Consider the following 288358-nt stretch of genomic DNA (forward strand, 5'->3'; position numbering starts at 1 on the left):
GTCACACTCCCTATGTCGCGCTGCCACCTTCATCTCTCAGTCTTCTTCTCTAACTCTCTCTCTCAACCTCTCTTTGTCTCTTCCCCCCGGGGGAAATGCATCGATTCACCTTTGTTTGTACTGTCACCCACACATTTTCAACTGTCACAGCGAGGAACCGAGTTCACCCAACTGATGGAGCTGATTTAGAGTAAGAGGCGAACGCTGTCCTCGTTTCCCACCAAAAAATGAAACTCGACGACATCTCTTCTCATTTAGTTCAATCTGGATGAAAAATGCCAGAAACGTCTGCAGGAAGTGTAAGAGAAAGTTACTGTAGAGATGCTTGAGAGTCTGTGCGAGATATCATCATTTGCACACAGTGTAGGGAAAAGATCGTTTTAAACCAATTGTCAGCACTCGTACAACGGCAGTTACCGCGAATGCATTGTGTTCGCCCCGGTTGTGTTGATGGAAAAGCACAATCGTCTCCTGCGATCTGACTCTCACTGCGGTGCCGACTGTCACCGCTTTATGACAAGATGGGAGAGGAGGTAAAAACACTAAAGCACATAGGTTTGATGTTGACTGTAGGTAGGAAATTACCACCGAGGCATTGTATCTTCCAACAAAGGGAGCCGACGATTTGCTGCGGAAACATTATTTCCCAACCAAAGACCAAAGGTGTGTGCATTACCCATAGAAGGGTTATGAGACAACAGGCCCTGGAGCAGATAACCCCCACTGCTCCCACATAAACAGCACCGAGAAGGAAAGAAGCACAAATGTAGTTGTTTTGTCTCTTTTTGTAGTCGTTTTGCTTTCATGTAAAGGAATTCTCTGTGGTTGTTTTGTGTGTCTTTGTAGTTTTGATTCTCCTTAAAGTAGGTTGAGTCTCTTTGTGGTTGTTATGTGTCTAGTTGTTTGCTGTCTTTTGTAATAACTTTGTCTCTTTGTGTCTTTATGTAGTTGCTTTGATTATCTTTCTATTGGTTTTGTGTCTCGTGGTCATTCCTAGTTTTTGTGTCTCTTTGTGGTTGATTTGTGTCTTAGTGTAGTTGTTTGCTGTCTCTTTATAGTACCTTTGTAACTTGTTTTGTCTCTGTGATTTTATTATGTTTTTATAGTCATTGTGTGTCTCTTTGAGGTTGTTTTGTTTCTCTTTGGAGTCCATTTGTGTCTTTGTCTCTCTATGGTTACTGACTCTTTTTTGACCCCAGTTTATGTGCGTCTCTTTGTAGTTGCTTTTGGTCTCTTTCTGTGATTCTTTCGTTGTCTTTGTGGTTGTTTTGTGTCCATATTGTTGTTCCCATTTGTTTTGGGTCTGTTTTTGTGTACCTTTGTGTTTTTCTGTCTCAATGATGACTTTTTGAAACTCTTTGAAGTAATTTCTTGCCTTTTTGTGATTGTTTTGTGTCTCTTTGTTTTTGTCTGTGCGTTAGTGTTTTTCTCTTATGAGTTGTTTTGTGTCCCTTTGTTGTCATTTTGTGCTGCTTGTTGTGTCTCTGTGTTAGTGTTGTGTCTTTGATTGTTGTGCTTCTCTTTGGGGTCATTTTGTGTCTTCATGTGGTGTTCCCAGTTGTTTGGTGTCTCTCTGTAGACTCTAATTTCTTTGCAGTCATTTTGTGTCTCTGTAGTTGTTTGGCATCTGTTTTGTAGTCCGTTTGAGTCTTATGTATTCAGTTCAATGACCTCTGACCCTGTGCTTGGCCTGTGCAGTAGGGTTGTGGTTGTACAAACAGGTTGAAATAGAAATATTTTTTCCTCTTCAAGGTCCTTACATGTGCCTTGTGTTACTGCCCTCCTCCAGCGCTGGAAACAAATAATCTCCTCTTGACGCTGACATCTTGCCACTTTCGGTTCATTTCCACCTTCCCAGTGAGAGGAAGTCTTTGTAGTGTAGAATTACAGTTTTCTCAGCTTCACCTCTCTTCACCTCCCTTCAGTTCTCAATCAAATGTACACAGCGAGATCTTTGTTTTGATTGCTTTGCTGGCTTCATATTGTTGACTTGTTTTATATAGAGATAGACGCTGAGGGAGAGAGACGGAGCAGCGGAGCCACAGCTGGTGAAAGGACTGAGATGGGGTTAGATGCGGGCTGAACTGTGTGTTGCTTTGCTTTGAAATTGCTCAGACTCATCTGTCTGAGTTCCACAGATATTTCCACCTTATCTTTGCTGCACTGGAGTGTGGACAGGATTGACAAAGACAGTGCAGCTTTTAAAGAGATTTATGCACCTTTGCTACTTGTTAGGAGTGCAAACGCCCTCTGCACCTCTGACTCATCACGCCACTTTCAAATATTGCTTTGATTTCCTGCGTGTTTGTTTTAGTTTTTTTTACCTGAATCATCAAAGGGAAGCACGTAAAAAGTGCCATTACACATGCCGTTACAAATCTCAGAGGAAAAATAACATTGATCGAGGGCCCTGGGGAGCGTGAGTCACTTACGGAGGCAGATTCATCCCGGCAGCTTCGTCTCGTCACACCAGCATGTTGTCCTGTTTGTGCCAAGAAAATTGTGGCACCTCTGAGTATCTGGAAAACAGAATTTGTTGCATGGAAACTTGCAGAAGCAACTGGAGAGACTTCTGCTCGATAAAGGTTGAGCATTGTATCAACTTTTACATTTTAGCCATGAATGTTATTGAACGCACAATAAGATTTTTATTCGATTTTTACTGCTCAGCCACACAATCATCATAGCATAGCTGTCTGCTGGGATTAGACAGGGTTATTGATCGATATCTACTCAGTCTTTGATTTGCATCGCTTTCAAATACGGTTGTACTCTAGCTTGTAATAAAAACCCACAACCGTTAAATCTCCCACCTACTCAAGCTTTAATCTGCCTTTAAGGAATACACTGCTAAACCAAATTAAAAAGGAAATCTATTATAACAGTATTTTACATTTTGATATAAAACTTGAAACTTCAGGGGTCTTCCTGTGTTTAGTGCGCGCCTTAGCAAATGGCATAAGCGAAACTAATCAATAGGATATAACCTACATGGGCCTCATCCTGTGTGCTAATGCCTCTTTAATCTGTTAGCTTTATCATTTCTATGCAGTGTGTCTGATGAGGTTTAACTTCCTTGCTATGATGGATGGCACAGGTTTGAAGAACAATTAGCATTTTTGCGAGGCATCAAAAGTATACTGTACTCATGTAGTATGATGACACTGCAGGTAGAGTGTATGGTGTTCGTTTAGAGGGGATGAATGGACTACACATCACCCTGTTGGTATGTTCTGTCAGATATAGAGCATAGAGGTTGTGTTAGTGGTCTGTACTGGGTTTAAAATCAATAGACTCGAGAACATAACAGTTAAGCATATTATATTTTGTGCAGAACATCCGGATGGCTATCCCTCGAAGATATGTTTGTCATACTTTGGCTCTCCAATCACAGAGCTTAAAGCGTCCAATATTGGGTCAAAATAAGGTCATTGGATGCCCCGAGTGGTTCCTCTGCGCATACAATATTGCTGAATAATTTGCAGTCAATTGAAAACCCGGTGCTATAGATGCCATTGAGCAACTTTAGCATGTCCTTTGTCAGAAAAATGTGTATTTTAAACCTGGCAATGACAATGGGTTTGGATTGTAAGTCTGTTATGAAGATGTGACCCTCACTTTGTGCCGTTTGCAACCTCCTGTCACTGTCGCTTAAGAGGATGGCAGGAATGGGAAAGGTAAATTATTAAGGGTATTTGTTACAGACAGCGACACTTAAAAATAAGAAGTAGAAAGAGACTCCACCTGGTGAAATCTGTCAGTATTTATTCTAACACAGAGGTTCCTAAACTGTTCAGATTGCGACTCATTAAAACAAAAGCTACATCTACTTGTGAACTCTCCTCACAGGCTGCATATTGTATGTCTAGGTTTTGACCTTTTAAAGCCATGATTGTTCCTTTGCAAAAGAGTTATATTTCAATACTTTATAAAGTAACTAAAATGCAACCCCCATATTTCTTTTGTGAGTCTGTTAGGAATTTTATTGGAAAAGTTGCTTTTACACGTGTCTGATGCAGATCTGTCCAGACATGAGGAGAAAGAACAAAACTTGTGTGTGATACCTGAATTTACACCCATCGGCCTTAACATTATGACCACCTGCCTAATATTGTGTAGGACATCGTTTTGCGGGCCAAAGCAGCCCTGACCCGTTGAGGCATGGACTCCACTAGACCTCTGAAGGTGTGCTGAGGTATCTGGCACCAAGACTTTAGCAGCAGATCCTTTAAGTCCTGTAAGTTGCGAGGTGGGGCCTCCATGGATCAGACTTGTTTGTCCAGCACATCCCACAGATGCTCGATTTGATTGAGATCGGGGGAATTTGAAGGCCAAGTCAACACCTTGAACTGTTCGTCGTGTTCCTCAAACCATTCATGAACCATTATGCAGTGTGGCAGGGCGCGTTATCCTGCTGGAAGAAGCCACTGCCATTAGGGAATACCATTTCTATGAAGGGCTGTACTTGGTCTGCAACAATGTTCAGGTAGGTGGTACGTGTCAAAGTAACATCCACATGAATGGCAGGACCCAAGGTTTCCCAGAACACCGCCCAAAGCATCATGTGCCTTGCCTTCTTCCCATAATGCATCCTGGTGCCATGCTTTCCCCAGGTAAGTGACGCATGCGCACAATTTGGCCCTTGTCAGTCGCTCACATCGTCCATTTTTCCTGCTTCCAACACATTAACATCAAGGACAAAAGATTCACTTGCTGCCTAACGTACCCCACCCACTGAGATAATCAGTGTTGTTCACTTCACCTGTCAGTGATCATAATGTTATGGCTGACTGGTGTACATTGAACTGCAGTCCACACAATTCCCATATATCACCACCTCTGAGCCTCTGTGTGTGTGTCTTTATCCTCCTCTTTCTCACCCACGCACACACTTTGATACTCAGCCGTACAGCTCAAACAATTACAGGTAGTTTCCTCTGTGTTAAGAGAGCCGGTGAGGTGTACTTGTTCTATAATTATAACTCTCATTGTCCCACTGCAGCGCCCCAAACCACCATATCTGCCTCAGCCACTTTGTTCAATGGATGTCAGATCACACCGAGCGGTCCATGTAGAGAGAGGCCGTTATATTTAAAACACCGCAGGAACTTCTGAAACAACAGGGACACTCAGTTCCTTTGTTATAATTTCCTCTCTTCCTCCGCAAGCCTTCTTATGATTTTTTTTTTTATGTGTGTGCGGCGACACCTGCTCCTTTTATTCTCTCTCTATTCCCCTTTTTCAGTCTTTTTATATCCCCCCCCCCCACCAATCTTTATGCCTCACGTGCTTTCACACTCCATTTTCCATGCTGGCTGCGGGTATCCCCACTGTGGAGAACTCTGCCTGCTCCATCGGGGTGTGGAAGCTGTGTGCTAATATTGCCTGCTTATACCCATTGGGTGGGATAATGGCAGCCATCAGTCACTGATGCAGCACAGAAAGTGACATTTCTCTCTCTTTGTGCTGACAAACAGCATAAACCTCCCACTGCTCTCTCACTCTCCCTTTTTTCTCCCTCCTTTCTTGTACTCCCTTTTTTTCTCTCCTCGTCTCCCTATTTGTCTCTGCTCTTTGTCTCCCTGCTCGTCTGTTTTCATCCACAGTTCAGCTAGTGCAAGTACAACACGGCAAAGGTCGTGACCGCTGAGGGATGCTGTTGCAGAAATGGAAATAGCACTTGATTCTAAAAGCTTTACGACTGATCATTTTACTCATGCATAAATTATTCAGTCAGGTCCTAAACAGGGGGGACACATTAAGAGTCATGGCTTCTATTACCACTCAATCATCCTGCAGGGAGTTAGCATTGCAGCTCATTTACTGCATTATTGGCAGGGCAAATGTCAGATGTATGACCAATCTATACGTGCCTTTAAATCCAGCGATCATATCACTTTCTTTTGTCTCCATACATACTTACAAGCTTACATTATATCCCAATGAAGCAGAAAAAAAGCTGCCAACATTTGCATATTTTATTTCACCAGAGAGGGAAACACAACTTTTAATGTGATATTCAAATTCAAAGTCAACTTGACCTTTTCTTTTTTGGGTTGTTTCCTCTGTAAAAGCTTTAAACCTGCATATTCCAATTTCTTCTTCAATTTAGGGCAGAAACAAGCCGTAAAAACAACACTGACATATTATAACCTTGTAAAGCTGATACGGTGAATTTGTCTGTTTATTTATGCGCGGAGCAGGCAGAGCAAAATTGGATTCATATGCAGATTTAAGTTTACTAGGCACCTATTTAAGTGGTCTGAAATATCTGCCTCTTTACAACGTTACAGTTTCATTAAGCAGACGCTTTTGTCCAAAGCGACGTTCATCTGAGAAGACAGGAGGGAACAACGTGAGCAACAAACAGCTTCAAGAGTGATCGGGAACAGGATAGAAGCAGCTTTTTTTATCATCATCAATAGCATCAATATAAGTGCGGAGGTGTTCATGAAAGAGTCTTCAGCTTCTTCTTAAAGCTGGAAAGAGATTCTGTAGACTGAATGGAGTTTGGTAACTCGTCCCACCATCGGGCCACTTCGGGCCCTGCTGTGACGGGAGTACCAGGCACCCTTCATTAGCAGAGCATAGCGGGCGGGGAGGGAGTATAGACCTGGATGAGGGAGTTCAGGTAGGCAGGAGCCACTTTTGTTGCCGTTTTATAAGTGAGCAACAGGGTTTTGAATTTGATGCGAGCGGCGACTGGGAGCCAGTGGAGGGATATGAACAGCATGGGGGCTTTAGCTTGTAAATTAACTGTTGGCTGTGTTCTGCTGTGCTGAGCAGGTAGTTTAGGCGCCGTGTCCACATAGCGCCTATTTCTGAGCGCCAGCGTCTTTTTGCAATTGTTTCCAGTGAGGACAGAAGGTATGCGGCCGCCTTTTTTGTGCGGCCGCTCCGAGCGTTGGTGTCGTCACCGCCACTTTTTTCAGGTAATCAGATTGGGCGCCACTCAGCACCCTGGTTGCCACCAAACATTTGTGGGAGCAGATCGGCCGGACACTATATGTTGCTGGTGAGTGTTGTGCTTTTATCGCCCTATGCATTGTAAGCTTGTTGTTCGCTGCGTAGTAAGTTAAACTTATTGTTGTCATAGAAACGAGGCGCTATGTAGACACGGGGCTTTACAGGGTTTTTATGGTTTTCACTGAAGACATTTACCTATTTACAAGGTGTCAATGAAGTTGAATTTTAGGCCGTCGTCATTAATGGTCGTACAGATTTTAACATCCATGTATCTACTATACTTTTTGATTGTACTATCTTTAATTTGCCTCATTAACACATTGTCATTTCTGTAAATTAGCACTGAGGAAAGGGGCCAAAATATAAATTAAATTTAAATCCAAGTAGGGAGTAATGAGACACACAAGCCTTCTGTTACTCTAATGAAATATGCAGCACACAATATGTGTTTCTGCAGGAAGAAGGAAAGCATAAAGATGTTAAGGTATAGTAAAGAGGGCACTTTTTGCTGTTACAACACCGTCGAGGGTAAAACTATAATAAAGTCACAAAATGTCTTTTTCCACAGCGGCAGCCTGCACAAGCCTTTTCCTATTAACCTAACCAATCCAAAACACTGACACGAAAGACGCTAAAACACTCCGAAGAGCTAAAGGGAAGCGGCACAGCCAGATCATAATTATCTAGGATCACGCCTTTGACATCACACATAGATATTTAATCATTTTCCATAACAAAAATATTGGTTATAGCAGCGTTATTGCTCAGATATTTGTGAGATTTCCCAAGAAAGAAAGGCTACAATATTCAGTCTTTGCAGCTGCATGCATGACTGCCTTTTTGTAAAATAACATAATCATTTGGAGGATACAAGAAAAACTCTCTTCTGCTCCCGTGCTCGGTGTGTGTTTTTGTGTTTATCACCACATTAATTAAAACCATAATTGAAAGCAGCACATGTGAGATTTCTATCATTGCAACAGCACAATACACAAACAAGCTTCTGACCTCCCGCTCGTGATAAGACTGCGTTTTTATAAAAAGCTAATTAATTAAAGAACTGATGTAAACATTCCACATAACGGACAAAACAACAGCAGTTTAGAAACAGCGAACATCCCGAGGGGGGCCACGAGCGTGAGGCTTTGTTAAGAGGTGCGAGTCTGCAGAAAGATTTTCTCGATCTCAATTAGAACTGCGGAGTTATATGGCACGTCTGCTCGTCTCACACAGGACTGAGCTGCAGAGGCTTATTTGTGTAATTGCTTTGGCTGGGGTCGGTGCCCCGAGGTGAGCCCAGAATGACCGGTCTGTTCGCTCGCCTGGAGTCAGAGCAGAGGCCTGAAAACTGTTTTTATTTTATGATGTTGCGATCTGATGTACGCGTGTTCACACTGCACAACTAGACACTCAGACGCTTTGTTTGATTAGGAACAGCCCCTCCTGTAGATGCTCAAAAACCTGAGGATGTCTATTTATTCTGTGGCAATAAAGCTCTAAAACTTTATTCCCATCCTGATATAGTGGTAAAGTTCTCTTTTCCTTCTCACATCCCCTCCTTTCTTGCTATTCTGATGCTAGTACAGGGACTGTCTGGGCGTGCAGGTAACTCTGTAGTGGTTGAGAAGCCGTTAGAAGATGCACAACAACTCAATTACATCAATCCTCGTTGTTGAAACATTCAGTTAGAGGACTCTAGCCCCCTTAACGCTTCGTGTTACACCTCTGAAAATGTGGAGAAATAATCACAAGAGCGATAGGATGATGTTTCCCCAGCGTGAACTTAAGTTGGTAAAGACAGAAGCAATCGAACTCAGACCATGAATTAACTACAATTTTTATCTTTCAATAGACTACGAGTGTGTAATCTTGTAACCTGTCTCGTTCACACAATTTAACATCTGTAAATTAGCACTAAAACTGGGCGGCTGTGACTCGGTGGCAATCGTCTCTCAGTTGGAAGGTTGGTGGTTCGATCCCCAGCTCCCTCAGTCTACAAGTATCAATGGGCAAGACACTGAACCCCATTGATGAGATTAGTGCTGACTGATGGTTGGCATTTTATGTAGAAGCCTCCGCCATCAGTGTACAAATGTGTGTTTGAAAGGGTGAATGTGACATGTAATGTAAAAGCAGCTTTGAGTGGTTGCAAGGCTAGAAAGGTGCAACATAAGTGCAGTCCCTTGACCATATTCAAAGCCATATCAACATACACAGTATATCTAAGTAGTGAGTGATGAAACACACTAACATTATTTTCCTCTAACTGACCATCGGCGCACAACATGTGTTTCTGCGTGAAGTAGGAAAGCATAAGAAAGTTAAAGTGGTAATCTGGAAGCAGCACCTTATGGCGATAAACGGTAATTGCGGGAGCACACTTCCCAGATATCCAGACAGTGTCGCATGTGTGACGTCCACGGTTGGCTCCGGTTGTAACTCTGAGCGTCCAATTTGTTCCTTTCTCTTTTGATTTTCACTTATTGTTGAAGTTGTATCTGTAGTCATCCATCTTTTCTTTGTTTGTTCAGCCATAGTAGATTACTGTTTACTCGCAACACTTACAGAGACCGGAGAAGCAGCCGCTTAGCTCCGCCTACCCTCTCTGGCAGACCAACCACTGCTGGCTGATGGAAAACGCGTCACTAACTTGTCGCCGCTTGTGATTTTTTTCAGTCCGTAATTCTGCAAATACAAAGGCTTTCATCAGTGGGCCATAGGCTCAATCACCATTGTGTTACCTCATTCAGCGATAAATCGTGACTAAACAGACATGTATTCAAATGAAAATCAAGATTATCACTTTAAGGTTTAGTAAAGAGCCGCTTCCATCAAGTCATAAATTCATTTTTCAGTTGCTACAACACAACCATTGAGGGGAAAACTACAGTATATGCAGATGACAGTGTTATTTCCACAAAACAAACACTAGTGTTCCTCTGATTCTCTAACAGGAAGCTCAAGTCAGTCACAAAATGTCATTTTCCACAGCAGCAGCCTGCACTTTACAGTAAAGCGTAGCCTTTTCCCATTAACCCGACCAATCCTAAAGCACTTTTGTCTGCCCTTTCAAATCGCTGTCTCCAGGGTAACTACAGCAGTAACTCTTGCACCTGTTAAGTACTGAAAAGAGAGAGCAGATGATCCACCTGGAGCCAGACTGCAATCACTGCTATTCATAGATTACCGACCTCCTGTGGTTTCGAAACCTGCAGAAATACAGTGTTGGCGGAGCATCTTGCTTCTCCACAATGTAAAAGCAATCAGCAGAAATTGATTTCTGGGCCATATTTCTGTTTTCTTACACATGCTACACATAAAAATGTATCTCCCTGTGGTGCAGGCAGGAGTTCAGTGTGTGTGTGGTCTGAGCAGAAGGCAGACGCCGGGCGCTCCAGAGGTTGCCAGCAGGGTTACTGAGGGTCAGTGATCTTCAGTCCCACGATCCCAGAGATGGTGGCGTTTGTGTGACCACAGCGAGACAGCACCGCCTGACTGCAGGGTCAGGGCAGCTGGGACTCTGGGGTGCTCTCCCTTTCGAATGTGACAAATACGATGTGACATGTCGGTGCAGGCTTGGGAACATCGCCCTCTTTCACTCATACGGGAGGACGATTTTTTCCCCTCTTTTTTCTGTCTTTCTCTGGTACACAAACACCCACAGGAACAGATGTAAAAATACAAGAAGAAAACCCAAACAGTAACACAGAAACACAAAGACACTCAGACAGAGGAACACAGGTACTCACTCTTGCATGAACACACACAAAAACACACACACACGCTCACACCAGCACTCCCCCTGTGGCTGTAATCAAAAGAAGCCACTCTGCCCTACACTATGTAAAAGTAGCAGCTTGCTTTTATTCTCTCTGGTCTCTCAGTCTGCTCTTCTCCTCCTCTCCTGTGAGGTGCCTTCTAGTTATTCCACGTCACCCTACCTCTCCGACACCTCTCCCACCACCCAACAGTTAAGTGCATTTGCAGACCCTCTCAGATTGGCTGTCATATATATATTTCAAAAGCATTTCTGAAGCACATTCAGAGGCGCTGAATGCACATTTACCAAGAGGCTATACAGGGCGTGCGTTCGCGGCTGGGGCTTTTTGGAGGCATTTTTTCCTTCTTGAATAAGACATTTTTTGAATGTCATGCACTTATAGTCACTCTAGCATTAATGGGTACTTATGACTTTCACCGTGGGTCAATAAAATATTAGATGTGCCTTTTATAGGCTGTAAGGAGATGTCTTACATTAGCAAAGAGTCGTAATGTGATCATTTGGTGCGGCATTTTAAAAGGACCAACACACAGCTTCACAGGGTTCTCCTCCAAATATTATTTGTATGATTAAATAAAATATTGTAATTGTATTGTAATTTGCTGTAATTTATATTTATAATCACTGCATGCTATCTTAAAGTCGTAGAGTAGCATGTGTGACAATAATACTGGTTCAATTAGCCTGTGAAGCTAGTTAATATTCAAGATACAATAGGCATAATATTAATATAATTTATAATAAAACTGGTAGCAATAAGGAAGTGTAGGTGTCATCATTGACACAGTCCGTCAAGTAGACTAAGGTGATGCTTCTGTTTTCCTTTTGTTTATATTTTCATTTCCTGTTTTATTTTGAAACTCTACCTTGTCTTCCACCTCAACCCCGCCCTAATTAGACGCACCTGTATCTCGTTTACCCTCCTTTACCTGTGAGTATATATACCCTGTGTGTCTTCCCTCTCGTTGCCAGTTCGTTGTGTGTTCCTTTGTCTCGCCACGCTCCGGCATTTTTCCTAGTGAGTGATTTTTGTGAATGACCTCAGCCTGATTTTTAGACTCTGCCTTTTTGCCTGCCGCTTTTGAATTATTTACCTGCGATGACCTGTGAATTGAACCGCGACTGGACATTAAACTCTTCCTTTTGCTTTCACCTGCCTTGAGTGAGTTTTGCACTTCAAACTCACTGCTTTGTGTGTTCCCATTTCTATGAATGACCTCAGACCAGCATAACACATTTTAAAACAGAACACAAATAAAACACTTCAAATGGAGGAGCTATAAACATATAATTGGAGCTCTACAGTTATGAGGGAGCTTAAAGAAAAATAGTGTCTGCCGTTACCCACGGCAACAACGAGACCTTCTCTAATATGGCGGAGCCTGAGTAACAAGCATTAGCACAACAAACATTCATGTGTTCCCATTTCCCGAGTTGGAAAGTCGTAATACGGACGGCAACTAAGCGTAACAGCCAAGTACCATATTACAAACTAAAAATGAGCCAGGTATTGATATTAAATAGGGAAATTAAAACAACATTTTTGACCATCCAGACCAAACTTACTTTGGTCTGCAATGTTTGTGCCTAATATAACGACAAATCTGTCAACTCGGCAGGTTAGGTACCAAACTTTTCTCTGACTTCCAGGCTGTAAGTTGCCATCTTGTGAATTTCCCGAATATTCTTACACCACTAGAATGCAGGGATGAAATACAGTATACACACATATATACAAACAGATAAACAAATTAAAAACTTGACATGAATAGTAATGCACAGATGAGACATGAAAAGGTGTTTATGGCAGAAAATCAACTCACACACACAACAGCTGTAAAATCATCCCAATCTGTATTTCCTCCTTTGATGCACTTATGGAAATTGTGGTAATTTCACCTGCACGTCTGCTCGTCCTCACAACCCCCCCCCACCCAGGATCTTAGAACGCTTGGAAGTGTTAATAATATTTAAAGTTAAACGCCATCTGTTCCCAGGGCCTAACGTGAATACCAACACGGCCGGCAAACGTTGCAATTAACGGAGCCAAGATGTCAGGAACGCCGGAGAGGCCCCGCTTTGAGCCTCCTGCTCCAGGAAACGAGAGGCAGATGTGATGTGAGCAGAGATGACTGTTCTGTTCTCCGGGAAAAAAAAGAGAAAACTCCTCCTGTCCCCCTTTTTCCTACCTCCATCTGCCCATATGTGATCGGATCCCCGGTATCATCTTTACTTAGGGGAATCTGCTTTGAAACATATCGGCTTTATAAATGCCTGTCTGTCTCGATTTGAGTGTTTTACACGCAGAGCAGCATCAGTCAGGTGAATGAGAAGCATGCTGGGTTTTTTTCTGGAATGAAAGCAAATTGCATTTGAACTGCCGTACCCAGTTTATCGCCACAGGGATGTTTTGTTTGTGTTTGTGCGTGTGCGAATGAGAAAGGGAACGCATTTGAATTGCTTGATAAAAAAACAAATACGCAAAAGAGATAAATTTAGAGACACTCATGCACCGCAAACAACACTTAGACTGATGTGTACGACTTCAAAATGTAATTTATGGGTGGAAAGTTGTTTTACGCACATCAGTGTTTTAAGATGCAAATCTTAAAGTTTTCTGTCAATGCTGAACGTCTTCTCTTATCTGTCTCAATCTTTTTTTAGTTGGATGTCAGTCTTGTGAAACAACATGGTGCATTAATGTCATGATGTGGTAAAGAAAACTCTAAGCTGCTTCTCCTACATCATTAAAATGCATCTTATTCTCTAAATCCTTTTCTTCTCATGGTAAAATAGTAAATGGACTGTACTTATATAGCGCTTTTCTAGTCTTGCGACCACTCAAAGCTGCTTTTCTACTACATGTCACATTCACACACTGATGGCAGAGCCTGCTACCTAAAGTGCCAAACTGTCAATCACTCATCACATTCATACCTGTGGAGTTCAGTGTCTTGCCCAAGGACGCTTCAACATGTAGACTGAGGGAGCTGGGGATCGAACCTCCGACCTTGCGATTGAAGGACGACCGACCCTCCCACTGAGCCACAGCTGCCCCGTCTCTGGATAGTCATCATTAAGACTTACACGACTGTTTACATCAGGTGCTAATGATTTAACAACAACATGTAATATCACTACAGAAACAGAAGATTTATCATCTTTAGGATATAACTTACACTTTACTAAACGTACAATGCAAGCATAATCAATTCTGTGCTGTACTTGTGAACAAAACAAATGCATAGGCTACTAAAAGTAACAACAAGGACCATAAACAATCACTTTATAAACTAAAGTCACCAAAAAAAGCTTCCTTGGATTTGAGGTATGAGCAAACTCTTTGAGTTAAATATAACTAAGCAGATTCATCTAACATTTATGTAGAAAAAGCAACACACAGCTTCTACGAGCTAGCAGCTGCCTGCCAGCTGTAGCTAACGTTAGCCAGAGGCACACAGCACATGACAGAAGTAGCTTACTTTCAGCTAACATTGCTAACGTACCATATTAATGCAGCTCTTTCAGACGCTCCTCTTCTTCATTCTCTTCATCCTCTTCCACCTGTAGCATTAATTAGCAGCATCTTAACTCTAAAATACTTTTCATTTTATTTAAAGGAAAAAATAAACACACAGTACTGAAGTAGGTTCTTTTTAAAACATTTTTGTCAAAGAATAAATGTTTGTTACCTGTTTTTTTTTTTCCTCTGACATTCTTGCACTCAACTTTTGCAACCAGGAACTGCCAACCAGAGCTCCAGCGTGGCATTGGCTTATCAGGAGGTGCTGCCAGTGGAAGGCGCCAAGTATGGTAGAGGAGGAGGGGTGTTCAGTGTTGCTGTATTAAGAAATGCTTTTTTAATTGCATTTTGAGGAATTACCTCCCTGAAATTCGCTTGATACGTCCTCTCCCATAATCATAAAATGTTCGGCTACTTTGCAGACCAGGTTTTTATCTCCTGTGAGATAATTGATTTTAAATTATTAATTCGTTTGGTAGGACCTTGCTGCTATAAAGAAGGCTGGAGGTCTCAGCGGCAGTTGTTGTTGCCAGCATCGAACGAAACCGAGAGGGCAAAAAGCTGCAAGGGCCTGCAAGTGGGATTGTGTAGAGCCATGTCATTTCTTTCTCTTCACTGATTGCATTTTGTGTTTTATAAATGTTTTCCTTTTTCTGCAAGCAGTCTTTTCCTTAATAATCGTTCTCTCTTACTACCAAGCCTGCAGTTTAAATATTGCTGCACTGTTTTTGCCTTGTTTTGTGCCTTAGCCACTCGACCATCCTTGCAGAACCCACCAATCAAATCATGCAACAAGCAGCGAAGGTCAATGGCCATCATCGCTCGCGTCACTGGAACGTCGTTACATACATGAAATATGAATATAATTAGTTTCATATGCATATAAATATAAGTCAGGTCAATGTCTCTATGGGAATTTTTTGCATATTTTATTCAATTAAATATTTTTCCTTGCAGAAGATGGGGGGGTTCTGCATTTTTCAGGAAGGGCTTAAGAACCTGATAGCCCCGCCTCTTTCCCGCTGCCCTCGTTTGGAGACCAGTGTTAGGGGACCAATTAGAATAACAGGGAATATAACCACCAACCTTAGAATCAAAGGCCGACTTGTTTTACTACTTGAGCAGCTGACAACAGAGACAGAGATATTTCAATAGCTTAACAGAAATACGTTTGTATAACCTACAAGAAATTAGACGAAGAAGAGAAAATGTTTCCCCCCGGAACGTTTAAATTCCTGAAAAAAATGTATCTGCTGATGCAAATTTGTTGAGAAGTGAGGTTATTGTGTATGTAATGTAAGCAAATCCAGCCATGACACACACACACACACACCAGAACAAAACTAGATATAACACATCCATACAACACCCTTTCCCTGAGCTTTTGAAAGGATTCTCCAAAGCCGATAATACAAATTTTAAAACCCCATTATCCCCTCACCCTTACCTCCTTTCTCTCTTTTTTTCTATCTCTCTTTTCACTATGCCTAACACCATGTCCACAGTGGAGTCATGTGCAGGAGAGGCCAGCTTTTGTGCGCCCCGTTGGGATCACTGGTGTCTCTGTTCACACATTCAGGTTCATGCGACAATGACCTGTGGGTGACAGGGAAAGCTCAATTCTTTGGAGAGTTAGGTGTTGCAAAGGCTGCTGAAAGCACCACCAGCGGATGGATTTACTCTGATGATACACACTGAGAAAGCCTGACAGCACATAGTGACACAATGGTAATCTATTTAAGATTAAAGTCTGTCAGCTTTGACATGACAACAGAGGGCACAAATAAAAATAACAAACATAATCATGTAAACAACTATAAACCAGAGTTCAGTGCTGCTCTAATAGATGTATTATCCATATGTTTATCATCTGGACCTGTGTCTGATAATTGCTCTATGGTCCAGTGGGCATGTTAGAGTGTCTGCTCCGAGGGAGAGCGAGCTCTGCCTTCCAATATTAGCTGGCCTCAAAGCTGCTTCTATAATGCATGAAGATCAATACGCTGTGGCTTTGTGAGTGAGGTCTAGCAACTCCGTGCACATATCAAGTATTCGCGCCAACTGCCTCGCCGTTTGGAGCGATCTGTGCCTTTGGATTTATCGAGGCTCAGGGGAAGGCCGACTACAGTCTGGATCCACACACTGCTATTGTTTGAAAAAAAAAAAAACAACAACAAAGCTAATAGTGCTGTGTTCGGGGTATTTCTGACATTTGCACTCTAATGACCGGATTTGATTTGATATTTCAAAGGAACTTTTTACAGAGATCGCAACACATAGTCTGTGAGCCAGACACCAGAATTTGGCCGTTGTGCCAATTTGGAGGGACCATGTCTCATTGTGATTTTTATAAAAGCCTACGTCCCTAGTGTTGGATAATGTATGATTGCAGCAATGGTAGCTTTCTATGTCCTATCACGCCTTTTTTCATCCCTCCATCATTACAATTTTTTCATGTTTTTTTTGTTGCCATTTTTGCCATAGAGCCAATATAACATAGGTTAACATACACAGAATATCATGAAGTCATATATCATTGTAAAGCTTAGATTATATTCTATCTACCAGTCACATTTTCATGACACTAAGGACAACAGAATTTGACCTTTGACCTCTAACGCTGTAAAAGGGCAAATTCTGCATGCCTCTGCAAATGTACTTATAATCATAAAGAGCACAAACAGAGCTTTAACATGATATGTTGCATGAATAACAACAGTTACAACATTTCTTATCAGAATAAACTTAACCTAAGAATGTTAAGAATTTTGCATTTAGTGTATTTTCTTCTTACTTGCATCTAGTGGGTTCATTTGGGGTCTTGATATCATTTCAGTTTTGAATAATTGTATTGTTAAATGGCCGTGGTGTAAGTAGAAATGTTGGCAGAGGTTGGATTTGAACCTAAATTTTAATAACTATAAGTTACTTTAACATAAGTAATTAAATTACTAGTAATTAAATTACTGTTAACAATGAAATCAAATTACTAGAAATTCGATTACTTTAACCAGATAAATCAAATTACTTTTATTAAGGTAATCAAATTACTTGTAGTCGATCACTTTTAACAAAGGACCCCCACTCTCCCCACGTACATCAACCTAACAACCGAGCTCCACTCAGAAAGGCCCTAGCCAGCCTTGAACCCAGGACAACCAAGGACAAGCCCCCCCCCCAGCCCTGATCCCTACCAAGCTCCAGTCAGTCAGGGCACACACCAGCCTTGAACCCAGAATCTTTATTCTTTGAGTTGACCATGATAACCACTGCACCATACTGCCACTGTGCAGTACTTGTCTGTTCGAGGATATCTATTTCACATGACATTAGGATAAATTAAAGCAATGCACAGCAGTATGGTTATTTGTTTTGCCCAGGGTTGGATTCGAACCAGTGTGCAAAAACACACTTTGATACACAGGGCAGGTGCTCTATGCATCAAGCTACCTGCTTGCCCTACCTTAGTAGGTTCATTTGGAGTTTTGACATAATTTCATTTGTGCATAATTGTAATGTTAAATGACTTTGGTGGAATTGAAAGTGTTAGCAGAGGTCAGATTCGAACCCGGGTCTGTAGGGTCAGGTGGTCCATCCATTGAGCTATCGACTTACCCTGCCTAAGTAGGTTTATTTGGAGTTTGCATGCAAAATTTGCCCTATTACAGCGTTATAGGTCAAAGGCCAAATTCTGTTGTCCTCAGTGTCATGAAAATGTGACAAGTAGATAGAATATAACCTAAGCTTTACAATAATATATGACTTCATGATATTCTGTGTATGTTAACCGCTGTTATATTGGCTCTATGTCAAACATGGCAACAAATAAAAAACATGAAAAAATTGTGTCTCAAAAATCACAATGAGACATGGCCCCTCCAAATTGGCATGACCAACCACCTGGCTCATGGACTAATAAGGGGCATTTTATCAACAAGCGATATGTACATACTAGCTGTCATGTGCAACAACAATGTTTTTCTCCACAGGCGTTAGAACAGTAGAAATGCTTTAATGTTAATGCAACTTAAAAGAAGAATAAATGATCTGTAAGTGTGATAGGGACTAGTTACAGTCATATTCAGGCAAAGTGCTTCTCTTAGACTCCCCCAAAAATCAGTACACCCCCTACACTGGTGCAGTGACAGTTTTTTATTGCTTGTACAGAGCCCAGTTTGAGTGCAAATCGTTTTAAGGGACCCTGTGGATTTTTTCATTTTGAAGAAATATTTCTTCATTTACATTCAAACTTTCTCACCAAAATTCATTTTCTGTATCCCATCCAGCCAGCAAATGTATTTAATGCATTTTCTTTTTTACAAATGTTTAGAGACAATGCTTATCTTTTGCTACCCTGCTTTCTACATGGTCAAGGTAGTCAAAAATCTCCACATGGTACCCTAGAGAGATTAAAAAGGTCATACTGATTTAGAGGGATTCATTCATTCCCATTTCATATTCCTAGTGTTTCCAGTTCAGGATCATACTCTGTTACATATGGAGTATGGGAATGTGTAGCAGGTTAACATTCATTTTACAACAGTTAGTACAGACCAAGTAATCTGATTGGACAAGAGGCATTCCATGAGTGCTGATAAGAGGCTCGTCAAAATGAGCTAGGCCGCCTTGCCTGGCACATTGCATGACGGTTAGAATGCTGTCCAACTTGCTCTGAATACCCGACTTCGCGAGGCTTGGAAGTCTCATGTGAAGCGAGGCGGTCGCAGTTTTCATGGCCAGGCGCCGCAATTGCTCTCCACCGACTTGCTCTGGTTTGAGTGAAGCGCCTACTGGCTGAAAAAAGCTTTTGAGACCCCCCACAAGGAAGTGATGACACTTTATAATGAGAAATTAATATTAAATCCAATTAAAATAATAATAATAACAACAACAACAACAGGGAATGAAGATATCGATTTACAGTGTACGGTGTATTACAGTTAGCATTATAGATGCTTGACCAGGCGAGCAGCAAACTTGTCAACAAAGAGGTGTCCGACTTTATGACTCCTCCCCCGACCGCAATCAGCTACTCTCGCCTGTTGTCGAGTCGAGCCGGCGGTCATATCAAAGAGCCTATAGAGTACTACAGCACTGGGACTTTTCACCCTGTGTATCACTCCGCCTCGGCCAGGTGTCCTGAATACTGTCAATTAACATTACAGCAGACAGTGTGTGTCTACATTAATCAAGCTGATACCCCTGAACCACACAGCAGGCTCTCCCTTTACTGCTTGCATGATAAATGAAAACAAACAGATTAATGCATATCATACAACGTAGCTGCCCGGTGGTAACTTTTAGACACAAACTACCAAACATACTGCATGGTGAACTATATAACTGACAGAAACAGACAGACTGACCAACCAAATACAGGCAAGTTATCAATGTATTACCTTTTGTATTTTGGGGACTTCAGCCAAACCACAATGTGTTCGATTTAAAGTTTTATTGGGCACTAGATTTCTTGTGATTCCTATTTAAGGCCCACACAGCTGTTATAACTTATTCTGGCTGATTAGATTTGTACTGAGGTTAAAGCTGCACACCCGCCGAGCTGGAGGATTATGTGTGGTCACAGAAGTCCTTGTACTTATAAAAATTGTAAAGGTGTAAGTTGTTAAAGGCATAACAGGTGCAAGAAAAGTAACAGGAGAGTCAAGGGGACGTCTGGCACAGTCTGTACCCACACGCAGTCCAGAGAACAGCACTAATCAGGCCAAAGTGGAAACACCTGTGGAGGTATACCGAGGGTATGGAGGGAATAACAACTTAAAAATGTCTGTATAATCTTATACCTTAGCAATGCAAAATAATGTAATTCAGTGCCAGTAAATGTGTTACTCAACTGTGTTCAAGTAATATCTTAGTAGGCTATAAAACTTGCAAACCCCCAAAAGAAATCACTACAATATTGCAATAATATTCCTTTTGGGAAGAGATAATGCATTAGACTCAGTGGTGCCATTAAGGGAGCTATTGGTCTTTAGGCATATCTCCTCTCTAATATCCCTGTAGTACGTTCTATATATATCTAATATAACTTTTTCTTCTCTGCCTACAAAGTCACGAAACAAACAACAATACTGATTCACTTTTGCACTGGATTGCATTTATCACAGTCACATATCTTATACACTTTGTGTGACTTTCACAACCTGACTAACTGTTAAACCCAACAAGCCCCCCGGCTGCTCTTCCTACAGCCTAATGGCCTGCTCTAATGGCTGTTTGTCTTCTTTCATGGTAATTGGGGGGCAACCGGCTCCAGTCTCTGCTATCTTTCCCTGCTGAGAGTCTTCTGCTGGCTCCTCTGGGTCCCTTGCTTTGTAGGTACCGGTTCCTGCTCTAATGATAGCATAATTGCTGTTTTCCCTCACAGTTGACAATGGCTGCCGAGCCTGAAGGTGGCCCAGCAAATGAGCTGGAGATCAAACCAGGGACACCATGATGATGATGAAGGCGCAGTGAAGATGCAGAGACAATGACATGCACTCATCAAAGTATTGTGGTCTCTTTCCGATGTTGTTTCTCGTATATTTTTCTCCCCATTCTTTTCCTTCTTGCTGAGCCTTCCAGTTATCCATAATACATTATTAGCGATAGAAAATCCTGATTAATCTCCACTTAGTCAGTTAACTTGGACACTACATGTGTGTCCTTTAAGCAGCAGTGGGCAACTGAGATATGCATTTGAACTGTGTGGTGACTATCACAGGAAGCCAGAGCTACATATACATACACTTACTCACACACATACACACACAGAATTCAAGCTAACAATGTTTTTCACAAATTATTCTGCCAATGTGTGTTTCTACATTTCACAAAGAGCAGCTCAGCTCGGCGCACATCCACAGGAGTGAGATAGTGCAGCGCTTTTTGAACAATCATTTCTCAGTCCAGCTGAATTCATGCTGACGCTCCAGTTTGCTCAGTTTGCTTTCTGAAAACTCCCCTCTTCCTCTTTTTAATCCTCTAAGGGGGAAGCAGAGGGAGAGAGAGAAAGAGAGAGGGACCAGCATTGAATGCTGACAGGGACATAACTTGCCTTTCCCTGCATACCTTGTTTACAGTCTCCCTCCCTGCTGCTATACCCTCCTCTCTCAATGGAGCCATAAAAAACAAATAGGGGCTTTTAGAGAAATTGCCTGTGCTCTGAAGATTAATAACAGTTGCACCAGTTCACCCAAGAAAGTCTCCAGAGGCAAAAGCGATATTGGAAGATTAAAAGTGCCACATTCCTAAATTGGAGTGATTCAGAGCTCAGGCCACTCTCTAACCAGCTTATTGAGAGTCAAGGCCCTGGTCTTCTTGCCAGACAAAGAGCATCATTAAGTATTTACTTCTGGATAAGGATCCACTGCATGAGGATAATGATGAGCTGAGGGTGTGATCGATCCTCTGCTTCTAAAATGGATGTACGGTGGCCCGTGAGCTGCTTCAGGAGATCACGTAAAAACTGGCCATTCTGTGAGAGCTTAGGTCATCTTTTTAGTGTTTGCAGCCCATTATTTAAACTAACCTAATGGCAGTAAGCAAGAAAAGCTACAATATATCCCATTATTATAATCAATCGAAAAAGTAAGTGGTGGTGTACAGATTGTTTGGCCTGCTTTTGGACCTTAAATTTAGTTGCATACAGGTGCAAAGAAACTATGCACATTTCTTACCATATGATTCATAAGAAGAGTTCATTACAGAATGAATACATTTAAAATCACAAGAAATGTCTAGCCCAACTCTGTAATAATAAAAATAAAATTGATTAAAAAACAAAAAACGTATTTCCTGCTTTGCTGTAATATTACCACAGTTATAATAATTTCATAGCCTTTGTCACAATTTTTAATAAGATGAAAGGAAATAAAAAGTACAAATGTAAAGGTAAGTATCCCAAACTGCACGAAACTTTGCTCTTAAAAAATAAATAAATAAATAAATGAAATAATCACCAAATAATATCTCTCAGACACTTTATTTCCTGTTTTGCTGTAATATAACCATCTTAATGGCAATTTAATAATCTTTTTAATAACTTTAAATATGATCAAACGACAGAAAAAGTACAAATGTGTGAGTTTCCTTAACTGCACGACACATTTCCAGCAGTGCCCTTTAATTTCTATGGCAACAAGAAAACACACGTCTCCACAGCAACCAGACCAGAGCGTCTCTGATGTTGCTTAGGAACCACAACAAAAAAAAAACAACTAACAACGAGCGTCCCTTTGAGCGCGACACAAATAATATATAGTTCGCGACATTTGTGCTTTGGTTGGGTTTCGACTCATTTTACAAGACACTACCTGTGGATATGTGGAGGAACAAGACGGAGCTAAAAACACAAGGCTTCACCGTGAAGGCCACTATGAAGAACTCTGTGGTGAGTCAAGTTATTTGACGTTGTGAACGTTAACGTTAAAGTAACTAACGTTCGGTTGACGTTAGCTTTAGCAGTGTGTGTAAGTTAGCGTTTAAGCTAGGTTTAAGTTCGAGTGCTTTCTGAAACTACTGACTGACAGCTGACTCTACCGCCTTCTTACTGTATAAAAGGTGTTATTGGGGAAGCTGTCGAAACAATGCTTGATAATTGGGGTTAAAAGTGCATATTAGCGTGTGACGCATTTCATTTTTGTCAGTTGGCTTAAACCGACGAACATTTTTACTGACTAGCGTCAACGTTTTGGAATACTACTCTTACTAACAGTGCTTTTGACTGTTTGAAACAGCCCAGACAAGAGTCACATACAAGTGTCAGACGGATAGAGAAAGCCTGAGTTGTGCTATATGTGATACGTTACTTGAACACCGACTGTCTGGTCTCCCACATGCTGCCATCATTGTGGCACCAGTATCTAGGTTAAGTTACAATTGATGGAAACAAATGGAGGGAGAGGACAGCCTCTCACTTGCCGCTTTAAATGATCCTCTTTCTTTCCCTCTATCACTCCTCCTTTGTTATTCAGCAGAACCTATCATCTTTCTGCTCTTTGTGCAGAGCAAAATCTCAACACACCAAATAGCCTATATATATGGGGTAACAGTGGAAATAGGGAAAACCCAGAAAGCCTGGACATAAAATTGTTCTGTACAACCATCATTTTGCTTTTCCTGTGTATGTGTGTGCAAGTGTGTGTAACTAAGCTTGGATGGGTTTCACACAAGTATGGGCCTTTAAGAACACCAAAAGCACATCCAAATAACTTTTATGGGCTACAATGACACTTTTAGAACCCATTCCAGAGCTATCATGCAATGATTAGACACTATGAAATTCAGAGGGCCATATGCTAAGAAAAATGCAAATGTCTTTTTTATAACATCATAGAGTTTTCAAATTAACATAAAAGGGAAATATTTTAAGACTAACATGCTTGTGGAGTAGTTGGAGTCTTTCACAGCACTTAGTTTTACAAACTTAGGCTTGCTATTTATTTTGCTAGCCACAAAGCTTATATTTGTTGTTCGATTATTTTTGTACTCGTGCCCCTTGGCTTTTGCTAGGGCAACAAGGACATAGCTTCCCTGAGCAGGATTTCCTTGCCTAGCAGCCCCCTTCATGAACCCTCCGTGTAGTTAAACTGTGTGAAAAGAGTTAACTAATCTCCTTAGACAGTCTTGTCGGGTCTTCCTCTTTTCTCATTTATTGCAAATGAAGATGGATCAGGAAATTGTAATAGGTTTTTTATAGCAGAGGACATTTGTCTTTATTGATGAGCTGTATTGATTGGTCAGTTAAACTAGCTTTGTGCAGCCAAAAAATAGATTATTATGAGAAATCTGGACTGGTTGTACTTGGGGTATGTCTCTTTATCTGTAAATGTAGCTATTGCAATAAGATCAGTTTTAAATGTGTTGTCTCTGTGGTCCATGAGTGTACAGCCAGATGATGGAATGAAGTATATTTGCAAGACTTTATAAATTATCTTGTAAAAATAGGATGATGTTATTTCCCACCCAAGGCTACTGAAAGATGTGTGTGTAGCCTCCTGCTGTGCTCTGGCAGATACAGTAGGCCACTATTGTGAAGGACTGTAAGCTGTAACCAGCAGCACATTTTAACAGGCATCTCTTCTTTGGCCCGAATAAACCAGAAGTAATCTGTGCCTGTGTGAGGTTATGTAAAAGTAAAGTGTACCAATCACAATTTGTTAACGCTAAAACCTATATTAATTATAGCGTTTATCAATTGTTCTTGCTCTGTGCAAGGTCCACTCATTCATCAAGTTCAGTTAAAGTTGCTTACCTGTTGTCATCAGAAAGAGTACCTGGCTTCAGATTGCGTGACTTGTGCTTGGCTCATTTTTCGAGCTATGCTGTATGCATATGTGAGGAACACAGCCCGAGATGGCACACATATTACTTCTTTTTGCCATATATTTTTGCTTGCCACTTTTACACAGAGGCAGTTGCTGCATCTGAGCAACACACAGCATGTTGCAGTCAGGCACGTTGCTTAAATTGACAGATTGAGGCATTCTTGTATTCTTGCTTGCCTGGTTTCTACGGCAATTATGCCAAAACAGTTTTTTATTGACAACAACAAGCTCTTTATCAGAATTTCTTTCTTTAATGTTGGAAATAAAGACAGGAGCTTCACAGTAAACAGATTTTATTTTTTGAAATGTAGTGAATTTCTTACTTAACTCGGCAACATGTCATTATGTTTGTTATTTTTTGTCAGGGATGTGTTAAAACCCTGTTCTCATTCAGTTCCAGGAACCCTTGTACGTATGTAGATATCTGTTTTGTTTTGGTGCTGTTTCTGTCAACAGTTTTCATTTGGTTTATGGTGAACATAGAACATTGCTTTTAGAAGTTGAGGCCTCTGTGGTCAGCAATAACTTGATGAATGAAGTAAAGTGTCAGTTTGAAGTTTTCTGTCAGCAATCCTCTGGCTCTTACTTCCATATCTTTTCTACTTCTAAAATGTTGACTGTCCAGACTTGGGTGCTTTGAAGCAAACAATTTAACTAGGTCTTCCGCTCTGAGCAGCTAAGATTTTTGCAGCCTTATTGCGTTCACATTGCACTTAAAAGCTTCTATGTGATAAATAGAAGTGGAAGAGCTGCAGACTTTTGATGACAACAGTAAATACTTCAACATAAAACTGCAGCTCTCTTTTTTCTATCACAGGGACTGCCTTGAGATGCAAAAGAGGCAGTCTGAGCTATCATTGACTTCCTCCTCCTTTTTTGAAGGTCATAAACAAATCTCCTGTCAAGAGCCTTCATACGGAAGGCTCCGGCAAAGCCCTTTAATATTCACCATCTCCCCAGACGATCTGCTACTTCTGAAACATGAACGATGCTCCCACACCGCCATACCACTGGCTAAATCCTCAGCAAAAACCATTACATTTTTCAGAGGCTTGCTTGTGTCTGTTGCTGCCTGTTTTTTTTCCTCCCTTGTGGTCACTGACATATCGCTCCAGGGAGGGCAGCTTTGCGGAGAGCTGTGATTTGTAGGTAGCGACAAGGCCATTTCAAGCCTTGAAAGGGTATGGGGACTTGAAGCATAGGCTTATTATGCTTTAAAGTATTTGTGGTCATAGAAATTGAATCAATAGCACTGGCCCCTGAAAATTTCACCCTTTTTTTCTAATGATTCATCCCCGAGCATTTGAAGAAAAAAGGATGCACTTTACATTCTGGTGGGAGGTCGTCACCTTCTGTTTCAGACAGAGAGGGAAACAAAGCTGTTGTTTTCTGTGTCAGAGGCTTATTCCAGCTTATAACAAGGGTTTAGGGAGAAGGCATAAACACCTGCAAATTGTTGGGAAACAAATGGATCTGAATACATATGCTGTACAGGAAATCATCACAGTTGACACGGGTAAAGGAAAATACATAATGCATTGTAAGTAAAGGGATATGGATAAAATTGTAGAAATTTGAATTCAACCAAATATATTCCTGACCAATCTAGATGCTTAAAAAACTAATTCAAACTTACATACAGGCCTATTCTTAATTACACTTGTTCTTTTACTACTATAAAAGTAAACTAATTATTCACAAAAAGCTGCTTCTAGATGTACTTTTTTGTTAAAGACCAGCTCCAATCATATTTTAAAACATATAAAAATAGTCTGCTTGAAATAATTAATTGTGTCTTAAGTTATCTCTGCAAAATACGTTTAATTACCTTAATTATTTATCCTCCCAAGGCATCTCCACCTTCTCCCTAATAAAAAAAATCCTGAATCTGCATAGGCCCCACCCACCCAAGTTCTGGAATGTTCAGCTTCTCCTCTCCTAAAATTACAGCTGAAAACAAAACTCATCTCGTTCTTGTTGAAACTTTGCTAGCTTGAAATGTAGTAATTCGTAGTAGTACCGTTAACTTTAGAAGTCAGCCGTGAGTTTGCAAAAATTAAGATGAAGGTTACAGCTGGCTCGCATATCACCAAAGTGGTTGCCATACCTACGTTATTATATGCATAGCATCACCCTGTCCTTTAACGTGATTGGCTCCTTAGGTTTGTGACATCACAAACCGTGCCAATCTGAAAACGTGTTGTTCAGCCTGTCCTTGGTACACTGCAGTTTAAAGCAGAAAGGCCCAGCCGTTGCGATGACCGCTTATGTTGTCCCTGATATGTCTTGTAGCACATGAAAAACACCACATGGAGATGTTTACAAAGTTAAAAACTTGATTTTCACTGGAGGGGGGCTTTAAGTCAATTTACTGCTGTATCGCTCTTATCCAGATTGTCACATTGTGGCCACTTTTGTTGAATTCTGTAAACTAGGGAGATTTTATTTCCACCAAGAAAGCTCGGATTTGTCGACTGTTTCCCAACCAGCAACAAATCAGAGATGTGTGGTATGATTCAAATATGTGGATCCATGCTAGCTTATTCCATATCTCCATTAACCACCTCTGTAACTGTAGAAACATTTGGTCAATAACTATTGAGCTCACCTGGGCTCTGTCATGAAGATTTGTACAATTGATTTATAGACTACTGAAGATGCAGAATTTGTGACCTCAGATCATCATCATGCCCTGTAATTGATTTATGTGGCACCTTATTTGTTGAATGTCTGCCATAACACATCCTGTAATGTTTCTGTATTCTGCTTTTACAGCTCAACAGAGAAGTAGTCTTAAGTGTCATGAAGCCCTTTCTCTTAGAAAACCCTCCTTTATGTTTGAACATGAAAGACAGGATGAAAGCTCTAAATGTCACGTCACTCTCCTGTGTCCTACACTACATATACCACACAACACACAGAGGAGACATGATCCTCTTTAAGATGCTGTATTGCACAGTTCACCAGCAAGGGCAAATCGATACAAACTACACCTGATCCCAACTTCAACGTACGCTTTGCGAGGGTCTGCAGATCGCTGAGACGATGCACTTCTTTTATAACAAGCACACCTCATTTGCTGTTTGCTCGGCCTCTAGGATAAAAATTCAGCTGGCAAACACTGTCCCCAAGTCGATGACAAACCCCCCCTATAACCCGCCAACCCCGTTCCCCCCAGCCCCACCGCCATCCTTGGCTCACCCCACTAACCCCGGGGGACAGATGGAGACTCCATGCTAGCAAACGTGACCTCCATATAGTATGCCTTTCCTCCCCCACAGCATCATCATTATACCTGAGCAGATGTCTCAGCCCCCTGTGCTGTCTCTCTTTCTGTCTTTATCCCACTTTCTCACTCTCTAGCTTCGTCTTTATCTCTTTCTATTTTCTGCTCAACCTTCAATCAATCAGACAGGTGCCTAAGAGGAAAGTGTTTTACACTGGAAAACAAAGATTCACTGGTCAATTGCTGGGCAGTATAATAAAACCTAAACTAAATAATGACAATAATAAATGAAAAGATGGAACAGACTATAGATGCAGTTTAAATGTTGAATATACTTGTATTGAGTTAAAGCAATCTGGCCTTCAGTGGATAGTATAGAACCATGCTTTGTTAAGATCTATCTATTTGCTTTAATGCTGTAAGCGCTGAATGTTATCTTAACAAATAACACCATAAAGAAAAATTAAACAAGTGACATTTTAGATTCAATCCTTTATGAGGCTTTAAATGAGTCTGTAATTTCAGTGCAACTTCATTAAATGTAATCTCACTTTAAATTGCAATATATAAACTTAGTTAAAATGCTGTCCGAAATTGAATTTAGTTTACAATTAATACAGATTTAAAAGTTTTTCTATTTGTCTAGGGTGTAGCAATTTGAGCTACATTTAAAATGATTAAATCCTTTCTTCCATCTGCTGAAATACTGCACGGAGGAGAAATCACAACAAACACAACATGAACACAGCTGAGATAAAAAGGCTGCAAATTTGGGAAAGAAATAAGCCCGTTGTCAGTTATAGGAAAGCCGCCACTTGTTTTCTAAGATTGAATCCTTGAAAAATGTTATGGAGATGAATCTGTCTATTTATCATTTTCACTCTCAGTCAAAATCACCCTTCCCCATCGCTCCAAACACATTTACCTGACACAGGGACTCATAATGTACCCAGCATGATACATAAATTGGCCATGAATTTGGCTGGGATGTTTTGTGTCTGTGTTCTGTGCCTATAAAAGCGTAGGCAAATTTCTGCTGTTCGATGCTGTGCTGCCAGACTCCTTTACCTGTGTGCTTGGCCTGCCTCACTTGAACCACCTCACTGAAGTGTTTTTTTGAAATCAGCGGTGCCTGTAGACACACAAACCCCAGCATGCACTAAAACTATTTTTCTGCATCCATCTTTCCTTCCCTCTGCTCCTGCACGCTCATCTTATCAGCACCAGAAGCCTGTAGTGCATCCCCGTAAGCAGCTGGGTTAGTTGAGGAAGAATTGAGTCATGGTAAAACAGGTTAAATTGGCAATGGGCTCTGGAGGCCTGCTGGCGTTTCCATTACTATCGATCAACCACGGGGCCTGAAGGCCTTGAGTGGACGGAGAGTTGGCTGACTTGGAAATCTTACAGTTTCCCCCATAACTTTTGACTTTGTTGACTTTGGCTGCCTTGCTCTTTACTTTAAAAGCAGTGGAAAAGGCTGACCCACATAGAAGAACATTTTCAACATTTTGGAAAATATTTTTATCCACGTAATGTTAATTAAACAAAGTTAAGTCTGTGCCAATTCTTTTGAGGCTTTCCTTTGATCCTCCACAAACCCAAATTTGTGATTTCATCACATCATAAATCCAAATTTGAACTACTGATGAATTTGGCAAAACTTTAGCAGAACATTCTGTGCTCTATACTCCTCTCACCAGGTATCAATAGATAGATTAGGTCATAATTGATGGCATACTATTTGAGGTGCATGACTGCTAAAATGTCTGTGACCTTTTCTGTGCTTGTGGAAAACACCATCTGGAAACTTCGGTCAGATATGGAGAAGTACTTCCACAGCATTCTATCATGACCTTATAGGAAGTGCTCGACTGATTGTGTCTATTATGTTTGCTTTCCTCAGAGCCTGGTTGACAATTACACTGGCCTCTGTGTTTGTTATGTTCTCCTTCAAGCCCTTGTAACTTGCATTCTAATTAGATGGCTTTTAATGGAGAATGTTTATTGCTCCTTGCAGGGCCTCTATTTTGCGCTCTAGAGTTAATTAGCCCTATGTCATGTGATAACCAATGCAGAGGACATCTAGACCTATGGCTCTTCTATGAGCACTGTCCTACTAGTATCAAAAGCACGGATGCAGGGCTGTTGGCTGAAGTACTTGTTTTCACTTAGGCTCACACATCTGAAAATCATAGATGAATACAAGGACATAATTTAATATTAAACATAAATATATACACACACACAAACGCAGGTTAACATGGGTTATTTTGTACATTACGTGCCAAGTGTCCTGTAAATGATAAGGAATTACCATAAAATCAATTTGTTTAATATGCTGTCAGCTAATGCTGCGTTACCCAGCTGTTACAGGCTTGGTGGCAGTGTGACAGTTTAGTGAGGATTTTATGAAACACAAATCAGGCCATTAGGTTTACTTACTATTAAGCATTCATCGTTATATCTCATGTTATATACCACCAGTCTCGCAAGACTGTTTAAAAGTCAGCAGATGTTTTTAATGTATGGATAAACTTTGTTGTTTGTGCAGCTTAAAAGTCCATCATAAAAAAATATAGAGTCACTCTTGAGATGGAAATGTGATGTGTGTAAACGATTACCAGTTAATTTTAGTTTAGTTTCATTATTGCTGAGGCAATTTGTCTGCATTTGGTTGTGATTTTTAAAAACCTGTTTCTATTAATCATAATGCGCAATTAAAAAATTAATATTGAAGTAGATAGCCAGACCTCTTTTCTGGTTGTCAAATAGCTGCTAATTGGATTTCAATCCCCTCTGACCCCTCTTGTAACAGGGTGTTTAGTTCCTCCAAGGTAAGCCATTATTGTGTCCACATCCTAATGCAAATGTAGCTATTACAATTAACTGATACTATCCCAATGTCCATACTCCAGTCAAAGACGTCAGCCAAACTTTATCCTAAATGAGGACCAGTATTAGACTGATTGGACATTAGTGTTTTATTCCCCCATCCTCCATCATTATTACCCATCACACTGACTTGTCCTTGCTAGAGGAGAGTAGGCCCTTTTTAGTGTTGTTATCTGCTGGTGTTAAGAATAAGTTTCGTGTTTTACTACAGGGTCATATGTGATAGCTCATATACTGTCTGCATGGACATTATAGGAACCAGTTGCGGGAAAATCAATGTACCTCACAAACAGTGTTATTTAATTCCAATACTGGCCAAATGCTGGCCTATGTTTCGCTATCCCCCACCTTGAAAATCTTTCAAAAACACCATCAGTGCAATAACAGCGCCTGGTGCCTGACCTTTTGAATTTTGCTGACCAGTGCAGAGACCAAAATGGGCTGTATATCTGTAATCCCTCAAGGACTATGAGGAAATGCACTATGCATCAGTGATATAGCAAATGCTACCTACTAAATGTTAGAAAACAAGCATGTTGGAGAAAATGTCAGAATACTCATGAGAGGAATATTCTCTCTAAAGAGAAGTGGAATGGGAGGTTAGAGCAAAAGTGCAGCAGTGCCACCTTCTTGCCTTGCACTCCGTATTCAGTTTAAAACGCGCAGCAGCCAGCTTCACAGATGGTGCTTCAGGGCTGCGGTGTTCTTCACCCAGTGCCAAGAAAGTAAACCTGCAAACCCTTTGAGATATGAAGTGCTGTGTACGTTCCCTTCTGAACTCCACTGAGGATTACTCTGCTATTTCGCTCATGCCTAGCATCCAGCTGAGTCAAAGTGCTCCCAGTTGAAGGTGCGCTGGAGGCAACCTCTCTGCTGCAGCAAGCTGGAGAAGGCAGGGAAAGGGAAAGGGAAAGGATGGAAGGCAAAGGTTCTCTGGTGCTGTCAGAAATGATCCATATCACGCCCTGGCACCCCTCTTCTCCGGCCACCTCTGTGCTTTACCCTCTCTTTTCCTGAAACACGGAGCAAATTCTACTAACGAGTGTTTGACCAACACGCCCCGCTTGCAGAGGGAGACAGGCAACCTGTGTGTGACTCATTCTCTCTCTGTCTCTCTTCTACTTTTTCCTCTCGGTCTATTTTCTCTCTCACCCTCCCTCTCCCTTAAGACAGAGGAGAACAAAGGGAGAGACTGAAGAAAAGCAATATAACCTCTTGGCCCTTATCTGCAGAGCACACCAGCGCATGTCTGGCCTCAGACACGGCTTTGCCTGTCCTTTGAAGGCCCTCATCTCCCTTTGATTTCAGCCAAACGGTTCAGCACAGTGACAGATGCTCAACTTTCCATCTGTCACTCTGACACCCATCTCTTTAGTGTTGTTGAATCTAACCGACTTTGTTTGGACTGTCTGTCTGGCTGCCTGAATAAGGTCGTGACATGGATGCTGATGCGAGTGCTAATGTAAGAGATTGCGACTGAGACCTTTAGTTGAGACAGATGAAAGAAAACTCCCGGCCACTTTATTTTGAGGTCGTCCGTCTTGTCTGTGTTTTTACATTAACATTTTTTTTTTAAGGTGGCGTCATTAAGATGACGCTCCGATACTGGGTGATTTAATGAGGGTTGTTGGGGTCATCATCACATTACCTTGAAAACATTCCTCTGAGATGGGCCACAAAAAGGCATAAAAATCCAAGCCAGAGTCGTAGAAGGTTGGGTTTTTATGAGAGGATATTAGAGTGAGTAGAGGGGAAAGATATAGAGGAAGGAATATGATTCAAGAGGGAGAGGATGACGTAGCACACCTCTTAAACAGATGAGTGCTCATTTTATGTTTGAAGATGAAAGAGATTTTGCTGCCAAGTCTGAACTTGGGAGGTCATATTTAACTTTTACCTAAACAGTAAACAGTAATGAACCATCATTTCTTGGCTGTAATCTGTCTTTTTGAGAACGTTTGCATCAACTCTAAGGTGCGTTATTGATGCCTGATGATGAGACAAAAATTATTGTAGCAAGCCCCCGATTCACTATTGCTCATTCAAACAGCCTTGATTGATGCTTTTCATCCGAGGTGTGGGACAAAGGAGTTGGCACAGAAGGACGCATAATAATAGCCTAAACACCTGTTTCCCTGTCGAGCTTATAAGCAACCTGTAATGCAGAGCAGGAGGTGTGAAATTTGGGAAAGGGTGATTGGATAGACGGATGGACTTTCGGAGTATTGATCGATAAACTGAAGAAGTCATAAAAAATGTGCCCTGTGAAAAGGCAGTGGTGGCTGGCACAAAGTGCTTTCACCATGTCTTTGCTTCAGCTTCCTTTTAAGTTGTTTGTTTGTGTGGCTCTGTCTATGTGTGTGTTGTTGTGTGAGTGCCTCCCCGTAGCTTGGCCAAAGGTGTCGCCTCTCTGTCTGAGAGAGCTGCTGCATCAAGCACAGTGTGAGATTTGAGGCGTCCAAGATGTTATCTACTTTCAAGGCGTCAGGGGAGCAAAAGTGTTTTTTTTACTTTGTCTCCTGTGCTAATCCAAAGACTGGTCTATCATTCAGAGCATTATCCTCGCAGGAGGTCTCAAAAAACACACCTCTGGTCCGTATATTTTGCTCACTGTTTCCTGAAACAACCTCTGCTGGGAGCCCTATTCCCCTCTTAGCCTGTGGAGTAAACAAACTTTGGATTAAGAGGCATTTTATGTTACATTCAAGAAAGTAAATGAAATAGAAACCTGTGAGTGTGCAGCTGAGTTAGGAAGACTGTGTGTCTATGTACTTGCAGGGATGTAGCCGTCAGTGTGCTTTCCCCCTGTTTAATTCATGTAAAGGTCAAATTTCAGCCCAGGCCAGGCTTTGGTCTCTGCATGGTGTCTCTGTAAGCGAACCTCCAGCATCATTTTTAAACTGACGGCCTTATGGGCAGCAAGACTGATTTCCAGGAATAGAAAGTCACACTGGGTGTGTGATAAGACCAAGAGCCTGGGGTTCATTTTGCAATACATACTAATCACCTAGATAATGTTCCTCACTGTTAAACAATATTCCCGTATCAGAGGTAGAACCTGTATCTCTTGCCATGTGCAGTCTGCTTATCTCTCCATGCCTCCCTCCACTCCTCAGGGATCTGAAAGTGCCGGGCTACCTTTGACACTTGTGAATGCGTGCGTATCTGTGTGTGTGTGGGGCTGCAGACTGACCTCCTCTTTCCTCTCTCATCTCTGCCGATGTCTGTCTGTGGCTCCGTGGTGAAATCGATGGCCTCCTGCTGCTCTGGGTGTGTCCGTCTCCTGTTCCTTCCCCTGTGGGCCTATTGCTGCCACATCAAACCTTCCACAGCTTCCAATGAGGCTTCCTCGCAGAATTGTTTGGTCACACAGCTACATTCACCCGCTCGCCTGTCCACCCTGTCTATCTTCTCATCTCCTCTCCTGCTTCCAGCCCGCTTGCCCGTCTCTGCAGCTGCCTGTGCGGCTGTTTATTTCTGTGGCTGCCTTCTTATCTGCCGAGCTGACTGTCTCCTTACTACCTGCAAAACAAACTTCAACTTTTGGATGAGTCATGCAGCTATTCTGAGCTTGTGGCCAGCACTCCATAACCACTCTAAAACAAAGAGCGATGCTGTTACTGACTTCAGGAACATTAACATTCTATGAGATGGTTTGCAGTGCATCATAAATTAAATACAGTTATGAGGATGTTTATTGACAAGAAGCTACTTATTTGATGAATAAAATTGGGATGACAGTTAAATTCTTCTCTCCCAGCAACACGAGTGGCTTTTGCAGCAGGTCAGGGATGTAGTTTTCCTTCCGTGTCTCATTAATTTCATGGCCCAGCGCAGTGTTTTAATACCTTCAGGTGTCGTCACTGATTGGGGCAGTAAAGACAAAGCATTGGATCAGTGCGTTCGCCGCTCTCTTAACAGCCAGGACTAGAACGTGTTTCCTTTGCTGACACACAAACACAGAAACACTCATATCCATGCAACTAACACACAAACACAATGTAAACAGTAGGGCTGCAACTAATGACTATCAGCTTTAAAATTCAAGTTGGAGGTTCTTTTGAGCATGTGCAACCTTCATTCAGTTTCTACATTCAAAAATATGAATTTTAATAAACTTTGGCTACTACTGATACAAAAGATCAATACAAGAAGGAGCAAAAGAGATGAGAGAGAGAAAAAGATCAAGGTTTTAAGGCGAGGGACTGAAAATGTAAATGAGAGAACAATCACACAGTGTGGCTGTAACTTTGGACTGTTAAGTTTAATGACACAGTTGATGTTTAAAAGAAAGATGCATCAGATTCTTTCCATAGCACTACAGTCATATATTTATGTAAAAAACTAATACAACTCCGTCTATAGATAGCTAACGTTAGCTAGCTGAGAAGAGAAGCTAATTATCTTATCTGTGCGAGTCTTCATCATCCACAATTCCAACGAGCCTTCTCTTTAAATGCTCGCGCATTACTGACGTGCTCCTGTGATAAGCAAGGTCCGCTATATGACTGCAGCAGGCGATCCTTTTCTTTGCAGCGTTGAGGGTGAAAAGCTCCCAGACTTTAGAAGTTCTTGGATGCGATGGTGTCGCATCGGCCGCCGCTATGTTTTGTTTACCTGTTGTGTCCTGGTTGCTGTTTTGCATGCGCAACTCTCAGCAGAGATGGTAAGATTGTGAGCTGGCTCACCCCTCAGGAAACTTTGCTCCGGAAAACGATGTTATATCCACGCAGAGCATGAAAAACACACATGATGACGTCAACCAATCGTTGCATCCCTAGTAAACACTAGTCAAACATTTTGCAATATATTGCTCTGCCTACAGTTTCACAATATATAAAATCTTAACCCCTGTATTATGATAAATATTGTTTTGCCAGATCTCTCCAATACATAGCCATACTGTGTATATGCTTGCAAGGTTTGTTTTAGATGCACATCGGAAGGTCATCTCGGATTAAGTTCAGACGTCTGTGAGCAAAGCAATGTGCATGTTTCACAAGTTCACCTCATGGACTAAATGCATGTGGGTTCCCGTTTACTTAACAAGTAGTAAGAGCTTCTATATTCTGCGCAGGCCATGGAGGCTGATTCACTCTGAGCCATCATCTCAACGGTGGTTTGGTGATATGAATCAGCCAATAGGGCTCTGTAGGCACGAGGCTGCCCTGCTGCCTGGCTGATAAGTGGGCCACACAGAGAAGATGGAAAATACTCTCACTCCCTCTCTCTCCCTTGTTCTGTCTTGCTTTCCCTTTTTTTTCCGTGCTCACACAGTGCTTTTTTTCTCTCACACTCCTTCCCTCACACTCCTACCTCAAACTCTTTCTCTCACATCCCGTTAACATCGCCCTGTGTCTGTGCTGTTCTTTTAAGTGATGGGGTTAAACTAGAGGAGACAGAAAACAGCGGGGGGCTCTTCAGTGCTTGAAGCTTCTTTTTGAAGTTCTTCTTTAAACTTATCCCTCTTGTGCACAGTTCAATAGTAGGTGGCTGTCACCTGTTTCATCCTTGTGTCTTTGTAGTGACACGAGGTGTGTAGTGTTGTCTTTGCCTCGCGGTGTCGTCATTTTTTCATTACAAACATCCCTGCCCTTGTGCCAGTGTGCACAGTACGGTTGATGCAGAAGCCTCTGACACAGTGACAATTGTAAAGCACACCTCTATGGTCCTGTGAGCTCTGAACAAAAGACTCTGTTACCTTTCATCAGTCTGTGCTTTTTTTCCCCGTCCGCTGAGAGCTCTTTACTCATTTGTTCTCATCCGACCTTGTCTCTCACAACAGGGCTAATTTCTGCACATAATGAAACTCACTCGCAGACTGATTGCACTTCTTGCTGTTTGGTCATGAGAAATTAATGGAGTGCTGCACAAATATTGCAGATTTATATTTCTGAAAGGAATCAGCCTCCCACCAGTCTGTGTTTCACCCTGCAGAGAGAATGAGCAAAAACATCCTGTTGAATGATTGTTTGACCGTAGAATAGAGATTTCCTGAGCTTAAATACCTCCATTATTTTGTCTGCGTCTTGTTCATTTAAATGCAGTTTGAGGATACAGCATACATCTCTGGTTCGGCTTGTGTCCCTGGTGGCTGGCTTGCTGGCAGCAGTCTGGCCCTTGCTGGAAAAAGCCCTGTAAATAAAGAGAGCTAATTTTGTAGCCTGTGGCAGCGATGTGCAGGCTGACCTTATCAGGAAAGCCTCGGCCCGTCTATTCCATCCTCTGTGACTCACCAGCCCTGCTCCCTCCCTCAGGAACGGCGGCCTTCTGTACGGAGCTAGATTTCAATAACCTCTCAACCGAGAACAGCAGTAAAATGCAGGAATAGTGAGCGCGCAAGAAAGCGAGCAGGCACCTCATTCCGCTTTCCTGCCTCAGTAAACAGGTGATGCAATGGACCTTTGTGCAGTGGCACCGTTGTTGCTTGACAAATATAATGCAACTAAATGCATTTTCGCCCCGACACACAAGAGACAGACGGTAAACAGGATAGAAATGAAAAGGAAGATTAACAAGGTCCTAATATGAGGAAGTGCAGTGATTATAGTAAGAGTTGACAATAAATTGACAGCCCTTCAGACATCAATCAGAGGTATTCAGAGGTGTTTTCTAGTTGCTGGTATGGAGGCAGAGAGATGAGAGAGAGAGTGAGAGCTGGAGCTGGAGGCCCAGGCACAGTGATGGATCACCTACACGCTGCAGCAGCCCCGCCACGCTGAACTCACCCTCTGAATTGATGAGCCACACCTCTTGTCTCCCCTTCTCCCTCTTCCTGTCATATCCATTATTCCTCCATAACCCTCTTCCATTCTCCATCTCTTGATTTCATCGCTCTGTCTCTCTGTTTTTTGTCATTCTATTCTTTTCAGGTCTCTGTCTTTCTCCGGCCTGTGTCACCCTCCACACATTTATCCTGCCTTAGCCTCTGTCTTAATTCCTTTTTTTCCCATTCTTTCCTTTTCCTTTGGACCCCCCCCCGCCCACTCTGTGTGTCAAAATCAGGCAAGAGAGCCATGGAAGTGCCATACTAATAAGGTTAGAGGGAGCATCTCTGTTTCTCGGGGTGACACCTTTATAAATGACAGGAGCACGAGACCCTGCAGGTGCTCAATCACCTCTGCAGGGGCTGGCCCACTGGGAGCTCAGCATGTGCGGTGTGTGAGCAAGTGTGTGCGTGCAAGAGCGCATGTCTGTGCATGTGTTATTGCCTCTGTGGGTCGAGCAGAAACCAGCTTTACTGTGGAGCTAGTTGGAGTGGACAACAGCATTAGGGAGGAAACAGATCTGGAGGCAGAGTGAAGGCGAAGGAGAGAAATGACAGCCTGGAGCTCATCTGACCAGTACTGCCTTGTTATGACTCCCTGATGTGTGCACCAGGGGCACACAAAACAGACACTTCCTCCCTTTATTGCCTTACACCACCTCTATCTCTGTTCTGTAGTCTGTCGCCTCACAGGCTTGCTTTATGGCCTGCCCTCCACTGAGGAGCTGGATGTTATCTGCTTGTATAGGTCCATGTTATAGGCTCCTTTTTTCATGTCTGTGTTTATGTTTATTCCACTGTTCTAAAGCAGGGCTGGACTGTGGATTAGACAGGGGCATGTTGCGCTGTATGGGGCACTTCATAATACGACACAACCAGCTTTGTGGCTACTCACAACAACAAATGCCAGCAATGTAGGGGAAGATAGAAAGAACATACAGTGACTTAAATCTGTTGCAGAGCTAAACATGACAACAAACCCAGCAGTAGTCTAAATTGAGTGATCACCAATGCATATTCACCCATACAAGACAGAACTTAGGGACGCTATTGCTCACAACATGGACGCTGTGTGCATCTTATGTGAAATTCTTGCTATGCCCTGTCCGTAACTTCACCTGACTGAAAGAAAAACAGGGGAAACAAACTGTATTTTTTGGTCACGCTGCTGTAAGACAAACTAGGTTAGTGGTTCCAGCTTTTACCTTGGGATTCAGTTTCAGTGTGTTGTCTCTCGTCTTGCTTTAGTTGCATTAGACCCTGATGTCGTGAGTGGCAGAACAGGAGCAGGCAGATCATTGGTATGGCATCAGGAAGCCGGCAGGTGATAATCTCCCCACAATGCTATGCCTAAGCTGCTAGGAAACAGCAGCCTACAGAGGAAAGGGCTTCTGAGGTGTTATATATGCATGTACATAAGGAAATATGCCATATTGCATGTGTGTTTGTACCTTTCTGGCAGGGGTGTGTGTTTCCTGCCGGTGATGATAATCGAAGTGAAAACGGGAAAATAGCTGTGAAGCTTGCGACACCTCAGCCATGAACGCAGGCCATGGAAGTGACTGCAGCGTCATCATTTCTGCCCATAAAAGCCGCTCAGCCAGTCAATGCAGTCTGGGTTCATTCTCTCCTCTCTCTGCTGCCCAGTCTGAGCTATTTTTAGCCTCCCCCTGTTGCAGCACGGCTCAACCAGCGTCCGTCGTAGCTACCTGGATATGAGGGCTTTGTCACTCCTGCAGGCTGGAGCAGCACTGATCTCGCAAACTCTACAGCAGCCTATTTCCACAGCTAGGACTGCAAAACAACTCCTGTAGTGAAAGGAATGAACGGAGACAGACAGAGAACAGAGGGAAGACAAACACATAATATTGATGTATTATTGCACAGTCTGAATGAAACAGCAAAAGGCATCGCTTTCTTGGATTAACTTTCCCTGGTGCTTGATGTGACAAGACAGAAACAGTATTCTAATAAGGCAAGCTGACACTGTATTATTCATGACAACGCTAAGTTAAAACAATTCAAGCAATTATTGACTAACTGACTAAAATTTAATACAAGGAACACTGGGAGCAATCTCTTTTTCAGAAGTGCACTTTTTGCAAGAGTAAATGAGCAATTTTTTTGTTGCTGCACATGATTAGACATGCAATTGCAACTTAAATTATACTCAAAACAGAACAGAAGAACAGCAATACAATAGCAGGCATACATGAATAATTCTTTGTGATGGATTTCTTTAAGGCTACCACAGTAGGCAATACTGGAAACTGCCTCTTCTTGTGTTTTACATGCGTTGTTAGTCACAGACATTTTGTTAAGGTGTTCTTTCTCCTGCAGGTATACAAAGCTGTGCCTATTAATGCAGCATAATATTATTCAGTATTCCCTTGCATGGTAAACAAGTGCTCCAAACGGATTCATTTGAAATGACTGCACTGCAATCCCACGGTGCATTAGAGCTGTTTGAATGCAGTGGGTGCTCACAGTGCCCTATAATATCCCTCTTCTCTCCTTGTTCCTCACGAGCCTTGCTTTGCTGGCACCAGCTTCTCCACGTCACACATGTAACATAAACTTTGTTCCATCTTACATCATTCCTTGGTGGGTGTTTTGCAGAGCTACATCTGTGGTCCTAGGGTTTTTTTTTATCTCTATTTTGTTTGTGAATTATGCAACAAACAGGCAACACTGTGCAACATGAAAAAAACCCCACCGTTAAGTAGCATCATAGGAATGGACTAAAACCCTCTAAAATCTCACCAATCTTAGGCAGTCCTGCCAAAGATAACACATCCAAGTCCCACTCTGCTCTGCCTGTGGGCTGCTGTGGCAAAATTCTGTTTCTCAATGGGTGGTAATCTGAGGATTAATGACAGCAACACATCTGCCAGTCATGTGGCAGCGCGACACAGATGGCAGGGGATGCACACAAGGGACACAGACAGGGAAAAGATTGGCTACAACATTCTGTCATTCGTCCTCTACACCATGCTGCTGCAAAGCTCTAATGTTTTCAATCAAATAAATCCAAATTCCTAAAGTACATTAGCGGCTTTCACTTGAACACCATTGGGCCTTCAGTGCGAAGTTTGGGTCACTTCCTCGATTAAGTGTTTCTTTGCGTTTTTTTTGGGGATAATTGATTCTTTAGAGGCTCCTTAAGCATGTGTGATATTTAATACGTGTCATTTTCATAAAATTGAATTAACACAGCACTGTCACTGTTCACAGTGATGAAAATCACACACCTTAAAATCCTCACTCTCTCTTTTTCCTCTTCAATATGTTGCATTTACTTACATCTTTTGTGTAGCTACCACCACCATTGGCCCCAATAACAACAGCAGCAGACAGTGTGGCTGATGCGATAGGAGTCCTGTTGACTGTCAGTGGCACAGTAATAGCACATATCCAATATGGAGGCAGAGAAAAGATGATCCTAACAATGCCTCTAGCAGTGCCTCTGGCTACAGGACCAGCACACACACATGAACGCACACACACGCACACACGAGTGCACACTATCTGTGTTTTGCCTTCCTTAGAGGAGCCGAGGAGCAGGCACATGTGTCTCCCTGAATTACTTAGGAAAGGCTGTGGGAGTGATTCTATTCTTGTAGGAGAAAACACAGTCATTTCTGATTTCATAAAACAACACTCTCACATGCTGTGTGTGTCTCGTTCGGTTTGTTTCTCTTTGTTGCTGCTTCTAATTTTTCCCTCCTTTGTGTCTGACCAGGTGGTGGGGCCGCCGGCTGCAGGGGCTTTCCGGGAGCGTCCTTCCAAACCAACCACCTTTCGCAAGTTCTACGAGCGTGGAGAGTTCCCGATGGCACTGGAGCATGACACCAAAGGAAACCGCATTGCATGGAAGGTAGGAACACTGCTCTATGGTACAGTAAGGACTGACTAATGCATATGGGTTTTACATGCTATTAACAAAGAGGCAAGGATTTGCAAAAGTTGCCTCTAGGGAAACTTGGGAAATGTTTAACTTAAAAAACACTAAATAAACTGATATAAAAAGGCCTTGGAGGCCTTATTAAAGCCTTCAAAGAAAAAAACATCTATCAGTCCATGATGGAAATGTATGTCAGTGAACAAGCAAGAATTTTTCATTTACAGTTACACACAACTCTGACGCAAAGTATGCCTTAAACACAATCTGTTCTAAATCCTTGCTGTCAAGCCGCTGTGTGGTTGGATTTGAAGCCTTGATAGGTGCTAGGCAAACACCATTTATCGTCTTCATTATCGACAAGGCTGAAGGTGATGACAGTTTCTCACATATTCACAGGTCCAATGAGGGCTGTTATCCTGTAGGAGGCAGTGTAGATTAGCTCACTTGAGGGCTCCACCTGTCTCACAGCACCAATCACACGATCCATCAATCACAAACTCTATAGGAGCTCGGGCCAGTGGCAGCAAAACACTGGGAGGAATTGTATATGTATTTGTGTTTGTACTGTATGTGTGCGTTTCAACACTCAAGTCTCCACAGAGCCATTAGACTCCTGACTGGCGCAGTGTGTGTGTGTGTGGGATGGATGAATACTTCTAATCACCATGTTGCTTTATTTCAGCTCCCACTATGCTGCCAGCTATTCCCTAACTTCACCACCGCCGAGCAGCAACCACTCTTAATGACATTTATTCATAGTAAGCAATGATAAATGAATCAAACAAATTATAGCCTTCCCCTCCCTGCTTCCCTACTTCAAAGAGAGAGGGAAGGAAGGATTGGTTGGTGAGTGAGCTTTCTCACTAGTTAGCCGTCTGTCTTCAGGTGAAAACACTATAAAAGCTCTCTGTGTATGAATTATTTATGTAAAATGTTCAAATGAATCTTTGCTTTTGCAAAAAAATAATGGATTTCTTTTGTGCTCTGCCCCTGTGAAAGCACAGAGGAAATGGGATGCGGTGTATGAAATTGTTGCTGTCATATCTAATGCAGCTGTTACGCCTATTGATTCCCCCTCCCCAATACTTATACACATGCTAGTCATTCTCAAACCCCGTTCTGAAAAAGAAGTTATTATGCAAGCTGTTTGGGTTTGCTCTTTGACTGGGGAAGTGATTGTAGGATGTTTTTCATGAAGCAGAGTCAGTGCTGTTGAAGGGGATATATTTTCCCCATACGTGTCTATCAGCCCTCTGTTTGTTGAAAGCAGTCCAGGTAGACATATTGTGCACCTTATATGTGCATCTATCGTGTGGGTTTATACAGTATGTGGGTATAGTGTAACAGAGAGTGTAACCATGATCGGAATAAGCGGAGAGGGGCTGCTGCGTGTTTGCACTGAGCTGCCCTCAGGGCACAGGTTCAAGACGGCAGCTCAGGATCAATCCGAGTCTGAGAGCTCAGCCCCCTAGCAAATAAAAAGTGCGAGCAAAGTAAGAAAGAGCGAGTCTTTCGGAAAGAAAAATAAATGGTGTGTTGATTTAGTTTGTGGACTGAGTACTCAAGCATACCAAGATTGTGTGTTTGTGTGTTTACTCTGTTTGTGTTCAGTTTGACTGTCTGCATTGATGAGTGTGTGTGCATTCAGGTCAGGAGTTCAGCTTGCCTCCTGCAGAGATGCAGGCTGTACATGTTTGCCTCTGTGCAGCAGCAAACAACCAATGCGACCATGAAATAGACAAACAGGCCTGATTGAATGTCAGAACTTTGCTCTGTTGCACTGATGCAATAACTGAGCTACTCTCAAAAGTTTGGAAAGGGACTTCTTATGGCTTGAAAACAGTCACAAGCTTTGAAACACGACATCAGATTCTCAAACACTTGGCAACAAAGCAAAATGTTTTTTTAAGTTCACTTGTGCTTTAGTTTTAGTTGGGTCCACAAACGCCAGAAGTATATATCTCAGCCTCTTTGGCTCGCTAAATGCTTTCTATAAGAGCCCCTCAATAAATAAGCCTCCCCAGCATTTCACGCTGGGCAGGCAGCGTGGAGTTGGCATCTGTGAGCAGCACAGCCTATAACTTGCATATGACTGCAGACTACGCTGCTGATTTTCAGAGGACCCCGCAGATACCAACCAATTCACTTAACGGGGAGTAATTGAAATCAATGTTAATATCATAAATATTGCATAATGGGGTTTTTGAAAAAGTACATGATTAATTGCAGAAACAGAAATCATCAATTTCTAATTATCTACACTAACGTGTGCAGCCCGAGCCATATTTCCTGGTGTAAAAACATCCTGTGTTTGGATGCATTAGTGATGCTGAAGCAAGCCTTACCTGTTATTGTCAAGCATAAAATGCTCTGCAGCTCAAAACATGGTGAGATCTGTGGTTACAGTATGATCCTACTAAAGCTGTGTGTTCTGTCCTGCCTGTGTACAGTATTTAGTAAATGTAGAAGTTACTGAAAAGGAAGAAGAAGTTAAAGTAAAGAATTTGTGAGATCTAAATGAGAAACAAGTATGAGCCTGGGGACCTTTGTGTGTGTGTGCGTCCGTGTATGTGTGGTTTATCGTGTGTGTTTGAGTCTATATGTACAAGGGAAATGCAAGTGAACTAAATGTCAAGGGCAAGTTGAAAAAGGGAAGGTTGTATCTGAAAGGTAATTTGGCTCTCCAGAGGTAAAAGCCTCAGCTGTAATGGCGCGCTCAGGTAAAAGCTTTACACGTATGGGGAACATGTGCGGCAGATAGATAAGAGAGAGACGAGCGAGTTCCTATCCCTGTCTGTGTGTGTTTGTGTTCCTGTGTGTTTGTGTGTTTGCGCGTGTGTATGTGAGTGTGCAGGAGAGTGTATGTCTGTGCATGTATTTGGCCCCTGCAATAACGTAGAAGCCAAAAGGCCTGGAACAGCACCGTAATCTACTGCGATCCCCAGTGCCAAAAAGAGAGAGAGAGAGAGCGAGAGGGGGGGGGGGGGGGGGGGGCAGCAAAAGGGAAAGAGAGAGACAGAGAGAAGGAGAGAGTTAGGTGGAGAGAGAGATGGAGACAGCTCCACAGGGACTCAGCAATCAGGAGACATGGCAGCCGCTTGGCTCTCAGTTATAATGGATGAGTTGAGGTCTTCCTGCGTTCCCTGTGGGGCTTGGTTTGACTCTCCCATCTCTACCCTCTGCTGTGCTCTGCAGGCTTGCTGCCAAACATCATGGTACACAGATGCATGCATACACACACACACACACACCTCACATGTGCTACCTCTTAAACAGCCTTGTTTATTTCATTTCATTGATCGACTATCTGCTTTATCTCATCCCTTGATCTCCTGTTCATCTCTGTGTCTCCTGCATGCTCCAGGTTGTTGTTTTGTCCTCTTTATAAATCCTGACTGTCTGTTTCTGCAGGCTGCCTACCATCCATGTTGCCCCCACCCCCCACCCCCACCTCTCCTGGCTCATGTACTTTATCTATTCCCTTATGTCCTTTTACAGGGTCTGTCTGGGGGCAGAGGGAAAATGCATTTTATAAAAATATCAATGCAAACTTGATTTCTGTACACCCTCCGCCACCACAGCGGCCTCGGTCGGCGGCGGGGGGCGCAGAGATGAGGGGGGGGGACAATCAATTAATCTGATCAAGCGCTTTAGGAAATGGAGAGCGTAAGCGCTCCTAGGGGACGGATATCCATCTCCTTGGGATGATTGAATTACGCACAGAGTGAGAGTTGCAGAGGAGGGAGGGCTGGAGAAATGAGGTGGTTAGGGTGACCGAGGATGAGGGAGCATGTGCTTGAGAAACGCAGTGGGAGTATGCGCTTGATACGAGAGAATGAAAGATAGAGAGACACAGAATGAAATAAAGCAAGAGCAGGAGAGTGATGAGAGAGAGATGAGGTCATTGCAGAAACAGCAATGGAGGAGCCTTTTTTCTCTACCTCCCCCCTCTCCCCCCTTCCGACCATTTACATTTTTATGTGTCATACCTTATGGTTGATAACCCTTGCTTTTGACAGCTATATTACATGGCATGGGTATATAATTTTGCTTGGGAGTCAATTCACAGCTGAGGGCTGCTCTGGACAAAGTTCTAATTTATTTAACAGTAAATTACCGTACAGGTTGCATAAAGACCAGCAGTATGGAGGACATTATGGCAGTGGCCTACGGCGCAATTATGGCTTCTTTGTCTGATATATAAATGGAATTTGTTCTGATATCACAGCCTCGAGTGTATGATTGACAAGTTCTTACTTGTTATTGTGCTATTAATACCTCCTGAAGTGATATGCAGAAACTACAGCGCTTACAGTAACCCATATACAGTTACCAGCCAACCAAAGCCAAAAATACTTCCCGCAGCACTTTCACAACAGCTGTTTCATGGAATAAGTGCTCTGCTCTTTTGTTTAGTAAGTAGCACAATATGTTGCAACATATTGGTTAAAAATCCTGTTGGCATGCCACATTTTAAGAGAAAATGACCCCCTCTTCCACTACCAATCCATGCTTACTATACCTTCTCCTCTGCTTTATGTGAATGATTTCTTATCTGCTGTGAGCACTAGAGCTTTGTCGGGGAACCTTTGAATAGACAGAATAAAATGGGGTTAACCATGCGTTTTCTCCAGCTCCCTGGCTGAGCGCTGGATACTCTGGGGGGATAGTTCTGTGTCATAAGGAAAAAGATGAAACACAATAAGAGGAGAGAATATGAACAAGCCCCCCTGGGCTTTCTCTGAGAGGAGAGAGAAGAGAGAAGGAGGGAGTTGAGATTAGAGAAGTGGAAAAAGCACCAGGCATCCTCACTGAAAAAGAGAGAGATGAGAGGAGAAGGAGGAGGAATAGAGGTGGAAGGAACCGGCTTCCAGCAAACAACACTGGCTAACCATCAAGGCCTGTATGGGCTGCCTCCCTGGAGGGAGAGAATTGTCGAATGACTGCTGGGAAGAAGCCTGATGAGCTGCGCCACTGCCATGATGCTGGTGAGACTGCAGGAATGGAGGGACTGTTGGAATGGAGGCATCCAGCAGAGAGAGCTTGTCTGCGGATCTCGAACTGCTACACCGCCCGCCGCCTTCAGCCATTATTCATAGCAGACGAAACACAACATGAAGCTGATGATGGTTGTTTAGCCTGAGGGCCTTCCACTCGTGCTGTGGTATGAGACAATTGCGAAAAAGGATTTTTTGACAAAGTGGAGGATCACTAGAGAAGCTTTTATTTCTGAGGAGACATACAATGTGAATCAATATAAAACTGGTTATGTTGTTTGTTCTGTGTACAGGGACGTAGCACAATATTCTGGACCCTTATACCCCTTTCCCAACAACATTAGCGCGTTGATGCGGGTTTTTCAGACCCAGGAAGACCTGCTTATGCCCATTGTCTCTTTTCTCATTGCCAGTGGAGTATACTCCTTTCAGTCTCTTTTCTGCTACATCACAAACTTGCCGGAGACAGGGTTAGTAAACAGTGAAGATGTTACGTAGGTTAGGTCTTTATTGTATCTATTACCCGTTCAGTCTATTAATCAAACCCGGCGCTGTTAAATTTGGAACGATGTTCGAGTGCAGCTCGGACGGAGATGGGCGGAATTTTTAGCTGAGATGTATTAGCAAATGTTAGTGGGTTTTTTGACCAGTGGGGAAAGGGCTATACAGAGCGACCCGGCTCCTGTATGAGCCTCGGACGAACTTGAGATGTGTTGGTGTCAAAGCTTGGTGTGTGGAAGCCTCGCAGATGCAGTTTATATTGACACTTTTCGACATGTTTGCAGAGTGTAGATGTGAAAAATGAGCCTGTCGCTCTGCGTTGTGATCTTTGGAACACTGTGCACTCTCTCATCATGACGCCCTCCCATTCTGTCCCACTGTTACTTCCTCTCTTGTTTCCCCCCCCTGGGTCACATCATCCCTCTGGACATCCTCTTGATCCCAGGTCTGCCCAAACCTCCAACCCCAGCTGCAATCCCACACAGCTGTCTCCCCCTGTGCAGATGGTGATTAAAACAAATGCACAAACGCTCTCGCAGGAAAACACAGGACTGCGACTCCTTGTAGGCAGATGGTGAAAAAGCCGTGAATAGCTCGGGGTAAAGAAGGCAGAGCGAAGTGATAGATGACATCACAGCGAAGGAGATTGTGGAAGGGGCAGGGTGGATACCAAATTAGACAAAGACAGAGGACAAGACAGAGAGGGACATGGCTCGTCTGCCAAGGCTACAAATCATGTCCCCGAATGCAGCACCAGCGCTGTCACCCCTCCCTCCCACAAAATAAGCCAGAGATCTATTGATTGGCACTCGTATTTGCTGGCGGGCTCCAGCTCAAAATGGAGCCTTTAATTAACTTAATGGACCGGCTGCAGCTGCGTGCGAGCCAGTGAGGGAGGAATAGAAAAAGATAGATAGAGGGAGGGAGGGAGTAAGAGCCAACATAAAGTATAAGTGGGGTTAACTGCAGACCCCTTCTATAATCATTCAGGATGGACACGACAGACTCAAGGAGGAAGGAGAAGGTGAGACTGAGTAGGTTGGTGTCCTATCTGCTACATAGAATTTTCTGCTTCCTGCATCCTGGACCCAGCGTACCCCTCGGTGCTCACTTTTATTCGATATTTTGACCTCTTCATACGGGTGACATGCATTCAGATCAACCACCATTAGGGTTTCTGACGGGGATATCTCTGGGTGCCCCATTAGACCTGTTTATGCCCTACACTCGGGTCACCAGTCACCCCAAAAACACAAGGTCCCTACCAGCCAGACTCCTGCCCCTGCACACTGCTGCCCACTCTCCTCCACCCACCCCTCTCTCTCCCTCCTCCTCTATGCACCATTCTCATTCCTGTCCACTCATCCATTCTGTCAAAGGTTAATTGGTTTGGAAATGATTCGATTCATTCTGGACGTTAATGCTGTTATCATGCTTTTGTTGGAAAAAAAAGAGAAAGAAAAACTACCCCCCACATGCACTTAAGCCTAATTTAAAATAAAGGGGAAAAAGAAAAAAAATCCAATTTAATCTTTTTTTTTTCCTCTTACTCTGGCCCAGGCTTGTCCCCACAAGTCTTTTCCTTTAAATTATGGCAGAATTTCATTACCTTGAAAGCTTTTCTACCCCCTCCCTCTGCTCCCCTCCCTGTCTCCAATACTTTGAATGGATCAGGACTAATGTCTTTCTTGTAACCTCAAGGTCGGAATATTTGGATCCGTAGAAGCGCTCAAGGGTCCCTGTGATTAATGCACTGTACAAAGTACCTTGGAAAAAATGCGGCGGCTGATGGCTGCACAGAGTGATCAGTTGTGCACCACCCTACACACACACACACGGATACACGCGCACACAACCACATACGCTGGAGGTAGTTGTGGATAGAGGTGCCCCTTTCGGTGCCCTTGATGTGGATCATGGGACGCATTCATATTCAAATAGGGTTACCTAGAGGCCTCTCTCAATTCCCCCCAACAGTGCCATACACTACTTCCTTCCCCATGGAGCTTTCTTCTTTTTTCTCTCCTGTAACATCTTTACTTACAGACTGTGTTAAACATAACCAGACTATCACTTCCCTCGGAGCTGCTTATAGGAAGACTGATCTTCGTGGGAGCGCATTATTCTTGGTGGAGTTCCTGTATTAAAAATGCATTTGCACCACATTGCTACATTAACATCAATTTCAGCTTTTATTTACCTGTTAGTATGCCACATCAGATAATTAATTAGATTACCTCTAAGTGCCAAAAAGACTCTTATATCTACAATATAACAGCCACAGCCTGGTTACTGCTGTGGTGGTGGTGATGGTTTCTGCTGACACAGCTGCGATGTCTGATAAAAAATGTGATTTCTCTTTCCCCGGCCACCATGCAGAGGTCCTTACAGTTTCTGATGTGCATGCCGTCCACGCCCTATTGATCAGAGGCGCAGAGGCCTCTGTATTGAAGTTGTTTGCAGAGCTGCAGATGCTATCTGCACTTTTGTTAATTATTTACATTCAGTTCCACAAATCTGATCAATAGTTAATTGAGCCAGCGGGAGCTGTCTGAGAGAAAAACTTTTTGGAACTAAGGGGAAAAGACCTTCAGTGCTGCCAGTTGTATTTTCTCTCATGCTCCTGTGTACAATATTATATAATGGGTTTACTGGTTTAAAGAGAAAAATAAGGAAGCATTGAAGATATATTTCTGCCTCTGGTTTAGTCTGGAGTGTCTTGCAACGGCAATAATTCTAAATGGCAACATTTTAAGGGAGTAGAACTGGTGGCTATTCTCCTGATTGAAGTGCCATTTAAAGTGGCAGGTGGATAGAATACACTCCCAGTGTTTGTCTCTAGTGAGCCATTTGAAAGAGAGGCCTCTGAAGTCTCCGTGTGCATCGGGAGAAATCTAGTGAAGGCCCGTAAACACAAGATAGTTGGTATTAAAGCATGTGGGTACATACCTGCAAGCAGTGAACAATAATAAATCCCCCCCAATGATGAATCAACGCCTGCTCGTGCGTGACCAGGCTCATTTACAAATCTGTTTGTGATCTTTCCAGCGCAATTGAGTGTCCTGCATTTGGAAACGGACTCCGGCTCCCTGAAGGCAGAGACAGCGATAACCAGATATTTATTCGGTGTGTGAGAGAGGTGACAGCTAGATTTGTGGTGCCTGGCACATGCATCTCAGGGTGTTAAAAGATATCAATATGCATATATGCAGTTCTAAATTGTTCCCCTGTTTCTTTCCAGTTAACATTCCAGCTGCATTTCTAGTGTGAGTACTTCTAAAACATGCAGGATCATAAAATAATGTTCATTTTATAACTTTGTAATGACCTAGTAGCCCTATTGTATGACTGCTTATGGTCACATGGAGCAATAAGAAAAGCTTTTCAGACAGTAAAGTTGAGCCAAACAAGTTTCCGCTCTACAAATGTAGAAGAACACACCATCAGGGCAGTTGACCAATGCTGTGAACACCGTGTCACCTATAATAAGAACTGTGACAGAGCTGAACAAAAATATAGCTTGACCTTAAACAATCCACAAATCGCAGCACACACAGAGAGGCGTTATTGCTACAGACGGGCGGCAGAGTGCTTCAGTGCCATGAAAAAAAACAAAAAACAATAATTACTGAGCTGTCCCTGAAACACGTCATCGCTGATGGTGACACTGAGAGAGCCACTCTGTCAGCCACAGCCGAGGCTCAGCCAAAAAAGTGAGCAATGAAGCTGACCAGTTTGTTCAAGTTTATATTATTGCGTGTAAATGTGTGTGTGTCTCTGTCCGAGTGATTGATTGACAGGAGGCGACTAAGGAATGCAGTAGCAGCTCCTTTTTAGTGATCTGTGCCGCCACGCTGCACGTGCTTGGACTTGGCTGTAAATGCCGGAGGGCCTCTAACGCATCATGAGGCGAAATTCATCTCATCCCTTATTCTCCCATTTACCTGTTTGCGCTCGATGTTTGCCATTGTTAACTGACAGACGTGTCAATGACTAATCTGCCTGGGTGTTCGACCACCACACCTCGTATTGGCTTTGGCGTTTCCTTATCTCGCTTCTGTTTCCAGCCTGTCACTGATAAGAGAGGAGGAAGAGAGGGAGGTGTATCTGTGGGGCAGAGGACAGAAGAAAAGTGAAAGAAAAAGAGAGCAGTAGTTAAATTAATGTTAGAGAGAAGGATATGTAGCCTTGAGAGAAAATACAATACATTTGGAGCATCCATCCATCCTCCGGCATGTTCAAAATAGTCACTTTTAGTTTGATTTGTGTGTGTAAATAAAGTGCATGCACACACACTATTGCAAGGCACTAGTCTATATTTCTCAGCGTACGGAGGAAGCCTCAGTAATTTGCACTCAGATGGATGAGCAATAAAAGAGGCGAGCAGCGTGGTGCCAGACGTGACTCCGACTTCAATCTGAGTGTGACCTGACCCAGCAGTATTGCTAAATCTGACTCGTTACATGACAGGGTGCTCTGGCTCACCTCGCCTCGCTGAGACAACCTCTGGCCGCAATCTGGGTGTCTTTGTCAGCTCAGGGCAGCCCGGCCCGCAGAATCGCTGAGGTGGTGGATTTTCCTCTCCTCCCTCACTCAATCTCTAACCCCCCTCTCCTTTCCTCCTTCCCAACATCCACAGATCAGCATTTTTTTTTTCTTTTGCTGTCACCCATTCACACTTCCATGGACCAGAGGCTTCCTCAGCACCACGGGATTATAGTCGAGAGACGGAAAACCCCCCAGATCATTTCCTTACTGGCAATTAGCAGCACACACACACCTCACTGTATCCCACTCAATGACCTGACACAGTCAAACTGATGCAAAAAAAAGCAAAGTATGACAAGGGAGAGAAGGGAATGATGTGAAAAAGAGAGAATAAAACATACACACACAAGGGCTTGATTAAGTGGTCTTTTAAATGCGCGAGTGGGTAGCAATTCAGCAGCTCTTTAGTCTCGGGAGGACCTGTCTCAATTACCCTAATGAGACTCCGGCTTCCTAGGAAGGCTATGGGGGGCAGGGAGTCCTGCAAGGCCATACAGGAGAGGCTGAGGGAGCAAGGGTCTCTATGTGTGAGTGTGTGTGTGCGCAACAGAGAGACACGGATGCCCTGTGAAGTTAAATGATGCGTGCCGGGTTCCCAATGAGCCAGCGTTAGCTGGCGGTCTGACACACAGTGACCTCCCTCTGTGCACATCACTTTCTCATCTGCGCTGTCAGGGAATGGCAGTTAACCCCAGTGTGCCCTGAACCTTGGCCTTCGCTAAACCAATACATATCTTCAATAAAGGCCTAGCATGGAGAATGCTTACAACCGAATATGTAGCCCCGCACCTCCATTCTTATCCTGCCTTGTAGAGAAGAATTAAATACTTTGTGACCAGGAAAGCCTTCCTGTTGTTATGAGCGTGCAGTCCAAAACAGTGCGAGTTAGGTTGTTGGAAATGTCATATTTTTTTCTAGTACAATACATTTGGCTTTCTGCCTCCTGACACAAGGTAATAGAACCAGCCTCTGCGCTGTATATTAACCTTTCCCTCGACAAAACGCACAAACATGCCACAAAACTACACTGTTGTGGAAGCTATCAGCACGGTGTCATCATCACCATTACCCTCATGCATCCAGCATTCCCCTTCACATGACATTCCATTAGCAATTCAACACACAGCTACTCAACACCCTGTGGCCTCTCAGGAATACATGTCAGTCTGAGAGCAAGAGGCCTCACAGTTAGGATGGGTTATTCATACCACTCTGTCCATATTTAATAGCATATATTAGGCCTCCACATACACCCTGTAAACACTGCATTCTGGTTATTTTGTTTTATATCATGTAGTTTTAATATAATATACTATGCCTATTTGACATGAAATTACATTAGCCCTTTTTACACTGCGGTTCCGCCTCCGCGCCGTAACGAGGCTCCGCCGTCATGCAGCCTTTGCCATTTTACATTGGACCAAGCAACGCCAGCGTAAAGCCGCCCCAGTGTGTGTTTTTACACAGCGTTCTGACGTTGTGGAAGCAGAATGTGCGCGAGGTGTAAACAAACAGGGCATGCTTCAAATACGCACACACAGCACTGTTCTGCCCTGCCGGCTCCGCTATTTACACAACCAACGTTTGGCCTATGTTACCACCTCTGGTGCCGGCTCGGAGGCAGAACCACCACCATTCCACCTCTGTGCATTTTACATAGAAGACGGAAAATAACAGAGGCATAATAATCCCACCTTGAACTGGCTGTGTATAAGGTAGGGATGGGCATTTCCAGTAATCTCAATATTCGAGTAATCTAATTACCTTATGAACGAGTAATCGAGTACTCGCAAATTGTACCGTTAAAAAAACATTGTCGGACACTGACATCCCGGCCCGGTAATACTGCGCTACATGCCTCTAAGAGAACACTTTTACATTAATGTAAATAAATAGCCAACAATGGAAAGCCTGTGCGATTTCAAATGCATTCCGTTGTCAAACGTCACAGCTGTAGCTGACTGTATGGACTGCTCTGTATTGCTTAACACGTAACTCACATGTATTCCACTCTCGTAGCTGTTGTCCGGCGTGATGGCGGCATCAGCTCACGGAAGCCTTCTCCTTCCACAACACTTAACGGGAGCATATCTCCAGTAACCATTTTCATTATTAGCAGGACGTGTGCTAACAGGGCTAGCAAATGATGTGATGCGAGACTGTTGTGAGAGAGCATGTTGTTACAAGTTTAACACCGCATATCTTGCACAGCACGTTGACGTGGTGCATGTAACCGAGTTAAACTACTTTAGCTGAAAACAATGCATGCACAGGAGCGCGAGTAGTGTAACGTTACCCGAATAATGATGTCAACAATGAGTACTCGAGTATTCGTCCCCATCCCTAATATAAGGAGCTATTGTTTCTAATTTATACCCCAGTGAAACACAGCCATCGATTTTGGCTTCCGTATGCAGATGGTTGAAGGAAGTTAATGCGGGTCAGTCTAGATAAAAAAGAATTCCTGCAAAATTAAACGCTGCGTTCTCTATGTTGGTGTATGCTGTTCAGTCTCACTTGTGTGTGTTGTGTTTGGCTTTAACCTTTTGCTCTGGAATTCTCTGCAACTTGGTTTATAGGTGATTTGTTTTTGACGACCCTACGAACCTTTGTCTCGCATCACTGATAGGTCAGAATTTCCCCATTATAAGAACTTGGCCCATGACTAAATATCACAGATACAGCACAAAAGGCTGTATTTCACCAGAATATGTTGTGTATACTTGAGTTTCAAGCGAATTGCTCTGGTTGCTTCTTGCAATAAGTCAAGCTAAATTATACGTAAATTGTTCATTCTAACTAAGCTCAAACTTTTGTCATGTTTTTTCTCAACCTTTGTTTTTAATCCTTCTATTTTTGTGCTACCGGAAAAGGTGTTATTGTGGGGCCAAAGCCCTCACTGATAGCCATGTCACCTTTCACTTTCAATTGCTGCAGACAACTGGAATCATTTGTCATTCTTTCTGGGCCACTGAGTGAAATATGACTCACAGGCCTCAGAAATGTTGAAATTGAAAAAGCACACTGGCACACAGTGCCTTTTGTCTCAAATCTCCTCCCTCTCCTCCTTCCTCCCTCTGCACTCTCACTCATACAGAAGAAATGGCTTCCATTTAGACACTCCTAACGGTCCGTCTTAATGGTTCTTTGTGATAGAAGTTATTTATGGCAGGATTAATTTTAATCTGTCAGTCTGGGGAAAAAAAGGTCGGCCCATGAAATGGCCTTTTTAAAAGGCTGTACCCTGTTGCTGACTCCCAGCGTGCTCCTCCTCTTCGAAAGGAAAAGTTGTACGCCAAGGCCAGGGATGATTTAACTCATTGCCATTAAGTTGGGGTTTGAATTGCAATACAGCTGGCAGAGCTTGGCTTTAGGTGTGAAAATGTCAATAGCCAAGAGTGCTGCGTCTCCCTTGTCAGCCCTGACGGAAGAGCAACGACCAGCCAGGCTGCCATTTGTCTTCCTGAGTGAGTTTTCTAATAACCGTAATGGTTGTGGCAATAAATTACCAGCAGCCTGTCAGAGAGAACATAGTGCGGCATTTAAATCTAACAAAGAGCCCCCATTCCCCCTCCTTCATATAACCCCATTTTATTCTTTAAAAATTAGTAACTCCCTCATTCCCTGAAGGAGCACTTAAAGCTAATAGCGAAAAGCCAAACCCCATTGCAGAGCTCAAGTATATCATGTCCTAACTGGACAGAAAATCCTTGCCTCTCCTCTTCCCTTCACACTAGAATAGCATATTTAGCACATCCATAGTGAATGTTTTAATGGGAAGCAGTTCATCCTATATTACAAGCCAACTGTTTGAATTATGCAGCAATGTCCTAACATCACTGGTCACCTGTCCCATTTTAGTGAAATAACAAATTAAGCCTGATGGCTGATTGGAATGAGATGTCATCTTACCCTTGACCCCATCATCATATGCCCTCTCACAAGCAAGTGTTTTCCATCCCCCTCCCGCGGAGTTGACTGCAGTCCCTCTGTGAGATGAGCGTGCTCGGTAATTGGAGCAGTGGGAGGCGATTTGTTCCCGTCCGTTCCTTCAGAAGCAGCAGTTTGCCGGTGGGCAGCCCGTGGAGCCGTGCCATCATGCCATTTGTCAGACAGGGTGCAATTTCCCGGTCATCTGTTTCCATCCATAACTGAAGGTGAGGAAGAAAATGGTGAATGATGGAGACCTTAATGCGGCTCTTCATACTGTAGGAGCAACAAGCCGCACTCATGCACTCTCACCCTTGTGGCAAATACCGCAGCACGGCGCTCATAGTCTTCAAATGCTCGCTATTTATAAGTGACGCATTTCTCAGTAATGTGCTGTTTTCTCTGTCAGCAAACCTGCGATGTACAGATGAACTGAGGGTACTGTGCCCCCTGGGAGGGCTTGTCATGTTGAAATGAAACCTGTCTAGCAGGAAAGATTTGCCCCTTAGCAACAGGCGAGAGATTCCAGTCATTTTTCTGCCTTATGCCTTAACCTCTTGTTACTATAGCTCCCTGAGGCAATGCGCATGCTAAAGCCTCTATTTCCACATCTTCCTGTGACCGAGCTACAAAAGAGGCTCAGAGAGATGTAGTCAACGATATAATAATTACCTTTGAAGTCCAGTCTCTATGTATTCAGAGCGGTTATTAACATGGCTTTATAACTAAGTAATCTTCCTCACAAGCAATCAAGGCTCCTTTTAGCGAGGCGCCATAAAACAAAGACACCCTGCAGTGTGCAGCTGTGCGGCGTGATAAGCATGCAAACTCTGCCTCCTGAACTTGGCTGATCACACACTTCCATCTATCAATTTACCAAAAAGCAATTATTATTTCAATCCAAAGGAGCACCTGATACTTCCCTCACGGACCGATGCAGCAGAGGAACAGGAGCTCCAAAGAGGAGCCGTGGGTGGTATGGGCAGTACTCCTTTCTCTGTAGGGAACAACGAGCTGTGTTATTTGTAATCACAAATGGATGTCCTTTGTAGACATGGGGTTGGTGTGATCTGTGGGTTGGGAGAGGCGGGCGTCATGCGAGGCGAGGCAGCTGCTCTGCCTTTCTTCCCTCCCAGCAGTAAAGGGCTTTCCTTTCAAAGCAGCCCAATGTATCTCCTTTCAGCAAGGCAAAATGGAGCCACTGTAGTTCATTTGAGCCTTCAGATAAGATGAGACAGGTGTTAGGATGTCAGTTGCGCAGTCACACAAAAACTTCTTTTCCTCCTTTTGTCTGGGATTAGGGGATACGTCAGTGAATATGTTTTTGTGTCATTTTGTAAATTCTCCCCTCAACTCCACTCTGGAGCTACTCATCTTTTAATTATTGTCTTTGTTTATTCGCTTTAGCACACATTTCTCGGAGTGAGTCGTCTATTTGGGTTTGTCTTCAGGCGTTCCTTAAAACTGTTCATTTTTCTCCATTCTAATTGAGTGCCAGATTTATAGGACTGAGCATAGCTGGCTCGGTAAAAATAATTACAGATAAAGAAAACACGCTATTTTAGATGCTTATCAATTTTAATTACCACCATCAAGAGAACCGAGGATCATTTTTTTCCACTTGTGCCGTTTTTCTGTTTGTCTGTTGCCTGGATATCTGAAAAAAATATGAAGTGGATTTGCACAAACTTTGTTGAAAAGTTGTCAAAGAGAAAAGAAAGAACAGATTATTTTGGTCGGACTATGTGCCTGCCTATCAGCAAAGAAAGCCTGTTTTCCACATTTTTGCTTCTGAACAAGGATAGTGCTTAATGGCTCTCTTGTGTTGCAGTATATGTCTATAAATGCTTAAATGTGTCATTTACTGCAATTATAGGGCATGGAAGCAATTACGGTTTATAGAGGTGTATGTTCTGCTGAGCACAATCGACCATATTCCTCTGACGTCATGCTCAGGGTTGGGAGCTAAGATGCTGTTATAATGTCGTACTGCTATGTTCCAGGTTGTAACCTGTGTAAATGTAGAGTATCTGACAAATCATTATTATTTCACTGCTTCTCTATTGATCAGCAAGTAAAAAGACAACGGACAAACATTAAAACAACATATTTTATAACCAATTAGCTCAGTCAGACAAAAGCTAACATTAGCTTCCCAATAACCATATTACTATTAGCTAGGCTCTGACTGTAAGCTAATTGTACCGTTTGGGGTTATACAATACAGTAGGAAAGGCTTAAATTCCCAGCTAACGTAATATTAGCTGAGGATTTACTTCCTATTTAAAGGGGGGGTATTATGCTAATTTCAAGCTTCATATTTCACTCTGTGATACCTGTGGAGTAGCTTAGCATCATTTACATTTAACATTTTTTTTCTCTCACTGGTGCTCTGTGCAGGCCCTTATACAGCCTCTGCCTGAAACGACTGCCGCTTTAAGAAACCCGGCCCCTACAAGCCCACTTTCTTCTGATTGGCCAGCTCTTTGTGATGTCACAAAGTGCAGCGTGTAGAAAAAACTGTGTGAAATCTGGCGTTCACAGCAGCCTGCAGACTAAACATACTTTTACCTACATGTTTGAAACTTCACCCACATTTAGTCTGGACATCCAACATTGTATATATATGTCATAAAATGTGAAACAGCATCATTCCCCCTCTTTAATTTATGGTACGTATATTAATATATATCTTAACACATTCACAATGATAGCTGCTCACTTCATGTTTGCAAAGATGCACAGTGCTGCTGCTGCATATCCAGTAGAGCACCTCATATTAGCGTGCAGAGCCAGTGAGGGTGAAGGACTGTAGAGAGTGCATCTGTGGAGGGTTCAGGGTCTGAAAGGAAAGGCAGTCCCTGCTACTACCAAAGCTATAACGATGCACTGTGTACGACCCCCAGACAAGATTGATCAATAAGTCACTGCAATGAAGTGGCACATCGATTACACCAATGACAGGGCATTTACAGGTTTAATCTGTATAATGAGTGTAACCTTTTTCTTTCAGCCACCTGCTTTCCGCCTGGCACGAACCTGTTCAAGGCCAGCGGGGAGCAGAGAGGGGGTGGGTGCGAGATAAGATGAATGTTTCTGTGTTCATGTATGTTGGGGCGGGTCCTGGTTGTAGACGGGCGTGACGGTGGGGAGGTGAGGGGACACGAGATGATTCAGAAAGCATAGGGAGGGGAAAAAGAGAACACACAGGAAGTGGAGAGAGAAGAAGAGAGCGCTTTATGTGACACCTGGGCCCTGTGTTTGTGTCACAGCTGTAGGTAAGATAGTGGTGCAGGGGGAGGATCATCATCACACATTCGTATGCAGTGTGGAGAGGCCACCAATGATTAATGTGTGTCATGGGTAACTCGAGGCTCTGCAGTCTCTTTAGCATTTACAGTGTGTCCTCCTCCTCTTGCCTTCACAATCTTTCCTGAGCCTTAACAGCTTCTTCTGCCCTTTTTCTTTATGTCCTGTTGTAGTAGAAACAGCTTCCTCTCTCTGCCATGTCACTTCCATTAAATAGTTTTCACAGGATTTTCTTTTTTCATAAAGTCACTATAATGCTGTCACTTATTTCCCACACTTAACTTTTTCATGCTATATCTCGCACATCATTATTTTTTCTCCCTCTTGTGCAACATGACACAAATAACATAAAGGACATTTAACCCCGATGCTCATTACTGAAACACTGTAAGCGCTCATTATTCATAGCAGATGGAGAAGAGTTAAATGATAATTTCTACAGGTGTTAAACAACTTTCTCAACTTGCGTGATCATCTTCACAATGAAAGCGGGAAATCTGTGACAATTTCTTTTTTCTACATTAAAGTAGTATTGTTCAGTGATTGTAAAAGCAATTTCTCCCATAGATTTAAGAATTCGCCACTGACAATTTTTTATTTTTAGCGAGCTTAAGTGATGATAAATCAAAGCCGGATTATCATCAGACATTCGTTTCTTTTTCATCAGGGTTTCTGATTATTTGATTCAAGCCTGAATATTTTACTCACTTTTTTCCTACCTTGGCTTTTCAGTAATTAGCATGTATTAATATAAATTATGTTTTCTTTTGAAGTAAAAAAAACAACACATAAAATTAAAGAAGTAAACATGAACATACTTCTCTTTTTAAGTTTGTTCACAAATGAATGAAACAATACAATGTGATGAATATAAAGTACTTCATAATGTATGAAACCATGTCCAAACTTGGCAAAAGAAAACAGGTGTCCAACAACTTATCCTTGTGACTTTACTTTTGACAAAGATGTAAAGGACATCAGGAAGAACCTGTGGAGTCATCGGCTATTCTTACAGTCGTGACGACTAACTTTGGAGAAAAAAGTGCACAATACACAAACCTTTGCATTATGAAGAGTCCCTCTGTATGAGACTGGATTCACTGGCTGCGCAGAGGATCGACAATATTTTCATCATTATATTATTATTATTACAGTAATTTTGGCCCTCCCTCTGAGTGACCTGTAGGCGGCATTTTGTTGTTCTTCGCCAGGTGATTGTTAAAATGATCTCGTATAATGTTCCTCTACTAGCTAGTTAACAGCTGCATATACTTATTACAGAGCAGTTGTATTAGCAAACAAATGGAAAATACATGCTGAATTAATATCTATAAGAAACGAATTTGCCAATGTAACTAGTGTGTGAAGATTAAATGCAGCTGTTAATGATTAAGCTAACTAGCAAGTAGAATAATCTTTTATTACACAGCACTGCATCACAAATGTGGCAGATGGTCTAGTATTTCTTCATTATGTAATCAGGCTGTTGTTGTAATCGATGTTACAGATGTAAAATCTAAATAATGTTCAGTTCGCCTGATTAAGGTACCTTCATCAGTTACTGGAGGCAGCTGTCTCACGTCTTTACTATGCAGCTGTCACAGTCAGCAGGCAGCAGACAAGGAGTGGCCACCACAGTAATGGCAGCTACACAAGATGGAGCAAAATTGGACGCCGGTTTAGCCTATTGGCATGGTACCTGTAAGAGGTGCATAATGACCTCGCAGGCTCACAAGTTAATCATGAATCTTATACATTGCTCCTAAAGGCACAGTTTTTATTTTGTCCCATATTTAACATATTTATTTTATATTCCCACATCAGGAGATGTTATTCATTTCTGTATTGCTTTTTATTTTGCTTCAGCCCTAGGCTGAAGTAATTGAAACACTCCCTTGTTATTATTTATTTTGTAGTATTTTCAAGAGATACTTTTCAGCTGACCTTATTGAACTTTTTTGTTTGACATCAGCCAATATAAAAATAACTGTTACTTGCACTACTGTCGAAAAATAAATGAAAAAAACTAAACAAAACCCCAAGAATTATGCATTTTGAACTTTTTCTTTTTGTACCGAACCGTGACCCCAAAACCGAGGTACGTACCAAACCATGACTTTGTGCATCGTTACACCCAGTCCACAGTGATTGACTTGTTTAGTTGTCTAGTTTAGCGTTTATATCTATACTGTTAAAAATCGAATGGGTCTAAGCAAGCCCGACAAGTTTAAATACCTTTAATCTTGGACTGCCTACATAGATTTACCAAACAAAACTTTGATTTTAGGCATGAATATTGTGAAAAGTAAAAGAGCAAAAACTGAAATCACACTGAAATCATCCCCTTAATGGTTCGGCCTCTAAAAGACTGTCTGCTAAAGAAGTCAGCGTGGTAAATGTTCTTCCCTGTGGATGGCTGCAAAAAAAAAGTCTCTGGGGCACAAAGTGCTCGGAGCGTGTTGTCAGGGGAATCTACTGCAGTGTTATGATGTGTTTTTATTCTGTCAGCCTCATCCCCAAGGGCAGCAGCCTCACTCACTACTGTGCCGCCTGCTGCTACACTTCGGCAGAAATGCTTCGACATATACAGCACATAGACGCGCAGACACAAACAAGCTAAGACACAGTCATGCTGACGCGCACAGACACCAACGTACACACGCGTACACACTCACACCATCACCTTCAGAAAGTTGACTGCTTGCAGCCGGAGCCAAGTTTAAATGCTGCTTTGCCAGTCCATCTCTGCCCCTCCCTCCCCCCTGCTCCCCTCCCCTCTCCTCATCTCTTTGACTCCCAAGGACAAGGAGACCCACCGTACAATGGGACACCATTTATCACCGCAGGAACAATTACTGGAGACATTTCATTGTCAGAAAATTTCAAGCCAATTCTTCCCCCCATCTCTCTCTCTTTATCTTCCTCCTCCCGCTCTCTCGCTCTGTCTTTCTTTCTTGCCCTCCTGCCATCCCCTCCTTTTCCACGCTTCCTCTTCTGTGCCTCTTTGCATGCCTCCCAATGAGCTCTATTGCGGGTCAGACTCCCATTAGCCCGAGCCCATCACTATAGATTACAGCACAGAGGCGGTGGAGAACTGTATTATATCTCATCTGAAGGCCCTGACAGACTTTTCTCCCTCTGTTTCCAACAATGGGCTCCTCTTTTTCCCAAGGAAAGGCATGGAAAATTGCCTCTGATACTGTATCTCCATGCCTGGGCTTTAATGAAGCCTTTCAACGTGGCACGGTGTGAAGGGAACGGAAAAGAGTCTGTTTGTTTAATCTCTGTTTGATCACACATGCAGGCCGGGGCTCAGTACAGCACAGCACAGCAGAGCAGTGCAGGCAGGGATTTAAATGGCAGATATTTGCCTCTGCTCGGGTTTTTTCCCCCTTGCTTTTCTGAAATATGTGACTCTATGTCAGCACAACACCACTTTTGAAAGGGGAGTAGAGTAAATGTTACATTCTCATGAGTCACTTGATGATGAAAGCTACCACCGTAAAAGAGGAGGATGAACCGTACAGCTACATTGCGTCACCAACTGGAAAGGTCAGTGTGAGCCCCCGTCTCCCTAACCCAGCTCTGAATTGACTCGCCTGTGCTTCGCCTCTAAGTTTTTTTTTTACATGAACTGAACCCAGAATTGAAGCCCTGAAATGAATCCTCCTGTGTTTGCGTTCCTCTTGCGCCTTCATTTTTCATTCCACATCACGTTCGTAAGCAATATTTGGTTTGTCGCGGCGGTGAAATGCGTGTACGCAGATAAGCAGATTCAATCGAGTGTGAAGCAGCACCTCAGGTGCTGCCTGCATGCCACCGTTGACATCCATCAGTGCCGAATGGAAATGGTCTCCTGGTGTCAAACGTGCTCTGATTTATCCGCTGGTGCAGATATGATCACTATTAGATCGTTTTTAATGACTTATGACATTTGAAAAGTGCTCGGATCTGTGCTGAGGCGAAGAGGTTCTCCCTGTGGTGATGGCAGCGGGTCTTAAGTCAGTTATGGAATTGTGTATTGAGTATAAGTGAGTCCATTTGTGTCACTGAGCAAGCTGGTAGGAAGGCCCCAAGGCGCCGCCTGAGGGCTGATCAGATGCTATGTGTTGCTTGCTGTTGTATTTATTACATAATTAAGTCTTTTTGAGCCGGGTCCAGATTGCAGTGTTCTTGGCATTTCTACAAATTTGTTAATGTTTAATTAATTTAATTTTTGTCAGTTGCAACTCCTTGTAGGAGACAGAAGTTGTTGGTATTGTAAGAAAGGGAAAAGGGACGGACAGGGGTAGGGATGGGTATCGTAAGGATTTTCACTAAACCAACTGGACTCCACTGTAGCGAAGTGATTCTTTTACATAAATGTTTCAATGAAATGTATAATTTATTTAAAACACTACTCTATTTAAAGAAGGTTGTACTGTATTTCCCCATTAGAAATGTGCTTAATTCTCCACTGCATCGTAGTTAGGAATGCACGACATTATCGGCACGTTATCGGTATCGGCATCGGCCGATATTGGCTTAAAAATTAACGGATATCGGGCAACACGCCGATATCTGCCGATATAATTAACCGATAAAATAATGGGCTGCTGCATACTTGATTAAATGCCCGACCTCGGTGCAATGTCCCCGGCGCGAAGAAGACCTGCGCGGCGCAGCGTCATGACGTCACGTGTGTCTACCTGCAGCATGAGAGAGTTAGAAGCCAAAATGTCCGTGGTGTGGAAGTTTTTCAAAGTGTCCGAATTAGATAACAAAACTGCAATTTGCAATGACTGCTCAGCTTAGGTGATGCGAGGAGGAGCCAAGGCAAAGTCTTTCAACACTACAAACTTGATTAACCATCTCAAGACCCGTCACCCCGACCGTTGTAACAAATGTGATAAGAGTATCACCATTATACTGTACGCTAATTCCAATACAGAAGAGAGTTGATGATCTCTGCAATTAGGTGTGCGGGAAAAAAATATCGGTATCGGTAATCGGCTAAATGAGTTGTAAAATATCGGCATATCGGATATCGGCAAAAAATCTTGTACATCCCTAATTGTAGTGTTTGTTCACAAGCTACTTTTCATCGGCTCGTCTTGCTTCTAGTTATTTCTCCCCAAACACCTGCTGCACACTGAGGCTTGTCCCACCCCGCCTCTTTCTGTTTCTCTCCCCTTATATGTCCGCTCTGTTTACATTTATCATCAGCTGAACGTTTTATAAAGCCTTATGTTTTTAATTTTTCACCCTCAATCCCCTTTTCACAGCAGCAGCTGAGCTGCGTGTGAAGGAGGCTTGTCTTTAAAGACGTTGCGTGTCGAAACGATCAAAACCGACGTGGTTCTGAATGACACCGGCACTAGACAGCTGCACTTAAAATCTTTTAAAACAGCGCCATAACAAGGTCCATATTTAACAGTAGTTTGGCCAATCCCATCTGCAGCATTGCCGTCGGAGCCACCGGGACACGGAGGCTGCACTGAGAGGACGTACTAGCAGTAGCGCTAGCAACAGCGTTACCACAAGAGACCACAACAATGCAACATCATTGCCTTACACTGGCAGCTTCGTCATCACTCGGGGACGAATGCCAGCTAATGAAACTATTGAATGAAAACGGCATTAAATAAGATAGGAGCACCGTTTGTCCATGAGCTTATCAGTACTTTCAATAACCATAATAAACTGTCTGTTGCTTTTTGGAGAGGGTCATTTAGCTCTTGGAGCCACAGCTGGTTTCAGCAGCAGCCAGACACCCCTGGGACCCCTCAGACATTCCTACAGGTCTGCCTCTGTCTTAACTCTGCACTGACGTGGGTTAAAACGGGCCACAGAGATAGAGAGAGTAATACATCTGGCATGTCTGTACAAGTGAGCGGAGAAAGAATTGACCGTCTGTCTGCTGCACACGCTGAATGCTGAGAGGAAAAAGACAGAAAATAAAAATCGAGTACAGGCTGTTACATTCAACACTGCATGTTCTACTTTCAGCACACAGCCCACAGTACTTTAACTCAAGTGGAAATTTCCACTTCTATTCAGTGAAACCACCTTAACCTTTAAGCAGATTTAATACCGAAGTTGCCAGACAGTGGAGACTTTGGGTTTTGTTGCAGTGCTGTCTTCCTCGTAGCTCTTTTAATTTCCAACTCAGCAACTGAGTCCAAGAATAGACACAAACCACAGACAATCCATACGCAGTTTAATATCACTGAGAGGGCTAGAACAATGATTTAGAACCACTAAATAGATGCTCCACATAATCAACTTAGCATATTTGATGTGAGGCGCTCTCCAGAGTGGGCCGGCTTTCAAATGTAAATTTTGCCTACAAACTTAAATCATTTAGTGCGTTTTACTTGAAGCGTATCTTTGACAACAATAAATCACAAGGTTGCTGCATCCATTAGCAAATTGCTTCTGCGGTAGACGGGAGAATAAGGGAGAGGGAGAGCGGCAGAGCGAGAGAGTGTGCGGCAGCAGTCTTTTATAATCAACAGTAACAGTTTCAGAGTTAGAGTAGCCAGACACTGCGGCACACGGACACCCATAAACCTCTGGTCTCATACATCACAACAATAGGCCCATTGATTGGCCGGCCAGGACAGTGGGTGGAAGGCGCTGGCTCTAAGTGATGCATGCCACAATCATCTTTGAAGAGCCCTCTGTTCTCTCTGTGGCCCTGTCACACTCAAAGCCCGGTCCGCGCGTCCGTGAAACGCTGGCGACGGATCTTTCAATGGGCGTCCTTCATGCCTCACAGTTTGCAGCCAGCGCACACTCGCTGTCTGCTTCTGCTCTCCATCTCATCCCCATTCTGTCAATCTCTCTCTCTCTCTCTCTCTCTCGCACACACGCGCTCAGTTTTTAAAGACACTGGCCTTGTCTTTGCTCTTTGGTTTCATTTGAAGAGTTTTATTGTATTTGGATAAGTGCTACAGAATGTCCACCCTTTCAGAAACACGTATTAGACAGAATAGCCGGTGCTTTCATGAGCACAAAGAGAGAGACAAGAGGAGGAGAAATGGGGCCAATTAGAGGCCGGGAGCTAGCACTGTCTTCTGATGCTGCTGGTCTGGGCCAGAGCACTATGTGTGTGTCTGTAAGCATGTGTGTGTAGGTGGATTGTCTGCAGGTTCTGTACGGGAGGTGTAGAGTGAAAAAGAGAGACTAGGAAATCCATTATTTCTATTTTGGTGCCCAACATTACTGGAAGCTGGCTGAAATATGAATTATGGAAATGACTGTGGGGGGTTTCTCGCCCAAAGCATTCGCTTTCAGAACCGTCTTTTCCTCTAGTGATCAGAAAAAGTACCAAAAGGTGGATTCTGAGGGGGGATAGTGTCTGTCGCAGTAGTTCTCCATTGTTTAAGTCTGTATTTGAGCGAGTGGTTATTGTCTGGTCTGACCAGAAATACATTTCACTTCCTCATGCGCCAGAAGTGTCTTATATCATTTCTTCAAAAAGTCATGGTGCTATTAGAATGCGAAGGAGAAGAGAGGAAGCAGTCGGCCTTTGAAAATCATACTGTGGGCCTTTTTTCACACCGTTGGATTGCAGTAAAATGGGACTGCCCAACTCTACGTTCTGTATGATCAAAGTTAGCAGATCAAACAACCCAACTGGCAGACAAGTGAGTTACCTATCCCAAGGCTTCAGGAAATGTGGCTCAAACCGTGCAATTACTCATCCGCTATGTGTGGAAAATTCCTAACTGCTCACTGGAGAGTTGTTAAAGCGTTTGACTGACTGTATTTGTCATCATTGTTTGCGTAGCGGAGCTTGTGTGCTGTTATAACTCTTTGTTGACTTGTTCCTGCGTCCTCCCTGAATTCACCCACTTCGTATCTTTACAGCCCCAACCACATCCCTGCTAATTAACAGGACAATAAACATGCAGGCTCCCATTAACTGTGGCGGCCGCCGCATATTTCCCCAGACAGAGTCTTGACTGGTAGATAGGGGCTCTCTTCACTTCACAATATGTTAATCAGCCTCCTTCATCTCGAGCTCTCCATCTTCTCTCTGTGTCTTCAAAGTCAAGTAGGGGACCCTCTCTCCTGGCGTCCCCAGGCCCTGCCCTATCTCCATCTGCAGGTAGCTTAATCTATCTCCACTGGAGAGCTTCGCCACATTACTAAGGTGCTCGCCAACCAATTACTATCCATTTCAAGTGGAGGGCTCATCAAGTTGGTGTCGCTAAGGAAAAAAAAGGCCCATATCCTCTTGACCTTTTGATTGTCCTGGTGCGTCAAGTACGAAGGCAAACAAGAGAGTGCGTCCATCAGGCTTAAAATGAGTAACTCGTCATTATTAGGAGAAGAAGCGGGACAGTGTAGCCATCCTTAAATCTGTCTCAAAGTGCAAGGGAGTGTGGCACAGCTCTGAAAACACTTTGGGCTTTATGTGGCGTGGAACCTCTTCATTTCGGAGGGGAGCGTATGGCGGTAATCCGACCTGCAGATAATAAGACCCCGTGTCATAAATCCTCTCAGAAAACTAAGGCAGTTAGGCTCATATTTGCTCCCCCCCCACATCAGGGCACGGACTGTTTGCTGCTCAGAGAAGATTGTCTCCTTATCCGTCTGAAACTCATAAAATAGTCAAACTCTTTAAATGTCAGCTGGCCTCACGTGCAAAGAGGACTCTTCCGCTGCAGCTCAGGTGTGAACTCTATAAACAGAGATTGTCCCTTAGAGAGTGGCAGTCAGGAGCATTATCACAAGAAACTGTCAAGTTTTGTCTTTGCATTGTTAAGTAGAGAGAGGAAGAAAGAGCAAAGCATGATTTAATTAAAGCTCTACTGAAGGCGCAGGAGGACTAACGAAAAGAAAGAGAAGAAGTTAATAAAGTAGCATGTGTGTTGTTTTTGTCGGGGCCAGTTGCAGAATTAATTTTTTACCTTTGGGCGCCTGGAACAGCGGTGGGCGATGCGTGTGCCCAGCTGCTGGTCTGAGACAGGCAGTTGTTAGGCACGCCAATCTGGTGGCCTCTCTCAGCCTGCCAGTCTGCCCAGATCTTCAGGGCTCCCCGCTAGCCCCCTTTGCTCTGCTGCGCTCTGGCAGAAGAGCTAATTAAAACAGGGCTAAATTAACAACACATTCACAGGCTAGCCTGCCTCGCTTGTTTGACTCCCTCCTCCTGGCTTTTTTCTTTGTACCTCACTGCACACACAAACACACACTCCTCCCTTTCCCCTCACCCTATATCTCATCGAGGCTGCCTGCTGCGGGGACATGTGTTTACCTTAAGGGGTTTTATAGCAATTACACTCCTGTGCTCTCTCTGCCTGTTTTGTTTTCCATTTATGTGTTTATTTAATTGGCATTCAGTGTGCTGTAATTCTATTAGTTCCTGAAAAGGTCAGGGTCATAGGGGATTGGCTTCTGGCAGACTCGCTTGTGAAACACGTAAAACTCAAACCGCTCCATACATACAGAGAGATAATTAAAAAGGGCCACGGTAGAACTTACTTCACGACCTTTCAGGAAGACAATTAAAAAAAGGCAAAAAAAAAAAAACCCCGCAGTGTAACAGCAGCTCTGGATTTTAATCAATTTAGAAAAATGTAGTTGGAATATAAATGTTAGTTCCTGCTGTCGACACAGAACAGAAATTCTGAGTTAATTTTTATTCATGATTTCTCTGTCAAACAGTAACACAGTTGAATTACAGATTATTAAACATCATTACATAACAGAGTGCTCGGCACTTTCAGAGACCGTTTCAATAATGATATTTTCACGGGGACAACCGTCAGCTCTATTTGCAGCTGCTGTTCCTTTTGTTTCTTAGTAACCATATTTTCCTGATAAAACAGTTTAATTGTCAGACAGTAATAACTGACTGCTCTTCACACGCAGAGTCTGGAAAAAACCCTTAACGCTATCACTGCGGTATGGGCCGTAAATCTCACCGTGTGCGGCGAGGAACCTTTCTGCTGTCAGGTCATCGTTCAAATTACCCAGGAATTTTGAAGTATTAAAATTTTAAACTTCCATAAAGTGGCCTACATGGCCTCTGCTGCTTTTGGCTGTTAATAATGAATGAAGATGAGCAGATCAGCATGTGTAATGGGAACTTGGCTGGAGACGTGGCGTGAGCTGACTTGGTATTTCAGGCGATCCGTCAGCGTGTCTGCTGACCCTGATGAGCAGTTATTACAATTATGCAAGATGAGATGCTTGACGGAGGTTTGACAAGCCCTCTGTGTGTTTGTGTAGTGGAGGGTGAGCCCTCGAGCTTTAGTGTAAAGTTAGTGACAGATTTTTCCTCTCTAGAAAAGTTGTTATAAGTGTGTAATTTTATATTTTGATGCTTTTTTACTACACCCCATCATGATATTCTGCTGATAAAACATCCCAACTCCACCATAATTGTTTGAGGAATTTTCAATCTATATGCCCTTAAATGTATATATTTTGCAGCTCTGCCACCTTAAGTGCATTTACACTGTCTTTTTTTCCCTTCGTCATCCACCCCCCTCTCTGCGGATGGTGCTGATTATGGTTAATTATGTTGATGAATGGTAGTGCTGAGGGTACTCCATCAGCATTTTATAATCTGTCTTCTCACTCTGCTCTTCATCACGACCGAGCTGAGACAGTGTGCGGGATGGCGCACGTACCACCTGGTGATGCTGCTCCGATACATGTCAGACTTGAACTCGGACTCTACACAGTCATTCTGCTGAACACAAAGAGGATACAGTCTTCCTGTTGTAAGATACAATTGTTTTCAGATGAATATAAATGCAGCTCTGCTGCTCTGCAGCTCCAATCTAGACTAGTACAGGCACAAATGTTGCAGTGACAGTGCTTCTTTAATTTAGATAATGCTTCAGTCACTGGGGCTAGTTTTAGTAATGGCAGCACATCTTCCACCTTTAATTTGAATTCATTATGTAGTACTGGCCCAGAACCATAAAACCTTTCTATATTTAAATAAGCTAACCCTGTTTTTCATAAAAGCACTGCACTGAAGACTTCGTTTATTTCCATTTTTTTTTTTGCAGAATTAGGATACTTTAATATCTAATAGCAGTTGTAGGACTGGTCTTGCTGTGTAATGCTACGTAATGAGGGAGAATATAGCAAGTGCAATGCACACTTGCATGTGTTAAGCGACATTGACCTTGTCTTGTGCATGTGGTTAGAAAAAGATAAATAACTATGCATTTTTAATGATCTTTACTTTAGTAGCCGTTCTTAAACCCCAGCAGATGTACCCTGTTGTTTTATAGCTGAACCACGTGGAGTCAATTAATTTGCAGGCGAGCCATGATGCTATTTTAGAGTGGACTGGGTCCTCCTATGACATTGCTCTTGAATGTGCACTCTAACATTCAAGCAAGGATTATGCCCCATCCCCAACCCGCCTCTTGCTTTAATTGGCTTAGATGAATATCTAAAGAGCTAAAGCTGGGTTTAAGCCGTGCAATTAGTAGAGTGCTGTTATTGAATTTACATGAATGCCACGGATACTGATTGTGTGTCACATACACCCTTTAAATCGCAGCCCATATGTGATGGATACTTTACATACTGTAGAATGTTTATTTATAGAGAAAGGGGGAGCACCAAAGAGGGAGTCGGTGCGAGAAAATTGCTCGAAATTCAATATGCTGTGCAATTATCATGTGTAATAGCCTGTAAAATCCTAATATCTATTCAGCCACTTGGAAAGGCACAAGAAATGGCCTGACCACTTAGCCCACTTTCTCTGGCCTCTTCCTGCCTATGACAGACGGCCCTGTCTGGAGAGCAGAAAGGAATAATATAAGCCATATTTCATTCAAAGGCCCCTCCATGTATCCTCATTCTTTCTGTTAAACTGACTTTCCCCCCCCTTTCCTTATCCTTCCGATCTCTCCAGAGCCGTATTGGTGATTACCTCCAGTGAATCAGCAGAGGTAATGGGGACTGCATCCTGGAGGCAAAATGCACTGCGAGGATGTCGTGTGCTTGTGTTCTCTCTGCTCGAATGTAGTACAGGGGTTTGGAATCAGCTGAAAGTGAAGTAGGGACAGGTTGAGCTACATTTTACATCGGCTGCTACGCATGCGTCACTGCATGTGTAGCCAGTAGCGTCAAGGTACAGTGTTAAGCAATGCAAGTAAGGAATCATTTTAACACCACATAGCACTTATTATACCTTGGTGCTGTATAGGAATGCATTGCTCATGTCTCAACTGCTGAATTCAACTTGTGCATTGCAAAAAGAAGACTATATGTATTTAATGCAGCCGCAGAGCAGCAGCGCAGACGCTGACTTTCTGCCTGCACCTGCTTCTGCGCCTGCACCTTCACCTTCGGTGGTACAAGAACCTTAAGTTGAGCAAGGCAGCCATCATGTTCTGTGAAAAGTGGAGTGACATCAGCTGTCCCCGGCTTGTTGTCGACCAAATGTGCGTGCTGCATAATGGACGGCGTGGAGGTGTTGTTATTTGCATGCTAGCAGCTCTACTAGTCTGGACTGCTATAGCCTATAGATGACCGTATCAGCATTGAGATGGAGCTGAGAATACATAATGCTGCTTTGTCTCCTTTTGAGTCTACAGAAAAATGAGTGTTTTCCTTACCTATCACTTGTCTATGGAAACATCATAGGCAGTGTATTGATGTCTGCTAAGCCTGTGTGTCTTTGCAAATACTTACGCGTGCACGTATTTGCAGCAGCAGGCAGCACCAAGGCCAAGCAGTGTGCACCTACAGTGTTAGCACAAACCTGTCAGAGGCATCTCCATCTCCTGGCTGTTCACTTTGTCATCTGACATGTCTGTCAAACCTCTCCACAGGATTTCCTAAAAACATCTCCCCACATCTTTCACTGCTACGACAGCAACAAAACAGCAGCAGCAGCCGCGGCGGCACACAAAAGGCTTGTGACCGTAAATCGTTGTAGAGAACTGAAAATTGGTCGTAGTTTTTTTTGCAATATGATTGATAGTCATTGTAAACAACATCTTATATGCTACTTCCTGTCTTTGAGATGACAACCACTCACATGCTGTTAATCCGCCTCAAATATCTACCTGAGTCACAGCAGAGAGTTCTTCTACCAGTAGTGAAAAGGACTATTTCCTTAGTTGCTGCCCTCTGCACTTAGAGCCCTACCACCACCTCCACCACCATCATCTTCCCAATGTGTTGCATCTGAGCAGAGCAGGGAGCACTTGCCACCTCTGCTGAGAGATTTCCCCATTCTGTGGCCCCCTGATAAGCTCTGACTTACTCCCTCCATGTGGGTCAGGGAGGCTTGGAGACACACGGCTTGTATTGCCTTTTGTAATTACATCTGCTTCACTGCACTGTTTCGGCTCCCCTCACTCCGTCCTTCTTTCAAACTGTAGTTTTGTGAGCGTGTGTGTGGCTGAGTGCATATACACAAGCATGGACAAACATAATCCCTATACACCATCTTTGGGCACTGGCTTTTTTTTCTTTCTCACATCCAGGCAAACAACGTTAAATGAAAGAAAGACTTTTGTCCTCCCCAGCACATATACCTCTGTATTCTCTCTGTCCATTGTAATGCCACCCACCACCTGCGGTAATGGATCCCCTACCGTGACTGCACACTCTTCAAGCCGGTGGATTCAGACTGCAGAATTCATTTATGCATTTTGCATTTTTATAGAAAATAGGAATAGTAAACGATCTGCACACACTACAGTTGTGTGTGTGTGTGTGTGTGTGTGTGTGTGTACGCTCACTTTGAATGATTATGCAGCACCGAAAAAAAGTGTAGCAAAGAAACAATTTTGGATCAATTTTAAGTGACAGCAAATGTGGTTTGTGTCTTTTAACCTCACTTAAAGAAGAGATGATTAATGACAGGACTAAAAGATCTTTGCATTGCAAAGTCAAGTTGAGTAAGTAACTCATTTTGCCTCTGCAAAACACAGCACAACACAAGAGTCTCCAACCTGGCTTGTGTCACCAGCAGGCCTGGTGGCCACAGCTGACAGCACCAAAGCTGAATCTTAAGCCTCATTTGGATTGGATTTAGTCCTCTGCAGAAGGTTGGGTCATTTTTGTTGCAAACACTAATCAGTGATTTAAATTTCATCCAGAGTTTATATGACTGTTCTCGTCCTGCCCTTGTTTTAGTCTCAGTATACTTGTTTGTCCTCGGCTAATTTTAGAAGCTAAAAAGTATACTCAATGCAACAACCTGTTGGCCATCTCCTCTGTTGGGTGCATTTCAGCTATCTTCAAAATACATTGTTTGTACTTGGGATGGGTTTCGAGAACTGTTTTTTTTTGGTAGTGGTACATGATTGGTCGGTACCTAAAGTAACGATAAGCTGAACAAACGGTGCTCCTATCGGTATTTACCGTTAACATTCCGTCTTATTTAATGCTGTTTTTATTAAATAGTTTCATCCTAACGTAGCTGGGACCCATCCACTAGTGATGACAAAGCCGCTTGGGATCACTTTACTAAATTTAACTCTGGTGCATCAGTAGCTGCGTCTTAAGGGGTGAACACCAGCACTTACAGGCATACAAGTTCAGCATTCTACAAATCTGAAGCAGTGCAGCATGTTTGACTGCTTTAGTAAAGCAGCTAATGCTAACGCCGTTGCTAGAGTTTGTGCAGCCTCCGAGTCCCGGTGGCTCCAAAGCATGTAGTTATTAATTCACTGTTGTTAGCTAGCTTCGGTTATTTGCACTTATAAGTTGAATCCAATTGAATCCACAGACAGCGTCAGTCAGCAACAACAGCCACAGCTTCATCTGCAGTGGGTAACGTTAGCAGAAGTGAGACACCCAAGTTAAACCCATTCTCCATGACTAGACAATGGAAAATGATGCAGGGAAGAAATGCAGAATGTGACAGAGCTGTCGCAAATTCATTGTAAATGATTTACTTCACAACAGTGAAGTCCAGTGGTTTGCGTACGCTACTAAGTGATAGCTTGCCTCAGTGTGAATTTGACAGCCAGAAAACTATTTGACAGCCAGAAAACTATTTTGTATTGCGTAGTGTAGAAGAAATTAATAATCTTCAGGTCCGATTCAGTGGCTGGTTCAGATGAGTTTTATTAACTGCGCAGTGGAGAGAGATCATCACAGCAAGTTGCAGAAAACCTCTCTGACTAGAGTCAGCTCTAGTCAGAATATATATCTTGGGTCACAGTACACAAAGGGCTAACCAAAAGGGCTATGCTAATTGAGATGAAGCAACAAAGGGTAATACACAACCAAGATGATAGAAGCTACGGTGTCATTCTCAGAGGGGGGTGTCTGGGGGACCAAACTAACAAGAGGGTTCAAGCTAGCTTCTCGAGGCTCATACAGTGGTCTTAGGGGTGAAGAACTCACAGCCTGATGGCTAAACAAATGTAAAGAAGGAAGGTTAATCACAGGGGTTCCTCTGGAAACATCAAAACCTTGATTAACACTGATGTGATAGCAGGAAAGAAAAAGAATACACTCTGATGTTGTTCTGCTCTGAAGTTACAAGACCATTTGTTGAGACAATTTAAACTAAAAGTAGAAAGGTGGAACGAATTGTGAAGAAAACCATAATTATTAAAATGTTAACAAATACAGAATTAAAGCCATGAATTTTGTTTCCACAGTATGATTGTTAGTGTTACTACATTTACTGTTAAAGGGGAGGTATTATCATAATTTCAAGCTTCATATTTCACTCTGTGATACCTGTGGAGTAGCCTAGCATAATTTACTGTTAAAAAACAGCCTCTGCCTGAAACGACTCTTTAAGAAACCCCACCTCTACAAGCCCATTTTCTTCTGATTGGCCAGCTCTCAGAAGCCTGCTGAGGCTGCACTTTGTGACATCACAAAGTGCTGCGTGTAGAAAAAAACTGTGTGAAACCTGGCGTTCACAGCAGCCTGCAGACTGAGCTGAGAAGCCTGGGGATTACTCCAACATACTTTTACCTACAGGTTTGAAACTTCACCCATGTTTAGTCTGGACATCCAACATTGTAACATTATATATATGTCTTAAAATGTGAAACAGAATAATACCCCCTCTTTAATGTTAACTGTTGTTGATGTAGGGAGATGAACACAGCCCAACCCCCCTTCCAGAGGCACATTATCAGACACTCTAATAAAGACATCTTTATTTTTTGCACCAAATAATGGAGAGTAGTATCGAGTAAGAGTATTGATAAGTACCGGTATCGATAAAATCCTAATGATACCCATCTCTAGTTTGTAATTACATAAGCTGTGCTCTCTTTTTGTTGCCATTGCTCCTCAAGGCTCTCTACACATCTTCAGCAAGCACACAGTTGAGGAAGAAAGCAGCGTGTGAAGATAATTTTTCTAATACTTTTACAGTGGCTTTGTTTCACTATTGTACAGCATGTGTTTTGTTTTTTACTTAATTACTTGTTCTAATCCTCTTTATAAGAAAGGCTCTTATCCGATTATTGGTGCGTTTTGAAAGGGACAAAAGGAGAAGTTATTGGGCTGGGGGAACCTTAGACCAATGGGACTCTACATCACTCTAGCACAGTGAGAAGAATCTTACGCTGCAAGTAACAGCTGGGCTATGTTGCCAAGGTGGCCTTGTTTCTGATTAATGTGTTTGTTGTCTACTATTTACTATCTTTATCCATCAGATGCTCACCATGCGCCTGTGTTTGGATGTTATAAACTGCCCTTTACTCTTCCACTTGTGTTTTGTCTGCATTTTGGTTGTACCTCCTGCTCACAGCAACATAAACTGTAAAGGATGTTCCATTGCATCTAAGAAATATTCCTTTTTTCACTGCAGCGTAGAAGCCTGGACTACTTTTCACTCCAGTACAGCTGTGTATTGTTCTGCAGTCAGTTATTCATTTGAAAAGATCATGGTCAGGCTGTAGCGCAATATGAGTCTTACAGTAGTAGTAGTAGTAAAAGTAGCAGTTCTTTGAGTGAGTGTGTCCTCAGACTCATGCAGCACTACATTTTCTGTGACATTTCAAAAGCTCGCTTTCATCCCACTCGTAAGGCTCTGCGTGTCGAGCACATTAGTCAGCTTCCCTGAAACAATCCTCTTCTTTAGATTCAGTCCTTTTGTCAAAGTTCTCCAGTGAACTTGTTGAACCATGGGACTGAAGTTATCATCAACGCTGAGGAAAGACATTTTTCTCCCTGCAGGTGGATGATGGAGCTCTATGTGTGTGTGTGTGTGTGTGTTCATAAAGCTTTATTCTTTTTTGCTGCTCTCCCCTCACCTCTCTTTTTTAGCTCTTGATTTTCATCACAACAAACCATATTCTTATCTCTGGTCCATCAGCTGCACAGCTGGCTGCGACTCACGACTCAAAAGGTTGATTCCACATCACCTGACTAAGAGCTTTGCCCTGCCGTCACTACTGACCCTTGGCAGAGAGGGCTAGAGTGCGCCTGCCCACCTCGACATTTATTGACCCAAAAGTATCCAAAACTCTTGTCTGTCTTGTCTCTCCTAAAGTAAAAGTATTCATACTTCTGGAGAAACATCTAAGTGACACTATCTTGTAGGGCTTCACAGTTAATTGAATATTAATCCTTATCATGATTGGCTTCTCATGATTAAATAATGAATTCACGTTGAGATGGACGTTTAATGTGCGTGCTCCGCTCGTAGAGAACTCTGAATATCAAATCAAGCGCCTCCTGAGCTAACAACCACTTCCCCAGGTCCCCCAGGGGGCGATCGAGTGGTTTTGGCTTCACTTTTGGGGGAGCGGGTGATGTCATGTCATGAGCGCCTACCTTGCAGCGGCAGTTTCGAGTGGAAGAGTTAGCAACAGAGACCGGTGTTTCGGTTTAACGAGTCACCATGTAAACTGGGGACTTTCAGTTTAATGTGTCTGTGGTTGTCGTAGTTACAGCAGCTGTTGAAAACGAAAGATAATATATAGCTGAATGCCTCGTTGTATTTCATTACGAGCTGAAAATATACTATCTACTATCTGTTACGTCTAAGTGTTAGCGTATACGTGTCATGTAGACTACTGACACAAAGTCGCGTTTTGAATGCTGCTTGTTGTTACGCTAAAACAGGAAGACAGCAAAAACACAGCTCTTCCTAAAACTGCTCGTGGAGGTGTTTCGGGGATAGGACAAGTGATGCTAAGCAAGACCAGGTAATATGCAAAGAGTGCATTAAACCTGCATCTGCGCCAAAAAGCAGCACAACTGACTTAAAGCAACTCAACCATCTAAGAAAAACAGCACAAAGTGCAGCGAAGTGTGAAGGCCAAGAGGAATAACGTCGCTACTCCCCGTCCTTGTCCATCGTCAAGTCAGACATCCATAACAGCAGCGCTGCACAGCGCGACACCCTGTCCACCCAACTCCCAAAGACACACTCAAATTACCATTGCAATTTGCATTGCATTTTGCCTCTCGAAGATGCACCAAATTCAGGTAAAGAACCTGATTGTAAGTCTTAGCTTGATGCAAAATTTGTACATGAGCCAGAATGAAGCAACAAATGGAACTGAAAGCGTTGCTTTGTTCATTCAAATGTGAAAGTGAAAAATGTCTCTAAAATTAATTAATGATCGTGATTAATAATTGTTATTGCAATATTGCTTAAAATAATCGTGATGATCATCAACACCACCGTCCCACTTGACTTCTATGGTTGGCTTTCATCTATTTTCACCTCTTACCTTAATACAGCAGAACATAGAAGATTGGCCTTTAATCTGCCCGTGTTTGATCAAAGGGACACAATACATGCTCACTGCAAGGATAGGCTGGTTTATTTCATGCTTTCTTTCTTTGATATGTTCCCTCTGTCTTGCTTCCTCCTTACCTGTTTGCTGCACGCTTTCTCTTTTGCCCTTTACTTACCCTTTCTACTACACTCCCTCCATCCCCTCCATCCGTGCAGCCCCTGGTAGCTCAGTGGAGTCCAGGCCCTCTTTGATCTGTAGTCCAGAACACAGGATGAGAGTTATCCGCTGGCAACAACAAGAACATCCCATTAGGAGCTGGACAGAGCCTTGACAGACACTCTCTGCCTCTGCTGCTGCTGCCTCTGCTGCTGCTGCTGCCCTGAAAGCACACTGCCTACTGCTACTGATGCTGCTGCTGATTCTCTGAGCTTCTCCACAGCTCAGGGTGGGCATTACTGGCTCAGCACACTTGACACACAAGCACTGAGTTGGGTTCACTTGTTGAATCGAAAATTTTGCAATGCTCTCTCTGTGATTTATTTTTAGTTAGCCACCGAGTTGTCACCCACTGGTGTTTCCGGCACTGAAATTCTGGCCGCCCGCTTCGGTTGACAAAAGTGACTCAGCAGAATTTTTTAACTTTTTCCCACAGAATGGTAATGGCTCTACTTAACTCCTCTCCATTGGAAGGGTTACTGCTCATACTTTTTTTTGCCACTGCATAAAGTAACTGCTCATATATCAGATCTTTCAGTCTTTGCTAAGACCCCGCAAAGACGTGTCAAACGTACTGCTGGGTAGTGTTTGGGTGTGTGCAAACACAGGCAGGAAGTTTGCTAACATAATTTACTGATGACCTTAGCAAGGCACTTCTATTAATGTACTAGAATGGTTATTCTGTGAGAGATTTTCACTCTTTGCAACGTCACTGACAAACCCTCTCAACCACAGTAAGGGGGAGTCCCATGTTAGGGGGAACCCGTGAAGATTTCCTCAGACCAGTCATTCGCCTGCAGTGTTTTTATATCATCTTTTAATATCAGCTCAATTTGAAACCTTGACTGAGGTGATTCCAACAAAAGTACCACTACAACTCTATTTTTTTCACAGCTTTTGGCAAAGGAAATTCAAAAGAGAACAGTTCCAAGCGATGTAAGTCGAGTCGTAAAAGGCAGCCTCCATTTGATGCAAAAGATCTTAATTAAACAAGAACTTCACTTTGAGGTCGGTTTACCATCTGTTCACATATCTTTCTTTTGGAGTTGGACACTGCCCAGTTACCATGGCATTCACACATTTAGATTTTAAACACTTCAGAGCTGAGCATTAAAGGTGCATTTGTGTTACTTGGTACAGCAGTTGACAAACTAATCTCACTAAAGGTCCTTTCACTAGCTGTTCTGGAGATTTTGATTGTATCGCACGATCTTCTAAAGCAGATTTATTTTGCTTTTAAACACAAAGCACTAAGAGAACTAAAGAAAAACTTCTATACTGTTATCTGCTCTGTCTTATTTAAGCTTTTAAACATCACCATACATAAAATTATCTATACTGCTTATCCTGTTCAGGGTCGCAGGGGGCTGGAGCCTATCCCAGCTGTCAATCACAGGGCTGACACATAAGCTGTGTCCCAATCTAGGGGCTGCATGCCTCCAAGGAGGCTGTCCACGGAAGATGCGCCATTCATAGCCCGTGTAGACTGCTAAAACCGAACTGGTCTACGGAGAATTTCCTGTTTGCATCACTAGCCGATCCTTGCGTCACCAAATGGCAACAGGTAGCTAGTGGGCTAACTAGCTAGCGCAACTAACGTCACGTAACTTAATTATTTTCAAGATGATTTGTTTCAAGGGCCCTTTCGTTTTTTTTAAACACATGTAATGCTAGCGATTCAATTGAGTTAAACCAAAAGCTTTTACATTGGGATACACTGGGCTGCGAAGAATGCAGCCAATGGATCCTTTGTGGCCCAGGAAAAGGAGGACGCAGAACGTATCTGAAGGAGCCTTTGAATCGAGACAGCCCTCGTCGCGCCGCTGTGACGCACTCGGCTTTCAAATACGACCTTCAAAGGCTGTAGACCCTGGATTGGGACACTATTGCGATACAAAACATTCTCACCTACGGGTAATTTTGAGTCGCCAATTAACCTGAACAGAATGTCTTTCGACTGTGGGAGGAAGCCGGAGTATCCGGAGGGAACCCACACATGCACGGGGAGAACATGCAAACTCTACACAGAAAGCGAACCGGGGACTTGAACTAGGAACCTTCTGGCTGTGAGGCACCAGCGCTAACCACTGCACCACCATGCAGCCTAGACTGCCTCTGCTTCATGCATCACACAGAGGCTTGTTATAACACTCAAACATCACCTTTGATACGACCGTTTGGTTGGAGTAAAACACTGTTCCACGCAGAGACAAATAATCACCTTGGAAAACAGAAAGACAAGGTCAGAGCCAAATTAACAGCCATTTAATTATTATTACATGTTAATGGATTCAAAAGTGCAAACTAACAACATCAGAATCTGCTCAATTTGATCTCTTCTTTATTTTTGATTTTGCAATCCTGTTTGTTTGAACGCAAATACAGTAAGTCACACAGTCTGCTGAAGCTGCCTTGTTATCTTACGCAGACCGAGCATTCGTCTTGGTCTCTATTGTTGTGGTTTCATGCACAAAATCAATGGAGCTCATTCATCACATGCTTATTGAAAATGAGCAGATTTGTTTAAACATTTGTGAGGATTTCTCAGTGCAGTGTGAAGCTGAGGAGCGAGATTTATCAAAACTGTGCAGGCACTAGATGTTACAGTCATGCTATTTGCTTGCTGAAAAAGCATTATTCCATCCCCTTATCTTCACTGTGCATCTGACATGTACAAATCACACACACACACACACACACACACGCAGTAATATGCGAGTAATTAATGCATGCATAGACAGGCACGCTTGCACGCTCAAACACACACACACACGCGCACGACAACACGAATACTCTCTGTGGTTTCTGTTTCCGTCACAAACAACCAGTGATGGATTGGCCCCTTCCATTTTAAACAGGGAGAAAACACATGCCCCCGGGGACCCTTGTGTGTGGAAGTACTTTGAAGTGTCCACATTTAATTCTTCTGTATGATAAATGAGAGGGGAGCCGCGGCTGTAGCCTGTGAGGAAAAGCTCGGCTCGCTCGTCGAGGGGAGCGGTAACAAATGTAGCGATAGCTGATAAGCTGACTGTGTCTCTTGCTCTTGCTTGTTGTTCTGCTCCCTGCAGACCCCCACAGCCAGATAACAAATCCATCCTATCAATCAAACCCATCAATGGCTGGCTGCAGATTAGAGACAGTGATTTTGGGGCTGATTGGAGGGGAAATGCTGATTACACCTCCCTCTCTCCGACTTGATTACACTCTGCCTGTGTGTTGTCAAGCTCGGCTGCCGAGCTGTAATCACTGGGAGCTAAGAGCAGAGGCCGTGGCTTCTGAATAGACAAGACACAGACGCAATCACAACACCGGCCTGCGAGCTGTGACCACTGCTAGGTCATTGGAAAGGTCTATATCTCACACTGTCAGAGCATCTGTGCATGCTAGCAGCACATAGGCCCACATCTGTGCAGACATGCACACACCGCACTGCGATAAGGACAATCCAGCTATGAAACCTTTTGTCTCTTCTATCTCAAACCGTTATGTTCATCGCCTGCCGTTTCCCTTCTCTCCACTGTTCTGGCCTACTTCCATCACAGTGGCAGAGGATCCCGCGCTGGAGTGAGCGGAGTCCTAATCTTAGCTTTATTTAGCTGCTTCACCTTTAAAACTGGAGCAGGTTCCAGACAGTCTCTTCTTCCTCGCGTTATATCCCTCCATCCCTCCACGCCTTAACCAATCTGCTCAGCCCTCCTTCACTCCCTGTTCACCTTTTTTCAATCAGCGCAGCCACAGAGGCCGGCCCAGGACTCAAATTGTCACTTTGAGTGCACTGTGCAGTGGCTAACAGAGGCTGCTGCTCATGCAACAAAAACTGCAACTAGAAGAATGTAAACAGAAATTAAATACTGGAAATTTGAAAATGTGTGAGGGAAATTAATTGGTTTTACTTGCTTGCTTGTTAATAGCAAAAAATAATTGTGATGGCTTCCCAGTGGGAGCACAAGAACAACCTGAATGTATTCTTAGTTCCTTGTGTAAACAAGGACACTGCAAAAAACATACACCTAATAATTGTTTCGTGATGACGGTTCAGGGGAGCACATGCGTGCGTAAAAAAGCCTGCAGCAAAGCCAGGCTTCCTCAGAACATGTAGCTGAAAACTTTTGAACCCTCCCGGAAACGTTGTTTTCTATTATTTAAATGCAGATTATTTTTAACAACAGCGTTCCTCAACAGGAGCACGTCTACAGAGCGACTGTTTGATTTACTCTGGCTAACGTTTGTTACTCTAATAAGACCTTCCTGCTTTTAATCCCCAACACACCGTGTGAGATTGCTGGCATGACTCTGTGCCTAAACAAAATTATTTTCATCCGTGCGAGTGTGTGTCTTTGTGTGTGTGCGTGAGCGAGAAGTTCACATCAAACCTCGTAACTGTCTCCGCCCTGGTTTTGAACTACCTTTGAAGCTCCAAAATTGTCTCATCCAGCTTGTGTTAGGTATCATTTCAATTGACACCATGCACTCTACTACTTGTGCTTTGAATGTAACATACTTGCATGCTTGTTAGATGGAAACAGCTGTCAGGGGAGATAGCGAGAGTGACTCACTCCGCTTTCACTCACTTATCGTTTGCCTATTCCAGTCTTGCTCCTCTTATTTTGACCTCCAAGAAAGTCGAAATATTCTGTTCCTCTTTTTTTGTTTTTTTTCTTTCTCGTATTCACAGTGGGTGCACACACACACACACACACACACACACACACACGGTGGCTGATTTTTTGGGAGTGTTGCGGCCAGAGGTTTGCAAGTGCACCTGTGGCACAGCTGGAAACAGGGTTGGATTAGAATGAATAAATTATTAGGGTGTGTTGTGTGCAGCCTGTGAGGTTCTTCTGTAAAAGCTTCACTCAATAGGAAATTGAAATCTGTGTACAAAAGAAGCAGCATTTTTCATTTTGTAAATTGCACCCTGTATCAGCCAGCTTTTTTTATAATTCAAATCAACATCACAGAATAAAGGACAGGACTTTTTGTCCTTGTCTTTCATTATGGCAACTTTTGTTGCCAGTATGGTGATTTAGATAATCCAAAGATTTGAACACATTCTCGAAGAGCAAAACTCTGAATGTAAAAACAGGATTCAGTGATGCTTTTGAGCGCTAACGTTAGCAGCAACCTGCAGTGAGGTGGTCACCAGCGGTCAGAGGGCTCCACAGAAAGATTGAAAGGTTTCATGTAGAGCTGCACGATTATGGCCAAAATGACAATCACGATTATTTTGATCAATATTGAGATCACTGTTATTAATCAGGATTTATTTATTTTAAGGACAACATTATGTTAAATTTCGGCTCAGTTACAAATTTTGCATCAAACTAAGACTTAAAATTTGCTTTTTTACTTGAATTTGGTTCTAGAGGCAAGAAGCAATGCAAATTACAATAGTAACTTCGGTCTGTGTTTGGGCGTTGGGTAGATGACGCGCTGTACAGCGTCGCTTTTAAAGATGTCTGACTTGACGCTTGACAAGTACGGGGAGTAACAACATTATCCCTCTTGGCCTTCATACACTCATATGCTGCACTTTGTGGGTGGTTGAACAAGTTAGTTGTGTTGCTTTGTGGTGCAGACGCAGCCTTCATGCATTGCACTCTTTGTCTTGCTTAGTATCACTTGCCCTAAACCTGAAATACCTCCAAACAGTGGATGACGAGCAGTTTTGGGGGGACCGGTGTTTCGGTTTGACTCGCTCTCTTCCTGTTTTACCATAACAACAAGCAGCGTTCAAAACAACACCGAGCGTTAGTAGCTACACAACATTTCAAACACCTAACAGATTTAAGAGGACAGTTACGTGTTCTCTTCCTGTTTTCAGAAGCTGCTGTAATTACCACAGACGCATTCGGCTGAAAGTCGGCGTTGAACCGAAACACCGGCCTCTGTTGTTTACTCTTCCACTTTAAACTGCCGCTGCAGGTAGGCACTCATGACATGCCATGACATCTCCCCCCAAAAGTGAAGCCAAAACCTCTCCATCGCCCCCTGGGGACCTGGGGGAGTGTCTGTTAGTTTAGGAGGTGCAAAGCACACATTTTAAACCTCAATATCACCGTCAATCAATCTTTTAATCGTGGGAAGTCAAAATCCTGATCAGGATTAATATTCAATTAATTATGCAGCCCTGGTTTCCTGCATACGTCAGCTCTTAAAATCATTCCAACAGCACTTTGCAATTTGCATTGTTGTCACTGTGACAGCAGACGAAACTCTGAAAGCTAAATCCACATAATCTTTGCCGCAATATGGCTGGAGTCTGGAGCCGAATATCTTGGTCATGGTGAAATCGCTGGCCAAGTAGTAACAGAGTCCAAACTGCGACGTCTGCGGCTGCACAGAATGGAGTTGGAGGCCGGCCTTATGGACGCTTTGTGCATCCAAAAGACCAATTTTATGGCGGGGTAAACAATTCACAAAGAAATTAATAAGTTGGATCCACAAAGTCGATGTCGTGTTCACAGAGAATTGAGCTGCTGCTTAATGAAGTGGTTCAGCGAGCGCTTCCTTTACTTTCAACCCCGACGAATTACATTCAAAGATTACAGTTTATAATTGTTCCACCATGAATAGTTATTTCAACAGAGCATAATGTAGCATAGATCTTAAATTGCAGCACTCTCTGTATTTCATCCTTAGATCCCAGGAAGCCAGAGTGTCAGAAACAACAAACCCGGCTGTCAGAAAACAGAATGCTGCCGTGCCCCACATGTACAGAGACTCTTCAACAACAACAAAATAACAGTGTAGTGTCAACTCCTCACAACTCGTATTCTACCCCACAGATGGGGCTTTAGGAACTGACATGCTTTCTCAAAGTGACAACAAGCCTACTTCCACCATGAAATCAAGATCACACTGGCGCCTGATGGGAAATCTGTGTGGTATTTTGTTGTTATTTTTAGCGCCTGTTGGTTCATGCCTGCCTCCTGCATCCCCGTAACATACAGCTCCTTCAACGCATACCTCTTTCCATACCTCTCCTCTTTTTCACATGCGCCTCCTGCGTTTTGTCTCAGCCTTCTCTCGCACATTTTCAGCGGAATAAATTGATGTTTGGCCGTAGTGACTGTGTAATGAATGACTCATAGAGTGTGAGTGGCAGCGGTAGGAAGCATGTTCTCCTCTCAAAGCTGAAATAATTGACAGCAGCTCATCTGCCAGCTCATCTAAATACAGAAACCTGCACTTGTGCTAACAGAACGCTGAATCCAGGTCAAGTGATTATGGCTTCATCGATTAAAATAGCGCCTTGTCAAACAGCTAGCATGCCTCCTGTTTCTTGCATGACCTATGAGACATGCTTTTAGGTAGAAAGAAAGGTAAGAACCAAAGAAGTTCACCTAAAAAAACCCAGAAAACACTCGTTTTAGCTTCTTTTGCTTCAATAATGTGACATATTTTGACTGAGATAGGATGTAGTATAATTTAGAGGCACATTTTAAGTTGCCCAGAAGGATATAAAGCTGCTCACGCATGCTGTTAGATTAGAACATGGAGGATGAGGAGGAAATTAATAAATTATATCGGGACTACTTTTTTGGAAAATGTCAAAAAAAAAGAGTTTTTAAGAGCTCACATGCAAACACACACCTCCAAATCCGTGATCTCTCTCTGCTCGCAACTGAAACCCACAAGCTAACAGCCAACGTGTTGCTCCCAATCACATTAAATATAGTCCACGGCAATAACCTCCGAGCATCCGACAAAATAAGGTTCTTCTTGTCTTATTTCTTTCATTTTCTGCGTAGCTTTTTTTCCGCTCTATCGCTGTCTAACCATTAATGACTCACACAAACCTGGGAAACAAGACCCATCGCTTGTCCGAGCACACATCGGCTAAACATAGAGTCGCATGTAAGCCTTCATCCACCCACTCATGTATTCACGAACCCCCCCCTCAAACACGATCACGTCCAGCTATTGTGTATTTAAGGTGGCAACCTGCTGTTTTTCCTTCCTCCTGGTCCCCCGTGCCTGTCAGGGGCCTCTGATACTGTTGTTTAATGAGCGCCGGCTCTCCTCCGGCTCGCTCCTAGTCTGCTCTGCTTCTGTGTGTCTGCTGTTGCAGCGCTGACCAGAGCAGACACGCCGGTCTGTGTCCCAGGGCTAATTGCTGCTACTTGGCTGATAGTCTTTCTGTGCTCCACTCTCATTGACTCCCCGGACTCCAGGGGGATTCCCATAGGCACCCAAAGACAAACAAACCTGGGCGGACAATCGATAACGGATGCAAGAGTTACCGCTCAGCACAGCCGCTGATTAAGATTCCCTGGGAATGTGTGTGAGAGTGTGTGTGTGTGTGTGTGTGTGTGCGAAGGTGTTTGCTGATCGTCCCCACTCCGTCAGTGCTAACTGGAATCTTCGGCCTGTCCCTAAGTGCTTGTTTATGTGTTTTTGATTAAGAGCATCGCACAGTTCAGAGGCCTTCTCACAAAAACAGCACATTAATGCTCCCAGGTAATTATTCCCACTACATCTCAGGTTCTCAGTAGGGCAGGTAGGATTGTGTCTCTGCCTAAGTGTGAGCTCTAATGTACTGACAGAGTAAGTAAGTTTGTGTGCTATAATTATCAGCTTAAGATAAAGCTTTTCGAAGTTTCCCCATGTTTTATATAGAATGTATTATCTCCATGACGCAATTTGTCACTTCAGTGCAACAACAGCCACATTAAAAAAATTATAGTCCCAACAGCTGTTTGAAATCCAATATATCAACCTAATATAATGACTATTAGAAAATACATAATAACACATACACACATAATAGACATAAACACAAATATTTTGCCATAAAATTAAATTAGTTGTTGCTTAAATTTTAACCTGTTAAAAGAGCATAATTAATAAATTTCCCAAGGTATATTCAAATATAACACTATTTACATTTTTCTAATGTAGATATATCTTTCTAGCATTATATAAGTCATACCATGAAATGTAAACCTGATTGCAAACCTAGACACTAGCTGTGTCCCAATCCAGGGGCTGCAGCCTTCGAAGGAGGCGGTCTGTGGAGGATGCTCCGCTCATAGCCGCCGTGGACCATTAACGCCGAACTGAATTGAGACTGTCTGGTGTACGGAGCATTTCCTTCACCCGCCCTTACCCTTGTGTCACCAAACGCTGCTCCTGTCGCCTAGCAACAGGTAACTAGCTAGCATAACTAACGTCGAATAAGTTAACTAGAAAATTAGACCTTTTGTTTTCTTAAACATGTGACACTAGCTATTCGATTTAGTTGAAACCAAAAACGTTTACATCTAAACGCTTATTCCTCAGCCGCGTAAAAGTCCCTCATTTCGTTTGAATTGGCGCGCAATGCATCTTGGGATATGTTGGGCCGCAAAGGATGCACCCGATGGATCCTTTGTCGCCCGGGAAACGGAGGACGTATTTGTCGGCCACATCTGAAGGAGCCTTTGAATTGGGACAACCTTCGATGCGCCAATGTGACGCAAACAGATCTTCAAATAGGCTGCAGCCCCTGGATTGGGACACAGCTACTCTAGAATATTAAGTTGATATTTAGATTCAAAGTGTATTCTGGGATTGCCCTTATATACTTAATACTATTAATAATAATAAAAAGTAACAATCAACAACTGATTACTTTTTGATCCACCAACCCAACTAGTTCCACAACTTAACTGAAACTGGACTTTTGTTGCCAAGCAACCCAAACATTCCCCTTCACTCTGTGTCTACAGGTTACCACAGATCAGCTGTTTTTTTTTTAATCATGTACATTTATCTGTTTCAATTTATCATCAACCAGTGAAGTAAGAGTCTGCTGTGTGATTCAGAGGTACCAGCTTGATCGATGTCGACACGCACGGCCTGCTGTAATGTTAATTAATGATATTCAGAACACCTGGCCGAGGCAGATGCAGTGAAAAGTCCCAGTGATGTTGTACTCTATATTGCCTCTCGGATTGCCTCTTGTCCCATTAGATTACTTGGGACTAGCCGTTGTATAATACTGTTTATTGTATATTATATGGCCAAATAAATTCACATATGACATGGCATGTTCCTGTGTGCCATTGGTTACTAAGCACTGCTGTGCTCCAGTGTCTCCTCTCCTCTGTACCCATCCCTCTGCCTCTCCTCCCCGTCTCTCTGAGCTCATGTTTGCTTTTGTTCTCGTCTCCAGCCCGCCTGACTCACAATGATGATCTTGACCAAGCGCAGGGAAAGGTCAAGGTTGGCCGGCAAATTGCCTCAAAGCAATCAGCCTTGTCTCTCCGCGCTAACAGTGTGAGCTCTCTGTCTCTGTCGCCATCTTGCCATCTCTCCATCTTTTTCCCCTTTTCCTTCTCCGTCTCTGTGTTTACCCGGGGGGGGGATGTGTGTCAGGGAGGATTGGCAACAGGAGACGCGGGAGGGGTCTGCCCTGCTTTGAAGTCTCTGACTCTGACCGGCGGCTGAGCGAGGGCCGGGGACTTGAAAGAAGGGAGCGTCGCTGACTGGGTGACATTTCAGCAGAGACCAGTGTGACCTAGCGGGGCGCTTGCGTGTGTGTATATGTAAATCTATGTGTATGTGTGTGTGGACAATGAGCGAGTGTCTCCTTGTGGCTTCAGCTGTCCTCAAGGACTGCTGGCTTGAGGGGGTGTTTGCCTCTGCACCAAAGGGATTACCTTTCATTACATGAAAAACAGAATCACCCAGTCAACCTCTAACCCCTCGCTCAACAATAGTGCCATTGGGACGCAGTGTCACAGCTGATACCCGTGTTATAAATACACACTTGGTAACTAGATCTAGTACACACAGATATTGCATGAGCCTCGGGTATATGTAACATTTTATAGGATTTTCAGAACACACAAAGGCTCAAGGACGGCCTGCTTTGGGTCAGCTGTTCGTTCCGGCCCAGTGTTCCTGAGTGGCTTTACTCCGATGGCTTCACACACATGAAAGGCTTCACTTTAATTTGTCACACGGTGCCCACACACTCAGCCAAACAACATCAAAGCCTGCCCGTGGCCCGGAGCTGGACAAATGTCTTCATCTAACCGCCTGATTGTGTTTGTGTGTTTGTGCGCCTCTCTGTCTGTCCTGTAAATGGTGTAAACAGGTGTTAACATGTCAGCCCACAAGATGCCACATGCCGCTGTGTCATGATCTCCTGAACAGCTGTCCCCTGCCATTGTGTGTGGGTGTGAGTGTGTGAATATGTGGATGTATGTGTTTACAGTGAGGTTTATAAATGGCTGCGAGAGGAGCCTTAGCCCTACATATTGTGCAAAGCCAAGGACAAACAAAGAGAAAGGGCAAGGAATGGAAGGGAGCTTTATGGCAATAGCTGATTTCCTGTCTCTCACTGTGTGTGTGTGTGTGTGTGTGTGTGTGTGAGTGTGTCATCTTTGTATGATTATATGCACAGATACAGGTGTTCGTCTGAGTGAGCTTGAAGGTGATTTAGTAGGTTGTAAGAGAGACTTTCCTCCCTGCTGCTAGCTAATGTCTCCATCAATAGTCGTGTGTTTTAACGAATGCCCTTAAGCAAAGGGATACATGTAACCCTCCCCTCTCTCTTTCTCTCTCTCCGTTGCTCTCTCTGGATTAAAGAAACAGCTAATAACGCCTGTAATGTAAATTTACATTTCTGTCCCCAGGAGGAGATTGAGAAACTGGACTACTACCACATCCTGCCTCTGTTCTTCCATGGCTTATGCGAGACCGTTCATCCGTACGAGTTCTTCGCCCGCCAGGGAGTCCATGACCTGCTGGAGCACGGAGGCCCCAAGATCCAGCCCGTCATTCCCCAGCTCATCATCCCCATCAAGAGTGAGTCTGCGAGGGTGTCTGCTCTCACGGGTTACAAATCACACGTAACGCAGCTGTGACCCTGTGTTTGTTATTTTACCTTCACTGTGTTCCCTTGACACTGATGGGAAAATGTGGTTACCTCTGAAGAATCCATTTGTTTTGAGCGCTAGCAACTGGCAAAGGTTGAAATACAAAAACTATTCAATTAACTGTGACAGCATTAGCTCTAGTTTGATGTACCTTTCTATAATGTTATTTTTGTGATGTATGTAAGTGATTGACAGCCAAGAAATCTTCTCAGTGAGAGTTTAAGTGCAGCTTTCATGAATATTTGTGCATGTCATATTTCATTATTTACTACTTTAGTGACAGCATCATTACATTTTGATTGCTGTTTACTGATCTTAGTCAAATCCCTAGTCAGAAGATTCTCAGTTGCTTTTAGTGTAATAAGTTGCAGCATAAAATAAACCAGAAGCTAAATGCAGAATCAGGTTGTGGGCACAAATGCAACAACAGTCCTGGTATATAGTAAAGCTAATATAAGGTAACTTGATGTTGGTGAGTACCAGGTAAAACTGTATAGCTGGGTTTCGATGGTGAGGGTTGTTCAGGTGATGTCGCACCCATGAAGCAGTTTTCCTTCTTTGGTTAGCCTCCTTTATTTCCAGTGCGCATGTGATTCAGTTGAGCGGCCGTGTGGGGATGTGTGTGTGTGTGGTCTGCGCCAGACGATAAAGGCAGAAATCAAACACTAGCTGTGTCCGATTCAAAGGGCTGCTTCGTTCGAAGGCCAATTGCGTCACAATGGCGCGTCGAAGGCTGTCCCATTTGGAAGGCTTCTTCAGATGCGGCAGACGAATGCGCCCTCCTTTTCTTGGGCCACGGAGGATCATCGGGCGCATCCTTCGCAGCCAAACGTATCCTGAAATTCTTTGCACGCCAATTCAAACGAGAAGGCGGACTCTTACGCGGCTGAGGAATACACTTTTTAAATGTAACGTGTTTTGGTTTTAACTCAATCGAATAGCTAGTGTTACACTTGTTAAAAAAAACCGAAAGGGCCATTGAAACAAATCTTCTATTATCTTTAAAATAATAGGTTAAGTTAAGTAACGTTATCTCGCTAGCTACCTCCTGCTAGGCGACAGGAGCAGTGTTTGGTGACGCACACGTAAGGGAATCCTTCGTAAACTAGACCGTCTTATTTCAGATCGTCTTTAGCGGTCAGCCCCTGAATTGAGACACAGCTACTGTTTCTGTATTAATCCATCGACTACTGCCTTAGCTAAACCAGAGAGGTACCCATACACTTGAGTCTTGTAGCACCACACTGTTAGCATAAGTTAGCATGTTACAACACACATACAACTCATATTACACCCATAGAAAGCTAAACAAACATGCATACTGTCAACTCAACAAAGAAAAATGAGGATGCATACATAAAATGTAAGCATGTGCTAACCGCTAGCATGCTAATCACACTATACAACATCCCTAACCAAGAAAAAACACCAACAAATTTTAATATACTTACTTATTACTGAGGGACGCACACAGTTCAACACCCAACACACTGCTGGTGATTTAGGCAGGGCACCTAAGCAGCTAACAACTAACTTAACACAACTTATTACTATTGAAAACTGAGCTGGTTGAGGTGACTAGACCTGCACTCAAGATGAGGGGGAGGAGCTGTGATGTCACCAGACAGGGAGCCTTTTGTACACTTAACATGGGGTCATGACCTAGCTTACAAATGCATCTTAAATGATTGAATTAGCCTTAAAAGCATCAGAATCAATAACTTACATGTTCAAATCATATGTATGGATTATTTCACAACTCCTCTCAGCAGCATGAAGTGCGACCAAAATAGTACAGCATACTCTACTAGGAATAGACTCACCTGTCTTACACACTTGCACTATAACAGATTCTAACGTTACCACACAACCAGTCCTGTGACAAGTCCTAATTTGGTTCCGCAGTCACACTGTTCCTATTATTACATTAACCCTCAGGGCGAAGCGTCCTTGTTTTTGCATTCGCCGGAAGAAGTTGGTTCTAAAAGCATGCCTGATAATCTGCCATGTGCGATGTGGTGACATGCTACATTTAACTGTGTCATCGTCTCGGGCCCCCCTACCTTTACAGCCTGACACGTTTAAAAAAACGCAACACGCTCACAAGCTGGCAGATGGAGGTGGGCGGAAAGGTCGTTTCCCCGGGTGGAGTGGTCCGCTGCTTCAGAAATAGACATCAGAATTTACAGTGATCGGGACAGGAAAGGTTTCCTGTGTGACGAATGCGAGACAGATCGAGGTACAGGGAAGTAAGAAGAATGCAGAGTGTGGCTTTTGTTGGAGAATTACTCACACAGTCACACACACACACACACACACACACACACTGTCTTTTGTTTGGCGCCGCTGCCAAGTGGAGTGTCAGTTTCAAAGTGGGAGCCTTTAAGTGGCGCCTGGTGAGCCTGGGATAGTGTTCATGTCATGGGCAGTTGGCTTGGTGTGTGTGCGTGTATGTGGAGTGTGTTCTGTGTTTATGTGAGGCTGTTGGACGTCTGTGGAGGCAGAGGGGCGTAACGGCCAACAATAGGCAGGGCTGTTGGGGACCCTGGGACACTGTGACAGACTGACCCTGGCACAAGTCTGCTAAACACTGCACCATGCACACACTGCAAGGTCTTACGTCTCACTGTGTGACATATCGAGCTTTGTGTATGAGGCCCAATTTATTTTGTAAATAATGGAAAAAGCAATTTTTTCTACGCCATGCTCAATGCAGTATATTGTTTCCAGGTGCTCGATTGGCTGGAATCTTCTCACAGATTGTTTAAATATTTTAATGTCCACCCGTCCCGTTATCAAGAGGCCCCTGCTTTACACACAACTTGGAATTATACACTGAGTGACCGGGCCACTCGCTAACTTAGACAACAGTTTAAAAATTCAAACCCCCTCAGCACTTTCTGTCATTTGCCTGTTGGAGGCCAGCAAAGGTGATGGTTATGCTCCTCATGAAAACACACACTTTGCACTGATAATGGAATTTTAAATGGCCTGCTCCTTATTAACTTCTTGGTTTATTAAAAATCAGGTCTGTTTCTCCATCCACAAGGCAAAGCCGCCAGTCCGTGTCTCTGTTGCAGATTAATTACTTTTCCATGGAGCAGGGAAGAAGAAGGGATGGTGGGAAGAGGAAGAAAGTAAAAAGCCGTCTGCAGTCTAAAATGGCAAGATATATATTTTTCTCCTCTGACGTTAATACATCTTCAATGTGGCTGGCAGGCTCTTATCTGCAGAGCGACTGAGTCACGTCAGACCCTGGTGAATTTTGATGATGACTGCAGGTCACCCAATGAGAATACACAATGAAGAAGGCTCTGGCTGACATTTTACTCAAAGGCCCTGTCCTCAGTGACTTAAAGAGTGAACTTTTTCCTTGTATACACAGCGTGTGCCCTTCATCCCATGTTGGAAACATTATGTGTGGAAGAAAAACAGGGAAAAAAGCAAGAAAACATACACTGATCAGCCATAACATTATGCCTAATATTGTGTAGGTCCCACTTCTGCTGCCAAAACAGCCCTTACAAGTCAAGGCATGGACTCCACTAGACCTCTGAAGGTGTGCTGAGGTATCTGGCACTGAGACGTTAGCAGCAGATCCTTTAAGTCAAGTAGGATGCGTGGCGGGGCCTCCATGGATTGGACTTGCTTGTCCAGCACATCCCACAGATGCTCGATTGGATTGAGATCTAGGGAATTGGAGGCCCAGTCAACGCCTTGAACTCGTCGTGTTCCTCAAACCATTTCTGAACCATTTCTGCAGCGTGGCAGTGCGCATAATCCCGCTGAAAGAGGCCACTGCTATTAGGGAATACCATTTCCATGAAGGGGCGTACTTGGTCTGCAACAATGTTTAGGTAGGTGGTACGTGTCAAAGTAACATCCACCCAAGGTTTCCCAGCAGAACATTGCCCAAAGCATCACACTGCCTCCGCCAGCTCGCCTGCATCCTGAAACGTGATTCATCAGACCAGGTCTGGTCCAGCTCTGATGCTCAAGTGCCCATTGCAGGCGCTTTCTGCGATGGACAGGGGTCAGCATGGGCACCCTGACCCTGAAACTGCGTCACTTTACCTGTCAGTGGTCATAATGTTATGGCTGATTGGCATAGATATGATACATATTTTGGTTTTAATGGATTTTATACGACGTTTTCTCTCCTCAAATTGGAAGTTACTTCTTGCAAGTGAAAGAAAAAGCTGAATGTGCAGTAAATATGGCAAATAATTGAATCCAAAACCCTGATATTTCTGCAAGTAAAGGCAAAAAACAAAAGTCTTTTCCAGCTAGAGGGTACCATGGTGACTTAAGAAGAAAGGGTAAAATGTTACTGAAGCGCTGTGGTTTGGGTTTTTCTGTCTTCCTTAAATAGGTAGCAGGATTCAGAGCCATGCCTCCATTGAGCCTCAGCTGATTGGCATAACATTTGTTCAGCTTTGAATCAAAATGAGACTTTCATTATAAGACGATCCGCAGTTACGCCTCAGCACGGGAACATCTCCTTCTGAGCTGAACGGTATATTTATACGATTCAGCGCTAAACTCTCCAACGTGCCGCCCTACCTGCGACATTTCACAAGAAGCAGATACAAGGTCACCATTGTTTTACGTTCACGTTGAATATAAAACAGGTCCCAGCATGAATAGATTAGTACTTTATTCAGATTTGTCCTTACAGAGGTTTAATACCAGCATTAATACATCAGGCCCTCGGCTGCCGTCCCCCCCTCCTCTCTTTTAATTTTTCCCTTTCTCTTGTTTTTTTTTCAGCGAGGCGAGAGTGCCGATGAATAATTGAACAGTCCCGCGGTCCAAATGTCACAGCAGGGAAAATTGTTTGCGGTGGCTCGTAATTAGAATTTCATTGTTTGTTATGTAGGTTTGAAATTCCTGTCATTCCACATTCCACCTTATCGCGGTGACGGCAGATATCTCTGCGCTCGTCTATCTGTGGGGACACACTAAGGCAGAGATGGAGAGATGGCGCAAAGCACAATACTTTCGCTCATTCAGCATCATCTCCACTGCTGACAAAGACAAAGACATTCTTTAGCAAATACACTCAAACGAAACAAAACAAAGGACAATGTTCAACATGTCGTTGTCTCACGTGTGATGACGCAAATTTGTATCAGTACACTTTGATGAGAGTGTTACAAGTATTCTTTTTTTTACCCATCAGCCCCTTCTTGTTTGTATCACTCTTCTTCATTGTACAACCTCATTCTTATTGTGTAGCTGCCATGTTAAGCGCTGCCTGTGCTCGTGACTGAGCCTGACATAAGGCTGTCTCACTGCTTTTAATGTGTTTGTGTGCATCTTGTAGTGTGTGTGTGCCTGTTATGTATGTGTGTATGTGTGTGTGACAGCTTTGGATTTGCATATGAGCTGTTTTAACACAGACAGTAGATGATGCAGTGTGCTCGCAGAGTACTTTAACTGTCATACACAATATTTGAGGGCTGGTGCTGTCTTTCTTTTTCAGGCAGTCTTCTCTGTCTATTATAATACGGTGCGAGGGATGGTATTGTTAGGGTGTCACTGGAATTCCTTCTCTTACTGATACTGCTTTTTGGTTCTTGAACAAGAAACAAATGAACTAGAAACAAACATATGTTTGATAATAGTGGAATCATTGTTGCTTTATTGTTTCCTATGATTACATTTCTGTCTCTTTAGCAGCAGTGGTATTAGTGTGAACACTCAACGGTGAACACTGTAACACTGATGTTTTATTTTGATAGTTTTCTTTTAAAGAGCAATTAAATTCAGCACATCTGAGTGTTACCTTTTACTTTGTTAAACTACACATCACCGGTGTCCTCAGGGAATAACGATAGAAATTAGTGTTTAGCTATAAAACACATGTAACACACAGTATGAATGAATAAATACAGGGATGCACAGTTCCAATGCTCTGGATGAGTTTCACCACTGGTACTGGTCCTATTCAGCAGATCAGGATTTTGGCCATAATGTGAAAAAATAGTTTCATAGTCAGTGTTTTTATAATCTGTGTTTTAAGTATCAGTAAAAATGTAGTTAGTTAAAGTTAGTTAAAATAAGGATTCCAATAAATTACGTGTAGTAAGAAAGTACATATGGTAAAGACATCTGTTCTAGGAATAGGTAGACACCCAAAGTTGAGGTAGTGGAATGAGTATCTAAACAAGTGTGATTGGTGAATCTGTAGTAATACTTGCAGTGTATGATGTTAATAGTCCACCTGGAGGTGGAGGCCTGTGGTACAGCCGTAACCAAGTCAGTAGCCTCCCAAGTCCCAAGTTGCTTGAAAAACCTTTATTGCCCTTGTGGTAGTCTCTATACGGCAGGAGCGTTGATTTTAAATATGGGAAGTGTTCTGGTTTCCATTTGTAGTCCCAGTAATATTGACCAATCACGTATCAGCAGGAAAAACTGTCAGTCCGGAGAGCAAAAGCAGGCAGAATGTGATCCACTGTAATGACATTCTGGCTCCCATCAGCATCATCGGACAATGATTCAGCTTCTTATTAATCTCTATAAATAGACTTCTGATGCAAGTTCGGCTAACAATCCGCTCTACATCTAAGATTGAACTTGACAATTCCCTTGACTGCGTGTCACGAAAGCCGTTCAGCATTTAGATTTCCCGACTTCCTCCAATGCACCAGACATTATTGATCTGACCTCCGTTCAACAAACAAGCATTTAAAAAGTAGTTTCCTTCTCCTCTCGAGGACAGACCTGACAAAGCCTGCATTTGAACTTTTTACAAATCTGCATCATGGTGTTGTAATTTCTGTGCAACTTACTATTTACAGTGAAACTGAGACTCACCAGAAACAGATGAATGGGCTCTCTGGGGGCCTTGTAAGTATTAGTGTTTAGTTTTTCAGTTATTAGTGCTAGCTTTCCTCAACAGCTGCTGTGTCTCTTTTTCTACCTTTGTCTCTCACCTGCTAAAACATTTCTGCCTCCTCTCTTTCATCCACAATATTTCAGCGTATCTATTTTCTTTTGAAATTGAAAGTGTGTTTTTTATGTAGTTGTGGCTGCTTGCTGGCAAAAATAGGCTTTGAGATGCCATCGATATCCTCCTAAAGTGAAAGACGGCATCAGATAACAGTTTTACAAATCTTAAATAGAAATAGCTAAAGTCTGTTTTCCCTAACTTGGGTTATGCTGTCTGAACAAAAGGGAATTTCTAGGACTCATGCAGCCCACAAAAAAAGAGCACAAATAAAAGAAGCTCAAAAACCTAGAAAAATCTGTCAGTCTTAGTCGCTAATCACAGTTCTTTTCCAACCCTTCGTCCTCTGCCTGTCACATCTCTTTATGTCTCTTTCTGACATTTTCTTCTTTTATTTTTCCCTTCTTTTCCTTCCGTCTCTCTCTGAATTTGTCTCTCTTGATCTCTGTAGCCCTCCATCTCTCCCGCCTTCATTCCCTTTTGTTCTCTCTATCAGTGGGAAATGGAGTTAAGTGCAGCTGTAGGCCAAATAGCCCAGTGATTGGCTCTCACTTACTCCTGCTTCCCCAGTGCATTTGAAATCACTGATTGCAGAAAAGCAGGTCTAAATCAAAGCACGGCTATAAAGGAGATGCTTTCAAGGGACAGGTAGTGTGCGGAGGTTCACATTTATGTGGATTTTGGCTGTATGTGTCGACTGAATACGCTCGTATGTGCCATATAAGTTGTCAGAATCACTCATTTACTGTACAACCACCTGTCTGAACAACCTGCAAATCTAGTTTGACCTGATTCCTGACCTTTGCTCTCTCCCCTGCCCCTTCAGATGCCCTGAACACGAGGAACCACCAGGTGATCTGCACCACCCTGAAAGTCCTGCAGCATCTGGTGATGTGCGGAGACATGGTGGGAGAAGCTCTGGTGCAGTACTACAGGCAGATCCTCCCTATTCTCAACATCTTCAAAAACATGAACAGTGAGTCCCCGGCCGCGCGAAGCGTGTGAATTCATGGGCAGATGGTGTGTTGGCGTGACGTGTCGCTGCGCTTTTTTGGAGCAGTCATTGTGTCAGCATGTCCCTTTTGTGTTATCAAACATTTTTGCAATAGAATAATGTATCAACAGCAAAAGTTTACAAGGCTGTGAAAAGAAGCGATGAGGAGTATGTACACTGTGTTAAAGCTGTAATTCCACAGAGCTACATTCTGGAAAAATCCTATGCAGATGTCAAGTGTCTCTTTTTGTGTGACTGAGAGTCTTCCAGGCAGAAAGCATCCTGTTTTCTTCCTATTATTTTCTCAGTGGATCCTCTGAATGAGCCTGTACCTGAATCCTTTTCTCCCTCTTCCTCCCACCACTTAAACATCCTCTTGACAGAGCAGCTCCATTTTGTCCTTTCTGCTGTCAGTCAGGCTGCATTGTGCAGCGGCTGCTGAGGAGACTTTGTCCTTGCTCTCCCTGAAAGCCTCTACCTGGGTGACACCAGGACCTGGGGAGATTGGCATCAGATAGGCAGGCCTCTTTGTGTGGCGGTGTCAAAGCACTTAGCGTGGTGTGACATGATGTGGGCCCATTGAAGGCTTAGAGGCACAGCCAATCCCAAACACAGCTCCCCGCACGGTCGGTAGGATGTGGAGAGTGACATTGTGAATCAATCATTTAAACACAGGCTTTAACAGAAGAAAACACAAGGCTTTAGCCTCTTAATCAATATCCAATTTGAATCTCTTGTCTCTTTAATTCGCTTACATTATCTGTTACTATTTGCTGAGGTCTAAAAAAAGGGAAGGAGCTGAAAAGAGATAGTGAGGAAAGACAAAGGATGGCAAAGAAAAGCCTGCCTTATTAGCACATGGCCGTATGCAAATCTCCTCTGTAAATTAGCTGTCAAATCAATCCCCTAAACCGGTTTGAAGCGTGAGTTCCTCCGCCACGGCGCACGCTCAGCAGTTGGCCGGTGAACCCCACCAGGAATAGTTTTATCTCCGCCTGGTAGTTACCTTGCCGGCCTGTCTACCTGCTTCCCTGTCCTCCTCTGGCGAGCATCGATTAAACCTGAGCCAACCTCTCACCTGGCAGACGTTCCCGCTATTGACCTCTCCCAGAGAGACCAGTCTGGGCCAGAGAGGGGTCCATAGAGCTGCCAAAGCACTGGAGCCACTCTGCTAAACAAGGACAGTACTTCCTGCTCAGCATTTTACGGGCATTCAGTGGAGTTTCTCTCTCTCTAAAGTTTGGTTAAAGTTGAGGCTGAATGATACAAAAACTTAAGTATACAATATATTAACTTAGACGGATATTATAATAATTCCAACTGTTATTATTTTCTTACTGTTTCCATCTGGAGCTTTGGTGTTAGATAAGCTGTCAATCCAAGTCCTGCACCACCCACTCCCTGCTAACACATAAAGATACTACTTCAAATACTGAGAATAAAAGCTTCTCTTCTGGGGACAAAACACTGTGTGAACCAGAACTCTGTGTTCTTTCTCTCCAATACGCGAATATTTTAGCTCTTCCTCTCTCTCTCTCCTACTCTGTCTCTCTCTCTCTGTTTTATGCGCCTTGTTTATATCAATATCAAAGCTTTTATTGAAGTCCATCTATTATCTAATATCTCTTACATTCACCTCCAGCTCCATCCCACGCTCAGTCGGCCGTCTCAACCGGAGCCAGCGTGCAGCCTGCAGCAGACAGGCACGATCATTGTGTTTAATACAGTAGAAGACACAGAGGGCTGCCTCGTAGTGTGTGGTAACATCTCCCTTTGGCTCTCCCACACTGTAACTCTCAGAGCTCGCATGGCATCCCTCTTATCTCCTGAGTCACAAGCAGGCCACTGTCCGGCATGTGCCAAATATGTGCGCCTGCGTTTGTGTACATCTGTCATGAATGGATCCGTTGTGTCCCACATGCAGCTGCTTTTCTGTCTGTGTCTCTCCTTGTTCACAGCCTCTGGCACGGACCGGTCTACTAGACGGCTGCTACATGCTCACAAACCGGCACATTCACGACATATATATAATCGCACGCTGTCCCAGCTGAGGCTACACGCCCTGACTCTGTCTGCCCAGTTGTTGGAGCTGTGAATCAATAGGCTGACAGCCGGGGTTTCGGGGCTACACTGAGATATCACCAACATCTCATCATGGGACAGATCCCCTAGGCTGTGTTCACACACTCCCGCTGTGTCGCTCCCATTCTCAGACAGGGTTGTGACCTGTTAAATTGGTCCGCATACAGGCCTTATCTGAGCCATTTTTCCAGGGTCAGAGCTTGAACTTAACAGCCATCTCTAAAATGGACCCTCGGGTGTTCTCTCACTCAGACAGAGCACTGGACCTCTGACCAGGAGAGCTCGCTCACGACCCACATGCTCAGCTTCTCTGAGATCCCGGCCTCTGAAGAAGGAACGGCTCCGATTGTTCACTGAGAGAAAAAAAAATCTGCCTGTTTAACTCCAGGCAGCCGGATGCCATTCTCAGCACTGACACAGTAATGCTTAATTTTGAAGCGCGCAATAATGAGCAATCACATAGTATCACCGTCCTTGATGTACCCCTTTGTCTCCTGAATCAGCTCTCTCAGCTTTTGTTTGCTTTGTGCCTTTTGCGTATCAGCTGTGTGTGTGTGTGTGTGTAAGAGAGAGCGAGAGAGAGAGACAATGTCGAGGATAGTGTAGGAATTCCTCCAATGCGATTTGCACGGCTCTCTTGTTTGCTTGCTGTGATGAATCTTATCCCTAATGAAATGCAACAACGTTCCTTATGAAGGAGAGATGTGCTCCCTCATCCAGCAAATTCCTCTTCTCAGCTTGAAGGAAGGGAACTCATCTACTGTACGTCATCCGAGGGAGAGAGAAACAGAGGAAGGAACATTCTTTTCTTCGTCAGTATAAAATGATGTTTCCAATATCAGTCACATCCTGCTATTTATGTTAAAATGCTACATTACATAAAGTGAACCATAATGATGTAAACACATTTTAAGCTGAGGAATTTGCAGTATCATTATAGACCTAATACAGGCCTGTAATTCCAGCCTTTTAAAAGTTTCTTTGTAGATCGACTTAAACTTCAGATAGTTTCAGTTTGTCCTGGTCTGTGTGTCAGCAAACAGGCCGGGAGATCACCATGGATCTGTTTCTACAAAGTTTCATGTTTGCAGAAGGAGAAATATCAAGCAACACCGAAGAGACAATCCTATCCCCTTGTTAGGGATGCACGCATTTTGATTTTTTGAAGATATCCGATATGCCGATATTTGACAACTCATTTAGCCGATTACCGATACCGATATTTTTTTCCCGCACACCTAATTGCAGAGATCATCAACTCTCTTCTGTATTGGAATTAGCGTGCAGTATAATGGTGATACTCTTATCACATTTGTTACAATGGTCGGGGTGAAGGATCTTGAGATGGTTAATCAAGTTTGTGGTGTTGAAAGACTTTGCCTCGGCTCCTCCTCGCATCACCGAAGCTGAGCAGTCATTGCAAATAGCAGTTTTGCTATCTATTTCGGACACTTTGAAAAACTTCCACACCACGGACATTTTGGCTTCTAACTCTCTCATGCTGCAGGTAGACACACGTGACGTCATCACGCTGCGCCGCGCAGGTCTTCTTCGCGCCGGGGACATTGCGCCGAGGTCGGGCATTTAATCAAGTATGCAGCAGCCAATTATTTTATCGGTTAATTATATCGGCGGATATCGGCGGATATCGGCGTGTTGGCCGATATTAGATAGTTCATTTTTAAGCCAATATCGGCCAATACCAGTAACGTGCAGATAATATCATGCATCCCTACCCCTTGTATAACCGCAGCATCTTTTACAGTATATCTTCACACTTCTTCCCCTATTGTTCGCTCGCTCACTGTATGTTAGGGACTTAGACTGTATAAAAAGATGGACGACATGACCAGTGTTCTCGTTACGTTACTGCGTTACCGCCTGAGAAAATTAACTCTTTATATTACTTTTGCGTTCAAAATGACCCCTTTGCGACTCATTACACATGTCGGTTATATTGTTAGGACGGCGTGTAGCCTACTGTACGTCTACCTTTGAATGTATTGACTCTACTGTCTTGTCATAGCCTCGTTTACGGCCCATAATCTGTAACTCTGCAGACGCAATATAACCATTACAGCTCTTTTTTATGCTAACAATCTGACAGTGAACTGGGCAGAGGCATACAACACGGGCTCTTGTTGCAGAGCTGCATATAGTCGCTCCAGATGCTACTTCAGAAGTCTGAAATCTTCGCAGTTGACAAACACTTATCCTCCAGACACAACGTACATTTCACCACAATGTTGTTCTCGTCACTATCACCCAAAAATATATGGCAATATTACCATGAAGTAAACGCTGTCCTCTCTGCCATCTCGCTCGTTGAGTTAGCTAGCTATGCATGCGCACTGACACAGCTGTGTTTACCTTCCGCTGGTACACAGGAACCAGCCAAGAAGAGAACAGAGAGAATAGAAGAAGTGCTTCGGGGATTTTCTTCTTTTTGTGTTGAGAAACATTTAAGGGAATACGGCTCCTGCAGCCGATCTGTTCCGGATTAGCAGAGTAGAGGAGGAACGGCGAGAGGAAAGGTAACTAAAACAATCACTGCAGTCATTGAAGTTTCCATATCTGTGACATCTGCTTCAGACCAACACAAGAAGCTGTTCTGCTGTTAAACACACCGACGTGTGGGATCTTCGCTGTTTTATTTTTTATTTTTAAAGTTATGTGTGTGTTTTGGTTAGCGGAAGCGGCTACAGCGGCTCCACCCGTCGATCTCTACTGCGCAGTTCTGGCTCCGAATGACGTCACCATCGCAAGACGCCAGCACCCGTCACAGGGGCTGTTTTGGCATCACTTTCGTACAATGACAGCAGATGGAGACGCGTTGTCCATCTATATATACAGTCATTGATGTGTAGCTTGTTTACTTCCAATTACTACCAATTTAATACCACTCACAATTGTTCTGTTTCTGCAAAGTTTCATGTGCTTTTATTTAATTTGCAGAAGAAGAAACATCAAGCAACATCAAACAGACAATCTCATCCATCCCTGTAAGCGCAGCATCGCTCACAGTATATCTTCACAATTATTCATGCTGCTTTGCTTATTGTTCTTTTGCTCGCTGTATGTTAGACAGAGGTGTTACTTTAACCGGATACGCCTCCCAGTGACAAGTGCATGCTAAGAATAGCTTGCACTGATAAACACATTTGGTACCTTTTTCATGTAGCTTCGCTTTTTCATTACACAAGTGAAGCATTGATGCCCAAGTACTACATAAGGGAATGTTTTTATGGCAGCAGAAGTGTATACATGGCTGTACATTGTGTCTGACAGGAGCAGGTTTTTGCCTGGAGAGCTTTTCTGGGCTTTTTTTTAAGCCTGCGTTGTAGCATTTTTGTTGTTGATGACTGTGGTCCTGATGATTTTCTCCGCTTATCTGTAGGGTGTAGGTCCTTAAACCCCTATTCATCACTGACAAACACTCTCTCTCTCACACACACATACGCATTTACACACTCATACATACACTGTACTGCTCACACACACACACACACACACTGCAGTGATCTGGTTCATTTGGCCTCTTTTATCATCCTGCTAGGAATGTGGCCAGCTATGATAAGGTCTCACCCACGTGCATTTCTGAGCCTACACACACACGCACGCACACACACACACACAGTGGTGATAGTGGCTCTCTGTCTTGTGTTCCTGGGCGGCTGGTGAGGTTTTTGTGTTGGTGACAGATGCAGTGCTGTGGCTGGGCTGGCCACTCTGTCTTCCCCCCATAGGCCCGCTTTATCTGTGTATCACATGACACACACATATACACACACGCTCACAGCACATGTTGAACGTCTTTATGAATACAAAGGATCAGTTACAGCCAACGCTGATGGTTGGAATAGAAATAAACAGGCTGACCTCATAACCCCTTACGCTCCCTGATCGAGGACAAGGAGGCAAGGAAAGTCAATGTAACTGTCACGTGTAAAACCTCATGACCTACTCATTTTAATCTGACAGAAGGCCAAGCGTACTGTTTACTCCAACACCTGTGCTATTGTCCACAATACAACATAATGCTTCCATTTCCTGCCAGAGCACTGCTATGAGTATGGTGGAGGCTAATTCCTGGGGATTCCCATTCACAAACATTTGTTTTATTTAATGACCTTTTCCAGCTGCCGTTGTGAGAAATTAATTCACTGTCATGCTTCCACTGTTTACATAGCGACACATAGTCAGCCACACACACACACACACGTGTGCATAAACCCCTGGCCCCCTTGTAATCCATCATCCTCCACCGACACACAGAACTCCTTGTCCCCACAGACGACAGAACACACACCTCATCCCCAGCACCCCTGGCTCCTCTTCCATGCGCCCCTCTCCAGCAGGAGATATCTATCTATCAAGCAATCACAGGCTGCCAAGACCCCTCCGCCATTAAAATACAGAGAAAGTGGGAGAAACAGACAGACAAGAGAGAGATGGAAGGAAAGATAGCATGAGTGAGTGAGGAGATGAAATCCAGGTAATACTGAGCTCGTCTGTTCTTACCTGCTCCACCGTTAGCATGCTTCACAGCACATAATGACTTTTTCCTTCTCTTCTGAAGCTTAAGAAAAGACAGTTGAGGAAAATAGAGGAAATATATTTTATATTAATGCAGTCCCCATCTCCCCCCTATCTCCCTCCACTCCTATACCTCAGCCGCCTGAGGATATGCCCACCTGGCTCTGTTAATTTCTATTGTCAGCAGGTCTGAGGCCGAGCAGCCAATCAGGTGCGAGCGTCAGCCCCTGGGCCTGCAGCCGCTCTGCGGCTTCAATTTAAAGGTCAGCTGATAAGCAGCCCGTTTCATGCATAATCTGGGCTGCTTTGCAGGCAGACAGGCAGAGCGCTCAAGCAAAACACACACACACTCAACAGATATACACATCATACTCTTGGTCTATGATTGACCCTCTCAAACTTTTACTTTGCAGACTGTGATGGTCATGTTTCACTCCTCCTATTTCCAGCTGGAACATATTTGTGCCTCCATTGTTCCATCTGCTTTGATGATGTACTTTTCCTAATTGCTTGAGAGGAGTGCTTCAGTTATAACTTGGCTGTGTGTGTGTTGATTTGTTCATTAATTTGTACATAGTGCTTTTTGCAATGTGCAGCACTTAGGGGAATTACGGGATCCACTCTTTAAATGGCACCGAGCCCTGCGGCTGGCAGTATGCTTACAATTAAATCGAATTTGGCTTCTTTGCACAGGCAGTTTGCAACTTAAACAGAGTAGCACTTTGATTGCTGCAGTGTGCAGAGGCGGGCCAGCAGAACCCGCACGGCCTTACAACCTCCTTCCAAGTCACTGCTACTGGTCTGAAATATCACTTCTTAATAACCTTTTGCATGTCTTCTCATCTGGCATGGACGTCACTCAACAAACGGACAGACTACAATCAGTCTGGCTGTGGCTCTCAGCAGTGTCCTTGGCGGTACTGTGACAGCCTTTTTGTGAACCATCCAAGTTTATTATTACACTTAAATCTTAGAGAGTGTTGTGTTATTGTGAAATCTATGAGAACAGGTAGCTCCGGGTGCTCAGCTAAGACAAATACAAGCACGATCACCTTTAAGGGCTAGTTATCCTAGCTTAGTTGTGTACTTAATACCAAAGCCTAAGCCTTGGGAATGTGTGGGTAGACTTGGGATAAAAAGTTAGTGAAAGCCTCTAAGTGAAAGATGAGCTTTCAGATGGATGAGATTGGGTTTAGCGCGTCCTTACTTGTAATCTGCAGATGAACATACTCTTAATGTGGAAGCAGAAGTCCTCAACCTCAGCGGGGCTTCTTCTTCTTTCCTTCTAATCCAAGAAGCACTCAATTACCTAATTGGATGAGTTATGAGCGTCCTTTTCTTCTCTCCATTCTTTCCCGTCTCAATGAGATTAACACACTCTGTAATTAATGAATTTGGGGCACTTTGAAACGATTCGCGGGATTGTCCGGGCTCCGGGGGCCTGACATGTGCAACACAATTATCGAGTTGTCGAAATTAGACAATAGAGTGAGATGAATAGTGCGAGCGTTGGCTGTGTTCGCTAAAGACAGGTGATTGTTCCAGTCTGAACTTTACTTTGCTGTTATTTCATTCAGCGTGTGTGGTGAAGTCAGCCAATGAGCGTGCCGCTTTTTGATGCGATTTCATCTGCATCCCTGTGTCTGAATCTCCGTCCTCGCGTCTGCCTTTGTGTGTGTCACGACTTCCCTCGCAGCGAACAGGGAGCCCTCTGCAGCCTCTCACCACATCATTGTGTTTGACATCTCCGCGGGCGCCCGGCGACAGAATGCTGGTGTGTGTGCAGACATTTGTCCAGGCCGCTTTGGATCAGCATTCGCACCCTGCGCCAGGTTGCCTGTCAGCTTTCATAAACCGACACACCTTCACGAACGGGCCCGCAGATTGAAAGTGAAAACAGGCACTATTTCGCAAAACAAATGAATAGCGCTTCTACAGTCTCCCTAACTTGTTGTTTTAGGCACACACATGATAAACAATGAAAAGAAAATAGATCTTTATCACCAGTGACATGAGGATACAATCCTGCTTCCCTCTGCCTGTCAGATGTTTGCAAAAATGAAAGTACACTGAAGATAACAATAATCTTAAACTCTCTTGATATACAGATACATTTCTAGATCAAATTTCCTCACACCTGTCATTTAAGGGGTCTGCCTCCTGCCTGTCTGTGGCTTCAGAGACCCACGCCACATCACTGCCCCTCCCCAGCACGTTCCCTAACAGGGGTAACCTTATCTCCTCCATTCTCACACAGGCATGTCAGCATGCAGCAGTCACAATCCTCACCATCGCTAATGGATGTAATCGAGCCCCATTCTAACATTCTAACGCACGCAGTTTCTCAAGAACCACCCCCCTCACAACATCCTCCCCCCCCAAACTCACACAAATCCCCATAAGGTTGTCCTCAGCCAAGTCTTGTCCCACGTCCAGACAACAGTCTGTTCGCTGGCTCCCGTCCCTGATGTTTCCATCTGGCTCCATGGCTCATATTCCCCTGGCCATAACAAAATATAAGTACACAACACTATATATCCAGCAAATGTGAAATCCATTATTTGACAAATCAGACTGATAAAAACTCTCACAGAATGATTGCTGCAATTAAACTCAAGTTAATGGGTGCTTTTTAAAGTCACAATTTTCACATTACTCTTTAAGCCCAAACCAGCACTTTTCAATTAAAGGGAACAAAGACAAAATGTAACAACAGTAAGCAGAATTCATTTAAAATATTGATTAGATGTGGTCGTCATGTTTTACGTACAATAGAGGACGTGTGTGAGACGTACAGGCTAATCATACATATCCACACGAGCCACATGCAGTGCTTTGTGTTTCTAAGCGGAAATACAGAGCAAAATAATTAAGGGAATAAGGGGTTATGTTGACCCTGCAACATTGCCTAAAAGCATGCGTGGGCATATTCAGCCACATGAGTATTACACTGAATTCTGTTTTTATTTGTTGCTATTCTTATACAATCAGTTTTGTAACTTAATTAACCAGTGAAATAACACCACGTCCATCGCATCTCGTCCGGGCTCATTAAGTCTGCGTGTGGCTGTTTCTGCTTTGGCATGTACGTTTCAAATGAAAGCCAATCCACTGAACCAGATGTTACTTTTATTACGTCCGACCACCCACTAGAAGGAGAAACATCGGGGTCATAGAGAACTAAAGCGTCCATGTTTTACCAGACAGTCCAGCAGAGATCCTCAGAGACCAGAACAACACAACTGAACATCCCAAACAGATCTCCCCTAACTTCTCTAGGGATGTCGTATCGAGGACATTTTCCCACTTGTTAACAAACTAGGAACACTTATTTTACAGATTACACTGGACATTCTACATGCTTTCTGATGATGCACAATATCCACAGAGAAACTAGCAAGGTAGAGCTGTAACACATATCGTTTAACAATTGCAATTGCGATGTTTGCATGTGCAATAGTCACATCACAGGACGTGCGATGTTAAGCAAATGAACTGAAACACGTCATGATGCTACTTTTGAAACTGGCTAGCTTCTCATCTGTGAGCGGAATGTGTCAAAGAGTGCTTTTGTTTCGGCTCGTGCAGATTAAACACACTTTTGAGCATGGTAGGAAATGGTTGATGACATGAAAGTAACAAAACTCACATTTATAATGTTTAATAAGAAGCATGTTGCCCCACCTGTACTCTCTCCTCCTGCTGTCTCGTTACTTTTTCGCTAGCAGAGGGCTGAACCAAGTGTGGCAAAAGTAGGAGGGGTGTGTTGTTTGTTATAACGTCCCAAATAATAGAAGTTTTAAATTCTATATATGGACATTAAAATCACACTGAGATCTAAAATCGCAAACCTTCATGCCTCAGATATATGGACACATTTATTTAAACAGAAGATGAACTTTTGATGTTAGCTGCAAAAGTTAGCGTTGAATAGCTGAATGACAAGCCACACAAATCTCCGAAATGTAGGCAGGTCACACCTTCGTTCTACTATATTCTCCGCAAACACCCAAAACAAACAAACGCAGCTTAAGAATATGTTTGAATGCAAACTGCCTGCGGACTGTGTTTGGAAATTAATGAAGTCACTTGCAATTTTTATCTGCAAAGAATTGGCTTCAAGCGTTCAGTGCTGCAACATTGCAAAGCGTTAAATTCATTTAATAAAGAAAAGATTAATATTTAAATGGACTTCCGGCAATGCCCAGTATTATAATTTAGAATGCACATTGTACATTGTTTGCATAATTAATTCATCGCCGCTTCATCTGTAAATAATAATGGTAGCACAGCAGTCGCCCAGGCATGGAAGACAACTGTGTGTGTGTGTAGTAGTAGTAGGGCACACAGTCATTGCTGAGCAAACATTGAGAAAATTCCCACAGTACTGTCTTATTTACTCTCAGGATCTGTTCTGTCACAGGCACACATTCAGGGGTACACACCGTCACACACACACACACACACATTGCCATGCCCAGAGTAAATAGAGGGAATATGAACGTCTGCTTCACACCAGCATGTGGAATGTGGAGTGTCCCCGCTATGATCTACTCAAGATCATATTCTATAGGTTGTTGCTTGGCATTTCTCGAAGGCTCTCATGTTGCTGTTGACCTCAAAACTTCATACATAACATGCTACAGCAGGAATGAAACTCGCAACACAACTGTTATGTGTGCAAGACTACAGCGTGGCATGTGTTTCAAAGACATTTGTAATTGATTATAAAAAAAAGTGGAAAGAGCAAAAGTAATCACGGTTCTCTCACAATCCGTACCAAACAACCTCATTGGAAGTATCAACAGCCATTTTTCAAATGTGGAAATAAACAAGTTCAGTATGCGAGCTGTATAAAAACACTGTCAAAGCTGATTGGTAAACATGTAGCAGGTCCTTTTTCATAAAAATGCAGATGTTTCTTTGTCCTTGTCTGTTTCCAACAAAAATATAAACTTCTATATCATGGATCATAACAGGAAAACAAATGTTCAGCATAAGCAACAAATGTGCAGGATAAACAAAGCACTGTCTGGTCACGAACGTTTAAGGGGAGGGTGTTATCCTAATCTCAAGCTTCATATTTCACTCTGTGATACCTGTGGAGTAGCTTAGCATCATTTACAGTTAAAAAAAATGCGAATTTTTCTCTCGTTTTTCCCTGAAACAACTCAGTGAGCTCTGTCCCTTTAAGAAACCCCGCCCCTCTGCAGCCTGCTGAAAAAACTGTGTGAAACCTGGCGTTCACATCCGCCTGCAGACTGAGCTGAGAAGCCAGGGCATTACTCCAACATACTTTAACCAACAGATCTGAAACTTCACCCACGTTTAGTCTGGACATCCAACTCTGTATAATTACATGTCTTAAAAGGTGAAACAGCATAATACCCCTCTTTAAGGCCTTCCCTGGTGGTCTATACACAACGGGCGTTTCCAGTCCTTACTTGTTATCTCTCTGTTGTTGATAACGCCACAAGGCCGACCCTTCATGCTACATCCTGCAACAGAAGCCACATAATTAACCTTATAAACCAAGATTGGTTCCAACTATGACTCACCATCCCTGTTCGCTTCCACTCCTCCCATTATCTTTTTATTTTCTCCTTAAAAACTGAAGCCATGCATGGTTTCAGTTCTTGTGCTAAAAGCCTCGGCCTCTTTGTTCTCTTCTGCGATCCACCCATAATGCTGTTCTCGTGTTGACCTCAGGGAGATGAATAATTCACCTGGCAAACCGTGGCAACCCTTGTACCGCCCTGACCCCTGAGCACCTGGGACACTTTACACACTCCCGAAGGAGAAGCACCCTTGATTCTCCTCCTCTCACCTCAGCTCCTCTCCATCGCCTCCACCCATCAAATATTTAGACGGCGTCATCGAAGAGGCCCATATCCCCGGCTCCCCTATGGGCTTTCACTCACTGTCTCACCTCATCTCTCCCTCACACGCTCCTGTCCTGCTGTGCTATCTCTGTCTTTTTGCACGGAGGCAACAGGGAAAAAGGAACGAGGCGATGAGCACCTGAAACATTTAGGCTCCTGCTCCCCTGAGAGGCCTTGTCAAACATGCTGAAACCTCAGCTCTGTGCTTGGAAGAGAGCTGCAATGATAGCCAGCCACTGTCCGGAGTAAAATCTGTCCCAGAATTTGTGGATCACGACGCTTCGATAACAGACTCCTCTTTTCTCTTTATCTTTTATAATAGGAACAATAGTACTCAGACACCCTCAGGATGCAGACAAACACAGCAACATCTTTTTCCAGCTGTTTCTCTCTGAAAGGAACACAGGCTGACATATGAGACACTCTCTCTTTGAATGTTGTCTGTGTATCAGAGTTCTGTTGCGGTCGATGGGCTTGTCACTCAGGATGATATGTAGGTTGGTGGTGAGTGTGAGGATGTATTCCAGTAGGATTAAAGGCTTGAAATAAAGCTAATCTTCTCAACCAATTTCTTTGCCGCTTTTGTTTAGCTTTTGCTTCTCGCTGGTTTGGCTTGTTCTGGACTCTCCACTGGTTGCCTGGTAACTTCATGGTGACAACAAGACTACAGGGTAACTGCACAGAGCCAAGACAAAATCAGGCATTTCACCTCACGTACACCCACAATGTCTGATTTTTACACTTCTACGAAACTGTCCATCCATCCATTATCTATACCGCTTATCCTGTACAGGGTCGCAGGGGAGCTGGAGCCTATCCCAGCTGTCATTGGGCGAGAGGCGGGGTTACACCCTGGACTGATTGCCAGTCAATCACAGGGCTGACACGCAGAGGCAGACAAACTTTCACGCTCACACCTACGGGCAATTCAGAGTCACCAATGAGCCTAACGAGCATGTCTTTGGACTGTGGGAGGAAGCTGGAGTACCCAGAGGGAACCCACGCATGCACAGGGAGAGGGGAGGGAACTTGGAACCTTCTAGCTGTGAGGCGGCAGCGCTAACCACTGCAGCACCCTGCAGCCCTTTCTATTAGGGATGCACCGATTGACAAAATCAGGGCGGATACTGATGTTAAAAAGAACAATTTTGCCCGTGTTTGTTTCAACAACTGCAATTTTTGTAATTATTAATGCCCTCGTCTGGATAAGGGGCCAAAATTAACTTTAATTCTAAAATAATAAATGTATTCAGGCCTTCATCACACTCTTTAAAAAGCATGAATTGAATCTTTCAAATTCCCAATTACTCCTTTTTTTTTTTAAATGAATCTTTTTTCATAAATAACCTGAAAACCCTCTTTAGCCTGTTTTAGAATCACCTGGTCATACTGCAACCATTTTTCAGTGCTTACATAGCCTAACAAAAATCTTTCTGAAAACATAAATAATTTACTGCCCAATTAAAGCAGTTCAATGATAGAAACATCGGCTACTGCCACCGGCGCATGCCACCTTATTTGCCGATGGGCCAATGTCTGTCAACACGGCCGACATTGGCTGATTCCGATGGTCCGCCGATGCATCGGTGCAGCCCTACATTATAAGATGTTTTAATCTTAATCTTAATTTTTTTGATAAGCTAAGCTAATAGGCTTCAGCATTAGCTTCTCAGCGCATAAGCATGAGTGGTATCGTCCTTCTCATAACACTCTTGTAAAGAAAGTCTATATAAGCATTCCTGAAAAATGCTATGTCTTTAAAATTGAATAACAGACTTTTTCGAAATTAGTTGTTGATTGTTGCTTATTTAGTCATAAAAATGTTAATGTTTTAGAGAAATAGCTTCAATACACTGTATAAAGCACATGTCTAATATGTTGGTGTACACAAGTATTCAAGCTCAGAGTCTGAGCTTTTGTTCTGAGCATGTGCGTCGCTCCCTGCGGGGTCACAGTCTCCCCTGTGTGTTTGTCATCACAGCTTTTGTTCCCCACAGGCCTGCTATTCTGGGCAGAGAAAGGTCATCCTCCACTGAGATAGTGGCACCTTAAGGATGCTTAATCATAACCACACACTGTCTGTGGTGTCTGTACAATGTTCTTGTCTTCCAGTGTTTAATCTTTGCAAAGATGTAAGCGTTTCAAGTCGATGTAGATCTTATGTCACATTCCTGAATCCGATAATAATCGGCTTCAGTACTTGTTAGACTAAAGCTTAAATCATATTAGATGTTTTTTTTGTCGGGTGCGGTTTGTGTGTGTTGGTTTGTTCCATGGCCACATTGAAGCAGGTGCTACGGTGTAATTTAAGCTGGGCTTAAAACTTCAGAGCTTGTTGAGTAGTGCGGAATGTGACAGTTGAAGTAGGGCTCCTTGCTCCCTTCTCTATTTATGTCTCTGTTTTCCCCTGACATATGACGGCAAGCTGGTGTGTGGTTCGTGGAAAGCTGACCCGTGCAGCACAACATCTGTACCCCCCTCACCCCTGCGCGTATGATGAAATGACCCCGTATTCTTGCGTGAGGCGTCTCCAACCCCCGCTGGAAAACAGCGAAAAGAAGGCTTTCATCGCCTGATTCCAAATGTGTTGAAAGATGAAGTTAACAGCTGCTTTTGGAGAGTTTTGGAAGCAGCTACGAGGATACACACCTCGAACTTCAGGAGAAAATTAGAGAGGAAAAACGAGATCTCAAAGTAAGATTGCTAATAACCACAAACTGCAGAACATTTACAGGAGGATTAAAAGTGTGTGTCACCTTTAGTGGAGAACCTCCTGATATTTTCATCCCTTTAAAAAGCTGATTTGCAAATTGATTGAGCCAGAGATGCTTCAAAAGTCCTCTCCAGCAGCTCGTCTCAGAGTAGGTAAGGGATATAAATGAGTAATGTTGTTGCAACAGCTGTATAGATTTGGATTGTGCTGCCTGCTAACAAATGAAGCTGTGCTCACTCCGTGTTTGTCAGTTTGCGTTTCTCCTGTGTGTGTGTAAACAGAGATTTGGTTTTCCCATATGGCTGTGCGTGTGATTATGCTACCCAGAGCAGCAGTCACCGCAGGGTGGGCTTTTATTAAAGAGTTGTAATGAGTGAGAGCCATCATGAGCCAGCTCGCCTATTGATTACCTATAAAGAGCACTCAGCGGAGACGTGCTGTGATCCATAGATAATGCTTTGCACAGGGAGGCTGAACTTAGCCGGGTTCCAAACCTCCGCATCGCCAACCACATCTCAAATTTTGTCGTGCATTTCAAATAGATCTTGTGTCACTCCGGAAAATGGCTTCTTTTCAAGTCAACTGAGCTAATCAGAGTTTGTGGACAGCACAGAAAAAGTTCTGCAGTTACTTTTACAGGGATACACAGGAATCTTGGTCATTGAAAGTGCCCTTTTCTGTAAACTTGCTCAGCCTACACCTCATCCTTAATAATGCAGCCTCAGTGCTGACTGAAAAAGGCATTAAAACAGCTGGACGCGTGTTTCAGTTGTTTCTCGGAAAAAATGAAATCCACCCACAGAAAACGGCTAACAAGCAGCCAATCAGACAGAATAATGGAGCGCTAACAAAATGGCCTTTTACTCTGAACATCAGGGCTGGGCTACCACAACAATAAGACCTCAGAATTGCAAGTACCAAGGGTGCAGCTCACTCCTGCTTAGCAACAACAATGCGACACACAGAGTCCTGTTGGCATCATACAGAAGCACACACACGTCAAAGAACACAATACAAATATATTTGTTTGAATGTTGCTCTACCCGGGCCTTCAAACAGCTTGTTAGTTTGTTAGCAAAGAACTGCACTAACCTCTCCCCTTCGACAGCATTTAATTGTTCTGTATATGTGGAGAAGTACACGTAACCGTGTAAAGGCAGAAAGCATCGGTCTGGCGGGTTGTTGTAAAGAAAGCCTAATGCTTGCAATTTCTGCACAATCAGAGAGCCATGGTAAAAGTTCAGAGCATCTTAGAGAACTCAAATCACTCAATCCATCCCATAGAGGCTGAGCAGAGAGGCCATTTAAGTGATGAACTCCTGCATTACCTCTAAAAATGTCGGCATGGAGATGAAAAATACTCTTCTGTTAATGGCACTCTGCTTTACCCGGATTTCTAATATGATTTCCCAGTGGAAGAAGATGTTTGTGTTTACTGTTTATCTGGGTCTGTTTCAGTAGTTTCTTTATTAAAGGATTAGTTGATAAATCAGTTGACAGAAAATGTTGCAACTCATTTGGTAATTGTTATTTTCATGCAAAATGTTCTGGTATAAGCTTTTGAAATGTGGAGATTATCAGTTTTTTTGTTGCCTGATAAGTGTCCCAAACCTCCATTTCCTTCTCACTTTAGAGTGAATTATAGTATAATTATTAGTATTCATTATGTAGTGTATAGTGAAGGAATAAGCTCGACATTAATATTGTTCTTAGCCTTAGTGTAAACTGGCAAGACATTGTCTCCTTGTGGTTATTATGCCCCGTGGCTGCTTTTTCATGCCAATCACCGTGGTTTGATGTTCTCCAATGTTGGAGCAAAACCAGAGCTGACAAGATTAAGTCTCTCTTGTGCAGGGTACAGTAGGCTTACACATACTGTATGCCGTTTTCTCACTGAAATTAGCGTGTTGACGCAGGTTTTTCAGACCTGGGAAGACTTGCTAATAAATGCAGATTGTCTCTTTTCCCATTGCCAGTGAAGTATACTCCTGTCTGTGTCTTTTCTGCTGCGTCACCGTCTGACGTCACAAACGCGCCGGAGACAGTGAAGATGTTACAGTGGTTAGGTCTTTATTGTATCTATAACTCATTCAGTCTGTTAATCAAACTCGCCGGCGACAAATTTGGAACGCTGTTCGAGCGCTGCTCGGACGGAGACGGGCGGAATTTGTAGCTGAGATGACAAGGAGTCGCAGACGGAGCACAGCAACGCGCCGGAAAGAGGGCGGAGTTTAGCGCGTCAACCCGGGTTTTGTGTTCCCATCATTGCTGATCAGAGCCGAGGCGACAATTACTCTACTGCAGAGTCATTTGACCCGGGTCTGAATGCCGATTGTAACCTTTCCCATTAGGCAAAAATGCCGGGTGTTAGCGGGTTTTTTGACCAGTGGGAAAGCGGCTACAGATTTGTGTTGATGCGTGCACCTGTAAAACTAGACTTTCTAGCAAGCTTGAAGCTAATGGTGTATTGAAGTGATTGAGGTAAAATATGTGCTGTTATCAGAATGTCCACACTCACACAAAGGGTAGGAGACATTCTGATTGCCGAACGGTGAATCTGTCTGCCTGATAAACAACATGGCTTAAATGAATTTCGCCCACTACATGACCTCCTACAAAGACAATTCTGCCACTGATTCTCAAACAGATATCCTGAGGTCAACTTGATTTAATACAGCGTTGAATCAACAGTGTGTGCCAGCTCTGTAGATCATGTTGGGGGATGAGAACGCACTGCTGCAGCACTGTGAAGGGACAGAAAACATACACTATGTGTAAGTACAGCCAGATACATTGCACCCCCCGTCCCCGAGGCTGCAGAGCTGCTTAGATTGAGGAGTCACCCCATCACTAGTGATCCATACAGGTCGACACACAATGCCCCCCTGACAAAACACACAAATGCACAGTGTCGCTAAGGCACACACATTCACACACACACACACACACACACAAACACGTCTCAGACAGTTCATTTCAATGCAAATAAGCATTCGCCCCTCTTCTGGGAGGAGACTTTGGCAGACTGCATTTTCTCCTCTCTATCATATGGAGGATCTAGATTGTATAGTGAGCTCTCGGGCAGAACCAAGCAGCCATGAGTACATAGAGCGCGCTGCTCGCTTGAACTGATTTATTGAGTTTTATGTTAAGCACCAGGCACTTTTTTTCATCCTGGCTTTTTTGCTTTGCAAGAAGACGCAGCCATGCTCATAGTGAACGATGCGTATTTACATTGTCTTAAATGCACTGTGTGCTTTTAATTGTTTTAGCGTCACAGAGTAGCGGTATTGTTATTCTGATATATGGTCCACTCTGTACTGTACGCCCGCAGCATCACAGATGAGGCGAGATGCTCCAGCCCTCCCAGCGGGCCTTTGTCCTCAAAAGAATGGAGGCTCCTCACTTCATCGGATAGATTACAGCCAATTAAATGTGTCCGTTATCACCCATTAATTACCGCCACCGCTCCTCAGCACTAGAAATAGGCCTGACCAAGCAACGGCCGTGGACGTGAAATTGACCCAAATACATCAAGATGAGTTTCCATTTTTTAATGCCTTTTTTTTCTGCAGCCTTCATCAACAGAGGCCTATCATTGAACCGAGTCATCCCTTACATCGATTCCCTGTGAGATGTGTACCGCTGGGTTAGCATGTGCGCGTACAGTATGTTTGTGAAGAGGCATATATGTGCACATCGATGCATGCACGTGTAAGTGGGTAAGTAAGTGCGTTTCCCTACCTGTGTGTGCTCAATGCACTGCTGCACGTGCATGAGCGTGCCAGGTTATTCGAGGTCAAATCAGATGGAGTGGGCTCCCTGAGAGACATACAGCGGCCCTGAAGGATTGACACCCTGTGACACCTCTCTCCGTCAGCCTGATTAGTCACCTCTTTGATGTAGCAGCCTATATTAAGGCTCTTATGTGAAAGGCAGTCTGACACTTACCAGCTGAATGGGCCTGATTGAGACAAATACAGAATCTCAAGTCCTACGAACAACATAATACTGAAACACTTTCCCCCACCAGCAGGTCAAATTGCAACACTTTTCCTCCAACTACTATGCCTCTTGGATGTGGTGCAGATGTGTTCCAAGTATGTGTGAGCCTGGCATTTTTAGAACAAGAGGGAGTTCAGGGAATGTTAGCAAGATCAGATTTCCCTGCTCTCTTTTATGGTCTCCTTCTTTACAAGCACTGGGGAGTCTGCAGTTGCCCCCTAACCCAGAAATCAGGCATTAGAGGGAACGGCCTGACAATTAGTCTGCTATTGCCTTACTGGGAAAAGACAGAAAGGTTTAAGACGTATATCTGCCCAAGGAACATTTCACACTTTTCTTTCATAGGTGCGTTCTCTTATCGGAAATATGCCGTGCTGCAGGCTGACGTAGTAAAGGACTTGTTGCAAGAGTAAGGCCTGGCCCACACAACAGAAAACATGGTGACCCCACACAAGACGACAAATAATGGTAGATTTAACAGTTTTGTTGCTATAGTGTGTGGAGAGCAGCGATATGACCACAACAGCACACCACACGCTAACAGATTCCATTCATCAACAGCCAGAGTCCCGCAACACTGGAAGTCTCGCAAAATCTCTCGCGGCCAAACATGACTTTTGAGTGAACAAACATGGCGGACAGCGGGCAGGAAGATCAAACACATCACATGTAGTATGAAATCGGTTGGATATGCTTCCTCAATTTTGACTGACTGCTCTTTAACTTTGAAAACGTTTCCCCAGCGCAAGCACATGCTTTTCAGTAATTCCACTGAATATTTTGTTTCAGTCGTACCTGCAGCTGTGACCAAGCCCCAATTAGAAACAGTCGCAACTTTTACTTCTAAAAGAAAACTTCGTAGAAAACTGTTTTAATTACATTTAACCAACAAAGGAGCAGTTTGTGTCTGCGAGTACTTTGTGTTGTTTTATAAGAAACATTTAGTATCGTCTGTAATTGCACTGCTCTAATGGTTGGCAGCTGCTGTTGGTTGGTGTGTGTGGTCTGTCCCTCAATATAGGATTTACAACTTGTAGTCTTCTCAGGTAGCCAAAACGGCTTAACTCAACACCGGCCTAAATCTGGCATGGCTGGCTGTAAAAACTTTCATGTCAGACTCTTGATGAATTATGTGTTTTGGAGGATATAGGTTTTACAACACTTACCCAAAGCTCGCCTGAGCACTGCTAACTGCTTCTGAGTGATACTGAAAATAATCTGTCCACAGCCCATAAGTTAGGCTGTAGTCCTAATGCCTTTGTTTCTACTATGAGGCCAAAATTTCATATTTACAATGTCAAGACATTTATAATGGGCAAGAAACTTTCCTATTGTATTCATTAGGGGTGGGACAAAATATTGATACTGCAATATATCGTCGTCCTGACTGGTGCAATATAATTAATGATAGACTGGCGCCACATATGGATTACAAAAACTATTTACAAATACACGGCGCTCAAAACAGATTTCCCTGCAATTTTGACTCACCGCGTCACTGCTTTATGACTGCTCGCTGTGGCGCTTTGGACATGAATGAGGGTAACGTGAACGGAAATTAATTGCCCAAGAAGAAGTTGACAGCAGGATAAAAGAAGAAGACAGCGGGGTCATGTTGGACAGCAGTAAAAAAAACTTGCACTGGCCACTTTTAAATCCTAATAGTCCTAATTTGTTTCTACAGTTGTTCTATAGTTCTGTGAATTAAATGTACAGACTGAAAACACCTACATTGTTTTATCTCAGTTTGTGTCAATGTCTGTGAAACTGACTCCAAATTGCAGTGAATAAATACATAAATCCTGCACTCTACCTTGTTAGGGGCATTTTGTATTCTTCAGTTAATCAGATATCGTGATGTATCATTATATGATTGTCTTGCAATATATTAATTATCACAGAATTGCTGTATCGTGATATTATCGTTATCTTGGGCCATGTATCGTGTATCGCATTGTATCGATCGTATGGTATATCATATTGGATCGTATGGTATTGTATGATATCTTATCGTATTGTATTGTATTGTATCGTATAGTATAGTATGGTATAGTATCGTATAGTATTGTTCATTTATGGCTTTTATTTTATGTTAATTATTTTATTTATTCATCTACTTTAATTTCTTTATTTATCTCTTATTAATTTTATTGATCCAAACCTTTTATTTTAATCTCTCTTCCTCTGATGTAATGTCGTCTTTTTATTTTCATTTTTATTTTCAGTATCTTTTTTATAACCTTTTATGGTCCTTCATAGCTTTTATTTCTTTATCTATCTCTTAATTTGCATTGCTTATTGCTCCAACTGCCTTTGTTCCTGTTTTGTCACTTTTATTCTTTTACTTGCATTTATTCTTGCTCACATTTGGTGTTTGACTTGAGTTCTTGCCTTTTGATGAGATTTCTTCAATACTCTTTGTTTGGTCTAATTGTTGAAAGGTTTTTAATCTGTTTTGTATTCCGTAATCTTCCTGAGTTCCTGCCTTTGCTTTATCTGTCAAAGCACTTGCTTTTATAGGTGCTATATAAATTTATTGTTATTATTGTCCTTGTCATTGTATTGTGTCGTATCGTATCGTATCGTATCATATCGTATCGTATCTTATCGCATCGTACCGTATTGTATTGTATCATGTATCATATTGTATTTTATCGAATTGTATCATTTCGTATCGTATTGTATCATATAGTATTGTATAGTATCGTATCTTATCGTATTGTATCGTATCGTATCATATAGTATCGTATCATATAGTATCGTATAGTATCGTATAGTATCGCACCATATTGTATCGTATTGTATCGTATCGTATAGTGTCGTATCATATCGTATCATATCGCATCGCATCGCATCGCATCGCATCGCATCGCATCGCATCGTATTGTATCGTATTGTATCATATAGTATCGTATTGTACTGTATCGTTTCCTGCGATTCCCACCCCTTGTACTCAGGGCCTTGTGCTGTCAGGGCAATATGCCAAATGGATTTTGATGGCCTGATTGTTTTTCCTCAAGCACCACATTCGGGACAAAGTCCACTGCTTCAGAAAAAAGAAAAATCATTAATATGTTTTTCACTCTGTCCGTCATTCAAATCAACTGCTCCCAACAATCAGGTCTGCCACTACATGTATTTGTGTGTTTTTAAAAGGCAAAGGTCCATGAATATGTTACAAACAACAAATGAGCTGATTTTGTAGTGTTTATGTGTATCAAGGGGGCTGGTGTGATCACACAACAACACAAGTACAGTCTTTCTCCTTCACACACTGAAAAAGATGCAACTCACTCTGAAGGATGATTTTTTTTTGGACGTATGAAATGTTCGAGTGAAGGGAGACATGAGGTAGTGAAGAAGTGAAAAAGATGAAAACTTTTAACCTGCTGCTGCTCATGGTTAAGGGTATCAGCCAAAAAGTAACTCTCTATATGTGTGTGTGTGTGTGTACACGCTCGTGTCAGAGCATCAGACTTCCTCCCAGCTCTGTTAGCTCCACGCTTGTAGAAAACATTTTACAAGATCAAAGCATTTAACACTCCCGAGGCCTGGGAACCAGCCAGCTTCCTCCCTACCCGTTTCTTCACACTCACTCACACACACACACGCGCACAGGCAGTATGAGCACACACACTAGTTCATCCAGCCTTTACCCTGCACATCTCCGGGGATTTTACAACACTGAAGTCACCCAAACATTCCACCTGGAATGGACCGCCACCAGCTTCAAAGATAAGGCGCGCGTGGTTGGAGCCCCTCAGCTCTCCTGCCACAGCAGCAGCAGAGTGGTATCAGCTCGACCACAGCAGACACGCTCTCTCCCTATCTCTCCCCGCTCTCTCCTCCCCCCCGCAGGTGCTCTTTGACAGAAATAATTGAGGTAGGGAGGTGGTGGGAGGTTAATGAAGCACTCCCAACACAGTGCTGACCTTTCCCCAGCCCCTGCGCAAATCATTGCAGCACACTTTTTTGGACATTTTTAAATGAAAGCCTTTAAATAATTTATCTAACTATAGTTCCCGGAAGGCCCTTCATTAGAGATTGGCCGTGACATTTCCCTCCTCCCCACAGCCTCTCATACTTAACGCCTCACATCCAGTCCAAGAATATCACTGTCGATTTCTCTTTCGCCTTTGTCTCTCTTCTGCTGTCATCTCTGTCTCTGTCTCAGCGTCTCTCTCCCTCCCTCTCTCTCCCCCTGACATTAGCCGCATTAAAGATTGATCCCTGGTGTGTTGGCTGTGAAATGACAGACAGGCGTCAGGACATGAAATGTGATTTTGCCGGCGCTGAATGGAAATTGAGCTTATTAAATGTGTTGCAGGCGGATTGATCAAATAGATTGCAGGGAGGAAAAGACGGGAAAACTGATTAGCTATCTGCTCTGTTTCTAAGCTGTACGTTTGCAACTAGCATATCAACAACTCCTCTCTTGTCTTTTTCTGTGTCAGTCCTAATTCAAATAAATATGCTACCATTCAAAATCATAGCTGGCATCCTGAGAGACAACCAGGCGCAATTTCTGTGCCTCCTTGTTGCTTTATTTTACTGCATAAAACATAACGTTCCCTCCAGTTTTCTGCCTGTCTTAGTGTGATGAAGACAGAGCTTTACAGCATGAGACAAGCTTGCACAGAGACGGATGAAATCAAAGCCATTCCTTAACAAACCCCTGTGCGAACAGATGGACATATAAGACTCTGCGGTGACATAAATTGAACGCAGCACAACAAAGTCGCCCTCTCTCTGTCTGGCCCAAAGGTGTGAAAGATAAACATCAGATACGTTCAGGGAAGAGTTCTGTCGTTTCACGAGAAATACAATTCATCAGGCCTACTTTTCTGATGAAACAGAGAAAAATGAGACGTGACAACTGTTCCAGTTATTCAATATTGATATTAGCGAATGTTATCAGATACAATGTGTGAGGCAGAAACCCAGCCGTCCCAGGGGAAGACCGGCAGTAGGTCAGTTTTCACTTCACTCAGACACCCGTATCATGAACGGCTTCAGTACGGCTGTAGGGAGTCTAAATACATTCTGGCCATTCAGTTTAGCAGACCTGAATCAGTGTTATTTAACCTTTTCTGTGTGATGTAAGAGAGAGCTTGAAAATCAACAGAACACTTGCCAATTTGACAACCTAAACGCTATCGGTTTGACAGGGAGACAGAACAGGTAGAGACATAACTTTGGGCGTGTAGCTTTCAAAATAAAAGCATAAAATAAATAAATAAATAAATAAAAGAGTCATTCATAGCCTGGTCTACGGCGGATTTCCTGTTTGCCTCACCAGCTGTTCCCACCCTTAACCTTCCATCACCAAACACCGCTCCTGTCGTCTAGCAACAGGTCACTTAACTTAACCTATTACTTTAAAGGAGCAATTTGCCCCTGGAAAAAGGCACTGTCAGTCAAAGCTGGTGTTCTCTGTAATTGATAGAAGCAATAATATTTGAAATTGGCGCCATAGCTGTGGAAAAAATTTGAACAAACGGCTCGTGGTTTCACCCATTCTACATTCCTACAACACCCAGCGTGCATTGCGTCCCTCCCTCTGAAAGGAACGGTCCAGCGAGAGACAGTGGAGTGAAATACTACCGTTCTCCAGTCAAGGACATTGATCGCTGCAGGCAACGGCTCAGAGCGGTACAGAATCCGAAATACAACGAGAATATACCGGTAGATCGTCTAAAAAATCTTCAGGACTGCAGTTTACATTTCAAAGCTGACGATTTTGAACGAGACGTGACATCGAAGGCGGGCGTCCTAGACTGAGGAAGTGTAGTTTAGCTAACTCCCTAGCCAGGTTTTCCAGGGCCCATTGGAGAAGCAGATAGCATCCTCCGAAGGCACAGAGAGAAATCAATTTTTTTTCCTACCATAATGGCATTAACTCCCCATAACTGGCGAACTGGCCCTTAAAAGATAAATTGTTTCAAGGCCCCTTTTGTTATTTGTAACATCTGTATCTCTAGCTAATCCATTGAGTTGAAACCAAAACATTTTCCATCGTAAAGTGTATTCCTTGGCCATTTAAGGGTTCGGCATCTCGTTCGAATTGGCGCACAAGGATGCACCTGATGGACCCTTCATGGCTTGGGAAAAGGAGGACTCATTTGTCAGCCGCATCTGAAGGAGCCTTCGAAATGGGACAGCCTTCAATTCGCCGCTGTGATGTAATATGCCTTCAAATACATCTTACAAAGGATGCAGCCCCTGAATTGGGACACAGCAAAGGAGAATAAGAAGGAGCAATACATTATTTATCCTCAAGGGGAAATTACATTTTTTCACATGCTGGACACACATAGGCCCGAAATACAGTTAGTTTTTTTTATTGACACAAAAATACAAAAGATTTAGGTCCAAACAATATACAAAAAGATTATATATACCATAAACCCATAAATTACAAATAAAACATATAAAAAAAGCACTGCAATTAAACATGCAACCAAAACATCACATCAGTCAGTCCACAGACACCAGACACCTTGACGGAGCCCATGAATGGAGCTGGCACCTCTCCAGCTACCAGCCCAATTCCATGCTTGGTCCATACCGGGACTTGAACCAGCCACCCTCCGATTCCCAAGCCAAGTCCCTACAGGCTGAGCTACCATCTACCCCAAGGCATGTTGCTGGATGTTTGCTGCATTTTTGTCTAATTTCCAATTTTTTCATCCTATTTAGCAATAAGATTTAAATTTGTGTCGATAATTCACTCGTTACGACCATTATACCATGTGGCATCAGCATCATGAATCTTTTATTGACTTCATTAGTCAGAAGTTTTTTTCACTCCCTTAATAAATCTGTTTCTTCAGTTTCTACTTAGCGCCCCGCCACACCCTCTTTCTCTAGCCCTCTTTCCTTCCCCTCCTCTCTTTCTACACCACAAGTTCTTTATTACTATGAAACAAGGGCAGATTTATACCTTTGTCCGGGGCAGAGGCAGGCGTGGTTTACAGTGTGCGTTGCGAGGGATGAGTTGTGAGCAGAATAAGTTTTCAGGGCAGCGGGGGGAGGACTAAGAGATGGAGAAAGAAGAAGAGGTTGGTGTGGTTGTCTGTTACCTTGCGCTGAAGTGGAAGCAGGCTGAGATATTATAGAAGAGCTGCTTCATTAACTCTCAGGGTCTATGGCCAGGGTCTGTCTGTGGCGCTCACCTTGGAAGAGTGCTGCTCTTGCTCTTTTTGCCTTCCTCATGCTCTCAGTGTATGTCAGGTGTATGTCTTATGTTTGCCTGCTAAGAGGATCTGTGGAGATGCAATGGGTTGATATGTAAATTTCACAAGTCATATGGGCTGAAGGTCTACCAACATAACAGCATGAAGAAGACATTATTATAGACACACTATTTAGACTCCTCTAATGTGCTTTGAATTGAAATCCACTCATGAGACTGAACTGTGTTTTGTTCCCATATTCCGCTAAGCAACAATGACTTGATGTTTATATTGTTCTAACAGAGCTAAGTTCAGGTTTTCACCTCACAGAATATTATATTTCCCCTGGCTGCGAGATTCTATTTTGATCATTTCCTGTGCCGTGTGTCTGGTGAAACACTTGTTTCAGCAGGTTGCATAATGTTTTCAGACAGAACAAAGGGCAAAATGCGTTATTAGTTGCTGCCTCGAACACGTTGTTTCACAGTTCTAATCCGCTCTAATTCCCAGGTCCTACAGTAATGACGTTTTGTCTAACCTGACGCTGTCTCGAAAGACTCCCAATGTTTTCCCAACTGCGTCAGTATTAGACGCCTAGAGCAACTGCTCCACCCGTACATTGACCCCAACCTAAACCCACCCCCATTTATATTTGGCACTTTTAGCTTTATGATTGCAACTAGAGAGCAGAGGCATGACATGTATTTTCCACCCGCATTAGCATTTCATGTGTTTGTTGTCCACATCATTCTCCTGTTGTTCGGCTCATTCCCCTAATCTGCTAGCCAGCTAACTTTAGCTAACACTTAGCGGACATGTTGGCTTTTATGTAGAGATAGACCGATATGTTTTTTTCAGGGCCGATACCGATACCGATTATTAGTAGTCAAGGAGGCCGATAACCGATATTTGAAGCCGATATTCATTTGCAGTAAAAGTAAAAATATTGGCGTCAGAATTTTGAATAATACAAACTCCAAAGCTTAACTTTGTTTAAATGCCTTAAAGCATATGCATCAGAGCCAAAATAACACAGTTTTAAATTGATCTCTTATCGGCCGTCGGAAAAATAAAAATAAATTAAAAAATTAAAAATTAAAAAATTAAAAAAAGGCCGACGCCGATATGCGTCAAAATGCCGAATAACAGCGCCGATAATCGGTCTATCCCTACTTTTACGTCGCTGTAGTGCTCACTTAAGAGTCAGATGACCCAATCCAACATTATTCAACATTATGGAGTCAGGAAGTACAGTGTAGGAAAGTATAGTTTAAGCAATGACATCATGGAGGTGTTCATTAAATTATAATGCTTACTTAATAATATATGCACAGTACCCACTGTCAGTACAGGCAGCAAAGGTTGCCTTTCGTGCATCCATGGAGACACTGGCGGGTTTGACAAAACAGCATTATTGTACAACCTGGGAATGAGAAAAGGTTGTTTTCGAGATACAAACATTTTGTGTGTCGGGAGTTCCTGCCTTCCATTTCTCTCCTGGTGGGGAAACACAAAAGCTTAAACACATCCAGAAATATCACAGTAAGCGAGCACCAGTCTGGATAAAACAGATGGAAGGCCCAACCACATGAAGTGGATACATGCCATCTTCTCCTTCCTGGTTTTCCCATAATCCTTTGCTGTCTGCAGTTCTTCTACAGTCTACTGTCAAAACTGAAATCACATGAAGTGGTCCCTTTTTGTCACGAGTATTGACAAAGTGTTTATAGTTATTTTTATTATTCTTATTAAAGGAAGGAAATGTCTTTTAGGATCTTTTCTTCCCAGTTGGCTTCAGGGACCTGTAGTTTAATTGGTGTGTTGTTGGTGGTTATTGGAAGGGGCGACACCATCATCTAACCGCCCTCAACTAGCATTAACAATTGCAGGTATTTTAACATGCTGTTAATGTGCTGCAGCTACGCAGCTAATTAGCTTTGTAGCTTGTAAGCTGACATTAGCAATTAGCTGTGAGCTTTCCCCCGGTGAATGTTTGTTTGGTTGCTTGTTCAACAAGCTAAGGTGCAGCAGCACAGGACTGTTTACATGTTAAGTTAGATAAGAAGGAGACGTTAGCAGGTAAACCTTTGTGCTTGGTTCTTCAGGTTTTGTGGCGTTGTGAGTGTCACTGCCTTATGAAGCGACTTTATGCATCTACTTAGACAGATATTTTATGGTATTCCAACACTTTAATTCACTCACAGAGCAGGTATGTAACCATACGTTTCATCCCTGTCCACAGAGAGCATTCAGCCATCTACATTTTTAAAAAGAAGGCAGGCATCTTATCATATTTGCAGATGGCTGACACGTACGATTAAAATTCTTGAGTATAATCCTGTTGGTACAGCTGTTGCAGAACTAAATCAATGTACCTCGCCTTTCCCCCTCCCTGCTTTCTGCGTATCGCTGCAACTTTCCCAGAACTAATTGCGGAGATATTTAATGGAGATAGGTGCTGTCTGGCTGCCTCAGCCCGTCCACTGACCAGAGGGAGGAGAGGAGAGGAGAGGAGTGATGTTTTCAGCTTTTTAATAAGCCGGCCACTCCTTCACACAGCACAACAGAGGAAGCAGGCAATGTTGATTGTGGTCACATATACGCATGCTTGTTTATTTATCTCCTCCAATGACATACTCCCCTCTCACGCTGCTTTATTTCAGCTCAATGACAGCCTCACATATTACTGCTGTTGCCTTTTTTTGTTGTTGTCGTCGCCACTCACATTAATAATTCCCTTTTTTGTTAATTGACTGATGTAAAGTGGGCTAATCCCTTTATAAGAGGAGAGGGTGAGGCTGAATTTGTCAGCAAGTGTTTGTTGATGAATCGAGCTTGTATCATCGGTATGCACAATGCGTTATTGTGTAATGTGTGTGTTTTGTTTGGGAGGGAGCGGGGCTAATTTCCACCCTGCTAGGGTCCTAAAGGACTAAGCTGCTTTTGACCTGATAAGCTCATTAGAATTCCACACTAATTACAACAGGCCCTGTTTGGCTGTCACCAGATGAGAACAACAGGTCCCAGCAACATCAGCCTACTTAAGCGAGGAGCGGGAAGGAAGTGAAACGAAGAGAGGATGGATAGTTTTTTTTTGAGAGAACAGAGGAAGGTGGGAAGAAAAGGGAAAGGGAGCTACAGTTTCAGAAAGTTAAGTAAGAAAATCATTAAGATTGAACGAGAAGTACAAATTACAAACAGGAAGTCGTACTTTTTGCAGACAAAGAGACAACGACGCGAAGACAGAGGCGGCGGAGAACGGGAGGGAGAGATTGTAAATTAGCCGGGGCCGCCGCAGAGCGTTTTCTCTGACTTGTCGAGGCTAAACTGAGGGCAGCAGGGAGTGGGGCCCGATGTGTCAGAATCTCCCTGGCAACCAATCCTTCAGCCGCCCACACACACACACACACACACACACACATGCATACACTCCACAAGCAGCACCCTGTTGAGGCCGGGCCGGCTTGTTGTTTGCATCCCGTCCCAGATTAAATCTAAGGCAGGCCCGGAAAATTTATAGCAGGGTCTCTCCGCCTTTTTCACATGTTGCAAACCAGACCGGCTCCCTTTCACACTCTCACTCTCTCTTTTATCCCTCCATCCCCCTCCTCTCTGTCGGCCTTTCATATGTGCCCGTCTTGTTTCTCTTTGTGTATTTCTCTTGTAACTCAGGCCGCACTGCCCGCAGTCTAACGGATCACTTGTTTCCATTCAGCGTCTGTGTCTGTGTGTACAAATGTGGCATTGACATGTGTGTTTGTGTGTGTGTGTGTGTGTGTGTGTGTGTGAGTGCACTGTCTGGGGGGCAAAAGCACTCACAGGGGACCCGCCTGCCTCGACCTCTATTATTCCCTTCCATTTGCTTTTTCCTCTAACACTGCCGCGGCATGTGAAAGGGAATTATTAGAGTATGTCGATTTGTTCTCTATGTCAATGTGAAGCATCCCTCTAATCCCGCTGTTGTGCCATAGTCTGTCATTCAGTCACTCCGCTCCACTGTAGTCCAAAGCCACTAGGGCCAGCGGCCTCACTCATTAACCGGGCTCTTCTAACAGACAGCGAGCCTCCCCTGAGGCTGCAGCCTGCATGCGTGAGACACGGTGTGTTTTAATGCGCCTGTTCGCTCGTGTTTACGTCGGTGGATGTGTCTTGTTTTGCGTCGCCACGTGTGCGTTTGTATTTGATGTCTAGCTTACTCCGGGGCTGTGTGTGTGTGTGTGTGTGTGTGTGTGCCGCCCCTGGGCAGCAGCTGGTGGGTGGGCAGAGCAGAGTGGAGCCGAGATGAGTGGGTTAGCCCCTGGCAGAGATCTGCACCTTGGGACCAGTAGCTGCTGGCGCCAGCCATCTCTGGCACCAATTCTTCCTCGGGTCCTCCAAAAGGCTGAGCCCCTCAGGAGACACGCACGGTCGCAAATGTCTATTTGTGTGGCAAAACTGTTGAGATGTTACTTGTGTGTTTTTGTTCTCCGGTGAAATAGTGTTACCGTGTGTGTGTTTGCGCATGGAGTGAATGTGTGATGAGGTTTGTGTGTGTGTGTTTGACGCCACGTGACGAGCAGTGTGTCCTTGGAAGCTGAGGCCTCGCTGCCCTGGCAGGAGAGGATGGGGATGGTTGCTTCCACTGGGATGACACTTAATTGGACTCCTGTCAGCGTTTGGCTGTCTTTCACTCTACTCCCTTCCCTTGCTCACTGCTACAGTATCTATGTCTCTCTCTCTCTCCACCTATCTATTTCTTCCTTGTCTCTCCCTCCATCGCTTCCTATGCTTGTGTACATTAGTTCCTCCTTTGCGTCTACCTTTTCCAAACTGAAATACACCTTTGCTCCAACTCCTTCAAACCCCATCTCTCTCTGCCTCTGCCTCCGTCCCTCACACTCATCCCTCCCTCCTAATTTGAAAAACAGCAGAGGAATCGATTGGTGGTCGCAGCCTCTCATCTCTCCGCCCTCCATGAATGTATTATTCTCTCAAACACGCCGACACTGATGGCCCCCTGGAGTGTTGGGTTGTGCAGCGCCGACAGGCACACACATACAGTGTATGATACACAGATGTCACATGTTGATGCATTATCACGTAACAGTACAAGAACACACAAACTAGGGCACACACACACATTCACACGACAACATGCACAGTGTCAACTCATACATTATGGATACGCCCAGACCAGAGCGAGATGTATTCACACATGCACATTAATTTAAGCAAACACAGACACTCTCTGACACAGGAACCAGATGAGCTGGGGGGGGCTTTGGTCTGACTCAGCATTTCACATGTCCTGGTAACATCTCAGCTTCATCATGATCAGCAGTGGTGTAGCTTTAGCACAAGCCTTTGTGGCAATGGGAGGTGCTTTAAGGTAGATTTTCGTAATAATATCTGTCTAAACAACGTCTTTCAAATGTCCTGTCAATGCTGTCCAGATGAGAGAACACTGATGTTGATGAAAATTATGAAAAATTATGATCTGCTCATGGCGCTATGTTACTTTGAATTAATGTTAGTTACTACAGTGCGATCAAAGAGGTGAACTTCTCCCTCTAGAGGCAAGGTCCACTGCAAATACACCCATCAGTCACTATGACCACATGCCTAATATTGTGTAGGCCCCCCTTTTGCTGCCAAAGCAGCCCTGAGCCGTTGAGGCATGGACTCCACTAGACCTCTGAAGGTGTGCTGAGGTATCTGGCACCAAGACGTTAGCAGCAGATCCTTTAAGTCTTGTAAGTTGCGAGGTGGGGCCACCATGGATCAGACTTGGTGGTCCAGCACATCCCACAGATGCTCCATTGGATTGAGATCTGGGGAATCTGGAGGCCAAGTCAACACCTTGAACTCGTCGTCATGTTCATCAAACCATTCCGGAACTATTTTTGCAGTGTGGCAGGGTGCATTATCCCGCTGAAAGAGGCCACTGCCATTAGGGAATACCGTTTCCATGAAGGGGTGTACTTGGTCTGCAACAATGTTTAGGTCGGTGGTACGTGTCAAAGTAGCATCCACATGAATGGCAGAGCATTGCCAAAAGCATCACACTGCCTCCACCGGCTTGCCTTCTTCCCATAATGCATCCTGGTGCCACGTCTTCCCCAGGTAAGCGGCACACACTCACCCGGCCATCTACATGATGTAAAAGAAAACATGATTCAGCAGAAGCCACCTTCTTCCATCGCTCCGTGGTCCAGTTCTTATGCTCACGTGTCCATTGTAGGCGCTTTCAGCAGTGAATCAGCATGGCCGCCCTGACTGGTTTGCGGCTACGCAGGCCCATATGCGATGCTCTGTGTGTTCTGACATCTTTCCATCAGATCCAGCATTAACTTTTTCAGCAATTTGAGCTACAATAGCTCCTCTGTTGGATCGGACCACACGGCCCAGCCTTTGCTCCCCACACGCATCAATGAGCCTCTGGTCGATTAGCCAAGTCTTTCAAATCCTCATGCTTGCCCATTTTTCCTGCCTCCAAAACGTCATCTTCCAGGACAAAATGTTCACTTGCCGCCTATCCCACCCACTACCAGGTGCCATTGTTACGAGATAATCAATGTTATTCCTTTTAGCTGTCAGTGGTCATAATGTTATGGCTGATCGTTCTTCTAAGATCACCGTTATCCTATGAGAAAACATTTCTTTCCTGATGGGAGATGTCTCTTTTAGGACAGTAATGCCACTGTCTGTAGTATTTAAGGAAGACGGGTTCACTGACTGGATTGATGAGTATGAGAAAATGTGTGGCCTTTGCAGTCTTCAGATCTTAACCTGTGTCTCATCTTTCCAGTCGACTTCAGAGACTTGTGGAATCGATGCCAAGGTGCATTCATGAATGTCTTTGCATTCAGTCCGAATGCACCCTAACACCTCTAAAGCCCTGACCTATGAGCTTCTTGTTCTTTGATATTGTAGTCATGTTGGAACTGAAGATTGTTGTACCGCTCGGTTGTCGCATTCATCCTGGTAATTCAAAAAAGGGGGTCATTTTTGAAGGTTTTAAAGGGTCATGCAATATATTCCACACATAAAGGACTCAAACGAATGATTTTGAATGAAAAGCTTCATGAATTCAAAAGGAAAAAGGTTTTCTTTGCAGGGTTACCGACCATATCCAAGTCTTCACCTGTCTGTCTGTGTTTTTCTCTGTACCTCCGTTGACTCCTCACTTGGTTATTTTATACTTTGGCTTGGGGAGAGAGCAGAGTTATGTGTTTGACGAGATAGTTATTAAGAATGCATTTCTCATCTACGTGAGGCTGCTGGCCACCATCAATCCCCCCCCTTCCTCCCCTCTGAAAGTGCCACAGCGCTGTCGTCCTCTCCTCCCTCCTATTTATGACTCTGCTTTGACTCAGAACCGCAACTTCCAATTTACACAGCGCCACAAATCACCCACACGATCTTCCGGGAAGCTGCCGCGTCTATATTGTACGACGGTTTGATGGCGTGAGAGTGCACGTAGATGTACATAGAACCGAGGTACTTGTTTTTAAAGGTTGGCTAATCATACTGAAATCTAAAGCCAGACTGGTAGGAGGACAATTTCATCTGACTTTGATCCTCCTGATGGATTTCAGCATTGATGCAGACAAAGGACTATTCTTTGTCATATCGCGTCCCTCTCTTGAAATCAAAGCCAAACCATGATGTCCAGGGCCAGCCTGAAAATAGCTGCTCTATGACGGACTCCAAATGTTTCATTAGCTATTAAAATTGCTCCAGCCAAGTAATTCCGCTTACATTTAACATTGCCCGTCTTGACTTTCCTTTAAGTCTAGACCCTGATAGCTACCTTTCATCAGCCTAAGTCTCCCTCAGATGTCTGCTTCTCAGATGTCTGATTGAGGAACTGAGGTGAATTAAAGATTATAGGGAATATTTGCAGCCGGTGTTTTGTGTTTAAGTTCCGCAAACTGACGCATGTAAGATATCGCCGTGCCTTAGCATCTCACACACACCTCAGGACTTGTTTTGAGTGAAACCTGGCCATGTGTCTGCTCACGGATCAAACAGGCTCCTATAAGAGACGGCATCAAAGCCGATCTCTCTAAAGATTTCTAATTGTAACACGACAGAATTCCCTCCCGGCTGTCAGGCCTGTGCTTTTGTTTGTTGATTATAAAACAGTCATAAAAATGATTATCTCATTCTTGCACAAACATCTTATCATGAGACCGCAGCAAACATAAAACACCATTAAGGGACAGACATAAAAGAAGTCAAATAAAATAACGATTAGGAGACTTTTAGAACTCGTGCATAAACAAGCGTGTAAAAAGGGATTTTAAAAGATTCCCAGACCCCAAACCACCTTTAGTTTCTACACTCCTTGTCAGGTCGTGCTTGTGAATCGCAAAGTGGAGCGGAGATTTGACTTGTTATCTCCATCTTTAATTTTTTTCCTCCTGTAGTGAAGACAAGCCTATGTTTATCGAAAGCTTCCTTTGAAACGTAGCATCAGAAGAAGATGACAAGAAGGGATTTGTTTGATAGCAATACGCACCTACACCCACTTAAACACGCACCCACACACCTTGCACATCACAAGCCCACATCACGCCAAGGAGGATGGCAGGCTTTCACTTTTAAAAGACTGTTATGGAAAGCCCCATTACAGTGCAGAAGGTTTCAACCTCAATTATTTGGAGAATATATAGTAGTCAAGCTGCTAATGAAAATGGAGGAGAGTGTCGACTCTAGCAAACAGCTTTCTGTGAAAGATGGGGAAGTAATCTATTCTCTTTACGAGGAGCACTACTTTTTCCTCCTCTGATTGCCACGGCTTTAATGAAGAGCTTACACACCTGAGGGGAGTGATTCAGGAGCAAAAGCAGCGGGCAACATATTGGACCTGGCTCGAAAATGGAAGTCAGGAGAGAAGGTCTTTGAATGTGTGTGTCCCTTGGACAAAAGGCACACACACGCACACATATATAGAAACACAGATATGCAAGCGGATCCCAAACATGTGATGGAACATAGGAAGGTGAAAACGTACAGAACAGTCACGCATGAATGCTTTTTATGTCTTGACACCTTGTGTGCACGTGTGTGTGCGTGTGTGCGAGTACATGTAGCCAGCCAAGCGGAGCCAAAGACCCACGTCATGAACGCAGACTTGTCAGAGTGTTGACGTTCTCAATGTCATCCTGCCACAGCGTAAACTCTAGAGTCAAACTATTCAGGCCTGCAGACGATGAAAGAAGAACTCACACTTTTTATACACTAAAAACAAGCTGTTGTAGAGCGAGACTCGTTGTTGTTTGAACCGATTTCACATTGCAATTTTGCGCCACCTTTGGTTAAAGAGATATTTTCATGTCATATAGTCCATATAATGAAAACAGTGTCTGCGAATAACACTATTTCATGGTACATCTGGCATTCATGTCATAAAGAGATCATTTACTGTATGTCTTTCTGGGTGAAATTGGCTTCTTGTTGGGTGGAAAAAAATATAAACAAGCAGCAAGTTTGGTATGTTAAAGAGAAGGTATTATGCTGTTTCACATATATCATATAATTTTAATTAGTTCGTTTCAAATCTGTATCTGCCAGGTTTCAGACAGTCTTTTCTACATGCTGCACTTTGTGACATCACAAAGTGCAGCCTCAGCAGGCTTCAGAGAGCTGGCCAATCAGAAGAAAGTGGGCTTGTAGGGGTGGGGTTTCTTAAAGGGACAGAGCTGACTGAGTCATTTCAGGGCAGAGGCTAAGCATGAAATTAGCATACTACCCCCCCTTTAAATATCAGTTCATCCCCTCTTAAGGTGATAATTAAAGAATTTAAGTGATTCAAACAAGCTATGGAGATGTATACAGCGGTTAGTTCTGACCAAGCAATTTGATTGGACAAGAAGCATTCCATGAGTGCCGATAAAGAGTACAACCGCACTGGGACTGTGTATCACTCCACCTCAGCAAGGAAAATTACCAATAAACGTTTGGTCTTTGTCAAGATTTATAAATCACACAGGCCACCAGAGAGACGGACTCTTATTTCATTGGATGCATGATAACATACAGATAAATGTACATAATATACTGTAAAGTAGCTGGTGTGTGACGCCTGTGAACTAGTTGTGATGGTAGAGCCAAGCTTTAACTATTATATGTCGCTTGTTGTATAAAAGCAATATCACACTCGAGGTTGTGATGTTGTATTGAGTATAAGCACGCTATGACCGAATCACAGCTGTGCGGATATTCGATATAACAGCACTCCCTTATCATACGGTGTATATGTAATGTGAGCACTTCAATTAGTTGTTACTAGCTTTATATTCGCAAAGTGATGCTTAGTAGTCTGGCTCTAAGGAGCACTGCCACACTGTATGGGAATGCTTTTGAGGCTCTAGCAGAATGCTGTCTTGTAATATTTATTTACTGCAGTTGTACATCAAACTGTTGTTGTAAACCTGGCACACTTAAAATGAGTAACTAATGAAAGATGAGTTTATTGATTTAGCAAAATAAAATGAGTTTCAACTTGGCAAGCTAACACATTTAAATGAAAAAACGTATTCCTGGCCAGCTCGTGAGTTTATTTATTTCATTCTCTGATTTCTATTGTTCACCAGCCCTCGGAGGGTGAAAGAAACTCTAATCTTGACCACTAAGTAAGAGTTCCTCCAGACAATATGCAATCAGTGTTGTTTACACTACAGCTTCCCTGCAATCGAATCCAATCAAGGGAACTATGGCTGCATGCCTGTTTTACCTGTGGTCAAAAGAGCAGCTCGTCTTTGTTAATCATTTGTCATAAATAGCGGCCTTGGCGATATCGACTGACTCACAAAAAGGTTCCGTCTAGACTAACATCTGCTGTTACAAAAACCCCGAGCAGTGCTCAGAATGAAGAAAGAGAACTCCAGTACCTCAGGTCTGAGCTGCGAAAGATCACGTCCGGGTTAATACACCAAGCCAGAGGGAGATAAAGACAAAGAGAGAGATAGGAAAAGGGAGAAATAAGATTTCATTTAAGAGCGCCCGCCGCTGCCTCAGAGACGGTGCAGTGATGTGAGGCTGACCTCTGGAAGGAAAGCAGCAGCAGGGGTCACCGAGGTTGATCCAATTCTGGGCAGTCAGAGCCAACACTCTGATTAAGAGGTGATGAAGAGGGCAGGCCGACCGTCATCTCCGCAGGCGGATTCTCTCTGGGCTGCATGTGGGGTGGGAGAGGCGAGGGACAGAGGAGTTCAAGCACCTTTGCTGGAAACATCATCAGTAAAGAATTACTCTGAGGTTGTTGTCTGGTCAGAATACTTGTGTAACTTTTTTAATACTTTGTTATCATATAGGTGGGGATCGCAGGGTAACTCAATATGATATGATACGACCCCTATTATCATACCTTCAACATCAGTAGCTAGCCTATAGAAGGTAGTCATAAACAAACTTAACATAAATATATACAATAACTCAGATTAATAGTCACTTTGTCAGCATTCTAACTATTCTGGTTTTGTGTGACTGTTTCACTGCGTTTTAACGCTTCTCACCTAATATGGTATGTTGTGTCCTCCTGTAATCAGAGCCAGGATATCTATCGATCATTTTTTAAGGGAACTCACTCAAGAGAATCTTGGGAAACGAAGGAAATTCAATGAAGCCATTGACGTGTAATTACCACCTGTGATCACAGAGGCTGCTGTTTAGCAAAAGATGCATAGCCTAGCTTTATTGCCATGGTTATTAAAGGGCATGCAGTACAGCCCGGAGCCAAGGAGGAAGTAAAGTATTCTGTTGATCTGAGGTCATTGTAGTTCATTATAGGCCAGCGAGCGCTCCCATTGGTTACAACCTTTAATATGCTTTACTTTAAAACAAAGAATTATAGGCATTGGTGCATAGTGAGTTGATTCCAGGCAGACGACTATATTGCATGTTATTCCCCTCTCTCTTCGGGAAATACAAAATTAAAATGGACTTAAACAGAATGCAAGTAAATAAACAAGGAACAGAGAGAGAGAGAGTTAAAAGTTAATGGTAAGAGAGAAAGAAGCAGAGACGCCGAGGTCAGAGGAAGTGCATTCAGTATCTCCTCCCAGCCAATGAGGCAGCCAAGGTATCATCAAGTGTGTGTGTGTGTGTATGTGTGTTTGAATCAGTAGGGGGTAAATGGCACAGAGTTGGTAGTAGCAGGAAGTTCCTCTGCTGGGCCCAAAGCTGGGCGACAGCTCAACTCTAATTAGGCCCGTCTCAGCAGCCTTTCCCCCACCGGAGGCCTCCCTCACCTCACTTCCTACCTGTCTGTCTGCCAGGACAACTCAACACACACAAACTCACAATACACACACACACACACAAACAGGGAAAGCTTGACTATGTTTTTAAAATCAGACTGGAAATCTGTGCTTTGTTGTTGAAAACGCAGACACAGGTAGGAGACGGGCATGAAAGCAGACTGACGCATAAACAGGCAGAGTGACAGCTGTAACACACCGAGATGCAGGAGGAGGAGGAGGAGGAGGAGGAGGAGGAGGCCTGCTGAGAGATGAGAGAGAGTGTTAATCCACACGGCGTAGCATTTCCTCTGTGGATCTGTGTGCGTTTGAACTTTTCAAGGGGAGGATGGCGAGGAGCGATCGGCCACTCTGTAAATGTCAGTGGATCTGAACAGCCCGAAACCCAGACAGCCTCACGCCGTCGCCTGCCACTCACTTTGTCTCTGTCTGGCTGCTGTTTATTTTCTCCTCACTCTCTCCTCTCCTACATCTACTGCCCTCTCCCACACTTTTATTATTGTCTTTTACCTCTGCCTCGCCATTGCCTGCAGGAAAATAGCACATCCTGTAATAGACAAGGCTGTTTTTTGTTTCTGTGTTTCTCCCTCTTTTCCTTTGAATCTCCGTTGGATCCGAATCCACCTCAACCTCTTGATCTGTCTCACATTACTCAGATGCATAGACTGTATATGATTCCAGCTACACAGCTTTATTTCCTTCCTAATTTATGAGCCGTACCTTGATTTTACTCAGCTGGTAATTAGATTTTTGCCTCTTGTAGAATGAGTTGTTGTTTTATTTCATTCTTCAAAACCATCTTCAATTTCCTTGGGAATTATCCAGGGAGGGTTCCTTCATTTAATTTGTACGGAAATGAATTTGTCAGTGTGAGAAATACGATACTTGCTAATCTGGTTAGGCCAGCTTGTCCTCCCCCCCTGCGTAAGGCTGAACTGAACCCTCTTTCCAGCGTTCGGGAATAAGTGAGTGAAAAGAAGGAGAGGAAGACAAGCAGAGTAAGACAAATACGCAGCTTTTTGTGACAGAAGAAACACAGAAACGGGAATTGCAGAGGGAGGAAGAGTATTAAAATCAAAACGCCGAGAGGTGGGGTCATAAAATGGAAGAGTTTATTGAGCCGGGCACAGTGGGCCAGTGGCTGCCTGCAGGCTTTTTCTAGTCCACCTACTTGTACTGCACTGCATCTCTCTGTCTGCTCACACTTCAGCTCAGCGTAATGAAGCTGTATTCTAATGATGTTTTGATAAAGACATTTTTGCCAAAGCATATACATAAAAATAATGAAAGGAAAAGGTACAGAGTGAATATTTTTAATGAATACATAGTCCTGGAAAGACTAACGCCTGTTTCCAAATGATAACTCCCCAACTCACAGTTAACAACATTAAGTTTGTTGTGGAAGAACTCGCCTGCAGAGGTCTGACCTCAACCCTTTGAAAACTTCTGGGATGAATTGTAGCTCTGACTGCGAGCCAGGCCGTGTGACCCAACATCAGTGTCTGACCTCACTTGTGTTTTTGAGTTAATGGGAGCAAATCTCTGCAACCAGCATTCAAAATATTGTGGTTAGTCTTCCTCCAAAAGTGAGGGCTGTTGCTGCATTTAATTAAGGCATAGTTTGACCTTTTGGGGAATATGTTTTTTCTCTTTGTTGCTGAGAGTTAGATGAGAAGATTGATACCATTGATGTCTATATGATGACAGTGAAGCTAGAGCCAAAAGACGTTGGTTAGCTTTAGCTTAGCATAAAAGTTGGAACCAGGGGAAGCTCATGAATTAACATGTTATATCTCAATTGTTCAGTACATACAAAGACTGAATGTTTTATTAACAATGTGTAAGCTTTTAGAGATGCTGTTGGTATGCTGTTTCTTATAAGTCTTTATGCTAAGCTAGGCTAACCATCGTCCCACTCCAGCTTCACATGCACCAGATAGATAGCAGCCATCTAACTCCCAATCACGTCATGATATTTTATTCGACTGGCCGTGTGTTGTAGATAGAATAAGACAAGCGTTTATTGATGAAGAACTTATGAAGTCTGAATAAAGTCGAGAGCGCTTATTCATTCAAATAATATGGAAATTTATGTGCATTGCAACATCTATCAGAAAGTAAGACTGAATCAAAGAGAGAAAAGAAGGAAAATAGAAACGTTTCTGTCCCTCTCCTCGCTCCCATCCCTCCTGGCCATCTCTCCTCTAGACTCGGGCAGTCTCTCTGGTTGTTGTGTGTTTGTGTGAGATATGGACTTGGATGCATGCTGAGCGACCGCCCACTCAACACATTCCTCTGTAGTCCGCCCGCTACTCTTGGACGTTGAACAAATTGATTTGGGCGTCGATTATTCAAGGGGCACATTTCATAACTTTTGACTGGCTTCCATCCACCTCTAACTCCTTCTTTTCTCTGTGCGTGTCCCTCTCTCTGACTCACACCCCGATCCAGCTGCCGCTCTGCAGGATACAGCTGAAGGAGGCCCGTGGGCATTGTAGTTCAAGGCTCTGTCTCCAAGCTGATGGCGCTGTAGCAGATCAGCGGTGTAACCTTTCTCCTCAGGGAGCCACACAAAGTGCCCGAGCACGGCTGAGAGTCGGAGATACGGAGACAGAGAGGATCCATTGGTAACACAATCACTATGTTTGATTGGAATCGAGTCAAACATTCATATCAGGCTGTTTATCTCTCACACTGCAGTGGAAGCAGTTTGAAAAATGTCTTCACAGAAATATGTGAACTTTTCCCTGTATGGATTAAAACGAATTTCTACATGGAAGGAAACCCATGACTGCATACAATCTATAGAAGTAAACCCATAATGAATATTCAAGAAATATTGGACACCTTCCAATAAGGCATTCATCACAGGGACATGAGCTGAAGCAGGGCCGCAGGCACGCTCCTGCTTGTTATTAATATAAATGATCTTCACCACAAATGACTAATCGACTCTTCTCCGTCCCTCTCTCTTGGGGCAAAAGAAGTCAAATTCTTTTCCCTTGAAGATTAGTTTTCTTCAGATAATGTTATAATCCTTGTACAAGACCGAATCCTAACAAGCGATTGATTTATAACATGTTAGCTGTGTCCCAATTCAGGGGCTGCGTCCTTCGAAGGGCGTATTTGAAGGCCGATTGCGTCACAGCGGCGCGTCGAACGCTGTCGCGTTTCGAAGGCTCAATCAGATGCGGCCGACAAATGCGTCCTTTTCACCAGCCACGAAGGATCGGGTGCATCCACGGCCCAACGTATCCCAAGATTCATTGCACGCCAATTCAAACAAGATGGCGGCTGTTAAATGGAAGATGTACGCACTTTTAAATGTAAACATTTTTGGTTTCAACTCAATCAAATAGCTAGCGATACAAATTAGCCATACGAAACTTAGTCAGAATAGCATGTAGCAAGCTGTTTACCTGTTGCTAAGCAACAGGAGTGAAGTATAGTGACGCAAGGGTAAGGGCGGGAACAGGAAATCCCCTGTAGACCAGACCGTCTCATTTCAGTTCGGCATATAGCTGTCTATGCAGGCTACGAGTGACTCATCCTTTGTAGCCTGCATTCTTTGAAGAATGCAGCCCCTGATTTAAGAATCATATTGATTATGGATTAACTTCCAGGTTAATCAAGTCATTTTTTAGTCCATAAAATCGCAGAAATAGTGAGAAATATCCATCACCATTTCCTAAAGTCAAAGGTGTCTCCAAATAGATTTAATTTAACATTTCATGAAGCAAAATAACCATGAAATCTGCACATTTCAGAAGCTTGAATCATAGTTTTTACTTTGAATGAATTACTTATCAATTATCAAAATAGTTGCTATGAATATTCTCTGCTGCTGTGTAGAAAGAAACCACCCTTATGACACATAATAATTCACGTGGCTCTTTTAAACCAACAGTAGCCCCACAGAGACATCAGTTTGAATATTGCAAACAAAACCAGATTCTTTAAGAGCACAAAATGTCCATTGACTAAACATTCAGGCTTAGTTTGAGGCATAAACTCATAGAGGATAGAATGGGGCATCCACTTGTAAAGGTTAACACAAAATAAACCAGCAACTATTTAAAAACCACACACAATCACCGCTCTCATCGCGCTGCATATGAGCAGCTAGATTAACAATGAGAAAAGACACTGAGAGCAGATTGACACACAGAAATGAGCCACAGAGTAAATGAGAGTGTTATAAAGAGAAAATGAGACACCAGTGATTAATTAACCGCTCTCTGCTCCTCGTCCTCATAAGGCCGGGATAATTTTGTGACTCTGTATGAGGGCTGCAGTGCTTGCGCGCTCGGCTCCCTCTCGCACACCCCAGTCGAGGCATGAAACATAGATCAAGAGGAAAGTTTGAGCAAGGAGAGCAGCTGTATTATATGAGAGTATGGCTGATTGCTCTGAAACCGCAGAAGAGTGAGGGGGAGGAATACCTTTTGTGAACTCGCTAATACATCTGATGTGTTTCTTCCACTTCTGCGCTAGCTTATGTAACACAAAAAGTACTTGTACACATAAACAATCCACCCTGATGTCCAAATCCATCCAGAACAGAAAGTTGCAGCTGCTGCTTCCCATCAGGCTTTGTGTGTAGATTGTGTGTGCGCTCGTGTCCATGCGTGTGTGTTTTACTGTCCTCCAGCAGTGTGCTGTAATCAGGTACACCCGGCGGCACAGCAGTCTCAGTCAGATACTATGAGCAACGAGCTAACTCCTCCGCTGCGCTCCTTTCCTCTTTCATCTCCCTTCCTCCTTTTCTTCCTCCTCCTTCTCCTCCTCAGCATCCTCCAGGCGCTCTAATCTGCCTCCCCCCTCTGGCTCACCTTCCTTGCCTCCCTCCTGTAGCTCCCCTCTGGCACACTCTGTCACGGCATCACCGGCACCAGGCCCGGGCCTGTTTCCCTCTTCATCTGTTGTTCCTGGGAGGAGAAGATCTGTGTTGTGTTTTATGTAGTGTGAGTAAGTGTGTGTTTCGGGTGGTCGGGTGGAGTAGCTTGTTTATTGGGATTGGGTGCAACATGAGCTCAGCCTGTGGTTTAGTGGTGATCTGCTTGTGAGGTAAAAGCGATCACATGCAGAGTGGACTCACATACTGTATATTTACTTACAGTGCAGAAACCAAATGCACTAGCATGTGTTGCTAACTTAGCGGTAGATGTTTATTTGCAACATCCCTTTGATGTAGTTGTGTGACGTTGCTATATTATTAAGGGATTTTATTTTGAAGGAGCCGGTTAGCATTTTTGCAAGCACGTTTTCTTTCATGCTTTTGTTGATATGTTGTAAATACTGTATCTTTATTGTGTAACATTTTAAGGTTAGACATCTTCCCACCACCTCCTTAATGACAAATCACGACCCAAAAGAACATTAGAAGAACATATTCCTACAACCCTCTACAATTCATTCAATTAACAGCCTTTTTATAACAGAAAACTAAACTAAAAAAGTGCAACATAAGTGCAACTACTTAGGGCTCATCAAGTTTCAGGAATGTAACTGTAGCTGGGATTACCCAATCAATGGATACATGGAGTGTAAATAAACAACACAACTGCTGCACGCACATCATAGGAAACCAATCTCCTTCAAAATGAAAGCGCAGCGTCGACTTTTTGTTTTCAAGCACACATCTGCGACCCACTGAAAACCGCTCCGCGACCCACTTTTGGGTCCCGACCTACCAGTTGAACCACAGCCTAAGGCCCCCATCAGACAGAGCGCGTTTTGCAGGCTGTAAAATGCGCTGCGCACCGCACTGCCTTTTCTGTTGGAGCCTACGTTTTTTTTTTTACTGTTGTTAAGGCAACCACCGAATTATTAGCTGTCATTATCTAACCGTTATTTTGTAAACTGGCAGAAGGCCCGCCTCTCCATTCGTCCGATTGGACAATGAGAAAAAGCGCCTATGATGTCAGTTGCTTTTCTGCTTTTTTCAACTCGAGGCGCTCAGAGTGTTTCCCCAAAAAAACGCTGGACGCTCAGCAACCCGAAGCAAAAGCAGCACACAAAAAGCTTCCCTCTCATTGAAAACATCTACAAAAAAAGCCGCCCCCAGCTGCTAAATGGCGCTCTGTCTGATTGGGACCTTACAGGATAATGCTGAAGGTTCTGGAGGGGAGTGTTGGAGCTTTTATTTTTCACATTCTGCATTTGCTGCACTTTCGTTAGCATAACTTCCTCTTTGTCTCAGGGGTTTTCCACAGGGAAGTAAGCAATCTTGCAGCTTGTTTTTCTGTTATTAAAAGGAATTTACTTCAAACAAGTCACACAAGTCACGTCTACAAATTACGGAAGAAGTGTGGTGAGGAATGTGTGTCACAGGGCTGCATTGCATACTGTAGAGACCGTGTTTGCTAGCTCGAGGTGTTGGGTGACTTTCCATAGGGTGTTCCACAGGCGCTGCTGGCATATATGTGAGAAAAATGTTGTGAATGTTTTGTTTCTCCACAGTAACAGTTGCTATATCTGGTTGTTGGATAATAATAGCTCTAAGTCAATCTGGAGAAATGTGTCTACTACGTTTACACGGAAATAAATTCTTCACTAGCTGAGTTTGAATGATGTAACCCGCTGTATTAAATCACTTGTTTGTAAGCTGCTGGTAGTTACTGAGAACTCAACATGGAATTCACACGGCGGCTTTGAATTCTTAATAACTCATGCAAAACAATCCAGGTGTGCATACCAGCCTCATTCGCACAAACACAACAGGAATGTTGCTTTTCCAGTCGACTCACACACACACGTTCCCGCACGCGCCTACCCTCTGCGGTGTGTGTGCTTGGATTGGAAATGAAAGCTGGAGGTAAGAGTGTTTGCCAAGGTGTCTGTTTGGTGGATGGATGATTTAGTGGGTGATTCTATGAGGAGATTCCTCCGTGGTCTCAGCTGGGATGGAGTAAAAGAGATAGTGAGGAGAAATGAGAGGAGGAGGCTGCCCGAGTCATTTGATGGAGAGGTGGAGTGGGACAGGAGCCCGGGTAATAAGGCTGTGCCTGCGTCCATATGTGCTCGCACACACACACACACACAGAAACTTGAACATACACACAGACTGGTCCAGCAGATTAAATGCGCTGCAGGTTGTATGAGACCTGAGAGCGGAAGAGAGAGGCGGGGGAGAGGGTGTTGAGTCAGTGTGTAAGCCGCAGGGCAGCAAAGTCTTCCTCTACCACTAAGTCAGCTACTGATCTCATTTCTCCACAGATGGACTCGTAACACACTCCCATCAGGGGACAAATATATATTCCCTGTGTCTCTTTTCCTCACACATTCCCTCACAATGACTTTTTCTCTTTATGCGTCTCCTCTCTTCCTTTGTTTGTTTATATTATCCTCCTCCACCCCAATATCCCTCTAACACACTTTATTTTTCTCTCTGTCTGGTTTTAACCCTCTCCTCTATCCCATCACTTCATCCCGTGTTGGACCACACACCATTACCCTCTCTCCTCTTCCTTTGATCAATCACAGCCAACAGGTGCTGTAAATTGTGTCCTCTGGCGACCGGCTCCTGCAGTGTCTCCCGTCTGCGTTCATCCCCCTGCCCTCGCTCCACCCCTGCTCTTTCTCTCCGTTTTCTCCTCGCCGCATCCCTCCAGCTCCTGCCCCAGTTTGTCAGCGAAGCAAAACTGGCTGTGTCCCGGAGCCCATCATTCATCCCCCCCCCCTACATCCTGTCACGGCGGCAGCTTGGCTGGTCTCAGACAAATAGCATCACGGCAGATAATACAGCCACAGCCAGAAAAAGAGCCAAATAAATGGTCCCTTCTCCACAGACCTAATGGTCCTGCTTTCCACTTGGCCAGGGGACAGCGCGCAGCCCGGGGACTACACGGACACAAACATCAGCGTCTAATGAGGAAAACCTATAAGCTTCAACTAGCCATGACATGCAGGAGTCACACGTACACACACTTTATGAATAAAACCTGTCAACATCTCCCCCGACAAATCCAGCACAGTGTTTGTCTGGGGAGGTGCTTATTGTGTAGAAATTGCAGAGTGATATGTGAATGTGACATGACATGTTTCAGGAAGTGACTCGTACCTCAAAGCACAAATCAGATCACATACAAACAACAACATGCAGCCCTCTTTTACCTGCAGGGAACGGCATCAGACACCAACATACTACAAAGTATGAGAGAGAATTCTAATCTCAGCCGTTTAGTGCTACGGTATCTACGTGTTCTCAACAGGGTGTGAGCAAATTACATGATTAAATGAAAGCTCTTCGGTACATCCAGCACACTGTGGCATTTAATTTTTGCCTCCCACCTGAGATTGCATTTGTCGTGACATGTTATGAATTTGTCTCCTCTGTCAATATTAGGTGTCAATTTTTTTAAAGGGGGGGTATAATGCTAACTTCAAGCTTCATATTTCACTCTGTGATACCTGTGGATTAGCTTAGCATAATTTACAGTTAAAAAAACTGCTCTGTGCAGGCCCTCATACAGCCTCTGCTTGAAACGACTCAGTCATCTTCTGTTCCTTAAAGCAAACACGTTCCTCTGATTGCCGAAGCATGCTGAGGCTGCACTTTGTGACGTCACAAAGTCTGAAACCTGGCGTTCACAGCATCCTGCGGACTGAGCTGAGAAGCCTAGGTGATTACTCCAACATACTTTTACCTACAGATTTGAAACTTCACCCACATTTAGTCTGGACATCCAACATTGTAACATTATATATATGTCTTAAAATGTGAAACAGCATAATACCCCCTCTTTAAGGCCTTCTCTGGTGGTTTATATACAATTGACGTTTCCAGTCCTTACTTGTGATCTCTCTGTTGTCGATAACGCCACAAGGCCGAACCTTCATGCTACACCCTGCAAAAACAAATTATATATATGTCTTAAAATGTGAACAGCGTAATACCCCCTCTTTAAGCAGTCAAGATATTTTGGACTCTCTGGTGGAGAACATAGTTTTAAAGACAGGGCCAAATTAGTGTGGCATTGCTGCAACAACAGTAGATTTAATTGCTCATTTAAAAGTTTGTTTTTATTGTTTGCCTTTATTCGGTTCTTTTCCTTTTTATTGCACAATTAAAGATGCACATAAAAACAGGTGTTCAGTTTATTTAAGGGGTCAATTAATTTTAGACTTGTATTTTCAAGTATTGATAACAAGTATAATTGCTGGAAATGTGGTGACTGACACTGACTTTGCAGCACAGCGGATGTTGTTTCCCACCAGCGTTCACATGTGGGTGAGATTTTTGCAGCTGTGAAACGGTGGTGCATTCACTGTCTATGTGTGAATCTTAAACCCAGAAGCTCAGCTGTGTATAAACATGGATTTCCTTCATTTTAGGGTAAAGGTTAATTAGCTCATCTGAGTCAGACAGTTGTGAAACTAATTCCCTTTTTTTAATTACTGCAAACCTTTTTGTTAGAGTTTATTTTTGAAGGCACACAAGTGTTTAATTAAAGTACAAAATGTTTGCTGTGTTTAAGCTTTTATTAGCGTTATGCAGCAAAAATATTTGGAAATAATTAGGAAAAGATTTTGGATTCGGTTTAAAGAAACCACCGCTGAATGCTGGTGAGAAATGTGAAACAAAAAGTTCGGTTTCAAAACAACTTTCTTCTTACTTTTGATGAGAGAAACGGAGATCTCTGCATATGAAACATTTAGATTCCTGTGTATGAATGTGTAAGTTCTGATGCCATCATCAGTGCAGGACTGAGGGAGCCATAACTGCTGACTGCGTCTTCTCGATCTGTCTCTTACTGATGTGCCTCCTCCGTTCTCCTTGATCATGGCTCCTGTTGTCATCTCCTCTCCTCCAGCGTAATGAGTCAGTGTGTGATGTTGGATGCCTGCTGACAGTGTGTCCTATGACTCACATCGGGGTGGTACTGCTGTCCCAGCATATCTCGATACTTCCATCCTCCCCCTCCCTTTCTTCTCCCATCCGCTCCCTCCCTCTGCTTCTGTTTACTGTACGTTCCCCAGTGAGTAGGGGCATCTGCTAATGATAAGAAAACATACTGTAAAGGTGAGAAAAACCAACACACATGAATGGTCCAGTTGGACAGTTGTGCACCTGAGCTTGTTTATTCATCATTCACGTGTTTTTTCTTTCCTCTGTGGAGGAAGAGACGGCACAAAGAAATGCTGGAGAGAAAAGGGAGAGAGCTGGCAGAAGACAGGAAGTGTTGGCCGGTGGAGGGTCTGATCATAATAGAGGACAAATTGACATTGGAACTGAGTGAAACTGTGTGGGTTTAAGTGCATGTGCTTGTGCTCCAAAGGTTTGTGTGGTCACACTTTATACCTTTAGGGCTACAGGCTTTTGAGATGTACTACAAACACCACAGCTCTTTGGTTTCTCTTTCAGATGCTTTATTATTAAGATCCACACACAAGACGCTATGATTACCAACCTGTCAGAAGCAGTAATCATCTATACTGATGTGAGGCCTCTTAAAGACGGACACCCCGGCCTGTTTTATGTAAATACCACACTTAAACACTCCCGCTTTAAAGGGCCCGGGCTCTCGTAAACCTTGACGGACCCTTGGGCCGTGCTGCTGCCTGTAAAACACTGACTGTTTATGGATGCCTGTACCTGCATCCCTCCAGCCGTAAATACTCGTCTTTGTCCTTCTGGGATGGAGTGGGTGAAGAGGGGAAAAAGAGGAGGAGATCGCGTCCTTTCAACCAGGAAGTGTTTTGTTTGTGTCCATGCTAATGTTAAAGGGGGGGGTATTATGCTAATTTCAAGCTTCATATTTCACTGTGATAAATTGTGGTGTAGCTTAGCATCACTGACAGTTAAAAAACTTGTGTTTCTCACACTGGCGCTCTTTGCAGGCCCTCATACAGCCTCTGCCTGAAACGACTCAGTGAGCTCTGTCCCTTTAAGAAAACCCCCCTCTTCAAAGGCAGAATCATTATGCTGTTTGAGTCCACATTCATGTTTTTCATTTATCTTCAAGTTTGTTATTCACACTAAATATGCCAAAACAATAGAAAAGTAGATTTCTTCATGTACCAGGTGTTATATCCCAACTGGTTTCAATATTTGTCTTGTTAACCTAACAACTGCAGCCGTTCACTTCCTCCTCTGTCACTGGATTTGTCACACATTCACAAACATATTACGGGTGTACGTAAGTAAGCACTACATCACAGCCAGCGGCAACAAAAGACATGGCTTGTCAGAGCCTATAATCTGTGAAAAAAATCGTAATATGTTTGTGAATGTGTGACAAATCTGGGGAAGGAGTTATACCGCAACCGCTGCTGTTTGGGGAACACCGTGCACACAGAATAACAGAAACCAGTTGTGACATTACACTGGAATTTTGAGGCATCAGTTTCACAGAATTCTGGAGATGTTTTTACACATAATCACACAAGAGATACGAAAACAAAGATGTTTTATATCTATTTGCATTTAAGTATTTGCTCTTATCCTCCCTCGTCCGTGTCCCCCGCCCTCAGGCTTCCCGTAGCCTGTTCCTGCTCTGAATGCAGACGGACTGCGCTCCGTCCTCTCGCCGCCATTGTTGAACCAAAGTTCTTTTAATCACAGCGCCGCCCCGTCCCCCCCGTGATTTACAAGCTCTCTGCATCCATAGGCATCCACTCCAGCCAATTGCATTAAAGAGATGAATAACCAGACCAATAAAAGTGTTGTGAGGAGGCTGAATGGGCCCGCGGGTGCTCATCGTCCATTTGGTGCAGTGAGGGGGGGTGAGGCTGGGGGGGGGGGCTTTTAGTGGAAGGTTTTTTAGGGGTGATATTGTGATTGGTGGTGGAGGTGATGTCATGTCATCCATCTTTGGGAGCCACTTCATTAGGCTAATGGAAGGGCTGGACCGCACACCGCTCGTTCCTGTACGTGAATGTGTGTGCGCGCGTGTGTGTGTGTGTCCTTCTATTGATGGCAGCTTCCAAGGCTAAAGCGGTTATGAAGACTGAAGTGATTTTATTAGCCGGGCACATATCCCATCACTGCGTATGGATGAAACTGTGTGTGTGTGAGATACTGTGTGTTCAGGCAGATGTGTGTGTGTAAGTGTTTTCACAGCGCGCAGTAAAGACACTGTTTTTGGTAAGTGGAGATAATGCGGTGCGTCTGAGGGGCTGAAGAACACCTCCTTCCTTTTGATGTTTAAACTACATTCACGTTCCTTCAGTGACTTGCAAAAATGTGAAGCACGGAGAGGATACTCACGGCGCTTTAGGGTAATATCAGTGATAGACTTTGATTTGTCACCGACTTAAATTAGGATGTCACTTCAAATGTCCCTCTTGTGACGAGCGAAGAGGACAAATGGAATCAGTCTTTGAGTTTGCTGCGCCGCTCCTCTCCCAGCCTTCTCTCTCTCTCTCTCTGTCACTCGTCCCTTTCGCTGTCTCTCTCCATCTTTGTCAGTTTTTCCACCTGAAGTCCACATGATCTTTCAGACTGCACATGTGCTGTTTTACAAGATCCTTTCCTCTGATTCCATTCCTCCCTCTGTTGTCCAGACCGTTCCACCGTCAGGAGCCAATTTTTATCCATTCCTTTCTATTTCTCAGATGTCACATGAGGCCTTCCTGACTTCCTCTTAACTCTCCGAGCCTCTTCTGATCATCTGAACTCTCTTCTATCCCTAAACCTCCAAACTCAATTGTCTCGTTGTAAAGCCTTTTTCATATCTTTGCTGTGTTTGTAGATCAAACTTCAGTTTAATGGGAGATGTTAAAGGGACGCAGCATTCACTCATAACCTGATGAACTCATGGCCTTGTCGTGGTCTGAATAGGCTGGTTTTTACACATTCTAAGAGTTTCATTTTCTTTGGCGCCACCTATGGCGATAAACGGTAATTGCGGGAGCACACTTCCCAGATATCCAGACAGTGACGTCCACGTTTGGCTCCGGTTGTAACTCTTGATTTTCCTCGCTTACGGTCGCTTTCCTTTTCAGACTGTTTGCCTTCATCTGAGCGTCGAGTTTGTTTCTTTTTCTTTGGATTTTCACTTATTGTTGAAGTTGTATCTGTAGTCATCCATCTTTTCTTTGTTTGTTCAGCCATAGTAGATTGCTGTTTACTCGCATCACTTGCAGAGACCAGAAAAAGCAGCCGCTTAGCTCCGCCTACCCTCTCTGGCAGACTAACCACTGCTGGCTGATGGAAAACACGTCACTAACTGGGCGCTGCTTGTGATGATGGCTTTCATCAGTGGGCCATAGGCTCAATCACCATTGTGTTACCTTATTCGGCGATAGATAGTGACTTAACAGACATTTATTTACATGAAAATCTTCGAGATTATCACTTTAATTATATACAAAATTCAAGTCAAGTCAACAAACAGCAGGGCAGTCCCTCCATTAGCAAACCCCCCTCTCTTATTTTGTAGCAACCTCTTGTTTACCATTATTCTACTTATTCACACCATTAGGACTTTAATGTGAGCATAAACATACAATGAGTGTCTCCAAACTTGCACAGTGAGGTGTTAATGAAGCAGAATAGCAACACAAGCTGTGCTGGAGTGTTTCACCGAAAAGCCTCTGTTTCCCAAGAACAGTAGAGCTGGATAACAAAACAAACAGAACAGTCTCCTTGCAGAAACGTTAACATATGCTCTCCGTTACTATTAAGATGTGTAAATGAGAGGACTGGATGTGGAGTAGCCTTAGCGAGGGGCCGGTATCCCTCATGTATGGACACCTGCTACCAGAGCAGAGGTACGGCAGCCAAGCTGTTTCCTATGAATATTAATTTCTTCACTATTATATTCCGCAAGGTCGCGGGCCTCCCAGAATCGGAATAAAACATCCCCTGCTTTTTATTCATTATCTGTGACAGACATTAATGTGATGTCTCCATTTGCTCAGATCTGAGGAGTGAATGCGGTTGCGAGATTGCCAGACAAACACGCGTCAGGCTGGGCATTTTCTTTGAACCCTGAGATAAACTTTGATGGCGTGATGGATTGAAAGCTGCAGAAACAAACATGTCGAGGCTCGTTGGATCCCTGTCAAACATGTTAGACATTAGACAGCGCGCCTGCTGTCAGCTTAGTAAACATGTGTCAGATTAATGCAACAGGAGACAACATTATTGGAGGACATAATTACCTGATGTAACCTGTGGGTCACAGGCATGATGTCATTTACTTGTAATTCTTGGATATATTTTCGTGGCGATAGCACACAGAGTATGTTAATCATGGCCTTGGTGTCCATTACAGTGTGCGTCCAGAATTTTCTGCTCCCATGTTACGTGTTTACAGCCATATTAGTGAGCCTTTGCATCTCAAAGTGCACTGCTTATTTGCGTTGTGTGGCCTTTAACGCCTGTCCCTGGTGCAGATCGATTTTGTGCCTAGCCAGCAGCCCAGTGCTAACCTTGAGGTAAGCTGGCGTAATGAGATCGCATCTGACGGCATTGACTCACACCTGACAGCACTGACACTCTCCACGCAGCCAGGGAGAGACACGGATGAAGGCTAGGTCCTTTGTGGTAGGTTGTGGAACCATATAGTACATGTATATATCTAGTTGGGGTTTTAATGCTTGGATTCATGACAACAGAACATGTATGTTTTTTAAGCGAAAGATCCCCCAGTGTGCTGCAGCTCTCTCCCTCACGTATCTAACACATCCCTCCGGAGATCAGATGGTATGTTGGCCATGTTTGCTCCATGAGAAGGCCACGATTTAGAGGCAGAGCCTCTGTTTTATTGAAACCTCAGCAGCTGCAGCCTCGCTGTGGCAGAATTCAAAGTGTGGATTTGCTGTTGCACGTCTGCAGGCTATGCTTGGTTCTGCACGGCCTTCTTTCTTGCTGTAGCTGCATTAGATAGCACCCTCTCTGTATTTCTTTGCCAAGAAGAAAACGCCGACTGCAAAGATAATTTTCTACCAACAACACATACACACTCTCGTGCGCCCTGAAGAATGTGGGATCTAATTTGAAACTAATTAAAACGGAGCTGCCCGTCCGAGCCATCAGCGTGATATACCTGTGGACATAACACGGAATGACTCTTTCCTTTAGGACTGATACACGCACGCTGAAGCCGATTCACAGATGCATGTATCAGGCTACAACTGGATGAGATGGGACTGGGAGAGCCATTATCTGAGTGGTGGTAATTGAAACAATAATGGACACGGTAACAGCTTGGAAAATAGCATTGATCCATCATCTAAGATGAGCCCTCTTTGTGCATTAATACCATGACTAAATGGTGCAAACTGATATTGCTCTCGGTCATGGCCGGGTCTAGTTGGCTAATTGAAAAAGAAATGAGCAAGAGGAGGGCTCTGTGAGGTGTGGAAGAGTGATTCTCCCACCTTGCCCCAGCAGGGCTTTGAATCCCTCCCACAGCCGCAGATTTCTGAGGAAAGATTAGCAAAAGACACGGCACGATTTTGGCGGAAGTGTGGAATTGGAATTCAATTCCTGTATACCTACGTACAGATGTAGACTGGTAAGCCGGTGGGAGCCGGGTCGATAAGAATCTAACAGCTTCAGCTCCTGTGCAGCTCGGGAGCATCCTCAGCAGGTTACGTCTTTGTCTCAACCTTGTCTACACATTTCTCCAGCCTCACTTTCTGCTTTGCAATCTAACCTTGACACATTTTCCTCCGTCTGGCACGCTGCTTTCGCTGAAGTCCAACTTTCAGCGAGTTGAAATGGCAGCGAGCTGCAGCCAGCCTATAGACTGAGCAGTGCTGCGCTGGATGAACACATGGAAAATGAGATCAGTGACCTACAGCAAAGGTTGGACTTCAGTAAGCATGAGCAGTCAGGTGATGGCTGGTGAAGGAGTAGGGGGTTTAATAAACTACTGCTGGCCATAAGCCTATTGTTTTACTTCTCTGCGCTCCAACTCATGCGCATGGACGTGCACATTTGTGTGTGTGTGTTACATTTTGACTGAGGCTGCGGGCCTCATCGTGGCTAGCTGTGTTAAGCTGAAATGCTGTTATTGATTACACACAAAGGTTGAGATGGAAAAGCAACAGAGTGGGAATGGGCCCAGCTCCAGGTGTATGTGCATGTATGTATGTGTTCCGGTGTGTGGGTGTGATAGTGAGTGCGTGTGTGACTGAGAATGATAGTGTATGTGAGCCACAGCTGTGCTGTCTGTCAGGCTTATCCATTAGGGGAAAGGGGGCTGGGGACTCTGGCAGAGGGAAACACCCGCGTGAGGACAGGAGGAGGGTTTCAGGCCGAGGTGGAATGTAACAAAGCTGTTGTTCTGGACGTGAGGACAGTTTACGTTTCGGAAGGAGAGGATTTTTTGTAATCTATTATTCAAGTCTGTCAAGCTTGGAAATAGGATGCATTGTTGCAGTTTAAACACCTAACAGTGTATGGAGACAGTAGACTAACTGACACTCTGCGTCAATACTTCAACACCCTGAAAGGCCCCGTTTTTCTGAATGAGGGCAGCTTGCTGTTGATGCTTTTGTACTATTTTACTACGTGTATATGTAGTGCTAATGTAGTGTGTATTGTTTTACTTTCAGTCCTCACACACCTCTCCCTGTCTCACTTTTCTACCTGCTGTCTCACTCTTTCTGTCCCTGTCATCATTTAAGCAGTTTCAAGGCCAATACAAGAATACCAGAAATGCCTTAAACGTGCGATCAGGTATCCGCAAGAACACCAGACTCTGAACCAATCAGATGACGTCATTTTCAAGCCCTAAAAAATATCGGTGCATGTCATTCCCAAGTCTCTACTCCCCACGTTTCCAGTCTCTCTCCAGCTGTCCTGTGTAATAAAGGCAAAATAATAATCTTAAAAAAAATAAGAAAACAACAACAACACTTAAAAAGAAGTTTCACGTTAAAAATAAGTTCTTCCTAACTCCGGCGGACACAGCACGTCTAAAGAGGCTGCAAGCCGAGCTTCAGCTAACGTTAGCTAAGCTTTTGTTTTGGTGCTCTTCTTGTTTAGTGGTGAGAATTCCATCATCATGAGGGTGTTTTCTGGCGCTGAAATCATCTGTAGAGGTTTCCCCCCTCTTCCAAACAAATTAAACTCTGTAATTGAAACTCTAAATGAAGCCGTTTCATATCCAAAAATTAAGACATCCTAATTAGCATCGAGAAAGAAACTATGATATTGTAACATCTCTACCTATTACGCGAGCACAGTTATTCTCTCTCCACATGTATGTGCGCAAACAACATCTACAAAAACACACAACAACCCCGACATGTCGGTGCACACTCACGCTGCTAGGATAATCTCCCTCACTCCGCCTCGCTCCCTTTCCTTTGCAGACACCTGTGGTTTGGCACGCTCACATGAACGCCCTCTCTCTCTCTCTCTCTCTCTCTCTCTCCCTCACACGCACACACCTGGTCGTCTCCCACCTCTCTGCCAGAGTGTGTCTCTTTATGAGAGGCCTGCCTGACGCCCAACTGTGAGGCCCTTTTTAATTAGAGTCCTGCTGTTAAGCACAGGTCTCCTTCAGTGGTCTCATCCACTCCCCGCCACCTCCTCACACCTACACACACTCTGTCACGCACTCGCCACCTCTCGGCTGCTCTCCCTCTCTCTCTTGTGCTTGCGGCCTGGTTCACACCTAGTATCAACACGTGTGTGAATTACTTTTATTGTAGATTAAAGTGGGATGTTATGCGTATCGCAGCACCATCAGATTTAGCTTCCCAGATGAGGTTTGGATTCATTCATGAGGAACGACGTGCAGTTAGGGACAACTTGTGCGCGAGCTATTCCTGGATCTCGAGCTGTTCCATCGCACTCAAAACCTGCCTTCCTCCATTTCCCTTTTTAAGCAACCCCTCGATAAAAAAAGACCCTCTCTCTCACATTCATTGCCTCTTTTCTTTTGCATCTGGCTGTTATAATCAAAGAGCTATTGTGTCGCGGTGGCCTCCCGTCTAAGCTGCTTTCATACGGTACTTCCACAATCAGGGCTAAGTTGATTAGAAACAACGGTAAGTGGGTTGATATTATGTTGAATCAGCTTTGGAATTTCAAGCTGCCCAAAGCTGCTGCAGTGTGTGTGTCACCTGGTTCCCAGCAGGGGGGAGGGGATTAAAAACAACACAACATGACACACAACGCATGCCAACATCGGGCCGAAATCTTAAGCGGGTCTGAAATCACGCTTTCGGGCTCCAGTTTGGAGGAAGGACGTCCGCATCTGCGACAGCTTGTCTTCAGCTTGATGTGGGAAGACAGGTTGTTCAGGACCGTGGGGAAGGAGGGATGGAGAAAGAGCAGGGTGGAGGAGGAGGAGTAGGAAGGCTGCAGCTGTTGCTGTGTGTAGTTTTAGTGTTGGTCGGCTGTGGCTTGGCAGAAATCACAGCAGAGCTTGAGAGAGAGGCGCAGCCCCTGTTGCCTTAATGAAAAGATAGATAGTGAGATAGATCTCCCTTATCGTTCGCTTCCTTACCTCTGTGCTCTTTGTGCTAAAGACCCCCTCCAATCCCGGGGATTTAGCATGAAAGGCAGAAACAAAGCACCCTTTTTTTTTCTGTGCCACCTTCCTTTTCTTCCGGGTAGCAAAAGTCGCCCCCCCCCCGTCTGCGTGTGTATCGACCCTTCCTCTTCCTCACAGGAACAGACAAACTCCTGCTAGGGCTCTCTTTTTCCTCCTGTTCACAGGGCGGGACTTTTTATTATGATTGTTTTTAAAGATTTTTTTTGTTCCTGTCTGCCCAGGGTATCGGATATTGCCAAAAGCAGAGGGGGGAGAAAAAGAAGAAGAGCGAGAAAGAGGAGTTATTTTGCTGAAGGACATTCGCAGAGGCAGCTTTTAACACCCCCTCCCCCCCCTGTCTCTCCCCCCCCCCCCTCCCCCCATCCCTCCTTTAACACACTTCTCCCTTTTCTGCTCTTTAAATATTGAGAATCGTTGCAAATTCCTCTGGCCTCTTCCTTTTGATGCTCCTGGCCTCCCAACAGCTCAGCGGCAAAAAATGCACGCGGAAAGGGCGGAAAAGCTCAGTAAAGCAACAGCAACAATTCCCCCCTCGCAGGACCTCCTTGCCCCCCCCCCACCTCCTTCAGGCCCCCATCGCAGTAAACGGATCTGAGCTTTGCCGGTTCCCAAACCGCGCCTCTTCCCCGGCTCCCCGCGTTCTCCAGTCTAGAAGGCCAAGCTCTCCCTCTGGGCTGGCTTTGGCTGCTCATTTTCACTCCTAACGGGGGGGCGGCTCTCCACAGGCCTGGCTTTTTAACCCACACCAACATGCACACACACACACACACACACACAGCTGAAACAGACGGTAAGAGTGACCCGGCTGACTCCTGTCACTTTATTCTTTACTTTTTCACCACTCTCTCGCCTCCACATGCACACATCACAGCAAACTGTTGTCCCCATGTCTCCCTGATTGCGTTGCCTTCATCTTTTATTGCTCACATGGCTGCATTTTTAGATGCTATTTAAGATTTGGCTAACTAGTAGGGTGCAGGCGCCTGTGTTGTGGGGCCGCTTAAGTAAAGAGTTTACAGATAAAGAAAGGCTGCATTCCTGAGTGCGTGCAGTTATTGTTGCCGTTTCTCTAAAAGGAGAAAGCAGCAAATAGCCGCTAAATAAAGCTGTTAAAGTTTTCTCCTAGGCCAACCGGCGGTCAAATCGCGGCTGGAGAAGTCTCCCCCGTCGCTTTCATGTAAAACAGGAGAGCGAATCCCGAGCAGCGGGCCAGCGCAGCAGACTGAGATCATAGACGTGTTACTGCTTAACAGCCCGCTTTATGGGACTGGCTGTCTTTGTGTTTTAATGAGGGGGCCATGGATGGTTGGAAAGGCGAGGGGAGACGGAGAGACGGAGAGACGAGAGATTAGAAAAGATTGAGAAAGAATAAAAGATGGAAGACGTTAAAAGAGAAGTTTAATGTCCCTGCCTGTCTTCACGTCTAATTAAGAGTGAAAGAAGGGACTGAAGGGTCCTTCTTAAAGCGATGCCGTTAATTTCTCACGCCGCAGGTACGCTCCACCATACACTTCTTCCTCTTCTCCTCCAACTCATTCCACAAAGTCTTTGAGACGGATGACCGCTGCTTTTCTTTGCTCCGTTTTATAGCCTCAAGAAATAAATCCAGAGTTTCTCTCCAGGACATTTTAGTCGAACAAGGCTTTTTTTTTTTTTTTTGGAAACAAACTTGGACCGTTTGTGTTTGTGCGTGTGTGCGTGCGTGTGTGTGCGCGTGCCTCATTCCACTCTATATTTACCTCCCTCTGAAAAGTGTTTTTAGCCCCAAGTGCAATGGCATGAGATTGGCAGTTTGCTGTGTGCTGATAAAAAGTCACGATCTATGTGTGTGTGTGTGTGTGTGTGTGTGTGTGTGCCTGCTGGTGAAAGGGAGGAAGAAAGAAGGAGTGCAGGCTGGACACCTCAGAAATGCTTTTTCGATAACAAGTTCCCTCAGCTCACTACAGCTCTGTTGTCTACCTGCTCGTGTGTGTGTGTGTTTGCGTGTGTATGTGTGTGTGTCCTGGGGGAGGGGAGGTGATCGGCCATGCGTGTATTATTCTATTTATCATTTACCACACATGTGCAACACCTGCAAAAACACACACTCAGGAGTTTCTATTCATTCCATTAATGTTGGTTTTAGTGCTGGTAATTTGTTCTCTGTCTCAGGTTTGGACTCAAGTGCAAATCCACACCCCAAACACACACTCACACGTACACACTCACATTCCTACCAGTGGAGCGTGACTCCAGGTCACTGCTCATGCCTCGTGTGCATCATGGCGGCGGCGTGCAACAGCGGTGCAACCGTCGCTAACTCTGATGTCGTTTTATTCTGCTCCTCTCTCTGCAGGCCGCCTCATTAAACTTTCAGCTGAACAGTTAAAAACTCTTCCGCCGCTCACTCCCGACCTGCCACGGCATAAGAGGAGTAAATTAAATTCAGTCTGTCCAGTGGGTTTGAAGTCAGATGGAAGGATGGCATTTGCAGCGCGGCGTGGCCGCAGGTGGTGCTCTGCGAGCCCTGACATCAACCTCGCTGTCTGCGATGATGCAGACTGAGCTGAAATATCTTTGGATTCTTTTTTTTCCCTCATTCTGCCCTGTCTGCTTGTCTTTTAGTCAACTCTGGAGACGGCATCGACTACAGCCAGCAGAAGAGAGAGAACATCGGGGACCTGATCCAGGAGACTCTGGAGATGTTTGAGCGCTACGGGGGAGAGAACGCTTTCATAAACATCAAATACATGGTGCCCACCTACAGGTCCTGCCTAGTCAACTGATCAACCTGACGCTGCACAGACTCTCGACTTTACGTCCTCCTTTATCTGCCCCTCACCTCCAAATGAACCTCTTATCTTATGCCTTTCTTTATCCTTCTTTTAATCCTAATCTCAAATTCACTCCATGGGTTCTCCTTTTGTTTCTGATCTGATCTCTTCCCCCTCGAAAAGCCAACACTCGTTCCTCTGCTCTTTAGCATAACCTTTATGAAAACCCCTATTAAAGTCATTATTACGAGACATGAGGTGTTTCCTGTCTGTCTGCATCTGTGTATTTATCACTATAACTCGCAGAGAACAAATTGGCCTCATTAAAATGTAGCAGTATGTTTAATATATTATACATGGTTTGTTCATTTTTTATTGCGTCTGTGATTTATTTAGCTAGCTGATAAGGAATCTGTGATGCATAGTGACTTTTATTCCAAACAGAGATAAGCATCAGATGGAAAATGTAACAAACAGTTTCCAAATGTAGGAAATTAAAAGAGCAACAACAGATTTAACTGCATAGTTGCACAATTTAAAGTGTCAACAGGTCCACAGAAACTACCCCTGCAACATATTAGAATTTTAAAGCCACCTTTCAGCCTGAAGCATGTCAGCACAACTAAAAAGACACATTTTTAAGTGTCACTTTCATTCATCCAAATTAAAGGTGGGGTGTTATGCTATTTTCAAGTAGCTTAGCATAATTTACAGTTTTAAAGAACTAATTTTTCTCACACTGGTGCTCTGTGCAGGCCCTCATACAGCCTCTGCCTGAAACGACTCAGTCAGCTCTGTCCCTTTAAGAAACCCCGCCCCTATTCGCCTGCTTGATTCTGATTTGTGACGTCACAAAACTGTGTGGCGTTCACAGCAGCCTTGGGATTACTCCAACATACTTTTACCTACAGATTTGGAACATCACCCACGTTTAGTCTGGACATCCAACACTGTAACATTATATATGTGTCGTAAACTGTGAAACAGCATAATACCCCCTCTTTAACTACTTTGTTTCCCCCTGCTTAAACAGTCAAACTCTAAAAGCTGTTTTGTCTGCATTAAATTAACTAAAAAGGTGCTCATGCATCTTCAGAGGTCCAAAAGAGGAGTTCAGTGAGATCTCAGAGATGCAGGCCCATCTTCCCCTTTCAACCCATAAAATCCTGTTGTACATTTGCACTGTGTTTTGTCCTGTTTTACAACTGCTGCTGTTCACAACTGCTTCTGTGCTTCTGTGTTGTATTGTATCGTTCCAGTGTACCCATTCTGTCACAAAACCCAGCTGGAGACACAGCCTGTCTAAACATGCAGGGGAAGACGCATTGGAATGATGGCCGACAGCATTCCTCCAGACAAACACACACACACACACAGAATGGTTAACATGCTTTGAACTCAAATACCCCATAGTGCATGTTGTGTGCATTTGAGATTGTTACATACGTGTTTGTTTTTATTCATCCAGACCAGACAGTTAGTCGTCAGTAGGCACCAGACTGGAGCTGCTCTCTCCCGCTATCCTCTCTTAACGCGTTACAGCCACAGTGGAAACTTCTTCCCCGACACAGTAGGATTTAAGCAACCCTATTTCTCCCCTCACACGCAGGCACACACTCGTGCATATACATATACAACCCCCTTCGACCCACTGGGGAAACATAGCGTAATTGATTTCTGACACTCACAAGGACACTTGCACCGTCTCTTATTGTAAGTCATGTCTCCAGCAGAAGCAACTTTACAGGCCTGCAGAGGAATCTATTCTCAACAGGAAGACAGGTTCATAATGCTCATATTTCAGCCTCAGCACATCCTGAAAAGAATGTGACTGAATAGGTGTTCCACACTGCTGAACCCGGCCGAGCTGCACTCTCTCTGCTGCTTGATCCGTGCACGGAAAGATGAAAAAAGGAGTGCAGCCCTGTTCCCTTACAACACAAAACACATATTTCACCTTAATAAGTACAGCTGCTGTATAAAACAAATATAGCCGCACTGCAGGCATGTTGAATATTTTTAAAGGGGGGGGTCAAATTTCACCTCTGTTCCTGCTAGACGAGCTGATCGAACCCAGAAGACCCTGCGGTTCAGTCGAACTGTATCAGTGATGCCCTGCTGTCCCGCATCACCTGTCCAATTTTACTTAGCCACAGGCTAGCAGCTAGCCAGCAAAGGAAGCTGAACTTACAGGTCGAGGACGACAAGAAAAAATAGACAAATTTTCTTAAGCTTTTTTTTCATACAGCCTTAAAAGACTTCTTACCCACAGCTCTCCATCTGCTCATCACAGCCTTCTGTTTTAAGCTAGCATACAATGTCATACAAGCCATAATATGCAGAAACTGCCCAGAGTTCACTTCACTTCTCGCGCTTAAAGGGCCGGACAGTCTGATTGCTTTGGCTCAATTAGGTCACATCACAGGCGCTAATGAGCATTAAATACTAAATGGTGTCCGTTTCGACCTCTTCGGGAACCCGCTGAAGCTCATTAAGAAAGGTGACAGTCTGGAAAGGAACACTGGAGAATACGGTCTATCACGAGCTTGACGCACTCACACACACGCAAAAAAAAAATAAAGGCAAACAATACCAAACAACAAACACCATTGTAATTGCTCATGCAAGTAATAGAGTGAAGTGTGAAATGAACAGGAATGGAAGCAGCCAATGAGGTTATTTGGTCTATCAAAGGCATCAACGCATGACTGGTCCAGACCTACAGGCTGGAAAAACCAAGCATGACATTGCTTGAATTTCTCCCTTATCTCGCTCTGTGCTCGAACATGAAAAAAAAGGCTTCAAAAACAAATTTGGCATAGAGCAGAAATTGTCCTGATCATCACGTTCTAAACCTTTTCCCTTAGTCATAATGAGCAATTGATCATTTTGTGACCGCCCAAACAAACACAAGAGAATAAATTGCCTCCCATTCAGAGTATTTCCTCCAGTTATAGAGCTCAGGTTATAACATCATGCTCTACTTCCCTACAGCTGATAGTATCAGTCGCAGATAAAGCCACGTTATTTTTTTTCAGCTGAGAGGATTTCTGAGTTGTTTTTTTGATTCCTTGTCTGTTGTGAAAGATCTGGCTGATTGCCTGTGAAGGCGACAGTATTGATCTAACATGTTATTCAGCCCCTTTGCAACATCTCTGTGCGGCCTTTTGTTCATTTCTCCTCAGCCCGGATAAAGAGTGAAGAGATTAAGAATCTTTTGGCTTTGCTAAACATGCCTCAGCAAAGAATTCAAGGTTTCTGCTAGGTTTCACTTCCCCTTTTGTGTGCTTATTCAAATTCGTTTCCTGTGTAACCCTAACTGCTTACTGGATTTAGAGAAACACTTCGTGTTCCACTTTGTCATTCCAGATGTTTTCAGCAGGTTTTCAAAGTGGGGCACTCGGGGCGTTACCGCTCTAACTTTAACCACAGAGCGTGTCGCATTCCTGCGCACCTGCCTTTGTCCTTACAAGGGTAAGAGAAATAAGCATCAGGTATAACACTCAGTGCTAACGATTCCTGTTTCACTTGGTCTATTCAAATGTTTTCCACAGGTTTTCAAAGTGGTGCATTCAGGGCCTTACACCTCTAACTTTACAGTTGTAATCTCAAAGATCTCAGTATCGTTCTCTTTGGCGGCACCTGTGGCGATAAACATAATTGTGGGAAAACACTTGCCAGATATCGAGACAGTGTTGCATGTGAGCGTCAAATTTGTTTCTTTTTCTTTGGATTTTCAGCCGCTTAGCTCCGCCTACCCTCTCTGGCAGACCAACCACTGCTGGGTGATGGAAAATGAGTCACTAACTGGGCGCTTGCTTGTGATTTTTTTTGCGAAAGTCGCCACAGACACCCAGTCCATAATTCTGCAAATGCAAAGGCTTTCATCAGTGGGCCATAAACTCAATCACCATAGTGTTTGGTGATAGATAGTGACTTAACAGACATTTAATTAAATGAAAATCTTCGAGATTCTTACTTTAAAACACTTCATGTACCTCTTGTTGTGGCCTGTAGCATTCCTGCACACCTGCCTTTCTACATTCAAGGCTGAAAGAATTTACTTACTAGTACAACACTCAATGCTGACTGGATTTGGATAAAAGCTTTATGTACCTCTTGGTCAGTGTGCATGTTTTCCACGTGTTCCACCAATGTAACATAACTACGAGTGTGTAGCATTCCTGCACACCTGCCTTCGCCCTTACAAGGGTGAGAGAGTGTTCTCTAATCCATGACCTGGCCTAATCCTCAATCTCCTCTGCAACTGGACTCCGGGGTCAACTCCAAACGACGCGGGGCCTGTGGGCACTCACTCAGCTCCGGGGTTATTATTAGCCTAGCTAGCTCAGCCTCTCACAACAGCTGCCACTGCCCTGCAGCCAGCAATAACTCCCACTGAGGAACACATGCGAGCCATTTCACTGATGGAAACAAGAAGCATTGCACCCACATGGGAAGATTTATACAGCGAATTTCAAACAGCCCTCACAGATCTACACAGTCCATGACGCAGACAAGTGTTTACATGCGTGTCTGGCTCGCACCCCACCAGCTACTCCAGCCTTCAGGTTGAGCCGTTATCTCAGAATGAACAGTGACTTTCTAAAAGCCGGCTCCACGGAGCTCAAGTTTGTCCTTGTGCATCTCCGTCTCACCACATCACAGCGGTGGCAGGCCAACAAAGGCTTTTGTATTGCAGTGAGCTGTGCAACAAAAGCTACACTAACGCGCCGATAGCGTTCTGTTGACGGAGGGGAAAAAAGAGATTGAGAAAAGGCTGAGACGGGGGGAGACAATTATGGAAAAAGGGAAAGCAGTGTGAAAATGTTTGGAGTTTTTTGAGAGAGAGCGCGTTGAATAACGAGGAAGACGAGGGGAGATCGCGAATCCAGCGCTGAAGGAGCGACTGTGTGGGCCGAGTCGGAGATGGATGGATGGAGGGAAGTGGGATGTTGTGTCACCTGCTAGAGAGAGCTGTCTAGCTCCGGCCAGACCTGAGATTTAGGAGCAGTCAGCTGCAGAGAGAGGAATAAGAGACCAAAGAAGAGGAGGTGGAGGGGGGAGGTGGGGCGACAGACTCCACCACTTGGTAATCTGTTTCTTCCTCAGAAGTGAAAAACAGAAGAGAATTGAGGCGACAACTGGCACTTAACAACATCGCCACGCTCCCTTATCTGAGCAAACGAGCTAAATGTGACTGCGTTGGAGATCACATAATTCATCCATGTGGCTTAGCATGATCAAAGTTGGGTTGCGTGTCGTAACCCTGTGTATAGTTGAGGATTTATAAAGCGTTCAGGAAGTCTTCATCTGTCTTCCCCTTTATCGCTTCCTTCCTTTTTTCCCTTCGTCCGCTCTTCTGCTGAGCTGTCTCTCTTGTTCCCGCGTTATAGTCTCAAAAGGCAGATTGTTAGGACCAGCAATGAGGGGATTGTGCTGCGCAACAGAAATAAATGCCCCCCAGGGGAATGATTCGTCTTGTTCACGTCTGCCTGGCGGACTCCGTGCTCATCCAGGGAGCTACTGAGCATGTGCGAGACAGGGACGGCACAATGGAGATTTATCTATCTGCTTCTCCATATGCAAGGTGTTTGAAGCAGGAATAATGTAAACACCTTGAAAGAGGAGATCATTTCCTTTAAATATTAGTCTGCTAAAATCTCACATCCTGGCTTCCTGTTTATGTTTGTGAGCTTAAGTCTTATCTGTACTTGCGTGTGATTGTCGGAGCGATTGTGTGTGTGTGTGTTGAGATCCCAGAGCAGGCCACACCGCAGGATCAATCCTCCTCTGAACAGATGTGATCAATGAGGATTCTCTCGCTCTCTCTCCCCGTCTCTCTCGCTCTCTCTGTTCTTCCTCACCCTCTTCCTCTCCTACAGGTCTTATCACTCACAAACACTCATTTCTTTCCCTGCAACGGGCTGGCAGGCGCGCACAAACAGGCGAACGAGCTAGTAAACAAATATGGGCTTCTTCAGTGGGAGCAGGAATGGATCCACACTGTTAACAATCGGCGGGGACAGATGTAGAATCGGCCGGCCTTCTTTAAGCCGTATTGACACCCGTGCGTTCGCCACAAGGGAGGGGACGAAGAAGGAGGAGCGGCTGAAACTTGTTTATCCTCGGCCCGTTTAAGTGCCCCGTACTGTAGAAATGCTTTTGTCATTTCCTCCTGTTGATTGATGTTCAGCAGGTTCGAGGTGGGACTTTAGAGGTGCTGCTTTCCCTTCAAGAGGCGTCTATCACAACTGGCTCCAGCTGTCCCCCCCCCCCTCCACCCACCATCCTTGTCTACCCCCTTTCTCTGGGCGACAACAGGCGGGCCAACAGGCATTCCCATCAGCAGATTGCCAAACCACTGGAGCATCCAGGCTACAACACCCAAGGTGACCTTTAACAAAATAAAGAATGGTGAATAGCTACGGTGGCAGGAACAGAAAGGGTTATTGGAAACGCAGGAATGCTGGGTTGAATTTTGATAGATTTTTCCTCATGCTGCCTCACTCCTACTGCTCTTTCTTTAAGTGTGTGTGAGTAGTACACACTCTTTCTTGTGCTTTGTGTTATTTGTGAGAAATAGAAAAGAGTAAAACCAGTCTTTGTACTTGCTGCCACCTTAAATGCATCTCTTTGTTTCACTTTTGGCCATCCTTAACCCTGAAATCCTGTCAGCAGGTAGGTGTCAAATATAACAAGATGGATCGAGGTCTCCCTACCCCCGACCGCAGAACCGCCCCTCACTCACAGCTGCAATGGAAGCCAGTGCAACGTCGATGTTTTTGGTCCTGGAGAACCACTTATACCAAGATAAAGTAGTTCTCCATCCACACCAAACTCCTAAACGAAATTACAATCTCGTCCTTTGATAATATACAACACAAATAATGCCTAATGTCCAACATCTGCTAAAAGTTTGATCTTATAAACCCCCATGTCTACCACTTCCTGCCTTCATGATCTCCTATAATGTGCTTTAGAGCAGCTAAACTACTAATTAATTCTTCTAACTTAGATATTGTTCTGTTTTTATGCCGTCAGACAACCAAACAGGCAAGAAAAAGTGGCTGATAAATGCTACCTGTTAGCCACCTTAAAAGTGGTAATCTTGAAGATCTCCGTTCTCTTTGGCGGCACCTATGGCGGTAAACGGTAATTGCAGAAGCACACTTCCAAGATATCCAGACAGTGTCACATGTGTGACGTCCACGGTTGGCTCCGGTTGTTGTAACTCTGTAACTTGTCGCTTTCCTTTTTAGACTGTTCGCCTTCATCTGAGCGTCGAATTTGTTCAGTCATCGATCGATTTTCTTGCCATAGTAGATTACTGTTTACTCGCAACAGACCGGAAAAGCAGCCGCTTAGCTCCGCCTACCCTCTCTGGCAGACCAACCACTGCTGGGTGATGGAAAACGCGTCACTAACTGGGAGCCGCTTGTGATTTCTTCCGCAAAGGTCGCCACCAACAACCAATCCGTAATACTGCAAATGCAAAGGCTTTCATCAGTGACCATTTCATTCAATCACCATTGGGTTACTCATTAGGCGATAGTTAGTGACTTGAAAATCTTCGAGATTATCTCTCTAAACAAGAATTGCTGGGACTGTAACGCAACCTAGGTCATTAGGTCAATCAAATTCAATCAATCAATCAATTGTATTTGTATAGCACCAAATCATAACAAGTTATCTCGAGACACTTTACAAAAAGAGCAGGTCTAGACAAACTCTTTGTTATGTTATTTAAAGAGAGGCCCAACATGAATCACCATGAGTAGCAACATTCGGCACATTGGCAAGTAAAACCTTCCTTTTAACAGGCAGAAACCTCGAGCAGAACCAGACTCATGCTGAACTGCCATCTGCCTCGACTGGATGGGCCGAAAAATGGGATAGAAGGAGATGCAGGATAGAGACAGGCAAGGAGAGCAACAACAACATATGTCCTTGTTACATCAACAACAGGTAATACATACTTGTGGTTACTATGCCAAGTGTGAAGATAAAATAAAATAAATTAGCGAGAGAAGCATAGTAATGATAAAGGCTGTAGTAACCGTAATTGTAACAGGTATGAATGCTACATTGACATTTAAATTAGTGCCCACAAAGCGGTACAGAGGTCCTGATGTAATCAACAAAAACACTTAAAACTACAAAGGTATTTGGTTGCTTTTCTGTCATCCCAACACGTCCATCCATCACTTTTATTTACACATCCTTCCTCTTCATCCTGATTGTCTGAGGTTCTCACTTTAGCTGCTTTAAGTCGAATATATAATGTTCAGTCTCTGACGGTAACAAATATGCACACAGTATTCAACACATGCATGCACAAACAAGTGAGTGCAACAATGCATGAAGACACATGCACTCGTAGGTCATTTGTCACGTCATGCTTATGATACGAGTTAAAATGAATAATAGGTACATTATGTATTTCTGTGTATATGCTCTGTATGTGCTGTGGTTGCTAGAAGGACATTTATTTCCGTTGCGCTGTGCACACACCTTCCTTAGAATGTAAATGACCCAGATTCTGCTGGCACTTTTTTTCCCCACAGACCCCAAAACTAGTAAGTCAAAAAGAAAAGGGGAAATATGTTGTTCTTGTTTTGTACGTATGTGTGTTATCAGAGCCTGTGGGCCTCTGTTCGCCTCCTCTGGTGTCACAGCCGTTATCGCAGACAGCCTTGCCTCGACAGAGCCGCCGTCTCCCGCTCACTTTTTCTTGCGGCTGTGGCCCTCGAGGCAGGCTACATCAAGCTACGGGGCCCCTACTGAGGGCCCCATTGTCTCTGTCAGAGTGCTTTGAGTTTAAACCCAGGGCGCTCTCCAAGCTCATTGTCAGTGAGTTAACAGCTTCTCTTCAAAAGGGGCTAAACGCATGTTCATTAATTATCTGGATCCTTGTTAATTGGATTAATTGTTGAATGGAAACCGTGTTATTAAAAATGACGAAAACACAAGGGCAGAGGGAGCAAAAGAGGGGATTAATATCGCTTCTGTTTACTCTCGGGCTGTCAGAAGACACATGCACAGGCGCGCACACACACACACAAAGTCAGGTATAGGCTCTGCTTGTCTATCTCTGTGTCTCTCTCTCCTCCTGTAACTCTGCACGCACACATATCAGCACACACGCAGGAGCCGTTTGTGACCCAGCTCGGAAGAATCAGCGCTAGGCAAGGTGCAAATTACCATGCGCACCGCTGAGATAAGAACTAAACCCATTTTCAAAGCTCAGAATAAATGCCAGATTCTTTTTGATGCAAGAAGTCTGTGACTTTTTCCATCGCTTATATTCAAAGATTAAGGGAGGAAATAAAAGAGAAGCATAAAGTCAACACCATGAACAATTTAGCTATCTCCAAGCCATACGAGAGATGGGGTTTCTCGTTCCCCCTGCCTATCAACACACTCTTATCCACCAAAATCACTTATCAGCGTTTGACTTCAAGGGATGTTTTATCATTCACGGCTTTAAGATAGGGGGCTGTTATTGCAGACCATTTGGATGACGGGACTAATATTACATGTCCTGTGTAATTGGCGGAGGCGCAAATGACAAGCAAGTATGCTAAACCCTTAATATCTGCGTTTTCCTGTGGTCACTTGTTGAAATTAGGACAATCAAATAAAAAATACATTTATTCCAACAAACATGAGGATAGTTTGTAAAACCTTTCCAGGCAGTCTAGCTCTGATGTTCAATTTTGGAAGCGTATGTAAAATATTTCCAGATTATTAACTTAATTTATGGAGGCTTGGTTCGTCTGAGACAGAGCCAAAGCTCTACAGTAAATATAGCAATGTTATAGTGTAGCTATATGTATACACTGGCTGAAGGGCAGAAGGATCCAGTAAATGTGTTTCACTGGTTGTTAAGGCAACCGTCTCTGTCTTCCTGCTTTGATGTGCAGGCTCCTGTCGCCTGCTGCACTCCCAAATACTGTTATCAGGGGTGGAGGAGTCATTGCAAATACTTCTGTGGAATATGTCTTTTCAGTAAATAATGCAGAGACTAAGTAAGTCTAATTAAACTCGCCCAAAGACATCACCACGCTAGTTTTGTTTAATCAATTTATTGATCATGCTGCACTTTAACTAAGAGTTTGGGCTTTATTTACTACACAATGTCCACACACTGCCACCAGAAGGTCATAGTGCAGCTGTTTGAGCATTCATGCACCCAGCATGGGGACTCTTTTTTTACAATGACATGAGTGGGTGAGCAGTAAGCGGACAAATTGAATGAGGGCCAAGGTCAGAGCTCATATTTAGCCGGGGCCCCTCTCAGCCGACAGCTGTTAAAATCAAAACGGACCAGTTGTGGTTTATTTTCACACTAAGCAGGGTGTGAGAAACCGGAGGTAGCTGGTTTGTGTGTGTTCCATTGATCAGGGATGTTAATCTTCGCAGGATATGTTGAAAGGTCCTCCCAAGGACAGGACAATGAAAAGGCTCTATTGATTAGTGGAGCGTTGATCAATCGGTCCCAAGGCAGATAACAAGATGTACAAGTCTTGAGTAACAAAAGGCATCTTGTAAGATATGGACAGCGCAGATTAACCATTTTTTATCATATATCGTAGCCCCTTAAGGTGAAGCATACACAGACTGATGCGTAGGCTAGTCTTGGCAAGTATATTACTTCTGTGAGGAAAAATCCAGTGCATTAAGTGAGATAATGAACACACATTTAACCCATGAATGACCAATCAAACCAGATCACAAATCCATACCAGATTAGTATACCCATACACAATGCTGAACTGTAGAATTATACAAGAGCTTGTAAAATCTCAAAGAAAAAAAGGGGGTGGTTGTGCTTTCAAATCACTGGAATGTTGTTTTCTCACTGGATCTGCAACATGAAGGGCTTTGCTGATCTTGTGCAACATGTAAGACTTCACGGCTGAAAGGGCTCCACATTTACACTCACACTTTTTAAGTAAGGTCACCATAAGATTTGTAATCCTACTACACTATTGTTAGCCCTGTTAGTATACTATGCTTTGTAACAACCTAGGCCTCTAGGGGAAAAGAAAAGTAACTTCAAACCAGTTGAAATTGCCACCAAAAAAAATCATTGGATGAGCTGCTCTTTTTTTGTTAAAGATAAAAAATAAAAGAGCAGAGCTATAAAAAGAGAGTTGAAAGAAATAAAAATAATAAAAGGGAATTAGCTCAAGATTTGTAAACACTTTTGTTGCAGAGACCACTGATTACATTCTTTTAAAAAGAGAACACTAAGCCTGGTGGAATCAGATTATTTTTAAACGCTATAATGTTTCTATTGGTGAGGAAAAGGGAGAGAGAAGTACATGTGTGCAATTCCGCTTCAGTGTTATTATGTGCATTCCTGCGCACTGTTTCCCATTGGCCCGAGTTTCCGCCCATCATTCCACAAACTGCTCCCCCGCCCCTTTGGTTCGGGTGTGAGCGTTCATTGGTTCCCCCATTAGACGCCGAAAGCCCCACTGGCCAATAGTCGTTGAGGAGGACGGAGCCTTTCCGGTGGAACAGTCTCTCGCGCCTACAGTGGTGGAATCGAACGTCCCCGAGCGCACACGGCGTAGAGGAGAGTACGGCGCACGAGTCTCTGGAAGGAAGATAACGGTTTCTTTTTTTGCCCCCTCTCCACTTAAACAACAAGAACAAACCAAACCTGAATTTTTAGGGGGGGTTTACAGAGTCTTCTCATCTCAAGGAGGAGGGAAGCGAGGGATTGGAGCCGCAAGTTTTTTTTTTTCTTTTTCGTTTTTTTTTCTCCTTTTCCTAAAAGAGGATTCTGTGTTTCTCGGTGGTTTGTTCTCCGTTCTCGCCGCAAAGATGATGGTCGGAGAGGTCGAAGTGAAGGAGCGACCGAGGCCGAGTCCCGACTATTTGATGCAATTATTAAACGAGAAGAAGCTCATGACCAGTTTGCCAAATCTCTGCGGCATCTTCACACACCTGGAAAGGCTTCTCGATGAAGGTAAGTGACGGTCTGGAGCGATGGGGGAGACGCTGGGGGAGGTGGGGAAGCGTGACCACGGCGCAGTCCGGTGTCGGTATGGCTTCATACGGCTGCAGCATAACGTTTTGGCATCGGATACACCGATACTGCTGACCGTGGCAGCGACTGTAACACGAAAAACTCACCCCGAGCAAGACCCCATACCCAAAACAAAAAATCCAACAGTATCCCGGTTGAGTTTTCCAGCCCAAGACCCCTACTGGATGTGTATGTGAGAGTTGTGTTGCTAACGTGAGGCTTCATGGAGTTTGTTTCTGCTCTCCTGACTTTGAGGCGAGAGGACGAAAACTTTCTCTCACTCACTTAGAATTATATCAAGTCTAAAAACGGAAACGTATGAACAAAATGTGTTTGCATTAAAGTTTTTTAGTACACTTTATCACACGGGAATATCGGTTTAATTAGCTGGGGCCTGATTCCACATGTTCAGAGCAGTTTAGCACGGGTTAGCCACATTTTTAGCTAGCGAGGCTGGGTGTCTGCTGAACTCTTCGGGAACCAAAACGGCAGCGTTTAGAGCTCTAACTAAAGACGTAACCAGTCAATACACCGTTTCAGACAAACACCAATAAGTGTTACAAAAGTTGACTCTCGCTTTCTGTGTTTGTGCTTCCAGTGGTTGCGTTAGTAGTTGCCCAGCGGCCGAGCTTTAAAGCACGGAGGAATGTGTCTGCTTGTTGCCCAAACAATGGCCAGTGATTTGCTGCTGGGAGGGGGAGTGCACGGAGATCATTTCACCCGTCTAACTTTTTCATTAAAACAGGCTCGGCTCTGTTTGTCTCTATTTCTTCACCTACTGCAATATTTGTCCTCAAGCGAAGGTCTGTCTGTTTCTCTCGGTTATATTTCCTTCCCTTGCTGCAGCAGTCGTCGTGTTTTTCTTTGCCAGTCAAGCGTGCCCTACCAAAAATTACGTCGCCTTTTTGTCGGCGGCGCCGTCCAGACAGGGTTCGTCTCTGTACCTGTATTACCCCCGCCCTGCTACTTATTGTGGCTCGTGCAGCTGCCCTGATAAACACGGTTTATTCGCCGTTTTTTGTTGATACTATCAATAACATAAGCTGGTGTAAGCGGAAGGTTGGACCTATGGTTTATGTAACTGAGCTGGGGACACTAGAGAGCGCCACAGCCCCCCTAGCAGACTGTCCCCATACCGTGTGAGGTGTCGGACTGGAGACTATGACACAGATGATTAGAAATAACAAGCATCCTGAATACTTAACGGCATGAATGAGGGATTTATTCATACACAACATACGACGTACAGCGCAGTGCATACCTCGTAGTTTCGGTTGCATGTCTGGATGAGTAGGTGTTGGAGTATGTAGTTGCAAAACCGGTCTGCAAAGATTTTCTTGTTCTCGTGCTGGGTGATAAACAAGACGTTAAGTGGACTATTTCCCCTACTAGAAAACACATGTCCAAAAATGTAGTTATGTCACTAAAAAAACACGTCCATAAGTTTAAACTTTATTGTTATTTGGGGGGTATGAACACGACTCCAGTGATGTCATAGTTGCTTTGCATCTACATAAATTGGCACTTCAGTTTCAAGCTGAAGGGTGCAAAAATTTACTGTGTTCTTACATTAATTCTTTATTCCCGGGGTGTGATTTTTCTCACATCGTATCTTTGCAGTCGTACTTGCCATTCAAATCCTCACATTTAAACACTTTAGACAGCGCTTAACTCCTTTCTGAAGAGGCATTATAGAGTTTTTCAATTTCTATAAGGGCTGGCTGCTTTATTGGAATCAGCTTGGGATGATGGGTGTGTTGATGTTTTCATTCAAGGCAGAGTCAGGAAACAGACTTGTTTTCTTTTTCATCTCTGCTCCCCCCCCTTTTTTTTTCTCGTTACCCAGCCCCCATAGACCCTCACAATCCTCTGAACAGGGATCACGCAGTCTTTTTTACCTCTCATTCACTCTTTACTTAAAAGCTTAGCCGTGCTGCTGTGGGCACGCTGTACGAGCAAACCCTCAAAAGCACGTATTTTAGCCTCCGTGTAGTCAGTTGTTTATTAGCACAAATCTGACGCAACCATTTTTACTTATTGGCTTTCACTTTCAGGAGCTCAGTAACACAAAAAAAATGTGCTTGCAACCCAGAAAGTTGGTGGTCAATTTTTTGGGACTGTTGAACCAAGAAAATCACTAAACTTATTTATCTTTGTTTAAACCTTGTTCCTTTGTGACTCAGTAAATCCCTGGGTGTTTGGGAGGATCAGAACGTTTCTAACACAGCAGATGTATTGGGTAACTGTGTGTTTTCTGGGGGCTGAATTGTGTCACAATTTGTACTTGATCTCTGGTCACTGTTCTCTGTGTTTTGATTGCAATACCAGCTCACACAAACCTACAAAGTTGCACCCGCTGAATACGAGTAGAAAGACTAGGAGAGCAAATACTGAGGGGGTTAACTGATTTTGCTTTATTTTATGTGGAAAAATATGTTACTGAACTGACGTCAGGACAAAAATGAACTGATTAGCTCGACGTTTTCTCCTAAAGCGCTTCCGCCATTTGTTCTCCTGGTTAGTGGTTAGTTATTGTTCGGGATATAGAAACAGATCCTGTAATGCTGTACTTGTCCGTTGATTCTAAGCAGATCTCAACAAATAGAAACAAATGAAAGGATCCCTCCTCTGTTGTTTTAGAAATCATAGCAGGGTCACCGGTAACCCCCCCCTAAACTTCTGCCTCTCTCTCCTCTGAGGCCGCACAATTCTGAGGTTTACAAGGGTTTCCACAGCACCAGCCCAAACTTTACCCCGCTGCCAAATATTGCGTGTGTGTGTGATGAAAGCCACCCGAGTGCAGAGGAGGCCTGACTGACTGTCTGGTTCCCGTTAGGGGCGGTTTGGTTTGCTTTCCCCCCTTTGGACGAGACTGAATCTCTGATGCGATATTCGAAGCCCGGCCTCCTGCCACACCCTGTCCCGTACTGGTGTAAATGACCCCACCCAGATTAAAACTAAATGCGCAGTCCAGACTACGCATTTTATGATGATGTTAAAAAGAGAGAAGAAAACCTTTAGCCTACTACTCTTCATGTTTTTCCTGTTTTTCTATTTGTGGCATTTGGCAGCCTCTGCTGTTAAATTGCCACATTTTGAGAAGCCTGGGGCGGTTATGTTTTATTGTTTTTAAAATGGTACGTTGAAGTTGTTTTTAGAATAATAACATTTTTTTATAATGATGAATAAAACATGTTTTGTTCCCATGTTCTTTGCTGTCAGTGAAGATAAACATTACACTCTACTGCGACTTCCAGTCCAGACAGGAAAGGCTCTCCAGAAGGGAATCTTTAACTTGTGGTATTGCGGCGCGAATCGCGTTTGATCTCCAACTTTATTTTGTTGAGTGCATGTGTAGTTTTGTTCTCGGAGTGTTGCTGGTATGTGAAACTTCCCAGTCTTATCGAAAGTGGTTGTCTTGTCAAGCAGCAAGGAGAGAACAGGTGCGACATGAAAAGCTATTGATCGGCGATGCTTGAGCAGAGATGGAAACCAGTTTCGAGCTTTAAAAATCTACAAAACAAAAAGAAGAAGGAATCTCCTAATCTGTCACATCAGCCATCGTGTGTCCTGATGGACTTAAGTTTTTCTGTGTTGTTGATAAATAACAATGAAAGCACTTAAATTCTGACAAAGTGACTTTTCAGAAGCTTTAATTTGAACGTCTTTGTCAGCCCCAATAAGAGCAAAAATCCAACCAGTTAACGCTTGGAAATCGTCCCTCTCTCATGACTGCACCCTCCCGACAGCTGCACACATCACCCACCCAACGTTGTGTGCATGTCGACACAGCTGTTTCCACGGCCGAAGAAAGCCGACACCGCCCTTGTGCGTGACGCCTGCCTCCACCCTGGGCGTCCCTGTTACGTTCCCAATATGTGTGTTAGTCCCTCAAGGTCACTCTCGCCCGATTGACAGGCCCCCCCCTTTGAAATCCCCTTGCGTTGCAGTTGTTCATCTCCCTGAGGTGACACCTGCTACGGAGGTTTTTTTTATTTCTCTTTACGATCTGCCAGCCAACAAGCGGCTTCAAATTGCTATATTTTCTCTTGGCAGGAGGAGACAGCCCATATAACATCTAGAGATGTAGCCTGGTAGTGAAGTGCGGCTCTGTCGTGAGGTAGCGGAGCAAAGGAGAAAGGGAGGACTGTTTTTTGTTGTCGTGAAGTGTGATGGGTGCTTTTTAATGGCAACTGAACAGTAGCTTTCCTCACAAGCTAATTTTGAGTTGTCTTTGTAGATTAGATGAAATGGCCCGTTGTTCCACTGCACAGCGCGCAGCATGGTGCACCAGACCATTTGTTCTTGGCTACAACGTCCCCCTTTGCATATACACGTTTGTGTCTGCTTGTTTGTCTCTGTGTGTCGTGATTTAACAGGACCTTCCCTGGAGAGCTGTCAGCTTTCAGAGGACAAACTGTCTGCTGTCCACCGCGGTGCCTGTGTAGAAAACCGCTCCTCTGGGAGAAGCTGTTTAGTGAACAGATTTTGATTAATGGGATGCGTTTGTTTTTCTACCTAATGTCCCATATTTCTGTCAATCTGTTAGGTTCCCCCTTTCTTAGTCTTTGTCTGTCTGTTGCAGCGCTGTCCTCTTTGCTGTATGTTGACCCTTGGCGTTTTTTAGCACAGGGCGAGACCTCCACTAACCCCTGACATGCAATCAATTTAGCAGCTAATAAGATTGAGCACCGCTCGCCAAGTGAGATACAGCTTAGAGCCCCGAGAAAGCACCGATACAGACTGACGTGAAGAGAGAATTGAGGGTGTTAGGCCAGGACTGTTGTTGCAAGCAGAAACCTGTTATATCCCCCCCCTCCACAACCCCTCTCTCTTCTCCCCACATTCTCTCCCAAAGCACCACTTATAAGCTGGAATTTAATTAACCGAGAGCCATTCTGTGAGCTGGTTTACTGAGCCGTTGCCACCAGTGTGAGAAAGCAGAATAGGAGGCTTTGTGCTGTCTTTCTCTGTCTGCCTCTCTTGCCCTCGTGCGGTCCCCCCTCTCTCTCGCTCTCTCTCTCTCCCTGCCTGGTAATAAATTAGTTGGTGGCAGAAGTCTGACAGGGTGAGGTGTAGAGGTTGTGGAGGGACCCAGAGTCGCCTCGCCTTTCTTCTATCTGACGTGTCTCTTCCTCCAGTAGCCCCACAACGCTGCCTGTGTGGGCTACGGTCCCTGTTCTAACTCCAACCCCAGGCCCATCTTGCTCCCTTTGGCCCCACTCCAGTCCCACCAGCGCCGACCCTCCCCTTACCCCCACCGGGTGCTGTATGATAAAGCCATCCAGCGACAGCTCTGGGCTCTTATCTCAGGCCTCAATCCCGTGAGTGCTGGGGCCTCCTTATCACAGCTGCCGCTGCCTGGCCTCCCGTCTGCGTGTCCTACCCTGACTATCTGGTGCGCTGTCGCCAAAACTAAGTGTCTTTCCTTTCGATTACTGCCGGCTGTTAGACAACACATTACCAGAGGCTGTTTATCGCTCTGTTTTTGTTACGCCTCGAGCCTTAAAGCAGAAAGCAATCAGGTTAAATTTAACGGTGAAAAAAGTTTTACTGAAGGAATTTCTCAAAGCAGGAGTCATAGTTCTGCGTGCTTTTGTGTGTGTACTCAAAGATGACAAGCGGTGCTAAAAGAGGAACATGAATTAGGGGATGTTGTAATAATTATGTCACAACAGCTCCCTGGCAAAGACTTGTTCATTACTTCAGGTTGTTTATTCCTTTTACTGGAACCTCAGCGCCTCTCGTTGCCCTTGACCCCTTTTATGCCAGCTTTTTTTTCTCAGTATTTTTTTAATGCAAAAACATGTGCGGGAAGTAACGCCCGGTTCAGACAGGAAAGGACTCCGGGGAAGTCGAGTCAGTGGTTTGTTTTTCCTTCAGACATACGGGAGAAGAAGGGGGCACTATTTCATGCTTTAGTGACAAGAGAAGCCGTTTGTTTTTCATGTGCGTCTGTCTCTCAGCTTTCTTTTGACTTATGCAGATTACATCATGAATCTCTCATCCACAACTTTTTACATCAACATGCCAGGCACAATATTTCTTACTATATTCCTCAGCTTGTGCGTGTGTGTACAGGCCCCACCCTGTTACATTCTTCAAGTGCTTGAAATAGCTCTCCCACCCCCTTGTTGAAAGTAGTCCCCCCCTTGTTGTTGCTCTATTTCTCCTCCTGTATTATTTCTAAACCTCTGAACCGTCACAACCGATACCGTATCTAACAATTAGGTTTTATCCAGGTATCATACGAGCAGCATTTGTCACCATTTCCTGCTGCGTTTCCCCGTTTTTATCATGACAGGAGGCGAAAAAATGAGCTGAATGCTCACTCTGTTCCTCTCTAACCCCCCCGCCCCCCTCCGCATTCATTTTTTTCTCTCCTTTCAGAGGAGGAATGGCAACCGAGCGCTGGCAGCCAGCTCAGGAATTTTACCGGGAGCACAGTCAGAGCACTTAACCTCCAGCCTGGTGTTTGTTTTCCCCACACACCCTCTCGTAGTGCGTTTTAGCTCCGCTTAATGTGAACGCCATCCACAGTGAGGACTAGGAACTTCTTATTTCCTTTTAAATACCTTAAAATGTGGAATTTAAAATACGTTTCAATTTGATACTTCCTTCCTTCGAGGCGGGCTCCGGCGAGCTCCAATCCACTAGAAATAAAAACAACATAATGAGATGATTTAGGAAAATATTTCTCGTCACACACTCGCTCCTATCTTACTTACTGTTTATCTTAACTTTTTCCCCTCCTCCTCCTCGTCCAAAGCTTTCCCCGTCCTCCTCCAAAACACCCCAGCGGATGTCTCCGCCTGTGGTCTGCAGCCTTTGCCCGGGCTTCACACTAGTTGCAGGCCGGCCGATAAATCAGAGATGAATAATTTACCTGTCCCTCAGCAGCCCGTGTTGTTTCTGCGAGGCTTGGCAAGAGCAGGCGGCGCTGCCATAACCTCCCCTAAGGGCCACAGAAAGTGAGGTGGCAAGAGGTAAAGAGATTCCTCTGCAGCAAATAGGAAACGCTGGGAACTCCCAGCTGTAACCAATCTCAGCTTCTTCTCTGAGTCTCTGCAGCTTCAACACATTTTTTTAAGCCCTTACATGTAAAAAAAACATGTTTTACTCTCTCCAGAACTCCTGTTGCTCCTCTCTGCTCTCTTGATATTGGCCTAAACACACTGCAGTTATTCAGTCAAAGCATTAGAGTAAGAAAAACTAATAGCACTGAGATGTTTTTCGCCTTCAACTATAATTGTAACATCTTTCATATCTTTGCTAACAGCTTTTCCGGCGTCCAGCTTCGCTTGACAAATTGTGATTACGCTTGGCCCTTTCCACAACGTTTAAAAATGCTTTCACGTTGGAAGAAAAGCAACTCTCACAATACCTCTTCAGTTTGCCAATCATGTTGTGTCTGTAGTTTACCTAGGGCTCTCGTTGTTATACCGGTTTGTACCCTGAATGCAGATGATGCCTTGTAAAAGAGGTTTGCTGCACTGTTTTTTAGGCGGTTGTCGTCCCTTCAGGTTTCCCTGCTCCTGCTTTGAATGACATATTGTGTGGAAATCTTTCTGGCATGTGTTGGACTACCTTTGGGATACTTCTCCAGCACTGAGGTGAACAAATTTGTCAACATGGTTCCAAACAGCTGTCGGTTTATTCCGGGTGTTGCGTGACGAAAAGATAGCAGCAGAAGTCATCAGGCCTTTTTCAAACAGCTTACACTTTGCTCCTACTTAATGCTTTTTTGAATATAAATTGATTGCATAAATATTTCAAGGCAAACATTTGAACCCGACTTGATACTATTATGTAAAATAAGCAATGTTGTTGTTGCGTTTTACTAGTCTTGCCTTTGGCGCTTGCAGCTCTATTAATGGTAAGGTCTATGTTAAAGACCGGCTGTGTGGTTTGATCACATGTCATGTGCTTAAAGAGCAAAGCACGGCTGCACGAGGGGAAGGAGAGCAGCCTCAAAGCGATCATGCTAAAAGGCTCTCTGTAAGTACAGCGTGAGTTTGCGATAGTGGTAAAGGAGCTCATTCCACACTGAAGTTATTCAAGTTCACAATGTTACAACCACCTGTGCCGGCCGACTCCACACTCAATCTCACATTTCAGTTTGTGCAGGCCTGTGTTTGGAAGGAAGTCATCATGTCAGAGAGGGTGTCGTAGCAAAGCACTGCTCGACTCATTGAAAAAGTCCCTGCTTGTTATGATGGAATTTATACAGACATTTACAGTTGTTCATATCTTAATCTACTCCCCGTTCTACCCACTCAGCACTGTTTCACTTTCCTAACAGGGTCCTCTCTGCCTCACTGACAATGTCACAGTAGCCCAACTAGAATTAGCTCACATGTTGCACAGTCATGTCTTACAGTGGCTGTCTGCCCCGCAGTCGCGTGCTCTAATGTAAAACATGATTTGCTTAGCATAATTTATGCCCATGTGCAACACGCCCAACCCAAAGTAGCAGCAAACAAATGAAGTCAGAGTTGTACGACAGCATTGAAACAGTTATGTGACTGTTTGTTCAGTGTTTGTGGCTGCCTGTCGTCTGTTTGTGGAGAGGCTTAAGTCTGTCTGTCCTTATCAGTTCAGTGGTTGCGAGGAGATTACAGAGCAGAAACAATGGCTGGTTGTGTATGATTAGGCTTTAATTGGTGAAACAAAGAGGCTGTTTAGCACCGCGTGTAACATAGGAACGACTGGCATAAAAACCCACGTCTGGCTGGCAGGAAAGAATGCGCCGTGCGTATGAAAGGGTTAGTGAGCATGAGCCTCGTCCCCGCTCAGTTGATTGATTGTGTTCGCTGAAAGGAAAAAGACGAGCAAGGCTGCCGAGAGCGATGGGAGGATGGTGAATGTGATAAAGAACAGTGGGGGGAGACAGAGGATTCCTATGTTGCTGTGAATGAGGTCATCTGGTTGGTTATGAGGAAGGTCAACGACCCCTCCCTCAGCTCCACACTCCACCCCTCTGTCTCTGCCTGCCTCCCCCCTCGGCTAATGATGCACAATGGCTTTTTGTGCTTTAATGGGCCAGACGCACACACGGGGTCATTCCTAACAGGCCACATAGAAGAATGCACACAAGTGCTGTCTGTAAAATACGCACAATGCACTTTGGCTCGCACAGTGGAATGTTGGTGGAAAACTTGGAGCGTGCAGTAGAGCCCGCCCGATGTGGGTTTAAGACCAATACCGATACCAGTTAGAGGAAAAAATAACCGATTTCCAATATGGGGCCTGATAATGTAAATTTTTAAGCTGCATTGAATATATACTTTTTATATCTCTAATTATCGCAGAGTCGCTGTGTCGTGATATTAGGGATGCACGATATTATCGGCACGTTATCGGTATCTGCAGATAATGGCTTGAAATTACATATCAATGACATTATATGGGGAGACTTGATGTTCTCTGCAATTAGGTGGAAAAAAACACGTCTGATATATCGGTATTGAAATTGGCAATCGGCAGAAAGGGTCGGAAAATATCGGCATATCGGCAAAAAATCAAATACGGTGCATCCCTACATGAGATTATCGTAGGCCACGTATTGTGTCCTGAGTTACCCTGCGATTCCCACTCCTCATAGCTATGCAAAGCTACTTTTAAAACTCTGCTTTATTAAACAAATTACTTCAGTAAAGAATAATTACAATAAGGTAATATATCTTTGCATATTGAAAACATATACTGATACTAATATCTGTGGTAGGCCCATATTGGCCTGATAGTATCGTCCAACAGAGATCAGCCAGGCTCTAAAAGAAGAAGGTCTTTTTTTTTCTATTAATGTTGCCTGGAAAGTCTAAAGCTTCTTGCTACAAACACCGCTTTAAAAGTAAAACGTTAATAGAATTACCTTGGGTACATTGTGTGTGTAAATTGTTAGCCATACCCTTGCATATTTTGCACTACAAAAAAAAGGCCTTTTACGGTCTATAAAACAAAATCAGACAGTGTAATGGGGACGGTAACTAGCTTGCACCTAGTAACATAGCTCACAATTAAATAAATCCCCTATGTAAAGGGACACTGGCAATAACTAATGTGTGCAGCGACATCCCTTCTGCCATGTCTAACAGGTTACTATTAAGTAGTCTGGGCATGCTTTTTTAAATGCATCACCCAGCTGGCACAGTTAAACAGTTTCTCTGTACCTTGTAGACGCATCTCCTGCTCATTTTAGCCTTTCCTTCAGCCATCCTGGCTCAGTGTCATTACACAGGAATGTTGCTCATAAAAGACTTATAAGGTGTAACTTTATTGTCCTCTTGGATAAGATTGCAGCTGCTCCTGTCTGTCTACCTGCTGTATTTATATTCCTGCAGGACATGCAAGGACAAGCTCACCAGCAAGGAGCACAGAGATTTTAGAGATGTAGTGATTTGACTCAAACTGTTTTGTCTGGAACCTGAATGTTTGTGATCCCCTTTACATGCAGACAAATAAAATAATGCATATCAAACATTAGCCGTGGTCTAGGGAGGGTTTACGGCAGCTGGGGATGGACGATGTGTAGACACAGCAGGGGAAACAGGTGCGGGCACGAGCAAGGTGCCAGCTGTTGTTGACACCTTAAGGTGAAGAATAGACTTCCAGGTGATGGACTTGTCTCTCTCTGTCCCCTTTAATCCTTCTCCTCCCCTCCCCGTCCCTCCCTTCCTCTCCTCCCCCGATCTCTCCCCTACTCTGCTTTCTTGGAGAGAGTGTGTCTGACATGAGTTTCAGGTGTTTGTGATGGGAGCTCTTCCTGCAGCCTTATTTTTATTGAGCGTCTGACACTTTCAATGAACCAGACCTCCGTTATATCTCCGCTCCTCCTCCCGCATCACCATGTGTATAATCCTGCTCTCCCTCGCTGCACACGGCATGTTTGCAGTTTGCTTTCTTTGTATCTCGTCCTTTCTGTCTTTAAACATGTACATGCATCCCTCTCATCTGTTTCTGTTATATTGCCTTCTGTCGTTGTCATAGTGTTTGCTAAAGGAGAAAATCTGTATCAGATCTCCCGAGGGAATGACACATTTTCCTGGCTTTGCCTTTGTACCTATTTATTTTAGCAGTGTGACTCTAAAGCTCCCGCCTCCCTCTTTCCCCTCTCTGTCTTTGTGCTCTCCTCTCTCATCTCCTGTTCCTTCACATTTCACCCTTCCTCTCTACTTCACCCTCTCTCCTCTTCCGTTTGTTTCCTCTTTTGCAGCTCTCCCCCTCTGCTAAGTATGTGTGGCAAAAATCGAGCCTTGGGGCTACATTCCCTCTTTCATGTGAGGACCAGTGGTGACATTAAAGGCCTGTTACGTGGTCTGTCGCTTTGCATCAGTCCCAGCTCTCACTGTCTGCTCGGGACCGGAATACGCGCTTACCTCCCTGCTCAATCTCTCCCAGGGTTGCAAAGAAAACAACATGCCTGCACCCGTTGGCTGTAATTGTGCACATGCATATGCACTTGCAGATTCGTTAAGCCCTCACACCCAAGCGCTTTGAGACAGATCAATGTTTAAAGGCTTAAGCATGGTGGAAGCTTAGTTAATGACAGGCGAGTCGGCGACTCTTCCTCTCCTCCCTTTTATGACAATCTGACCCAGTTGTTACAGCCCCCGTCAACATCTTTGTTTTTAAATGCTTTAATGGTACATTCAACACGACTTGGCAGACAAAACAGATCAACCGGATGATCTCCAGGAAAAGACAACCAGACCAAACGCATATCCAGAGCGCAGCTCCTCTGATGATGTGCAGACGGGAGGGAGTAGGTCAGGAGGAGTCTTTTCATCTTCCTTTCATTGTCAATCTTAATATCTGGAAGTGCATCAGACACCAAGGGAGTTTTCAGCATCTCTAAACAGTGCCCGGCCTGTTTGTTCTTCATAGTGAATCATTACGTACCTCTTTGACTTATGATTACCACACATCCATCCTTGGGTACTTGGCCTTGAACAAGTGTAGTCCTGGCAGAGGATCATGCACATCCATCCAGACATTTAACACATTTCTTGTACGTCTGATTTTTTTATTCTACGAGTAGGCGTTTGAAGTGGTAAGATTGAGATCCTTGATAAATGGTATGCTAGGCTGCAGACACAATGGAGAACCAGCACAAAGACACAACAACATCTGTGATGTGTTGTCACAGCTAGAGACAGACACTGAATGGATGTTGGAGTTGAACTTAAGGAGGCAGCTACAAGCCCCGGCAGGCCCTGTGCCCGGGGATGAAAGAGAGGCTGACACGCACAAACACACGTTGCAATGTAACCTGTTTGTCCTGTGTTTTTAAGTAATGCACCTTCTCGGGTTTGCCTGCATAGTGAATTGAAACATCCTCCTTGTTCAGAATCTGCATAGCATTAAACGCATCACAGTCTCCTCTAATTGCAACTGCAGAACCACTTCAAGATAATGAAAGCTGAACATAAGTAACATACAGGATGACGCTAAAAAGCACTGGCAACATAAACCTAAATGTCCTCAATTTATTATAACCACTAAAAAGATAGGAGCACGACAACTCCAGCAACTTGGCTCACCTGTTACCTCTGCGTTTGTTGTTGCCAGGTGCAGCTGATTAACTGCTAACGAGCGCGTGTATATCACAAAGGAAGAATGACATTGAGCTCTCTCTATTAATGCCCTGTTGTTGTTTTTCATTAAAATTCAATCGAATACAACACCAACTACAGCATGTGAATCACCCACAGTTGAATCAATGCCTCCCTGGCACCGTGACAGCCTTATCACAGCTTTATGATAAGAGCCATAAAGGTAGGGTTTTATTGCATCAGATTATGACAATATTTACTTTGTAATATTTTAACTGTAGGCCTGTTATTTAAACCGAAGCAATCATAACAGTGTGTTTTAATGATAGCGTTTCGGATTATTGAGTCATAGCTGCGGCACATGGGAAAGGGAAAGGAAGTCAAGGCCTCGTACCTGCAGATTTTTCGCGTTTGAGTTTCCACCTTGGCCTCATTTCGCTTTAAAATGTCGTTCAGTTTTTGCGTTTGATGAAGCTGTGAATGTCTGACACAGAAAACTGGATTGAATATTAATTGCTGATGAAGCGCACTTTAAGGCAGTTGTCGCTTTGTTGTCATCCATGCTTTCTTGTTGTAATCAAGTGACCTCGTTCGCTGATAATGAAAGAGGGAGAGGAATTTGGTTGTTCCTCATTCTGTCATTCCTCCACCGACCAAACGCAGTGTGATAAAGAGAGTTTTTTTTAAATCTGTTTGTTGACTTCTGGCAGGTTCCTGCTGCTCCAATCTGCTCTCACCACAACACAAGTCACGGCTGCATTTGACTGTTCAACTGATGGATATGACCTCCTGTCCTGAATCGCCTTTGTTCCCTTCATGTTTTCCTTTTCTTCTAGCAGACTTAATAACCCAATCAAAAGCATGGTTCCCCGTCCACTTAGATTATTTTGACGCATTTTTAAAGCATCTAAAACGACCCCTTTGAATCAGAGGACAAAGATGGAGATAAGATGTCATTGAGACGTAAAGTTAAAACTGATGCTGGGGAGTCATGCCAAAATCCCCTCCCTCCCTCCCATCTCTCCCATTGGCTGTGAGCACTGTGGTCTCCTTAGTGACAGGGGTGGGGACAGGAAGCGCAGTGCATGTTATCTGCTCCAGTCACATTGACAGTCAGAGCCTTTTTCCTTCCTCTCTCTTCCTCTCTTGTTTCCTCGTCTGACAGCTGGACCTTTCCTGCCATTGTTACATGACGGAGGGGGGGCAGCCCTGTGGAGGGGGAGACACGGCTAAGATGTGTTTAATAGATTAATCGTGCCTGCCGCTTTTAGATCCTCTAATCTGTGCTCTAGTTAAACTCTTTGGACACCCATTGAGGCTTAGTCTTTCCTTAAAACTTAACAAGAGCTGGTCTGACTGCTGACGGGTAATGTCAATCTTATGTCGCCCCTTCAGGTAGTGGGCAAAAGACAGGGATGCCCCATTTAAAGAGGCGGAGGAAATGTTTCCAGGGCAAAAATAATAGGGCCGGGGGCTGCTCTTGGAATCAACATACATGTGTCCCATCAGCATGCATCCTGACTCCTCATCCTGTTATTCTTCCCCATCCTTATCTCGTATTCTCACATCTCGTTCAGCTCACAGCAGGCATCCTGTGCTTCATTTATATCCCATCCCCTGCATTGTTGTGGGCGTGCGTGTACGTCTATGCAAGTGCAGATGCATGTTTGTAGCATGCCCGGGGCCTCGGCGGATAAAAAGGCTGTGTTTCCAGATGCCTCGGCGGCGCGTTGATATCCATCGGAACGCTGACAGTGGAGTTAAATGGGTTAAAGCACAGTGAGAGAGGGATTCTTGAGTAGCACCGCGCGAGCACAGCTCAGGTCTCGCTTCTGTTTGTTTGCCTGATTTCACTGGCAGGTAGAGTCTGTGAAATGAGCTCCCACGAGATGCAGGAGAACCAACAATCTGTTTGGCTGTTTACTCGCATGCTTTGTTCATGCTTTGAGTTCCTGTTTGTGTTCATACTAATTAATCCAACCAGTTTTGACTGCTCCTGTCACAGCAAAGCATCATGTTTTAGTATTCGTGGAAAGATTCAGGTAACGTCTCTTGGAAGTAAGAAGTGGGTTCCCTCCTTGTTTTGTTGCTCAGTCGAGGCAGGCTGTTTCCTTATTTTTTTGACTGAGTATATCCTCTAAAATTTGGGAAACCATTTGCAGCTCATGAGGCTTCTCTCTTGAAACCAGCCTGTTAAATGACTATTACTGTGGCTTCCAATTTAACGCTACATATCGCTCCCCCTTTAGATGGCGAAAGCAGCAGTAAAATAGCCCATCTTTGCTTGGTATTTCCGAGGGAGCCTGAGTCTGCATTTGTGTGCATTATGTCGGCTGTTTCAGCTGAGCCAGGGTATTGGGCTGCTTTAAAAGGTGAACCCAGGCAAGAGGAAGCATTAGCACAGAACTCTGGCTTTTGCTGTGCTGGATTAGAATATTTTTGCTGAATAATTAGCAACGTTATGAAACCGACCTGAAAAAGGAGCTTTTGGCATTCTGTAAACCGCCGCACTAACACTCCCTCCTGTAAGGGAATTGTATTGTGTGTGAGCGTGTGAAGGAAAGAAAACAGTTTCTGTAGCTTTTCACCTCCCTCAGTCGCCTTGGGGTGCCTCCCTCAACTTTAAGTGTGTGTGAGTGTGCAAGTTTCACCCCATGAGCCTGTTGAAAGTCCCCCCACGCAGAGAGTAATGAACGTTGGCCCCTTGCGGCAACCATTAAGAGTAAGCCATTATGGTTCAGTATTGAACCAGCCCTCCCTGCCAGTTTCACCTCACTCCATGGTAGACCCCACTGAGAGCACAAAACTGGCACTCCTATGGCTCATTGAGCTGCCAGCATGCCCCCAACCCGCACACAGGCCCATAAAGCAGTTCCACATCATCAAATGTGATGATCTCTTGTTCTAATTTTAGTCTTAATAGCTCAGCAGATACTGTCGGAATCACTCATTTCACTGTGAGGCTCGGGATGGGAGAACACGGAGGGATTTCGCTGCAACTTTTTAGGAATCATTTAAATTATTTATCACAGTAGTTGAGCCAAATGTGACTGACTGGCTGTGCAAAACCCCATTTTGGTGAAGTAGTCTGAGAAAGTGATGCTGCATTTTGTTTACACCAAATATTTCTGAGTATTTTCTGCTCCCAGTTTATTGTTGGAAATAACAGCTGTGGGTTCAACGTGGGGCTGAACAATGAATCGAAATGTTCATCGCATTCAAATCGCAGGAGGCGCAATATTTGTTATCGTATCAAATATCTTTGTTTGGTACAGACTCCCACAAAAACACCATAATCACAGCATGAATATGTTTTTCAATGAAAATGAGAATAAAGATGTAAAAATGATGATTCCCTTTAATATCGCAAATCATGTTGAAATCGCAATCTGTGTCAAAATATTCGCAATTAAATCTTTTTGTCTAAATCGCTCAGCCCTAGTTCAAAGCCTAATCTGGGTTCACTCACTCACTGGCTTTGTTCCCCTACTTATTAATAATAATAAAATATATAATAGAATAAAAGACAACCAGAAAGACCCAATTGGCCTCAATAAAAGATGACTTTGGTGTGGAAGTTCAGGAGTAAAAATAATGCCCTCTACAAGACAGATATTCTTAAATCTTTAAAATGCCACAACGAAATACACGTCATATTTTTAAATGGCTTATATGGATTTAATAATGGCCAATTATTTATTTAACCAATGGATGAAGTGTTTTGGCAACAACTCCCATCATCTTCATTCTGTCTCTCATTTCCAACATGTGACAAGCCACCAGTTCTGACACCGCACCATGTTTTTCTCTGACTGATCGCACTTTTAAGATTTGTCTTCCACGATCTCGGGGCATTGTGTGAGACTGTATTACTTGGCCACTTGACAGTTGTTTAATGACTTTGCCTCCCAGATTATCATCGTCTCTAAATTGGCATCACAACGCCTTCGCAAAGCCTCAGTTAACTTGGCCTACTTTGGAGCCAGGTTTTTCCAGGACAAACCACTGCACCTGTTCATCTGTCTCTGCTGGAGCAGAGGGTTGCAAAGTGACAGTCCAGTCTTACGGCAACTACAAAGTGTATTTGCGTGACGACAGCCCCTCTTTGTCAAACTGAATTTCCTTTTTAGGCTAATTTGGTGTTTTTTGGGATGGAAAACACTTTACTTCCCGGCGTATTCACTCCCTTTTGTCCCTCTCTCCTGCTATTTCTGCCTCCTTCTTGCCTCCCACTCTCCTTGTCTGCTTGTCTGTTTGCTTTGTTTAATCACCAAACTAACGTGCTATGACACGTTCCTATAGCACACCGTCACCGGCGCTGCCAGCAGACGCAGTAAGCCACATTCAGCTTGGCACTTCTTCCCTTTTTGCTGCATGCAGGCAAACTGACAGCAACAAAAAAGCATTGCGTTTGCCACTGCTAATGATTAATGGCTCTGCTGATTGCTGTTTTTGGCTACCAGCACACCTACACGTTGTGCGTTTAGCACACAGAGTCCCAGGGGTTCAGTAGGGAGGTAAAAGCGTGTTCAACTTCTCTTATAAACTAAGGGCTTTTGGATAAAATACTAACTACGTGGCACGGGCTAGTGGAGCAAGGTGGAGGCGAGATGTAGCACCATTTCCTGTTGTATTTGTTCAGCAGATTTTCCTCTAAGGCGGTTTCCCTCCTCCTTCCATGTGGAGTGCTATTTCTGTGGGTTCAGTCTCTCAGGAGAGCCCTGCCTCCAAACACACACAAGCTCATTAGCTCATGTGTGTGTATGTGTGGGTGTTTCAATGTTTGGTTGGGTGTTTGTTTTTATGTGTATGTGTAGTGAAACGTGTGTCAGGGCGCACGCATTCCTGAATATTGTTCGACCACAGTTAAATGTTATGTGAGTCATTAGCTTCATGTGTTTTCGGGGCAGCTTCGGCTCGTTATCGATGATGAGGAACGTGCTGCTTTCAGGTACATAAATGTGCTTTAGCGTACATTTGCAAACCAGATATTTATAGACTTTCTGTACTTTCTAGAGAGATCGTTTGTCTGTAATAGTGTTAGCATTTTAGCAGTGAAGCATGCATCAACTGTTCTTTTCCATTTGGGATGAAAGCAACGTTCTTCTGTGTCTTGGCTTGCCATTCACCCACGAGATGAGCGAGCATGTGTGTTTGTGTGCGACAGGGAGGTGAAAATCCCGAAACCTTATTACGCCAGACGTTTATTTAGTGGCCTATCTACTTAAAGACCTGACGCTGGAGCTTTTTACGCAGCCTGCTGCAGGAGAATCCCTGACACACAACATAAATCTCTCCCCCCCGGCTGCCAGCAAACAGCGCCGTCATTTCTGTCTAGAGCCATTTAGACCCCCTCAGCCTGTGGGGACTGCGCTGATATTCACTTCATGTCAGGGTTCAGGAATGAGTCACAGGAAAGCAGAGCTGAGATGTGGTTTTTTAGTACTGTTTGGAAATTTGATGGTTGAAATACATTGTGAGGAACTGTCTTATAAAGTTAAAGAAAAGGTTAACACGTTTTAAAGTGTCTCAGTGCTCAAAGGAAATGTATACATTCAAGTTGTTGGTTGCTGCAACTGCGGATTCCTCCTCTTAAAAATAAAACCCAATATTCCTGTTTTGCTCCAGCTTGATTATGAAACTATTCTCGGTCTGAATGAACGTTAGCATTGCTAATAAATGCCGATTGTCTCTTTTCCCATTGCCAGTGGAGTATCCTCCTTTCGGTCTCTTTTCTGCTGCGTCACCGTCTGACATCACAAACGCGCTCGAGACAGGGTTAGTAAACAGTGAAGATGTTACGGTGGTTAGGTCTTTATTGTATCTATTACTCATTCAGTCTGTGTGTCAAACCCGGCGGCGACAAATTTGGAACGACGTTCGAGTGCTGCCTGGACGGAGACAGGCGGAATTTGTAGCTGAGATGACGAGAAGTCACAGAAGTTACCGACGGAGCATAGCATCGCGCCGGAAAGGGGGCGGAGATTAGCGTGTCGACACGGGTTTTGTGTTCCCATCAATGCCGATCGGAGCCGAGGCGATAATTACCCGGGTCTACTGCAGAGTCATTTGACCCGGGTCTGAATGCCGATTGTAACATTTCCCACTAAGCAGGTGTTAGCGGGTGTTTTGACCAGTGGGAAACAGGCTATATGCACAGCAATAAACAGCCATTATTAATCATTGGCCTTTTCTGTCATTGAATCTGTGCAAAGTGGCTGCATGCATGCCATAGGGGAGGACGACTTACACCCCTGTGTGTTTCAGACTACGGCACGTAATTGACACACATGGGTAATGCTGTCATGCATAAGTTGGAGGCTTTAATTAGGTTGAACAATGTTAATCTGCACTTCTTGTCTGATCTTTTCTTGCTCGTCCTGATTTCTAGTATTACAAGTTTGAAACTGGAATCTTTCTTCCCCCATAATTCCCAGTTCTACAGATGTGAAATAAGTCACATACGAGGCCGAGCATCCTTTGCACTCCTACTATACATTATAGTGTAGTTAGCATTAGCTGCTCTTAAACATGGTATTTTCTTGTAAGAGCTGAAATACATCTGCTGTTCTCATACAGTACTCACAGTACAGGATATTCATTAGCAGCCCAGGAATAGTGTGCCTGAACATCAAAGGTAAACGCAGTGTAGGCCTTCTCTTAAATCAAAGATTAGGAAGTTAAAATAAGACAGAAGCAAACGGAAACTTCTTTCTTCACAAAGAAGGAGGGGGAGAAAGAGGCAGCTGTGAGTAGAAGATAAGACCCAGAAATGCATACGTTTTCATGGCTCAGTCACCCCCACCAATGCGCACTATACTTCTGCTCTCCGCTTTAAAAGAAACCTCCGTCTTTCATATGCTTGGCCTGCCAAACCCCTAAACTGTTGAAGTGGAGTGTCGTCTTGGATAAAGTCGTCTGTGCCGTGAATAAAGGGCAGGAATGCATTAAACGCCCAAATCCTTTCGCTTGCAACGGGTACCCGGGCTTTGTGATTGCTAAAGTGCACAGCTTTAAAGTGAAAAGGCTTGTTCCTCGCCTGAGTGTTGTTTCACTCTGCACGCGCACATTTAGCTGAATCTGTGATTGCTGTATTTTTTTTGCGGACATGGCTGCCACTTTTTTCTTTCCATATTTCCAGCAGCTTCCTTTTTTCTCACTTGTTCAAATCGTGATTGAAACTCTAGTCATGTGCGAGCAGGAAATACGGAGTGATCCTGAACACTTTTTGATCTTAAACCGACCTAAACAGGGAGGACTCGTCCAGTCTCTCGGCACACAGGAACATTTGATCATTCTGGCTTTAACATTAATTGGTGTTACACTCAATCTGTTTCAGGTGCCAGATATTATCAGCCTAATACCAGGCATCACAAGGCATCTAAAGCTGCTTTCCTCAGGCAAAGCTGATCACACTGATTCCTCGGCCGTTTCCTTTTCTTGCGCTCTCTCTCTCTCTCGCACACGTACGTGGACAGATGTGCTCTGCAGGGTCAGAGGACACTTTGCTGCGAGAACAAAGCAGCGACGGAGCAGGTCTATTTTTGGGCTCTTAATGGACTTGTTCCTGTTCTCTAACGGAGCAGGTCTAGCAGAATGATCTTCACCGGTCTTAAACCTGATTACAGTATCCCTCCTGGACCTCTCCATTGTTCTTAATATTACCCTGCCCTCTCTCCTTTTTCTCTCTTTGATCTCTCCTCCTCTCCGTTACATTCTCCGAGCTTGTCCTCACGCTGTGTTTACATTCATTAGATCATGTTAGGAAGGAGGAGCTGCTACGTGTTAAAAACTACTCCTACCTCGACTGGCTATTCTTTCATCTCATCCCCCTCTCCCTCCCTTGAATGCAGCGCTGCTTCTGTGAGATCATGTTTGGCGTAAATAAATGAAAAGCTTCCCCATCCCGTGGTGCTGAGTTCATGGTGGCTGACTCTTGTCAAATATCACTCATTCAGATGACTAGATTCACTTAATGGATTTGTTTTTCCTCTGCCCCTTCTATCTTTTTCCTCCCTGGTGCACATGACTCTCCAACTGAGGCCTAGTTCTGCTTTGCCTGATCAATGTGTAATAGCCTCTGTGTGGGTTAAAATCTGACTGTACGCCACTCGGTGCTGTTTCCACTTGTGATTTTTGGAATGGCCGGGATCGTCTGCCTGCTGAAGTACCGATTGTGAGGGGTTTAGTAGTCGGTCAGAAGGGCTAATTCTCGCTTAATTTTGTCACACATTTTACATGAATTATCAGTAGATTTATTATTGTTAAAGGGGGATATTATGCTGATTTAAAGCTTTATATTTCACTCTGTGATACCTGTGGAGTAGCTTAGCATAATTTACAATTATAAAAACTCATGTTTCTCACACTGGTGCTCTGTGCAGGCCCTCATACAGCCTCTGCCTGAAACGACTCATACCCTTACCCACAGAAATTAGCACGTTGACGTGGGTTTTTCAGACCAGGGAAGACCGCATATAGATTGTCTCTTTTCCCATTGCCAGTGGAGTATACTCCTGTCGGTCTCTTTTCTGCTGCGTCACCGTCTGACATCACAAACGCACCGGAGACAGGGTTAGTAAACAGTGAAGATGTTACGGTGGTTAGGTCTTTATTGTATCTATTACTCATTCAGTCTGTTTATCGAACTCGGCAACGACAAATTTGGAACGATGTTCGAGCGCTGCTCAGACAGAGCATAACAGCGTGCAGGAAAGGGGTAGGAGATTAGCGTGTTGACACAGGTTTTGTGTTCCCATCAATGCCGATCAGAGCTGAGGCGATAATTACGGGTCTACTGCAGAGTCATTCGACCCGGGTCTGATTGTAGCCTTTCCCATTAAGCAAAAAAGCCTGGTGGGAAAGCGGCTTCAGTCAGATCTGCCCCTTTAAGAAACCCCGCCCCTACAAGCCGGCTTTCTTCTGATTGGCCGGCTCTCCGAAGCGTGCCGAGGCTGCACTTTGTGATGTCACAGAGTGCAGCGTGTAGAAAAAACTGTGTGAAACCTGGCATTCACAGCAGACTGAGCTGAGAAGCCTGGGCATTACTCCAACAAACTTTTACCTACAGATTTGAAACTTCACCCACGTTTAGTCTGAACATCCAACATTGTAAAGTTATATATGTCTTAAAATGTGAAACAGCCAAATACCCCCTCTTTCAAGTAAGAATGTATCTCTGCTTATTTATCTATGTTTACTATCTAAACATTGTGCTTAAATAAAAAAAAAAGTTTCTAGATACTTTTAGTTGCTTAAAATCTGGAGCTTCCAGCGGCCTCTCACAGTCTTCCTAAGAAGATTGCTTGCAGTCAGTTGTTGTGGAGAAAGAAAGCTCCGCTTTCATCATATGACTCAAGTTTAAAACCCTTGTCATGTGCTAACTGTTAATGTGATAGAAGAGCTAAAGCCACATGACAACTGAGCTGAGGAAGTCCCAGAAAAACAGCCTGACTTTTTCAAACCACCCTGTCCAAGGTTAAGAATGAACTTTAACGCTTTAAATCCACCCACCTGACTTAGTAAACATACAGCCACCTCCCCTCCCTTAATCCCGACTCCACTGCCTCTCAAACCCCTCCACCTGCCTCTCCCCTGTCCTTCCCTTTTAGGTTCTTATCTCCCTCAATTTCCGAGATCGCCGAGAAGATGAGGCAAAAACGTCTCTTTAGTTGAGCTTTCAAAGGGCAGATGGATCCGCAGCCACAGCCTGTGACATTTTCTTTCTTCGCTGCAGATTTTGAGAAGAAAGGGCAGAAACTGAAAGAAACAAAAAAAAGACATGGATGAAATGAAATTGGTTTTAACTTACACCGAGGCAGAAGAGAGCGGCGCGAGTCAAGAGGAGTACAGCTGCTTGCTCAGCACTCTGGTTATCATTCCCTCTCTTCCCTCTTGTCTTTGTCCCGTCACACCTGCCTCCTCTCTGCCCTCCGACAACTCTCAAGGTTGATTTTTGTTTCTTCCTGACAGATGTCTGGGTAAAACACTAAACCCAGATATTATGATCTCTTCCTGAGTGTGTCTGTGTTTTTGTTCCTGTCTGTACGCCGGCACCCCCCCCCCCCACAGGTAAATAGACAGCTTTGACAGAAAGTGCAGTTTATGTGTGTGCGGTTTGCTGAGTCAGGCTGTGGATGACACACACCGAGCTGCGAGATAGCTGAGGAAGAGTAACAGGGGAACTATAGCACCTCTGAGATAGCTGCTAAACGCGTACATACTCCAAATGCAATGCAAAGAAAAGTTCTCGTTTGCTGGCCTCCCTGCTTCTTTTTTTTTTCTGCTTTTATTCGTACAGAGATAGTAATCCCCGCTCTCCTCCTGTTGTGTCTTTCTTTGAAAATCAGCCTTTTTTCTGCCAGGGTGGACAGCCAGACAAATGATTTCATCGGTCGTGCAAGGCAGGGGGTAATTTTTAGGTGAGCGCAGCGCTTCAGAAAAGACTTGCCGCACTGAAATTAGAGGTTGTCAAATGCCGCACGTCTCCACTGATGGCCCAGCACGGCCCCCTTATGTTAATGTGGCATTTCAGCAAGAGGAAACAGAATTAGAAGGAGGAGGGGGTGTTGCTGCTGCTGCCGTTGCTGCTGGTTGTTGGGTAGTTTTGTCACACGCGCACGCTTCCTCTTTTTATTTTCTCTGCTAATCTGAAGAATGAATAATCTTCGGTGCAAATAGCATCCAGTATATTTGCTTTTGTAGCAGACTACGTGCAGAGAAGCGATTTTTTTCCAACCTACAGAACGTTGGCTCCCTCTCCTCGCCGTCATTGATGGCTTCTACACACATGCTTAGCCCACCAGTGGTCTGTTAAATAGCTCTTCTGTGTTTAATAATGTTAGCTTGAAGTGACAGACGCAGCGAGTACGGTTGGAAGATTTATAGGAAGTAGGTGCGTTTCATTTTTATAGAAGGCCTTTTAATAGCGAGCTGCTTCTCCAGAAATACAAACTATGAGCTGTGGATAGAATTTCCAACACTGTCTCTTTAACCGTAAGGCCTTATTTGAGCGCTCTTTTGGACACACTACACACAATCACATGCATTTCACCGTCCTGTTTGTCATATTCCCACCACTCCCTGCGATATGTCCCGATCTCCTCCCTGCGTGATGCATCACTGCCAAGCCCCTCCGCTCATACACGAAGCCCGGATGCGGCCCCGAAGCCGCCGGGTGTCGGTTTGGACTGATGTAATCCGTCCCGTGGGTCGGATACCACGAGGATGATTTCATCTTCCGGGAGGACAGGGAGGATCTGTGTGGACCTCAGAGCGCTGAGGTCATGTTGTTAAGGGAACGACTCGCCCTGGGCCGAGCCTCCTGCTGGAATGTGTTTTGACTTTGTCTCGCAGGTGTTGTCCACGCAGCTGCAGGCCAGATGTTTGTGTGTTAGCTTGTCAGCGTCCAGAAGCCCATCAATCACACATTTGTCAGTCTGTCATCGACTTTGCCCTGAGAAAACACAACAGGAAATCCCCCCGAACTTATCCCACAACTTAATCAGTGTGTATTACTAAGAGTGTCCAATTATTCCAACTTTAAAACAAACACAACGCCTACTCAAAACCCTAATTATGTAAGTCTAATCCTCCTTCTAATTCTGCCTCAGTGTAAGGTTAAGGCTTCGAGGTCAGGCATGCTCCTCTAAGGGCATCTATAGTTGAGTGTCAGGTTCCCCAGCGAGAGTTTAAAATTAAACTCCCAACTGCCTGCAGTCTCATGAGAGACGGAAAGAGCGCCTCACACCCGCCCCCTCTCCACCCCACACACACATCATGCCTCGAGGCGTCACAAGCACGACCATTTTGTTTCAGCTGTTTTACACTCCGACTTAAAACGTACTCGCCCCCCTTTTATGATCACATTTCTCCTCCCAGTTACTGTTGATTCAGTTGTTATTCCAGCCGCGGCGTGACTGCTTCTGTAGTGTGGAAAGTTACAACTTGTGTGTGTGTGTGTGTCCTTTTAACACACACACACACAGGATGAATGGAGGCTTTTTCGACCTGCATTCCTCTTGTGTGTGTGAATGAATTAGAGGTGTGTGTAGCCCCCTGTCAGCTGCGTGTGCGCGGGGGTCTATTATTTTTATCTGACAGAGGCATCAGATCTGAAGGCATGTACCCGAACCAGAGCGATTCTCTGCATCTCGCCTGCCCACCTGCTCGCCCGCGCAGGCTACTCTATTAGAGCACAGCCACACGGGAGCATCAGGCAGAAAGGAAAGACAGTGTCCTTAACCCCTAAATAATGCAGCGCTTCACTTTTCTCTCTGGAATATAGAAAAACTTCCACATTTTTTCGTGTGCAGGCAGTTTGCTCTGAAAAATCGCGTTTCCTGCAGGTATTAGAAAGCACCCGTGCTCAACTGTCACACATTTCCACACTCTCAGGCTGTGATACTTCCTTGTGTACTCTCCAAAAAACAAACTCACACATTTGTTTGTCGATAAATGACAAACATTACTCAAGGCGAGTGAAAAAAACTCAGTTGTTTTTCCCCCTTTTTCTCTTTTTACAACAAAGATTTATATGCTACATTAAGCCTTTGCCTGGGAGTGAAAATCAATATGACAGTGAAATATCAAATAAAAAAATGCTGTTTGATTGTGTTGCTGCTGTGCTGATGCTTAACCACAGTGTCGGTGTTTGCTGTGTTTCAGAGATCAACAGAGTGCGTAAAGACATGTACAGCGACACAGTGAATGGCCTTGTGGACAGACACCCTCTGGAGCTGCCCGAGCCTATGGGACCCATCGTCCACCTGCAGGAAAAACTGTTCGTGCCTGTCAAAGAGTACCCCGATGTAAGTAGCCGCTTTATTCATCTCGCTGCTGTAGCTAAACACTGATGCTCACACTGGATTCCTGCAAACTGTGTGTATCAAACGCTAAATCAGCAGCTGTAACAGATTCAAAACTCCTCTCTGTGTTCGCGCACGTCCACACACACAAACACTTAGCTGGTCTTTTTGCCTGAGGCCATGTGTCTTATGGTGTGTCATCACTGCAGTGGCAGCTGTCGTTAGTTCAGTAGTCTGTCAGCGCCGAGGACATACACGCTGTTTCTGCCTCATTCTGTCTGCTGTACACTCCTGCTCGCTCAGTAGTGCTAACCCTTTTAGTCTCTACTTACAGCTCTGTCTTCTCTCCTAACCTGTTGGCTTCTTGCCTTTTGCGTTTATATCAAACAATAGTTTCTAGACTTGAAGCGTGTTGAGCAAGTTGTTAACAGGCCGCGGTTAAAGCTGTATCAGGTGGCCGTCTAAATAGGTCCTGGTCTCAGGAAAAACTTGGCATGCTGGGGTGTTTATCGGCCAGCTCGGCGGTAGATTAGTACTGAGAGGGAGAGGAGGAGTTTCATGAAAACTTAACTGCAGTTTTATGAATATTCAGTTGAATGAGATTAAATCTTTTGGACTTACCTCTCATACTGGTTAGAGCAGCTGCAAATACACATTTACATGCACATGTACTATAGGCATGTGCACTTTAACCGGTTAACCGACAGTTAAGAATTTTAACTGGTTAATACTACCAGTTAAACGGTTAAATATAATGTTTGTTTTTTTAAATATACATAAACATTTGGGAAACGCATGTTTTGTTGTCGTTAGCTGACCTGAGCCTGAGAGGGGAGCAAAATGAACCGAGCAGTTAAACAGGTAAAAAACTCGTCTGAGCATGTATTTTCCGCGGCGGGTCTCACAGTCAACAGAGTGCGCACCAGATTAACCCCACAGCATGTCGACATGTTCACTAAAACCAGTAGACAAACTGTCTCCTCCAAAATAAGGACTGGTGCAGGCCTGGCCCTTTCTATTTTAGGTTTATTGACTGTTTTTGAGCAGAAACAAAACTTCACATTTACGCACGAGGCGCAGCAGCGTGACTCATTAAGTATTTAAAACTCCAGACACGCCGTCAGGTCCATTCAGGACACTGGACAGTGTATTAATATCTGTGTGCAGGATTGTCGGTGCCACAGGTAGTTATGTTTGAGGATTATAATAAATGTACCTCTTAGTTGCTTGTGTGTGTGTGTGTTTCTGTGAGCTTGAGAGAGAGCGTGCATCAGAATGAGCTAAAAATGATCTTTAATTCTTATAGGTTAATGATTTATAAGTAAGAAAATTCTAAATTACCATCCCTAGTCCCAGACTTTTATCCAATCCAAAAAGTACATTTTAATCTTGTCGTTTAACCGGTTATTAACCGTTCAGAGTGTCAGTTAACCGGTCCAAAAGACAAAAACAAATGCACATCCCTAACATGCACACACGGCTGGAGAAGAATAGTGCACGACAAAGCGTTCCCCACAGAATGACTAATAACTGCGAGGGTTGTTTCGTCTATTGAGAATGTTTGAATGAATATATTACCCTACATGGAGGCTGTTTCTTACAAGCTATTTTAATACTTCTTAATTCTCCCTCTTATTACTAGCACTTTGCTTTTATCTTTGCCTGTGTGGAAAACACTGTAATGAGTAATGCGAGTGTGTGTGCAGACCCTGTAGAAAGTGTGTGTGTGTGTGAGGTTTTGACCACGCTCGGTCAGTCACCTCCCTGTCCTCATAGTAATCTTAGGCACACACATGAACGCTCGTGTCACGTCTTGGGGAGCAGGAGTTTCTCCTCGTAATCCCAGCAGCTTGCGGCGAGGAAGTGAATGGAGGGAGGTGACGAAGGATAAGAGACACTGCGGAGCAGGGCAAGGCCCGGCCAGGCGTGGACTGCATTTTCCCCCTGACAGAATTGATAAAGGGCACCAGGGACTAGCCGGGATTAGCTTAGCTCCGGCTGACCCTCAGTACAGACCCGAGCCTCTAAGCTTGAGTTAAATCAACCAAATCTCTCACCTTTAATCTCTGGCGCAGGACTTGAGGTCACGGGACTGTCTCCTATCTGTCCCGATTGCTTTTTATTTCTGTTTAATCGTTCTTTTAATACTTTTATTGCTATTTAAAGACAAAAGGCTAACATTGTTAGATTTGTTGCTGCTGAATTCCCTGCCTTGTGTGTGTGTGGGTGTGTAGGCGGGTGGGTTTGGTGCTAACCCTGTAGAAGGCCATTTCCGTTTTATAGAAGAGTGCGGGAGGTCTGTGAAAATGTGGCTGCCACCGGTGGCTGGAGCAACACTAATGGAGTGACTCACACACACACACACATACACACGGAAGCACACAAACTATTAAGTGTGGCATCCTCACATGACCCTTGTGTTCCCTTTGCTCCATGTGCCGTGCTGCTCCGTGCAGAGCAGGGCTGTAACTCTGTATTGTGTTTACGGGCTGCCGTGAAAGCCTCTAAATTAATTAGGCTTCCCCCTGGTGGCCGAGATGACTCACTGATGACCTTAGCAGACACAAATGTATACACACACTTAACATGCACACGATGCATGCGCAATCAGAGGGAAACTCGTGCACGCTGCAGAAATGGCACATATTTCACTCAGATGCTTTATTGTGGTGTAAACACGCACGGCCCGTCCTCCAAGTGGGGTCATTAGGTCTGCAGCAAAACAGGGAAATACCAGATAGCTTTGTTATATATAGATGTGATGATTGGAACCAGGGGAAATCAGCAGCAGCTCTAGATGGAGTCTTTTTTTTTGTCTCTTCCTGCTCTGAGAACCTGTTTGGAACCGCGTTTATGAGCAAAAACTGGTCACATCAAAACACAACACAGAGATAAAGTCTGAGTTCAACCTGCTTGCGCATTAACCTGAGCGTCCATAGTTTAAGAACGTTTGTCTAAACCCACTTACAGTCAGTGTTTCCATGGGGGATACAGAGGGGAATCATTTGGTATAGTGGGGTAAGAGGGGGGATGATGTAGGCTCAGCGTGAAGAGGAAGAGAGGAAAGAAATGATGAAGGAAATGAAGAAAAATGCCACATCCTATCCCCCATCTGCCCGCTGCTAAAAGGAGAGGAAACTGTAATGATGATTATTAGACTTGGGAATATTTTCCCCCCTCTCACATTTCCGTTTGATTTCCCAGATTCCCCCCATTGAAAGGCATGTGTGTGTGCACTTTGTGTGCGTGTGTGTGTCTGGCTGACGCAACTCGAGGCTCTCCCAAGAAAGCAGCGACTGATGGCCCAAGTCTGTGTTTTGTGTTCTTGGCATCAGCTCACCTGTCATGAAAGATTTATCAGCGTTCATACTGTTTCCCCTCCTTTTTCCTCCTTCCTCACTGTTCCCGTCATTGTGGGACACCTGCAGTACACTCACCTGCTTTCTACTTTCATTGAAAAACACACCTCCCGATTACCTGTACTGGTCGTATCCTTACACTGTAGCTTCTCCTGTCCCACCTCGGTGTCGCCTGCTTTCGTTTCACCAGGAGATAATTAGATTGTCCTGGTGCCTGGATGCAGTGCGGCATGTCAATTCCACCAAAATAACCTGCCTTGCCAGCGTGCTTCCACTCTAATTCCCTTAAGTGTGTCTCTCCTCTGGCCCGTGTGCCCCACATCTGTCTGTAAATGTGTGTTTGTGTGCAGGCCCCCCGTGTCTCTATCGCTCTGTCTGCCGGTGTGTCTCGGCACCCGCTCCCTCGCCGTTCTTCAAAGTCAGCCATTTCCCGATGTCGTCAGTGGTGCAGAGCGCTGTGAAGCGTCACCGCGGTGACTGCATCTTGACTGACAGCTGAGTCGCGGGCTATCTGATAACTTCAACCTTCAATTAAACGCTATCTGTGGCTCCGCTCGTCTCCTGAGCGCACGCTCACACACACATTGATAGGCGGCTGACTGACGGTGCAGCATGTCATTTCCCTTGACCTTCAGGCATCTGATAGGATGTGTGACATGTCTTTTAAGTGCGCCTCTGTCTCCGCTTTATTCCCAGTGTATTTGTATTTGCAAACTGTTAGGTGCCTTGTGGGCAGGTCACTGGGTAGTAAGAAACGCTTGGGAGTGAAAACACGCACGCACACAGACGCCACCTTTACTGTGCTGACTCTCTGAAATGGGAGCCTAAGCTGGTGAGCAACTGCTCCACACGACCGTCTGAACTCTTGTCGCCTGCATGAAGAGGCCTGAGAAAGGCGAGTGATCACATAGTTCAGCTGTTTGTTCTGTGGCATTAGTGTTTGTCTGGGGTGTCATGGCTGTTTACTTCAGTAATGGAATCCTTTTTAAAAACCTTCACCTCCAGTTTCTTCCACTCCGCCTGTCGTCTCCGAACCTACAAACCTCAGAGGAGCAGATGTGTGGTCTCTCTGCAGGTCTGCGTTATTTGGTTGTTACTCTGTGTTTTGAGGGCTAATGAATCCAAGTGAACAGAGCAAATACCTTGTCTGCTGAAGAAGATCAATACAGGTTCTGTTGGCTGAGTTGGCGGACACAGAGGATTGTAATTTTGTTGTTGTTTATTAGTCTATTAAAGCTAGAAGAAAGGTCCTCATCTACATGGGCATTTCTCACTTTAAATAGTGCTTATTTTTAAAGAACATAAATGCTTTACAGAATTAAACAAGTAATCAGACAATTAAACACACGCACAAAGATTTGAGATGCATAAAAACAAAGATGCTCAGGTGATTGGAGGAGACAGGATGTCCCACACCTCTCTGTTTCACTGCAGTAAAATCGCCCGGACCAAACCGGCCAGCTCCCCGCTCGGTGAAAGTCATTAAGCTTGTTCCCATGAGGGTGTCATCACTTATCATGCCAGCTCCTGATATCCTTCTGACCCCCTTAAGTCATTAGCAGCCCTGGAAAATGTACCGCCCCACACCTCGCCTCACCTCGCTGATAGAGCGGCAGAGTGGAGGATTTTGATATCTCGAGCTAGCCAGCCATGCACGATGATGATAATTTGATGAACGGATGGTTTTCTAGTTAGCTGTTTGATGAGGAGGGTAATTACAATGATGATTTAAACAGAGAGGACTCTATTTGTTGTAGACAGTTAACATGACGAAGGGAAACAGTGTAAGCTGTTAGATGTGTGTTTATAACTGCACTAATGCCCCTGATTGCTTGCATATTACAGACGTGTGCTTGTGTACTGTAAGTGGATGGTGTCTGGTGCTTCGTTGCCCCGTTTGTCTCTGCAGTGATTACACTGAGAGGCAGAGGGAGGACAAAGCAGAATGAAGGACAAAGGAGGCGGCTGACCACACAGGGATCCAGAGCTTAAACAGTGTCTCTGTGCACGGTCCGGTACAGGAATTATGAGACAAGTGCCTTTTAAAGTAACCACATTATGTCGTAGTATTCCTAAACACACATAAAAGTAGATAATCAACCAAAGATGAAGCTGATGGCTGATCAGCTGTGACTATTTAAAGGATTTGGGATTGGCCAGATATGACCGGTACGAAGTAGAAAGCTTGTTAAAGTAATAATCTCAAAGCTTTTCATGTAAATAAATGTCTGTTAAGTCACTATCTATCCGAATCCGAGTGGGGTAACACAATAGTGATTGAGCCTATGGCCCACTGAAGAAAGCCTTTACATTTGCAGAATTACTGACTCGGTGTCTGTAGCGGCTTTAACGGAATAAATCACAAGCGGCGCCCAGTGAATCACCTTTCCCACCGCCAACATCCGGCTTTTTTGCTTAATGGGAAAGGTTACAATCAGCGTTCAGACACGGGTCAAATGACCCTGCAGCAGACCTGGGTAATTATCGCCTCGGCTCCGATCTGCAATGATGGGAACACAAAACCCGAATCGACACACTAATCTCTGGCCCCTTTCCAGCGCGATGCTACTGCCCGTCTCGAACATCGTTCCAAATTTGTCTGCGCCGAATTTGATAAACAGACTGAATGAGTAATTGATACTATAAAGACCTAACCACCGTAACATCTTCACTGGTGCTTACCAAAGAGTATAATGTAAGTTCTTTGTCCGTACTGTTGCTTGCTAACCCTGTCTCCGGCACGTTCGTGACGTCAGACGGTGACGCAGCACAAAAGAGACAGACAGGAGTATACTCCACTGGCAATGGGAACAGAGACAATCAGCATTTATTAGCGAGTTTTTCCGGGTCTGAAAAACCTGCTTAGAAAAGGAGGTTGCTTTTCCGGTCTCTGCAAGCATTGTAAGTAAACAGTAATCTACTATGGCTGAACAAACAAAGAAAAGATCGATGACTACAGATACAACTTCAAAAATAAGTGAAAATCCAAAGAAAAAGAAACAAACTCGACGCTCAGATGAAGGTCAACAGTCTGAAAAGGAAAGCGACCGTCAGCGAGGAAAATCAAGAGTTACAACCGGAGCCAACCGTGGACGTCACACATGCAACACTGTCTAGATATGTGGGAAGTGTGCTCCTGCAATTACCGTTTATTGCCATAGGTGGCGCTAAAGAGAACGAAACTGAATCCTTGAGATTACTGCTTTAAGGTAGCTCAGCATGGCTAGCAATAATCCACATCTTTTCAATGTTGTCAAAGGGCAGTTGTATACTGACTTATTGTGATAAATGCAAGAACAGTGAGAGAAAGACTGAATGTTATTTAGCATCTCCCTTCTCCTTTTATTCCTCTTTCTGTTGCTCACTTCTGAAAGTTCAAAAACTTTGCTCCGTGCTTCCTTCACTCGCATCCTCCAAACTTCTAGCCGACATCAATCTTTACGCCTTCCATCTCTCCGTGTTCCCTCCTCTGTATTTCCACTCTGCCTGCAACCCCAAAATAAACCCAAACAGAATTATCAAAGGAGTCATGGATTAGGCGCTAAACGCTGGATGTGCTGAATAAAGAGCTTTGAAGTCTACAGGGCTTTGAGGCGAAAATGTCACCATCGGAATCTAACTTTAAATATTACTCCTCCATCGCCCCGGCCTCACCTCCTCCGTCCCTCCTGTTGATCGAGCGTGCAAACCGCTGTCTGCTCCACATCTCCACAACCCCTTCCCCTGCTGTCCTTTTACTGCGTGGAAATGTTTGAACTGCTACGTGTGCATGTGTGTGCGAGGATCGGACCCGATACGTGAAGGTCAGTAAGATGGATTAATTGAATGATGGAACATTTTATGCCCAAAGATGAATGAGTGATGAAAGGCAGGCGGCCAGCGGGTGGCAGGGGAGGTGGTGTGCAGTCGTAGAGAAACATCGATTTGTGCTGGGAGAGACCCGTGCGGTAAGGGAGGATGACGGATACGCAGAAGAGGAAAGGCGAGATCCTGTGTGCTGTGAGAAAGAGGAAAAGGAAGTGCGCTCAGTTTCCAGAAGATATGAATGGGAACAGAAAAGTGAAGCCTCCAAAAACCTTGAGCTATAAGGCATGAGGAGAAGGGGAGTGTTGCTGAGATAGTCGGTCATTACTTCAGGATGAGCTGTTTCACAACATGTTGTAACATTAAGGGAGTTGGTTAAGAGGAAGGAGTGAGACGGGGAGAGATGTCCGTGCCTGGTGTAACCACAGATCCCACCTTGCTTTGATACATTACACTGAACCAACTGTTCATTTCCATAAAGCCCAGCGAGGCCGGCTAATAAGCGATCGGTATTCTCCTCCTGGCCCGGCCCTGCTCTTCCATAAGCCGTGCGCAAGCACAGCCAGAGCCCTCAGCATGATCTCATTTCCTGTCTCCACGCCGCCACAAACAAACGCCGTCAAAGGCAACAATTGTTCTGATTCTCTGAACATTGTTGCTGCTTCTCAGTCGTTCCCACAAAAACAAACACAAACCCATGTGAGTGCCGAGGGTGTCGACAAGAGTTCACTCCATACGTTGCGGTTTCACAAACACACACATTGGCAAAGACGTAGATATGAGCAGAACATAACCCGCCTGTGGAGTAGCGATAACTGGGGCTAAACAAAGGCTCTTTAATGTCAGTGTAAGCCCTTGTCCTGAAGGGGGCTTTGTGTGTGTGTGTGTGTGTGTGTGTGTGTGCGCGCGTGTTCGTCTGTATACTGTATGTGCTTTTCTTTGTTTGTGTGTAAAACTTGGGGGGGAAAGGGAGATAAAATGATGCTGAAACAGAGCAGTGAGGAGAGTTTGTCCACCATGGGTCCGCGTGTTTCTAATCTTCTAATGATGGAAATGAGCCAAGGAAATAAGAGCGCAGCAACGACAGAAAGAGAGTGCTGAGTCTGCAGTTTGTGTTGTTGCACATACTTTTTCTGTCCCTGCTAAGTTGGACTCTAGGATGACTTATTGCTTTCTATTTCTAGTCATCTGGAGTAGGGCAGGGCGATATGACGATATATCTCGTTAGCGTAAATAAAATATATACATTCATCAGTCACTTCACTTAACCTGGCTGTTTGCCATATCCAGGGGCAGATTCAGGGGTTGGTCTTACCAGAAAACGATCATATTTACATTAGAAATGGGACCTTAATTAACACCGCGAAAACAACCGTATGATCAGAGACCGAGAGAGAGCTAGGGTGGGAGAGCGAGAGATCGCGCCGAAGTTAAGTACGTACCCTGTTATTAATTCATGTTTTACTAAGATAATGTAGGTTAAAGCCTACGTGAGATTTATGACTACGTTTTAGTTCAAAGGAAATTAAGAAGGAATCGCGATAAGGATCCTTGTGAGTGACTTTATCAACCTATAAACTTCCTAGAAATGTAAATAATGAAATAACGCTGCCCCGGAAACACTTCAAAATAAAAGCATTGTGAACAAACGAGGGGAGTCAGAATGCTAGATTGGGCTTTTACTTTGAAAAATCCCACCGGAAGTGTTACTTTCCATGCCTTTGACATCCTCTACAGGAAGAGATGATCAAATTACATTTTCACATTAAAGTTTGGGGCTATATTTTATTTATTTTCAGCCTTAAATTGACTTGAAATTGTTAAGTTTGCACTAAAGTTCTCAATAAAATAAGAAAATACTCAGTACCATTACTTACTTAAGTGTTAAATTCACACAGGGTTATCCAAAAATAGGATTTAATATAGACTAATTATTTGTTAAATTACCAGAAAACGATCTATATCGTGATATGTATCGTTATCAAGGTATGAAAAGTCCTATATCACGATATAGGACTTTTCATATCGCCTAGCCCTAATTTGGAGCATCAGGCAGCAGTGGGGAAATGTAACAACAGATTATAATTATAGCTCTTCACTGACACACTTTCTTGATTATCCTGTTTTCAAAATCTGTTTTTATTTTACAACATAAAATCCCTGTCAGTAGTGACTGCTTCAAAGGCTCCCTCAGGGCGCACAGCTTTGGAAATTCAGCCAAACAGCAGCGGTGTTTCCCAGACATGACTTTTTGTAAAGTCGATTTAACAGCAGGACTAAAAAATAGAAGATGAAAACTGGCTTTTTTTAGTAGGTGCGGAGGAGGCCAGATAGTTTAGCAAGAGGAGGTGAAGAGCGAACAGTGTGTTTGGCAGTGAGGGCACTGGATCCATCCTACTCCTCTGGCTGTTGCTGAGTGGAGTTCCTGGCAGGCTCAATGGCCCTGCACCCTTCTGATAACTCACCCGCTTGGCTCTCCATTGTCTCTACATTCCAGTGGCTTAAAATGGAGGTCGCCTTTTTTTCTAACGGCGTATCACCATCCATGAGAAGAATGTCAAACCCTCGGCGCGGAGCAGGAAACCGGCGAACAGCGGGAGCCGTCCGCTACAGTTAACTTTGAGCTTTTATCCCGTCGCTGGAGTGATTTTATTTACAGTAGAGTTGCGCTTTGAAGTGCGCCGGTTTCTCTCGTGTTACTTTGCCAGATTGTGGTGAGATGCTTAATCGGAAACATCGTCCTTGATGTTGAAACGTTCCTCGAGTGATGTGCGAGTGAAACTTGTGGTAACTGCTCGGCCAGACACGACGCCTTCTCTGTGCCGCGCCCCCCCCCCCCACCCACACTTGTTGTGAGTTTGTCTGTCATCATGAAAGCACATCTGACGCTTGTGTGACATCTGACCAGACTTTACCCACAAGTCCACTGAGGGAGAGAGGGAGGGGGGGTAAAACCTGAGCCACATGCTGCATTGGCCTGCCCTAACCTTTTATCCCTGGCTGCCCTATCACATGGAGCTCAGTTTGGAAAGAATGTGGAGGCGGTGTCGGCCCCTTCCTGGTACTTGAAGGACGAGATATCGGTGACTTTTTCCTCTCTGACATCGTCTCTCTAACCTTTTCTCTCCGCCTCTCTCAATCAGGCGCTGCTCCCTGTCAGGCCCAATCGTCATCAACACATTCCTGTCCACAGAGAACCTTCCTCCTCTCTCAGACAGAGGGCGGTATTAGAAACAAAGAGCAGAGATCATTTTAAATGTTCAACTATGTTTGGAACCAGATGTACTTTTCCATCCTCTCTAGTATATTTAACACCTAGAGCTCGCTCTGTAATTCATCTACTCTGTGTATTTAATATATTCATGCTGTGTAGATCAGATGGGGTTTGGACTCATGGAAAGCTGGTGGGAACTGCGACATCTTATCTGCAGGGACCTGGGTAGAAACTTTTCAAACTTTTAGGTATAAATTCAGAGTGAGCGTAATGACAGTTAGCATTTTCCACAGTTGCTAGCAGGGTTAGCTGTTAGCAGAACCCAGGACATAGCGGGACACTAAAGCTGCTGTGTAACCAGCTGGAGGTCTGTTTATGTGTGTGTGTTTGTGGGAGCACCACCAGCTCGGGGTTCGCCCTTGTCTGCGGCGGGTGCTGTGATGCAGACAGACAGCTCTCTCCTGTGCTCCTTGAGGCTGTGTGTTTGCGCGCCTGTGTGTGTGTGTGTTTAGCAGGCTACCGTGCACGGTTGGTGGCTGACCTCCGACGACAGGTGCCCCTGCATCCCTCAGTATGCACACACTATGACAAATAGCCCCTGCACAAGTTTCCTTGATTCGGCTTAACCGAACAGACAGTTGCCTTGTGACAGAGCCGCACACGCATAGAGCCTGTGTGGCAGCATGCTCCGATCATCCGCGGGGACTTCAGCATCTCAGGATGTGTCTTTGCTGCCGCAGACAGACAGGCTACGGTTGCAGGCGAGCCCCGGCGACAGCGACGGGGACAAAATACAAAAACGGCAGCCTGTAGCTTTTGTCTCTACTCACTTGTGTTTGTTCGCGTAGTTTAGGGGAAACACACCAGCATCACGTTAAATTTGTAATCCCCCAGTAATTAAATGTGACTTCTCTGATGGCCTTTTGGATTTCACAGAGGCACGGGTGCGGCGGAGTGCGTAAGCAGATGTGACTGCGTTTAAGAATTTAATGCAGCCGTGTCACAGCTCGTTGTAACAGTTAAAGAGACGAACAGTTGTGCTTCTCATCGTCAAGGAAAAGCTCTCCGCTGTGTCAGCGAGCGTTTGAATATTTCAGGTTAGGAAATTTAGCTTGAGTAAAAATATCCCGTTTTTTTTAATAGTGTCACAGATCTTTTTCCCCCATCGCGCTCTCCACCAGCCGCCGTGCGCGCAGTTTAAACACGGATGGTTTGTTTACCTCTTTATGCGTCACTTTGCTCCCCCCTCTGCTCTCCTCCTTCCCTTCTGTTTTTATTTTGGCAGAAAATTGTGTTGGATTATTTCAACACATTTTCCCTTTATCCCGTTGGAAGCCAGTTTCAAGTGGAGAGGATTACGTCGCTAAATACGTTTCCTTTTGGTACAAAGCTCCAAAGCCACACACCAGTGAAAGGGGGCCTTGATAAGAAAATTGTGTCAAGTGCACTACCTTACCTCACAGCTCACCTCCCCCTCAACATCCTCTGTGCTCAATTTTCCTCTTGTTTGCTTCCCACCTTTTCCACCAAGCCTAATTCCCTGTAGTTAAATTGTATTTGGGACTATTTTGACATCTAGTAGGGGTGATAAAGTCTCGGTAAACCTCCCTCCTTCTTTGTGCTTTGATTTCATACGCTGGCGTCCTAATGTAAAGGAGATTTAAATGTCTATTCACCTGTAGACTAACTGGTTTATTTCTCTCTCTGTATCCGCAGTATAACTTTGTGGGGAGAATCCTTGGCCCTCGGGGACTCACAGCCAAACAGTTGGAAGCAGAGACGGGATGCAAAATCATGGTGCGAGGAAAGAGCTCCATGAGAGACAAGAAGAAGGTAAGCTCGTCAGCGTGGCAGCGTGCCCGGTGTGTTTTAATGAGTTTTTATCTCTTTAACAATGTTTCTCATTAGATAGAAATAACAAAACACAAAACTACCTTTATTTAACCAAACCAAAACGCCTCCTCCTTTCTGCGTGAGGGTTCATCCTCTTGTTTTGAGACAAAATAAGGGACAAGCTTGCGACCGCTGCCGCACGAAAACATCCCAGCAGCCCTGCAGGAACACGAGGCAGGCACACACACACACACACACACACACTCGGATGATGCCTGTTGGCTGCGTTCTGACATCTGATAGGGCTGTTTGCAAAACGCTGCGCAGTGGAAAGTACAGAAGGCAGTAGTAAAGGCAGCTAAGGCCAGCGGCTGCCTCTATTTCTGGACGCACAGAGCTCAGGGTGGAGACATAAAAGGATAATGCTGTGTGTCTATATATCCTGAGACCCCCCCCAAAACCCCCTTTGTATTATCCCACCTAATATCAGACACATCACAGACTGTGAAAATCCAGAGTTTAGCAAAATAACGTCAGGCTATGTTTAGTCGTCCTGCATTGCTCTGCTGTCAGGTCAGCCCTGCAGTAGTATGTCTTTTAAGCCTACAGAGCTGACTCACAGCATATTTCAGCTGCCTACATATTGAATGTGTGCATCACACCATTCAGCCACAGCAGATGATTAAACAATGAGCTCTGAATGCTACAGCAACTTACATTCATCCCCGAGGGATTGCGATGTGTGTCAGATCAGATTTAGCGACGCACTCTGAAGATACCGTGAGGACAAAATGACACTTTTAAAAAATTGTGTTATTTCGAGCATCTGTGCATGTTTCGCCCATGGGCCTCAGCTGTGCTACGACGGCTGCTCGTGGCTGTTCTGCAGTTTTGTTTTCGTGTGTGTTTTCTTGCGTGAGTGACATCTTTTTGGAGCGTCGTCTTTGTTTGTAAATCTCCCTCTTTTTTTTTTTTTTGTTCCCTTTTTTGTTCAAACCTCCGAGTTGCTCTGATTTGCCAGGCAGCGGTGCCATATTGAAACACATTTACATAAGTCAGAAGAAGGGAATCACCTTCCCTACGCACGCTCACTCCACCAGGCATCCGAACAGAAACAGGCCTCGCACACAAAGACGTACACAGATTTTCAGCTGAGTCATACTCTAAGAAGCTCTACTTCGCTGCAGGGCCAAACGTTTCCTTCCCTCCTTCCTTTCCTTTTTTTTACTGCTCCTCCGTTTGGTATTTTAATCTCTGTCTCTTCTTCTCATTCCCCTCGGAGTGTGTTCATTATCACAGAACAAGATGAAGACACTCTGCCAGGGTGCTTTCTTTGGAATTAGATCCAGAGGTAGTTAGATGGGAGCGAACACGCATGTACAAACCCTCAGACACACTTAGCTCGTTACATGAGTCTGTGATGACCCTCATCAGCTCGGTGCCATCTTAAATCTTAATGACGTGTGCCGCTTTGTTTGGACAGGACGTGTCAACGGCCTGGTGCAATTACTGCACCGACAAAGGCCCCGTACAGTTAAACATTTAAACATGAGGACATACGAGCAGAATAATTGCTTTACTTAGTGTTTTAATATGAGATTAAGTGTATAACCTAATATCTCACACGTCTATATAAGAGATTATTCGCTCCTCCTTCAAAATAAAGCTCCATTTTCCCCGCTGACTACATAGTGTGTTTAAGATATTTACAATAGTGTTGGAGATACGATTAATTAAGATCAGCCGATTTGCTTTCTGTTCTGCCTCCGCCGTCTCTCCATCAGGTTAGCTCCCTCCAACCAAAAAAAACCTCCCCGGCTGTGTCACAGCTCTGCCTCAGCCCCAGACAAAGCCTCAGCCGTGGCCTCCAGTCGCTGCATCCTCAACCTCAGTATTTCCAGCTTGATGCCCTGTGGCAGCAGAGGAAGCCGCGGGAGCAGCTTAGCCAGTGTGTTTATTCAGGATCCATTAGCGGCAGCGTTTTTATGCTCTCAATAATTCAGCTGGTTGCTCCCTCCTGGGCCGCGCTGCCTGGCGGGGAGTCGGCTCACTGGAGCTATGCGGTGGGAGCGAGCGGAGCAGGGGGAGGGAGGGAGAGAGAGAGAGGGGAGCAGAGGGAAATAAAGAACAATGGGGAGAGAGGAGAAAAGCAGATGAAGTAGAAAATAAGAATGAGGAAAGGAGATAAATGTGATGCTTCACTCTTGACAGAGTTGACCAAATATGATGCTGATAATTGGGGAGATACTGATCCCCCACCCTCCAAATCCCTTTCAAATTCTTTGAACACAGCTCTCTTGATCCTTTTTATGCAGGCCTTTGCTTCTTGGGCCACGACCAGACAATGCATTATCTCTCAGAGGATGTCTTTTTTTATATATATTGCATCTTCTCACCATGGTAGTTGCTTGTTAGCATTTTTATCACAAGCTGTAGTCCTGTATCACTGTCATAGGAGCTCTGTGCATACAACTACTTAGAACAGGGAACATGTACTTATCTTTACTATAGAATAACACATCCCAAACTGCGTTTTACACTCTGATCAAACAAGACAAAACGTAATGTAACGTGCCTCTAAGAGTCCTGTAATAACAAAATCTGTTCTGACAGGACGGATCACACTCTAACTCTGCTGAGAGCAGGTGTTGGACGACACCACACTCGCCTCCTGTTTCTTGTACTTTTCTGAGTTAAATCTCGTTAAGTCTTAATGTAATGGCCAGAGGGAGAACGCTCGTATGCTGCTTCCTTTTTTTGATGATTTTGTCTTAATAGATTTAAAGAAAAAGCAAAGTAACAGCAGGGACAACAGGAATTAAATTACAGATATGATTTCCCTCCCTTATTAAAAACAATCCCCTAACTGTGTTTTCTCAGATTTGGGCTCAGAGAAACGAGCGGTATCAGAAATGAGCTGATTTTCCCGACACGTCACAGCTAAAAAAATCTCATATCAGCAATGTCACCGGCAGGACAGAGCAGGCCGCAGATGTGGACTTTCAACTTCAGCCAACCGTGATGCAAAGCAACAGCACAGCTTCCACATTTTAATGCGTAAGAACTGAACTGTGTCATTAGCGATTAATATTAAACTCGATCACACTGTTGGTGCTTCACTTGTTTCACTCAGAGTTCAAGCTAACTTTCTGATAACTTGGCCTAGTGCATCTGAAAGCTTGTTACGTCTTCATTAAGAGTTTAGAGGGAGCAGTTATGTTAGTGAGAAAAGCAGAGCAATGTCAAAGTGTTACTGGCTGTGAGTGGATTTGAAAGAAGGTGATGGTTGAGGACACAAGGATGGCAAAAAGCGTTAACTGGAGCTTTACATTTTATTATACTCGACCTGCCCAAGTTGCCCTCTGTTGTCCTCTTTCTCCTTTTTAGATGTAGACATTTAATCTACTGTTATATTTCATAAAAAGAAACCCAAAGAAATCATCGGAGGAGACCAAAGCCATCAAACATTAACACGTCATGCTTTATTTAAAGCCATTCTTTTTTTAGTATTTGAAGGCAATCCGTCTTACTCGCTGAAAGTCAGTAACTCCTGAAGAATATCAGAAAGTCGTTTGTTTTAATTCATATTTAATATTTTTATTATCAGTCCTCTACAGCCCTCTCCTGTCCTCTCATGCCCCCGCAGCTCTCTCCCTCTCTCTCCTGCACCTGTTTGGTCTGCTGGCATTAAGCCTCGACCCCGCTCGGGAATGTCCTTTAAGATCACAGGAGAGGTCGCTGTTCATAGTGGGGAGAGGCAGAGTTAAAACAGGGTCAACACTTTTGTTTATGAGTGTTAAGTTCAAGTTGCCAGGACAGAATTGTGGCACCGCATAGTCCGAAATCCTTTTGAGGCAGCAGCAGTGTGGTATTAACTCGGGCTGACCTTCAGCCGCAGCGGCGAGGATTGAAAGCTGCGAAATGTGCGCCCTGTTAGGTGTCCTTGAGGACTGCAATTCCAGCTTCAGGGGTGCACCTACAGGATCAGTTAGGTAACGTGCATAACCAGATTGTTTTTTAAGTACAACCTAAGAAAAGTGGCTTAGGGTCAGAGGAAAAAGACAGCCTTCTATTTTTGTAACCTTTCAGCGTGTGGTGTCACCCACGTGGAGACTTGAGGTCTTGAAGTTGCTTCGGCTCAAGCTGAGGGGTGTGAAAGCCAGCAGGCAAACAGGTGCTGCAGAGACAGACGACGGACGTCGGGCAGCATCACCGAGAAGTCTTTCCCCTCTGATCCTATTCTTAGATGTTGTTTCTACATGCAGAGCCCGTGCTATTTATTCATGCCGCATATTTCGCCAAAAGCGATTACCCTCTGCTATGTGGTTATTGCTGTGGCATTTGATGTCGGCGAGTGCAGACATTCCTGTCAAAGGCCTTCCTAGTATTCCCCTTCCCCTTGAGCTTCCCGCCTCACCTCCCCTCTCTTTTTCTCACCCTCCCACCATGCCTCCCCCCACCCCCGGTCCACCCGTCCTCATGTTTGTCATGCTGTCACTTTCTCTCAGAGGGGGCACGGTGACCTTGTTCGCAGGCAGTCATGCTTGCGTGAGGTGTGCGTGCATGGACGTGCACTTCCCTCTTTGCACACGCCGAACAGGTGATTCGCTGAGATTTATTGACAGGTTGTAACAATCCGTCAATAAATGTGCATTTATGTCCACCATGTGGACGGCTCCCTGGGCGCAGCAGCCCATGTGGCCTGTCGGTCTGTGTCCCCTCTCGGAAAATGCTGAGTCACCTTCCAGTCCCCATGTCCCCTAATAGGCCATGAGCAAACAACCCTGGTGAAATAATGGCCTGACTGCTGAAACTAGGCCCTCCCCCCTGTGTGGAAAAGGGGAAAACGAGAGTGGAATATTGAACTTTTTCCCTCTGTGTGTGTCGGTGTGTGTGTGTTGTAAAGAGCAGTGCCATGGCAACAGGTCTCTGTGGAGTAAAAAGCAGGTGGGTGGCACTCAGCTCGAGCTCTGTGTGTGTGTGTGTGTGTGCTCGTTGAGCCTATTGAAATCGTGCAGACCCCCTGCAGAGCACCGCAATGCATTGTTTGTAATCAGACAGCCTCACGGTGGCTTCCTGCTCCCAAGTGAGCAGCGATCTGAAGTCGAGGTGGTTTGCGTGTGCGGGGTTAAAGGGCACAGTGATCATCACTAACCTGCGCTAACAGCAGGAGCGCAGTCAACTCTTTGAGACGCTGACCTCACATTTCTGTTATATTTTCACTTTCATTACTTTTGACACTCCTATTTTCTCTTCATAACATCAGTCAGATATTATCTCTGCAACATTACAATCCTGTTTCGCGGTGTCACACATCAGAGAGAACCTGTGGTCGTCTTTTTCCGACAACCTAGACCTCAACTCCTCACCTCAGGGGGAAGTAGTCTTCAAACCGCCGGCTTTCATGGTGGTACGGCGACATGCGATACAGCCTCAAAAGCCTTTTAGTGCGCTCTCAGTGTCTGCTGGCTGCGTTCACTGTCAGCAGAGCAAGCAGAAGAGGGAACGTAGGGAGGCTAAATTGAAAAGCATGTTTAGAAAAATCTGCAAATATGACGCTACGTTTCTGATTGTCCCTTCATATCCCACTTTACCTTTCCACAAAGGAGCCGGGTGTTACCGAGCTTTTCACAGAGGCGCCTGAAAAACGTAAACTCTGTGCAAAATATCCAAACCTCTGCCTTTCCCAATTCAAATCTTGAAACTGCCTGCTATTTAGGCGCGTTGAAAGGACATCGAGCTATGATGTCAGTTTTGAATACAGCCCATTTTCTGCTTTTCAGGTACTGCGAGTGCGACAATTTAGCGCCCCGTGAGTGCCTTGGCGCTGCCTTTTCAGGAAGAAAAACGGACGGCTATTGTTACCCGGACTGTATTGTCCGCGCGAACACAAGTCAGAGACGGCGGCACACGCTCGCACACCTTCACACGCGCACAGTCCCCTGGTACTTCCTGTGGAACTTGATCCATGTATCATGATTGCTTTACTACGAGCTAAAAATCCCCATCCATCTCTCTCTGATCCCTCCACCCATCCATCTTTCACTGATATTAATTGCTGCAGGGCTAGCTGTCGTCTTTGTCTCTGTGAAGCGAGGGATCTATTAAAGAAGGGTGTCCTTTCAAAGTTAAAGCTAAATAGCTGACTAAAGGGCCGCTCCTGTCATCCCGCTTCTCTTCACAAGGCCCCGTCGTCCTCTGTGTATGCCTGCCTCTCGCCTCCGCTTCCTCTGATATGCTGCGTTGCTGCACTGGTGCTCCAACACACCCACACTGTCACATTTACTCACCGTCTCCCTTTCTCTCTCTCTCCCTTCTTTTCTCTGTACAGGAGGAGCAGAACAGAGGGAAGCCAAACTGGGAACACCTAAACGAAGACCTTCATGTCCTGATCACAGTGGAGGACTCGCAGGCCAGAGCGGAGATCAAGATGAGGAGAGCGGTGGAGGAGGTCAAGAAGCTCCTCGTACCTGCTGTGAGTACATGCAACACACAAGCTTGTGTACACTAATCACACACGCACGCACAGTAGGGGCTGCCATTAGCCTGATGAGCTATTTAATGCTCTCTTTCAAGGAAGTTGACACAAAGGACGTGCTTTATTTTTGCTCTGATTTAGTCGAGAGAAGCTTTTCCATGCAGAACAACAGGACGATGGGGCTACATATGGCACATCACCTCTTCCCCACTGTTAGCATCCTGTTTACTTCCATATATAGACCAGGGGAACAGGTTGGCCGTGCCCCCAGTGAAGTGGAAAACATAGCTAGCAGCACACGCCTCCTGCGACTGCCACATTTCATCTCCGCTTCCCCTCTGCCCAAACTTCCCCCCACACTGAGCCGCTGGTGATGGCTGCTGGTAGTTTGGCATGCGGTGCGCATTTTGTGCTGTTAACTGTGGTGACCAGGTGGACGCGGCAGCTGAAGGCCCTGGTTTGCCATCAGGTGGCAACAAACAGGGGCTTGGTGGTTGTGTGGAAATGGAAGCCGGTTGATGCCAAGCATGTTAGGTGCAGTGTTGATTGAATGGCAGTGGTGTTTATCCGCTTTCCTTCATGCAGAATCATGTTTATACCTGTCCTAGACACATATTCCAGAGACACAGCTGCATTACAGTTCATCATATTTTGCAGTAGCAGTGTTATAAAGCTTGTTTGCATGCACCCCAAGGACGATGCCCCCTTTGATTATGAACAAATAGAATAAGAGTACAGGAGAGTAGGAAGAAAAAAGAAATGTTCTTCTTATCTGTGCTGGACCAAGTGTGGATGTGGATCTGACACAAGAGGTGCCATCATGTCAGAGTCTCCTGTCTGGAACGATCCGTCCTCCCTGTCTGTCTCCGCCCGCCCTGACAACGTGAAAACACTTCAATTCATGCCCTCTTGTTGAAATATAGCTCTCTATTCAGTCCGCCTGTCACTTCTTCAGGCACTTGTTTTGTCTCCGAGTGTTTCAGATCTCCACTGCCTGTATGTACACACAGAGGCTGTTGACACACTTACACACACGCGCGCGCACAAACGTGAGGATAAAGCCATCTCTGGAAGCGCCAATGTTTTGAAGAGCGATGCGGAATGAGTCACTGTTAACACACACGTGTAGACACACACACACACACACACAACAAAAACCTCCTTTTCGCCATCCTTTTAAGTCAATGACAGCTCTCGGCGTCTCGCTCTCATCTGAATGGAGTGCCACAAAAATAGCTTCCTCACTTTTTCTCGCAAAAATCTCAATGCATTTTGAAGCCTGCCAAGCGCATTAAAGATGGTGTGGTGATTCAGTACCTGAACCATTTATCAGGTTAAGGAGAAGCTCTTTTATTACTCAAACAGAAGAAAGCACTTCTGAGCTCTTTTGAGACACTAATGAAATCCTGCTCATAAAAAGTTTCACTCTCCCCTTAATTCAAATAAGAGTTTTATAGAGCTAATTAATGACCCATTGCGGCACACCAGAGGCCATTTTTCCTTCAAGCAAGGCATCTTTGTTCATTTAAATGCAATGAAAAGATCCTTCCATTAGATAGACATTCTGTGTTTTTCTCAGCTTATCTGAGTCACCAGTAAATGTCCCTGCCTCTTATTCAGACTTTATTATAAAGTCAAAGGTACATTTGTCTTCTCTGTTTTTATATTCCACATATTGAATCTTATTCCTCCAGATTTCAATTAGTACTTGTTTAAAACATATTTTGCTCCTTGCATCAATACCTCGTTAATTCGCTCTGCCCTTTTATTCTGCCTCCATTAGGGGCCGGACTCTTAATGCACTTACCTCAGCAGCCTGACACCGGCCTGGAGGATAACCGCTTTAAATGTCAATAGAAGTGACGTAGTTTCAGCGTGGCACAAGTAGCACTAGTCCCCTTTCTGAATGTTGGGTTGGTGCATTATCTACCCATGAGCCCCTTAGCGGCACTATACTTTCTTTGTGTCACCGAGTGCATGTGCGAGCACACATGCCATGAGTGGGTGTGCGGTGGAGCTGACTGGCAGTAATGCCCTTTATCATGCTAAACTAGATTGGATTAAAGTACGGACACGCTGGGTTTGCACTGTTCTAATGAAGGGCATCTTTTCCACATTTGGCAGCGTAAAATCTCCCTTTATTAAATCGCACAGGAAACAAAATGAGGTCATGCTTTTTTAACTCCCTTTCAAGGAACAGGCTTTACTTGTAACTGAGGAGGACCCAGATGTTGAACTGAAACAAAACGGGAGGATGGAGATGTTTTGACTGCAAACGTGGAGTTAAATTAAAAGGTGGATAATGATGGTTTTGCTTTTGAGTCATCTCATAACAGCCTCGCTGTGGATTAGGAGCCAGGATGTCTGGAATGAAAACACCTGTACTTAACCAGCTCAGCTAAACTCAGTGATGTAACAGTCAGGCTGACGGTGTTTGTTTATGTGGTGAGGAAACTGTACGACAGAAGTAGTTGTAATTTAATCGTTGTTTTGAAGATTTGTTCACGTATACTAAACTAACTTTTCAGCTGCATTTTGCAGTAAAAAATACGCAATTATTAAAACCGATATTTTTCAGAAGGCTTTGAGACCAACATGTGTGTCTCATCTGAGACTGTGTGCATGTTCCAGAAACATCTTGTCCGCGTCTGAATCATCAATATTTCAGTGGTTGATGTTCTTCTTGCCCGAGCAAATATTGACTATGTTGTAACGCCCTGTCAATGACTGCTTACTCAGAGATTGATTGACAGCTGCAAGAGGCTACTGGTGGGTTGTGTTAAAAGCTCACACTTGTTCCTCTTTGCCCTCTCCGGCGCTCTTTTGCTCCCTATTTCTGCGAACCCTTCAACTCTCCATGAACTGGGAGCGGGGGGAGCACCGGTGAGATGAGAGAGACAGAGAGGGAGAGATGGGTGGGAGAGCTTGATTGAGCTACTCTTTCAAGTGTGGATTTACTCCACTGATCCTGCCCTAGTACACACTTACACTAGCACACACACATGGATACGCATGCCCAGAAAAATACTTCCACATGCTTCCACGTACGCACACACACACATTGACTAAAATGCTCCGCTCATCCCTTGAGTCTCGGGTTAAGGCCCTCAAACGGAGCCGGCAGCAGAGCCCCACTGCACTCTGGGTAACCTCGACTCAGATACTCGCAGAGCTGTATGCTTAAAGCCTGACTGGCCCATTCACACTGGAAGAGGCAGGTATTGTGCTCTGATTTACAGCAGCTTATTGTGAGAGTCTTTCTTTAGTCTATGCCGTTATTTACATCAGTCTTAATTACCTCCATATTTTCTGAATTGTACACATGACAGTAGAGGGATGGATGGCTTCAACCCAAAATAATTAAGTGCAGACAATACCTGCTCTGCTCCTTTATGTGTGTTTTAAGCAGCATTCACATCTAAAGACTGTTAAACAAACGACAAACTGGCTCCCTATACTGGTTACAGGCATTACCACAATTATATTCCACCACGTCGTTACAATATAGCCTGCCATGTAGCGCTGTGCAGGTGACGAGCAGCAATGTGATCGCTCACCATGACGGTTTTAGATCCATCACCTGTCCCTCTCTTTCTGCAGGACAGCACCGGCTGATGTGATGATAGATGGGTGACACTGTGACGTGTCTGCGTCAATGCACACATGTAGCCCCGTGTGGCCGTGTCCCTGTTTTTGCCCATGTGCTTTATGATTTGCGATCGGTCCTTCATGTCACTGAAAGTTTTCAGGGGCTCATGGGAAATTGACAGACAGGGAGACAATTAGACAAAGCCATCTAAGACCAGACAGAGGCCTTGTCCCGAGGTAACCCTGAGTGCTTCGGCCTACAGATACATTTTCCTATTTGATGCTGCTCTGACAAAAGGCTAGAAAAAAGCTCTTTTTCACCCGCGTAGAGCTGCCTGCAGTGGCAGTAATAGAATTGTCGCCGGCTTTGACCTTTGCATTATTTTCAGTTTTAATGAATGCTAATCTACAAAATGAAGCATGTAATTCTGTATAAAACATAAGCAGACTGAAACCTAAAATGTAAACATGTTACCGTGGAAACAAACCCCCGGTCTCTGACGGATCACAATGTTTTGCTCTGTAGTTAAGAGTCTGCTACGTGCAGGATTTTTACTCTGGTGTTAATCGGTTGATTCTTGTCTTGTTTGTGGACATCTTTTTACATGCTATAGCATCGTCTGAAATAACACCATGCTGTTTAAGCTCTGGGGGACTGCCTGATAAAGGGGGGCTTGCGACAATGCTATCTTAACCGCGCTTTGTTTGATTCGGCATGCTGACGGCAGGCGTTAGCCTCGAGGTACCTACAGTACATTAAGGGAAGTAGCAGGCTAGCCTTGAGTCTCTCAACACACACACACACACACACACACACACACACACACTGATAGGGCAGCGGAGAAGCATGAAAGCTTAGGTAAGAATGGAGCGCACAGAGGAAGAAAGAGCTAGCTGGCACAGTGGCACTTTGGCCCTGGAGAACCAAGCGCATGTCTCCTTGAATGAAACTGTCATTGCCGAGAACAAAGTGGGGATGGTAGCAGCCTGAGCCGACCAGCAGCCTCGAGCACTTCTCTCCATTTGCACACAGTGAGAAGCCGGTCCTGCTCGCTCGCTCCGGCTTACTGCTCCCTCCTGTGCTACGTTTCCCAACGCCCCCCCCCCTTCATCCTTTTATGACCCTTTTCTATTTTTAGATTTTATTCACTTTTGTAGTTATGTTATGGAAATAAGATGATTTAATTGCTCTACTTTTTCATTTTGATGAACTACCTTGGCAGTGGATAGCAAAGTGAGAACTCCATTAGTTTCTCGTCTCATTGTAGTCCCCCCAGCCTGAGACAAAGTCTCTTTCGGGCAAACCTGCACGCCAACCCCTTTGTTCCTATTCCTCTCTTTTGCTCTCCTGAGCCGTCTGTTCCCCCTCATCTATCTAGTTTCTCTCTCCTCTCTCTCCCTCCGCTACAGACCTCCTTTGAGGAAGAACATACAGTAAATGGTGTTTTTGTAAAAGCCAGACAGATGGACCTTAATGGACGCCAAGTTAGGCGATCTGCGGGGTGTTGTGTCTGTACTCGCCAGTATGCATCCGGCTTGGCAGAGTGCTACAATGGCAGCACCATCAGAGCCACTCAGACAGGAAAGGCACACAGAGAAGATGATGCAGAACAAGCAGTGCTACATTTAAACAGTGGAAGTCTCTTGCAATCATTAAACACCTCTTTTTTTATTCCTTTCTCTCTTTCTAGCTCTCTCTCTCTCTTGCCTTCTCTCTCTCTCTCTCTCTCTGTCACCAGCGTCTGACAAATGAGTACAAAACACCATCTGGCTGCATCCATCCATGTGTGCCTCTCCAATTAATGATGTTTATTCTCTGTTAGTTCTACCTATCACTACCATTCTCCCCTTATTTACTCTTAATCTACCCCACCCCCTACCCCCAGCATCCTATGTCATGCATGATATCCAGCAGCTCCAGGTTCAAACTGTTCCACAAATCCACCCCAAAGATTGTTACACACTTCATTGTTGTACAAGCAGAGGGTTTCTGTGTTATAGCGAGCTACATCAGTGTCATTTCTTTCATTGCTTTAGAAGCATCCCCACACATCTTTGATATTTACCAAACCATCTTGTTAAGCTAGCAGCTGCAGGCTAAAGGCGCTAAAAGGCCTCTCGGCTCTCGTCCCACACATTGCACATGTATGCAGTATTTCCCACAGGATTTTGTGAGACTATGGGGGATGAATGCTGAACCCTCTAGGGAGGTCCGGGGGCAGAACTTAAATTTAAAATTTAAAAGCTAACTGGAACAATCTGGTGCAATTTGAGACCAAAATTAAGAGGCTAGAAATGTGTGCTCTTGTAAAACAAATTGGTTGTAGCCTATGATGACATGGCAAACGAGAGTTCACAAAACACTTTCAATTAATCAACTAAAACAAAAAAAAATCTGCCTCAAAAGCAAGCCTGATCGTCCCGCCGACATTATTAGGGACAGCAGCAGCGTCACATGCTTGTTTACAGTTTACAGGCAGGTGACAGACAGACGCTGCAGATAAGAGTCAGTTCACTCTGTGCTCTGATGAAGAGCTGCATTAGGGTGATATCAGACGGACTTTCGTTGTAGATTAGCGATGGAGAACGAGGAGGTGGCGGGTTCTCCTTTTGCACCGAGCAACAATAAAGCAGCAGCTCTACTTGTTGCAGTTAAATTGCCTCCCGATCGCTCGTCCTGCGATGTGACTATTGCACATGCGCACCTCAGAACTGAAAAATGTTTTCGGTTCATTATTAAACTGCGGCGGGACAAATTGGACTATGGCGGGCCGCCTCAGTCTAAGTAATTAATGGGAAACACTGTGTATGTGCATGTTAATGTGACAGATGACTAAAGAAGCTATTATCTCACTTTTCCAGCCAGCTCAAGTAGGCTCATGGACGTCGCACGCAGGCAGTAGGTAGATACTTTTAGTCAACCTGGCAGCCTCTTTGTCCCTGTAGGCTGTTATTACCTTCATCAGGCTAATGAAGGAGCTGGATTGGATCATATTAACCTCCTGATCTCCACCTCCCAGGACACCATAGTTACAACAGGCTGGACTGCACTGTTCGCTGCTCTCATTATATATGTGTGTGTGTGCGAGAGAGAGAGAGGATGGTGAGCCCATCCCACCCGCACGTCGACTCTGCATCTCCCACATGAATGTTAATCATCTTTTTAATTGGCTTCCTTGACTTGGTGACCTCTACTTGAGACTGCATCACTGTGCTCCTCCCTCAGTGCTGTTATGCTGTGTATTTTTTTTTTCCTTGTGTGTGTGTGTGTGTGTTTTAATCTCCTTGTGGGTGTTCTTAGCGTCCATTCACTCTCACACAATAGAGATTGGCCTGGAGCTAGCGCGACCTTTGACACCCAGTCGTCCTCTTGTCTGCCACTTTCATCATTAGCCATCTTCACATCCTCGCTCCCTTTGTACTCATTCATGCGGCCTTTTTGCCCCGCTAATACGTGCGAGACGGCTACTTCACAGACACCTTTTGAAACCTTGTAACCAGGAGAGCAGCGGAGAGCAAACACTGAAACTGTGTGATGTATAAATCACCTGTGATTAATGATCTAGAGGTGATAAGTGGGTAATTGGAATTGACCGCTTAAGCTGTTTTGCCAGAGCAAACAGACGTGGCTTCTCCGACACTTGTGCCAATAATGATTACTACTGCGTGTCATGTGATTGGTTAGCGTCTGAGAAGTGACCATGACTGGCCATGCAGGGTAAAACAGTACTTCCTCATGTGTGCACGCAGATATTTATGCATCCCCTGCTTCTTTCCTGACCTTCTTGGTTACATAAATAACTGGTAAGCTTTCGCCCCAAAGCCTCCCTTCAACTGCACTCCAGACACCAAAACAACAATGAAAAGCTTAACTCCTCCGGCCTCAATGTTGGCATGAACTTCAAACACCTGAAAGCAGGCTCAGGCAGGACACAGAGTGCCATCCCAGTACGGCCCGGGTTGAAAATAAACACACGCAAGCGGTCACATCACACAGAAGACCCACACATGGAAACAAACGCTTATTGGCAGGAGACGCGGGGAGCTATTTTTTTTATACCTGGGCCCTCCCTGTGTACCTCTGAGAGAGGAAGAGAGGACAAAGGAGGCTATTTTTATATGCACCGGGTCAGGAAGGGAAACCACCATCCGACTGTCTTTGTCGAGAACAATGTGTAAGGATTTTATTTTACACTACAATAATATTGTTAGCATATGTTTTCATTTCCTCTCTTTTAACAACCAAATATGTTTTCCCTCCTCCAGCTTGAACATGTTACACAAAGAAAACAATATTACAGCCTTTTGTTCTCTTCATAGCAGTGCTAGGACACTGATTTTACAGCATCACTTCATTATGTGTAGTTAAAAGACATCTCTTATTATTGTTCTGTTTTACCTTAGCTTCCTTCCCCCCGTCCCTTGTGTGTGTGTCCTTTCTCTTTCCTTTATTTGTTGTGTTTTTAACCTCTCTCTTGCTGCCCACTGCTTCCTCTCTCTCTCTCTCTCTCTCTCTCTCTCTCTCTGTGTGAGTGATTACGGGGACAAGCCATTCACCACTCTCTTCCATTATCGCGTCTGCAGTTGCTTGAAAGCAGCCACATCCTGTTAACCACACGCAGGTTACAAACCACACAACAGGCTGGAGCTGTCTCTGTTCGACTCACAAACAACATGACAAATAATAACAAATATACAGTTTCATGAATCAGCAGTGATTGTGTATAGCTGATGTGCTAAAAAAAAAGGCCCTTCTTGTGTCTTGTTTGGACCTCATTTTAATGATTCCCAAGTCCCAAACATTCCTCCAGCCTGCGCTCTTTATTGCTCTACTACATACGCTAACTAGTGAGCTTCTCTGCTCGTGTGCCAAGTCCCTCCTGTCAGCTCAAACCCAACAGGACTTGTTCTGGTCTTGGCCCAAGGGTTCCTCCCCTGCCATCCTCCCCACCTTCATCTCCATCTGCCCGTCCCTCCTCTTCTCCAGCTCTATCGCTCTCCTGAGGGGCAGACAGGTGGTTGTGGCCCTAAAGAAACGCCACCCCCGCGGGGGAACAACCTGCCTGAGCCTGGCCACCTTCCCTAGTCTTGTCCTCCTCCTGTTTTTAATTTCCTGGCCGTACGACTGAAAGGCTGGCAGCCTTCTTCAGCCAAGAAGCCAGGCTGCCTCCTATACCTACCTGAAAACACTTATAGGAAACAATCTACTGCAGGCGCCATCAGATAAATGCGCATGCCTTTTGAAGAAAGGCTAATCCTCATCAGATAACGTCCAGCAATTTAAACTGCAGCAGCAGTGATCATGAAATTGACGTTTTATTTTTTGTACCAACATGTGAATTTCCCCCGAGGCAGACCTACAGTAAGCTCATTAGTTTGTGTATATGTTATAACGCACGCATTGTGACATACGAAGGAGGAAAGAGGCCGTACCACTTTAAAATCTCCTCCAGCAGCTGTTTCTGTCATCATCACCAGTCTGCTCACGGAGCAGGAAACACACCAAAGCTGGAGAAAAGATTCAAATTGCAATAACATTTGTGCTGAATGGCATCATTCAGCTCCTCCCTCGCCTTCCCCCACTTGTTGTATCCCTCCTGCTACAGAATCAGTGGCGTGGACGATTGGGAAAGAAAGAGAGACGCACAATGAGATTCACTGCAACGTCTCCAAAGTGTTGTGGAGAAGCTGAAAATATATATTCAAACATATAAAGCCAATGTCAACCAACTTGTGGAATAAGCCTTCGACGTTCCGTTTGACAACTTGTCATCCCGCAGTCCTCATCACGCCACAATTAGCACTTTCTCTCTTACACTCTCTTGAGTTCTTCCTTCCCTTATTTCTCCTTGAAACATCATCCTGTTGCTAATCCATCTCTTTCATTCCGTCCCTCTAAGGACGACGAGTCCTGTTTCTTCTCTTGTCTCGTTCATTTAGATTTTTAAGTCAGCCGAGATCCCCAGTGAAGGTGCGTTCTATGTACACAAGCCCTCTGCACCACTTATAAAATTGCCTTCCCCACTTGTTCTGTCCTTTTAATTTCAGTTCACACACACACATGCACTCGGGTCCCAAACCACCCAGGTCCCTCACATCATTGTAGAATAACCTCCTTCCTAATCCACCTGGTTGCACAAGGCTCCTCCAGGGGTGGTTTTCATGTGTCCTAATGCAGAGCGCAGAAAGAGGGGGCGGTAACAAGGCGGGCTGAGAGGCCGGGGCAGTTTTAATCTGTCCTGGTCCCTCCAGTGGGGAAGGAGAGGGACCCTGCAAGCCCCAAGCCAATCTCTCCGCCTCTCTTTGAAGGTCTCCTTAATCCCCTCACAGAGAGGCGAGGAAATGCAGACGTGTGTGGATGTTTTCATGGGCGCATACGCCCGCGGGTCCATTTGTAGGACCCTGCATCTCCAAAGGTGCAATGGTGATTGAGTCTTGAGAACATTGTCTTTCTGCAACACTCCACCGTGTACATTGTCCATTTGCAGTGGTTTCTGAACTCTCCCAGGGGTCTTACAAGGGCCAAGCTTCAACATCAGCAAAGTGGGAAAGCACATACACACACACAGTGCTTTCATCCCTGCCTCTCCAGTGACCGTGCGTCCCAGTGTTTAGGAAGGGAAAATAGGATTGTGTGGAGCTCAGCGTTTAGAGAGCCCAAAGGCCGCCCATCAAATTCAGCTCCTGCAGTCTGTGATGACTCGCTTTGCCAGCCGTCGCTCAACTCATTTCAGACTCCATTCTCTCAGTCCCACCAGCCAGCGCCGGACTGATAGCTTTCTTTGTCTCCTTCAATGTGTATCGAGTGTTGAATTCATCTCACTTGGGTTCACTTGCTTTGCTTATCATTCCCCTTCACTTCTCTTTCACACTGTTTGTTAGCGTTGATGTTTGCAGCACTTCGCTTGCTGTCTGCTGCTCTGACTGGTTTTCCCATGGTGGAACTTGGGGTTGTGTTCTGTGCAAAATGGCAGAAACCAAAACATTTTTTTTTCTGTTGTAAAAGCTTTGCTGCAATCCCAAAGTTTTTATTCTTCTTGGCTGTATTGGCACACAACACCTGTAACAGCATAACACTGAGAAAACAGAGCATGATATGGGCTTAACACAGCCCTGATTTGGCTCCTTTTCCCAGCTGGCCAATCAGAAGAAAGCAGGCTTGTAAGGGCGGGGTTTCTTAAAGGGGCAGAGCTGACTGAAGCCCCTTTCCCACTGGGCAAAAAACCCACTAACACCCGGCTTTTTTGCTTAATGGGAAAGGTTACAATTGGCATTCAGACCCGGGTCAAATGACTCTGCAGTAGACCCGGGTAATTATCGCCTCGGCTCTGATCAACAATGGTGGGAACACAAAACCCGCGTTGACACGCTAATCTCCGTTTCCGGTGCAATGCTGCCGCCCGTCTCTGTCCAAGCAGCGCTTTAACATCATGTCGCAAGTTTGATAAATAGACTGAATGAGTAATAGATACTATAACGACCTCACCACCGTAACATCTTCACTGTTTACTAACCCTGTTTCCAGACGGTGACGCTGCAGACAAAAGACCAAAAGGAGTATACTCCACTGGCAATGGGAAAAGAGACGATTGGCATTTATCAGCGGGTCTTCCAGGGTCTGAAAAACCTGCGTCAACGCCCTAATTTTGGTGGGAAAGGGGTATATAGTAGCTAAAGTGCAGAGAGAATTTAGTTTCATGTATATTGACTGAACTCCCGGTTCTCTTTGTTAAGATGCATGAAGACAAACCACGGACACTCAAGGAAAATGTCTCCAATAACAGCCAGTTAAAAGTAGCCTGACTGCATGTGTCCAGGAAGATCCATCCAAAGTTTTCCAGCTTTGAATCTTGCAGGACGTTCTTAGATCCCTGTTTTATGAGAAGGTTCCAGCGATCAGCCCCGAGTCAGGATCTCTGAATGATGCAAATCCCCCGGCAGTATTTAAAGCTCCCAAATCATCCCTGGCCAAATCCCTTCAAGATATTCCCTGCTCGATTGGATGGCATTAAAGGATCGCAGGGACAGAACAATACAGCGTCTGGCAGCCTGGTGGAATGAGGGATAAAGGGAAGGGTGGAGAGGAAGAAAGGAGGGAGGGATTGAGTAGAAGTGGAGGAGAAAGATGGAGGTTGAGGGTGCGGATTGGGAATACAGATCGAGAGGGAAGTTTTATTGGTAGGCAGGGAACAGAAGATGATGAGAGGCAGGAGAGAACACAGCTGTTTTTTTCCGGCTGCACAACATGGTGGGATTGAACGATCCCCCCTGCTCTTAGCCTCTAACATCATCTGTTTGTCAAAGCTGGCGCAGGCCAGCCAGCTTCAATAATATGTCTAAATCTTCTTGTTAAATCTGTATATGTTTTTCTAGGTTATTTATATGAAGTTTAATCCACTCTTAATGCTGTTATGTTGCATTGAATACCAGCCCAGTTTCTGAGGATAAACAAGATCGCTCAGAATTTCCACACAGCGTTTTCCCCCCCTCGTGCTGTTGGAAATGATTTTAATGGGAGAGTTTCAAAGAGAGCAGCGAGCTGGTCGGAAAACATATTCTCTTTCCTTCTTGCTTTTTCATCTTCTTCTCCTGACTGCCGAGTCTGTGTGTGTGTGTGTCAGCTGATACTACCAGAGAGCACCACGGCTGCCCACATCCCTCTTCTCAAGCACAATAAAAGCCTGTTTTAATCCCCATAGATCCAGGAGCCAGTGCCAATGCCAGGGCTCAGACTGTGTCGGCCACCCGTACCGTCTTTGCATGTTATGTACAACGTTAAAAAAGCTGTGGTGGTAAACTAGGCTCTTTCCAATTAAATTGACCTGAAATGCTACATTGAACAGAGGCTCACTTTTACTCCATGGCTTTGGTAAGATGCAGAAAGTAAAGTATTAACAGAAGAGTTAGTTCCTGACTTTGTAATGTGCCACTTCTAACCGTACCCCGGTAAGCTGCGTGATTGACAGTAATGGGGCGGAGCGGCCGTGATGTGTTTGTAATAATCTGACTTGAGCCAGGTTCACTTCTATGCTAATGAGCTAGTGTGTTGGTGGTTTAGCATGACTAATGGCGCACATCGCTAACAGAGCTGTCTGGGAGCGAGGAGGGGGGAGCGAAGGGAGTAAAAGGAGAAATAAAGAGGCTTTACGGGAGTGTTGTGAAGGTATAAGACAGTCGGAGAGTTGCCGGAGATTGCGTTTGTTGGTCTGCGGGGAAAACGGAAAATACAGTTGAGGCCCGATTCCCTCGGCAGATATGTTCACAAAAGCTGAGGAGAGAAAATTGCCTTTGAAAATGCACCAGTGAATCTGAGAAAGGACATGCAGCACTTACTGCAGCTCGCTCTTTAAAGGTGCTTTCTGATGAAGGAGAAAGGGAAGAAGGTTATTTGTGTTTGTGAAGCGATATATTATTATTTCCCCACTCTAGCTGATTGATACTTGCTGTTGTGATTTAAAAGCTTCAAGTGGTTTGATGTGTTTTTATGTAATGTGTAGTTTTACTTTCCTTTTAGTACTTAATAAATGCATGGTTCTCCTTTCAATAGAAGGTTTGTGTGTGAGGCCTGCATGTGTTTTACACTGTAGCCGATGAGTCGTTTGATTTACAGCGCCGTCTATGACAATCAGGTTTGCTGCGTATGTGTTTTCATTTCCCAACCCGACCCCGCTTCCAAGTTTGCTTTACTTCCCTCGAGTTGATTAAACTTTCTTGTCGCTTATTTATTTAGTGTGGAGATGTTTTCAAGCTCGCTACAAGTACTCATTCCTTCCTCTCCTCCAACCGTCCGCTGCTGGAGAGTGTGGAATTGTTGATAAGTCGTCTTGGCAGCGCGGCGAGAGTAATCATTTTCCTCCAGATGTTCGAGTTTGGGAAGGAACCAAAAGGGAGGTGAGAGAAGGAGGGGAACGGGAGAAAAACCAGCTGCCGCCACTACCAGTTCCACCCCTCTACATGAAGTCATCTACTCCTCCCTCCCCGAGGCTCCCCGAACCAACCCCTCCTATAAACTCTGCTAAACTCCCCCCTCCCCTCTCCGTCTCACTTCTACACATTCTGCCTCTTTCTGTATCCCAGGAGGCAGCGGGGCAGGCTGTGTTTACTGCTGAGGTAATTGGAGTAGTTTGGAGAGAGCCTGACCCCGGCCCTGCTACGGCCTAAGATATATATATGTGTGTGTGTGTGTGTGTGTGGAGGCATGTGTGCATACGTCTCTTTGTGATGACTGGCAGCGAGGCCAGGGAAGGAAAGCAGGCCTTAGCCAGTGTCAGCCCACTGGGGAACAGACAAATTGGTTTTCACTACGCTGTCTGTCTTTTCTTGTCTCATATTCTCCGGCTCTTCCTTTCTTCTTCCTCCGTCTCTCTCCATCTCTCCACCAACTCAAAGACAATCATTCACGCTTCCTCTTGTTCTTGCTCCGCAGCGCTTATTTTCCCTCCTTTTGTTCCACCTCTCTTTCCATCCATCTCTCTCTGCTCATCATTTCATCTCTCCACGCAGAGATGAGCTGCGTAGACGGTAACTCCTGCCAGATACGAGCAAAAAAACTCCCCCTCAGCTGCAGCCAAAGACATGAGCGAATTCATCCAACCTAATCCAGGCGCCTGTTGTGTTTATCTCTGGGTGAGATGGATAGGAAAGGGTGTGGAGCCGGGGTGCCGGGAGGGAGAGTGAGGGGTGCAGCCTGCTAAACAATCTCACACAGCCCTTCATATGTTGCTTCCACACGCACAAACAGCACATAGCATTTAGCATAAGCTCTTTTGTCTGTAACATTTGGCATTAGCTACAGTTTGTATTCACCAACACATGCACAGAAAGCTCTGATCAGGAGAGAGGCACAGAAGAGTGAAGCATGACAGTGATTTAGCATGCATCTAGTGACCTCATCGCAGGCTTGTCAGGTAGTGGCAGTGGGACACGGCTCACCTACTTTAGCTCACCGCACTCCTCCCTCCTCCCTCTTTCCCCTCCTTCCCTCATCCCTCCATCTTGCTCCTCCCTGATAGCTTTTACCGCTCTGCTGATTTCACAAATAGGCCTCATTGATTGAATCTGATTCTTCTGGATAGAGCAGCTTTATTGAGTGGCTTTTCCGCTGATGGACAGGAGCGTGCGGGGGGGGGTGTGTTTGTGACGTGCACGCACGCTTGCATGTTAGGGATGATAAAGGAAAACTTCCTTTCCTCAACCCTCTCGTTCTATAATCCAGCAGCTATTCCTCTCCTGGGAATTCCCGCAGCCAGATCATTACAGACATGCGGCTTGCTTACACACAGGGTCCCAGCAGCGGCTGCATCCGACTGAATGTTTTATTATGGGTGCTGCATGCTGACTGAGGAGTCTGTTAATGTGGCGACACCTTGAGCAAGGCAACATTAAAGTGTTAACTGCTCTCCTCGGCGCTGTTCATCAAACATTCATCTAAGCTGCGCGTCTGAGGCAGGAAGCTGGCCCACTTCACCCCGGGCTGCTCCAGCTCCACTCCGGCGACGTCCCCAGCATTATGTTTTGTTTTCTCCTGATCTCACGGCTCCTGTCTGCAGCCATCTTGGATCTGCCATCGTGCTTGTTGTGTAGCTCTAACACATCAACACTTCCCGAACGTCCGCAGAGATCTGCGGAGAACAAAAAGAGAGAGAAAAGTGGGGGAACGTTTCAGCGGGGAATTTGTATTTTGACGGGAGAAAATTAGCTTGTCGGGGGTTTAGACGCTTTAGCTAACAAACTGTGTTAGAGAGAAGATGGAGCTATATCAGCGCCCCTCCACTGGGGATACACACATTTTACACACAGCAGCGCACACCTCTTCCGAGCAGCTGCATGTGTGCTCTTCCCCTCTCGCTGCCCTCTATTCCGTCTCCCTCCTCTCAGCAGGCAGCGTGCCACCTATGCAGAGCTGGATGGATGATGGCAACCCTCTTGCCCCGCACACATTTAACCCCCACAACCCTGCAGATCCATCATCATACAACACACACGAGCACAAATAAGCCGCCCTAACATCATTTCCCAGCGTGCAGTTGTCCTCAGCTGCAGCCTGCTGCGACGCTTCCCCCCCTTGTACTCATTCATAAAGACCAACCCACCTCTCACAGCCCCCTAAATGTGCTCATTATTTTGTCTGAATTTAAAGGTTAGTCTTCTCCTGGTGTATCTTAGTGTCGCCGCAAAGACTCAAAGCATCTGTGTCCCTCCTGCACTCACCGCGCTCACAAGGACGCTTGATTTGAGCACAACTAAGGAGCCATTCAAATTACTGTTAGCAGACAGCAGACGGCTTGCTACATGTGTGATTTCAGCAGGATGGATTGTGTTTGTACAACGCTCCATAAAGTGACAAAAGAAAAGACAAGTGTTTGATTTATTGTTGTCTCCAATGTGACGCTTTGAAAGCAAAATGCATTCAGCACAGTCCTCGATTTGCATCTGCTGTAGAAGTTATGCTCATATTTTGTCTCGTCTTTGCTTCCCTCATTTCTCTCTTTGGTCTCACAAGCCGGCTTGTCGGAGTCATTGGGAAAAAGAAGCAGACTTGTGTTTTACTCAGTGTTTCACAGGTCGAGGTCTGACTTAATTTATGCCTAAAGAACAGCACAGAAAAAAGTGATACCAATGAGAAATTGATGATGCACCTTTTTAAGGCTTCACAGGCAGCTATAGCAGTGTTTGTTCATTCGTGTGTGCACGTGTTTACACAATACTTGTAGCATCTAATTAGTAGTGATTTTGTCTCCCCGTTGAGGAGGGTTAACTCGCCCATATTAGCAATGCTAGCTATTGACCTGGGCCATGTTCAATTAGCCTAGCCTGGTTATAATTGTTGACACGGCATGCCAAGCAGCCCGCTCCTCACCTCCGAAGCTGTAAACGAGCGAACGAAAGAGAGCGTGGCAACAATTTAAGAACATCTTCTGCGTGTGCGTTTTTTAATTTGAGGAATGGAGTTTTTATTGCTGCTTAATGTGTGAATTAGGATAATTGTGGCTCAGTGTTTATGTCTATTTTGAATAAATGAATTAATCGTTTATACTCCGACGCCATTGTTAAGTTACTTTATTTTTTACCTCTTCAATGCACACCAGTAAAATAGCTCCAGATACTTGAATCATGTGTGTTGCGCCACTACTTTGTACATTGAAGCACATTAAGAGAAATGGTGTCATTCTCGGGCTTGGAGCCTTCCCCATTAGAAGAGAAGAGAGACTGAGCACAGTGGAGGTAGCGGAGGAGAAAAAGCAGTGGAGAAAATGTCCTTGCTTCGTTAATTGGCAGCTCTGTGGTACACTAAACATTGCACGGGCGTGCACACACTCGAGACACACAAACTGGGCTGAATACTGTGACTGCTCTGAAGCCACTGCCTTATATTTAGTCAAGGGAGACCAGCCTCTGTCACTTTTTCTCTTGCTTAACCTCGCTCTTTCTCTTCCTCTCTCTGTGGCTGTGTTGAAGAGGAGTCTCAGGGGAGGGCTTAACTCTGAGCCCTCGTTCTATTTTTTTTTTTTCTCCCTTTCTTTCTCTCTCCCTTACCACGTCTTTCTTTCCTTATCGCCCTCTGAATAGAGCGGCAGACTGTTGTTAAACTTAGTCCAGGAGTACACAGTCGGCGCGCAGATAGAATAGAGAGACAGACGGTTCTGTATCGGCCTCCGTGCCACCACAAACAGGCTGGCCTGCCTCACTCTGCCGGCATGATGTGTTTACATGCAGATGTATTACTGCGAGTATTTGGGTGCAGAGTGAACAAGCTTCATAGTTTCACTGTTTTAGCAACAAAAGGCATGAAATCAATGGTTCACTTAAAACTGATCTGAGGTCAGGAAGACTTCACGCGCCTCTCTCTGCACCCTTCACTGTGGAGAGTAATTCACACAAGGCGCTGCTTAAATTATGATGTACAACCTGGAAAATCACTGGGGCTTTTGTGTTGTCATGGTTATTGAGTGTTCGGTAGCTTCAGGGGAAATGGAGTTTGGGGGGAGGAGGGGGGTGCAGAAAGGAAAGGGGTGGGGGGGGGAGAATGGATGGGTGTGCGTGGGAGGAGGGGGGGTGCTATCTTAATTGCTTTCCGTGAATAATTTCAGTCCCCTAATTTGGCGATAATGACAGTGGCTGCGGCTTTTGTATTTATTTATCCAAACATTAATTGACAGGACTGACATTAGCCAGGGCGGTTATTGCGCATTTGATTGCGCACAAGGGAGCAAAGAAAATTACAGTAATTATCATTCTGATATGGATTATGAATATGCATTCCCACACTTAATGTCTCTGTCAGCGTTTTCGGAACAACAAGGCACTCTGCCATGACAACAGCACTTAAGCTTATCGCCATCTCTGTTCGTCTAAACCCCCGTCCGGCCGCTGCTCGTGCAGAACGGATGACATGCAGTGTCTGGATGATTTAGCTGCCCCCGATGCAGCGTTTTTAACAACCCCCGGGCATGTTGTTAGGTGAAACGGTCACCATGTGGATTGTTTCAATTGGCCTATAAAGGGGCCTCGGCTTGTGTGGAATTAGTTTGTGGCGTGTTATTGTGAATGAACGTTAAAGGTTCTGTGTTTTGTTTTTTTTTTCTTCTGCAGGCGGAGGGAGAGGACAATTTGAAGAAGATGCAGCTGATGGAGCTGGCGATTCTCAACGGGACGTACAGAGACAACAACATCAAAACACGTAAGAGAGCAGCCACAACACACACACACAATATTAACGCTATCCATCTAATTTGCACCACACACAACTAATATTTTAACTCCATAGACCACACGTTATTATAGAAGATCTTTTCATTGACTAATGCTATTTACCTCAGTTAATTTAACATGTAGTCACATCTCTGTACATACATCGTTTTTATCTTGGACCTCTCCCAGATCTCTCTCTCTCTATAAATCTCTCACAACTCATTTTACGTCCCGACCATGAGGAGGACAACTTCCTCTCTGTTCTGCTCCATATTTCTGCCCTTCATCCATCCATCCCTCCATCCATCCTTCCCTCTGCAGTACATCGACGTGATCGCTCTGTATCACTCGCTCTTGGCAAACTTTCAGCACATTGCACATCGCTGCATTTCACCCGCTCACCTCTGCATGTTAGTCACTAGCTCGTACATCTCCAGCATTCGCTCCTTAATCACCCGGATGCCACTTCTAAAAGCATAATCACGTGTGTAATTGGATAAAGTAAATCGTGTATCGCTCAAACTTTCTGCCCGTAGAGCTCATGAGTCCAGAACTTGTGCATTTACTCTCTGCACCCTTTGTTCTGCTCCTTATTATCAGTCTAAATTTAATTTAAACGTGATATACTTGGGCTCAGATTTATGAAATGAATGGTGAATAAATTAATCAGAGTAATTAATTTCCCCTGTATAACATCTGTTCAAAAGGAAGCCATGATGAACTTGCCCACCATCTATATAACTACAGTTTCTGTAGTGCTTGATTTAATTGACCTGCCTTCAGGGGAGCTTGCGTGGCACGGCTCGCAGCACATGCTAATGCACAACCACTTGAAAAATGATTTTTGTGTTTTAAATTGTACGTTTTCCAACTGAAATGGAGCTGTGACTGTGTGAGGAGCAACGTTTCCCCGTAATGATTCCTGATCAGCGTTTAGTGAACCCTGCTCTGTACGAGCGCCTCTCCTCTACGCGCAGTCATCGGCTCCATTTCTGTTGGCATGTGTGTTGTTTACCTCACCTGTGCCATTTTTAGTCGATGAATGTGTAGCTGCCATGGTGATCTGTATGCTTCGAATGCGTTGGGATGACAGCAGCATTTTGTGCTTCCTGTGTTTTGGTGTGAGGGTTTTTTTATTTTCATTTTGTTCGGCTATGTTGACTTTTCCTTTGCAACAGATTGTGGCTTTTGTGGTTCAACACCATGATCATTGCATGGACTAATTTTCCCTTTTGCCCCCCCCTTCCTCTCTCCTCTCTACCTGCCACTTCCTGTTCCCTCTTCTTCTCCTGCTTTGTATTTTCCCTTCACTGTTCATCTGTGATTATGATCAACCACACCACACTTTGTCTTTTGTCCTCTTTCTTTCTCTCTACTCCTGTCCTTTGCTCTCTTGCTTATGGCAGCCACCCTTGCATTCTCTCTTGCAGCAGCGGCAGCAGCCGCTCAGGGCCCCCGCCTCATAGCGGCCCCCACGGGTCAGGTGTTGCCTCCCCAGGCACTCCGGCCCCCAACACCAGCCGGGACCCCCATCATGAACCTCATCCGGCCCACTCAGATGGCTGCCATGCTGCCCAATGGCACCCCCACCCTGGTGCCTCCCACACCGGATGGCGGGCTCATCTACACCACCCCTTACGATTACCCTTACGCCCTGGCACCCACCTCCCTGCTGGAGTACCCCATCGAGCACAGTGGGGTTCTAGGTAAGAGAGCCTGGGGAAGCATGGGTGCAACAGGTACAGCGGCCGCCTTTAGCCAGCCAGGACACGAGGGCAGCTTGTTTTACCCCGGAGGGGTGCTGGACGCGGCTTCCATGAGCCACAGTCAGGACTTGTTGAAAGGTAAATATGTCGTGTCCACCTGAGGATCAAAAACAGACAAACTCACAGAGTGGATGTGCGGGGGAAGCTCTTGGTAATGGGATGACCAGCTATGTGGCTCATATGGACACTGTATTAAAAAGGCAAAGGGGGACAGACGTTACCTTGTGAGGGCTAGGCTCTTGGAAAGTTCTCTTAATAATTTAGACTTCACTGTTTTAATTACGCTCTGGCCAAACCGTTCTGCTCTCAGGTTTACATTGCCTCCTTTCTGCAAGGTTTCTATAGGAGGACTTGCCTCGGTGTGAAATGAGGCACGCTGGCAGAAAGGCGCTCGCATACACGCAGCCTGCTCTCTAACCCTTTCATGCACTGGCCTGGAGGCATATTCAGTCTGGCGGCAGATCCCCTCGGATTTCTGCAGCTTTTGAAATCATTTCTCCGCGCTGTTCTCTGCAGGCAGGCCTTGATGCCTGTAGATAGTCCCTCTCTCACTCCCACTGGGGATGTTCATTAAATTCCTCCAGTCTTCCCTTTTTTCTCCTCCTTCCCCTCTCTCCATTGTCTCGGCTTCACCCCTCTTGAACCTGAGCTCTGTGCTAATACCTGACGCTCCTCTTACTTTCTGTGTCAGGAGTACAGTTCAGTACGAGGGCCCATGTATTACATTCATTCTCAATGGTGCTTTACGCTCAACACATCTGCTACCAAAGAGACAACTGAACTTCTAGCCATGAAATATCGTCTTATATGAACGCCACATGTTGGATCGAGGCTCTGCTTAACAAAAGCCGCGCTGTGTCCCATGTAAACACAGAGGAGAGTTTAATTTGACACAGAGCTCCTCTTAAATTGTCCACAGCATCATCTGGCAGCTGCAGACACAAGTCTGATTTTAGCTGACCCGTGTTTTTTTTCGATGCCTCTGGGAGTCATGTGTAGAACAGACAGGGGCAGCTGACTGGCTTTTCTCTCTTTAACTTGCAGGGTTACACCAGCTTAGTGCATTTTATTTACTCACACTATCGATTGGTGCCTTCAGCAACACAGGGCCCTGTGGAACACACTCTCATACTCGCACACACTTGGCTCGGCTGCCTGCGTTGCTGAATCCAGCCGTCACTGGCTTCTCGGAGAAGAAGGAGATGTCAGGCCATCTGCCTCTCCAGAGCAGTGTAGGTGGCTGCGTCGCTATAAGCCAAAACTTTCTCTTAATTTGACAATGCCAAAACAAAATCCATGTGGAGTTATTACTTACTTCCTCTCCTCCTCTGGGAGGGCTTTATTTATTTTTATTAACGCATTTCACTTTTTTAATACTTGAACATAAAGCGACCGTTTGCGTCGCGCGTTCGAGGCAGAGTCGAGCGCTGCGGTAGGAGGGAAATCAGTTGTGACAAATATAGGAGCGAAATGACAGCCTCCGCCGCCGGAGAACAGATTGACCTGGAGAGAAATTGTGAAAGAGGGAAAGAGAAAATGAAAGAGGGAGGGAGAGGAAGAGGCAGGTGGTGTCTGGCACTATTCAATTACCATCAGAGCTGTATTGGATTTCCCCTCCTTTCAAAATAAAGAGACAAATTTCTCTCACTCCCCCTCTGGATCCCAGAGGAAGAATCACATTATTTTTCCCAGACAGCCCAGGAGCCTTTACCCTTAACCTGCCCCCCCTTTTCAAAGAGTCCTCCATATAACTCCGAGCACTGTGGAATTTTATGACTTAAGTTATGCATTTTTTAAAGTTAAACTCCAAAAAAAGGTGTATTAGTTGTTTTTCTACTGCAGTTTTCTACACGTAAAAAAAAGGACATGTGTGATGTGTGTATATGTACTATAATCTGTATTACGTTGCTATTCTGTGTATTGTATTATCCAAGCATTATAATGATAATGGTTAAAAATGTGAATGTTGTTACTGTAAAAGATGACTGTTTCTCCCCTGCTCAAAGTGAATGGTTTCTAACCTTGTGGACCTGTTACAATCTAGGTGCAATGGCTACTAAAGTGAGACGGCATGACACGCGGGTCCATCCTTACCAAAGGATTGTGACCGCTGACAGAGGTCAGTTTAGTCTCCTAGCTACACTCTGCTATTGACTGATGAATTTCAATGATTATTATGCCTATTATGCCTCGATGCCTTAGTTGGGAATTTCTATAATGTCTGTATTATTTTTTGTTTTCCTCTCCCCCCACCACCTTTCCTACCCCATACATCCACGCACCAGCTAAATGGTTGCTTGTGGTATGCACATTTTGTTTACATTTAGTACTTAGTACATACGCAGTATATGTAGACTGTGTATATGTCAAAGCTCAGGCAAAAGTGATCCGAACAGCTTTTGGTTCATGCAGCTGTGAAGCCAGGACAGGTAGTGCTTTGCAGGCAGTGTTGAAGGTGTATAACGACATTCCTCTGATGTGAGATTAGAGCGTAAAATGGGGCAGGCTTGTCCCCATACATGATTTATCTCCTCGGCTCATAAGGAGCAGAGAAAAGAGGAGAAGCGTTTCTATACTGTAAGCAGAATATATACGTAGCCGCGCTGCTACCAGGCACCATTTCACCTTGAAATTTAAACTTATTTTGCATTTTATTTTTCTATGGACGATATAGACACGCACAGACATAAGCTGAGGTAGCTCGCATTCTCTCCAGTGTTTTGCAAATAGATTGAAATAAAGCTAAAATACATTTTTAAATATTTCAGTTGTACATGAGGTACTGTCATTTTATATTTGAGCATTTTATATCAAATGTATTTATGGTTCTTGTGTATATTTATATTCTATAAAAATATACTGCTAAATAAAGAGAAAAGAATCGGAAAGCAACGATTCATCTATTCATTGACCACTAGCCACAGTTACCCCCTCACATAACACTAGTTACCGTAAGTCCTCCTGACCACTAATCACACTGTCTGTAACGTGCACTCCAACCTGACAGACACTAAAACACTAGATTTTTGTCCTTCTGGTTTTGTTTGTCTGTTCGACCTGTCTTTGCTTCAGTTGTTTTTGGTTATGGGGGCAATGTGCGCTTAAATGAAACCACACAGCTACCTGATTCAGGGTGGGGGCTTAGTAGCGGGGATCATGATGCAAGCGCGTCATGGTTAGTTAGCTGGGTCCATCTCATATTGGCATTAGGGGGGGTTAGGTGCAGGGGGGTGGGCGACATAAGAGATTGCATTCATTTTATTGTTAAAATGATGTCATTCCAGTCTCTTCTTGCTGACACTAATATCCTTTCTATCTTTTTTTTCTGTTTGTTTTGTTTTTGTTTCTAACCACCTAGCCGCCACCGGCAACTAACACATGACCTTCTGACCTCTGAACTCTTCACCCAATGACGAGCCGCCCCAAGCCTGCCTGCTGATCAGTTAACTGGTAATTGCCTTTTGCTAGCCTCTCGGACGCAAGTGAGAGAGAGAGAGAGAGGCGCCTGCCCGTACAGTTACCCTAACACGTTCTGACAAAAAAAAAAAAAAAAGATAGAAACCAACGCAGAATCTTCAGAAACACAACAAAAACCCAACAACGTTGTGTAATATTCATTTTTTCCCTCTGTTCATTGAGTTTAATTCCCATTCTTTCTCTTTCTTTTTCTTCATGAATCACACACCGGGTGGATGTGTTTATGTTTTACTCATAAATCTGCACTGAATTATATAGCAATAAAGAACCCCACCCCGACCTGCCCACCCACCCTCCTTTAACTGCTCTAATTTGGTGACCTCACTTGTATGAGTCAAAGCTCAATAATACCTATTTGACGCAAACCGCTTGGTTTGAGAGTAATGACATAATCCCCCTCAAACGCAAGAGGCCCCTCCCCCTCCCCTTCCCCCTCCCCCGCCTCCAACAGCCACCTTTTGGGAGAGAAAAAGAAACAGAAGGAAAGAGAACGTACACTCACATTAACTTGTTTAATTTCTGTCATTTTCACATGTAGTGCAATTGTTGAGCTCTTAAGATGTTAATTATGAGCTGACACATTCTGGGTGTGCACCTCCAAACAGCTTCCTGTCTGTTTTTAAAAAGCATGGCTGAAATGATTGCAAAAGGAGCTTTTTATGATTTATGTGTGTTGTTTTTTTTTTTTTTCTCCTGTCTTTTTATTTTTGTTTGCTTTATTTTGAGTCATTTTCTCCTCCTTGATTTTGGTTTCTCTGTTGTTCATGTTTGACTAATTAGCTTTGCTAAATTGACTAGCCAAAAGAAGGCAGGTGTTTATCTCTGGAAAACCAACCGCAATCTGATGTTTGAAGCAGAAAATAAGACATGATGAAGGGCAAGATGGGAAGGTCATAATTTGGGATGAGGGGTCTGTGTGTGTGTGCGTGTGTGCGTGCGCGTGTGTGTGTGTGTTTTCTTTTAATTAATACTACAATGAAAGTAGGGTGTGCTGAGGCTTCGGGGACATTGGAGCAGTGCTTATTAGCTACTGACCATTGCTACGCCCCCATCCACACTACATCCATTACACAGTGCCTGATGTATTTAGACAAATATCTCGATGAGTTAGCTGAGCTGTGATTGAAAAGACAAAAAAAAAAAAAAAAGTATTAAGTGTGCATATTTAGCCAAAGGGTTTTTTCCAATGAATTATATATCTGCAGTTATGCATCTGTCTCACAGAGGGCTCTGTGTTATTTTACAGTTTGGAAAGGTGTGAATTTGTGGTGCCTGCCTTCAGCTGACGCGCTCGGGTCTCTCTGTGTCAATCAGATACGGTTCTTTTTTCACATCTTAGCTTTTGATCAAACTTTATCTAAAAGTTATGAGACAAAAAAAAATACTAATTTGGCTGAACTTTAAGAGTTGCACGTGTTTTTCCCCCTGAAAAACAAATTAGACATCACCAATATTAGGTGTCAATATCTTCAGACATAAAACGTTTAGAGCCTTGACATTTGGTCGGGACATGGACATGATAGTGTCGAACAGATCCAAAGGATTGAAAGGTACAAACAGAAGTTATTTCTGGCTTTTGAAAATAATTGTGAAAAGAGTCAATTTTATTTTGACATTATTTCAATCAGAACAAAACGTATATATCTTTTCGAGCAGGTAAACACTGTACTCTTTATAAGAGTGTCGGCATTTGTGTGTACAGTTTCTTACACGTCGTCTTCCTTTTTAAATTGAACAAGATGCGAAGCTCGTACCTAATTAACTAGCCTTCAGATGATGTCTGTTTGGTGCCAACTGTACAGGCCTTTCTGCAAATAAATTACTGTCTAATCTATGCCAAAATTCACCAAGTTTTAAGGCTCTGGGAGAAATGTAGAGCCTTAAAAGTGGCTGCCTGCCTGAGACGTGTTCAGGGTGCCAAACTGGTAAAATTCCCAGGGCTGTAAAAACAATGCAAGACTTAAAATTCAGCCAGAACTTAACTTTTTCTCACAGTTTATACATCAGGTTTGAACAAAGTCTAACATGTGAACTAAGCCCCGTATCTGAGCTGACACGAAGCGACCTGGCCTGACAGTCAGATGACTTTTGACCCATTAATGCTCTATGTTTTCTGAGGAGGCGAACGCAGGCAGTTAACACTAAATCATGACAGTACATTGCTAGGGGAAGGGCACTTTGAAGTTCTGTACATAAATGCTTTTTGTCACCATACCTGGCTTCCAAATTGAGTTGTTTCATCAGCCACTTTGCCAAAAGAGTTTGTTCATCTTTTATTTTTGCATCTCAACATTTGGCCAATTTTTTGTTAAGTGTGTTTTTTTTTAAAACCCCAGTTTAAATTCAGTTGGGACACGAGGCGGGCTTAATCTGAGCCTTCCTGCTGACAAACACTTGTTGAGGTTTCTGGATGAAACTTTTCTTTCTCTCACATTACGAACCATCCGAAAGCGCATCCACAATGTGTCACACCTCCCTGTGATGGTAGACTAGCTCCTGAGCCCACGAACCTTTGTTGAACTCTCTCAAGAAAAAATAGGATGTGAAAGCCATGCCTGCCTGTTCAAATTGCTTTATACATACGTCTTATATATATATAAATATATATATATATATATAAATATATAAAAATGTAGATATCTGTCATTGCATATACAAATACTGAAGAGAACAAAAAATAGCTAATTTTACAGGGTGCTGGAGAAGAGAAAAAAATGAGAAATCTATTTTTGGCAATTTTAGCTTTTGATACTTTACTTGCAGTTACAAAATGAGAAAAAAAAGACATAAAAAAAGTTTTAAACCGTTTAAGGGGGAAACAGAAGAACTGAGTGGGTGAGGAAAAAGTGCTGTTACCCTGGATATGATTGGAAAAAGGAAGACGAAGACCAAAACAGTCGCAACCCTGGAAGTGTTAGACCGAGACAGACGCCTGAGGAGTTTTAAAAAAAAAAGGATGATCAAATCAAAGTGCCTTATCAACAGTGGTTTCTGTTTTCTGAGTATTCCAGTTGTGTTCAATAATATCCAGCACCCACCGAGACGGCGCAGAGAGGAATGGCTAGTGTTACGCGCTCTGAATAGTCGAGCAGGGCGGCTCCCCACCTTATCGTGGCGCTGCCCGAGTTATTCTATGCAAAAAGAATAGCAGTCGTTTTGACCAGCTAAAATATGTGCCATGGTTTTGTCTTCCTGAAATGATTTAGTTTCTTTTCCTTGACTTGATGGCCCTTTACTCTGCTGTATGTGCAGGTTTCTGTTCTCTTTTTATTTACATTTTAATGATCATATGAAATATTGTCTTGATTTTTTTTTTTTTTTTTTTGGTGAACTGTGACAAACTTCCTAGAACAAATTGAACTGCCAATAGCAATGCAGCAGTCTGCCAGAACACGTTTTGATCATGAGCCGAGAAAAGATACGCAACATTCAAGGGGAACGGATGTGAAGGGGGGAGGGGGGGGGTTTCAACAGCTGCAAACTGAAAGCATCCAGTCCATGTCTCTCCATGTCGATCTGACGCCGACTATCACTACAATCAGGAGGTTTATAATGGAGTTGACTCTTAGAACAAGCATCAACAGTTTTCAGCCGTTGAAACAGTTCATTGCTAGAAGGTGAAATAATCTCATCGCGTCGAACTCCTTCGATCCCGGTCTCGCCCCCAGTTAGTTTGTTCTACTCCCAGCTCTTTCATCGTGCTGTTACACCGAAAGGTCAATGAATTTTTTCTTCTCAGTGTTATTATTTTAAAATTGAAATGCAATATTAAAGCGGAGCAAGAGATGGCTATTCAGCATTTGACAGTATTAAGAAAATTCCCTCTGCAATGTTACAACATGCTGTGTCATTGTGAAAGGCTGGATAAGTCCATCAGGTGAAAGGTTAACTCTATACCTACCGTATTCTCTCTGGCCTGCCTACTACATGTATGATAATGTAATTAACAGCCATTGTTACAGGTTTATAATGTATTTTTCTAATCTCATTTTATATGTATATTAATCATGTTTCTGAGTGCTTTCTTTTTTTTTTATGAAACCCACTGCTCCTTTTTTCTCCCCTCTCTTCCTCCCCCCCTTCTCTTTTACATCTTGAAAACTGTCTCTTGTGGGGAGTGTTGCCTTTTCCCTGTTATATTTTGTTTTGTTTTTCTTGCCGATTCCCAGCTTGTTTAACTCATTAGCTACTTTATTAGTTTCCTTGTCATAAGTATTTTTACATGCTTGCATTTAGTTTTCATGGTGTATGCTGTTATTTTTCTTATTAACCTCTTGGCATTTATTTTAATAAAACATTCTTAGTAAGAATTTTACTAACTTGCTGATATTTTGTCTTGTGTTTTTAACCAGTTTCATGAATGTATTACCTTGGTCTGGTTCACGGACTAACACGATTAAAAACTGGTGTCTGGCCATCACTTACACTGACTGATCCACACGCACACCACACGGATACACACCTGCAGTCACACACACGCCAACACAACCTAACTGGAAAGTGCACGAGTTGATACGCGCCCTCCTCACTGCCGCTCACGCACTCTCACCTCTGCTGGAGAAACCTGCTGACACTCTTTCCCCCCTCCCCCCACCGCTGCTGTGTCTTTCGCTCGAGACAACTCTCTTATTAGTTGTCCTGTCCTTCTGTGTCACTGACCCCGTGAGGCGGCAGGAAGTGTCGGGCGCGGGACGGGATAGGAGTGGAGGGTGGGTGTAAGCTACACATTACTTAAGGTCACTGGTTATCCTCTGGGTGAGCTGTTTTCTACTCTCTCTGGTTAAAAGAGTGACTTTTTTTCCCCGACACAATAGTGCCTCTCATAGAGTGCAACAATAATCCCTAAAGATAAAAGTCCTCTTTCTCCTCGTGCGTGCAGAACCAGCGATAATCTGTGCAAAGACACAGCATATTAGTCATCTCAAAAGGATTAATTTTACTGTGAATTATGTCGAGCAGGACATTACAACTCGGGGCAAATTTACAGATGACAGTCGTGCGATAGTCTAAATCTGTCCCCGCTCTTTCATTGTGTTTTCTTCCTCCATTGCTCCCGTGGCTTGTCATGCCTGGATAGCAGCATTACAGTTATCACCAGCTGTTGTCTGTTTGGTGAACACTTCTCCCCATTTGGCTTATTGATATAAGCGCTAATACTGGGCCATTTGGGAGCGTCCATAATGCTTAGACACACACCAGTACACCGTGCCAATATGAAGTACTTTGGGATCAAAACAACCCGCACTATTCCTTCCAGTGTAAAACGCTGATACGGCTTTCAGAGCGAGTATTTATTGTTTTTTGGGGGGTTAGTTTTTTTTCTCCTCTTTCTTTTATTTCTGCTGTGTCAGTGCGCTCGTCCCGGGGTTCATTCAGCTCTCCTCTCTCTCTTTATCCAGCTTTCTTCCTCCTCCACTAATTCAAGGTATTGACACTGACACACAAGCAAAAAGATTAACTTCATTAATCCTGATTATTACTTTAACCCACTGAGTGATGCCTCCAGATTTTCTCTCCTCTCTCGCTCTTCTTCATTTAAAGCTGCACAACAAAAACAACTTGGCCTTAGCTGTTGCAATTTCCCTCATGTCTCAGCGAGCGAAGAACAAGGATTAAAAGTGTCTAACATCCAACTTAACATTTCTCTTCCGCTCTGGAATTGAGATCTCTTGTCTTTGATCTGTAAATGGGTGTTGTTCACCTCCAACACCTTCTTGTACACCAGCGAGTAGAGGCAGGGATCGGATTACAGGAAGCCAGCACAAGCTGTTTCCCTCCTTTCACACATCAGGTGTAGTGAGCCGTATTTTGTTGTTGTTTATTAATGTAGGACTGGCCTTGGAATGATTTTGATTGGCTCCTTTGTGCCGTAATTAGCAACTTGAGCCAAAGTCCGTCCATTAGAGCACAATGTACCCAGGGATGCACGATGTTGAATTTTTTACCAATATCCGATATGCCGATATTTTCCATTTCGATACCGATACATTAGGCGCATGTTTTTTCCACTTAATTGCAGAGAACATCAAGTCTCCCCTGTAGTGGTTGATATCGTGCCTACTCTTATTGTAGTGGCCAAAAACTGCCACGCCGCAGACATCTTGCACCCTTCTTCACGGTCGACGGAAGAGGCGTGGTGCAGGCAGTGCGTGCGCACACTTGTACCGAGTTGTCGTAGCATTACGTCAAGCTGTTTTAGGGAATCATGGAGCATTTCGGCATAATTGAAGCGTTTTATCGGCGGAAAATATCGTCAGAAAAGTGCAGTTGCCGATATGTCATTTTCAAGCCATACTCTGCAGATACCGGGTAATAGGCGGATAATATCGTAAATGTATCACAAACACTGCCTTAAAAACTGCATCTACAAACTAAAAAAAAAGTGCCTTTTTTCCTGAGATTTGGGAAATAATATATTTTTGTACTTTATCACTCAAGTGCCAATTTTCTGCCTCCCTTTATCTCGCCAAAAAGCTTTTTTGTTGAGCACAAAAAACCCTAAATGCCCACGCTTTTTCTTTTTCTTTTTTTGTACATACTTCAAATATAAAGCGGGAACGTTTGACCGAAAACTGCATTTTGGTCACAACTGTTCCCACCATTAAACTTTCGAGTTTAATGGCTCCTGTTTTGAATCTGACGAGCTGAGAACGTTCTGTGGACCGCAGTATGCAGGAGTCCTCATACTGCTGCCCAGTTCTCAGCGCCTTTCCAAACGCAGGGCATTCAGTGTATTTACCTACTAACTACCTTTTCACCTGTCAGTCGTTTCCTTTTCTTCTGTTCTGTTTAACAAACATTCCTCCAATGAGTTAAACGGCAGGTTAACCAATCAGTATTGGTCTCAGCGATGTAGCACTCAGGTGGTTAAAGGGCAAATGCTACCAAAATACAGAACAAGGAAAATTAAGCCCCACTGGATTTTTGTCTTTCTTTTTGACTGTGATAAATATGCATAATAAGTATAATATTTTTCCTAAAATCATACTAGTATGATATAAACTGTATCATCCATATAGTGGTGCACTAAAATCTGTGAGATTTTTCTTCTTTTTTTTTTGTGGAGTTGTAAGTTTTTATGTGAAGTAGCCTTTATTTTGTTTTGTGTTACCTTGTTTTTATAGCGGGTTAGACTGAGAAGTTTTGATTAGGGTGTAAAACATGTAATGCCAGTTTTTGTTGCTCACACCAAAAAAAAAAGAAAAAAGAAAAGAAAAAGGAAAACAAATGTCATGTGTGCAATAAAGAACCATATTTACAAGCTTCCCTCTGACTGCTCTACCTGGACTGCTTCTTTATCGCTGACATCATTTCTGTGGATTTGCTGTGACTTTGGCCCCGTTAAAAGGTAGGTGCGGCGCATTTGCAGGAAATAAAACGCTGGGTGTTTAACGCCGGCAAAATAAATCTCGCCTGAGACTTCAAAGCGAGATCAAGCCCTCGCTTGGATTGTAAGCATGATGTCGTGAAAATGTCGAAAACGTCGACCTTCGGGGAGGCTCGCAGCAACGCGTCCTCTCTCTGGATGATATTTAATGTTCAAATCCATTTGTGGCTCGAGTCGTTTTCAACTGGCTCATAAATCCTCAGTTTCTCACTCTGGTCCAGACAATCGTTTTGCATTTACAGAGTCCGTGCACAACAGATCATATGAATCAGTGTGGCATTCGGTTAAAAGTTCACACTTCCTCTGACACTGTTAAGAGACGAGTCTATTTACATGAAGGCGATGCACACTTATGTGTCAGCATGTCGCTGCAGCACACACAACTGACCACAGAGGTCAACCACTCGCTCTAATCTGCACATCACACCGAAAGAGCTGTGATGTTTGCATGCTCACTAAAAACAGCAAGATTACAACCCTTAAATGTAAGACATCAGTTCCAGTTTAACTCGGGGTCCTGGTTAAGCTCAGATAGTAGAGCAGGCGCCATTTGGTGCATGTCAGCCCCCACTCTCTGCTCCCAACATGTCTTTCTTCAACTGTCCAATCAAATAAAGGCAAAAACCACAAGAAATTATCCTTTTCAGACTTTCAGCTTTGAGAATTTAATACAAAGTTCTCAAAGTTCAATGATTCACGCCTCCACCGGCATAATTAAGACGATCGATCGATCAGTCTCAGGCTCTGATGTTCTCCATTCAGCCCCGATGAGCTGTTTGAGGTCTTGAGTTTATACGGTTTTTAATGAGAATTATTCATAAAAACTATTTTGCAAATGATGGAAAATGACACATGAAAATACCAAGAGTTGTACGTGCTCTGTAGCAGTGATTGGTGATCAGTCTGTATGCAGCAAAACTCGCAAATCCTGATCAAATCTATGAGGTCTAATTGACCCTTAACACGACGACCTCTTAGCGTAATAAAACACCACATGCATAACTGCTATGCCAGGCTTTGTAACATATGTAACAAGTTTAATAAGGAATTCTATTGATATGAAACCAGCTTATGCTGCACCTAATACATGGGTGACAACCTACTGTTGCATGTTGTCACTTTAAGACTGTCTTCAACATAAGAACTGAAAACAGAAGCATAGCACATTAACAGAATGACTAAAGGTGTGTGTGCTTACACCTTAATCTGGTTTCTGTTCTGCAGTTTGATTCTGCAAACATGGTGCACTCAGCTCTTTGCAACACACAAGCAAATAAAACTCATGTAAACACTGTAGTTGTGCCCGTATGAGGTGTTGGCTGTTGCCGACACCATGCATCCTCCAGTGCACTTATGAAACACACAGTGTCACCTCTGGATCTCTTGGGGACTCAGGTGCATGTGAGTGCGATTCTTAAACCTGCACTGACAGTAATGGCGACTTGATGGTAGTTCTCACTTTCCTCCTCGTCAAAGTGATGAGTCAGGGCTGCAGTTTACATCACTTTACAACTCCTGCGGGCTTCCTGATGACCGTGTGACCTGTGAGGAGGTGAAGCGAACCAGCTGTTGTCCCGCTATAAAGCAGAGCAAGTGCGCGTATACGGTTGCGCTTGTTTTAAACATAACTAAAGGTCTCTGAAGTGGACATCTCATTACGCCTCAAACCAGCAACTCTGCGGGAGAAGAGCCCAACCGACACGGACAAATCTTCCTCTCTCTCTGTTCTCTCATCCTCTCGCTGGAGGACAGAGCCGGGGCAGTGGGGAGAAGCGGTCCACGAGGGGGGGGTCGGGGGAAGTGTCTTTAATGTCATGCAGGAAGCGAGAAGGAGTGGAGAAGTGGAAGGGAGGAGGTGGAGGGTGCTGCCGATGGTGGCTTTTGGCCCCCGGGAAGATGCATCAAAGGAGCATTTGTCGCAGAGAGCAGCTGGGAGTCTAATCAGAGAAAAGAACTTGGGTTTGTGTGTGTGTGCGTGTGTGTGTGTGTGTGTGTTTGAAGGGGGGAGAGTGGAAGGGTTGCATCAGTAGTGACAGATGAACCAGCTTCCTGTGGAATGAATGTAGGGCATTCATCAGAGTGCAGCTGTTTCTCTCTCTGTGTCTTACTCCCCCGTGTGTGTGTGTGTGTGTGTGAGTGAGTTGTTTTAGCGTGCACAGTTGTTGCACGTTTCAAGCTTAGATTGATGAATGAAACCCTGTAGTTCTTTAGGCACCTGTGCCTGTGACACAGACTAGCAGCTGGATTTGTGTGTGTGTGTGTGTGTGTGTGTGTGTGTGTTAGGAAGAATGAGACAGAGAGACAGACAGCTCAGAGAGGAGCAGCAGTTGTATTTATTTAGTTTCTTCAGAGGGTGTTTCTCCTTCAGGAATGAGTAACAGAGTCATTTTGTGGCTCTTTGTGGAATCAGTCACTCTGTTGTAAAGCACAGGTGATTGTGTCCCGTAAAGAGTGTCTATTTTTCCAAGAAAAATAGCACTTGAGAACACTTCCTGGTTCTCTTTCATTGCTGCGAATAATATTTAAGGCTCGGTGACAAACATGATTCCCTCGCTCAAAAGTCTTGTGTTTTCCGGCTACTTCCTGACACACAAATGTCCCATACGAAGTTAAATAATCCGCTGATCAATCATGTCACTCCAGCTCGCAGAAAACAATGAATCTTCCCCGCCAGTCTGCTATAAGCTGTCCCAGAGCTTTTGCCTTGTTTTTGCGCTGAGTGATCTGGACAGGTGCGAACACTGCCGGCCGTCTGTGTCACCTAATGCTGACAGAGACTTTCTAACAGGTGTGTGTGTGATGTCCTCTGTCAGGCCCGTCTCTGGAGGACAACAACAGTTGTCCTGTAACCATAAAAACTGTATGTGCTGCATGCTCCAGTCGGCTCAGGTTAAGTTCGATGTAAATGTAAGTTGTGGAGCAGGAAATAACAGGTTGTGTCTAATACATGTGAGGGAGTTCTGGTGGGAGTTTATGTGGGAAGAGAAAGAAAAGTGATTCAACTGACATCAGTCAGAGACAATAAAACTCAGAGTCAATTTAAGTGTCAGCAGGTGAAATGTCTCCTATTCCAAAACACTTCCCTTTCATCATAAAAAATAACTCCCCATCTGGAGCTGTTTACAAGAGCCGACTACCGCGACTGGATGTGGAGATTTAGGATGCACGGCCTAAATGTTCCTGGAGTCTCCACGAAAACTTCGGTCTGCATTAAAGGTAACAAACTGTATTATATTCCTTGAGACTCTTAAATGACTATAAAGAGTTTTACAAATTCCACTTCTTTAAGTTATTAAATCACATGTAAACTCACTTAACCATACTATCAATTTATATCTGTCAACAGCGTTTATTGCAGCATTTGTTATTTCAACGTTTCCTTTTTGTAATCTAAAAATGTTCACGGCTACATTACACTAATGTTTAGATGTTTTCCAGCTTTTAACAGGCCACTAAGTCATGACTGACTGCACTCCTCTAAGCCACAACCAGCCCTCAGTCAGTATTTAAGGCAGAGATTTTAAAACCTGTCACACAGCACAGGTGCAGCTAATAATGCTAATGATCACTGTGTTTAATTTTAGCTTCCCCTTAAGCCATGCCAATGAGACTCTATGTAAAACACTTAACCCCCTGAACTGAATGCAGCAATTACTAAAGTCGATAATTAAATACACCTGTGCTCTTTCTACCATAACAACTCGATTTGTCTGTTGTGAAAAAGGCCTGTGGCTTAAATTAGCCTAGTTAGCTTCAAATACTAAGCATGCTGGCGAGTAACTCTGGAGTAAATATAATGTATGGATACATGCGCTAAGTGCTTCCGTATTATAAAGCTAGAGCCAATTAACATTGTTTTGTTGGAAGTTGAAGAGAAGTGATAAAGTCTCCTAACCTAAACAATCTGCAGGGATTTTAATGCTAGCTAATGTTTTAAGGTAAGCTAATGCTAGTATCAAACAGACCTTCTGCTAGCTTCTTTATGCTGACTTGGTGTAAATAAAATACAATCAGAAGGTTAGACGCTTTATGTTTATTAGACTTTAAACCTTAAATTAAGCTTTTTAAATGTGGCAGAGAAGCAAACCCACGGCTCTTTTATGGTGAGCACAACTTTAGTTTACCTGGTGCTGGTAGGATATTCATGCTAGCAACTTCAGTGACAGCAGTGTACGCTAGCTGTTTGTATACTGTTAGCCACAATTGTGTTCTGTGCTTTCTCCTCATATTTAAAATGTTTCACACAGCTGTTCACTGTTGGTCACACAAACTCTAGGACTGCTGTCGCACATCTGGTCCTATTTGAAAAATGTTACGTTCGCGAACAGGTCGGAGTCCTGTCTGTGTAGCCGCATGTATACAAGCTAGCTCGCACTGCTTTTCACCTATGTTGTGTAATTTTCTAGTTCTTTTGTTAAGCTACCCTGTACTGTACGCTCTCTCTGCTTCTGTTGTTGTTGTAACAGAACGGCTTTCATGATTTGAAAACAGACTTCAGTCATGACTGTAAACATCAGGAAAGGTGGTCACCCCAAAGCAGACATACACAAATACACAGACTTCAAACTGTGCTTTCTTTTCACAGAAGCTCGTGACTCTTTGAAGAGAGTTTACCTTCCTCTGAGCGGGCTCTCCCGTGGTTTGAACCCTGGACATGTAAGACGTGTAAACATTATTTCCACAAACACATAGGCTACATAAACTAACACAAAAAGAGCCATTAAAAAAACCTTCCTCCTTTTATTTGTCTAATTCAAGATGCAGGAATAACTCCTTAATCACATTTACCTGGGAAGTGTTCGTGTGTGTGTTAGCTTGCACTCATAGTGTATATGTGTGTGCGTATTATTACACGTAGCATGTGCAGGTGTGTTTGTAACAGGGTTCACTATGAAATAGCACAATTCTGTTAGTGTGTGTATTCACCCTAGGAAATGAAAACGCTGACCCAATTTAATACACCTGTGTCCCGCTGCACTCTGGCCCAGCACTCAATCACACACACACACACACACACACACACACACACACACACACACACTCCTCAACCCTGACTCCAGTGGAGAACAGCTCTCCAACACCTCATAATCCCAGACCACTGCCTCGGCTGTACAGATAAAATTCGGCAAATTCAAATATAGGAGGCGATTTTTTTTTTCTTCCTGCAAAGTCAGAAAATAATAAAACTCCAACAGGAAGATGGAGTTACAACTTCGGATGCTGGAGCGTGTTGCACAAGTAGATTTACAGTTTTAATAATTATAAAACAAAGCTGTTTGACGTCAGTCGCTGAAACAAACCTATTTGTCTGAACCTGGGCGGACATATTTAATAATGCAGACAGTATTAATAATGTATATAGATATACAGAGTGAGCAGCAGGTGTAACTTATTCCTGCATTAGTTGTTTGTGTTATATGTCGACTGCTAAGGATGTTCCTCTAAACTGGGTGTGTTTCCCCTCGGGCTCAGCTCCCAGCATGCCGTTCAGGTCCCGGCGAGCGGCCCTGCGCCGGCTGGCCTCACACTGAGCAGCAAGGCGGTAATGAACTTCCTGTCATTCGCATACACACACACACACACACACACACAGGCATAATCTCATCCACATCCCCCAGGCACGGAGAGATGTCACATTAGCATGGTGCTATCTTCTCTTGTGTGTGTATGTGTCAGTGTGTGTAAGAGTGTGTGTTCAGAGAGACAAATGACTACATTGTCTCTGGATGTGTACTTCCTGTGTGTGTCTGTAATTAATCTGGGCACGCGGCGGGTGTAAACATTAGAAAGGACAGTTTTTTTTTGTTCTCTTCTGTTTTTTCTGAGATTAATCTGTCTTGTCAGATCTGCATCCGCACTAAATCTCCACAGGCTGGCCTGGCAGGGGACTCATAAACACACACACACACACACACACAATAAAACACGTCTTTACTGTGTTGCTCTGCATGATTTTATACATGTGTTTTCTCTGTCAACTTATCAGCAGTCACGACTCGAGTAAAATGCTGCAAATTGTAAACAAATTTCTGATCGTTTTTTCAAAATAAAATGCTAATGTTTCCCATCAACCTGCTTTTATGCAAATGCTTTTGAGAGGACGTGAGAAAATAGTAGAATAATGAAGAATCACTGCCCACGTAGCAGCATGTGTGGCTGCTTCCCATCTCAAATGGACTTTTTAATCATCCATTAGTACTCCACCACTCTGCTGACAGAGAGTGTGACATGCAACGAGGCCCCCATCCTGGGCATGTAACGGTGAGGGCAGGATGACATGAATATTGTTTGCAGAAAAAGAAGCAAAGGAATTTGTTTGAAAAATCATCATCACACTTTGATTGTGTCTTTCCTTTTTGTGATATTCCAGTTTTTTTTTTTAACCGACACAACAAGACTGAGATTGTTTTGTGAACTGTAAAGTATTCTCTATTTACAGATTCTACTTTTCAGGGACGTGGATTTTAGGGATGGCAAGTATTCTGGTTTCCGTTTCTAGTACGCTTGTTCTCTGAGTAACATCGACCAATCACGTATCAGCGATTTAGCTTCTTCTTAATCTCTATAAACAGACAGTTCAGCGAACAATCCGCTCTAGATCTAAAGTTGAACTTGACAATTCCTTTGACGCTGTGTCACGAAAGCCGCTCAGCGTTGAGATTTCCCAACTTCCTTCAATGCATCAGAAATGATTGATCCGATTGAGAAAGTACACTGACAGTTTGTGCAGAAATTCTTTGGTTATGCAAACCGATTGTTGCAGCAGCTGTCTGGGTGGCTGGTCTCAGAAGATCTTGGAGGTGAAGATGCTGGATGTGGAGGTCCTGGGCTGAGGTGGTTACACGTGGTCTGCGGTTGTGAGGTCGGTTGGATGTACTGCCAAATTCTCTGAAACGCCTTTGGAGACGGCTTATGGTAGAGAAATGAACATTCAATTCACAGGCAACAGCTCTGGTGGACATTCCTGCAGTCAGCATGCCAATTGCATGCTCCCTCAAAACTTGCAACATCTGTGGCATTGTGCTGTGTGATAAAACTGCATTTTAGAGTGGCCTTTTATTGTGGCCAGCCTAAGGCACACCTGTGCAATAATCATGCTGTCTAATCAGCATCTTGATATGCCACACCTGTGAGGTGGATTGATTATCTGGGCAAAGGAGAAGTGCTCACTAACACAGATTTAGACAAATTTGTTAACAATATGTGAGAGAAATAGGCCTTTTGTGTACACAGAAAAAGTCTTTGAGTTCAGCTCATGAAAAATGGGAGCAAAAACAAAAGTGTTGCGTTTATATTTTTGTTCAGTATAGTTTTGTTCTCCTCTTGAGGACAGACCGGACAACGTTTGCATTTACTTTTTACTAATCTGCATCATGATGTTGACATTTCGGCAAATGCAAGAGCTTTTAATTTAAGTAAATCACGAGAAAAGTGGTTTCTTTTTCGGGTTTCATACAGCAGCTAGAAATGTTTTGTTCTAAGAACGTTCTGAGGATGTTACGTGCGATGTTTTGAGCGGGAAGTTTCCTTCCCAGAAGGTTCCTTTAAATAGTTTGAGAACCTTCTCTGAAAACATTTTCAGAAAGCTGCAGAATGTTCAAATCACATTTCAGGAACATTTTATAAATCATGTTCTGATAGTTCAGCCCAAACTATCATCCTGAAAAGATCCTCAGGATGTTGCAGTGAGCATGTTGTACCTTTGTTTTTATGTCACATTGAGCAAATGTTTTATAAAGAGCGTTCTGACATCCCAGACCTCAATAACATCCTGATAATATCCTCAGAATGTTGCAGTTAAAACGTTTAGTTTAAGTTTTAACATTGCAAGAACTTTATTTGAAATGATGAACATCCTTGAAACGTTCTTTGAATATTAGATTAAAACGTTTTCTTTCAAACATAATTAGAACTTGTAGGCAATGTTAGCCAACGTTATGGGAACGTTCCCTGCTTGCTGGGTGGTTAGCCAGAGTGACGCTTCTGTCTAACTAACTACTACAGTTCACCAGCAACAGATGAACGGGAAATCATGAAGAAATGACACAATTTATTTTGATGGCACATCTAGATCACTTTTGATCTGAACACAAGTTGCTAACTGGGCTGTAAACAATGCAGCACACAGAAAAGTCTCGACTGGAAGAATCGCTGGCTGAACCGAACCCGCCCGACATGTTCACCTTTGTCCCCAAAGGCCGTATCGTCTCAGACTGACTGCAAGGTGAAGAATAAAGTTTGAACCTACACGCTGTGCTAAAAAGGCGGATTCATTAAGTCTCTTTATGTCTATATGAAGTCCAGCCTTTTGGAGGAAATTAGTTTGGGCTTTTCACGCATCAGAGAAAAGATGGATCACAACACTCTTCGACAGTTTAGCTGCATCTTCACCAGGCTGCATGTTTCAACCCTCTCTCTCATCATCAGTCTCAGTGTTGATCTAAAACGCAGCACTTCTTCCTCTCACTCTGCTGGGGAGCTTCTCTCCTGACCTCCTCACACCTTCCCTCACCCCCCTGGCCTCTCCTCCCCCCCTCAGCTGCTGCCCCTTCAACCCCTCTGACCTCCATCCTTCTTACACCCTCTCCCTGCTCCAGTCCCGCTCCTCTAATCCCAGACATCATGCCTCTAATTGAAGCTGACAGCCGCATCAATTTACCCACCTCGTGTAACGTGGACCCAGACTGTCACTACACAGGTGAACAGCGACCCAGTGAGCGCGTGCAAAGCTATAATATTACCCAATTAATAATTAGAATGGCACATCTGGGGTCCTCATCAATACAGCCGTAATTGGCACAGGAGGCAGAGATAATTTGCAGTAATTAGCTAAATGAGGGAATGTGGAGCTCCTGGCCTCTCGCTGTGTCAGTGTTGGAAGGTACTGTTTTGATGTTTTGTTAACTAATGATGCCTCCATGCAAGCAACTGCTCCGCGGATCTGTGACATCTGGGAAAGTCTCAGCTGAAGGAGATAAAAGCATTGAGACGTATATAAACCCCGACGCTCTCATGAGGGTTTGGAAGCGGCTGGTTGCAGTGGAAGCTGAAGACGTGGGAGATGATGAACACAAGCCGAGGTAAAGACTGAGCGCTGATAAAAAACATGACACAGAGAGAGAGAGGAAGACGTCGGCTGTGTCCTAAATCACTCGGTTTGTCGACTCATTAACTTTTCCTGAAATAGTTCACTCTATAAGCTTATTAAATAATCAGCAGATTGTGTCATGAAGAGGATGCTGTTGAAATTTTTGCATCAATTAAATGTTTTGATTTGATGCATTGTGGGATAGTTTGCAGAAAATAGTGAGCATACATTATTTACAAATGTCGACGTGTAAGAAAACAAGGTGTTAATTTTGGCACAACCACAATGTCTCAAAGAGAGTTAACTTACCCTTAAAACACTTGTGTAGTGTTCATTCTGTTTTAAGCGTCTACTTCCTGTACGTGCTTATCAATGACTGCATATAAAGATGGATGGCGCGTCTCCATCTGCTCTCGTATGAAATTGAAGCCAAAATACCCCTGTGACGGACGCTGCCATCTTGTGACGTTGACGTCATTTGGAGCCAGAGCTGTGCAGTAGAGATCGGCGGGTTGAGCCGCTGTTGCCACTTCCGCTAACCAAAACACACACTTAACTTACTGGGGAAAAAAAGGCAAAGCACCTGCACGTCGGCATGTTTAACAGCAGAACAGCTTCTTGTGTTGGTCTGAAGCAGACGTTCACAGATATGGAAACTTCAATGACTGTAGTGATTGTTTTAGTTATGTCTCCTCTCGCCGTTCCTCCTCCACTCTGCTAATCCGGAACAGATCGGCTGCAGGGGCTGTATTTGTCAACAGAGCCATCAATCATCCTTTTTACAGCATGAAATAACTCATTAAAAATAAACTTGTGAGAAAAATGAACACTTGGATGTAAATCAGCACGATAAGAACTAACTATAATGACAGAAAGCATGTTTGAGAAACATGTATTTGATGTGTATTTTGATTTTTTAGTGTGACTCATGTCCCATCTGTTAACATGGAGGAGGCGGGCTTTATGACCTATACTGCAGCCAGTCAGCAGGGGGCGCTCAAAATGTTCACTTTAAGGGAGCTGTCATGTCGTCCATCTTTTTATACAGTCTATGTCTCCTGATTTATTCAGTGGAGCAACTAAATTCTTTTCATGTTTATTTTCATTTCGTCTATTTGCTTTTCCTTTTTTCTGTAATCATTTTTGGTGCTGCAGTGGTTAACTATGTCGCCTCGCAGCTAGAAGCTTCCTAGTTCGAACCCCGGATCTGACGAAGCGAGTCTTTCTGTGTGGAGTTTGCATGTTCTCCCCGTGCATGCGTATGTTCCCTCTGAGTACTCCGGCTTCCTCCCACAGTCCAAAGACATGCTCGTTCAGGTCATCATTTGTGACTCTAAAATTGCCCGTAGGTTGTCTGTCTGTATGTGTCGTCCCGGTGATTGGATGGGGATCAGTCAACCCCGCCTCCCGCCCAATGACAGCTGGGATAGGTGAGCATGAACTGGATCAGCGGTATAGATGATGGATGGATGATCTTCTTCTTGTCCCGTTAAGACGTGTAGGTGTGTGGTAGAGAAAGAGCACAGCTGTAACTGATTGATTGATTAAAGCACACTGATGGAACTCGTTAACTCAATCAGTCTCACCTGTGCTTCCCTGCTACAAAATGTGTGGTGTGAAAAAGGCCTTCAGCAGGATGTATCCTATAGAAACAGATCCCTGCTGTTTTATATGCACCAGGCACCATTAGAAGATTAATAGTTCATTATGTGATATTTCAGATGTCCTCTTTTAACTTGTTTCAAAGAACCACACATCAGCACTCAGCTGATCTACAGCACAGCAGACACACACCTGTTTCCTCTCACAGTGTCATGATTGTTGGAGGTAAGTCTGGGCTGTGCGCTCGTGGGAGACTGAAGCCGCAGAGGACCTTGTACATGTCTGCTCTTATCACAGTCTGCATCTCTCTCTCTCTCTCTCTCCCTGTGTGTGTCTGTCTCACATTCTGCCAATACCTGCCCATCCAGCTCTTTTTATATCCGCCTGTACACGCGGTCTCCGGCCTCTCTCAGTTCTTCTCCTCCCCTCCTCCTGCGCATCACTTTGCCTGACGGAGAGACGGGTGAAAAAGGACAGACACAAGAACTCCTTTAAATGTGTCTCCTCTGTCTGAGGCTATTCATTCTAATGCCAAGGTTGAGGTGCTTCCGCTGTGATTAATTGATACTGCTGTGCCTGGAAGAGTGGCAGAGAGTGCATGTGCATGTAAACGGCTCTTTAGAGACCGAGGTTGGCTGATTTTATTATGAAGACGGAGGCGAGTTTGAGGAGTTGAAAGGATGAGTCAACCTTGTTCGCACTTTGTTTTAACCTTTAAAGCAGGTGCAGAGCTCCTGTTCTCCTCCTGACGATAAAGGAGGCGTATTTTGGGTGAAGCTAATATCATGTGGCCAAAAATACAGAAAGACAGGACGTGAACATGGTGCATTTTTACTCCACACTATATTTAGATGAGTAAATTAGCTGCAGCCTGCAGGGATTCCCTTTGTAGCGTTATCTGACATTGCAATAAAGCGACTTTTATTCGTAAAAACGCAAAGATGTGGAGAGTTTTTAAGTGCAGAAAGGAGCGGCTTCAAAAACAAGCCAACAATGCACGTTTCAGTCTGAGGAATATTTTCATTTTCGGAGCCGAGCGAGATCAAAAGTGTTCCCAAGGTCATTAGAAAGTGTGAGAAGCAGCCCTGCCGGTGCCGATAAAGCAGCCAGCATAAGAGAATGTAATTAATTGTGTTGTGTTACACGTCTCTTTGAGCAAACTGGAGCAGGAAATGTAAATGAAAGATGGAATTCATACATAGATAAGCAGACTTAAACAACACTTTTAGCGTATGAGCAGTCCTTGAAAACACACACGCACACACCTACACACGCTGTCACGTATAAATTACAATTAAATGCTAAAAATAAAAAACGACATACGAACAAGATTGCATACCGAGACAAGAAAACAAAAGCATCCGCTCGCACAATAGCCGGGCGTCTTCAATGAGCTGTGTTAAGAACAGCTTATCGCCCAATCTGCTTGCTCTATCACACACACACATGCGCGCACACACACAGAATCGTGTAGGCCTGGGGCAACTTTTCATTAACGTTGTGGTATTACTTCAAACCCATTAAAATAGGCCCCTCCTAATCTAAATCCAATAATTTGTGCACTTCTCTCCCCCCCCTCCTCGCTCGCTGGCTGCGCCGGCATCATGCTTCCCTCTGTCTAACCCGGCGCTAAAAGAGAAGATTCATTATCTCTTGTTTGGACAGGGATTATGCTGATCGGGCCAGCTTAAGGCACAAGATATAAAGACTCTTAATAAAATTCTTCAGCCGTTGCAGCAATTTGCCGTCTAATTTAAAGCAGTCAGACCCCTTTAACACTCACACACACACGCCCGTCCATCACCTTCCCCTTCTTACCAAAATCTGCACATATACCGTGCGCTCATCTCCATCTCCATCCCTCTTTCCCGGCTTTTGCCACTCTTAGTCAGGGCCACATTCATTATCATACTAATAGCATCTGCTCCTGTGTAACTGTGGCTTCCCTTTAATGCCATTAAAACTAACGCAAAGTCTAACTTTGGCTTTAAATTCAGTGTCAATACACAACATGAGGTTAATGTCAGACGTGGAAAAGCAAAAGTATATTTTGTTACTGTGTCATTAGCGAATCCTGGAGCAGCTGTAGAGCCGTTTTATTGCTTTCTATTCACCGAAGGAGGAGAAAAATTGTGCGGAATTCAAATGAAGTGTTAATTTCCAAGAGGGAATCGTATCCTTCAGCACCTGAACTTCATCATTCAGCACTCAAGTATCCCACACTTGAAAAATATAGAGCTTTCACTTTCTTGCACTTTGGCAGGAAATGACTCAGGCTTCAAAAGTGCCATAATTTTAGGTCTCGCAATCAGTCATTTTTTTAAGGTTAGCTGTCACCGTTTTTTTTTTATGTGAACAAAACAGAGCAATTTTTTATTATTGTAAGCCCGCTGCAAGCTGGAGGATAATTGCTGCTGCATTTAGATGTGGCAGATTAAGTCATGAGAGTGAGCGCGGATTAACCTAAAGAGCAGGGAAGAGAGTCACCGAGCTGGCAGCTCTGCTAATGTTTTCATGCTCATAAAATACACGCAGGAACAAAATACGCCGCGCATCCATCCATCCATCCTCCTCTTCCTCCTTTTGTTCCCGGGTTAATGATCATAGACCTCCCTGCATCGCACCCCTCTGCAATTCAAACTCCAGTTCATTTCCTGCTGCTGTTTATGTGTCACTGAAGGCCTTTATGAATGTATCCGTCTTCTTGATGTTGCCGCCGTTTGACAATTCATTGTCAGCTGAATTGGCTGGATGAGCGACTGTTAGCCACGGCGCTCCACAGTAATAATATCAGGATATTCTTTGTCTGACTCACTCTCCCTTCGTCTTTGTTTATTGGTTATTTACTCGTCCGTAATCATGGTAAATAATCTGCTTTATGGTATCTGGGCGCGATTGAGTTGATGCATCTGTTTGGATTTGAATTTTAACTACAGGAGGAAAAAGGGAGATGTGAGGAGAAGAAGAGTTATTATTTGCAGAGACGGTTAAGAAGTCTGGTTAATGGGTAGTGCAAAGGGAGGTTATGCACATAGACAGAGACGCATTTTTGAGGGTGAAATGTACGGTGGCCTGCAAGGGCGAACATGCCGCAATGGCCCAAACGATTTCCATCAGGAGAAACGAGCTGCAAATTCAGAGACATTTACAAAAGTCCAAAACAAATGCGATGAGAAAAACCTGAACAAATACATTAACAGCATCGTGCTGCCAGATGCAAAGTCCAAAGCTCATTAACTCAGCAAGCAACTGCAACAGAAAAATGCTGCACATGCGGTCATCACAATGGAAGTGCTCCAGGCCTGTAGGGGGCGCTACTTTGAACCGGACAATTGGTCAGCCGGAAGGAAGAGGTTTTCAGGTCTAGGGGTGGAGAAACGTCCTGGCAATGCCCGAAAGCTGACCCCAAAACCAACTGAGGTCAGTTTGACGACAGTAGGAAGGCCCTTGTCTTGCCGGGCTCTGCTCCTGGCATCCCAGGGTTAGGCGCAAATGGATGTCTGACATCCCTCTCACTCCTCTCCTATCCCTGTCGTGTCTTCGTCCTCCCCGAAGCACTTGTCGGAGACGCTGTCAACCTCCTGGCTACTGTAACGTTTATGTTACTTCCTGCTGATCCAGCACTCCAGAAACACTCCGCTCTGTCGATGCCTTTTGTTGTGTGGTAATCAGTTAATTCACTTCCTGGTTCCTCACTCTCTCCTGTTCAAAATAAGGATGACCCTCTTAGCGCCCCCTACAGGCCTGCGATCACTGGAGCCTTTTCTTTTGCAGATGTGTGTTTTGGACTTTGCATCATTATGTATTTGCAGAGGGTTTGCTGTTAATGTATTAGTTTCAGCTTTTTGCTGCCCGTTATTTTTCAGTTTAATAAAATGGAAATCTTTTGTGCTGTTGCATCTTTTTGACCCTCGTCAGCCACCGTACAAACGAGCACCTGGGAAACAGCACAGCACTCCTTTGCAGGCAGCAGTCAACACACGCACACACAAACACAGATTCAATTAAGATTGATTAAGTGAGCCGGTTTCTGAGGTGACCAGGCAGCGAGCGCGCGTCTGCTTCAGTCATCATTAATGTTAATTTACAGGCAAAACTCCCCTCTCACAAACCTGAGGAGCACTGGAGCACAATATCAAAATCTTTAAAACAAATACATAAAATATGACCTGTTCCGAAAGAGAATCAATATTGCATGTTTGTCTGGAGGAAAGCCGCTGATGCATTTGCTGTGCTGACTTTTCCAATTTCTACATCTGAGATTACCATCGCTTTCGAGTATGCTGCTCATTTTGAAAAACAGAATTTCATTCAGCCGCTGCTCTGGCTGTATGCCCCGAGGCTCTGTGAGAGAGGGAAAGTGTATTAATGAAATGAGAGACAGACAGTGTTATTTAAATCACCTCAACAGCATAACCTGAGGCCTAACACGGGCTCGCTGCTGTTTCCCAGACCTGTTTTCATACCTCAGCCAACCCAAGCAAACAATCATATCCACATGAAGTCAACGAGAGGAAACCGACCTGAAGCACCAAGACAAACTCAACCACACTCAGCCAATCAGCGGATTGAGTCTGGGAATCAAATCAAATCAAAATTTATACCAAATTAACCTCAATATAAACTGTGCAACCACAACATACACCAAACCTAATGCAATTTATCTCATAAATAACAAGTTAGAAGAAAGTCTGTGTTTCCTCTTGCAGAGAGCTCGATGGGATGTTTGTGTGCTAGCAACTGTTAGCTTAGCATATTGGTGGAAACAGGTAGCCTGGCTCTGCCCGAAAGGTAACAAAACCCACCTGAAAGAAGTTCCAAGGCTTAAAAATGAACCAGTTACATCCAGTTTGTTTAAGTCATACAAGAACCAACATGTACATATGCCCAATTTGGGTTTTTCAAGGAGTTATGTGGCAGCAGGTGCAGAGGGGACGACAGCACCTTCTATCTCCATCACCTGTTTGTCCGAGAGTACTAGCAAAATATTTGTAGGACATTAAATTGTCTCAGTTTGCACCACAATTAAAATAATAATAATAATATACTTGTTTTCTTACATAGGCGTTTTGCATGTGTGCACTTGTTTTTCATAGAATATATACGCTTTTAATTCGCCTTTAACGGGAGTGAAAGTATTTTGACCACACGTGCAAAGTGCAATGCTGCATTTGAGTTATGTAAACCATGCGCACACATGAGGGCTCATTTCGGTCAATGCAGGCAAAAGGCATAGTGCATAATAGAGTACTTGTCGAGTGTGCGTGACAGCGTGCGCATATGCAAAAGTGTGTACAGTTTAGGCTATTTGTCAGATGATTATAATTGTTTACAAGAGCACAAAGTTCTTCATAGCTAGTTCACTTTGCTCTCAAAGAGCACCAGATTGCATTTTACACAGCAAATACTTCCAACGTCCCTGTGTGCCAGACTGCATCTTTGCAGACACAGTATCTCAGAGTCAGAGTCTCCACTGGTTGCTCGTCAACCTCACAGACACAACAAGACGCCTTAAAGTTGTCTGATCCAGCCACTAGATAGTTTGGCACTGATAGTTTTCCCTCCGTGCCAACGAGTCCTTCAAACATAGAGAACACATTGTTTGTTCAGGCCGTCTGAATCGACACAATTCAGCATTCCTGGTATTGATAGGCACTGGATTTTGTGGTGATTTATGTAAACTGCTCGGTGAAGGACAAGGTCACAGGAGAAAACAAAACTGAAGGAAACAAAAAATGATTAGACAGAAATGGAGCGACGCCTGCGAGGTGGTTCATGCAGGCAACTCGAGTCGCACTGATTCACACTTGCCACGCGTCACTCTCCAATCACATTACATACAGTCCTTCTAATTTGGCGCTCTATAAGCTGCAAGATTTCCGGTCACTCCCTCTGCTCTGTCATTGCCACCTCTGCCCTGCGCGAGTACTGCGCTCAGCATCCACCTGCAGGCTCCAGCTAACGGGGGGTTTGAGGGGGTCACTGAGGGGGACAAGTTTCTTATCTGTTGTTTAAAACAATGTGTACTAATGCATCTAAAATAAGCCTTTCACTTAATACATTCATGCGATGACTTAATCCAAGCATGACTTGTGTTTTATTAACTTTGAATATCAGCTCTGGTCTTGTTAACCCCGTTAGCTCGTGCTACAGCTCAACGAACACACTCATAAACACAGCGACTCAAGTGTGGACACAGGGAACACTCGTCTGCGCGTTCAACAGGAAAGCTAAAGGAGCTCATCTTGTACCAGCACTCAGTGTGTGTGTGTGTGTGTGTGTGTGTGTGCGCGTTTGTGTTCTGCATACGGCTTCAGAAGCTACCTGTTCTCCCAGAACAATTAAGCCGAGCCTCTTTACAGTATCTCCGCTCCAATTAATTTTAATATTTAAACAGCCATGCGGAGACTTCTGAACCCGCTAACGCAAGATTAGAGTAAACTCAATTAAATATTGATGGCCATAAATAAACATTCTAATTTGGAGAGCTGCCACGGTGTGCAGTGAATCAAGAGGAAAAAATGGTTTGAGCTGGGATGCTCTGGTTATTAGCTGAGCAAACGTTGGAGTGGGGGGGTCAGAGGAGGAGGCGTGAGGAAGGACGGAGGATTAAAGTGAAGGACGTCCCAGAGAGGAGACAGGAAGAGGACATGTTGGAGGTGTTCCTGTCCTCACGGAGAAACTTCATCAGCTGTTTTTGGAGATGTTAACACGGCTGCGTTTTACTACACAAACAATCAGGCTTTAACTCGAGCTCTGTCTGAAGCTACAACACATTCTTCTTTTAAATACACGACAGCAAAGATGATGGAAGTTATGTGTGATTCTTCCACCATGTTTGAGCAGAAGATCAGTTTCAATCCCCCCTCTGCACCCCCATCAAATACACACCATACACTGTGTAAAAAGATGGACGACATCTGCCTCCCAGCTCCCTAAAACATCTCTATCGCCCCCTGCTGACTGGCTGCAGTATCGGTCATAAAGCCCGCCTCCTCCATGTTAACAGATGGGACATGAGTCAAACTATAAAATCAAAATACACACCAAATACATTTTTCTCACACATGCTTTCTGTCAGTATAGTTGGTTCTTATCACGCTGATTTACATCCAAGTGTTTTTCTCACAAGTTCAGTTTTAATTAGTTATTTGATGCTGTCAAAAGGATGATTGACAGCTCTGTTGGCAGATATGGCTCCTGCAGCAGATCTGTTCCTGATTGACTGAGAGTAGAGGAGAAAACTAAAACAATCACTACAGTCATTGAAGTTTCCATATCTGTGAGCGTCTGCTTCAGACCAACACATGAAGCTGTTCTGCTGTTAAACACTCTGATGTGCGGGATCCTTGCTGGGTTTTTTTTGGTAATTTAAGTGTGTTTTTTGGTTAGAGTAAGTGGCTCCAGCGGCTCCAGCGGCTGATCTGGCTCCAAATGACATCACCATCGCAAGATGGCAGCGCCCGCCTCTGGGCTATTTTGGCTTCAGTTTTGTACAAGCGCAGATGGAGACGCGTTGTCCATCTTTATATACAGTCACTGATACACACCTTCAGTGTGATGCATCTGGCCCGACAGAAGACTGGACTCGTTCCCTCTGTTCCCATCCTGTTTAGCCTCTGTGTTTCTACAACAAGCAACACACAGAAGCAGAAAACACATGTATGTGTGGATTCATTATGCATGAACATTTATATCTATAGAATTGCATATCCTTTGAACCAGCACCTAAGGTTCATTCATCACGGAGGTCGTCAGTGTGGTGTGGTAGTGAGTTAACCAACACCTCTTTCATATTGTTCGTTAGTGTGCGTTCAATGTTTGCAAAGTGAAGAAGGAAATTTGCACTTATATGAAACTGTCCGCACGTCGGTCTGTGAAAATGACAATTTTGCAATATAACCATGCTTCTCATGATAGCGTTCTACATCTGACAGCCTGTTTAAACACTTATTTAAAATCTGGTATAGATTCTGTTTGTTGAACAGATGAACGGGAGGCGTTTTACCAAACATTACTGGAGCAGCATTTAAACAAAGACTGGACAGTTAGCAATCAAAGGAAAATGAATATGCAAAGTTGTACCTACATCAACTCCGATTGCTTAAAGGCAGCCAAAAGAAGTGCCTGTCACATGATGCGGAGACAGAAACATCAAAGAAACAGGCACCAAAGATGAGATAAAAATAAGATTGCAGTTAAGAGATATCTTCCTCTTTTTTTGATGTTTGCAGTGCAGTTACTTTGTGAGTCCTTTCAGCCGAGTGACACAAACTGATTATGTCTTTGTCAGTGACGCGCAGACAGTCTGACCTGCACGGTGAAAGCCTTTACCAGCAGCACCCTGTCCTCACACTGAAGCTCCATTGACCTGCAGAGCACCTCCGAGCTACAGGTTTATCACAGCGGAGTCTTCAGCGACGCTCTAACATCGTTGCAGCTGCCAGAATAATTCTGTTTTATCTCGAAAAGGCTGGAAGATGTTTCAGAACTCGCAGACAGAAAACAAGTCCTTGTGAGGCCGCACACGTGCTCGCCCCTGACTGACAGTGAATCATTCATGGAGCGCAGGAAAAATCATGAGCGCCTGATTAAGGACGGGGAGAGACGGGCTGCAGTGTGAAGTCGGACCAGACTGACGGCTGATTAGACGAGAAGTTTTACATAAAAAAACCGCACGAGCTGAAAAATCTGCCATCAGACGGATCGCTCCATAAAATCTGCCAACTTTTTAAATGGGGAAGGTCAAAACACAGACATATTAATGTGCACATAATTAAACAAACTTGTAAATATTACTTCTAATCATCGCACTTATTAATCCTTCTTGCAGCCGCAGCTCCGTGCAACATGTCGTCGAGGCTGTGCCACCTCCATGCAAATGTAGAATCAAAGGCAACATATGTACGCACAGACAGACACGCGCACATTTACAGATCTCTCATCTTCAAGCTCATGAATTCATGAGACAGAGTGTTTGCCGAGCAGAGCAGACCAACATGACAGCCTGCTGACAGCTCCCGTACACAGCAGCCCGCGCTGTGTTTTAGATATACAGTATATTTTCAAAGTTATTCAAGAGCTCAGGGGTAGGAGGAGGGGGGGGGAGCAGAAACACCACATGAATAAATAGAAATCAAACATTCAACGGCGGCGGTTTTGGCACTTTGAGCGGAGATATGGGGGAAGGTGTCAGAGGGTATGGCAACAGGGTTTGACAAGGGGGCCACGACGGGCAGCAGCCGCTGTCAGAGCGCCAGGTGGTGATGCGTGAATCGGAGGCGGGGGGGAGAGGAGACGTGACGCGCTGGATCCCTCTTCTGCTGGTCGCTGGAGAGGACCGGAGGCGGTCGAAAGGGGGCCCCTGAACGCACCGTCCACCTGTCAGAGTTAAGGCCGGATTCACACACGCTCACACGCATGATAGCAGACATACAAGTGGATGCAGAAAGACATGAAGTCATTTGGAGTGCTGTGGTTAGAAAGCAGAGGGAGAACGACGAGTGGATAGCGAGAGACTTCTTCCAGGGTCTTGTCATCGCTTGTTATGGCACCATTTTCCTAGTACACAATAAAACACCAAGATTACAGTTCTGAGATTTATCCTTGCTGGAAAAGCGCCATGTCTGAGCAGGAAAAACGTTGCATTGGACGGCTGAAACGGAGAGAAATATAAACATCTTTAAATATATTGAGTTAATATGGACATACTTGCATGACAAGTTTAAGCCAAGCGGCACCCTCCGGGGCCGAGACATGATGCCAGCTGATAAGTGCCAATACTTTCAGTTCCTCAAGTGGCCACTTGAGGCTCTGTCTCCAAAGAGGCCTCATATTAAAACTTTACAGCCTGGTGTGAATAAGAAACTCTCCAAAGCTCATTTCTCTTTTCATGACAACTGCAATGGGGGTGACTTTTATAAAGAACCACTAACATGCATATATCAGAGAAATGTTACATCACGTTGTGCGGTTTATTTTACTAATTGGTCGTCCAAGAAGGTGAGTGAAAATCTTGTATTATACTATTCAGATGTAAGCACTGCTTTCTGCATTCACCATATGTGGCCTGTTAGCTTGAGAGCGCTTCTTTCAATGCTACCTGCTTTGAGTCGTTCACCTGCCTCTTGCTCTCAGACAGTCCGTTACGTCGCACAAGCTCTCCACGCTTCTTTTGTCTGACAGAGAAAGAAAATCTTACAGTGCAGAAAATACGGCGGGTAACTCATTCATTCCCAGCTAATTAGCCGTACGCACAGCTTGTGTAACCTGGCATTTCTCCAGCGCCAACCTCTAGCAGGAATATGCGCCCAAAGAAAGCGACATGGCGACGGCCACAATGCCAAACAGAGGCTTCAAAAGAGCAGCTGACAAACTGATGGGCGAGGTCACAATGGTTAAGTGCATAATTAAGACGGTCTGTGGTTCAAACCCTGTTTATTTTCCCCACATCTGCAAAGCATGACGATAGCTGCAGTTAGACACGCAATAGTTTTCAGCTAAGTGATGCCGAGTGCAGAAAAATCTTGTCCTCTGATTCAGACTGATTTAGAGTGTGAAACATGGAGTTCAGTAATCACCATGCATGCTGGATGAAAGCACACATGTCCTTGTGTTTGTCTAACTTGACCTACATGTATGTTTCCCAGTGTTAATATGTCATTTTAATTAGCTGCGTTTTTAAACAGACACAGAACAAGTACAAAACTCTTCAATATTATTGCACGTTTGCAGGATTGACTGCATGTTCAGATTACAAGTCCCCTTGTTTTTTTTGTTGTCAAGTCAATATTTACTCAAAAAACAAATAAAAATCTCCTCTCTCTCCGTCTGCCTCCGTCTGTCTCTTTGCCCGCTGTCCGGCTTCTCCCTCAGGAAATGCAGAGTGTTTTTTGGAGCCGGCATGGGAAGCGAAAGGCAAAAAGCAGCAAGGGAGAGAAAGGGGGGGGGGGTCCATTCACAGCCCCATAATACTCTATTCATGAAGCCCCATGTGCTTTTATTATTTAAAGCATTCTCCCCGCACAGAGAGCTCCATCCTGCCTCATTGTGAAGCCATCATCTGAGGAGCTATTTCCACAGAAGCAAAAAATAGTCCTATTTGTGAAAGACTGATTATGTAAAATGGGACCACAGGGCCTGGATGGAAGGGAGGACGGGATTCCACAGGCTTCCACGTCCCACTGGTGGATTATACTTCTCTTTCTTCCCAGCTCTCATTTCCTTCGTCTTTACTCCGCTTGATATCATTACACAATCCTCGGGTAGCGACTGTCAGAAAACGCACGCTGTAATGCATCACTTGTCAGCGTGAAAATGCATAATTATGCTCATCTAACAAGTTTTTCAAGGCCAAATGGAGGTAATATCTCTCGTGTGAAACAATAATCTCGCAATGCGTCAGAGTAATTGAAAAAAAAAATTGCTACATTTGCTTATTTGTCACCGTGCAGGAAACGTGCGGTGTTGACAGCAAGAGGGGGGAAATAAATGACAGAAAGGATGCCGGTAATTAGCTTTGTGTGGGCGGACTCGCAGATGATGCACATGGGTGTGTGTGTGTGTGTGTGGTTTTGTGCGTGTGTGTGTGTTCGTCCTGCTCATTTGTATTACAGCTCATTGTCTCACCTGTCTGTATTGTTTGTTTGTTAAATGGGCCCCACGTCTCGTGTAGTTTGACACGCAGACGCCGGCTGATAGAAGCAACAATCAAATCACATAAGAGCCGAACTAATGGAACGCACAGGATGGAAATGTGAGGGTCTGACTCTCCCCTTTGGCGACCCGGGGGCCGAGCTGGTAAAAATGCTACCCAGGGGCCTAAACTACGACGCGAGCCCAACATACCCAGGGTAACTTTTCCTCATCTGGCTTCACTTAACCTGACAAAGGACATCGCGCTCATCGCGTTCACATATAAGGGGCGCTGTTTGCAGCGTCTGACCAATCACTGCCGTCAGATCGGCATATCTTTTAAACTCTGAGCAGACTATGATTTTACTTTGAAGATGTTAATCCAGACTGAAATCAGGGAGGACAACTAGCAGAAAATGACTGTGACTGTGCAAATTAAGTCTATAAAATAACTGCTCCATCATTGGGGCACCAATACTCGTGTATTATATTAAATTAATATGTTGCACAGATGAATTTTTGTGGCGTTTATGGTTTGGATTCATTCTCTCCCAGCTGTACCAAACGGACTTATGCAGCAAATCACAATAAATATAAAACCTATATCAGTGAAGCACGATGAATATCTTTCATGAATATATTTCATATAAAAAAGTCAGACGGTAAAGCCGAAGTGTTTTACCGCTCTGTCTCCCTCCTCCCTTTCACGATCTGCTCCTGACTCAGGAGCTCTGATTGGTCAGTAGGTTTAGCTCAGGTTGACCTCTTATCTCCAACATAACCTGCTCCAGAGCAGCATGAGTAACCATGGAGACCTACCCTGGTAAGAAGTGAACCACCTTCGCAGGACTGAAAACTCCCTGAAGTTACCTCGATAGCTGCAAATCCTGCTTCGTAGTACACCCCCCCTTCATCAGCTAATCAATCTGGTTTTTCAAAATAAAACTCTCTCAGGTTACCAGATTACCAGTGCTCTTAATGTGACTACATATCATGGTGGCTAGTAGTGGGGATACTATGGGGATAAAATCCTCATACTGGAGGTTTGATCCAGACAAAATAAACCAAACTAGATTACCAGATTTTTCAGAATCCTTTTTCTTTTTAACAAACCATTTTCAATATTCAATCCAATCTGATGGCCAAATTAGCATCAGATTATCTGTGAACAACCGGGCCCTGGAGCCGACGGCTTCATCGTCACACAGGAGAGAGGTGCTGCAGGAGGACAAGTGACTTTAAACACACGTAAAAGATGGTGGCCTCTGCAGAAAGAGATGAGCATGGAGTTATAGCTCAGACAGACAAAGATAGAAGTATACTGTAAAAAGAAAGAAGCGAGAGGATTAACCGCTACCTGTCACATGTACTGTATGTGTGCAATCAGGACGATGGTGCTAAATAGTGGCAATCAGGGCAGATTCATCAGAGCCTCCTCTTCCTGCCAAGAAACGCCGCGCTCTGTAATTATGCAGGCATCAGGCTCTGCGACAGCCACCAGCGCTACTTGTAATTTCGCCCAATTTACGTTAGCAGGCATCAAAAGGGCCTATAATTTGAATCTCTTCAGCTTTATGCTAATGTGTTAGCATTGACTGTCGCACCTTTGTGCTCACCGTGAAATGTGTTGGAAGATGCAGGAGGCTTTTTTTTGTTGTTTTCATTTTGGGGAAAGTGGCAGCATAACGGAGAGACTGACGGCTCTTTAACACCTGTAGTTCTGCATATTCCATCCAGACCGAGAAAAAAAGACGGCGTTGCATTTCAGTTCTGGTCAGGTTCATGTTTACGCCGCCGCTTTACAAAGTCAGAGCTGTAAACAGGCGGCCATACTGACTGACAGGTAGCTCATTAATTACACAGTTTTGGTGACTGTCAGCACTCTACGCGGACCCACGTGGAGAAATCACATTCTGGTGACTGACAGCAGGTCAGGCTGCACCTTCACAGGCTCATACAGAAATACTGTTTGTGTGCAATATTGGTCTGGACTGTGATTGAATCTCATATATCATAACTGCTGACAGAAACAGGATAAAAAAAAAGAGTTCCCCTCGAGATTTGTGTAGAAAATTTAGAGGAACTTTGTGATTGCTGCAATAATTTTCACTCCTTTCACTCACTTTTTATTGGGGAACTTTAAAAACAGAGTAAGACACACATACTCAACACATATCTCATTTAAAAGGGACGTTTTAAATCGTATTGCTGTGCTGCCAAGTTTGTGAATTTGAAAATAAGTTTTGCAGGTGTACAAACAAATCTGTGTATGTGTGCCACAACAGAGGCAGAAATGTCCTATCTGCATGTGTGAACCTGAAGTTACAAGCTACGAGTTACAAGCACAAGAAAACTCCCGGCGGTCTGAGCTCCTGTGCTAGTTCGAGGAGTCACCACTAATTAACAGACCCCCGGTGGTCAGAGCCTCGACACCAAGCAGAGTCAGCAAGTAATACCGCTAGCTGCACGGCTAACTTAGCTCTTGCTCTTAGACGTTACACCGAGTGACCTCACAGGCCTGGAGCACTTCAGTTGTGTCGATTGGATCTGCGATAGTGCATGCTAGAATCAGTTGCGCCCTGATTGGGTGGTTTAGCTTCCTCTGATTGGATGGTCAGAGGACAACGTGGAGGCGTGCTGATTGGCTGGTTAGCTGAGGCGCAAAATTCCTGCTTGTAACTTCAGGTTCACACATGCACGTAGGAAATTTGTGTGTCAGTTACTTAGACTTTGTGAAAACTCAAATGTCCACAAACACAAATAGTTTCTACAGCTACAAAAACTTTTTACACATTTGCAAATCTTTTCTGTGAGCACAAAATATTTCTACACCTGCAAATTCCCAATTTTTTTTTACATTATTTTGACTGCATTTGACTTTCATACGAGTCAGGGTATATGACTGAGGAAATGCAGCAGAGCGTAATGCATTCTGGTACATGTAGGCACTGTCAGCTAGGCTTTACAAGCAGGAGAACTCATTTTCCAGGTCAGTATGTCACGCACTGAGGAAGTATTTGCTTCAATTGGCAACATTTGCTATCCAGACTGATTGTCACATCACTGATTGATGTGGGAGATGTCTTGCTCTCATACTGTAAAGGCACAGACATTTCACCAACAGCTTTAACAGTTTAGCTTGAACACTTAATTAAAGTCACATGGACTTATTTGGCCACAGCAGAGCTCGTGAGGAGGGAGACGTGAACTCTATTTTTCAGGAGGTCTCAGTCCAGTTGTTCAGTCCAAACCTGCGTTTGATTGACAGCTTTCACAACCGCCCAAATAAAGGCTCATTTGACCGAAACCAAAGATGACGTGTGGAAGCAGAGAGAGGGGAATCAGGATGTGGACGCATATTAAAAACATGACATGAACCTGATGTAACCTCGGCCCCTCTGCCCTGTGCGCATGCCTTTCTGTCCATATGTTCAATTAGCGGGCGTTAAGGCAGTGACAGAACCAGACACCTATTGGTTAAGGTCTGTAGAGGTCAAAGGTCGGTATTGACCAGCCTGTGACATCTAAAAGGTCTTCTATGAATCCCACGCGATGTGATTCAAACATGAAAGGAAACAGCCAAAAGGTGAAAGCGAAGAAACAAGCAACAAGGGTCAAAGGTCGATGTACTTCACAGTGTGTCAGACCGGGGTTAATAAAAGGCTAATACGCCTCCTCTCTTCCTCTCTGCTCTCTCTCGTCCTTCCTCTCGCCCTCCCTCCCTCCTCCTCTGTCTCTTCCTACTCTCTAAGGGCTTCTTAATGACTAACCTGTCAGGATTAGCATCTCTCCCTATTTCACACTGTGGTATCCAGCTTCCTCCTCATCCTCTAATGAACAGCCGAGCTCCAAGGACGGAGCAGACGGGGGTGAAGGCAGATGAAAAACTGGAAAGCGCACATCACATTTCAGGGCGTCACACCACCCGCGTCGAGCCAGGCCGGCTCTTTTTTCTCCCGTCTCGCCCCCTTTTAACATCCTCTGTCGTTCCTGACTTCCGATGGTTAGGACAACTTAATTAATCACTGTACAGCTCTAATGAATTGACCAGCCGGGGTGTATTGATCCCTGGGGTATCAACGGCTCGCCTTTGTGAAGTCTAATACCCTCTTCTAAGCTCCCAGATCAAACATCTCGAGGAAAAGTGGGAAGGAATATCACTCTGAAACCTTCTCTTTTTTTTAAGAGCGTGAGGAGGTCAGCTGAAAAGACACCGGCTGAAGCCTCTTCAGCAAATATGTGCGCTAAGACAGAAAGCAAATCCTCATCTCCATCCCCCGTTTGCTCTCCTTCTCTCCTTCCCCGGCTTGTGTTACATGTGTCACATTTATAGAAATAACACTCCTTTCATCAGAGGAATTAGTGTTATATTTCAGGTTGTCTTAAATCAGAAGAGGAGCTTACAGCTTATTAAAGTGGCGTCACGGCACCACCGCTAAGGATGCTGGGGGATTTGGCAGCCTTCTCCTCGAGCCTGGATCGCTCAGATCTTTTTCTGGGCCGAGGTTAGATTAGGCATTGATCTGAAAGGCTAATTTGATGCCACATTACAGCTGTGAAATTACCGCACTGTACGCCTCCCATTTAGGAATATGAGCCGGACAACTCCCCCTCCACTTCTCAGGAATCAGTTATGGAAATGCAGCTAGAGCTCGGCTGTGCACAATTACGGCACCACTACAGAGGAGCAGCCGAAGAATTCAATTATTAGTCGAATGTTAATCAAAAACATGTTCCACACCTTTCTTTACATACACAGTGGTAACACGTGAAACACTTTTACTCTGCTGAGGCCTGAGCAATGTGTTAATCAGTGTGTTCGGTGGGTTTGGTGAGGCTATGATTACCCGCCGCTACAGTCAGGTGTAGCCCTCTTCACCTGTTGATTAATGCTCCTTTACCGAGTCTCTGCCCACAGGAGACCGCACAAACAACCTCCTACAAACTGTTCACTTTCCTGATGAGGAGTTCATTCGGCTGATTGGCTGTATACACGAAAAAAACTTCAATTTGTGCGCGCCAGATTGCAGGTTAGCAGAATGTCGAACGTAAAAAGTATAACTTCCAATCTGTGATTATCATCAGTCGCAGGAGCCGAAATCCCACATGAAGCATGCATTCACGCCTTTTCTGTGAAACACAAATCAGGGGCGCTTGTTTAGCTCAGCGGCTAATGCTCGCCTCATGTATAGAGGCCTCGACGCTCCCCTCTTGTGGTCCATATGATGTCAAAGAAAATGTGATTCATCAGAACAGACCACCTTCTTCCATTGCTTCGTGGTACAGTCCTGATGCTCACATGTCCATCATCGGCGCTTTCAGTGGGGGACAGGCGTAAGCATGGGCACCCAGACCGGTCTGCGGCTACGACACCTTTCTACCAGCAGTTTGAGCTTCAGTAGCTCCTCTGTTGGATCGGACCACACAAGCCTTCGCTCCCCACGTGCATCAGTGAGCCTTGGCTGCCCATGAACATGTCGTCGGTTCACCAGTTTTCCATCCTTAGACCACTTTTGGTAGACCGCTGCAGCTTTGGAAATGCCCAAAACGTCTAGCCTTCACAACTTGGTCGCTCACATCCTCACGCTCGCCCATTTTTGCAACTTCAAGGACAAAATGTTCTCTTGCTCCCAAAAACATGTAACGAGACAATCAATGTTACTCAGTTCAATGTGTAGATATGCAAGGAATTTAAAGCAAGGAAGAGTTTATCGTCCTCTTTTTTTCTACATGGGAATGACAAACCTTTTGCCCACCTTATATACTCAGATAAATGCTCTTCTTTAATAATAACACTGTAGTAATTTTCATCTTTATTTGTACTACTATTTAGCCGTTGAATTTTGGAGGCCTCCGGTTGTAGCACAGGATCCTGGGCCTTAGGCAAACATGCTCATTCTCTATGGGTATTTCCCAGTTTCGCTTTTTATTCTCGTACCTTTGTGGGCTGTTAAGGGACAATACATTAAGTCCCTCCCACCCCATAGTCTCTTTCCCTGTGTACACTTATAAACCGGACACAGATCACAATGAAAGATTGTTTCAATACTTCTCCTTTTTACAACTTGGTCGATCTCTCAGTTCCCCATCAGCCTTAATACAGCTCAACTAACGAGCCAATCAGCATGTCTTATAAAGGTGGCATAAAGATGTTTTTCTTTGCCTTTGTTTTGATTGTGATACTAGAATAATAACAGGAATATGCAAGATGGAGAGAAGCCCCTGAGCCACCACACCGTGCTCCTCTATTCATTACATGCATTTTTATTAAAACCTAAAATAGGCCAGGTGTGTAGGTGTGGAGCTGAACGTGCCCCTGCATTGTACTTGCCATCTCTGTTCTCGCATGAGTCTTTTGCAGCGTTATTTCACTGCACGGCCGCGTTACTCTGCGACTGCCCGGCTGGCTGGAGATGCCAGCAGATTTACGCGGAGAGGACACTCTGTCCGTCTCTGATCCACACACCACAGAGCACCGGCACAATGGAGTTAGTCAGTGAAGTCTATCTGCCATAAACTAAATCCCTCTCACTCTCTGCAACTCCCTGCGTCCCCTCTCAACTGCCCTCGCACACACACGCACGCTACACATCTGCACGCACACACACACACACACACACACACACACACAATAAAATGCTCTTTAACTTTGCTGAATGCCCAAGCGTAACAACCATCCTCCCCTCTCCCCCCTCCCCCGTCACCCGCTCTCCCATGCTCTCATGCTGATGCATCGGGTGGGATTATGCGCTAAGGCTGTGCGCTGTGCCGTCCCCCTGCCGCGAGGGGCCGTATGCCCCTGTCTGCATGGCTGACTGTATTAAACATAAGCAGCTTTACTTGATAGGGCTCCATCCAGCTTTAATTACCACAAACTCACAAAGTCTGTGGACAGCACTCCTCGCTCAACAAACACGGCAAAAGCCACTCGTGTGTGAATCTGCAAGAGGAGACGTGACGCTGATGTGACAATGAATATTCTGATGATAGTGGCGCGTTTGCAGCTCTTAAACCATCAGCTGTGAGTCCCCTCCGTGCTCAGCACGTTAGCGTAGCAGCAGACTCTGTAACAAACAGAACTGTGTGACGCTCTGCAGCCAAATTGAATTACTTTAGCTTACTCACAGCTGGGATTTTGACCACATAGGACAAAAAAAGGAGTGTAAGGATGATTTGACAACATTTCACGGCGACTTTAGTCACGTTTTCTACGACTGACAGCCAAGCTTGGATCTACCAACAGGGTGTCCTGGGAGCTGAGCAGGAGCCAGGCTGAAATAGCAACCCAGCATGACTGAATTAACGTGAAGTGAACAGAAAAATAAACCACTCCAAAAAGAATTAGGTATGCATTATTACAATGGCACACCTGGCCCACCATAAAAATGTGATTTTGTGAGGTAAAGATGTTTTCTTTAGAGATTTGCTGGATGTTTTACATTAAACAGATACAACCATTCATTAGGTTATTTTGGCCTTTCAATTTTGGTAATAAAATACATTTAAATTATATATTCTCCTTTAACTTTTTAAATATTGTAGTTTACTATTACCTTTTGTTGTTTTAATTAACAGTGTTTCACTTTAAGGGTATAATCTCAAAGATTATGTCTGTTTAGTCACTATCTATCGCCGAATGAGGTAACACAACGATGATTGAGCCTACGGCCCACTGATGAAAGCCTTTGCATTTGCAGTATGTAGTATTATTACTGACTGGGTGTCTGTGGCCAGTTAGTGACGCATTTTCCATCACCCAGCAGTGGATGGTCTACCAGAGAGGGTAGGCGGAGCTAAGCGGCTGCTTTTCTGGTCTCTGCAAGTGTTAGCGAGTAAACAGTAATCTACTATGGCTGAACAAACAAAGAAAAGATCGATGACTACAGATACAACTTCAAAAATAAGTGAAAATCCAAAGAAAAAGAAACAAATTTGACGCTCAGATGAAGGCAAACAGTCTGAAAAGGAAAGCGACTGACAGCGAGGAAAATCAAGAGTTACAACCATGACAAAGGGAGCCAGCAGTAGACGTCTGGTTATGAAGTGTACTCCCATAATTACTGCTTATCTCCAGGGGATAGTGCCAAGGACAATAAAAGTAAAATCTTCGAGCTTTTATCTTTAACATAAGAAAAGTCTTGGAGAAAGTGCAGTATGTAATTGTCACCACAGAGGGAGGAGGCCTAATCAGGACAAGTGAAAACACCTGTGTGCGTGTGCCATGAACGTAAAGGGCCTGTGATTGGCCAACTCAGTGATATGAGAGCGGGCAATCAAGAGTCTGAGGTTTCTAATTGGCTTAAATCGAACAGATTAATTCCAGGAAACAATGAACTGTAGGACATTTAGACTACGCAGGGCTGGCAAAAGAAAACCTAAAAGCACAATGATGCATCGGTGTGACAGAAACACAGACAAACCAGAAACTAAAGGCTTCAGTTAGAAAGTAAAGAAGGAAAGAAGGAAAGAAGAGAGAAGGCCGCAGGAAGTTGGATTTTGAGGACATGATTAATCAGTTTTTCAAAATAAAAGGTAAGGAACAGCTGCCAATTAACTGCTCTGGGGTTTTTTGTGTCAAATCATTTGTTTGTTTTATTGTTTTTAAGGTTTCATATTGCATTGAGATGCTTGGATGTGTTTCTTTGTTTACAACAGAGCAGGAGTGTTTTTCTCATGAGGACTATAAATGATTCAAGTGTATGATAAACGCCTCGCGGCTATAGCTTTCCTCGATATTATTTTAAAGTGATGTAATGTGTTTGCTTTGTGAAGCGAGGTTTCGGCAGACGCGGTTTAAAAACACAGGGAGCCTGTGAAAGTTTTAATCCCGTCTGTAGCACGACGCGAACGCCCCTGTAAACCCACTTTTCACAAAGAATTAAGGGCATTTTAGTTCAGTCTTTGACAAGAAGAGCAAGTTGACCACACACTGTAATTGCTCAAAGAGGACTTTAGGATGTCACAGTGCTGTGCCATAAATTAATTATCCTAAAGCGCTTAGTGAAAGTCATTATAATGGCTCCCACTGAAGGAGAGAGGGTGAATGGAGGTGAGCGTGCAGCCGTGAGTACGAGGGGAAGAGCTGGAGTGACTGTAAATTCATACAGTAGTTATGAGTCTCATCAAGGCAGCTTGACTGAGTTATGGCCCACACTAAAAATAGTGTTTGTGCCCCGGCTGTGGCCTGCACCTTCTCCTTGTACACCTTAAAAAAAAAAGAGGACAGAGGGCCAGACTTATGGTCTCATCTTATAGAGGAAAGCTTACCCCCAGTCAAAGGAAGCAGGTAGAAAGGGAAGAGAGGATGTGTGTGTGTGTGTTGTCACCTCAGCCCTGCAGTCCCCTGGGAATAACTCTGCCTGCTGTCAATGAAATTCATCCTTCCTCCCTCGTATATTCCCTTCCTCTCTTTTATTCATTCTTTGGCCTCCTTCTGTCATTTCCCCCCAAGTTGATCATTTTGATCCACATTTCCAGACAAAACTACACATGTAAACAACCTATAGCAGGTTGATATTTAACCTGACGTATAGCTGATAAGTTCTCCTTATTTTGCTCCTGTGAATGAACTCCAGAGGTCAAACCAGTGTCTCTCCCGTCACACAGACGCCTCTGTGATCACTTGACCGCGCTCTCCACTCTCTCCTCTCGAGTTGTTGGTGTCCCCCCTCCTCGTAAGCAGCTCTAAGATGTTTCTGCTTTTCAAGGCTGCCGCTGTAATTTGGCTCCATGCAGAGCAGCGTGAGGCCACGAGAGCATTTGTGCTGTTTGATGTATCAAGCTGACCTAATTACCCACTAACAAGTTACAGTGAGCCGCAGCTGAGCACCGGCATCCACTCCAGCACTGCTCACTCAGCCCCGCGCTGTGATAGGCCGTTGCTAGGTTACCTTTAATTGCAATTGCATTTTTTTTTTTCCGTTCAGCTCAGATTTTCATTGCCTGGTAATGTTTTGCCAAACCAACTCAGCATGAAAAAAACAGCTGACAACAACAAATACCAGAAATGTTGCTGTTGTTGGAAACTCTCATGAGAGGATTATCTATTTATATATTTGTACACAAGTTTGGAAAAGTTTTTTTGCATTAAAAAATGGATTAGATTTAAGAAAAAAAAAAATGTAGCCGACTTTTATTTTGGTAAATAATTTATGGCGTGTGTATTTTGGACGAATCCCCCAGCTATGTTTTAAATAGCCTCACCTCCTAAGTTTATTTAGTCTTTGTGCTCCCCTGTCTCGTTGCCAGTTCGTTGTCGTCTATCCTGGGGAGTCTGTGTCTTTGACCTTCCTGGTGTGTTTTTGTTCCTCGTGTCTTCTCTGGATTATCTTTGTGCCTCCCCCAATTTCCTCGTAGCTCCTCGTTCCCTTGGATTACCTGTTCCTGGTTTTGTTTGTAAGTTTTTTGCTCTGTCTTTTGATTTTCCTTTTTGTCTTTTGTTGGAGTTTAGATTTTGTTTGTGCATTTTTGCCTTTTATTTAATTAAATCTTATATATAAGTCTGATTCTGGGTCCTCACCTTTTTGTTTTAATCGGAAACCGTGACAACGCTGGGCTGCGAAGGATGCACCCGATGGATCATTCATGACCCGGGAAAGGGAGGACGCATTTGTCGGGCGTATCTGAAGGAGCCTTTGAATTGGGACGGCCCTCGACGCGCCGCTGTGACGCAATCAGCCTTCAAATACGCCCTTCACAATTGCAGCCCCTAAAGTGGGACACAGTAAATATTTTACCCTCTTTGGTCTCTTTTCTGTTGCATTGTGGGTAAAAAATGGTCAACTCTGGGTTTGATTAAATTTTCCTTCTTTTTTATTTTTTTATTTTTGGACTTAATACATTTTTTGATGAAAAAGTAGAGCCTTCTGCACATTTCATGACTTACTTGAAATAAACCTTATCTGAGCTTCCCCCACTCTGTTACAAATGGAGCCATGTTTCTGCGCTCCTGAACCTCCATCACGATGTTTTAAACATCCCCATCAATAATGACACGTGTGAGCATAAGGGGGAATTTCCCCAGCTGAGATTTCAGGTCATAAATAACATGTGCGTGAGGAATGAATACTAGAGATGGGTGTTGAATATGCTGGACTTCCTGGTTCGACCACATGTGAGGCTTTTGCCAAAAACCCTGTAAGACGAGGAGGAGAGGAAAAGATTTCCCATCATGTCTGAGTTATTGCTGAGGCCTTAAAAAGGAGCCTGCTGAGTTTATTCTCTTTTCACTTTCATTCTTCTGCCATTCAGTGTCAATTTGGCTTCCATGTTTCCCCCTCTCTGTCTTCTGCTCGTGACAGTTTTATCTCCGTGTTGTCTATCAGCAAACTCTGCCAGGTCAGATACACTCCTCATTTTTCGCGGAGGTCAAACAGATGTTTTCATTTATCTCGCGTCGTCATCGGGAAAATGTTGAGAGTCAAGGAAAAAGTTTCTACACAGACACAGGTTTCAGGATTTAAAATTTCAGTATGAGCGAATCCATTTAGTGGGATAAGGACGCACATACACACACAAACACACACTACCTCACACACACAGGAGGTCTCCTGGGTATGAAGCCCAGTGCAGTGGAGCTCATCCCACTTTTCCCTCCTTGTGCTCTCTCATCCCTCGTCTCCCGTGGGATTTCCCGACCCCGTCATTCCTTCAACTCCCACTCAGAATGCTCCATTTCCCCCTCTACCTTGTCTTTCACCCCAAATAAATATTTCCATCCCATTCCAACCTTTTTACGTCTATTCTCCTCCTTCCTCCACCAGACTCCGCCGCCTCCTCTTCTCCCTCTGGTGGGGTTTTGTTCTTGATGAACTGCTGTTTGCCTCCTGCCCTCCGAAAGCTTCATCCTCATCACCTTCGGAGAATAGAGAAATTCAATATGAATTGCTGTCATTATTGCAAGGACATGGCGAGAGAGAGGAAAAAAGAGAGACGGAAAGAGATAAATAGACGAGAAAGTGGAAAAAAAGAGGTGGGAGGTGGAAAGGATAAAATCTATATTCACTCCCTCTAACGTGCCAGCGATAACCACAGAGGCCAAGCTCCTCTTTTCAGAGGCGTCTAAACGAGGGCGCGACTGAAAGCCCTGAGAGCCTTTCAGCCGGGCCTCGCTGCAGCCAGCCTGTCAATACAGCACGGCCACAGACTCAGAGAGAATAAAAAATACAACAATAAAGGAGGAAAAAAATGCACGCCCTGAGGCCGAGCGTTAAGTCTGACATACAGTTTCTGTACTCTCTTGTCTCGAACACCGTGTGAGTATCCAGGCTGCATCCATCATTGATTACTCAATTACTTCAGTTTGAAACAGAAGAAATACAGGAGCGTTTAGAGGGCAGTTTATTTCTGAAATTACTCACAGACAGAAAGGAAATGGGCTGAGGGAGACACTGAGATGGAGACGCACCGACATGAGAGCAGGTAAGCGAGGAAAGGGAAAGGGTGTAGCGGAGAAAATAGTGCCTCATTGCCTTGTGATTAAAGAGATGATGTCCTGTGCATTCTTCATAAATGAGACTTTTATTGTGACGGATGTTTATCAGGTGTGAAGAAACCCTGCCTCTCTTTACCTTTGACATAGTACGAGAATGCCTTTTGCATTTGGTTCTGTATTGTACTTGTAATTGTAATACTGTACACCGTCCAGCTATAGCATGTGCTTTAAAAATGTTCCTAGTAGCAGAATTATTACTTTGTGAGATATCTTATATTTGATATTTCTTTAATTTGCACTTTTGGATTATGATTATTGCCGTGTCGAGGTATCTCCGCCTTCACCGAACAGATTCATCCGAATGCGTCTCTTGGAAGAACTCCAACTCTCTGGTTGTGAAACGTAGTAATGGCCACTGTAGTAATAACGACACAGAATGATTCATCTGCAGCTCAGGATCTGTCAGTGAAAACATATAACAGTTGTAGCTTTAAAGCTGTTTTAAAGCAGCTTGGCATCATGGGAGTTGTTGTCCTCATTGTTAAACTGGCAACATAGCTGATGAAACATCTGATATGACTCAGGCAGAAGTCATTTATGTGGTAAAGTCATATATTTCAATACGTTACATAATGTCATTTAATTCCAATGACAAGTGGACTGAATGAAACAAATCATTACATTAAATGAAATGACAGATATCTATGGGTTTGAAGATGTGTCTTCCAGGTCATGGTTAATGGAAACGTTTGGGATACGATACATATACAACTTAACAAAATATACATCACAGGTTTACTGTTTCTAGACATTTTAAAAGTAAAAATGTGACATGTTACACCTTTTTAAACTGAGATGACCTTTTGCAGCATGTTTCCGTGAGAGATCTGCAGCTCAATGGATTTGTTGTTAAAGTGTGTTGAAGCCCGCTGTTGATTTGATATGAGCCGTACCAAAATCCAGACAAAGCAGCTTAAAAGGAAAGTGTCATAATGGTTGATTTTGATTCATAGAAATACAAAGAAATCGTTCGCTTGTTTTGAATAACGTTTATTCACTTATCAAGCCGGGCCATTCTTTACCGTCTTTTGACAAGCATCTACAACCGCAGATGTATGCAGATACATGTTTTATTTATTACAAATTATTACACCAGCTTTATATTCTCTATTCTTTGAATAAAGAGGCTTTAGACGTACCAATGCAGACCCCCGGAAAAGAAAATGTTGCATATAAGGTTGATGACAGGTTACAGGCATCTTGAAATATGGTCGTCTCACTAAATATTAGATTAAATAGTCCGACCAGGCGCATTTTCTCTTTGTTTATTTAAGAATCCACCCCAAAAAACATGCAGAGAAACATGGACACAGTTTAGTCAGGAGTAGTTAATTTTGAAAATCTGTGTGTTGAGTTGTTAATACTGTTATTAATAATATTGACTGAGCGAACGCAGCTGGAACACAATCATAGAGGGTTACACGCTGAAGGCTCTATCACATCATACATCCCACACAGATGCACATGAACCAACACGCTGCTGTGATCACTGGGGAGCTGAGCTGATCGATAACAAGTAAATGATGAACTCCAGGCCTGCTTTCTGCTGCTGGATTCCTATTTACTATTACGCTGAGAATGTCTTGTTTAAAAGGTGCAGATGGCCGCTGCAGTGGTATACCTTTAAAAACAATATTGTGACAGGGCAGCTGCAGTACGGGTCAGTGCTTCTGCTTCGATCTACAACAGATGGGCCCTGCAGCCGCGCTGGAAATCCCCCTGGTATCCCCCACAAAAAAACAGCACTCAACTCCCTGCCTCCACTTCACATCCAGGAACTGTGTTTGTTTGAATAACTCCTCCAAAGCCATTATCTAATGACATGACTCAATGAGTCACTATCCCCCAGATACTGAGAGGGAGAAACATTGGGTTTTTGGCAGCGAGCGACTTGAAAAGGGGAGTTTCAAATGAATTTCAGAGGAGCAGAATATTGGAATGATTACAGCACATCGGATCTGCATTTCTACAGGGAGAAAATGTGCCTCGCGGAGAGTTATGGTAAGTGCCAAGGCTTCTCTCGACAGTACCCACCTTTCTGCTGGAGGTTCGGAAAAGTTAATTCTCACCAAAAACTTCAGAGAACCATTAGCTGATCTACCGCTAACCAACAGGAATGCTGTATGCTCATCGGACCCTGACTGCATCCGGTTGGAATTTACCTTGAACTCACCAGAGAGACTGAACGGCTGAACATGACCCTCTGAGGGCCCATGAACACACAGATGTGTCTGACTGAGGGCCTGATGAGAAAACAAGATTCAGACAATGCAGTCTGTGTTTGTGGGCGAGACAAAGTTTAAACAGTGACAAATGCTGCAGAGATGATTAATGGACCAAAGAAAGTGTGCTAGACTTACAGACTAGTTAAAGTACCTGGTTGATAGTTTATGGAAAGCCCATTTATTCGACTCATGATTCATATCATGAGTCAGTCTCCTACACTAGTTCAGTCTTTGACAGCACTAGTTCACTAGTTGAATGCTAAAAGATTTACAAGTAATCTAGTGGACAGCTCTGACATGTTCACTAGTTAATAAGTAACATGTTGTCCTCGAAGTGTTGAAAGGATAAAAAATGACCGAGTGTAAGGATGTGAGCGACTTTGACAAGGCCAGCTCTTGTGGGGTGTTCCCGGTCTGCAGTGGTCAGGACCTACCAAAAGTGGTCCAAGGAAGGAAAACCAATGAACCGGTGACAAAGTCATGGGCGACCAAAGCTCATTGATGCACATGGGGAGCGAAGGCTGGCCCGTGTGATCCGATCCAACAGAAGAGCTACTGTAGCTCCAATTGCTGACAAAGTTAATGCTGGTTCTGATAGAAAGGCGTCAGAACACACAGTGCATCGCAGACCGGTCAGGGTGCCCATGCTGACCCTTGTCTGCCCATGAAAGCACCTATAATAGGCACGTGAACATCCGAACTGGACCACGGAGCAATGGAAGAAAGTGCCCTGGTCTGATGAATCACATTTTCTGTTACATCATATGGTTGGTCGGGTGTGTGTGCGTCACTTACCTGGGGATGACACCAGGATGCACTCTGGGAAGAAGGCGAGCCGGCGGAGGCAGTGTGATGCTTTGGGCAATGTTCTGCTGGGAAACCTTGGGTCCTGCCATTCATGTGGATGTTACTTTGACACGTACCACCTACCTAAACATTGTTGCAGACCAAGTACACCAGCTGGAAACAGTATTCCCTAATGCGCCCTGCCACACTGTAAAAATGGTTCAGGAACGGTTTGAGGAGTTCAAGGTGTTGAACTCAATCCAGTCGAGCATCTGTGGGATGTGCTGGACAAACAAGTCCAATCCATGGAGGCCCCACCTCACAACTAACAGGATGTAAGGATCTGATGCTAACATTTTGGTGCCAGATACCACAGCACACCTTCAGAGGTCTAGTGGAGTCCATGTCTCGACGGGTCAGGGTGTTTTGGTGGCAAAAGGGGGACTCGCACAGCGACCTTGAGTGTCCTGAAAGGCGCTTATAAATAAAATGTATTATTATTAAAATTAGGCAGGTGGTCTTAATGTTATAGTTGATATATACAGTATATAGTGCTGTCAGAGACTGAACTAGTATAAGAGACTGATGCTTGATATTAAGGAAATGGAAAAAATGCACAAAGGGCTTTGGTTGGTAATATTGCCGTGATTTGGGGGGTCGGGGAACATCTTCATGACTAAACTAAATAAGCATCGACTTTTTGTTGGAGAAAGGACACAGGAACACAAGCGCTCTAATATTGAAATCATCATCTACCCTGACCTCGTTCTACCGCTGTACAGCTGTAAAATGTCACGCTATTCATCACGATTGCTGAGCAATGCTTTCTGGAGAGGACAGTCATTACTTACAAGAGATGGCTCGCAAAGGAAAATAGAAAAACATGGATTATTTAACGGCATTTAAACACACGATCAATGCTGTTGTTTGTCTGCTGAGAACAGTTCCAACCAACAGCAGTCACAAGTTGAACAATAGTGGTGGTCTGTAATCATTTTGTCTACGTGTGGTCAGTTTCCCTGAATTGAAAGTGAAAGGTTTCATTGAGTTATGTTCAGAATGACAAGGCTACATCTGCTGTGTTGTCAACTTGAAAGTGAAACTGTAACTGTAAAGTTGTTACGAGAAACAGGGGAGGAGAAATTCAACTGTCCTGTCCAAAAGTAACTGGCTATCACAACCGCTGGACGGCCCTGCCAGAAGGCGATGTTCCTGTAGATATGGAAGAAAGCGATTCTGGCAGTGTAATGCTGGATCAGACATTAGGGGAGTACAGTGAGGGGGAATCACTCTGTATGAAGGAAGAAGAGGCCACTGCAGCTGAGAGTCACGCATCGCCAAAATAGCTTTACTGAGAAAGGCATGCGTGATGTTACACTGAAGCTTTGGGCCTCATATGGACAGGTGAGTGCTCTCAGGATCCCCAAAAGAAAAGGAGAAACAACAAAAGCCAGACAAGCAAACAGGAGAGGAAAGTTGGTCAATAACAATTTTGAGCAAAACAGAATACCACAGTAATTTTCTCTGTTTTCCCTGTAGCAGCAATTTAAGGAAAAAGTGCATCTTTCGACTGGACACAAAAAAAATAGTGTCCACTTTTTTTTGGCTTATATTGGTCACTCAAATCTGGCAACCCCGGGCAAGCTGCTAACCAGACAGCATTTATACGCCAAAACACAAGATAAATGAGCTGATGTGAGGACCACTAACTCTGGACCCATGCAAAACAACAAGTCATTTGGTCTACTGAGTCTCATTTCCACCACATTGGAATGAGTCGATGTTTGCTGGGAGCCAGTCGGTGCCGCGGCCCACAATGTCTTTTTGCCATCTGCTCAACATGGAGGATCTGAACGGGCACGGGCGGCTGTGTTCTTGCAGCCATTAGGTCCACTGATTGCTCTGCAGGGTCATATAACAACACAGCAGTGTGAGGCATCTTTATGCGACAGATGCACCCTGTGGTGCCAACACTTTGCCTCCATAATGTTCCATGATAATGACTCCATATACACTGCTCAACAAGGACGGTTTCATAATCAGTCAATCATTTTTTATTTATACAGGGCCAAATCATGACAAGAGGGACATGAAACTGTACATATAGAGCAGCTCTAGACCACAGACTGTATAAAAAGATGGACGACACGACAGCTCCCTAAAAGTGAAGCTAAAACATCTCTATCGCCCCCTGCTGACTGGTCATAAAGCCCGCCTCCTCCATGTTAACAGATGGGACATGAGTCAAACTATAACATCAAAATACATTTTTCTCAAACATGGTTTCTGTCATTAAAGTTAGTTCTTATCATGCTGATTTATGTCCAAGTGTTCATTTTTCTGACAAGTTTATTTTTAATTAGTTATTTGATGCTGTAAAAAGGATGATTGACAGCTCTGTTGACAAGTACGGCTCCTGCGGCCGATCTGTTCCTGATTAGCAGAGTAGAAGAGAAACGGCGAGAGGAGACGTAACTAAAACAATCACTACAGTCATTGAAGTTTACATATCTGAGGACGTCTGCTTCAGACCAACACAAAGAGCTGTTCTGCTGTTAAATACACCGACCTGTTTTTTCGGTAAGTTCAGTGTGTGTTTTGGTTAGTGGCTACGACGGCTCCACCCGTCGATCTCTACTGCGCAGCCCTGGCTCCAAATGACGTCAACATCGAAAGCAACGGCGGCTATTTTGGCTTCAATTTTGTACAATGAGAGTAGATGGAGACGTGTCAGTCATTGGTTTAGAACAAACTCTTTGTTATATTATTTAAAGAGACTCAAAGTTAATCTGACATGAGCAAGCACATGGTGACAGTGGCAAGGAAAAACTTCTTTTAACAGGCAGAATCCTCGAGCAGAAGCAGACTCATTGGTTGTTTGCCATGACCGTAAATCAATAGGGTGATGTGAAACACCTCCAATTACCCAGAAATCCACTCATTAGTGAAACTTAGAGGCAGCTTTTCAAAAGCAGATGTTGATCTTTTAAAATCTTCCAAGAAATGAAAATTTTTACTTCTTTAGTGATGATTCTGTTTCCTTAAAGGACCTCCAGAAAAACAGAAGCATTTTTTTAAGGTGAGTTTTCGTAGGTATTTGCAAGGAGTGAGAAGCAGATACTCAGCTGATAGTGCCCCATTTTTAAAATCAGTGACATTTAAAACTGCTTGAATATGCATAAAACTGTCCTTTCTTGCTTTTCATTCATCTCTCGTTATGTGACAAGAACAGCAAACAGGTGGAATTCTTTGTCTTCCCATTTTTTTCTGCCCTCTTCTCAGTTCAGTCGGCGGGCAGATTGAAAAATCCATGTCGGGATAAAAACAGAGAATTCATCTGGAGTCCAACATGTTGTGTGGACATGGCACCTTGACCTCCGAAGAACAAAGCGGCTAGCACAAGTCCCGAGATTAGTCATTTTCAGAGGGAAGGGGGGCAGTACATGTTTCAATCGATGAAAATGTCATCAGGGACAAACCTATTCTCCTCAGCACTGTTGTAGATAAATATTGTCCAATCCTGTGCTGTCAATCCCCCTCTGCTTTCACCCACCCTCCTCTGCTCCACACACACATATCACATCAGAGATTTCATCAGGAGTGAAACACAAAAATCCAAGAAGAGGTGTAGCTGCTGGTGATGGTGTTTGTGTCAGATATGGATTTGTCAAGTGCTGATGAATTACATGTTTTGAAACGATAACCCCTATCAATCATCTCAGCGCTGCTTTCGGCAAAACGCTACAGACCCGACGCACGCTGTAAATCGATAACACACAAGTCACACACACACACACAGCTCAAAGAGGGTGACAGAAATGTGTATAAGGATAGATATGGTTCATAATTCCTGCATACGTCACATACAGCAATCTCTGCTATAATAACTGTGATCAGCGACGGTGCACCGATACCCACCGCGCTCCCAAAGAGCAGGCAGCATATTAGCGGGTGATTTCAGGGCTGTGAAACATACAAACAACTTGACATTTTGCGCTGAATGAATGAAAATTGGGACTCGGTACAAAGCACTACAGCTACTCTTTGGAGAAATGCATGAGAAGCGTTCGAGGGCGAAAAGAAAGAAAGTGCTGCAGGTAATGAGGGCTGGAAAATGGAGCCACTTCTTCTGCAATTGTTTGGTTGAAGGTGATGGCGGTGCATCGACTTCCATATAATATCTGGGATCTGTTGTCGAATGTATTGGAAATGAAGTGTTTTTCTGTAAGTGCTTTTAATTGTTTAAATGTCTAATTTACACTGCTGGTGCATTGTGGGTGCACATCTGTCCTGGAGCACTGCACAATGACATTAAGGCAAGGCCTCAGCTGTGGAGGGCTTCACAATGGTCCACACACACTGGTGTCATGGACCACAGCCCTGTGTGTGTGTATGTGTGTGTGTGTGCATTCATGTGTGTGTGTGAATCGGGCAGGTGGCCATCCCTGGCAGAGTCCCCCTCCGAGGATGTCTCTGAATACAGAGGGCCGCTGTTAATGGAGGGTCTGTTTCTCTGTTTTCCACATCTGAGGGCCCATACAGACCTCCACAGGCGTCCTCTTCACAATGTGTGTGTGTTGGCAAGACATTCAGTCCCATCACGCTGGGACTCTCTTCCTGTCGAAACACCAGGGTGTCGGGAGCTTTTCACACCACGGATCAGAGTCCAAGCCAAGAGGAAGAATGGGAGAAGGTCAGAGGCGTGTGTAGACGCAGGAAATGGTATCAGGATAATGCATGGCTGAACAAAACATCAGGGTTTTCATATGGGGGTATAATACCAGGGGAAGGAGCAAATTGGACAATCTAACAGTGAATGCCTTTTGTCTTAACAATTATATTTGTCGCTTTTGTCGGTGCAATAAGACCACAATATTACACCACAATGTAAAGGCTTTTGTCTTCTACAGTCACAGAAACATAATAACTACTGTGATAGCAGACACATACAATGTATTTTGTGTGCATGCGTTTTTTGCTCGGTCTGGGAAGTATTTTGACATATGATTTTTGCAATAAAACAAAAGAAGAATTATGCACTGGAAAGTTCACATAGTAACATATATAGTTTGACAGCCTGTTTCTCTCTCCCTTTGCAATCAATTGGACAGCAGGCCTTTGTTTCCATGTCAGGTTCTTCATGTCTCCCAGAGTTTCAGTACATGTGTTTTTAGACTTGAAACTGTTTGGATACCATTTATCGTCATCACGTGAACATGAAAATATCGAACTTGAAATAACAATCTCTATGATCTTCGATTTGTTATCTTTGGCGGCCCCTATGGCGATCAACTGTAATTGCAGGTGTGTTTTGAGACCTTGGCCCTAGTCACTGTCCTTCTTGCAACACTAGGAGAGACTGGACATGAACTGCTTCATACACAGTTAACAATAATAACAATAACAATAACTTTATTGATCCCCAAAGGGAAATTCAGTTAAGTCTGAGAGCGGGTTTGTTGGCTGGATCCTAACCCTCTTTATTCGGAACAACCACTTCTGGGTACTGAAATTGTATCACCAACCACCTCCTTTAATGTCTCCTGGGAATGTTGCCACCAACACCCAGCTGGAACGACTTTTATCAGTGGTCCATAGGCACAATCACCTTTGTGTTACCTCATCAGGCGACATTTATTCAAATCAGATTGTCTCATTTGGGGCCTGTGTCCACTAAAGTAATCTGAGCTCGCAGTGCCCACAATCTTCATTTCAGAGCGCCTCTCATTGGCGCTAACTGTTGCTAGGTTACAAAAGTTATCTGGTGGCACTTCCGCTCCCCTTGAACATTAAGTCTGTTTAAAATTGCTTTATATGCTTAATATTTGCTTTAATACACGGACATTTTCCAAAGAAAACATGAAAGCAATGAAAAAGAATCATGTCCTGGCGTTAGCAGCAGCTCAAGACCTGGAAATTGTACCTTCGACAAAACGAAAGGCTTCACTTCTCCTCCGCTTTTGTTGTTGACAAAATTGATAAGTCCCAGCCCTTCTTTATTTTGACTGGTCAGTGAGGAAGAAGTGACATTGACGTGCTTTTGGTGTTCCAAAAGTGGAACTATTTTCAGCTGAGAGCGCTGTGAGTGCAGCAACAAAGAAACTGCTGACGCCGAGGGCGTTTTTGTGCTGCGGACGCTGAGCGCTGAAAATGTTGAACTGGCATTGTATAGAAAACAGACGCTGTTAGTGGACACAGGCCTTTATTACTAACAAACATAACTTTAATATCTTCCCTGTGAGACACAAAAGTCAAATTCCCCCAAAGCACATACAAAACATAAGAAGATGAAAAATCAAAGAAAAATGTGGAAATATTGAGCACATTGTGA

The 288358-nt window shown here is 44.1% G+C and overlaps 2 protein-coding genes across 8 annotated transcripts; both read left to right on the forward strand.

Annotated features, from left to right (window-relative positions):
• The first annotated feature begins 22580 nt into the window (after positions 1-22580).
• Positions 22581-157552, forward strand: pacrg (PARK2 co-regulated). Of its 2 annotated transcripts, XM_069662204.1 has the most exons (5): positions 22581-22659; positions 41222-41356; positions 89156-89327; positions 97177-97326; positions 157051-157552. In XM_069662204.1, exons 1-5 carry the CDS (start codon positions 22591-22593, stop codon positions 157209-157211), a joined length of 687 nt encoding a protein of 228 aa, XP_069518305.1. In that variant the 5' UTR covers positions 22581-22590; the 3' UTR covers positions 157212-157552. The 2 variants fall into 2 exon arrangements, with proteins under 2 accessions (XP_069518305.1, XP_069518304.1); XM_069662203.1 differs by lacking the exon at positions 22581-22659 and having other exon boundaries at positions 41146-41356.
• An 11205-nt stretch (positions 157553-168757) lies between these two features.
• qkia (QKI, KH domain containing, RNA binding a) lies at positions 168758-241139 on the forward strand. Of its 6 annotated transcripts, none has more exons than XM_069662323.1 (8): positions 168758-169182; positions 194463-194605; positions 206696-206812; positions 213144-213287; positions 231471-231558; positions 232976-233413; positions 235380-235454; positions 236694-241139. In XM_069662323.1, exons 1-8 carry the CDS (start codon positions 169038-169040, stop codon positions 236708-236710), a joined length of 1167 nt encoding a protein of 388 aa, XP_069518424.1. In that variant the 5' UTR covers positions 168758-169037; the 3' UTR covers positions 236711-241139. The 6 variants fall into 6 exon arrangements, with proteins under 6 accessions (XP_069518424.1, XP_069518427.1, XP_069518423.1 ...); XM_069662326.1 differs by having other exon boundaries at positions 232976-233275; XM_069662322.1 differs by lacking the exon at positions 236694-241139 and having other exon boundaries at positions 235380-236223.
• Positions 241140-288358: the final 47219 nt, after the last annotated feature.

This window comes from Semicossyphus pulcher, unplaced genomic scaffold, assembly GCF_022749685.1.
Source record: "Semicossyphus pulcher isolate SPU_LCO1_2020_fin unplaced genomic scaffold, fSemPul1.0.p SCAF_14, whole genome shotgun sequence".
NCBI classification, from domain to species: Eukaryota; Metazoa; Chordata; class Actinopteri; order Labriformes; family Labridae; genus Semicossyphus; species Semicossyphus pulcher.

What these genes read in the sequence shown, in the direction of transcription:
- pacrg (XM_069662203.1), top strand. Translation starts at nt 41,147, where the DNA reads ATGCTGTGTGTGTCTCGTTCGGTTTGTTTCTCTTTGTTGCTGCTTCTA. An exon ending in GAAACCGCATTGCATGGAAG is followed by an intron (nt 41,357 to 89,155) that starts GTAGGAACACTG and finishes TTCTGTCCCCAG; the next exon opens with GAGGAGATTGAGAAACTGGA. An exon ending in GCTCATCATCCCCATCAAGA is followed by an intron (nt 89,328 to 97,176) that starts GTGAGTCTGCGA and finishes CTGCCCCTTCAG; the next exon opens with ATGCCCTGAACACGAGGAAC.
- qkia (XM_069662322.1), top strand. Translation starts at nt 169,038, where the DNA reads ATGATGGTCGGAGAGGTCGAAGTGAAGGAGCGACCGAGGCCGAGTCCC. An exon ending in GGAAAGGCTTCTCGATGAAG is followed by an intron (nt 169,183 to 194,462) that starts GTAAGTGACGGT and finishes GCTGTGTTTCAG; the next exon opens with AGATCAACAGAGTGCGTAAA. An exon ending in AGAAGCTCCTCGTACCTGCT is followed by an intron (nt 213,288 to 231,470) that starts GTGAGTACATGC and finishes TTTCTTCTGCAG; the next exon opens with GCGGAGGGAGAGGACAATTT.